The sequence below is a fragment of the Ambystoma mexicanum genome, chromosome 14 (assembly GCF_040938575.1).
Source record: "Ambystoma mexicanum isolate Mex_15411 chromosome 14, UKY_AmexF1_1, whole genome shotgun sequence".
Lineage (NCBI taxonomy): Eukaryota > Metazoa > Chordata > Amphibia > Caudata > Ambystomatidae > Ambystoma > Ambystoma mexicanum.
In genome coordinates this window covers 338,220,920-338,509,277 of record NC_090940.1, presented here as the reverse complement: position 1 = coordinate 338,509,277, position 288,358 = coordinate 338,220,920, and the positions used below count along the sequence as shown (strand labels likewise).

General features: G+C 46.2%; 1 protein-coding gene across 1 annotated transcript; it reads right to left on the bottom strand.

The window, feature by feature from the left end:
• Nucleotides 1-78,931: 78,931 nt before the first annotated feature.
• On the bottom strand, nucleotides 78,932-200,380 carry LOC138527198 (uncharacterized). Its single transcript, XM_069638309.1, has 8 exons — nucleotides 200,333-200,380; nucleotides 180,987-181,037; nucleotides 96,224-96,391; nucleotides 93,970-94,077; nucleotides 91,391-91,453; nucleotides 87,422-87,478; nucleotides 81,759-81,954; nucleotides 78,932-79,089 (listed from the first exon to the last, which is right to left on the bottom strand). The coding sequence occupies exons 1-8, from the start codon at nucleotides 200,378-200,380 to the stop codon at nucleotides 78,932-78,934; spliced, it is 849 nt and encodes a 282-aa protein (XP_069494410.1).
• Nucleotides 200,381-288,358: the final 87,978 nt, after the last annotated feature.

The window sequence follows — 288,358 nt, the reverse complement described above, 5'->3', positions numbered from 1 at the left end:
TTTTGGATTGTATAAAAGGTGTGACTATTTTGATGTACATCCCCAGTCACTGCACACACCGAACAGGGCTGGTATTCACTGTGTTGTACTGAGGGCCTGATAGCTATCTGTTGCTTTGTCCTTTGAAAACTGTTCAATTGTAGAATAAAAATCTGTGTATCTTTTTGAACCCGCATTTGGTGTATTTCCTTTAGGGGTACTCAGCCTCAATATCTTCTTTTTGCATTCACAGTCTAGTTTAAGTATTATCTGTCCTCCCATCCATTCATTCTATCCTGTTGTTACTTCCTTAGCTTTGTCCATCACATCTGTCTCTTTGCTTCTTTATCTCATTCTGTCTATCCTGCCTGTCTGTTCTCTCATCACGCAGTGTACTTTCATCGCTTATTGACATATATTCACATTCTCTACTTTTGCTCTCTTCCACAGTGTCCTCACTGCTATAACCAGGGGGCTTGTATGTTGGATTAACATACCACTTGGCTGCTTTTAATTTCTTAAGAAGGTTAAAATCCCTGCTTCTTAGTATTTGCGCTCTTGTTCCAAGAAGGGGAAAGGGGAGCCGAAGGTGTTACATCCTTCCCTTTATGCTTATTAAGCATCCACTCCTTCTCAGCGGATCTTCTTTCTCGCTCTGTTACATCTTCCATAACTCTAAAATGGACAACCTTTTCTGCAACTTCTTCCCCTTATATGTAGCATGCAAATATGTTGTCATATGTCACAATACGTTTTTTTACAACAAACATTCTTGGGGCCACGGCATAAGTGTTTTATCAGTCGTGCCTTTCACCCACTCCACAGGGTAGTGCCTTATTTTAGATGTATAATTTGGCAGTATCCTGCATAGATGTAAAAGGGGAGTGTCCCCCATGGTGAAAAGTCGATTTCGACTACAATACTCACCAAAAAATGTGTTCTTTTATTTACTTTATCAAATATAACACAATGATTAATTTGAGCAGGCACCATCAATCACCGCCCTTTACCAGAAAACCACATTTTTAACCAGTTTAAAATAATGTATGCAGTGGTGTCCTTTTTATTCCTTTGTTTACACTTTCTAACAATTATGTGGTCTCATTGTTTTATTATTCATACTTTAAGAACCTCTTCTTTATTAATTTGTTATTCCCCTTTAATTTGTATCCTTCTTATTGATGTCAATCCCTTTATTTAAAAATCTGATGATTACCTTAATTGATTACCTTAATTTTATACTATATTTTTATATCTTCTAATCTAAATGCAATCAAATTTTTATACTGACATATTTATAACCCCATACACATGTGCACTTTTAATTTTTTGCATATTCCTTCCTTTACTATCTTTAGTAAATGTATATCATCAAATTATTGACCCCATTTTGGAGTTTATTCATTCTTCTTTATGGCCTTGCCTCAGGAATCCTTAAATAATATCCCTATTTAGAGTTTTAGTGCATACCCTTCCGCCCCTCTTGGAACCAGGAATCGAGCTATCTATTTCTTCTCTTTCTAATACCCAAAAGTCCTGTTACTTATATACATATATTCACAATACAGTCCCCCCCCTATATTTGCCAATTTCAATGCTCTACATACATCCGTGGCTCAGCTCGAGTCTCTCAATATCGACTCTTCCAAAATCGACCAGTTTGCCTTCGGTTCGTGGGGCACCTGCGAGGCCCAGACATGTATTTTGTCAAAAGGGCACTGTCGAACACTTCTTTCCACACATATGTCTTGCGCGCGCTCTCCACAGGAAGCTCCACGATCTTCTGGCTAATGGCGAAAGCAGTCGATAGTCAGAGAGATTAGAACTTGGCACAGGCCGACTGGACCAGAACCATTCGCACTGCTACCAAAATGTGCTCTAGCACTGTGAAGCATCTCATGTGCTCGATGAAATTACCAATAATTATCTCAGACCCAAATAAGCGGACAGACTCAAAGAATATGGCAAAGTACTACTTTATTATCAGCTTGAATAAAGAAGGGCAATCTGGCGAGCAACAAACTGTAGTCTGCACACTCACATTTCAATTTTGATTACACAAAGATTGTATACCTCAATTTATGTCATATATGACATCATCCTACGTGTCAAACTGTGAAACCTATTGAATGGAGGACTTGGTTAAGGGAACATATGTACCTTTACATCATATAGGTATTAGTAATATCACTGGATGTCCACCTTGAACACCTCTAAATATGTATAATATGTTGTATTGTATATAGTTCACACTGTACCAAGTTACCTTTGATTCATCATCAACCATGTCACAGTACTCTCTCTTGGAACATAGCATTTGTGTCATCATAGAACTCCAAGAGCCTGGATTGTTTACATGTGAACTGCTGGGAGTACAGGAGGATTAAAGATGAGTTGTGTGTAACTGGTGGAATTTTGTGTAAGGGGCAGTGACTAGTGGTTCCAGAGAGTATGTGTGAAAAAGTGGTAGATCTAGTATATAAGTCTCATATGGGAATCTGGAGGACAAAGGCAGTCATTCGCATGGATTTTTGGTGGCCAGGAATGTCCAGGTTTATTGAAGAGCGAATTAGAGAGTGTGAGGGATGCAATGACAGTGATAAGATTTTGGAAACAAGTACACCACCCATGGTTGTACCAGAGAGTCCTAAGGTGGTGTGGGGTACCGTTGCCATGGATCTTTTGGGTCTGTTGAATTTCAGTGGTGCGCAAGATTATTATGTTGTGGTAGTGATGGATTTGCTCACAAAATGTCAAGAGATTGGTATTGACCAGGATATCACCTCCATGAATGTGATAACATTTCTTGAGAACATGTTTTGGAGAAAAGAGTGGCCATCTGTGGTGGTGACTGACAATGGTCAACAATTTATTTCCAAGGAGTTTCAGTTGTGGTTAAGAGAGTATTAAGCAAAAAAGAACTGCATTGTATCATCCACAAAGCAACAGTTGCATGGATTCATACAATAGGACCTTAATGGATGGGATAAGGATGTCGGTACATTTTGGAGGTGATTGGAGGAGAGAGATGTTTTGGCGGATGTGTCAGTACAGGAACATTCCACACCCAGTGACTGGAGTCACGCTGTTTGAGTTGATGCTGGGTCTGAAGCCCAATACTTTCTAAGTTCCTGGATGGATGGGGCATGCCGAAATGATAGGTGTCAATGTTTAGGAGGTCAGAGATAAGGTGAGGTATTTGTAAGGAGTGGTATGATTTAAAAAATGCTTGCAATTTGAAGAGTTTTGGGAGAGGAGATGAGGGGAAGATTAAACTACACATGTGGAAAACTGATTCTAAATATTCCAAAGTCAAGGTGGTGAGTGAAGATCTTGGCAATGCCATTCATTTGGAGGGAGGGGGTGTGTGGAATAAAGAGAGGCTGGTAAAGAGTACAACTTTACAGATCACAATATTAATAAAAAACCTCTCAGGTCACCCCATGTGCTATATCATGGTTGCTGTGTCATATACCTTTGCAGTGAATCACCGGTCCATGGTGTGTTTCACTGTACATAAGTTGGCTGTTTTTACAGTTTCATGTTCTTATTGTAAGGGAAGGAGAAGTGGTATATAGGTGTGTTTTAATGTACATAAACTGGGTAACTGCTTTTAAAGTTTCAGGCTCTTGTTGTAAGGGAAGCAGAAGTGTTTTATTGCATATAGTTCACACAGTACAACTTTACCTTTGATTCATCATCAGCCATGTCACAGAACTCTCTCTTGGAACATAGCATTTGAGTCATCATAGAACTCTAAGAGCCTGGAATGTTTACATGTGAACTGTTGGGAAGTTAGTGGCTGACCAAGAAAGGGTGCTGCAGTTCTTTGTGATGATCTTAAATACAAGTGATATCATATCATAATTTATGAGTCTCGCACCTGTTATATAATATGATTCAGTTCATAGCAGAATAACAGCAGTGGGTTGGCCTTATGCAACACTCTATAGCATGTTGCTACATAGACCCTTGGCATTCCCTCCCAACCTTGGACTTTTGGCTCGTTAGCAGCATGGAGGCAAATCAAAACTCAGATGCAGAGAGCAACGTCAGTCTACTACCCACTTGCCCAATTTGTCCATCATCTTTCATCGGTCAGGCCCTAAACCAAGGTTTCTTCTTTACAGTGGACCTTCAGCCTGTTCTCTGTTCTGCAACATTCAAGGGAATGTAGATACACCATTATCTTCATCTGGAGTTTAATGACCTCTGAATCAGGTGTGAGGAGACCATGATTTTGTCAATTTCGTCCTTCTATTTACTGCTATTTGATTTAATTAAGCTGGGTGTCATTACTCCTCGTCCCCTCTTGAGACTTGCTCACTACACCTTGCATAGACTTTTTTTTTTGCATCTTTGATTATCCAATATTTGGCGCTGGCAGATTTTTTCTTCTTAGCTTAATCTAAGAGAAATATGTCTTACCACATGGCTTATCCTCTTGACTCCCCTTGTGCCCTGCAATTATTCTTTGATGTGTCATCATTGATCCCAGGTCAATAGACTCCTCTGTGTTCCTCACACAAAACTGTTTTTGCAGTGCCTTCTGACTCTGCAGTTCTAGTCTGTGCCTGTGGTAGCTTGATTGGTTTCAACACGAGTCCAGCGTCCATCCTTTTCTAATGGCCAATTTAGCCACATTATGTTTTCTTATGCAGCAAGCTTCTATATGTCTCAACTAACTTGCGTTTATGCATATATACATTCACTTTATCTCTCAGCACTTATTTCTTTAGTGCATATGATTTCTTAGTCTTCGATTACATGTTTTTCTTTTTACTTCAGTTACTTCTTTATCCTTAGGTATTTGCATATTGTTTCAGTACATCTTAGTGTCTTTCCCTCATGATGTCACTCAGCCTTCGTGCAATGTCACTTATAGCTCTTCGATGTCCGATGGTGTATGCAGCCATCCTTCCACCCTTTCAAAGCGGGGGAAGATTTGATACGGTTGTCTGAGTGCATATTGTCTCTCATACACTCGATGTAGTATTCGGATAAAAGCTGGTGTCCCAAATAGTGCTCTTCACCTGCTGTCGCAATATGATGGAGGTGAGGGGGCGGGAGCTAGAGATGACATGTCCACCTGCTCCTCTACAGTGCCTAGCCAACATTTTGATTGAAACTGCGTCACAGAAACGGGAATGGCAGAGGGTAGGGGAGGTAAGGAGGACATTAGGGGAGTGGGGGAGGTGGCATTGATGTTGGGGTCACTTGGTAAAGGCTTGGGAGTGTAGGATCAAAATGTTTTCATAATTTTTCCGAATAGCCATGGCTACCGCATAAGCTAATTATTTGGCCATATTTGAGACGCAGTTAAACTCACCAGTGACTGGAGATCATACCCGCGGTTAGGAGATATGCAATTGTGATGTGGCACAACTATTTGCGGGTACAGAAGGAGCTGGTGGCAGTAGCATCAAATTCCCACACTGTCTTAGCAGCTATAGTCATTTTCTTGAATGCAGGAGTTTTAGCTGAAGCACAGATACATTAAAACTGACGTGGTTCAGACAGAGCCTCTTTTGAACTACCAAGCTTTGATACATTTGTAAAGAAATAAACGCTGTTCCAGTGCGAGTAAAAAGTGAAGTTCCTTGTTGATTTCTCTCATAGTTGGTTTGACAGGGCCTGTCATTCAGAAATCGTGCCTGGTTTTGCTGAGGCACAATGAGCTATATTGGGCATAGCAGGGCCTTATTAATCACAGTGATTTCAGAATGAACAAATGGAATTAGCATCAAAGCAGCATTTGTTTTAAAGGTGAAAAATCATTTTTTACGGGGATTTGGGGGTTTTGCAGCAAAACAACGCTGCTTTTTCACTTTCTTCCTTTTGTATGTGTCAGATAGCACTGGCACACTCCTTCGGGGAGTCCCCTGGTTCCATCCTGCCCAATGTATGCTTGGCAAGAAAGTGCAGCCATCTTTTTGGTGTTGCAAAACGCAGTTCTGAGGCCATGGCAATCACAGGAGCCAGCGCAGCCATTTTGCTGTTTCTGCACAAATGCAGCTTGGTGATGTGGGGAAAACCTGTTGAGTGGGTCAATACATCCCACAGGTGGAAGAACTAAATAAGGAGAGACAATAGGCATTTAGCTTCCTTGTAGCAGAAGTGGATCTGGGTGCACTTTTGGAAATTTAGGATGGTAGCTATCACCACTGCCCTCTGAGGACCACCCAGAACGCAACAAATCTCCAGTGGTAAAAATCGTAAACAGAACTTGAGAGGAGTCTATGACCTGGATTGCATGCATTGAAACATCCAGATCATCTCGAATAACAGCTTGAATGAGCTCTTAGGTGCTATGGGTCAAACTTGTTTTGGGAGATTCAAGAAGATACTGAAACCAGGTGCATGTAGGAATCCAGGGAGCAGGTTTGCCTGACAAGATGCAAGTGTAACTTTCTAAAAGGGTTTCTATACACGTGAATGCAGTAGACCTGAAACAAGCAAATCAATTCATAATAATAAAATGAATAAAAATGAAACATGATCATTTGTTAAAACACATGCAGCAAAGTGTAGGCTACTTATTTTTCACGTATCTGGCAGTGCTTTTGCAGCAGAGGTGAATGTGGATATTGAGCTGCTTCAGGAAAGGGCGAGCACTTTAGGGGTTCATTTGTAGCAAGGGCTGATCAATGCGAAAGTCTTTTATATTTCCTGAAAGAGACATTGATCATGGCAACCGAACATAAAAGACGGACAGTAAGTGACAATGGTGTATTTACTTTCATGGGAATATGAAATAGGTTAATTCCCCATTTTTTAAACAAATTGAAAAGCTCACGGGAGGGAAGCCGTTGGAACTCGAGTCCCTGGATTACACGCATGTTCCTGTTATTGTAGATGTCCTCAGACACGAGCTAACTGCTGCCTGGAACACCGGGCCTGGAGTTTTAGAATGCTCGGAGCAGGGCCGTGCCAAGCGTGACGCCCCTCACTAACTGGCATCTTCAGGCACCTGCCTGCTCTGCTGCTGTGAGACTTTAGGTTCCTACGCTGAAATGTACATGGATTTAGTTCGGTCAAGGGTTATCAATTCGGGTGACTTTTGGATTATTACCAGGCGGTTTTTGTTGTAGGGACAGTTTACGGAGGCAGCAGGGGCAGTGCTGGCTAACGCTTTTGGGAGCTGCTAATGATCGACGGTCATCACAGAGATGGGAAAATGGACATTCCAGCGAGGGAGCAGGGAGCAGGCGTGAAAAGTAGGTGAAAATAAGAATGGTTATATATATTGACTGTTAAATTACATCAGGGATCTGCAAACTTTAACTCTTCAGATATTTCTGGACTAGACAGCCATGATGTCTCAACCTCACCATTGTCTGGGCTGGTTAGGTGTGATGGGAGATGTAGTCAAAAACGTATTGGGAGCCATATGTTGCAGACCTCTAAACTACATCTAATTACAATTTGGAAAAAAGGGAACAGGTTACCCTGTGCATCTCACGTGTGCACTGTGTGGAAAATGTAAACCATTGTTGCAAAAACATTGTCATTTGAAAATTTCACTTGGGAGTTTTGGGTAATGTTAAAATTGATGTGTGAGTCCACTTAGAGAGAATTGTCCACTACAAATTCACTGTATCTTGCCGGAAAATGTGCCGTGTTACTTTTTATGTTGATGTTCTGAATGCGGGTACTAGCTTCTAAGGTTTATAATGCAAAGTTGCCACTGTTAAAATGTGTTAATCATGACAGGTTTTGCAGCCTTGGGCTGCGGTTGTGTTGGGAATCCAGAATCCGGTTTGATAAAGTTGGTATTAGATGTATTGTTGGTGGTATATCCTTGAGTTTTTATTTCTACTCAGTCTTAACAGTGTTCTTTGGTTGGTGTTCATAGTATTTCATCTTAGCTGTTTCATATGTGCACCTGTGTTTTATACCAAATAAATAAACAAAGGTCAGATTTGACTCATGCAGAGGAGGGGCGTCGGGTGGAGGTCGGGGAGCTACCTGTTCTATGTACAAGTATATAATCAAGCTCTTCCCACACGTATGAACTATTCATGCATCAAAGCGAACTGAGGATGGTGCTGACTGTATGTTGCTGTGCACATTGGACCGCACCATGAATAATCACCAAACTCATTTACCGTTACCGACACTCAGTCCCAGAAATGTCCTGCATGACAATAAATGGTGGTAAGGCAGTGGACATCTCCATTGTTGGTGTCCATAGGACTCCAGTGGGATTTCTTAAGATTAACCAAGAATGGTCGCTTTATCAGTAGTTGCTAAACATTGCTAAAGTAGGTGGGAGGCAAATCCTCCACTTCACCACCACAGACACAATTCGCTAGTGCGGAAAAACACGCAGCAATTCTTTGACCACCCAAAAAAAGTTGCAAAATGAAATTGCCACCAAAAATGTACCACTGCAAGAAGATGTGATGAGGCCCATTATCTCTAAAAAAGCGGTGAATATACCTGTGATGATGCATTCATCACCCGGCTTTCTCCTCTTTGGCGTAGGGCAGCGAATATGCTTGGAGATTACTGATCAACCCAGGGGCATTACCCATTGCATTTGCCCTAGGAAACTTGCATCATCCATGCTAAGCTGTGAACTGCAAAGATGTGCCATTCAAAATCCATTGCCAAACCCGCTGCCCTGCAGTTCTATATTTAGGAATGATTCACTTGATTCAGGGCACAGTCAGCTCTTGATCGCAAGCAAGGAATTATTGTTTTAATATTTCAGAATGATTTTCCTACTCTAAAGTCAGTCAATTAAAAACAATCCTTTATCGGCTCCTTACTTCGTACCATTGCAAATGTATTGTGTGATCAGATATGTGTCTAGGGGATACAAAACCACATTAAGAGAACATTTTTGTGGCCCAATAAACGAATTTCAATTTTTTCACTCTGCTTTTACATTTAAAAACCTAAAACTAGACCTCATCATTGCATTTGCGTTGACATATTCTATTCTGCAATTCCCAGCTGTAGAGATGGTGTCCCCCAACTATCATTTTGAAATTGGCCCTGCACAAACTCAGCTCACCCTTGATCACATGTACAGCGGCGAGTGCACGCTTCAGTTGTAAGTACACAACATGATTGAGTTGTATACCTTCTCACCACGAGCTTTACGGTATCCATCTCTGACATCCTGTCTCCTTATGCCCTCCAAGCTTACAAGTGGCAATCTTCTCATCTGTGGTGAAGTGCCCTACTATCCTCTAAGGGTTAGGGATGCAGTGACCAAGGGGGCCAGGTGCTGTCGCCTGCAATATAATGTTGGATCTGGTTGCTGCATGGGCGGAGCCTCCTTCTCTAACCAATCCTGACTACTGACATTGGCCAGGACTTGTAACAAGGGCCTATCAGTATAAATGTCCACTTTAAGGCGGTGAGATCAGCCTTTAGAGCTGCAGTGAGATATAGCAAGAACCCCCACAAAGGGTGAGAGATTTCCAAGTCCATGGTTTCCTAGTGGACGTTCTTGATCCCTGTGCCCGAAACAAATTTGTAATGGGCTTTGGAACACACAAATCTTGCAGCAAACAGGTAAGTTAGCAAGGAAGCAATAGAGAGAAGGCAGAGAAAAGGAAGGTCTTGAGTTGCTTCTGGAACTTCAGGTGGTCCAGCTTAAGTCTAAGCAGAGCAGGGAGGCCATTCCAGAGGGAGGCACTTACAGAGGAGAGATATCTACCCCCACTCTCTGCTTGGAAAAGAGTCTGACCCTCAGAGAGTTGGAGGTAGCTGAGCAAAGGGCTCTACAAGGAAGGTATTTCAGCAGAGAGAGCTGGCTGTAGTGCGGCCCCCAACCCCAGAAAGCCATGTGGATGATGCTTAGGGCCTTGAACTTGATTCCTGCAGCCACCGGAAGCCAGTGGAGAGATTTCAGGGCTGGAGAGGTACAGTCCCTGGGCTTGAGGCCAAGCATCAGTCTTGCAGTCCTGTTCTGGATTAGTTGCAGGGGGCGAAGAGGCAGATTGAGAAAGAGGGTGTTGCAGTAGTCCAGACTGGAGAGAACCAGGGCTCTGGAGAGAGTGAGCTTCTGGGGGAAAGGGAGAAAAGGTAGAAGCTGCAACTGGGCCTTCTTGGCAAGGTCAGTGATGTGAGGAGAGAAGGAGAGAGTGGGGTCAAAGATGTCACCAAGGTTTATTTTTGCTTCACAGGAAGGTGAGGGTAGAGGGCCCAAGGAGAGCAGCCAGAGTGAGAGAGGGAAATCGGGAGCTGGGGTACCAATGAGAAGGATCTCTGTCTTACTGGCATTGAGGCAGAGATCGTTGGAGGTGCAATAATCCTGATTTGCGGATAGACAGTTAGGAATGAGTGAGGGAGGAGAGGAGGCTGAGGAAAGCCTGAAAGAGAGCATACGCTGGGAGATGGCCAGCTTTTCTAGGGGTTTGCTCATGAAAGGAGTGATAGAAATCGGGCGATAGCCAGACACATAGGATCTGCAGAAGGCTTTTTTTTTAGTAGGGAGTGCACAAGGGGGTGCTTGAGGAGAGAGGGGAAAGATCCTGTCACGAAAAAATGATTGTAGAAATTGGCCAAGTCTGTAGTGAGGGTGGCAATGTTATCCTTGATGGTTCTGGAAGAGCAGGAAGAATCTTTTTGGACTACACTTTCATAAATCAGACTTATCTAGAAACATTGTCAGGTGTTGTCAGAGAGGAGTATGAAAAATGAAGAGAAGAGAGAGAGGCAGCCAAAGGGGGCATGAGAGAGGTAAAGGGAGAGGGAGAGGGAGAGGAAAGCGAGGGCAAGATGTCCTGAGTTTTTAGTGGTGAAATGAGAGGCCAGAGCCATACGGATGGTGTGGGAGGGAACAGGAGAGGTGGATCCTGCAGTAGGATTGTTCAGCTCCTTGCATATTTTAAAGAGTCTGGTCATATTGTTACTGCCACAGAGATGCAGGCTTGAATATGGACCCTCATCTTGGAGAGGACAGAGTGTCTGTATTGCCTTTGGAGCAGGTGGCAGGCCAGTTTGTCACAGGATGCACCCGAAGCCCTCCATTTCCTCTCAGCCACCCTGCAATTGTGTTTCAGGGTGGCATGGTCGAGTCATACCAAGATTTGCACTTGGAGGTCGGCTTCAGATGGATTCTCATGACAGGGGCAAGGATGTCCAAAGTGTTGGAGATAGAAAGATTTAGGTTAGAGAGGGCTGTGTCAGAGTGTGAGTCAGCCACCAGAGTAGGAGGAGCAGAGGAGGGAGAAGCAAAGACATCCACTGACACTGGCTTCATGGGCCAAATGACCGAGAAGGAAGGTGGAAGAGCTGGGGTAGGCTTTGCCTGGGGAACAAAACATTTCTGGTGGTAGGACAGCAGAAACTAGTCAGTCTAAGAGAGAGGAGTGGTGAGAGGGTTAGAGAGGGGCATGTCTGAGGAGATGAGAACATCCAAGGTTGTCCAGCAGAGTGTGTCAGACCAGAAGATAGAATGGAAAGGGAGAGAGTGTTGCAAAGATTGTGGAAGTGTCCAGAGGCGGGATTACAGGTTTCCAGGTGGATGTTGAGGTCTCCATGGAGGAGAAGTTGAGAGGTAGAAGCAAGAAGAGAAGAGGAGAGGTCAGCCCATTCTGAGAGGAAGAGGGCGTCCTGGCTAGGTGGCCTGTAGATAGCTCCCACAATCAAAGAGAGGCCAGTAGAGATAGAGAGCTGGTTATGTTATGTTAAGGTCACTTGTACAGCGCACGTTCACTCAAAGGCATCTTGGCACTAGAAAGAGCAGAGACTGAAGAGTAAGTCAATGAGGAGAGCCAAGGAACTAAAACAAGGTGGTTTTGAGTATTCTCCTAAACTGTAGATGATTTGACACATTCTTGACTGTCCTAGGTAGGTTGTTCCACATTTGAGTGGCAACGACCGAAAAAGCGCGGCCTCCAATACGAGATCGGCGGAACCTCGGGATGACCCAAAAGCCGGCTTCAGCAGAGCGAAGGTGGCGGGCAGGGACTTAGCAGATTAATTTAGATTGAAGGTACTGCCTGTGAAGTGCTCTGTGCACAATGTACATGGCCTTAAACCTAATCCGCTGCATGAGGGGGATCCAATGCAGGGTGTGAAGCACAGGGGAGATGTGAGCCCCAAAGGGGGTTCCTGTAGCCACCTGGGTGGCAAGGTTTTGAAGACACTGAAGTCGCTGGGTGGTGCCTTTGGGCTGAGCCAGATATAGAGCATTACAGTAATGAAGTCTGCTCAGCACCAAGGCGGCCACCACAGGCGAATGGAGAGTTGCTGGTATCAGAGGGAGGACCTTCCTTAGGATTTCTAAGTGAAAGTGACCCGATTTACAAACGGCAGACAGTTGATCTTTCATTGAGAGAGATAACAAAAGGAGTACTCTCAAATTCCTCACCTTGGACCCCGGGAACGGAAGGACACCAAGTGAAGTCCAGAAAGAAGACACCCAAAGAGTAGGAATAGGGGGGCACCAATCACCAGGACCTCCATCTTGTCCCCATTCAATTTCAGCCAATTGCGACTCATCCGATCAAGCTCTAAACGTATCAGGATCTGGGTGTCATCTGCATACAAATAGAACCTGACGCCGATGGAGCGGATGAGACAAATCAATGGCCAGATGTAGATATAGAAAAAAATGGGGGACAAGGCGGATCCCTGTGGGATACCGCAAGATAAGTGGCAGGCGCTCGATAGGAAAGAGGTCATAGAGAGCACCTGAGTGCGATCAGTCAGAAAGGAAGAGAACCAGGAAAGTACATGGCCTGATATGCCCATTTCAGATAGGCGAGTCAACAGGATAGGGTGGGCTACGGTGTCAAATGCTGCTATCAGGTCTAAAAGAATCAGCGCACCCACCCCACCTGAATCAACCAGCCTAACCATGTCATCAAAGACTGAGACCAATACACTTTCGGTGCCTCTCCAAAGCTGGAAACCAGATTGAGCCAGGTCAAGTAGAGTAGAGGGTTCCACATAGGAAGACAGAAGAGGAGAAACCAGAGATTCCAGTAATTTCATAAAGAAAGGGAGTAAAGAAATAGGCAGGAAATTAGAAGGAAGAGATGGATCCAGGGAGGGTTTTTTCAGAAGAGGAATCACTGTTACCATTTTCATTACAGCTGGGATAACCCCCGATTGACAGGAGACATTTACAGCCTGAGTGAGCTCAGGGAGAAGATCACGGGAGATTACTTTCATAATGGTCAGGGGAACCACATCACTGGGACAACATGATTTAATACATTGTATCGCCATGGATACTATCTCCTCAGAGAAGGACAGACATTAAGACCATTGTACCATAGTAGGTGGGTTACTGGGGACCGGAATGAGACTTTTAGGAGAAAGTGGAGAGACAGACATCTGGATGTTGTTACAAATTATCTCTATATCAGAGATAGAGTACTGGGACAGGGCATCACAATGGGCTTAGATGGACTGAGCATGGGGGAAAGATTGTCAGAGTGGGATAACGACTTCACTGCAGCAAAGAGAGCCTCAGGTTGGCATAAGGCTGTCTCAATTTTATGAGCAAAATCAAGCTTCTTAGCAGCAGTTATGGCCGAGCAATAAGCAGCAGAACATTCTCTGTACTCCCATTTGTGCTCCGATTGATTAAGCCTAAGGCGAGCAGCTCTAAGATCTTCCTTAAACCAAGGTGCCAAGGGCAGCCAGCGAGGTTGAATAAACTGACGGGGGGCGACAACATCAATGGCTTCAAGGAGCAGATCAGACAGGGTGGCAATAGATAGATATCGTCAGTCGGTAGGCATTTGGCTTTGACTAATCAGGCCACTTCCGATAAGTCGGCCGATCACCATCCCCTCGCCCAAATAAGAGGCGGGGGTTGTCTAACGGGTGTCAAGGCAGATTTCATTTTACAGGTCACTAAGAAATGGTCAGACCATAAAACAGGTTCCATCGCTGAGACAGATACCAGTGTTTCATTGGCCAGTACCAGATCTAGAGTGTTGCCTAGGGAATGTGTAGGGCCGGATACTAGCTGAGGAAGATCTAAATCCAGCATAGTAGTGAAAAATAGATTAAGAGGCGGAGCTCTGGGTTTGTTGAATTTGGGATTAAGATCCCCTAAAACCACCAAGTGGGTGTGTTTCGAATGGAGGTCCTTCCACATACTAGACCGTAAGGGTGGTCAAATACCCAAATCTTCCCTTGGATATTGTGTCTTCACGTTAGGATTTGGGCAATTTTATTTATAATAGCTCCTTAAAAAACAAAAGGTTTTTGAGCTACTTCTGTTGTTTTGTCATAAAAGGCTGTCCTCAAGATGAAGCAACATTGACTTTATTAGGTTTCCCTTGAGCAGGTATTTTCTTTAAAAGACCCCCACTTATCCCTGATTAATGTATTTTCTGGGAGGTGGGTATATTTGGTATATCTGGGACTTACAGTCCTTGCATCAGCTTCTTTTTTTTACATATTTTGTTTTTTTCTCTCTTTGTCTTGCTGTTGGTAATATAGATACTTTTTCCTATATTGCTGTGTGTTTGATAAACAGTAGTGATCCTTGATCAGTCCTTATCTTCATTAGGGTTGATCGTACTGTATCTTGACATATTGCGTTCAAAAATGCAGTATATGTACCTGAAGGGCGATAAATCAACAAGAAGTGGTATGTGAGAGTGGGAAATATCACACATCTAAGCAAAAGTACTTCCATCACCAGAGAATGTGGGCAACAGAGCTGCAAGACCACCATGGTGGATTTAAACATTATGACTACGCCTCCCCCCACCCGGGGGGCAGCCAGTCCACATGAATGATTTTATAATCAATAGGCAAGACCTGAACCAATGAGGGTGAAGAGTTCTCCTGAAGCTAGGTTTCCGTCAGAAAGAGAAACTCAGGGTTGTGGTCTACCAGCAGATTGTAAATATCATCTGCATGAAACGGTAGAGATCTCGTGTTAAGCAACAGCAGCGTGGGAATAATAGCTAGCTTTTTCTGGCGAACTTGCTACTGGGGTTCACTAAACACAGCCAGTGTAGTTGGGCTAATCCAGCCCAATGGAAATATCCCATTGGGTGGGGCAAGCGACAGAAGTTGCTCCCGTGAGTAGATCTGTCTGTTGTCCTGCGTGTCCGTTGCACGGACGGGCACAGACAGGCTTGCCTTAAGCGTGCCTTCAGCACACTGACAGCGTGCCCGCTGCTCAGGCGTTCATTCTGGCACATAAATGCCGGAGCGTAGAGGAAAGACAAATCAAAGCCCGCCCCTTCAGGAAAAAGAAAGAGGACAGACTGTAACTACGGCGTCCCACACAGTTAAAATAACTGTGTTCCAATATTAAAGCATCCACCCATGAACACAAGCAGGATTAAGATGCCGGAATTCAGTGCACATACAGTTTTTAAAATAAATTTAGCAGCATGAAAATTTAAGTATTTTGCAGTGCAGAACAATACAGCAGAGTGGCTTTAAACTAGCAAGTTCAGCATGACCATATGAACAGCCTCACCTCTCAGTCCGTACAGCCCCAGCACATAAATTCTGGAGCGTAGAGAAAAAGGCAAGGCAGTCAAAGGAGGACTAGGCCTGTGTAGGAATGCAGAAGCTTGGACCCACTCTGGAAAGATCAGAGCCACTCCACCTCTGGGCCAGTTGGTTCTGGGCTCAGAGAGGATCTTGTAGCCCTCAGGGAGGAGATTGTCAAAACTTGTGACAGAGCTGGCCGTGAACCATGTCCCAGTGAGTGTGAGGACATCCAGGTCAAGGTCTTCAAGGAGGTGGCAGATGTCAGAAGAGTGTTTGACAGCAGAACAAGTGTTGAGAGTAGTGATGTAGATTAGGATGCCTCATTTGAAAGACTTCCGGGGTGGGGTACAGGAGTGAGAAACACCCAGCCGAAGAAGTAGATGGTCCAAAGAGTGGGCAGAGGCAGAAGATGTAGGTGGCATAGTGGCCAGAGAGGAGAAGGAAGGGGAGGGGGCAGTAGACAGATGTAGCAAAGGGGCCAGAGAGGAGGAGGAGGGGGGTGCCAGTGAGGTGGCAGAGGAGGAAGGAGGTAGCAGAGCAGCCATAGAGGTGTAGAAGGAGTAGGAGGAGAAGGGAGGACGTTGATAAGATGCAGGAGATGCCTGCCCAGAAGGAGGAGATTGGGCTGAGAGCCCTGGAACATAGACAGATAGATAGACATTGATGAAGGCTTTGGAGAAATGGAAGGAGGCTACAAGGACCTCCCACTGGGTGCCACCATTAATGGGAGAAGAGGAGAAAGGAGAGAGCGCACAGACCATATGAGGGGTCCATAGGTCTGGCGAGGGAACGACAAAGAGGATGTTGGTAAGAGTCTGTCTGGAGGAAGCGCTGCTATTGGAAACCAGGATATTCCTCTTGAACCTTTTTCTTCCAGACTTAATGGGATGGATAGGACAGGAGATAGAGTAGCAGTTAGAGAAGATGGGGAAAATGGAGAGCACCATAGAGGGTGCGAGGAGGAAAGTTGTAGGAAGTGAGAGAGAGCGAGTCAGAGGTGCATAGCCAAGTGCAGCACAATGCAAAATGTGCAGAAAAGTGGGGGGAATCACACAGTAGGGAACACAAGAAGAAGAAGCAAGGCAGGTGAACAACACAGTACCAACATAAACCACAGTGGAGTGGGAACCTAGAGAGTGGGAGAGAGCCTAGTGGACACAGCAAACACAGTTACCAACGGATACAAATAGTGGAATAGGAACCTAGAAGAGGAAACAGACCTAGAGAGCACAACAGTTACCAACAGTGAACAGTGGGGTGGGATCCTAGAGGGGTAAACAGACCTAGAACACAGGAGTTAGCCATGAGGAGGCATAGCAGCCTCAGGACACAGCAGATACTCACAAAGCACAAAGTATGGCTAAATGCAAGAGGGAAAAGTCTAAGGTTGTGTAGAGACAGAGCACGTTAAACCAGGCAGTTAATATAAGTACGCACAAGGCCGGGCAGTTAAATAGAGAGCAGTAGTGGCTGCTCCCACTGCCCACACCTTTCTTCTCTTTCGGTTGTTTCTGGTTGACGTCTGTGCAGCCTACTCACACTCTGCGCCACTACCCCTTCATCTCCAAACACCTGTGGCGCACAACACCTCAATCTTGTCCTGCAAAGGCTTTGCCATAAGGGGTCCGATCTTAGGATTGTAAACGATATGTTGTGTGGATGTATCAGATGGCCAGCGCCTCCTGTGGCCCACAACACTGTGGGTCCTTTGTTGCACTGGTCGAGGCTTCCCAGCCAGCTTACAAGTTCTGCTGCTTTGCCTCTGCCTGCTTCTGGTTGAACACAACTCCTTTGTATGCACTTTCTCCTCTTCTGATTGTATTTAGCTTCTCTCTCCACCTCTCTATACACTCTGCGACTGCTTCTGCATCTCCCAAAATGATGTATCATTCAAACACTGAACATCCTAATCATGGAAGTATGTAGACTGTGGGTTAGAGGCACATAATGCATTCTGAGAAACTATTGTTCTACCTGACTTTGCCATCATACTCAGGTGGTTCTGTCCTTTTGTGGACAGTATGCTCACAATCATGTGTAGTGGTGTGCTTTGAGATATTCCCGTTTGTGCTCTGAATTTACAGAAAAGCTGTTGATACAGAATATGAACATGGTTGTACGCATGTATGTAGATCAGAGATCGTTAACTTTTGGCTCTCCTTATATTTCAAATTATAACTCCATTCATCACCAGCCAGCATAATCAATGGTGAGGGGTCATAGGTGTTGTAGTCCAAAACATCTGGCGACCAGAAGGTTGAAGATCCCTAGTGTAGACCATTGTTCAGCAGCATCCTTTTTATAGGCTTATTCATTGCGTTCTCAGTTTGTGGTCATTTGCTGGAAAGCAAAACATTCCCTCTGGCTAAACATCAAGGAGACAATCTGAACATGTATTCAATGGCTATAAGTATACATATCTCAAGTCTTTCCTTTACTTAGGGTCCTTTTTCCTTTTTTTGTTGCATTTCTTGAGTCTCTTTTAGTGCTTTTGTTGCTCACAAGTTGTGTTGAGTATTATAGAAAAAGAAAATCATTAGTGTTACACAAGAGATGGAGTTAAATAATTGAGGTGTGCCGATTTAGAAGTGACAGAAGAGCAAATGAAGAGTCTAGGAGTGAGGAAACATGAACATGGGAAATAGAATTGTGGCAGTACTAAGCCTCTATGGATGGCTTACCTGATTGAAGAGGGGGATGTTTCTGCCGAGGTGATGGCATAAGAATGAACTGAGAGATTGCAGAAGAATGAGGATAGGGTTATCTCAGCGGTCCCCAATTCAAATGGTTGCTGAGTAGATTAGTGTTAACAGTATTAAAAGCAGTGGGTACTTAAACACAGGATTGTGGAAGGTTTTTGAAGGCGAAACAGAGATCATTGTATGAGTGATATAATGAGAGAAGCTCAATCTGCAAGTCAAAAGAAATATATGGTAAAAGCGGAAGGGAATAAGGCTTGATAATGAAATGTCATGATCAGGAAGCTTTGAGAAGCAGAACAAAAGGAACATAGGACTGAGGTAAGAAACAGTAGTGTACTGAGCGAGCCAATTCTAAAAGAGCAATAAAGGGTGCATGCTTGCTTTAAGGAGGCATACAAGTTGCAAGACAAAACATAGATCTTGAAAATAGCAATTGGAAAAGGCCAGATGAGAACATATCTGGTGGAGATTAGAAATGATGATTGCAGTTCAGAAGTTGCAGCAGCAGCAGGATTAGCTCACTGGGAGTCGAAAAGAAGGCTGACATGTAAGAAGGGAGGAGTAACAATCAAGAGCATATAAAAGCAGGCAGAGTAGCAGAGTGAAAGGTAGAGTGGGAATAATCTTAGAATTTAAATAATTTGGAAATACCAGTGTTGTCGGGATGTGCAGCGGAGGCATCAGAGGACACCATGATTGAAAATCAATTGACAACAGAGAAAGGGTATTATGGGTGAAAAACACAACTGTGCAGAAGAATGGATTTAGCCTTAGCTTCTTGAATATAAGAATTAAAGGGTGATTAGAGGGGAGAGAGAGAGCCCTGGTCGGAGGAAGAATTAGATGTATTAATATTAGTTAACACAATGAGTGAATAAAGAGTGTAATGAAATGCTGAAGAAATTTTAAATTATGTGTAAATGGAAGAGAATTATAAAATGAGCACACACAATCCAGACTGCCACAGAAGTAGCTGTGTGGCATTTGGGCTTTGAGAGAGACAATGTGATGCGGCAACAAAAATAAGAGGGAGGTTGATAGACATGGCAGGCGGAGGTATAAAAGAAAGGGCTGACGGTGACCTAGATGGATGGTAAAGAAGAGCATTGTCCTATCCCGTGCCAAATGGTAGGATAATTACATATAATTCCACATGAAATATTTGTTTTCTCTTTTGCATCAGTATATATTAATTATTTGTCTTTGAAAACCAGTCACTGTAATCTCTTTTTAAAGAGCTATGCGTCCCTGCTGGACATCCTTCACACCAGCGGGCCAGCCATACAGTTTCAATAGCACTGATCTATCCTTTTCTGTTGGGTGAGAACACTAGCAGATTTAGGAATCCATTAAAACACTTTAAACATATGTCCATTTGATTAAATATTGAGGGTTACTTGCTCACTAACTTACAGAAATCAATGCTAGTCATTCCTATGGTAAGTGCAGTTCAATGCTGTTTAGAGAGAATGATATAGATCTTTTCTGTTATGGCCAATTTCAACCTGGAAGGAGGATGTTCTGCTTCTTCCTGCTTGGAGAGTTCTAGAGCATTTAAATCAACTTTTCATCCACATATTAAATTGTGGTTATTTCTACCCACCTTGTATATTTACATTTTCTCTTGGGTTTACATTTCTAGCCTGTTTAATGTAAACTGTATGTTCTTTTACTGATGTTTGGTCCAATAGCCTGCATGTGATACATCTATGAGTAGTCTTTGTGTATCATTAAGTCTGTATTAGGGTGTTTGACTTTGAATTCATTCGAACAGGCCTATGTCTTCTTACACTTAGTGGCTGTTTTTTAGTTTCTTGATGGTGGAGATTTGCACAGTCAATCTTTCCTTTGGTGTTCCTTATACTGCTATCTAGTATTAGGCACTTATGTTCTATCATCTACAGTAACAGCAGTGGTGATTGAGTTTGAAGAATACTCCTTATTTTCTTGTCCCCATGGATCTAGGTCTGGAACTCACTCATCCTATTTTCGTTCAGACCAAATTAGCATATGTTTGCAGTGACCGGCTGCAGTTGAGCCTAGTGGGTTGGCTTAGTATTTGTGAAATGATGGGCACTTCGGAAGGGTTCGGCTTTATCAATGTTTGACATTTCAAAGGGCATAGTTCCCATACTACTCATCGGCACAGGTTTATATGACTGACTTCTTGCAGGTAAATTTCCAGTCAAATTCAGTAGGATGAGTAGAGGAATATGCTTAAGCATAAGTGCTTTAAGATGAGTACTTTTAACAGTTAGCAGATTTCGATGTTTGGATTCACCTTTCTTAATGGTCCTTGCTATTTAAGTTATTTAAATATGGTTCAGTAATATCCAATTTTTGTTAAGATATATGCTTACGGAGTGTGAGTGAGGAGCTGGCCTATTCCAGTCCAGGCCAAATCAGTGTTGGGAATAATAGGTAAATAGAGGTTCACTTTGTACTGAACTCCCATAATTTGGGCATGGAAACCTGTTTTCAATCCCCTACACACTCACTGCGCTGAGACTTTAGTCCAGCACAGCTTTATCTTTGAGTGAAAATCGAAGGACTATGGGCTTCGGATCCATTATTTGCCCAGGAAAAGGAGCAAGAGCACATTATGAGCTACAGGAGAGTTGTACTAAAAGCAGATACCTGATTGGCCGACAATCTGTCAAAAGACTACCAAGCCTGGGCAAAGCAAGAACTTATCCTTGTGGGCGCAAAAGTGAGATTGACAGACTGGTGACCTTATGGAATGGAAACTGATGGCTGAAAATTCTCTATCTTGAGTGAGGGAAAACATGATACCTGTGTAAAATAAAGAAAAGAACAACAGTAGGTTTTCACAAAAAGGTTGCAAATTCATGGTCTGAATTTAGACCTATAAACACATTACGATATCTACAGATGAGTCTCGCTTCTAACTGAGCGTAATTTGAGCGTGAGATTGCCCCCTCTAGGTGTCAATGCCACTTTGCAAAGGCCCACAAATCGAATGTCATACTTACTATCTAATTGATGCAGTTTTTGCCAGTGATTGGCCAGTGGGTATTTGGATTCCTGGCTGCCAATTGTGGCGAGATATTCCCGAACACGAGCCTTAAGGGGCCTGATGGTGCTGCCTATATATTGCAATCCACGTGTACAAATAATACAGTAAACCATGAACTTTGAATTGCAATTGAGGAATGTTTTAATAGAGTGGTCTCGTCTATCTCCAAAGGAGACCTTTGGAGTTTCCAGAGTGTACTTGCACATGCTACAGAATCCACATTTGTATAAACCAGCAGCACAGGCAGAGTCTAACCACGTAAATCAGGTTTATTACTAGATACAATTCAGATAGTCACAAGATCCACAGAATTCTGGAGAAACATTGGTACCTGCTCCATTTAGATTCTGACATTGCCAACTGGCTTGATCCCTCTGTTAATACAACATTTAGCAATCACTGGCAAAAACTGCATTAATTAGATAGTAAGGATAACATTTGATTTGCGGGCCTTTGCAAAGTGTCATTGCCACCTAGAGGGGGCAATCTCACGCTCAAATTACGCCAGTTAGAACCGAGACTCATCTGTCAATATTGTACTGTGTTTAGAGGTCTAAATTCAGACCATGAATTTGCAACCTTTTTGTGAAAACCTACTGTTGCTCTTTTCTTTATTTTACACAGGTATCATGTTTTCCCTCCCTTTTTTTTGTGGACATGAGTACTTTATTTACACCCAAGTGGTCATTTATAATTGTGTGGGGTCTAGTGATTCCTCTACAATGACTGTTTGCAGTCCCGTTAGCTCATATTTTTCTATAGCAGCGCATTCACAGATGGCAGATGCACAATTTATTTAACATCTTTCCCCAATTTGGTTCCTACTAGCATGCTCTAGCAGTCACAATTCTCTGCGGTTTAATCCCCTTCATCTATATGAACCCGTTTTTCCTTTTGGTTATTCAGCTCAACAGCAATTGATGCACGAGGCGCAAAATTCCTTTCGTTCTCAGGCCTTACTAGTATATATTTATCTTGGCGCCCTCCGGGTCTCCATTTCTTGCAATTAGTACATTTTTTGCTGTGCAACGCACTTTATATACATTTTTGTGGAATTCCAGCCCTGCTAATTTTTAAATTCAGAACAGGTTAATCTCTGCCTTTTTGCGGCGTTTGGTAAGCTCCTTACTTTTTGGGGCAAATTCACTCCTGAGGTATTCATTTCATTTCCATCATTCCAATATGGCGGTTTTCTTTCCTGACCTAATCGGTCATGTTCTAAAATACCTTGTGTATTTAAATAGTCCTGTTTCTATCTCTATTGCCTGGGCTTACTTTCATTTCATTCAGTTCAGCAGCATTGCACAGGTAAGACGGTTTTTCACAGCCCTCTGGCCACTATGATACTTCCAATTAGTGCATCCGCACGTCTCAATTAAGTTTAGAGAAAGTCAATTTTTAGCTTTTCCCATTCTTATTTGCACACGCATGCCATTCTTTTGCGTTTTGGGTTTCCTCTGGCACTCCGGGTAGCTGCATTTTAGCAATCACAGTTGTTAGGTGAATTTGTCCATGTTTAAGTGATGCTGAGGGAATTTATTTTCCCTTACAGAGTTCCGCAATTGCGAAGCAGTGAGGTATGATTTGTCATTTAATCTCACACTCTTGTTCTTCCTTAATTTCACATTTGTGCTTGAACAGCGTATTTAAACACTTCATATAAAATAAAAATCTTTTCTTCTCTCTTCCTTTTTAGAGAGTGCATCTGGCACTGGCCACGATATACTTAATTGGTTAGGCTAGCTCTTGAAACTTTCAGGTACCTTTTATTTATGATTCCAATTTTGTTTTTTTTGGCGGCTTTTGCCTCTTTGACTGCGCTGCTATAGCTGTTCCGTGGATGCATTATAATTAACTCCTTGCAACTTGTTTGTTTCTTTACCCGTGTTTCTTACATGCATCCCGTAACCTATGGATTCTCCATTCAATTCAATCCCCTTCTAATATGGTACTGTGCCAGTCTTATTTATTTATTATTTTTTATTATTTTTATTTGTTGCTATTTGATTTCATCTTAATATATATGCTGTAACTGCTGTTCTTTTTGGCCTAACTGCACTTGTGTTTGCCCTTTTGGTTGAATGTCCTTACTAATGTCCTTATCAATTTTTTATTGATTTTCTTTCACAATGGACGACTTTCATTCAAACTGATTATGTTGTGCTGTACTATTTTTGTTCATCATTGTGTTGTGCATTATGTTTAGCCCCAGATGAAGAGTCGGTGATGACTCGAAACACGTGTCAGGCTACTTTGTTACTAAACTCATTGGACTCATGAGAAATCCCTCCTTCTTTGAATTACTTGGAACACCTGTCACTATTGCACTGTTCAGCGCAGTGAGACTGAGAACTGTCTGTGTTCATTTAGGTTCTTAACTGTGGGTGGCATCTGGCAGTGCTCCCACACCCCTCAGCCACCTGCAGCTTTAGTGCTTCCCTAATTTCTTCAGTGTACAAGCGCTGTAGACTTTGACTTGTTCTGCCAAACCAATGCAACAACTTATCCTTGTGGGTGCAAACGTGAGATTGACAGACTGGTGACCTTATGGAATGGAAACTGATGGCTGGAAATTGTCTATCTTGAGTGAGGTTTTACACATTTCTTGAGAATATTGAGGTTTCAAGGAGAAGTTGCTTTTTTATACTATTGAGTTTGAGAGAGAAGTTGACATTTTCTTCAAATCATTCAGGACACGTGTGGAGTTGCCTCCTCAGTGCCCTTTCATGTTGCTCTCTCTCCTTTGTTGCATTCTGTTGGCCACAATGTGGCTCTCACATTTGCCAAAGCATCAGGACAGGATGCATTCACAACAGGAAGGAGACAGAGTGATACATTGCAACGTATCCTTACACCAATCTAAAGTTCATATACATACAAATGGAAAAGTTGGCGGGCCAGTTTTCTGCCAACACTAGAAAATATTATAACTTTGAAGGAGCCACATAAATTAAAGGACCTTCCTGTGAAATGTGTATGGTAACTCATGTCTGTGTACATCTTTAAATATTTGAGAAAAAAGCTGGACTGATTTCATTCAGCGCTAATTTCTTTTAGTGTTTAATGTATTATTATTACATTATTTATGATATGGCATTTGATATGATATGGCATTTATAACGCACCTATACACAAGTGTTTTATTGATTGCACAACTAACTTCTGTAATCAACCGAGCCCTTTCAAAATCATAGAGGGGGCATGGTGACAGGAGCAGAAACTCAAGGGAGCAGGGAGCTAACAACGGGGGAGGGGCAGGATGGCCATTGGATCCCAGGAATCTGAAAGCAACCAGGGGATGTAGCAAGGGGAGCAGAGCACCCATTCTCAGGTTTGGTGTGAAGAGGAGAGTATGTGGACCTAGCATTAAGGGAGGAGTCATTCCTTGAATAGGAGTTTTTGAGCTTTTTCCTGAAGTGTAGAAGCAAAGGGAGCAAGTTTGATTTTGATAGGGTGTAGATTCTTTAGTTTGGGGGCATAGACAGAGGAGTCCTCTCTTTTGGTTATTTCCTTCCTGTGCTGGCAGAGTTCAGGTTTGCACATGTCCTTACTTCTGGTGGATCGTAGGCCTCTGGAGATGTTGAGTCTCTCAGTAAGGTAGCTTGTGGACCTCAGGGCAATAGCATTTTAGAATGTGCAGCAGAATTTTAACAGAAAGCATGCTTGCAGTGTGAGCCAGTGTAGCCTGATGATGTCAGAGTTATGTGGCCAACTTTGCTGAGTTCTTTGAGTCGTGCTGCAAAATGTAGGACACATGTCAGGGGCACATGCTAATCGTAATGTTAATTGTAGCAATCTTTATGTGCTTTATCTGGTTGTACTTCACTAAGTAAATAAATGTGAGGGTTGGTATAGAATTCTTTATAGGTAAGCTTGATGGTGGCTTGGAAATATTTTTTAAATGGCACAGTAACCATATCATATCAATAATACTCTAGTCCTTCTTTAATGGTTGGACTAGCTGAACTTAATGTATCACTGTACCCACTTCTGTCCAGGTAAGTGAAAAACCAATCCCATAATACACCACTCTGCCACACAAATCAGCCTTTAAACAGACTTAAACATTACCTAGATTTAAGCAAGAGGTCAAAAGTCATTCTAGCCTAGACCTCAGAAGTGTTTGTCTCGCCCGATGTTTTGAACTACAACTTCAATCGCAAAGCCAATTGTGAGGTATCTAAGAACAAGACATTTGATTCCCTAACATGATCCCTGATGCATCCACTCATGAGCAAACAGTTTTAAGGCCTATGGATTACAAAACTGAAAATGAGGCTTCGAGGTAATACAAGTAGTACGTGGAAATACTTTAGTGTCATAGTGACGTTGACCAAATACTTTCCATGGTGTAAACCAATCCTTTTTCCATATTGTGTATAACACATTTCTATTTCCAGTTTAATATAAATGTACAAAAATGTACAAAAAGTTGTAGCCCTTCTTTCTGCTTCCCTCTTCTCTACTTCAAACTCCCTTCATCCTCTGCACTGCTTAATATCTTCCAATTTGAAGAAACCATCTTAACTTTGGCTCGCTCCCAAACTTTGTTCTTTTCAGACTTCCTGGTGGTGGCTGAACTTCGTTGGAGAAAAACTCAATCTGTTACTGACCTCTACTTACACTTTTGTCTTCTCTCTTCCTATGATTCAGATGTTCTTCTGCCTAATAAATGCTGCTTTCCTGATCTTATTTAACTTTACTTTCCCCATCCTTGTCATATCTAGTTAATTTCTTGTTCTATCCTCCTACCCCTAGCCCTGCTCTTAATTCCTCCCTTTATGGTCTGTACTTATCCAACTATTTTTCATTCAACGTTCTTTGACTACGTTCCTCTCTTCTCCCCTCTTCCACTTCCTCGCCTCCTTCCTCCCCTCCATCTCCACTCCCATCCCTATCCTCGTTTACTCCTATTTCTAAACACTTTATTTATAATTTCCACAAAATATATTACAACCATGCATTGATTCTGAAGTATTAATGATTACAGTAAAAATACAAAAAGAAAACAAAACACATGCAACAACAAAGCAAAGTAAAGATCCAACATATCAATTTGAAATCATATATAAATACCAAGCTTATATTCACTAAAGTATCATCGAACAATACAGATCAACAAGACAACAAGACAAAACAGGACAAAGGACAATACATAAAACACACTCCCCCATCCCAACCCCCCTTACTTAAAAGAAAAAAATAAAGCCATTAATCTCATACTATGACATAAAATCATCCACTGCCATAAAAATCATTGAAGGGTCCCCAAATTTCTCCATATACTGGAACTTTTTGCTGCCTAGAAAATAAGCATTTCTCATACCTTGAAAGAATCTTCATATCACACAACCAACCCTCCACAAGAGGTTTCTTCCTCGTTTTCCAGACCATTAACACCTGTTTGACAGCTACAAGTAAGCATTTGTTAATCCAATTTCTAGTCACATAAGCAATACTGCACCCACATCTTGGAGATAACAGAAGTACAGACAACGGGTTCCGTGGAAAAGTAATAGTCCAAATCGCATCAACCCTGTCCAACACCTCTTTCCAATATTCCTTCACCTTATCACAGCACTACAACATGTGCAACAGAGAACCCTTCTCCTTCCAGCACCCCCAGCAAACATCATCTCCCTTCAATCCCATATCATACATACGAAGCGGAGTCCAATAAATCTTACCCAACACCCTCTGATGAGCATAACGCAAAGTTAAGTCAATTTTCCCCTTAACCAGTACCTTCCAGATTTGTTCCCATTCTTCCTCTGAAATATCATTGCCCAACTCTTCAGAACATTTCAGTCTCAGCCTCTCCCACGAGGCCAACCAAGCACTCTCTAAAGGTATAAAAATTCATGATATCCGACACCTTCTGTTGCATCACAGCAAACAATTCAGATACCTCCGGTTTCTGCGCAAATCTTAACCCTAACATCTGTCGCCGCTCAGCAAGCAAATCTTTCAACAACCTATACCTTCCCTGTTCCCTCCTGCTCAGTCCATATTTATTACTCAAAAAGTCAAAGGAAACCATCTCATCATTATCGTTCCAGACATCCCCAATCATCAAAACACCTCTATTACTCCAACTTCTACAATATAACATTTTATTATTAACCTGCAAACCAGGATTACACCATAAAGAAGCTTCTTTATACATATGCAACCCTTGACCATTATCTGTTATCAACGAGACCAATGCATCCTTTGTAACAGCAATAGATTTCAGATTCAATGCCTGTCGAGGCAATTTTCCCAGAGAATATAAACTCTTTACATTTAATGGATTCAACATTTCTCTCTCAATTCGCACCCATCAAGGTGCTATGTCCAAATCCTCATTTAAGAAAGCAAACAATTTTTTAAGTAAAAATCTTTTACAATAGTTCCCCAGGATAGGATAACCAAACCCACCATCGCAAACCTTTCAAATCATAATATAACGTAGGATCCTAGCTCTTTTCTCAGTACCCCATAACAATTCTTGGAAGACTTTATCAATACGCCCTAATATTTTCTTGGTGAACTGCAGTGGAACTGATTGTATGAGATACAAAACCTTAGGAAGCAGCACCATTTTAACTGTGTTAACTTTTGCCCAAATACTTAAGATAGCACAACGCCACTTCCTAATGTCTCTATGAAGAACCTCTATTAACTTATTCACATTGTACTCAACCAGCTTATTAACATCCCGACCAGATAAATACCTAGATACTTGACACAATCGCTTTCCATTTACAATCCCATCCCAATAACCGATCACAATCAAGAGTAACACCCAGTGGAAAGACTACCGTTTTCCCCCAATTGATTTTATAACTGGACAACTTCCCTATCTCTTCAATTATAGACTTTAAAATAGGCCCACCTTCCCTCGGGTTATTCAGTATTACCACCACATCATCTGCATATGCTAAGACTTTGATTTCTCCACCCCTTACACACAACCCTTTGATTTCACCATTCCGTTTGATATAGGTCAACAAGGGCTCTAGAACCAAATTAAAAAGGAAAGGAGACAGCCTTGTCTTGTACCTCTAAATAATCGAAAAGGAACAGAAAATCCCCCATTCACCCAGACCCTAGCCAATAAATCTGATTGCAGAGCCCCAATAGCATTGATAAATAATGGCCCAAATCCCACCTTCTCAAGAGTATAATTTAGAAATGACCAATTAACTCTGTCAAAAGCCTTTTCAGCATCCAAAAAAATAAATAAAGTCTCACTAACTGCAGATTCCGGCAAATGCATAATATCTAATAGAGTCCTATTATTGGCATACCCATGTCTTTGTCTCATAAAACCCACCTGTGTCCTATCAATCAGACCTCCCATATATTTATCTAACCTATTTGCCAATATCTTAGAAAAGAACTTCATATCCACATTTAGTAATGAGATAGGACGATAATTGCAGCAATGAGCCGCATCCTTCCCTGGTTTTGGAGCAACTGTTACAACAGCTTCCCTCATTGACGGACACAAAATACCCTCCATCAAAAATCGATTATACAACTCACACAATTCCGGTGCTAGCTGCACATCAAAACATTTATAAAATTCAGTAGGCAACCCATCTATACCCGGAGAATTTCCATTGTGTAAACCACCAATTGCTAACAATACTTCTGATACAGCAATAGGTGCATCAAGCAAAGTTCTGCCTTCCTCAGATAACGTTGGAACATCAATTTTTCCAAAAAAATCATCTAGATCTTGCAATTGCAGGGTACAGTCATGCCATTGTCATTAATGAATATAGTTAGTGCCTCGGAAAGTCACTGGGGGACCTGCAATCTCACTCATAGCTCTCAACCATGTGTCTCGCAAAGGCGGGTGAAATCACCCGATTTTGTTTCTGGCGGGTGAGACGCCCATTGGAATGAATGGGCGTGCATGAGGCTCGGCGGGTGAGTCAGCCCTTTGCAGGGCGGGTGACACCCGCCAAAAGAGGGTGAGTTGAGAGCTATGTCTCACTTGGACTCTTCATCCCCTGCACAGCGGATGGGTTTCCAATAATGGCGGGGGTGCGGCGGTGTGGCACACCTCCTTCTACTCCCCCACTCCCACACACGGCCCTTTCCGCTCCTTCCTCGTCCTTTCCGCTCACTCATGGATGCCTCTAAACTACAAAGATCCATCACTGCAGAGCAATGTATGGTGCACATCATGCTAATGTCACAAATAGCACACGCAGAAGGCCCTCACATGAAACATACGCTGCAGACATCTGAAGCACGGGTCTGCAGCCACATTGCATTAAACATTTCCAACCACACATCATAATAATACGGAGGGATACCAGCCTTGTAAAACGCCATTTGGCATGTCTTTCTCACGTCACTATGCCGTAAGAGCCCTTGGCCATGAGTAATGGGGTCATTAATAATCTCGAGTCGTCCTTTGATATTCAACCACAGGAAGCCGATTCATACATTCAAACACTTCTGTTGTCATGCCAAGTGACTGGTTTGGGTCTGATTTACATTGCGATGTGGAAAGTCCTTAACAATGTCTGTGCTGGGTTTAACAATCATTACCGGCGTAACTTGTTGCCTCCCCCGTCTGTGGTGCCTGTAGTACAAACCATCATACCATACAGTGAAAACCCCTGTGAACGTTTATGATGGTTGGTGGCGGATTACTGAATACATTTGGGACATAATATTCCTAACTATGAACGTTTATAATTGGAAAACCTTTTTTTTTACTGGTTAGTGTTTCCGCACAATACCACTCACCACAATGCTTTTTAAGAGCTAGGAATGTACATTAAGCCTACAGCACAGCGAGGCAGTGAATCCTCAGCAGGACCCGGGGAAGTGTGGAAAAGCAGTCTCCTTTTTTATTTATTTATTTATTTGTTTGTTTATTTTTCTTTTTTTTAGGGCTGGGTCAGACTTATAATTACTGAGCCGCGTTGTGTCACTGTGCAGGGTAGTGCAGCAAGGCAGTCTGAAAAGGGTTCTTGAGCCTTTCATTTAAACATTCTAGTCTGCCTGTGTTACCTTACTACTTAGTTCTACAAACAGAATGAACTGTGTAGACTTAGCATTATGTTGCTACATTACTCTAACTTTGTAAGGCTAGATTATGGCCCATATGTTTTAAGCATGCTATAGGATCTGACACCGTTCCATGTGCCTCATTCCCCCGTCATTGCGTGGCCCCTTTTACACAGTTGGTGAAATTCAGGGACGCTGCAGCACGTCAGCACATCCTGTATGTAATATAACAGGAAAATGGGTGGATCTAAACTGCAAGCCATGCAGACAGTGTGAACCAAGGGGGGGAGGGGAGCTGAGCCCACCAAATACCACTACATCACACAGTATCCTCTGGCCATTCCTGAAGCTGTGAGACCCCAGTCGACCAAGTACAGGAAAGCGAGGAGCCTCCCTCCCAACATTCGAGCAACACATTTCTCAGCCTCCGCACCTCTAGAATGTGTATCTACTGCCTTTTCTCTGGCCCCTCACATGCTCTCCTTTTTCCATTCCACCCCCATCCTGCTTTGCCTTCACTTTCTAAAGACAATCGAAGCAGACCTATCCCCATTTATCCTGCATGCTGCTCGGCTTCGCTGCAAGAGAGGCCAACTGCCCATATCAATATCAAAGAGATGCCAAGTTTAGCAATGATCAACCCGGCACACAACGCCTCTATAATGACTGCATTACTCTTGCGGGCACGCAGTGCTTGAAATCAGCGCATTTTACCTTAACTATGGAAGGCTGACACAGAGCATGGATTTGTTGATGATCTGACCCCAGGAGTTCATAAATTAAAAGGGTGAACAGCCTCCTTGCAAATTGGGTCCATATGGTGGAACATAAAGCCCATACGTCACTGGATCTGATTGGCAGACACTAAACCATGAGTCTTAATAGTTTATGAGCCCCAAGTTACACACTTACCCATGCAACTTATTTATTTTTAGTCGAGAAATTCAGTTATTTACATGCAAAAAACAAAATATAGTTAAACACTGGCTGTACCACTCGATTCAACAGCATTTCAAGCTTATCACTCTGTGGATGAACAGAGTTACTGCATATGGCCAGTTATCTTGAAGGTGAAGCAGGCCCACCCTGTCTCCTCTTGGTTAGTCCCAGCACACAATTCATGAACCCAGTGGGAATCTCAGAAATTTTATCATAAAATGTCTGGGTCTCTGACCAATGGCTGGTTTTAGGCCCAAAGACCTATGCGCTCTTTCTATATCCAATGAAATCTTTGGGTCCAAGTTAAGTATAGAAATCAGAGTTTTTTCCAAAAATACTGTAGGATTCCCCCTTTCTATATTTTCAGGAAAACCGGCAATCCTCACATTATTCCTCCTAGAAAAACTTTCCTGCTCAGACAACTTGAGAGACAGTGGACCTCATTACAACCTTGGCTGAGGACCATGGTGCTATTAGCACCATGGTCCATGCCGCTAAGGTTACGATTCCGCCATGGTGGATGGCGGAATTACCGCCCCATTCCAAGGTGAGTGGGGTGGTAATTCCCCAATCACCATTTGCCCTTCCCCATTCCCATTTTTGCCCCCATAGGGCATAATGGGAATGGGGAAGGCGCTAATTACGGCACCGTAAATTACAGTGCCTTAATTAGCTCCAAAGTCCCTTTGCGGGTTGGATTTTTAACGCCTGCTAAAAGCAGACGTTAAACACCAACCCGCAAAGGGACACTTGTAATCAGGCGTTAAGGGTTAACGGTACCGACGGCGCCGTTAAACCCTTAACGCCTGAGTTGTAATGAGGGCCAGTCTCTCATTTTGAAGTTCTAGCTGTCTCACTTGATCAACAAGTCGTAATGTTATTTCATCCATAGTTGTAAGATGATCCTCAACAGCCACAACCTTAGTCTGTAGATTCAGGTATTTTTCTTCAGCACTTATCATCCTTGTTCTGATATCAGCAATATCCACCGTCACCTGGGTGAGCAGCTCAAGTAGCTTGTCATCTCTTTTGTCACTTCCATTATCATCTCCCCCCTTTTGTCTCTTAGCAGGCTGGGTGGTCTCAGCAGAACAGGTTGTCTCAGCCATCATTGGGAAAGTTATATCCACACAGGTGCAGGAGCTCAGTACTTAAGCTGCCATCTCTGGTGCTGACAGTTCTGGAATCTTTTACTCCTATTTCTGATGCTGATGAACTGAGGTTCCTTCTCAGCCCTTTAAGATAGGTTAGCAATGCATTAGAGAAAGAGATACTGTTTTAATCGCAATTATCTAAAACAGGGAGTACAACGGACATCAATAAACATCCCTCATGATCTCGCTTGAGACTTCTCAAAGCATTAAAAAAACGTACATTCTTATAGTAAAAAAATAGTCATAAGTGACGTTTAACCTACGTATCACCAACATCATCCTACGTGGCAAATTACAAAAACCTAATGGTGAGTGTGATAGAATCTACAAGGATCATCTAGGTATACGATCCATACTCGTCTAGGGTAGTGGAATTACGTGGTAGGTCTCTCAACATCAGGTGGGGCAACTAAGCCCTTCCCTAAAATGTATCACTCCAAACGTCACTAAATATATGACGTCTAATTGGTTATACAACTAGAGGACCCTTGATCATGCAGTCCTCTATTATTGGTTAATTTCTAACCTCTGTCAGTGCCCTCTCAACCTACGTTGGCAGTACGTAGGCTGAACATCCAGGTGCAGATGTGCTAGTCTTAACCATAGCTTCCCACCAATTAAATCCATCCATCATCACCTCAGTGGTCTAATGTCAATTAGGTCTTTTGAACTCGGCCTTGAACATGTTCTTTGCTCCGGGAAAATTTAAGGTAGTGAAGGCACGCTCTGCCCTCATGCGTAGGTGTGACCATCATGCTTGCCCAACTTCTTCGCCCCACATGAGTCAAGACCACAAAATAGAGCTTTTCTGTGTATTAAAATACTATTCTTTAATAAACCTCTGACGTCTTCTTGTTTTTGTCCAGGCCTTCTGAACAGAAGCTTAATTCTTTCACAGGATTTGTATCCAATGTCCGCTCACCACAGTCTGATATGGCCTTGGCTTCTTGGCTCATCCAATTTCGCCTTCCTGAGTTTCACTCCGTTAATTCACTTGTCTTCTGACTGCGACAAACGAAAAAGCTTGGTCTTCCTTCTTTTGCTCAGCAGTGCTGTTATACGTAGTGGGAGCATCCATCCTCCACTGACAATGTTGGTGCATGCCACAATCTGTTCACTATAAAGCTAGCCTTTTATGAATACTTCATCTACGTGCATTTCTTTGCATGTTTATACATATAAAATAGCTTGTTCTCGCCCTTATGACTGCAGCATAAGTTTCATCATCTTGATCCCAAGATGTCTTCAGGCTCGATACTTTCTTGATGTCTTATAGACTTGTCTGCATTCTTTAGTCTCTGCTTCTCTTCTCTATTCGTCAGCATTACTTTGTTATGACGTCACTGGTGATGACGACATCACCATTCTTCTTTATCATTCATTTTCTTTGCTTCTTCAGGGATTTCATTCTGACGACCATCATATTGGGCCTCATTATGAGTGAGGCGGTAAAGGGTTAACAGCGCCAGTAAAGGTGCTGGCGCCGTTAACCCCGTACCGCCTCATTACGAGGTTCCCTCGCGGGACCCGCTCTGGACGTCTGGTCAGAAAAGACGTCCTTTGCCGGTCCCGCGAGGGGACCAGCATGCTAACAACAGGCCCGTCATTAACAGGCCCGTTGTAAGCATGCTCCCCATTCCCATTGAGCCCTATGGGGGCTCAAATGGGAATGAGGATGGTCCGGGTCAGGGTTCCCTGAATGGGGAAATACCGGGCCCTCCAAAGTTGGAATGGCCCGGTATTTCCCCATTCAGGGACCACGAACCCAGACCCGAGTTTGAAGGCAGCCATGCCCTTAATAACCACATCCTCCTGGGATCTCTATTAACTATCTTAATCAAGTAGTGACATCTTACTTTGGCCTACCAGATTTATTTCTGAGCTGTTTGCTGAGTGTTAATGGCTTAATTTCAGCTGTAAAATATGCTATCAGTGGAATACAAATGTTGCAACCAAGTGTGAATGCAGTCCCTTGGTTTATGTTTGTTCATTGCACTGAGGTTGTGTTAAAAACAACCATTGACAGAGCCAACGGTTGTATCTGACTTTTTGAGACGACTCAATCCTGATATGGGAAAGTATGAAAGCTGTAAAGTAATTCAATTTCATTTGACAAGCTAAAACGGTCTGTACCTTAAAGTGTGCACTTCCAAACATGTCTTCGGAATACAAGACTGTGTTCTGATTTGGGATTGCTCATGAGCAGCTTTAACACAGCAGCGTCCATTGATCACCGTCCTTACATTCTATATAGTGAATGCATTCCTTACATTTAACTACTTAAGTGCCCATTAATGTGTTTCTCTTTAAATAAGCTGTATCAAATGAAAACAAATTGTCTTTTTCATGCAATACCTTTCTTCCATCAAACTTTGGTAATTTCTGGACCACAGGTTTTGTGGACAATGGGTAAGAGAATCCATGATATGGATTTTCAAAAGTGAATTATTGTAACCAGTGTTGTTACGGTGCTAAATGGGACATTTGCACAGTAGCAACCTTCAAACGAGAAATAGTTGTGTGTCCTTGATTATTACATGCAAAATGTGTTTTCTGTGTGTTGCGAGCTCCAATTTTAATTTGTCTAAGTGTACACATAACTGTCTTTCTCTGAGAATTCTTTTTCAGTGGCCAAATGCCATATCCTTACAATTCCCATAACATTTCATGAAATATTTACAGCAACTCATTTTATTGTGTTTCACCTGTTCTAGAGACTCAAAAAGGGAGCTGGGTGTTAAGATTGGCTAGGTGCTGATCACGATAATCCCCCCAATTATTGTTTTGTAGATGGAGGCTAATTAACCCTTTAAGTGCCATGGGGATTTCTCCCCAGTGCCTGGGCCTTTTTTGGTGATTTTGGTATGTGGCCATTCAGTGGCTTGTAACTTTTTTGTTACATGAGATATCTCAGCCAAATTTGGCTCCTTTTTTCCCCCACATGTAGGCGGTCGTAATGCCACCCAGGAATCCTAGGTTGCTGTACAGGGGTGAGAGAAAATAAGCAAAAAGGGCGAAAATGTTGGGGTTTTTCAAAAAATGCCATTAAAATGATGTACAAAGAAGCCTGCGGTTTTTTTCTTGTAAGAGCTAGGAACAAATGGTTTGCTGTGCTGAGTTCCCCAATTTCCTGGCTTTCAAGAACAGTTTGAGAGGAAACGATGTGGTTATCAACAGTTTTGTGAGAGGTAGGCGATTTTGGCCATTTTTGCCAATTGGACATTCATGGACGGAATGGGAGAAAAGGGTAGGAAAGCCGAATTGGAGGACGGAAAGGCATATATTTCTGAAAAGTAGACAAAATTCCAAGTTTAAGAAGGGGTGGTTTGCGTAGGTCAGGCAAACGCTAGGTAGGGGAAAATGCCATAGATTGGGGGAAAAGCGGGAAAATGACCGAAAAAAAGGCATGTGTTGGACATGGTTGGCTTGGTACGGCAATGGCTTCTATGAATTTTGAGAAAAGCAATGCTCCGCTACATTCCCCTGGCTCTTGCAGTTAGGAAAGCACACATTTTTTGTAGTGTTTTACAAAACAAGCAATACCACAAGCCAAACACTGAGCCATGGTACACAGGAGTTTTACGCTCACGGCCTGAACAGATGCACTTAGCATGTGTAAATCGGGAAAACCAATGTGGTGAGGAACCGAAAGCATACATTTTTTGAAAGAGCAAAGGCAGACCTTTTCAAGGGTAGGTGACTTGTGCAGGTTACAAAAGAGTATGGTGGCTAAAGCAGCAAATAAATGTAGGTCGCATTTGCGAAATGAAAGGGTTATGAAAACCACACAAACACAACAAATGTTATACCTTCTCGCGTTCCCACAGGTGTCCCAATGAAAACGGTACCTCACATGTGTGGGTGCACCTACCTGGCCACCAAGGGGAAAGCCTAAAACACCAGTAACCCCAAGTCTGTTTTCAGACCGGAATTTCAGACGCTCTGCCGACCGGCACAACATACAGCTATGGGCCTCGGGTGTCCAAGCCACCAAGGAAAACAGGGGACCCCATGCATTTCCGAAAAGAGGACACCTGTGGGAATTGGCAGAGGTATGATTTGCCTAAATCGCCCCAGAATTTATTACCCAGACACCCTGCAAAGTCCGAAATGTGGGAAAAAAAACACATTTTCCGCACATTTCGCTCGGCTCACCCATCGAAACACGCCCCCAACAACACATGGCCTACCGTCCCACGTTCCCACAAGTGTCCCGATGAAAACGGTACCTCACATGTGTGGGTGCACCTACCTGGCTGCCAAGGGGAAAGCCTAAAACACAAGTAACCCCAAGTCTGTTTTCAGACCGGAATTTCAGACGCTCTGCCGACCGGCACAACATACAGATGTAGGCCTCGGGTGTCCAAGCCACCAAGGAAAACAGGGGACCCCATGCATTTCTGAAAAGAGGACACCCGTGGGAATTGGCAAAGGTATGATTTGCCCAAATCGCCCCAGAATTTATTACCCAGACACCCTGCAAAGTCCGAAATGTGGGAAAAAAAACACATTTTCCGCACATTTCGCTTGGCTCACCCATCGAAACACGCCCCCAACAACACATGGCCTACCGTCCCACGTTCCCACAAGTGTCCCGATGAAAACGGTACCTCACATGTGTGGGTGCACCTACCTGGCTGCCAAGGGGAAAGCCTAACACAAGTAACCCCAAGTCTGTTTTCAGACCGGAATTTCAGACGCTGTGCCGAACGGCACAACATACAGATATAGGCCTCGGGTGTCCAAGCCACCAAGGAAAACAGGGAACCCCATGTATTTCCGAAAAGAGGACAACCGTGGGAATCCGCAGAGGTATGATTTGCCCAAATCTCCCCAGAATGTATTAACCAGACACCCCGCAAAGTCCGAAATGTGGGGGAAAAAACGCATTTTCCGCACATTTCGCTCGGCTCACCCATCGAAACATGCCCCCAACAACACATGGCCTACCTTCCCGCGTTCCCACAGGTGTCCCGATTAAAACGGTACCTCACATGTGTGGCTGCACCTACCTGGCCGCCAAGGGGAAAGCCTAAAACACAAGTAACTCCAAGTCTGTTTTCAGACGGAATTTCAGACGCTCTGCCGACCGGCACAACATGCAGATATGGGCCTCGGGTGTCCAAGCCACCAAGGAAAACAGGGAACCCCATGCATTTCTGAAGAGAAGACACCCGTGGGAATCCACAGAGGTACGATTTGCCCAAATCGCACCAGACTTTTTTACCCAGACACCCCCGCAAAGTCCGAAATGTGGGGGAAAAACGCATTTTCCGCATATTTCGCTCGGCTCACCCATCGAAACACGCCCCCAACAACACATGGCCTACTGTCCCACGTTCCCACAGGTGTCCTGATGAAAACGGTACCTCACATGTGTGGGTGCACCTACCTGGCCGCCAAGGGGAAAGCCTAAAACACAAGTAACCCCAAGTCTGTTTTCAGCCCGGAATTTCAGACGCTCTGCTGACCGGCACAACATACAGATATGGGCCTCGGGTGTCCAAGCCACCAAGGAAAACAGGGAACCCCATGCATGTCCAAAAAGAGGACACCCGTGGGAATCCGCAGAGGTATGATTTGCCCAAATTGCCCCAGAAGTTATTAACCATACACCCCCGCAAAGTCCGAAATGTGGGGAAAAAAATGCATTTTCCGCACATTTCGCTCGGCTCACCCATCGAAACACGCCCCCAACAACACATGGCCTACTGTCCCGTCTTCCCACAGGTGTTCCGATGAAAACGGTACCTCATTTGCGGCTAGATGGGTGAAACCACACATGTGAGGTACCGTTTTCGTTGGTACACCTGTGGGAACGCGGGAAGGTATGATATCTGTTGTTGGCGGCATGTTTCGGTGGTTGAGCAGAGTGAAATGTCTGGGAATTGTGTTTTTTACCCCCAAATTTGGACATTGCCAGGGTTTCTGGGTAGTATATTCTGGGCCGCTTCGCGCAAGTCAGACCTCTGTGCATTCCCACGGGTGTCCTCTTTTGGGAAATGCATGGGGTTCCCTGTTTTCTTTGCTGGCTTCGACACCCTAGGCCCAAATCTGTAGGTTGCCCACATGAACAAATTGTGCTGTGGCGAAAGGCTTGGGGTTACCAGCGGGTTACCCTTTTCCTTTTGCGCCCCCGGTAGGTGCACCCACACATGCGAGGTACGAGAGGGGCATCTCATGCAGCCCTCCCTGGGGTCAGATGCCCCTTCCTAGGAGCAGATATCTGCCCCCAGGGAGGGCTGCAAGGGGTGCCCCCATTTCCCCTTGGGGTGAGGGGGAGAGGGGCAACCCCCATTTCTGTAATATCTATCCCTGGTGGCTAGTGCCCCCCACCCAATCCCACACAAAATTCCCTTTTGAAATGTTTTTTTTTTTTTTGGTTTTGCCCCCTTCCCTGGGGCAGATGATCAGCCATCTGCCCCCAGGGATGGCCTAACCTGCAGGCCCCATCCTTTGCACACTAATTCCTGGTAGCCCTCCCCCCCACCCATCAATTGGATGGGGGGGCCACCTCATTTACTCCTGCCTGGGGCCATAAATCTGCCCCCAGGGGGGGCTACAAGGGGTGGCCCCCCTTTCCACTTGGTGTGGGAGGGGGAGGGCCACCACCATTTCTTGGGGGCAAAAAAATCCCAGGCCAAGCCCCCATTCTATTTATTTCTTTATTTATTTATTTGCCCCCTTCCCGGGGGCAGATGATCAGCCATCTGCCCCCAGGGTTGTGCACTTATGTGCCCCCATGCTTTTTGGGCCGGGGGGGAGGGCTGCTTACTTGAAGCAGCCCCCCTCCCCCCACCTCACAAACGTTTCCATGGTGGTCCAGTGGTTGCTGGTCACGGATCAGCGCTCTGCACTGATCCGTGACCAGCAATGTGTCATGTAAGTGGTGTCCTTGGAAAGGGGAGAACCTCCCCTTTCAAGGGACACCACTTGTTCGTCTCTCCCTGGTGGCCTAGTGGGCCCCAGGGCCCCAAACCTCCTCCCACCTTCCCCTTCCCTCGCCTTTTTTTTTTCACCCCTGGGGGCAGTGATCATCTGCCCCCAGGGGTCCCTGCCACTGAGGCCCCATGCTTACCTAGTAAGCAGCCCCCCCTCCCCCGCGTCACAAACGGATCTGTATTGATCCGGTGGCATTGCGGCCCACGGATCGCGCGCCCTGCGCCCGATCCGCGGACAGCAATGCCACACAATGGTTATCGCTGTAAAGGAGAGAATCTCCCCTTTCCAACGATACCCGCCTCCATCTCCAGCTTGAAATACAGCCGGAGATCGAGGCGGAGAAAGGTGAAGACTCACCTTGTATTTTCACTGCAGCAGCCCGAAATGGCTGCTGCAGTGAAAATTACTTTCGGTTTCACGCCGACGTGCTTTACGCACGCCGACATGAAACTGAAGGTAATCCAGCCCCATCACAGTGAGGGGGGCCTCCCCCTCACATAGCCCGGGGGTTGGATTACAGATTTGCTCGATCCCTGCGTTGCAGGGATCGAGCAAAACAGAGTGCCAAAACCGACGAGCCGGCTCGTCGGTGGCACCTAAAGGGTTAAAGTGCTTTTGTGAAGTATGTTTCAGCTCACTGATAACATTGCATTCTAAGCTCAAATGTTTCTCTAGTGCCGTGGCAGGAATTTAGGAATCACGGAGCATGCAAGTTTGCCATAGACCTATTTGAGGAGGTCATCCAATCTTGTTTTTGCTTGGAATTCTGGGATTTGCAGTTTTCCTGCATTTTACAGAGAAAGAAAAAGGTTCCCAGGATCCAAAGTGAGAAAAGGACTTGATGTCCTTCCCATGCATGGCCACTTGAAACTTGAAAGCTCTAGAATCAAGTTTAAAAAGTAGCACAATGCCGAGATTATGTACTTGATTTTCCAAATGTTTTAACGTTTTGGCAATTAAATTGTGCTTTAAGCGCTGTCTTAAAGTCACAACTATTGGCATGAGAACTGAAGCTTGGAGAGAGATGGGAAATGAGGGGGTCTCACAGGCTGCAGGTATTGTTTGGATTTGTATCCTCTCACTGACCACTCATGGCCAGGGTCTTCCTATGAACCTTCCCACTCATCTCCATCTAAAACAGCCTTTGCCAGGATCTCTTTGAGCTAGCAATTGGTGTTTAAGGGAAAGCCCATGCTATGCCCGGGGTAATGGCATATTTGCAAATATAAACCAGCTCCTGGTGTATTAGGAATGTCTCAACCAAGTTTGTCTTCAAGCACTTGATGTAATCAATAAGAGTGTGTCCTTACATCTGTTCTTTGTGCTGAATTCCTGTTAATAACAAACATTCGCAAAGCCTATAGTTTTTTACTGTAGTACAGGTATTAGATAGACTTTTGCCGGGCACTGTCATAATATACTAAGGTGTTAACACCATTTGCCAGTTGTTGTCAACTTATGGCCAGCTAGTACCATTGTGGCAATGACTGTAAAATGCCTTTCCTATGCCCACATAAAAGTCAAAACAGTTGGCTTTGTCAATGGTTGTTTATTAGTTGCTTTTGTAAAAAAAAAATAGCCCACATAACTTTAGCACCTTACACACATCACCTTACAGACATCAATCACTGAAAACACCTCACACACAAACACTCCGGCAAATGTCAGCTGTTATCATGGTGGGCCGACCCGGCTAATTCAACGTGAGCCCAAGCTTAGCACACGATCAAACTTCGACTTTAGATCATTTACACCTTATAATGTTTAGCCCGCCCTGAGGCTCTAAGATATAGGCCGGTATCCCGCCATTGCACATAAAACTACTTAGTTTAGCCTTTGTAACGCACAGCAGTTGTAGACAGGTATCCGTGAAATCACACTTAGTACCAGCACTCCAGATAAGGAGCGAATTGCTGCTTTTTACGCAGTAAAATAATGTAAATACGCTACATTTTATTTCTATTTTAGTACCATTTAAGCAGGCTGGCCACAGTACTTTTTTGAGAATTCCCCTATTCTTTCATTCCAGTAGATGGCGATAGAACACATATTTAGCAAATGCTAGCTTTCATTTCCTCCTTCTACAGCGACCAGAGCGGCTGGAACAATGCGTTCCTCTTCACATCCTGAGGCCCTGCATTAACATCTGTAGGTAAGCCCCCTGCTGGGCTCTATGTTCGGTGCACAATGGCGCCACAGTTGACTTTGTGACTCTGGCTAAATTGAACTCTGAGGTGTGTCTTCTGCTTCATGTTATGATTGTGTACTTTTTGAGCATTTTGGCAGAGTCGTGTGTCTGCTCATGTGCTTTTTTGTGTGCGGGCCTCACTGACCCCACGAGGCATGGCCATTCCCAGATGGCAGTTTCCTTCCATCAGCACCAGTGTGCTTTTGTTTTCAATGCTGGGTGCCTGTGATTGGGTATGGTCTCTTACAACTGGGCCAATGAGGAGGCCGGCAGGCTTGGCCTGCAATCCTCACAAGGCCCACTCGGACACTCCTGGCCCGGTCTACCCCTGTCCACCAAGGTACGTCCCCGTAAGTGTCTGTGTGTCCCCACTGCCCCTTAAATGTGCCTGTGTGCCCCCACAGCCCCTCGTATGTGTCTGTGTTCCCCCTCTGCCCCATAAGTGTCTGTGTTCCCCTCTGCCCCCGTAAGTGTCTGTGTGCCCCCACTGCCCCTTGAATGTGCCTGTGTGCCCCCACTGCCCCTCGAATGTGCCTGTGTACACCCACTACCCCTTGAATGTGTCTGTGTGCCCCCAATGCCCCTCAAATGTGTCTCTGTGCCCCCACTGCCCCTCGAATGTGTCTGTGTTCCCCCTCTGCCCCTGAATGTGTCGGTGTGCCCCCTTTGCCCCCCCAGTGTGCCTATGTGCCCCCTCTGCCCCTCAGATGCGTCTGTGTTCCCCCTCTTGCCTTCAAATGTGTCTGTGTTCCCCCTCTGCCCCGTAAGTGTCTGTGTTCCCGCTCTGCCCCGTAAGTGTCTGTGTGCCCCCACTGCCTCTCGAATGTGCCTGTGTGCCCCCACTGCCTCTCGAATGTGCCTGTGTGCCCCCACTGCCCCTCAAATGTGTCTGTGTGCCCCCACTGCCGCTTGAATTTGTATGTGTGCCCCCTCTGCGCCCCAGTGTGCCTGTGTGCCCCTCTGTCCCTCGAATGCGTCTGTGTTCCCCCTCTGCCCCTGAATGCGTCTGTGTTCCCCCTCTGCCCCTCGAATGTGTCTGTGTTCCCCCTCTCCCCCGTAAGTGTCTGTGTGCCCAAACTGCCCCTCGAATGTGTCTGTGTTCCCCCTCTGCCCCCGTTAAGTGTGTCTGTGTGCCCCCACTACCCTTTGAATGTGCCTGTGTGCCCCCTCTGCCCCTCAGTGTGCCTGTGCGCCCCCTCTGCCCCTCGAATGTGTCTTTGAGCCCCCACTGCCCCCGTAAGTGTGTGTGCCCCCACTGCCCCTCGAATATGTCTGTGTTCCCCCTCAGCCCCCCCAGTGTGCCTGTGTGCCCCCAGTACCCCTCGAATGTGCCTGTGTGCCCCCAGTGCCCCTCGAATGTGTCTGTGTTCCCCATCTGCCCCCGAATTGTGCCTGTGTGCCCCCACTGCCCCTCAAATGTGTCTGTGTTCCTCTCTGCCCCCTGAATAGGTCTGTGTGCCCCCTCTGCCCCCCAGTGTGCCTGTGTGCCCCCTCTGCCCCCCCAGTGTGTCTGTGAGCCCCCACTGCCTCCCCAGTGTGTCTGTGTGCCCCTCTGCCCCCGAGTGTGTCTGTGTTCCCCCTCTGCCCCCCGGGTGTGTCTGTTCCCCTCTGCCCCCGGGTGTGTCTGTGTAGCCCCTCTGCCCCCCCCCCGGTGTGCCTGTCTGCCCCCAATGCCCCCCTAGTGTGTCTGTGTGTCCCCTCTGGCCTATATTTCCCTAAGGGCACCCTCCTCCCCACCCTTCCCTTCTTACAGTCCCCTCCTCTCCTCTTCCCCCTTTTCTCTTAAAGTTCACCTCTCACTCACCCCCCCTTGCCCTCCGTGATGTTTCCCTTTCCACCTCACCCCCTTCCTGCCTTGCATCCTTTCCCTCTCCTCCCCCCTCGTCTCTCCTCCCCTCCCTACACCGCCTTCCCTCCCTTCTGTAATCTCCGGCACTACCCCAATTGCCGTAAGGCATAGTAAATTGTAGTCACCTGTCTTTTTGCAGCCTCTCCCCCTCCCCCCCTCCTCTCCCTCCCATGCCCTGTGTAAGCTAGGCACTACCCCAATTGCCGTCAGGCATAATAATTTGTAGCAGCCTGTCTTTTGCAGCCTCTTCCCCTCCCCTCCTTCCTCTACCTCCCCTGTCCTGTGTAGCTAGGCACTACCCCAATTGCCGTCTGGCATATTGGTTGTAGCTGCCTGCCTCCTTCAGCTTCTCGCCCTTCCTCTCTTTTCCTCTTTCATCTTTCTTTTATCTTAGCACTTACTCTTATCACAGCCCCTTGACTTCTGATAAAAGCTTGTCTGTCCTCCCCCCTCCCTCCTTGTTTTCTCCTCACACTCCCTCCCCAGCACTATCTTGGTAAGTCGCTGACCCTTTTAAGATAGTCAAATGTTTTGTTCCTTTCCTCTTCCCTTCTCCCTCCCACCTCCCCTCCTCCCCCTCCTCTTATCACTCTTGCACTGCAACAATTGCCTCCAGGCGTAATAATGTTAATGCTTGTATTGTTTCTCCTTTTTTTTTCCTTCCCTATCCTCTCCCTTGTTGTTCCATGCACTTGTACTATCTGTTATGATAGCTATTTTTCACATTCTGATTTGTTTCAAGGACCTGTAAGAATGTTACTGTATTTTCCCATGCTCCCTCCCTCCTTGAAGTGCTTTGAAGCACATTGTGCATAGACTCTATACAAATAAACAATCAATCAATCAACTGCTGTGCCATATTACTCCAATAGGAGTAGGATACACACGTTTGGGCATGGTGGAAAGGGCATGTGCTTAGCACAGGAATCGCTGCAAGCGCTTGCTTTTTAAATCAATTCTTCAAAACGCACAGGTTCTGTCTGGTGAGTTTGATTGGGGACGGGGACCGGCCTGAAACGGAAGAACCAACAATGTCATGCATGGCCCTTGATTTATTTGGCTGAATCTGAACGGGGTTAATTGCTACCACTCATGTTCGAAGGACAATAACAGGTTTTTATTTTGGATGTGGTATGTTAATTTTGCCTCCACAAAAGCCCAATCTTTCGGGTACTCTTTAACGGGATCATCCCCCAAGCAGACATAACTATCTAAAAAGTGTTCTTCATGGACTATCTTCTGTTTAAGGAGAACACTAAGCATGTTTAGAGCTATGGAATAAATGACAGGGCTCTTCAGCGGCTAATGTAGCTTGCGCAAATGTCCATGTCCCTCACATATTAGTGCTGTCTCTAGCAGATTGTGGAAATACAGCTTCTGGGTGGTGGGGCCTGTGTGATGTCTACAGCACAGTGTGTCAAATGACTAAAATTGTGTTCAATGCAACCACGTATCAAATGCAGCCTTTTGCATGTGACTGGCAAAATAGTTGATTAGCAATACACATTGTGTAGACCACACGTTTGTTTATAGTTTGTGTCATTGTTTTTTACTATTACTTCATATTTCCATTTGTAAATGGCATTTGGACCATTCTACCAGTAAAAGCAGATTAAGTATCTCATCTAAAGGGCCCATTGACCTGGAAAAGCATCCGCCACCCATCGGATTACTGCAATGAGATAATCCTGCTAGCCTATGAGGATTAAACTATCAGAAATAACAAAACAAATACAGAGCCCAGAAATTTAAAATGTGTATGACATAATTGATATAAAAAACATGATTGCCGTATACCATCCTCCCTTAATGTAAGACAGTGTTAATGTGGATTAATTCCAAAGTACTGGGATGAGGAAGAGGTGCAGGTGTAATTTAGGGAGATCACTAGCAACAAAACATTGCATGTATAACTATAACACTGTTACCAACTTGCCTTCGTACATAGCGTTTACTCCCAGAATGTACTTAGTTTTGTAGCTGTAAATAAATTGTTACTGTAAACCAAGCATGCATCACATATAGATAGAATTGTGATGATTAGCTTGCATCACATCTAGTCAGAATTATGGAAATTAGCCTTGAGTCACATCTAGATATAACTGTGAAAATTAGCCCTGCGTCACATCTAAATAGAACTGTGAAGATTAGCATGCATCACATCTGAATAGAACTGTGAAGATTAGCATGCATCACACCTAGATAGAATTGTGGAGATTAGCATGCGTCACATCTAGATAGAATTGTGGAGATTAGCATGCGTCACATCTAGATAGTGATACCGCTAACCAACCCTACTAAAAAGCTCACTCGCCACTCTGCATACACCTCTCAAACTCAGACTAAACACAATCACACCTCGAAGCACACCGAACCGCACACATTTCACTACTCTGCAACAACAAAACAGACAACACATAGTCTTCGCACAACAGCACATGACGGCTACCAAACAAAAAGCACACCTAAGCACAGCGAACGGTATTAACCGAACTGAAGCTCCCAACAGCACATCACAGCTCTCCTGCACTTTTCACACTCAAGCCTACTAACCCATCCTATCCTTTTTCCATTCAGATCCACTAGGGTGCCAGGGGACCACTCCAGTGGTGATACTGCAGAGTATAAATAGCCTTTAACATTAACATTGAGTTGAATATGATTTATTCATCTTCAGTGATAGAAGCAGGGCCTTTAACCAGACCGCTAAGTGTGACCCTAGCAAACCCATTCATAGCTCTGCAACACCGCGCAGCACAATTAGTCACACAATCCTGTGCATTTACAGCTGACTTTAACAGTGCAGTAAATCTCTTCAAAGGTCGGGCAATTACAAAGAGTCTAACCTAGCTGCCTCACAAGTGGAATCTGCAAATCGTCCAGGTGATGCAGATGCTTGAACATCAAAAACAGGTGGATTCGTCCACTATGTGACAGTTTCTCCCTGAGCCCCTCCTTCCTATAGGAAGAGCCAATCTTCCAGTAAACGTGTGTGAGCAGTTAACTGTTAAACACAGGCACATCACAGTGCAGCAATAATGCAATTCTATATGGGGCGTATAGAATTGCATTATTGCTGCACTGGCCCTCCCCCAGTCTCATAACACTGGATTTGACAGGCAGACAGTCTCACCAGCCAGTCAGTGCACCAGAGATTCTAGTATAGCGGACTGTGATAGAACCAACATTACATTTTCTCCCCTGTTGCTCCCAGCCACTGAAGTTGATTGGGCCGTCCAGTGAACTGCCCCACACTCTGCAATGTCCTGTTATGCTAGGATATTGAATCTTTCATTGCACTCCATCTGCCATTTTCACACTTTCTAGGACCTTCAGATCTGCAAGAAGTGGGTGTTTCAGACTTAAATTGAGAGAGTTAACTGATTGTAACATTGAAGCTGCACTGGAATAGTCTCATTACAATGAGTAATTTAGTTAGATGCCCCTACACAAGTAAGTTTGCCAATTCTCCACCGTCTCTGAAGTTGGTGCCCCTCCCAACATTTGAAGGGTTAGCCCCGCCTAAATTTTAGCCTAGGTGCACCACTGGAGGATGTGCGCAATTGCATTTTGTTAGGCAGAGAGGCGAGGGAAGCCTTTCCCCGAAACTGGCAGTGTTAACGTTTTACTGTATTTGTTCATAAAAATGTACTTGGAACAAACGCAGTAAAACTTTAAAGCTGTTACTTTCAAGAAAGACTTCCATCACCTCTCTGCATATTGCGCTTTAAAATATACTATTCAATAGTATGTGTTGGATATGTTTTACTCTCTTGCAGAGGAGAAAACGAATTTTTACTCTCTTGATATTGCATTTACTCTCTAATTTGAAAAAGCATGCGTAAAATACTCCCACCTCAAAATCGTATCTGGCGCACTGAGAATACCCCTTTGGTTAACATATGGCGATGCTTGAAAACATGTAGTAAGTCTATAAAGGTAACCAGTCTCTTGTGATTAGAGAATCCAATTATCCTAGTTACTGGTAGCCTGTCTGTCCCACCTAGAAGATGTTCTAGGGCAGTTGGTTTGACCCGTGGATAGCCTGTCCATAATGTCCAGAATAACCCTCAAAGGTAGCTGGCTTTGCCTCCCCACAGACGATCGGACATAGTGACATCAAAGATAAGCTCCATCTGAGCTCAAGGTATGTATTACACACACCACTTCAGTGGACAGCTGCTGCAGGCACTGCAATTCAACCACGCACTTTAGAATTCAGCTATGACTATGACAAATTTGGTCTAGCTGGTCACATAATTTCTCGCACTGAAACTCCAGACTTGCCTCAGCACCTCTTCCATTATTGCGACAACCTATAACAAATCTCATTCTAGCTGGGTACATATCGAGTCTCCTTCACTGGCGCTCTGTTATGACCTCCCTCAGCACCCATACATGTGCCTGACCTCTCGGGTTGCTGACTGGAGCCTAGCCAGCCCCTAAAAAATAACCTTGACCAAATACACGCACCCATATTAATCCTCCTCATATCTGGACCTCGGTCCCTGAGGGCTTTCCTGCCACAATTCGTGTTGAGGCCATACAAATCGGAGAAGGTCCCATATAAATGACTGCTACAATACAATGCAATACAATACCTAGCTGCCTTTTTTCTCTGGTGAAGGAGCTGTCAGCAACTGCTCAAGTTGCTCTAACAAATGTGTGGTTGACTCATGACACTCACACAAATGGTACAAGACCGGGACATACAGTGAGCCAGAGTGGGAAAGAGAGACAGAAAGAGCGAGAGAAAGAGAGAGAGGAGACAAAGGGAGTGAAAAAAGAGAAGGGGAGTGATTGAGACTGAGTGAGAGAGAGACAGAAAGAGAGAGAGAGAGAGAGAGAGAGAGAGAGAGAGAGAGAGAGAGAGAGAGAGAGAGAGAGAGGTGGGTGTGTGTGCAAATGTTGAGTTTTACCCACCGGATGCCAATTGTTTATACTCATGCTCAGTAAACATGAAACAAGAAGGTCAGATGAAAAATATGTTTATTTCTTTTGCAGACAAATATATTTCTTTATAAATGATGGCACTTTCTAGATTGCTTTATCAATGATGGTATTTCAATCCAACGGTTCACCTGAATACATGAAAAATAAATAAAATGTCAGATCAGTTTCATGTCTTAGGAACAATACGCGATTCTCCAACAATGTCATTTAGTAAAGATTAAAAGCTATGTGTCTTGATATTTTACAAAACAAGAGAGCAATGGCACAGTGAACATTATTTCTGACTGTTCAATTCAGAGTTGATTTAAGATGCAATAACCAATGGTCATTATACCCTAGGGGCTATTCTTGAAGGAGAGACATTATTTAATCACAGCAATCAAAACGACAAATAATTTACTACATTTCCAAAGTCTCTTAAGGCACAGTCATGCACAAATATGGCAAAGTCACGATCACATAATAGCCAATTGACAAAGAAGGTACTATGATTAGCTCTGGATTAATCCTGGCAAGGGTATTTAAGTCACCAAGGAATTGCCATGTACAACTCTGACTTAGTCCTTACTTACCTCTGGATAATCGTCACTGAATGCTGACCTACTTTTGGCTTACTCTTGACTTATATTTGATTTACTCCTGACTTACTTGCAGTAGACTAGGAGTAAATCAGAGGTGCACATATGACCTTATTTGCTGAGTAGCATCAAATAGAGGTAGGCTAGCCTATTGTCTAGTATGTGGTGGGGAGGAATGTTGTAGGTGCTATTATGACAAATGTGCAGGGTTGAAATGTGGAGTAAATGTATCAAGAACATAACGTGATGGCATACTATATTAAATAAAAATTGATAGTTATTGTGCCACTTGCAAACAACAATAGGGCATTATGGAAAACACATTGACAGGACATCCAGTATATGTTGAATTATGTGGAATCGCATATCAGCTGACTTTATTCGCATAAAGGAAGATCTGCACTGTATCTTTCTGGGACTAATTTTGCATTATTTTATATCGCACAGGTAGCCAAATTGAAAAGCTTTTAAATAAGAGGCTGGGGCACAACATATTATTTTAATACATCAAAACATGCATGTTTTGTCACTTCTATGTAAAAACAAGGCACTCTATTAAACAAAGTTGTTAATGCAGCAATTGTGTCTGATTATGCTTTGAAAACATCAAAAGGATGTCTTCTATGTACTTCCTGTGAACAAAATGAAAAGACAATCAGGAAGACAGATCATTTATTTTGATGCACAACATGATATATAGTTTGTCTCACTTTTTGGGAACAATATTTCATTTACATCATTAAGTATTTAACTAAATAAGGGCTTGCCCCGCTATCCTGCATTTCACCAAAGAAATCGCTAATACTGCTAATCTGCAAAAGACATCACCATGGTTCTCCTCCCTCCAAAGCCCATCTCCACTCTCACAAGGGTTTGAATGGCAACGTGCCCCAGGGGCCCCGGCAAGCTACCCTAGCCAACCTCATTAATATTGCCCTTGCCCCATTTAACACCCACTGACCACATGCACACGCCCTCTCATGTTTATTAATGCTCACTCAGCAGTCACTCATGCTGTAGAGATTGATGATTTCATCTCATATATAACAAACATGATGCCCTGCACTTCATTGAAATATGGTTTACCCCATCCTCACCACATCTTTTTGACATCTTCCTATCCGAAGGCTACTCCATCCAACATGCTGACCGGCTAGGAAGGGCAGGAGGCAGAGTGGCAATCATCCACAGGAGCGATTTGCCATGCTCAATCGTACCCTCTCCCAGAACAAGCTAACTTCAATCACTGACCTGCCGGCTCCCTCGCACAAGGAATCCATAACATTCCACCTCATCTACAGACCAACTCACAGGAGTATCTCTTTTATTGCAAACATCTCCAACTTACTCTCCTCTACCAAATTAGCACATTCAAATAATGTCTTTCTCAGTGATTTTAATGTCCCTCACTCACAGGCTGACAACCACACTGGAAGCACACTTTTTGCACTCAGCACTTCCATGGACTTTAAGCAAAGTGTGTACTCCTCACACATAACAAAGGCAACACCCTAGACTTAGTCTTCACATCATTGCCCTACATCGCCATTGCAGTCCCTATCCCACTTGACCAGTCTGACCATGCTACCATCCCATTATCAGTCACCCACTAGACTTTGGCGCACAAAGGTCAGGTTAAACGCTCCATCACTCTACGCTGCTCATTCAAAACCATCCTGTTTATTGAGCAAGAAAGAACTTTGCAGACTTTCCCACCACAGTAAAGTCTTAAAGCAATTGTAAATCAGTTCAAGTTCCAACGCATCTGGAAAAGACTCCTTCAAAAAGGAGAATGCACTTTCTGCAACTAGGGTAACATAGGAAGAATCAATTGGGGACTGCAAAAGAGAAGTCAGAGGCAATTTATTCCCAGCAGCAGTTTTAAAGATTTCTACAGAAGCTTTAACTATTCACCAATATGCTCTAAGCAGTGGTTTCAGGTATGCTTATAGACTGATAGTGGGAGGAAGATGTAAAAGGGGGGGCGATGCTTAGAAAATGACAGTACAGTAATTGTGTAAGTGTCTCATATTCAGTCTTTGCCACAGCAGTTAAGAACTCCAAGGCAAGGATCTGTTATTTATTATTTTGTCCCATTCCCCTTTCCCTTTGGGGCAAAAAACGTTCCACCTGTTGTAAAAAAAAAAGGGCGGTGGTTGAATGCTTCAGAAGGTCTGTGTTCCCAGCAGCTTCTGCTGAATTCTACATGATCCTGACAGTATTAAAGGATCACGATAAATTACTGCCTGAGCTCTCATGGACCCCGCAGAAATAGCTGTAGGATCTTTATGGATCCTGCTTAGAGAAGTAGTGGAGGAATTAGGGCAGTCCTGCAGGGAAAATAAGATCCTGAGTCACAAGGTGGAGGGGTAAACTTTACAGGAGAAGAAACAGACCTTGGTGGATTTATCTTTCCCACATGAGCCCCCTGAGTTGCAGCCAGAAGTGGAGGTGGCAGGTACTAGTAAGGGGGAGGGAGAGGCTAGGTCGGTAAGGTATATTGGAGTAAATCATCTTCCTACTCCTTTAGCACCTTTAGCTTCTCTTTTCTATTGCACTTTGAAAGAAGTGCAATAAGTCAGATCATTCTTCCCTTCATTTCCGACTGACACTTCCTATCACTTATCCCAGGAAACATGAACCCACGCATGATTTGCTTGGTAGGAACATTAAGTTGGTTACGCCTTCTATCCTCTCAAAATGTTTGGAGACGATCATGAATATTAACAAGGACTCTGATCGTCCGGAAGTACTTATAACAATCAAATTCTAAAAATGCTGGATCAAGTTGCAACACTGAAAGTTAGAAAGGTCAGAGATACCCAAAACCATCACAAATGGTTTACTCCAGCATTAGCAGAAGTGAAAACAGTCAAACGACAGGCGGAACATACCTGGCAAAAAAACAACACCCCAGAAAACTTAGAAATATGGAAAATTAAGGCCAAGGAATATAAGATGAAAATTGTGGAAGCTAAGCATAACTTCTATAATAATCAAATTACTAAGGCTGGGAATTAAACTAAAGAGCTTTTTAGTCTCCTGAGATCTTGGGAAAAACCTGCCAGTATAAACCCGGTCATTAAACCCACTAGGGACGATTGTAAAAAGGTACAAAAAGCCTTTGCTGATAAATTAAAAACAGCCCAAAATAAAATCCTCCAAGAATTAGCCAAAATAACCCCTAGTGCTATTTTAGTGAACCTATTCACGACAGCACTGAGGAGATACAACTTCAATCCAAAATCACATCTAAATCCTCAATCAAAGGAGAACAATCTCCTCAAAAACCCCAAGCTAAGTTTAATTTCAAAGAACATACCACTACAGATATTTGTAATATTATGCGAAGCATGCATCCTACAAGTTGCCCAGGTGAACTTCTATCATCTAAAACCATATTAGAGCACAAAGACATATTTGCCCCTTTCCTTTGTTGCTTTGTAAATTCCTCCTTCCGTACCAATCATATCGCATCATCTATAAAACATGTAGTAGTCACCCCTTTGGTTAAAAAGGTTGGCCTTAACCCTAACGATGCCGCAAACCTTAGACCAATTACAAATACTATTTTTTTCTTAAAGCTTGTGGATAAAGTAGCTACGCTACAATTGCAGGCACATGTGGCAGAAAGAAACATCTTGCATGACAAACAATCAGGGTTTTGCAGTTTCCATGGCACTGAGAGTGCCTTGCTGGATTTGCAGACGCACATGCTGTCTGGGTTAGAATCTGCCAAGTCGGGGCTGCTGATGTTACTCGACCTATCGGCAGCCTTTGACTTGCTAGATCACAGGAATTTGCTAGATTGCATGTCTATGAGGGAGGTCTCTCAGAGGACGCAATAACCTGGCTCAAGTCATTTCTTGAGGGGCGTAGCTCCCGAGTACACGGGGGCGAGAGTGACTCTGATGCTGAGATCACTATCTTTGGAGTCCCTCAAGGGGCTTGCCTTTCTCCCCTGCTTTTTAATATTTACATTATCCCTTTATATTGGGATCTTGAGAATGCAGACCTCTTTTTCTGCAATTATGCAGACGACTTTCAGTTGGCACTGGAGGTTGGTGGGGACCACAGTAAGGACCAACAAAACTTAGATCGGGTCTATCAAATGGTGAAGAGCTGGATGACACCTAATTGGCTATGCCTTACCGCCACCAAGACGGAGCTTATGTTATATGACCCCAAACAAGTTAGAGAGATGTTGGGTTCCAGTATAACAGTTTTCTGGTCGACAGATGTCAGATAACAGTAGTACCCGAGTTTAAGACCTTGGGCACCTATCTGGAAGCCAGCGGAGACAACAAGGCTCATGTTGACGCTGCTGTGAAAAGCACCAACTACTATTTGAAAGTGCTTCGTCAAGTGGCCCCGCTGGCCTCAGAGTTAAACCGCAAGAAACTAGTCCGGGCCGTAATATTGCCTAGAGTGGACTACTGTAACACCATTTTGGGAGGAGCAAAGAAAGTAGATCTACAAAGACTCAAAAAAATTCAAAACACCAAGGTACGTCTCGTCTTCCAGATGAAGCATATAGAGCCTACATCTGTAGCTAGGAGGAGTCTCCACTGGCTGCCAGTCTCAGCTAGAATACAATTCAAGCTTTTGACAACTTGTCATAAATGCATCTATGGTGATGCACCTATATATCTTAAGAACAGGCTGAAGTTATACATGCCAAGTAGATCTCTTCGCTCAGCTAAGACCTGCTCTCTACAAGTAGATAGAGTGAAAAGAGCCTGTGGCAATGGCTGCGCTTTTCATGTGCAGGCCGCACAGGCCTGGAATGCCCTTCCGGCATCTCTACGTAACACATCTAATCTTCTGATCTTCCGGAAACAGTTGCAGACCCTTCTGTTTTCATAATGCTCTTTCCAGCTATCTGGTTGTCCTTGATAGGGCTCTACTTTTTTTCTCATAGTGCCTAGATGCCTTCGGGCTTTGGCGCCTTACAAATAAAATAACATAACATAACAGAAGAGCTGAAGGTTGCGCTAGCTTTGGTGGTTGACCGGCCGACTTCTTGTGAGGGTTTCATTGATGTCGTAATGCAGGTTGACTGTAGGTTAAATGAGATACGGGAAGAAGAGACGGGGGAGAGATGTTTCAGAACCGCGGGGAAAAAGTGAGTATCGTAGAATGGAGGACGTTTCTTGGGAGATGAGAATTCTGGGTTACCCTTCTAAACCTCATCCCCTCTCAGTGCAGAAGAAACAGAAAAGAAAGAATAATGTATGCCTTTACTGTGGTAAGGAAGGTCACTTTGCAGGAAACTGCCCACAATGTCCTAAGAAGTTTATGGCACCGTCTAATAGGAGTCAGCAAGTAGCTAATACCTTGCAGATGGCTGTTTCTCAAATAACCTTAAATGTATCCTTGTTGTTTAAGGAGGGGTTGGTTAGTTAGGGACCTGTTACGTTGGATTCGGGAGCTAGAGGACATTTTTGGGATTGGGGTTTGGGAAAAACCTTGGGAATATCAATCAGATCTAGAACCATATTATGCAGTTAAGAGCAGAAGATGGCACACAGCTGTCTTCGGTGCCTACCACTCATGAAACAGTTCCATTGGGTTTAAGAATTGTAAGAGAACATAACCAAAAGGTGGTATTTGAGTTAATTGATGCATCACAGTTGAAGATGATCTTAGGTATGCCTTGGTTAACTCAGCATAATCCAGCAATTGATTGGGAGAAAGGAAGTGTGACTTTTGTTTCTGCATTCTGCATTGAACACTGCCTAGGGAGTTTATCCATAATTGATTCTAATCCTTCCGAGGGAGCTAGAGTAAGTCTTTCAGCTGGAATTGGGAAGAGTCACTCTATAGGAGCAGCAATAGGAGAGTTGCCAAGTTGTTATGCAGAATTCAAAGATGTTTTTGATGATAAGAAAGCGGGAGAGGTACAACCGCACATATTTTACGATCAGCCCTCCAGATAAGGAGCATATTGCTGCTTTTTACACAGTAAATTAATGTAAATACGTCACATTTTATTTTTTATTTTCGTACGATTTACGCAGGCTGACCACAGTACTTTGAGAATTCCCCTATTCTGTCATTCCAGTAGATGGCGCTGGAACACATATTTAGCAAATGCTAGCTTTCATTTCCTCCTTCTACAGCGACCAGAGCGGCTGGAACAATGCGTTCCTCTTCACATCCTGAGGCCCTGCATTAACATCTGTAGGTAAGCCCCCTCCTGGGCTCTATGTCCGGTGCACGATGGTGCCACAGTTGACTTTGTGACTCTGGCTAAATTGAACTCTGAGGTGTGACATCTGCTTCATGTTATGATTGTGTACTTTTTGAGCATTTTGGCAGAGTCGTGTGTCTGCTGATGTGCTTTTTTGTGTGCTGGCCTCACTGACCCCACGAGGCATGACTATTCCAAGATGGCAGTTTCCTTCCATCAGCGCCAGTGTGCTTTTGTTTTCAACGCTGGGTGCCTGTGATTGGGCATGGCCACTTACAACTGGGCCAATGAGGAGGCCGGCAGGCTTGGCCTGCCCTCCTCACAAGGCCCACTCGGACACTCCTGGCCCGGTCTACCCCTGTCCACCAAGGTACGCCCCTGTAAGTGTCTGTGTGTCCCCACTGCCGCTTGAATGTGCCTGTGTGCCCCACTGCCCCTCGAATGTGTCTGTGTTCCCCCTCTGCCCCCGTAAGTGTCTGTGTGCCCCCACTGCCCCTCGAATGTGCCTGTGTGCCCCCACTACGCCTCAAATGTGTCTGTGTGCCCCCACTGCCCATCGAATGTGTCTGTGTGCCCCCACTGCCCCTCAAATGTGTCTGTGTGCCCCCACTGCCCCTCGAATGTGTCTGTGTTCTCCCTCTGCCGCCGAATGTGTCTGTGTCCCCTCTGTCCCCCCAGTGTGCCTGTGTGCCCTCTCTGCCCCTCGAATGTGTCTGTGTTCCCCCTCTGCCCCTCGAATGTGTCTGTGTTCCCCCTCTGTCCCCTTAAGTGTCTGTGTTCCCCCTCTGCCCCCGTAAGTGTCTGTGTGCCCCCACTGCCCCTCGGATGTGCCTGTGTGCCCCCACTGCCCCTCGAATGTGCCTGTGTGCCCCCTCTGCACCCCCAGTATGCCTCCTCTGCCCCTCAAATGCATCTGTGTTCTCCCTCTGCCCCTGAATGCGTCTGTGTTCCCCCTCTGCCCCTTGAATGTGTCTGTGTTCCCCCTCTGCCCTGTAAGTGTCTGTGTGCCCCCACTGCCCTTCGAATGTGTCTGTCTTCCCCCTCTGCCCCCTTTAAGTGTGTCTGTGTGCCCCAGCTGCCCCTCAAATGTGTATGTGTTCCCCCTCTGCCCCCGTAATTGTTTGTGTGCCCCCACTGCCCCTTGAATGTGCCTGTGTGCCCCCTCTGCCCCCCCAGTGTGCCTGTGTGACCCCACTGCCCCTCAAATGTGTCTGTGAGCCCCCTCTGCCCTGTAGGTGTCTGTGTGCCCCCACTGCCCCTCGAATGTGTCTGTGTTCCCCCTCTGCCCCCGTTAAGTGTGTCTGTGTGCCCCAGCTGCCTCTCAAAGTGTCTGTGTTCCCCCTCTGCCCCCGTAATTGTGTGTGTACCCCCACTGCCCCTTGAATATGTCTGTGTTCCCCCTCTGCCCCCCCAGTGTGCCTGTGTGCCCCCACTGCCCCTCAAATGTATCTGTGTTCCCCCTCTACCCCCGAATTGTGCCTGTGTGCCCCCATTGCCCCCCCTAGTTTGCCTGTGTGCCCCCACTGCCCCTCGAATGGGTCTGAGCATTTGAGCATTTTGGCAGAGTCGTGTGTCTGCTGATGTGCTTTTTTGTGTGCTGGCCTCACTGACCCCACGAGGCATGACTATTCCAAGATGGCAGTTTCCTTCCATCAGCGCCAGTGTGCTTTTGTTTTCAACGCTGGGTGCCTGTGATTGGGCATGGCCACTTACAACTGGGCCAATGAGGAGGCCGGCAGGCTTGGCCTGCCCTCCTCACAAGGCCCACTCGGACACTCCTGGCCCGGTCTACCCCTGTCCACCAAGGTACGCCCCTGTAAGTGTCTGTGTGTCCCCACTGCCGCTTGAATGTGCCTGTGTGCCCCACTGCCCCTCGAATGTGTCTGTGTTCCCCCTCTGCCCCCGTAAGTGTCTGTGTGCCCCCACTGCCCCTCGAATGTGCCTGTGTGCCCCCACTACGCCTCAAATGTGTCTGTGTGCCCCCACTGCCCATCGAATGTGTCTGTGTGCCCCCACTGCCCCTCAAATGTGTCTGTGTGCCCCCACTGCCCCTCGAATGTGTCTGTGTTCTCCCTCTGCCGCCGAATGTGTCTGTGTCCCCTCTGTCCCCCCAGTGTGCCTGTGTGCCCTCTCTGCCCCTCGAATGTGTCTGTGTTCCCCCTCTGCCCCTCGAATGTGTCTGTGTTCCCCCTCTGTCCCCTTAAGTGTCTGTGTTCCCCCTCTGCCCCGTAAGTGTCTGTGTGCCCCCACTGCCCCTCGGATGTGCCTGTGTGCCCCCACTGCCCCTCGAATGTGCCTGTGTGCCCCCTCTGCACCCCCAGTATGCCTCCTCTGCCCCTCAAATGCATCTGTGTTCTCCCTCTGCCCCTGAATGCGTCTGTGTTCCCCCTCTGCCCCTTGAATGTGTCTGTGTTCCCCCTCTGCCCTGTAAGTGTCTGTGTGCCCCCACTGCCCTTCGAATGTGTCTGTCTTCCCCCTCTGCCCCCTCAAATGTATCTGTGTTCCCCCTCTACCCCCGAATTGTGCCTGTGTGCCCCCATTGCCCCCCCTAGTTTGCCTGTGTGCCCCCACTGCCCCTCGAATGGGTCTGAGCATTTGAGCATTTTGGCAGAGTCGTGTGTCTGCTGATGTGCTTTTTTGTGTGCTGGCCTCACTGACCCCACGAGGCATGACTATTCCAAGATGGCAGTTTCCTTCCATCAGCGCCAGTGTGCTTTTGTTTTCAACGCTGGGTGCCTGTGATTGGGCATGGCCACTTACAACTGGGCCAATGAGGAGGCCGGCAGGCTTGGCCTGCCCTCCTCACAAGGCCCACTCGGACACTCCTGGCCCGGTCTACCCCTGTCCACCAAGGTACGCCCCTGTAAGTGTCTGTGTGTCCCCACTGCCGCTTGAATGTGCCTGTGTGCCCCACTGCCCCTCGAATGTGTCTGTGTTCCCCCTCTGCCCCCGTAAGTGTCTGTGTGCCCCCACTGCCCCTCGAATGTGCCTGTGTGCCCCCACTACGCCTCAAATGTGTCTGTGTGCCCCCACTGCCCATCGAATGTGTCTGTGTGCCCCCACTGCCCCTCAAATGTGTCTGTGTGCCCCCACTGCCCCTCGAATGTGTCTGTGTTCTCCCTCTGCCGCCGAATGTGTCTGTGTCCCCTCTGTCCCCCCAGTGTGCCTGTGTGCCCTCTCTGCCCCTCGAATGTGTCTGTGTTCCCCCTCTGCCCCTCGAATGTGTCTGTGTTCCCCCTCTGTCCCCTTAAGTGTCTGTGTTCCCCCTCTGCCCCCGTAAGTGTCTGTGTGCCCCCACTGCCCCTCGGATGTGCCTGTGTGCCCCCACTGCCCCTCGAATGTGCCTGTGTGCCCCCTCTGCACCCCCAGTATGCCTCCTCTGCCCCTCAAATGCATCTGTGTTCTCCCTCTGCCCCTGAATGCGTCTGTGTTCCCCCTCTGCCCCTTGAATGTGTCTGTGTTCCCCCTCTGCCCTGTAAGTGTCTGTGTGCCCCCACTGCCCTTCGAATGTGTCTGTCTTCCCCCTCTGCCCCCTTTAAGTGTGTCTGTGTGCCCCAGCTGCCCCTCAAATGTGTATGTGTTCCCCCTCTGCCCCCGTAATTGTTTGTGTGCCCCTACTGCCCCTTGAATGTGCCTGTGTGCCCCCTCTGCCCCCCCAGTGTGCCTGTGTGACCCCACTGCCCCTCAAATGTGTCTGTGAGCCCCCTCTGCCCTGTAAGTGTCTGTGTGCCCCCACTGCCCCTCGAATGTGTCTGTGTTCCCCCTCTGCCCCCGTTAAGTGTGTCTGTGTGCCCCAGCTGCCTCTCAAAGTGTCTGTGTTCCCCCTCTGCCCCCGTAATTGTGTGTGTACCCCCACTGCCCCTTGAATATGTCTGTGTTCCCCCTCCGCCCCCCCAGTGTGCCTGTGTGCCCCCACTGCCCCTCAAATGTATCTGTGTTCCCCCTCTACCCCCGAATTGTGCCTGTGTGCCCCCATTGCCCCCCCTAGTTTGCCTGTGTGCCCCCACTGCCCCTCGAATGGGTCTGTGTGCCCTCTCTGCCCCTCAGTGTGCCTTTGTGCCCCCACTTCCCCCAGTGTGCCTGTGTGCCCCCACTACCCCCAGTGTGTCTGTGTTCCCCCTCTGCCCCCGAATGTGTCTGTGTGCCCCCTCTGCCCCCAGTGTGTCTGTGTGCCCCCACTGCCCCCCTAGTGTGTCTGTGTGCCCGTCTGCCCCCCGAGTGTGTCTGTGTTCCCCCTCTGCCCCCCGGGTATGTCTGTTCCCCCCCTGCCCCCCGGATGTGACTGTGTGCCCTCTCTGCCCCCCTTGTGTGCCTGCCTGCCCCCAATGTCCCCCTAGTGTGTCTGTGTGTCCCCTATGGCCCCTATCTCCCTCAGGGACCCTCCTCTCCACCCTTCCCTTCTTACAGTCCCCTCCTCTCCCCTTCTTCCCTTTTCTCATAAAGTCCACCCCTCACCCCCCCTGCCCTCCGTGATGTTGTGATGTTTCCCTTTCCTCCTCACCCCTTCCTGCCTTGCATCCTTTCCCTCTCCTCCCCCCTCGTCTCTCCTCCCCTCCCCTCCCTACACCGCCTTCCCTCCCTTCTGTAATCTCCGGCACTACCCCAATTGCCGTCAGGCATAGTAAATTGTAGTCGCCTATCTTTTTGCAGCCCCCCCCTCCTCTCCCTCCCATGCCCTGTGTAAACTAGGCACTACCCCAATTGCCATCAGGCATAGCAAATTGTAGTCGCTTGTCTTTTTGCAGCCTCTCCCCCTCCCCCCTCCTCTCCCTCCCATGCCCTGTGAAAGCTAGGCACTACCCCAATTGCCGTTTGGCATAACAATTTGTAGCCGCCTGTCTTTTGCAGCCTCTTCCCCTCCCCTCCTTCCTCTCCCTCCCCTGTCCTGTGTAGCTAGGCACTACCCCAATTGCCGTCTGGCATATTGGTTGTAGCTGCCTGCCTCCTTCAGCTTCTCGCCCTTCCTCTCTTTTCCTCTTTCATCTTTCTTTTATCTTAGCACTTACTCTTATCACAGCCCCTTGACTTCTGATAAAAGCTTGTCTGTCCTCCCCCCTCCCTCCTTGTTTTCTCCTCACACTCCCTCCCCAGCACTATCTTGGTAAGTCGCTGACCCTTTTAAGATAGTCAAATGTTTTGTTCCTTTCCTCTTCCCTTCTCCCTCCCACCTCCCCTCCTCCCCCTCCTCTTATCACTCTTGCACTGCAACAATTGCCTCCAGGCGTAATAATGTTAATGCTTGTATTGTTTCTCCTTTTTTTTTCCTTCCCTATCCTCTCCCTTGTTGTTCCATGCACTTGTACTATCTGTTATGATAGCTATTTTTCACATTCTGATTTGTTTCAAGGACCTGTAAGAATGTTACTGTATTTTCCCATGCTCCCTCCCTCCTTGAAGCGCTTTGAAGCACATTGTGCATAGGCGCTATACAAATAAACAATCAATCAACTGCTGTGCCATATTACTGCAATAGGAGTAGGACACACACTTTTGGGCATGGTGGAAAGGGCATTTGCTTAGCACAGGAATCGCTACAAGCGGTTGCTTTTTAAATCAATTCTTCAAAACGCACAGGTTCTGTCTGGTGAGTTTGATTGGGGACGGGGACCGGCCTGAAACGGAAGAACCAACAATGTCATGCATGGCCCTTGATTTATTTGGCTGAATCTGAACAGGGTTAATTGCTACCACTCATGTTCGAAGGGACATAACATGTTTTTATTTTGGATGTGGTATGTTAATTTTGCCTCGACAAAAGCCCAATCTTTCGGGTACTCTTTAACGGGATCATCCCCCAAGCAGACATAACTCTCTAAAAAGTGTTCTTCATGGACTATCTTCCGTTTAAGGAGAACACTAAACATGTTTAGAGCTATGGAATAAATGACAGGGCTCTGCGGCGGCTAATGTAGCTTGTGCAAATGTCCATGTCACTCACATATTAGTGCTGTCTCTAGCAGACTGTGGAAATACAGCTTCTGGGTGGTGGGGCCTGTGTGATGTCTACAGCACAGTGTGTCAAATGACTAAAATTGTGTTCAATGCAACCATGGGTCAAATGCAGCCTTTTGAATGTGACTGGCAAAATAGTTGATTAGCAATACACATTGTGTAGTACACATGTTTGTTTATAGTTTGTGTCATTGTTTTTTTACTATGACTTCATATTTCCGTTTGTAATCGGCATTTGGACCATTCTACCAGTAAAAGCAGATTAAGTATCTCCTCTAAAGAGCCCATTAACCTGGAAAAGCATCCGCCACCCATCAGATTACTGCAATGAGATAATCCTGATAGCCTATGAGGATTAAACTATCAGAAACAACAAAACACATACAGAGCCCAGAAATTGAAAATGTGTATGACATAATTGACATCAAAAACATGAATGCCATGTACCATCCTCCTTTAATGTAAGACAATGTTAATGTGGATTAATTCTAAAGTACTGGGATGAGGAAGAGGTGCAGGTGTAATTTAGGGAGATTACTAGCAACAGAACATTGCATGTATAACTATAACACTGTTAATAACTTGCCTTCATACCTAGAGGTTACTCCCAGAATGTGTCACATCTAGATAGAACTGTGAAAATTAGCCTTGTCTCACATATAGATAGAATTGTAAATATTAGCTTGCATCACATCTAGTCAGAATTGTGGAAATTAGCCTTGCGTCACATCAAGAGAGAACTGTGAAAATTATCCCTGCGTCACATCTAAATAGAACTGTGAAGATTAGCATGCATCACATCTAGATAGAATTGTGGAGATTAGCATGCGTCACATCTAGATAGTGATACCGCTAACCAACCCTACTAAAAAAACTCACTCGCCACTCTGCATACACCTCTCAAACTCCGACTAAACACAATCATACCTCGAAGCACAACGAACCGCACACATTTCACTACTCTGCAAAAACAAAACAGACCACACATAGGGCATCATTACACGGTAGGCGGAGAACCATGGCACTATTAGCGCCATGGTTCATGCCGGTAAAATACTGGCACCGCCTTGGTGGAAAGGGGAATTACCGGGCCATTCGAAGGTTGGCGAGGCGGTAATTCCCCCTTCCACCATTGCCCTTGCCCATTCCCATTTTTGCCCCATAGGGCATAATGGGAATGGGGAAGGTGCTAATTACGGCACCGCAAATTGCGGTACCGTAATCAGCTCCCTGGGTTCCTTTGCGGGTTGGTTTTTAACGCCTGGAAAAAGAAGGCGTTAAATTCCCCAACCCACAAAGGGACCTCGTAGTAAGGCGGTAAGGATTTACCGGTACCGGTACCGGTAAACCCTTACCGCCTACCGTGTAATGAGGCCCATAGTCTTCGCACAACAGCACATGATTGCTACCAAACGAAAAGCACACCTAAGCACAGCGAACGGTATTAACCAAATTGAAGCTCCCAACAGCACATCACAGCTCTCTTGTACTTTTCACACGCCTACTAACCCAACCTACCCTTTTTCCATTCAGATCCACCAGAGTGCCAGGGGACCACTCCAGTAGTGATACTGCACAGTATAAATAGCCTTTAACATTAACATTGAGTTGAAAATGATTTATCCATCTTCAGTGATAGAAGCGGGGCCTTGAACCAGACCGCTAAGTGTGACCCTAGCAAACCCATTCATAGCTCTGCAACACCGCGCAGCACAATTAGTCACACAATCCTGTGCATTTACAGCTGACTTTAACAGTGCAGTAAATCTCTTCAAAGGTCGAGCAATTACAAAGAGTCTGACCTAGCAGCCTCACAATTGGAATCTGCAAATCGTCCAGTTGATGCAGATGCTTGAACATCAAAAACAGGTGGATTCAGCCACAGTGTGACAGTTTCTCCCTAAGCCCCTCCTTCCTATATGATATGATATGATATGGCATTTGTAAACCACCTATACACAAGTGTTTCAAGGCGCGATGAGGCAGGGAGGGGGGGAACAAGGGGAAGACAGACAGCGATCCTACTAGGCCAGGTGTCATTCAGATCGCGCAAGTGCATGGGTGAAGGGAAAGGGAAAAGTGCAAGGGGAAAGGGAGGGGGAAAGTGCAGTACAGGGTAAGTAGAACAACAAATAAATACTAGGGCCAGCTGGTGGCAAGTGCAAGGTAAGTGCAGACAAGTGCTGGGAAGGGGGGCTGTAGGGATACAGAGACAGTCCCGCAGTGCAGGGGTTGCCAGGGAGGCAGTGCAAGTGGAGAGTGGCTGGGCCAAGGACTGAGATCGGTGAGAGTGGCCCAGTTGCTGATTCAGTGCAGTTTCAGTCAAGAATTTAGCAGGGGAGAGGGGGAGAGAAAGCAGAAGCAAAGAGGAAGGTTTTGAGGTGCTTCCGGAACCGGAGATGGTTCTCCTCAAGTTTCAGGGAGGCCTGCCGCGGACAGAGATCTACCCCCAACTCGTTGCTTGGAGAAGCGGCTGACCCTGAGGGAGTTGGAGACGGATGAGCAAAGAGCTCGAGAAGGAAGATATTTAGGAAGAGAGAGTTGAAGGTATTTAGACCCCAGGCCCCACAAGGCCTTTTGGACAATGCAGAGGGCTTTGAACTTAATCCTCGCAGCCACTGGGAGCCAGTGTAGAGATTTCAGTCCTGGAGAGATACAGTCCCTGGGCTTGAGGCCAAGGACAAGTCTTGCAGTCCTGTTCTGGATAAGTTGCAGAGGGCGGAGAGAAGAGGCAGGCAGACTAAGATAGAGGCTGTTACAGTAGTCCAGCTTTGAAAGAACCAGGGCTTGGGAGACAGTGAGCTTCTGGGGGAAAGAGAGGAAAGGAAGAATACCTCTGAGGAGGTGCAGCTGGTAGTGTGACTTTTTAGAGACGTCAGATATGTGAGGAGAGAAGGAGAGTGTGGAGTCGAAGATGACTCTGAGGTTTTTTGCCTTGCAGGTAGGAGCAGGAAGAGGGCCAAGAGAGGCCGGCCAGAGAGCTACAGGGAAGGAGGGAGTGGGTGTGTCGATGAGTAGAATCTCAGTCTTACTGGCATTAAGGCAGAGGCCATTGGCAGCACACCATTCCTGGATAGCAGACAGACAGTCAGAGATGAGGGAAGGAGAGGAGGAGGCCGAGTGTAGCCTGAAAATGAGCTGGTTATCATCCTCATAGCACTGAAAGTTGGGGCAGAGAGCGGGGATGTGGTGGGCAAGGAGTGCCAGATACTGGTTGAACAGCCAGGGAGAGAGGTTAGATCCCTGGGGGACACCACAGGTAGAGAAAAAGATGTCAGAGAGGAAGGACCCCAGTTGGACCTGGGAGGGTCGATTGGAGAGGAAAGAGGTCAGCCACGCCAAAGCCTGACCAGTGATACCCAGGTTATCACGGAGACAGTTGAGCAGGATGGCATGGTTGACAGTATCAAAGGCAGAAGAAAGATCAAGCAAAATGAGAACACAGAGTGTTGGAGTCAAGGTTCGAGAGCAGGTCCTCACGGATGTTCAGGAGAGCAGTTTCCGTGCTTCTGGCAGCTCTGAAGCCAGACTGATGGTCATGAAGACTACCAGCAGATTCAGCATGGTGATTAAGCTGTGAGATGGCCAGTTTCTCCAGGAGCTTGCCCAGGAAGGGAGTGATGGAGATTGGGCGACAGGAGGGATCGGGAGAGGGTTTCTTAAGAAGAGGGTGCACAAGGGAGTGTTTAAGGGGGTATGGAAAGACCTATAGGAAGAGCCAATCTTCCAGTAAACGTGTGTGAGCAGTTAACTGTTAAACACAGGCACAGGCACATCACAGTGCAGCAATAATGCAATTCTATATGGGGCATATATAATTGCATTATTGCTGCACTGGCCCTCCCCCAGTCTCATAACACTGTATTTGACAGGGAGACAGTCTCACCAGCCAGTCAGTGCACCAGAGATTCTAGTATAGCGGACTGTGATAGAACCAACATTACATTTTCTCCCCTGTTGCTCCCAGCCACTGATGTTGATTGGGCCGTCCAGAGAACTGCCCCACACTCTGCAATGTCCTGTTATGTTAGGATATTGAATCTTTCATTGCACTCCATCTGCCATTTTCACACTTTCTAGGACCTTCAGGATCTACAAGATGTGGGTGTTTCAGACTTAAATTGAGAGAGTTAAATGATTGTAACATTGAAGCTGCACTGGAATAGTCTCATTACAATGAGTAATGTAGTTAGATGCCCCTATACAAGTAAGTTTGCCACTTCTCCACCGTCTCTGAAGTTGGTGGCCCTCCCAACATTTGAAGGGTTAGCCCCACCTAAATATTAGCCTAGGTGCCCCCCTGGATGTGCGCGCCTGCATTTTGTTAGGCAGAGAGGCGAGGGAAGCCTTTCCCCGAAACTGCCAGTGTTAACGTTTTACTGTATTTGTTCAGAAAAATGTACTTGGAACAAATGCAGTAACACTTTAAAGCTGTTATTTTCAAGAAAGACTTCCATCACCTCTCTGCATATTGTGCTTTAAAATATACTATTCTATAGTATGTGTTGGATACGTTATATTCTCTTGCAGAGGAGAAAACAAATTTTTACTCTCTTGATATTGCATTTACTCTCTAATTTGAAAAATCATGCGTAAAATACTCCCACCTCAAAATCTTATCTGGAGCACTGCTTACGATTGTAATATAGACCTGGAACCTGGATCTGCAACTCCCTGTAGTAGAATGTATGGACCAAGAAAGAAAATCAATATTTGAAGGAGTACATAGAAGAGAACTTGGCCCAGGGTTTCATTTGGCATTCTCAGTAACCAGCAGCTTTGCCACTTTTTTTTCTGCCAAAGTAGGAAGGAATGCTCCAGACTTGCATTGATTATCGAGCTTTGAATAAGATCACGATAAAGAATAGATACCCTCTGCCCTTCATTTCTGTTATGCTTTATCAGATTCAAGGAGCCACGATATACTCCAAATTAGACCTGTGTGGAGCTTATCACCTAGTCAGAGTAAGAAGCAGAGCTGAATGGAAGACTGTGTTCAGGATTCGATTTGGTTTATATGAATATCAGGTCATGGCTTTAGGTTTATGCAATGCACCAGCAGCATTCCAATTGTTCATCGATGAGGTGCTTAGAGAATTTCTGAACGTTACTGTGGTGGTGTACATAGACGATATTCTAATCTATTTGCATATTGAAGAGGAACATCAAACTCATGTTTACTTGGTTTTGCAGTGTTCACATGAAAACCATCTCTTTGCCAAGTTGGAGAAAAGCCAATTTCACACGAAAGAAGTGGAATTCTTAGGTTTTGCAATTTCTCCTCAGGGATTGGAGATGGACACACGAAAAGTATTTGCATTGAGAGATTGGCCTATCCCTACCTTTGTCAAGGAGATCCATAGTTTTTTGGGGTTTGCCAATTCTTACCGTCAATTCATTCATGGGTTTTCTCAACTAATCACACCTATTTTTGTAGAAAGGGGCAAAGTTTATTTAGTCACCATAAGCAAATCAAGCATTCCAGAGTTTGATGGAAAGGTTTATTTCTGGGCTAATTGTACATCATCCAGATGCTGAACAACCTTTTTTTGTTGAAGCAAGCACTTCAAATTTGGCACTAGGGGTTGTTCTATCACAACATCATCCTGATACTGGGGCACTCCATCCAGTGGCTTTTTACGCCAAGAAACTGTCTCCCGCAGAAATGAATTATACTATTTCGGTATGTGAGTTGTTGGCCATTAAATCAGCTTTTATTGAATAGAGACATTATTCGCTGGTGGCCAAACATACAGTGACTGTTCTAACCTATCACTAAAATGTACTATTTTTGAAGACCGCCAAGACCCTGACACTTCAGCAGCTTCAATGGTCTCTATTCTTTGCTGATTTATGATTTTGTCATCACATTCAAACCCAGGGGGCAAAATGGCAAGGCTGATGCTCTCTCACGTCAAATTCCAGGTAGTGAACAACCACATTTGGATACCAATCAAGCTCTTATACTGGCAGATTGCTTTTTAATAGAAGGTACCAATGTGGCTGAAGATCAGTTACAGGAAATTCGGAGGAAGATGTCACTCGATCAAATGCGTAATTGGGCAGGGAAGGATCTGGTGCATGAGGTTCGAGAAGGGCTCCTTATAATGAGAATAATCTATTCCTCCCTTCAGAAGAGCTTACGATTTCCATGCTGAAGGAGTGCCATGATTCAGAGTTAGGTGGTAATCAAGGATGTAAGAACACAATAGAACTGTTACGATGCAAAGTGTGGTGGTGTCAGGTACTGTTAGGATACAGTGACATATTCTGAATTACATTAGGTCTGGGGAAAATTAGTATAGAAAGGTTTTTGGAAGTTATTATGAGTTTAATTTTAAAACAGCCAATTTTGCCCTTAACATTCATTGCAGTCTATGGAGAATGCCCCAAGCCAAGATGGAGGTCCTCAGTCTAAGTTCTGATTGGCTGGTGATTGTTTATAGGGAAGACAGTGAACATTCTAAACTGCCTTTCATCGTCTTTGCCCAGCTGAGAGGTCGTGTATTAAGCTGCTCCTGCTTAACTTGTTCAGGGGTTTCAAGTTTCAAGCGGTCGAGCGGCTTATTTGGAAAAGCAAACAGGAATCTTGCGGAGATTCATTTTGGCACTGAACAGGAGTAAGAAGTTTTCGAGTTATCCAAAAAGAAAAAAATTTCAAAGTCTCTTCACAAGATAAGTCCTTTTAAAATTCAAGACTCTTTCTATAATGTCATAGTAGAAGATTTAATCTGATTTTCAAGTTCATATGAAAAATATTTACTAAGAACTATATTGCTGTCATATGTTTGGCTTTGCTACGCTACGTTTTCCATCAAGCGCGTGGTTTTTCCATTAACAGAAGCCTGCGCGTGAGAGTCTTCGCTTGAGTATCTTGCGCGAGCTCTTTGGTGTCGCGTGATACTATTGTGCGTGTGTTTTTTCTACCCGTGGTTGGATTTCCGCGCGTGTGCATTTTGTATTAAGCACGTGTGGATTTTTCCCGCTGTTTCGACTTTAGCGCGTGTGCGTGTGATCGCATCTTGGACTAAGCGCGTGTGGATATTCCCGCGGTTGAACTTCAGCGCGTGTGCGTGTGATCGCATCTTGGACTAAGCGCGTGTGGATTTTTACCCGCGGTTTGTCGTCAGCGCGTGTGCGTGTGATCGCATCTTGGACTAAGCGCGTGTGGATTTTTTCCCGCGGTTGAACTTCAGCGCGTGTGCGTGTTTTCGTTTAATCGCGTGTGGTTTTTTCTCTCGCGGTTCGATTTTAGCGCGTGTGAGTTTACTCGCTCCTTGGATAAGCGCGTGTGGTTTTTCCTGCGGTTTAATCTTCAGTGCTTCAACGATCTTCACTCAGTTTGGATCCCTATGCGAGTTCAAGAGATTTCCACGTGAGATTTTTGACGCAAGTTTCAAGAACTGTTTATTTAAGTAAAAACACTCTCTAAAATAAAAAAAGAAGAAATATAAATACTTTCCAGAAACACTAGAACTTCCATTTACTTTTAATGAACGTAAGACTTTGTTCAAGCTTCTTGAGTTTAAAGAAGATTACCTGCAAAGTTAATTTCACATTCATGGACCTACTAAGAAGGCTGAATGATCGTTGAGATTCAAGTCAACTAGTAAGGAAGTCTAGTCAGCTTATCACTTCTCTGGGCATTTTGTAGAGAAGTTCCAGGTATGGTTTTTACTTTATTTGGTAAAGGATATTGATACTTAAGGTTAGTATAGTATCCCATGAATAACAAGGTGTATTATATGTTTATGTTTTACTACAGGTGAAGAACCAGCTAGCCTTAGCTTCCAGCCTGGTGTTTGTTAATTTGTCCCTTCCCCCTTTCCCCTGGAAGTGAGGTAAACTGAGCAGTTTATAGTATCAGCTCAGAGTGCCACATTTTGGGTGGATTGTCGGGGGCTCAGCAGGTTCTGCAGACACCAGGATCTCAGCCTGTCAGAATGAAAGGCCCATAAAAAAGAAAAAGTCTGCCCAAGTTGTATGAACCCCGACGAGACAGCCATGGAGGCGTTGGGAGAAATGGTTAGGGAAATTAGAGAAGAGTTACGGGTGGCTCATCTTGAATACTCAAATCTTAATAAAAGAATAGATGAGTTAAATTTAAAGGTAACACAAATACAAGAAAAAGAAGTGGAAGTTTCGGAAGGTGCAGGAAACCCACCTGAGTTGGTGAGAGTAGGGGAAGTACAAGAACATAGACTTTCAAGGGAAGTGGTGGGTGGTTTAGGAACTTTAGTTATGCCAGTTCCTTTGGCTGCTCCTGAGCGTTTTTTGGGAGATCCGAGAAAGTTTCAAATTTTTCAGACTCAGTGTGAATTACATTTCTTAAGTCGTCCCGAGTTATTTTCAACGGATGCTTCCAAGGTCACATTTACATTATCTTATTTATCAGGAGAAGCATCTGCGTGGGGAAGTCTCTTGGTGAGTCAAAAGAGTTTGGCTTTGAATAATTATTCCCTGTTCCAGGCCGAATTTAAAAAGATGTTTGATAAGAGACAGGTATCTCTAGAGGTAGATGGAGAACTACTGGAGCTGCGTCAGGGAGGAAAGGAGTTGATTTCTTATATCACTCAATTTAGAACTTTAATTTTAGAGAGTAGATGGCCAGAGGAGAAGAGGGCTTCCTTATTTTATCGGGGCTTAAAAGATGAATTGAAAGATGCTTTGGCTGGTGTTTTGGAACGACCAACTACTTTAGATGCTCTAATTGATTTGGTAGTTCGGTTAGATTTTCGTTTAACCGAAAGACGTTTAGAGCGTAGACGTTCTCAGGGGGAAGTTAGGTTTCCAGGAAGAGTAGAGAGATCTAAGGTTGAGGTGGTGAACAGGGAAGTTAAGTCAAAGGGAAATGAGCTGCAGAGTCGGGTGAGAGGTCCGTTGTCAAAGGAAGAGAAGACAAGAAGAAGGGCGAATAATTTGTGCCTAAAATGCGGTAGGATTGGTCATTTCCTTGAAAACTGTCCTTTTACCTCCAAGAAGATCTTCAATTCTTCAGGCAGAGTACAACAAGTTGCTAACACAATACAGACAGCTGTTCCTCATATAACTGTGAACGTATCCTTAATGTTTGAAAAGAAAATCTTAGGTTCTGGGCCAATTATTATTGATTCAGGGGCTACAGGAAATTTTATGGACAGAGGATTGGCAAAGAGTTTAGGTGTTCCTTTAGTGGCTAAGAAAGAAGTTGAGCAGGTAAGGGCAGTTGATGGTACATCTCTTTCTTCAGGTCCAATCACTCATAATACAGAGGTACTTGAGATGGAGTTAACTGGAGGTCATAAGGAAACTATCTCTTTTGAATTAATTGATGCTCCAATCTTGAAAATAATCTTGGGTATGCCCTGGCTTACTCTGCATAATCCTAGAATTGATTGGAGTGCAAGAATTGTATCCCTAGAATCAACTTTTTGTAAGGAACATTGTTTCTTAGGGAAAAGTCATGGAGAGGAAGAAAGATTTGTGAATTCTGTTTCGTTTTCACTTGCAGAAAGAGGGGCAATAGGTTTTGATGTTGGAGCAATAGTGGGTGAACTTCCTACTTGTTATCAAGATTTTTGGGATGTATTTGATGAAAGGGAAGCTGGAGAGTTGCCTCCTCATAGACCGTTTGACTGCAGGATAGATTTGGAGCCTGGAGCTATTTTACCTAGCAGTAGGGTTTATGCCCTGACAGAAAAAGAGAATGACTATTTGAAAGAATACTTAAAGGAAAATTTGGCTAAGGGTTTTATTCGGCACTCTCAATCGCCGGCTGCCTCACCATTGTTCTTTGTGCCAAAATCTGACGGTTCCCTCAGAACTTGTATAGATTAGAGGGCGGTAAATAGAATGACAGTAAAAATAGGTATCCGCTCCCTCTCATCTCTGAGATGTTAAATCAAATTCAAGGTGCCATCATTTTTTCTAAATTGGATTTAAGGGGGCTTATCATCTTGTACGAGTTCAAGAGGGGGATGAGTGGAAGACGGCATTTAAGACCAGATTTGGCCTGTACGAGTACCAAGTGATGCCATTCGGTCTTTGCAATGCCCCAGCGGCTTTTCAATTTTTTATCGATGAGGTTCTTCGGGAATTTCTTGATATTTCTGTTATTGTTTATATTGACGATATTTTGATTTTTTCCCAAAGTTTGGAGGAACACAAAATTCACGTTCGACAGGTCTTGAGAAAATTGAGAGAGAATAATCTTTACGCTAAATTGGAGAAGAGTCAGTTCCATACGAATTCAGTGGAATTTTTAGGTTTTGTGATCACTCCTAGTGGTCTGGAAATGAATCCGAAAAAGGTGGAAGCGGTTCGTGATTGGCCTACTCCAACGAAGGTGAAGGAGATCCAGAGTTTTTTGGGATTTGCCAACTTTTACCGAAGATTCATTGAAGGCTTCTCCAGTTTGGTGACTCCAATTACTCGACTTTTGAAGAAAGGAGTTCCTTTTGTTTGGGACGTTAAGGCTAATGAGGCTTTTAAAATATTGAAGGAGAAATTCATAACTACTCCTATCTTGATTCATCCTGATACTTCCAAGCCATTTTTTGTAGAGGCTGATGCTTCCAATGTGGCAATGGGAGCAGTGTTGGCGCAGAGGCATAATGTTACTGGACAATTGCATCCAGTGGCCTACTTTTCTAAGAGGTTCTCACCAGCGGAAGAAAATTATACCATTTCAGATCACGAGCTTCTTGCTATCAAAGCAGCATTTGAAGAATGGCGACATTTTTTAAAAGGAGCACGTCACACTGTGACAGTATTAACTGATCACCGAAACTTACTTTTTTTGAAGACAGCAAGAACCCTGACACCTCGACAACTAAGGTGGTCTTTATTTTTTGCAGATTATGATTTTATAGTTACTTTTAAGCCAGGAAATCAAAATAAAAAAGCAGGTGCTCTGTCACGGCAATTTCCAGAAAGTGAAGTTAAGTCGGTCTGTGAGTCACTTCCTCTGATCGCTCCAGAACGTTTTGTTCTTGCTGGAATTGAGAAAGAAAACGAAATCTTTAAACAAGTACGAGAATCCATATCTGAGAGACAACTTGAACATTGGGTTCGTTTGGATCCAGCTCGCAAGATTAAAGATGGTTTACCTTATCTAGACGACAGACTCTATTTACCATCTATTGAACTTAGAGAAAAGATCTTGAAGGAATGTCACGATTCAGTTCTGGCAGGACATCCAGGATATCGAAAAACACTTGAGTTGGTCAGAAGACATTTTTGGTGGGAGAAAATTCGACAAGATACTCTTAATTTTGTTAAGACCTGTGAAGTTTGTGCTAGATCTAAGAACCTCATCGGAAAGCCTTCTGGGTTATTGGAACCGCCAGTTCCACCGCGGCCTTGGTATTCAGTGTCTTTAGATTTCATCACAGATCTACCACTAGATAAGGGGTGTACATCAGTATTGGTTGTAGTTGATTTACTCACTAAAGAAGCACATTTCATTCCAATGAAGGGAGAGGTTACCGCCGATAGTTTAGCTCACAGTTTCTTGCAAGAAGTAGTTAAACTGCATGGAATTCCCAGTCAGGTCATCTCAGACAGAGGGTCTCAATTTATTTCTAAATTTTGGAGAGCTTTCTGTAAGAGATTGGGAGTTGAGGTATGTCTATCATCCGGTTACCATCCCGAAACCAATGGGCAAGTGGAAAGGATAAATCAGGAGTTGGAGAAATGTTTGAGATGTTATCTACAGACAGGGGAAGAGTGGGTAGATATGTTGTGGGTGGCAGAATTTGCAAATAACAACTGTAGTAAGGATGCCACCTCAATGTCTCCATTTTATTTGGGACGAGGTTTTCATCCTCGTTTTCTTAGTATAGAGATCGATTATGATGCGGAAAACCCGGAAGTGGAAAAGAGACTAGAGATCATGAAAAGAAATTTGGAGAAGGCAAAAGGGGTGTTGGTGGAGAGTAAACAAAAATATAAGAGATTTGCGGACCTTAAAAGAAAGACTAGTCCCCAGTATAGGGAGGGAGATTTGGTATGGTTATCAACCAAATTTTTGAGAATTAAGGGAAGAAATAAGTTTTGCCCTCGTTTTGTAGGGCCGTTTGTTGTTGAAAGGGTGATAAATCCAGTGGCTGTTCGCCTTAGATTACCAAGACATATGAAAACTCATCCAACTTTTCATGTTAGCTTGTTGAAACCTGTGGTTAAAGGAACTAGATTGACACCTACTCCTTCACCAGTTGTATTTGAGGAAGATGATTCAGAAGAATTTGTAGTTAAGAAAATTCTGGACTCTAGAATAGTGAGAGGAAAGCTACAGTATCTCATTGATTGGGAGGGTTTTGGTCCTGAAGAACGCACTTGGGAGAAGGCAAGTGATGAACATGCTCCTCATTTGGTTGAAAAATTCCATAAGAAATTTCCATTGAAAAAAGGCCCAGGGACTGGGCGTTAGAAGGGGGGTACTGTCAGGTACTGTTAGGATACAGTGACATATTCTGAATTACATTAGGTCTGGGGAAAATTAGTATAGAAAGGTTTTTGGAAGTTATTATGAGTTTAATTTTAAAACAGCCAATTTTGCCCTTAACATTCATTGCAGTCTATGGAGAATGCCCCAAGCCAAGATGGAGGTCCTCAGTCTAAGTTCTGATTGGCTGGTGATTGTTTATAGGGAAGACAGTGAACATTCTAAACTGCCTTTCATCGTCTTTGCCCAGCTGAGAGGTCGTGTATTAAGCTGCTCCTGCTTAACTTGTTCAGGGGTTTCAAGTTTCAAGCGGTCGAGCGGCTTATTTGGAAAAGCAAACAGGAATCTTGCGGAGATTCATTTTGGCACTGAACAGGAGTAAGAAGTTTTCGAGTTATCCAAAAAGAAAAAAAATTCAAAGACTCTTCACAAGATAAGTCCTTTTAAAATTCAAGACTCTTTCTATAATGTCATAGTAGAAGATTTAATCTGATTTTCAAGTTCATATGAAAAATATTTACTAAGAACTATATTGCTGTCGTATGTTTGGCTTTGCTACGCTACGTTTTCCATCAAGCACGTGGTTTTTCCGTTAACAGAAGCCTGCGCGTGAGAGTCTTCGCTTGAGTATCTTGCGCGAGCTCTTTGGTGTCGCGTGATACTATTGTGCGTGTGTTTTTTCTACCCGCGGTTGGATTTCCGCGCGTGTGCATTTTGTATTAAGCGCGTGTGGATTTTTCCCGCTGTTTCGACTTTAGCGCGTGTGCGTGTGATCGCATCTTGGACTAAGCGCGTGTGGATATTTCCCGCGGTTGAACTTCAGCGCGTGTGCGTGTGATCGCATCTTGGACTAAGCGCGTGTGGATTTTTACCCGCGGTTTGTCGTCAGCGCGTGTGCGTGTGATCGCATTTTGGACTAAGCGCGTGTGGATTTTTTCCCGCGGTTGAACTTCAGCGCATGTGCGTGTTTTCGTTTAATCGCGTGTGGTTTTTTCTCTCGCGGTTCGATTTTAGCGCGTGTGAGTTTACTCGCTCCTTGGATAAGCGCGTGTGGTTTTTCCTGCGGTTTAATCTTCAGTGCTTCAACGATCTTCACTCAGTTTGGATCCCTATGCGAGTTCAAGAGATTTCCACGTGAGATTTTTGACGCAAGTTTCAAGAACTGTTTATTTAAGTAAAAACACTCTCTAAAATAAAAAAAGAAGAAATATAAATACTTTCCAGAAACACTAGAACTTCCATTTACTTTTAATGAACTTAAGACTTTGTTCAAGCTTCTTGAGTTTAAAGAAGATTACCTGCAAAGTTAATTTCACATTCATGGACCTACTAAGAAGGCTGAATGGTTGTTGAGATTCAAGTCAACTAGTAAGGAAGTCTAGTCAGCTTATCACTTCTCTGGGCATTTTGTAGAGAAGTTCCAGGTATGGTTTTTACTTTATTTGGTAAAGGATATTGATTTGTCCCTTCCCCCTTTCCCCTGGAAGTGAGGTAAACTGAGCAGTTTATAGTATCAGCTCAGAGTGCCACATTTTGGGTGGATTGTCGGGGGCTCAGCAGCTTCTGCAGACACCAGGATCTCAGCCTGACAGGTGGGAAAGGATGTGAGTAGATATATCCAACTATGTCAAAACCTGTGAGGTGTGTGCCTGGAAAAAATCTGAAAACAGTAAGCCTGCAGTAGAATTGAGTCCTCTGCTCATTCCACCATGACTGTGCTATACTGTGCAAATGGATTTTATAGTGGATTTACTTAATGAAGGGTCAGCTTTATGCCGTGAATATGGCTCATAGATTTTTGCAGAACGTGGTTGGTTTGCATGGTCTCCCCAGTCAATTGATATCTGATCGAAGAAAGCAGTTTGTGTCAAAGTTTTGGCAAGTTCTGTGCAAGGTATTGGGCATGGAGGTTGATCTTTCTTCTGGCTATCATCCACAATCAGATGGGCAAACTAAAAGCGTTAACCAAGCGCTTGAAAAGTATATATGTTGTTACCTCCAATCTGGGAAGAGTTGGGTGGATTTGGTGTGGCTTGCAGAATTCAGCTATAACAATTCCCAAAATGGATTCAACTACCATGTCCCCATTTCATTTTAATCTGGGTTATCATCCTCGTTTCCTTAGAGATTTAACTTTAGAGGACACTTGTAATTCTGGCATTAATGGAAGAATTAAGAGCAACAGAGCAAGCAATCTTGAAAAAGGTTTGCAGATCAAACATGTGAACCAGCTTACAATGAGGGGGAGTTGCTTTGGTTGTCATCACGCTATATTAGACTGGAGGGAAACAATCAATGTAATCCACGTTACCAAGGGCCTTTTATGGAGGAAAGGATGGTGTCGCCATTGGCTGTGAGACTGAAGTAGCCTTCGCATTTGAATATTCACACAACATTTCTGGTCAGTTTGTTGAAGACTTGTATTGCAGGGACAGGATTAAAGAAAGGACCACCCCAGTTTGGATAGAAGTAGAGGAGGAATTTGAGATACACGCAATTCTAGATTCTAGGATGTACAGGGGAAAACCTCAGTATTTGCTTGATTGGAAAAGTTATGGCCCTGAAGAAAGATCATGAGAGTGGGCTGAATTAGTCCACGCTCCATTTCTGGTCACACAATTTAATCATAGGAACTCTCTCAAACCAAGTCCTGGGGCAGGGCTTTGGCGGGGGGGATGGGAGTACTGTCAAGATTTATAGATTCCTTACATTTAGTATGTTTATGTATTAGTAGTCCTTTTAATGTCATGAAATCATTTCTTCGCCAGTTCTTTTCCTTAATAATTTACTTTTCAGGAAGGAGAAGGCAGCCCAAGGCAAAATTGTGGTAGAAGTTGAATGGTCAGGAGTAGGCAGGAAGCTTTGGAACCGTGCTAAGATTCTAAACTGCCTTTCATCAGAAAAAAACTCAGAAGCAGCAGCAAGAACCCTAGGCACCAGCTTTTTAGGCCTTTTAGTGACAGAAACCTTCAGTGGAAAAGATCCTGTCTCTACCAGGGACATGATCCAGAGAACCAGTGGGATCGTAGTAAATAGAGACTTTAAGACTATTTGAGCAAGACAATTCATACTGGCAGCAAGTGAAAGTGATGTATTTTAACATGAAAAGAGGCACTTATTCTTTGGAAGTACACAATCAAGAGTATTTAAGTTGCCTATCGTAGCAGGATTTAGTGGGCAACACTTCTGTGACAGCAGATTGTAAAGCACACCACCCAGCTCCTTTCTGCAGTGGGGCCCAGACCCATCTATTCACTTCATCTGAGAAAGTTGTTTTGGATGCCAGTTCATGTGTGCAGATATGTGCGGGATAGTAGCTGGTGTCAGGTCCCAAACCCGACTACTTCTGCAACATTGCTTTTTCTTAATAAGCGCTTGTGTACAGGTGAGCATATCCCAGATGCAGGGGTCCCTTTGTTTCCACTTTGTTCGGTTTCGTGTTTTTCATTTCTCCAGCGGGTCACGCAATGCGTGGGTAAAGTTTAAAGAAGGACTTGCTTCAGCTCCGGCCAAATGCACCTGCTTAGTTGCAATGAATTCAGAGTGTTAGAAGCCCATGATTTTCAGAGGGGGGCAGCTAAGCAACAAGTGCGTTGTTTTAACTCTTCATCAGCAAAGCAAAGTCTTAAAGCAATTGTAGGTCAGATCAAGTTCCATAGTAAGTAATTCATTAGTTTTATGGAAAACTCATCTGGAGAAGGAGAAAACACTTTCTGTGATCAAGGCAACATAAGAAGAATCAACTGAAGACTGCACATGAGAAGTCAGGGTCAATTTATTCCCAGCAGCAGTTTTAAGCATTTCTACAGAAGCCTTAATTATTCAAGTCTAGGCACTCAAGCAGAGGTTTCAGTTATGCGTAGAGAGAGATAGTGGGAGGAAGATCTAAAAGTGGGAAAATGCTTAGAAAATGACAGTGCAGTAACTGTGTGATTGTCTAATTTTAGGTCTCGCAGCAGCAGTTAAGAACTCCAAGGCGAGGATCTGTTATTTATTATATTGTCCCATTCCCCTTTCCCTTTGGGGCAAAAGACTATACACTTGCAGATAAGAATAGGGTGGTGGTTGAATGCTTCAGAGTGTCTATCGGGCCAACAGCTTCCGCAGAATTCTACAGAATCCTGACACAGCATCCTTCTCTCCCTCCTTGCTGACAGGATGAGATTCTTTGTCACTGTCCTGAAAGAGTTTACCTCCTACCTCTCAGGAAGACACCAGGCTCTCCAGATTAACTTGTTGTGATCTAACCAACTCCAGGTCTCCTGCAGAGTCCCCCAATTCTGCATCCTCTCACCAATCCTTTTTAACCCTCACATGGAGCCTCTGGGAACTCTCTTCAAGGATACCAATATAGCCATCCACCAATCCACAGACGATACTCAGTTGTACATGAGAGTAAATAGCGCACAGGACATCATTCATCTCTGTTATTACCTACCCATCATCCCGTCCTGGATGTCACCGGCCTACCTCTAACTAAACCCATCAAAGACTGAATTCATCCTCATCGGTCCACCCACTAAAAATAATTTGTCTAACAATGGCTCAATGATATGCATCTAGACGGATTTGATCCACAACTCTCAGACTTCTTTCAATCACAATCAGACAAAATCACAATCTGTCCGCAAAGAGAAGACCCAAGAACAATCCTTCAATTGGATTGTGTCCTCCAACGTATTCCTCATCTTATGATAATCATCCTTCCAGCTTTAGCTGCTTTGGCAAAAAGATTTTTCGACATGGGTTTCTGTGTTTATGTGTGCCATCTCGTCGAGTCGATGTCCCTCGAGGGCCTCCATTCAACTGTCAACATCATCATCAGTATAAATGGCTCACGCAAAAGATCTCGATCGAGAAGTCAATCGCGCCATTCTTGGTCTTCTTCAAAGAAGGCCAAGAAACAGCATTACAGGTCACCTTCGACCTCCAGTGATTCCTCGGCTGAGGTAACCAAATGTCGAACAAAGTCAGACTCCCAAGCTAAATGGGATGCATTTCGTAAGAAATTCTTAAAATCTTCAAGAGCGCGGGCCAACCCTGTCGAAGCACAAGCAGAAAGCTCATGCCTCTTTCAATCTGCTTCAAGACGGCAAAGGAAAGTCGAAGACAAAAACCTTTAAATCTTTGAGTCCGAGCAATAAACTGGAACTACATCGAGAGAAATCTCGATCCAACAGAAAATCGTCGAGGGCTTCGACAAGCCAGAAATCCAGTCCATCGAGGGTTCCTTCGAAAAAACATAAGACGGTAGCTCCAACTGCCAGTGTCAAAGTCGACTCCGACAAAATCGACTCCAACTTCAAAGTCATTGTTGACGATTTCTTTGAAGTTGTCGAAGCCAATAGTTACTCAGAAAAGGTTTTCAAACCCCTACCAAAGAAATACTTTTAAGTCTTTAACCTCAATCTATGACGACAATGAGCTTTCAGACGATAACACACCACCATTTGGTTTGCAATATGGCACCCCAAATGTGCCAGAGAAGTTGATTTCTGAAGAGTCTAGTTTAAAAGATGGGTATGATAACCTACAATCAGCCTGTGGTATATATACCTCTCCAGAACTGGAATTTGATAAATCAGATCCTACTGGCCACGCTGACTCCTCATACAGGCAACTAATGAACAAGGTGGTAGAATGTTTAGGTTGGAGCAGGCCGACACCTTCTTTTGAGCAGGATGACCAGATAAATATTTTGGATCAGGGTTGGCAAAGAAATCCAATTTTGCCTTTTCACATTGCCCTACAAAAAAGGGTCACAACAAATTGAGAAACATCAGAGACTGTGACTGCAGTAAATAAAAACGTAGCAAAAATATATAGGCCTTCCAGCAGTAACCCAGAGTACTTAACAAAGAACCGAACACCAGAAAGTGTGGTGGTTCAAGCTGCTACATCTACCAAGCAATCAGCATACCCCCTATCCCTCCCGATAGGCATGATAAGAGAGTGGATGCCTCGGTGAGGAAAATATTTACTGCTGGTAGTATGGCTTTAAAATCAACTAACGCAACCTGTGCCTTGTCAAAGTTTACATTTATCCTATGGGACTGCCTAGCTATGGCGGCTGACCACATCTCAGAAGGAGAAGAAAAAGACGGCTTCCTGGCTATCATCAAGGATGCTAAGGAGGCAATGTGTGAATACTTCCAGTCAAGTCCGAATACTGCAGATAGCATCAGCAAATCCATTACAACTAGCAGTGTGTTGTGCAGATTTGCGTGGTTGAGGGAGTCAGGATTTGCACAAGATGTGCAGTCTAGACTGTTCAATATGCCCTTAGATGCCCTTTGATGGCTTGAAGCTTTATGGCAGTAAGGCTGATGAAAGCCTGGAAAAGCTGCAGACTTCAACAGCGGCGACTAAATCTTTTAGTGGCGCCACTACACAACCTCAAAACTCCTACCCCAGTTCATCATCTTGGAGAGGTAAGTCCTTTTGATTATACTCCTCAGTTGGAAGAGGAAGAGGACAAAACAGTCATAGAGGTCAGAGCAGATTCCCTTGTGGTGGATGAGGGAAAGGTGCTAAGACAGCCTAAGCAGCGTCAGTTTTACCCTCAACCGCCACTTCAGCCGCCTCAAAACCACTCTGAGGCCTTAACCCACAAGACCCTGTTGGGAGTCAGACTTTCTCAGCATCTGATTGAATGGCGGGCCATTACTTCAGATGCTTGGGCACTGGAAACCATAGCCCAAGGTTACTGCCTTCCATTTTAAAAAAGACCTCCGGACCATCCACCGGGGGGCAACTCTGTCAAAATTCTGTATCCGCTCCTTGTGCAGGAAATGTTTACCCTTCTAGAGAAAGATGCTATAGAACCGGTACCTGTGGCGGAGAGGAACAAGGGCTGGTTCTTTGATTTTCATGAAATACGTCCAAATTGTACTGTAAATCGGGTGTGTTATGATTGATTCATTAACATCCCAGTAGCCCTTAGGCACAACATTTTTAGAGTGTCTTTCTGTTGTCTAATTAGTATTGTATGTTTGTTTTGTACAATGGGTTTGAACCACAGATGTTATTATAAATAACAAAAAACTTTTTAACTAAAAATTAATACATTTATATTTTGAATACAAAATCGTCTGTTGACTAAATGCTGAAAGTAAGTGAAGAATAAGCAGTGCAACCACAAATTGTGTCAGTGCTCAGGGGAAGGGTAATCTGCTTCCCATCATATTTTGTGAACCTCAAATGCTGCCTGAAGTGGGCAGCAAAGGCAAACTTTTCAGCAAGGCATTCACCAGGCCTACAGTGCTTAAGTTTCACCCTATGTCCGCAAAGGAAGGAGAGTAACCTGCCTAGTTTTGTCCATCCTTGGTGGGTGGAATACAGAACAATACTGTTCTAGTTCCACCAGTCACCTTCCTGACTGTTCATTTGATTGCCAATACCACGTTTCGAGAGACTTTTTTTTAATGTTCTTTTGCAGTAATATTTTTGTTGTGCTTTATTGGTGTAATTGTATCTCTCACATAATTATGCTTGTTTATAGAAATAATGGTGGTCAGTCAAAATGTCGAAAATAAAATGTAGAATGACAATAATGTCGAAAAATAAATGTAGACATTTTTTTTTTAGAATTCCCTCTTTTTTAATTATATATTTATTTTGGGGTCCGGGAATAAAAAATAATGGGTAAAACAAAACAAAAAACAAAAAAAGGGGGGTTGGGGGGAACCCCCCCATTTCGAATAAAAAACGTCGTAAAATAAAATTCAACATTTTGACTTTCTAATTTTTGACTTTCTACATTATGACTATAAACCAGAAATAATACAACACAAAGGCTTACATACCATGTACTTTTTAGTACATATGTTTATAGGAATGCTCATTAAATAATTAAAGAGAAAGGCAGAATGTCAGTTAGGGATTTCTGAGTGCAATCTGAAGGATTTAGTAGTGTCATGTTATTTCAGTGAATCCCTAATTATCATAATAATGCTGGATAAGGTGATCGTAAGGCCTTGAGTTCTTGTGCCACATGTTACCCTCTAAACTGGATATCAGTTTGGCTTGATTGACAATATAAATGCCAATTATATATTTCTAGGTCTGCAACCTGCTTTGAACTCCAACTCCCATGATTTCTCACCATTGACTAGCATCGCTATGACTGGTGAGAGTTGCAGTCCGAAACATCTGGAGAGGGAAAGGCTGCAGGCCCATGTTCTAGATAATGGAAACAAGTTGAATAATGTCTTTCTAAATTATTGCCATTGTACATGACAATTCACTCTACCGCCAGGGTCATAATGAGGCCCAATGTCTGAATCAGCATTGTGTTTTTTGTGATGCCATATTTGCAGACTTAGAGGGTGCTTGAATAGGGAGTTTGCATGGAAAATGAATGCAAATGCAGTAATAAAAATAAAATAAAAATGAAGGTCTTAGTTTTCTACTTACCGGGCAGCACTTGGCTGTTTCTCCAAGGAAGGCAGCTCCTCCAGGTCTTTTGGAGTCTTCTGAAGATGGTCCTGTTATAGTCGCCACCAGCACCCTGGCTGCTTTGCCCTGTGTTGATTCTCTCAAAACCTGTGGTGTTTGCAATGTCCCCCACTTCTTCTTTCTCTTCCACCTTGATGACTGGTGAGGGTGTCTGCTATAATGGGCAGTGGAAGACGATACACATGGGATTGTGTTACTTTCATTGGAAACTTATCATCTTTGTGTTTCTTTTCGAATCCCTATTCTCTAAGACAATTCTTCACTTGAAAGAAACGGTTTGCTCCTTTGACAGTTCAATTTTAGAAAAAATAGGAAAAGACGAATTCAAACATTTATGAAAAATATTTCAACAAATAGGGTACTTTACCTCTTGACCAAGTGCTTATGTTTTTTTTAAAGTGGCCCATCTATATCAGTCACATGTGTAGAGCAACATCTACCAGTGGTGCGCCCTGGTCGAATTCTGGGTAATCAGAGCTAAATGATTCTATATTTGTAGTAAACTGTTGCATAGCAGCTGATAGCATAATACACACATTACACTTGTAAAACAAGTGCCGGACTGCAATTGCATCAAGATACTATTGCCACACATGAGGGAGAGATAACTTGTCAGGGAGTGTTAAACATTTCAGAATTGTACCATTTGATTGCATCAGCCCTAAAATAACTTAATATGAAAAGATTGCATAGTGTTGCATAAGGCATCCTATAATCTACCTCCTACCTGGTAGCATTCATTACGAAATTATGTTACTTCTTATGGGCAGTGATTGTCTTAGATTCCACAGCCTTCATTGAGAACGTTTTTATGAAATTAACAGGGACTTTGGAAGGAGTAGTCAGACTTCTTGCATTGTTGAGTTCATGGCACAACTAAGGTATTTGCTTTGGGCCCTGTCAGTGTAGTGTGCCACAGCAGACTTTATGTACCTTACACAAGCATTGCTTCTGATGAATGCTCCTTAAGAGCATCCCAAAACGATGCAATGGACTCATGAAATGCTGCATGTCTCTAAGAGCATCCAGCATCACTGTAGATAATAATTCCCATAGTATGCTGGATGCCTTCTGCATTGTTGGCATACGTTTCTCAAATTGTTTCTTCCAGCAGAAAGATTGAGGAATTCAGGAATAAAGGAGTATTTATCAGAAACTCTGTTATTATAAGGCACGTGGCTTTCTTTTGATTAAAGTCCTAGAGATGCCACATCTTTTAAAAATCCCAAGTCTGTCCTCGCAATGGTGCTGGCAGAATGGACTTTAGCTAATTCTCCCTGAAGGTATAGTCAATAGTTTTCAGAGCCCATGAGTGTTGAAGTACTCAAGGCAGGGCAGTACATAAATAAAACCATTGAAATTGAGCTCTTATATCACGCTTCATGACTGAGTCCAGTCTCTAAAGGCTGGGGTTTTCAGCACATTCTGCTCGGCATTGCCTTTCTTCAAAGACAAGCTTGTTGCCCCTGAACTCCACCTGGCCCAAAAAACATGCCTAGAAAGGTTCTCCACACAATAGCAGCGGGTACATCCTTCTTTACTGCATAGTACAGTGTGGGATCAGGGAGGCCATTGTTGATGCCTCAATCGCATAAAGGACCACAACCCTTTGTTGCGGATAGGGGTGCTTGAACTTTATTATTCCAATGATGAGTGATAATATGTGTTATGTTATGTTGTGTTATGTTATGTGAAAGGTACTTATATAGCGCACTGTCACCAAGGGAATTGGTCCCCAGGTGCTCCGGCGGATCCGTAAACAGGAAGGAGGGCGGGTAGGGTTAGTCGGGAGGAGGGGAGTAGGAGAGTGGGAGAAGTGGTGAGCTGGTGGCAGCTTCAGCTTGGTATACACCGAGTGCTGGGCTTTGGTGCAAGTATCGAATCGGGCGAGACCTTGTGTGATGTAGGTGCTGTTTATGTGTTGTTGATGCGGTATGGTAAAGTGCATGCAGATTGCCTGGAAATAAATGGTTGTGTGACTTGTGTGGGTTGAGTATGCAGAAAATTGAGGGTTGGGTAGTGGGGTCAGTATCCTGGTTCAGGTACTTCTGGTTCCGTTTGAGCTGTATCCCTGTGGGTGGGGTTGTTGCTGGTTCCTTATGGGTCATCTCGCTGTGGTGGTGCTGTACGGATCCAGCTGTATCATAGTGAGTATTGTATGGAGTGATAGGTGTGTCTGAACCTTTTCTTCAGGTGTGGAACTGGGTTGGTACTATCTATTCTCTTCTTATCTAATGTGCAACTACTCAGTTGAGGCTTTGAATGGTTCAGGGTCGGAGTGCTGTTGATGAGGCGTCCTAGTGCATCCGTCTTGTTCAGCCTGTCTATTGAGTCATGAGTTTCCTCCTATCATGACTATCTTTCAGTTAGTTCTTTGGTTTCCGTGGGGTGACTTGCTTAGGGCTATTGTTTAGTTGTAGTTTTTGTCTGATGGTGCATTGTGCTTGGCACAGTTTTGGTAAATCAATGACCCAGGAACATTGGTCAGTAGCTCAGAGATGGCAGAACATGGACAATGCTGATCTAACCACCACATGTACTTTTCCATGCTGGGAATCATGGTTCTGTGTGCCAGGCACTGCTGGCCATGCATTTCATTTTGGCTGTTTGACCCTGTTGAAAAACCTAAAAGTTTAATTGGGTGTCAAACCCCTTCAAATTATGATGGTTTGAATGTCCCAAGAACTAGTTAGAGCATGATTAGATGGTGATAACATAAATATTGTATGTCATCTTTATCGAAGGAAGTATTCAATCACTGACATAGTAGTAGGACTACTAATTTTGGAATTTGCAATTGAAAAAATCGTTTTCCAGCACATGTACATTACACCAGTAGAGAATATTATGACCCAAAGAGAGTCTTGCATGAATGGGATTGTGCATACATGTTACACTGATACCATGAGATCTCTGCCACAGGTGCAGTGACCCTGAACAAAAACCATGATCCAAAGTGAGTCTTGTGCAAGTAGGTTTGAGCGTGAAGGAGTCTGTGCTGCTGGTACATTAACACCGCACAGAAGACTACAATTAAATGTGTTTTTTGTGTAAATGGTGCATAGGATGAAGCAGATTACTTTCATACGGGAGCAGGTGAAGACAAATCAAGTGTGTTAATTGCTACTGTTGGGCAGGGAAGGCTGCACATGGGATGTGTGACCAGGGAGGGAAGTACATAGCTGGGCCTTCTGAATATGAAGAGCAATGGGAGCTGAGAGTTCAGCTCATGTCACATGTTCTGCGGACAGGACTCAGTGGTGACAAAAGGAAAAGTACAGGGAAGGATCATGTAATGCAAGGGTCACGTGCTGAGACAGATGGCAGGGACGTCATTTCACCAAAATGCCATGGGTAGCGGAAGTGACATCACACGACCCTTGACTCCCTGATGACATCACAGGAAGTGATGTAATTTGACCCCAACCCAAAATGATATCGCGGGAAGTGATGGAACATGACCTTTCCACTATTGACAAAAGAGGAAGTGGCATCACATAGCATTGTACACTACGAAAAATATGATTACGATATCACTATAATGTGATGTACATTTCATACAAGAATGGATCGCCATATGTATCGTTAAGATCAGTGTGTATAGGCCCATATTACCAAATGACTGTGAACGCTAGCAGACGTCCATGACCGAATGATAATGATGTGTTATTATATAGCACTTGCGCTTAAGCGCTTTATATAGAAAAAATATACACCCAATATCACCCAACCTGTGTTGGTACTCTCGACCTCAGAAGGATGAAAGGCTGAGTTGAGGCGTTTAAGAACAGACTAAATCAGTGACTCACCCCCTGAAGTGTGCCTGAAATAAACCTTTAATGAGTCTAGCAATTATTGTATAGAATTCCAGAAAGACACTTTATTGGTATTCCTATTCTTTCTGATTTAGGATTAGTGCTGAAAGTGTTAGACTTGTGGCACTCAGGTTCTTATTTTTCTTTTGGGGCCTGAACAAGAAAGTCAGCCACTCCAGAACCAAAAAGCCACATGGTGCTGGCCACAGCGCAGGAGCTTGCAATTTTAAAAAACAAACAAAGAAAAAAAACGTTTTTTGGGGGTTTCTATTTTAGAGGTCGCAAGAGAGACCACAGAGGTCACCGTTGCGACTTCTGGCGACCCCTAAATGATGTCCCTGACAGATGGCACTGATAATATAGAAATGCATAGGAGGATGACACAAGGGTAGTGGTGTTAAATTCAGCTGCACACAGGCTCTTGGGTACTTAAGTTGGCGTTTCCTTGATGTAGGGCTTCCGATGACTCCTGGAACTGAATGGCAAATGGCTGAGAGTAAAAGTTGTTGTGATCGGCACAGAAGCTGAACAACCTATGCCTATGTCCCAGGGAGTGTGTCCATATACAGGTGACAACAAGCAAACAGGCAGCTTCCTGTTCAAGGGCCTGAGCAAGACAACCAATTCATGCATTTGGAATTGAATTTAATGAGAACTCCCATCTAACAAGTTCCAAAGAAAATTCATGTGGATGGACTCTGTTTGAATGGTGACCCATCATAGTTTGGGAGACCAAGATAGAATTTCTTTATGGGGTGACCCATTATGGAAACTTGTCCAATTGGCTTCATTTAATTGTAATATCAGCATCATTCACGTTGTAGCAGATAATCCAAAGCCAGGGCTGAGGGCTCTTGCTCGTGTGTAGCCTTCTTGTTTTCTCAATTGCAAATATTATGAGATCGCATGTTCATATGATTTTCTTTCACAGAGTGAAGCATTTGGAGTGCTAATTTTTCGTGCTAAAACAATGAATGAAATGCTTCGGTAAGATCACGTTTCCTGCGTTCTCTCTTTTCTGCTTGATATCACTTATTTTCAAAGATTTGCACATTAGATGTCATGTGTTTCCTGTGTAATCTATTGTGGTTTTAACAATAATTACTTGTGCCTTGTTCCACTCATTGTAGATACCTTCTTTTGATAACTCATAAACAAACTGTGAGAAAATGCCTGCTCAATTCCTGAAAAATGGTGGCTGCCCCAGACAGTCCAGACGAGTTACTTAGGCTTTTTATTTTATTGGTCATTTATAACGGGCTTAATACCCAGATGTTTCTAAGCTCGGGCCCAGTGATCGAGCCTGTGTTGCGCTGCATATCGTGACCATGTTGCCCCTGAGCTGTCCTCGGATCCCGAGGCTTGTTGATCTGGAAGCATAATTCGGTTTCAAGTATATAGCAGGCTACCATCCAACTGCAGGGTCCTAGAACTCACCGCCACTCGCTTGAAAACGTCACCAATCCATTGATGTGTGCCACTCATATGAAGGTTTTTTAATTGAAAGTGTGATCTAGCACCCACACAGTGTGGATGTCGCACAGTTCCACATGACCTCTCTTATTTGAGAGGGCGGGTGAGATTTAGGGTGAGAGGCCCTCTCATGCTTGGTTTACAGACTAATGATGTGGGCCATGCTTTCATCGCTGCAGCTCTGTGCCTCTTGACTATGTGTGAAATGTAAATTATATCTTCACTGGGTAGTGTCTTGGTATTTTGGAATCCCGGATGTTTTGATATGCAATGTGATAGTTGAGGAAAAGCCGTACTACACATATTTAGGTTAATTAAATACAGTAATTATACCTTTTTAGATGCTGCTGCCGCCTTCTTAATGGCCCCACGGATTGCAGTTGAACATTTCTAACAGAATGGATAGAAAAATATTATTGAGATACTAAAACCAGAGTATTACTCAACATGCACTGCTACTGCAGAAGTATGATCAAGTTACTTCTTGCCTCAATGGTTAAACTGCAAAGGTCATCTCAGTCAGGTTGATTACTACAGGGACAATCTCTTTGCAGTGTGCACATAAAACAATAGGTAGACGAAATGAAATATGGTGGAAAATGTACAAACATGGAACTCATTTATTTACTAGTGTACATAAAATAGCAACCATAAAATAGGGACAGCAGCTTCGCAAACGTTTATTTCCAAAAGTTGCTTGTGGTTGCTCCTCCGAAAACGCACACCTCCAAGAGTGCACTGGTTATTGCATGTGTTGCACAATCTCATGCTATTTGTCAGTTGTTTTAAGATTTTGTGCTCATTTATGGAGTCTTTTGGAGTGTCTTCAGTAGGGCTGCTGAAAATTCCATTTCCCATATACAGATTCCCCATTCCTGATAGTAAAGGGATTCCTAATTCTATTAAAGACACAGAAGCGAGTATCATGTTTAACTTTCTTTACTTCAAAGATTTGAACCTCAAAGCAAACAGGCAAACTGTTGAACCTCCCCAAAAACCCTGAGAATGTCTGTAGTTCTACTGCTATGAATTCCCCCTCATTAATTTCCAAACACTTGTGTACAAACCCGTTATAAATGACTTATCAAATCATATCATAACGTGTCCGCACCACTTCTGATTTTAAAATGTATACGTTTGTGCTACATTCTCTTACACCTTCTTTTGCCTCTTCCCTCTGTGCTTTCTACTCTCCCCAACACTATGTTCCTTACTCCCCTTCATCCTTCTTTCCTCTTCTGCTCCTTTTTGCCAACGTCCCTCTTTCTGCCTCCACTGCTCTTTTTACCCCGCAATTCATCTTCTCTTGACCTCTATTCCTCTGGCCCTTTGTCCCACATCTGCTCCTCTATCTCTATTGTCCTCTACTCTCTCCACCTCTGATGTGCTTGCTCCATCCTTCAATCTCCTCTCTCACTTCTCCACTTTTCTCTTTCACTTTCCTTCCTCCTGGCCACTCCACAAAGCTCCATGCACCTCTCTCCTCCACTGCAATAAATACAACCCCACCTGTTCCATCCCCATTAATCCCTGCCAGGTCCTGGGGCTATGGAATTTAATTTTGCTGTTTTGAGGTGCGGGGGACTTATGTGATTGCCCAGTACCACTCTGAACCAGTGCATGTCACCTGGGTGTAATGCTTAGTGGTAGGCATCGCAACTTTGCAGACAGACATATCAAAACGTCTAGCAGTCATTTCTGGTTTACTTTCTTGCGACTGTTCAGGCTAGGAGCCTACTTCTCTTTCTCAACTTGACCCTGTATCTACTGTCTAGTGCACAGATGATCCTTGGAGCACTGGGTGAGTCGTGCTCACTAATGGCAGATTTTTAATAATTATAGGACTCTCATTTACACCATAAAGGGGTGCCTCAGCTGCCAGAACCATAAACTACAAGACATTTGTTTGCATTTTCCTACATTACTGATATTGGAGTATACCTTCATGCTGCCAATGATGATTGAGATTGATTTGGTGTTGAACCCTTATGACGGCATGGATGAAAAGCTGGGCCCTGCATATACTTGCTTTGGGGTCAGAATCAAGGAGTGGGTACAGGTTCCAGAGCCCCAAATTCATCCCAATCAATAATACTAGCTTCAAATTAAAGACATTGGCACAACACACATTAGGGAACTTGCTAGAATCTTTCATAGCCAGAATCCACAATGTGTCCAAGCACCTTGTATAATCCCCTACCCATCCAGTTCTGGATTAATTAGCCATATCATGCTGTCCCTTTTGTACAATGTGGCGTTAAGCACCTGTTGCAAGGGCTAGAATGGGGGATAACAGCTCAGCAGCCGAAGTTAATGGCCCAAGCGAAGCAAGGGCCATTAATGAGGGATCCGGGCTGTTACCCCCTGTTCCAGCACTTGGAACGGGGGCTTAAGGCTATTAGTACCCCAGGCTACCAAAGCGGTAAACCAGGGTGCTAAAAAAAAAAGAGTTTTCCTTCATTCAACTGGACGCACGCGGCATCCCGTTGAATGAAGGAAAATACTTTTCCAAGATGGCCACCATGGAAATGGAGCGGGGCTCCTCACGGAGAACCTCTTCCATTTCCATGGCAGCCTGCAGGGGCATAGAAGGAGTGGCGGGAACTGCTGCCGCCGTAGAAATAAAGTAAGTGGGGGTAGGAAGGGACAAAAAAAAAAAAAACGGGACGGAGGGGGAAGATGGCGGCAGGGGAGACGGAATCAGTTGGCTTTTAATTACATGCACTATTATTGGGGACCTCAATCCCATCACCTGTAGGCAATCTAAAAGCGGTGCCTAGGTTTATGAAGGAAAATGAATTGTCATCACAGTCAATTCTCAATTTTTCACCTAGTCCACCCATGCCACTATAGCTTTAAAGTTTCGGATATGGGTAGAAAAATATTTTTTTTTAAAGTGAGAATTTGGATTGGGTGTGTGAATGACTGTTGACACAATATAAATTCCTTTTTTGCCTTTGCATGCATTTTATATGTTTCTCAGAGGATATGCATCCCTGCAACCTCCCTGCAATGCCCTCATCTTTCCTACCCAGGTGTGAACGAATGTGCTGCTCCAACATTTGGTTTGTAGTATCCCACAGCAGAATGATGTGAAAATGGGTGTGGTAGACCTAGATATAGTCCCATGATTAAGCCTTATTGTGCAAAACAAAACACACATTCACTTAATGATCAAAATGAGGTTGCTCCAGCGTGAAGTGTGTGAGCTTGTGGGAGATTTAGAAACGGTGGTGTCATCATATCTACCCCCTGGTCCCATATAGGCTTGACACATCTGGATTTCAGAACCTGTGTCATTTCATGTTTATGGGCTTTCCAATTTCCGTTATCTTTATGCTGCCTACCTGCTCCCAATGCTTGTGACTATGCCACTCTAGGATCATACAGCCAGGCTTGTGTGGAAACCAGGAAGAGTTTTACACTGCTTCCTTAAGAAATATGGGATTCATATTTTCCATATGTCTTTCCCATTTTCCTAAATTTTCCTAGGTCATGTCCGGGCACGTGCATGAGAATAAGGGAGACCCTCAGAAAAGTTTTTAATGAATACAGCTGGTGATTGCTGATGATGCCCTATTGGTGCAGCTGTTTCTGTCTGTCTGGTCTATGCCACTTTGTTTAACATTTATTTCTATGACATGATTCTCTGATAATGAAGTACCCTCCATTTTGGATTTGGATAATTGATTGCTGAAGGATCTCTAGGTCTGCTTGTATCTTTGTTTGCCAATAGCCACTTGACTTTGTATGTTGTACATTAATGCAATGAGTTGGATGAATTATGATAAACAATTCCTTTTTATGTATTCTAGTTCATGTCACATTGGAATTATGTGCTTTGGTGTTAATTTCATGTCCTAAATAAAAAGATTCACAGACTGTCCAAGAATGTTCTGCCAACCAACATGATAACTGTTGTGATCAGTTATTGTAATGAAGAAAAACAAAAGACTCTTCAATGACAGCACTTACATGCTGACTTGGAATGACAATAAAGAATAAGAAGGGTGGCAGAAAAAGGTATACGAAAAACAGGAACACAATAGGTGAAAAGAGAAAAACTAGGAAACAGGGGAATGGGAAGGGTTATACAAGGGATAAGAAGGACTTATGGGGTTGGGCCCGGAATTTCAAGTGTCAAAATGTAGAAAATGTGCAGAAAGTGACATCATTAAAAATAGACACTTTGTGGCAATTCATCAAAGGAGATATTCCTCATTTTGACAATCAACCCTGTTTCGTGACATTAAGACCAACAATGTTTCAAAAATGGCTAATCATGAGGTTATGGAATTATACCTTTGCGAGGACAAAACGGCGGCGGTGGTCACTCGAGCTTCCTGAGTCTTCACATTGTACAATCTGAGATAATAAAAACCAGTAGTACATTATGATGATAAAATAGACTAATAAACATGCCATATATTTACTGTGTAACATAAATAACATTATGATTTAATTGTGTATAGTTTTAAGTGGTAATCTTTTTGTCTGTTGATTCTATAATTTTCCAAATGTGCAACTACACACTTGCCACACCGGAAACTTTAAAAACAAGGCCAAGCAACGTCATCAAGATTTCACACAATGTGCATGAGCTAATTAATTTGGCTAAATTGTGAAACAACTGGATATTGTGTGCTTCTGTAGAGTGAAGCTTTCCCTTATCATCAACAGACCATAAGGAACAATTATTCATGGTTTTTGGGCTAAAATATGGGATGATCTTGGAATGAGTCTTGTAGACAGGGGCAGAAGAAGGAGATTGCTCGGGCAATCGGGGGGAGGAGCTTTAGTTGAGTCAGAGGCAAATCATTCATAGGCTGGAGTTGTATAAAACTAAAATGGCATTTAGATGAGGCAGAAAAAAATAGGGTCTTTAATTGAAGGGAGAGGCAAATATGTAATGGATTTTGTTGAGAGGAGTATGTACACATCTAAAAAATTAGTTGGATCTGAAGTAATAATATCAGAATTCCTTTGAGGCAGGTTAGTCAAATCAGTATCTGTAACTGGATACATCAACCTTTTGCAGCAAGAGAAAATACTCGTTGTGAAAATAATGTAGACAGTAGGAGACTATGTTCAGTAGCTTTAAATCGGTGATCCATCATATTGGGTTGAGACATAATCCTTGCTTTTTGTGTATAAATCAATATTAATATTTATGTTTGGCAGGGAAGGGCATTCAGAGACTGTAACTGAATGTGTTATTTCTGTACAGCAGGAGAAAATACAAGTTGCAGAGCAAAAGACTTCGAATTCTTTAGAGGCTGGACTACAAAATGCAGGAGGCATTAGAGTAGAGAGAAATGAAGAAGGCCACATCTCTTTAAAAGTGTGTGATGGTTTAGGATTAACCAAACACATGCAAAATGATGCACATAAGGTCCCGAGCTGACCTACTTATAGAGCCTAAATGCCAAATCCCCAAATTTCACTAGATGCCTCTTTGTGGTCAACTCAGCACCTAAGGAAAAGCACATTGACATTCAATTATTTGGGTTTATGAACTATTTCTGGCTGGCAGATTTGGAGAGGCTGCCTGGATCAGATATTTAAATAACATTCATGGCTTGGGTGAAACCTCCTTGATTTGGGTTCTTTTGAGAAAGTGTTATTTATTTTTCATGATGGACTTGCCTGTCCCAACAGATGCCGGTCCATGAATAGCCTCTATCAATGATGCTCACCTTCCTTGTTCACCCTTGGTGCCTGTAAGTGTTGGCCCTACCAAACCAAGGTCTGAGGTCTACCAGGATTTCTTTTTTGCTGGATGTTATCCCTCGGCTGTAGCCCAGGAAGAGGTAGAGCCTCGCTGGTGTCACTAGCACCCTCCAAGTACTCGTTCTTTCTTTTTGGTCCAATTAGTTTGGCTATGTTATTCTCTTGGAATGGAAATGATAGTGCTCTGCTTAAGAACCTGCCCTCTTTCTTTCTTTTTGATGTTCTTAGTTTCAAAATGTTTTTCCTCTGTTTGAGACATATATTTCCACTTTTCCACCTTCTCTCTGACCTTTTTTAAATCTCTAGAATCCTCTAATGTCACTTCTTTTTCCCCTACCTTTTCTTTCTCTCCTCTGCCAACCTCTACCTGCCTCTTTACCTCTTCTCTCTCTCTTTCTCTCTCTCTCACGCTCGGTATCGCTCTGACCACAGCAACCTTACCCTCACAATCAGTTGAATGCTGCTTATTTTATCTTCACAAAGATATCTACACGGTGCCAGATTAATATAGTATTTTGTTTGAATTAACAAGATGGGACACCGCGAAAATACATTGCTGCCAGTATCCTGGGTACTTTGGATTGAAAAACCAGGGCGCCAATAGCTATAACACCTGATCCGGCACGCCCGATTGGGTAGCAATGGCACGAGGGCCTGTTGGATCGGGGGTTATTGCTTTAGTATCGTCAAGATTGGATTTTGATAACATTATCTAGTTGGTTTTCCCTACTAAGTCCCTTAATCATCTATAGAAAGTGCCATGCTCTGCTGCAAGCGCATCCCCAAAGCTAATCACAGCATCTTTATTAACACCTGGCTGCACTCTCTCAATGGGGTGAAATTAATTGATGTTAAATCTCAGACAGCAGTCGAACATTGCAAAGAAAAGCTGTAACTAAGTAGTTAATTTCCTCTGTGGGACAGATCCACAGACACTGCTTGGACAATTGCACTAATGGAAGCAAATTCAGTATCAGAGCAGGTTTTGCGAAATGCAAGACTTGCCACTATGACAGTATTTTGCATGCATCATTCAACTGCTAACCATTGCACTTTTAGATACTTAAGATACTTTACTTGAAGAAGGTGTAATCTCAGATATTTTTTGAACTCTACATCAAAAGGGAAAACAAGATTCCTAAATACCTTACCTTGACTTTGGTTCTTTTGAGGCTTTCAATAGCAGCAGCCATTACTACGTCGCAATCCCAGCCGTCAATATGGTCGTCGGGAAATACCACAGCAAATGGGTGTACAGCCTGTATTTAAACAATATATATGTGGTCTTGTGTAACAATGTTTTGGTATATTACATCTCTCACTCACAAACTAATCACATAGTGTGACTTACATAAGGTGACTATGAGGAACTATGACCTACCATCAACTTGAACCTGGAGAGGAACATTAGGTTCACAAAGACGTAATTATGAGCAACTCTCACTAACAGCTGACTTATGTTAGAGTTGGTCATAGTAACGTTTTGGCTACCACTTTTATGGTGTGAGCAAGTCTTATTTGCATATGGTCTTTCCCCTTCTGTAATGGCATGGCAGGCTAATATCGATGGTCTGGAAGGTTGCATTAGTGATGTCAATGGTTAGGGCTAATAAAAAAACAAAGTCCAGCCATTACCCTTTATGTTTTTCCTATGTTCCCCCAAGTTGGATGGTTATTCCCAAACTTAGTTCCCTGGAACTTCTGTTCCTAGAGGACAATGATAGTTCACCTTTTTATTTCTTTCATTTTATTCTGTTTCTCCCTTTCAATAACACAATCTGTAATTGAGTGTTGATTATTGACCTGAATGTTACATGTGTAATGGTTTTGAAGCATCTTATAAGGGATGACTCATGAATATGTCTAAAACCCATGTTGCGTAACATGTGCTGGCCTAGTTGCATGCTTAGAAGTGATTATATGTCCTTGGCCAATGAACAGGTCGAATTTGTTTTCTTTTGTTCTTATTTGCGATTAGAAAAGGGGGAGACCACTGTAAAACAAATGTTCATAGAAGAAACATATGATTGTGCTTGTTGGATGTATTTCTGTGGTTACGTCTGTTAGACACTAGCAGGTAACGTGTCAGGGCACATTATTATTCTCTGCAGCCCATTGCAAACTTAAAACATGGTCATTGGTGGAATCAGTATAGAGTTAGAGTGAAACGAACCCTGTATATTATCTGCATAATGCTTAGACATATTCCAAACTATACCCTGCACCAACAACAAAATGTGCAATACTTCATAGTCACAGTGGACACCCTACAAAAACCAAGACATTACACCATACGAGGAATGTCTAACAATCAGAAAAAAGAGTACGTAATATTCAGGTTCCAATAAAGAACACGTTTTCACTCAAAGGAATGTTTACAAAAAGAAATCTGAAATATGAAACTACAGTAAACATAAAAACAGCGCTGAAATATGCATCTCTTGAAAAAAGTTATTTTGCCCATATAAGTTGGACATCCTCATGTGAGCATAATTACAACCTGCAGATGTACCAGAAGTATGCACGGTTTCTGCACACCCATACTACAGGAATGTGGAAACAGTGAACATGCAGTCAATTTCTACTCAAGTGGAAACTATGCAGAAAAGCAAGATCCACTATTTCTGAATACCAGGCAAAATTGTAAATCATGAGGAAACACTTCAAAATATCCAAACCATCTAGATATAGGCATAATTGTGTCCAGCTAATGGGCAAACTCACCACACCCCCAAACCAAAGAGCACAATTGATGTAGATAGAGGTAATCGTCTTTGTCTTAGATAATTAATAATACTTGCAGTGACTGCCCTGCTGGATGTGGAGGTGGAGGTTCAGATAGCCCAGAGACAGGTCCAGTAGGATTATGCCAAAGGTTTTCAGACCTAGGTTATCACCATGGAATGGGCCTGGACAGCCACCACTTACCTACTATAGGATTGACATGACAATCAACAAGAACAACATGGGGATCATTTTTATTTCTCAACAAAACAAGTTAAAAATGTATACCATGTTTTTCCACTCAACAGGATGTTCATCCTTTCTGCAACAGCAGATTGGAGTGTCATGGAATTGTTAGTTACACAAAATAATAGTAAACCACAGCAACTTGTGAGGGTCTGTTGTCTGTCTCATGTCAATGACACTCCTGTTTCAGGTATGAAAAAAGCAATATGTTCAAATACCGCTCTCGAGTACATCACCAACCAATGAGCAGTTCAAAGAATGATGTGTTAAATAGAAGACAGAGAGAGATAGAGAGAGAGAGAGAGGTCAGAGGTCAGAAATTCCCAAGACTGAAATGAGAACCTCACTCATTAATAAATGGTACTAGATGAGGAATCTGCAAAGAAAATAATCTGTTAGAAATGTTATTATTTAGGACTACATTTGCAAATATACCTTATCATAATATGAGGCAATAGTGCGAGCCGAGGGTTGGCTTCCTGCCCAAGCACTGTAGGATACTCTGCTGAGGCTGATTTCTGAGTAAAGGCTTCCATTAAGCGACTTCAGGGACGCATTATCTTGTTCACCTCCAGGTTTCAATGCACCTACCCACTCATCTGACTGCAGATTGTAAAAGAAAAAAAACACGATCATTAGTACCAATTTCTTTTCAAGTATTTCATGATTCCTAATGTTACCCCTGTGTGGGGGTAGAACAAAAAAAAAAGAAATTGCATCCCCATTGTTGAGCTGGACCAGGTGCCGTAAAAGAAACAACAAAAAACAACTAGAGTAAAGGACCCTCACGTCTGTCCGCACAAGGGTTCCTTTACTCTTGAAAAAGTAAAAAAAAAAGGTTAGAGGTGCGAGCGGAGCACTGTGGAAGATGGGACAAACCCTCCAGGGGTGTACAGGCTCTCCGCTCTGCACCCGTAACAGCCACTACATGGGTCTTCCTGCTGGCGCTCCACTGACATGCAGGGGAGCACTTGTAAGCATTTCCACCCCCCAGGTGTCCCAAATACTGCTGCTGGCCCTGAGGCCCATTAAATTACTGTTGCTCCACACAGCAGGGGAGCGCCCAACCAATGTTTTCAGTACTCTTGGGCTGTTTATAAATAAAGTGCTGCCTCCTCTGACAGGTGGGCCCCAAGACTCCCTGGGCCACACATGTCAGACGTGGCTCAGGTGTAAGAAAGTTGTGGTGCTCCCCTATGCTGCTACTGCCTGCTGGGCTGCTCCTAGCACAAGCAGTCCAGCTGTATACATAGCGGTTTCTTAGATATTGGATAGGTAAGGTGTGTCAGGTCAAATAAATATGTAGCAAAGCATATGAGCAGTGAAAAGGTTAAAACTTCATTTTGCCAAAATAAAAAGACTATGTGGTGACAGAATGTAGCATCTGTTTTACAGGGGATGGAGCTAGCAGTGAGCAGTTCTTTTATTTAGCGTGTGTTTTGAGTGTGGCTGCACGGCCCCCTAATCAGGAGTGGAGCGAAGGTGTTTGTTAGCGCGAACGAAAGATAAGCAGTGACTGTACCGCAGTTCCATTTGGTGTGCGGTCTGGTTACTTTTTGAATATTCAGGAGCAAGGCGCGAGGCAGCGTTGCGTAGTGCTCGGCTTGTAGGAGGAGTGTAGTTGCAACCTGCTGGGTGTGCGGTAGCAAAGAAATGACCTGTGAACTTAGCGACGTGACAGGCATTAATTGAAAATGATAAAGGAATTCAACTATCTACGTGTAGTAAACTCATGTTGGCTTCTAAAAATCTCATCTGAGGATGGCTGCATTACTGCACACTATAGTTGTAAATAAAAAAGCACGTATTAGGCAACATGATCACAGGAGATAGTTTTTTTTATTTATTGCACTTAAATTTAAAAGCATTAAAAAAAAGAAGACCAATGTACAATTTCTAGGATGAATGAAACCTTGTGTAGCAGCAGAAGTTAAGTGCCCATTAAGGTAAGGAAAGGAACAGGAAATGGGCACTCTAAATACACAAGAAAACTACGAAGACTGTAATATTTTACAGGAAAACTTCTTTACTCTTGGCAATTAGCAGGGGTTTTCAGGCACGTGAGAGGCCTAAGTGGGAGGGGGGAGCAAGAGAGTAATACAATCGTGAACTACTAAGAAAAGTTAAGTAATTGTATGTTCATCGCGTTTCTAAGAAGTCAAATGTGAGTTTCTGGTTTGTTATTTTGTCCCATTATCCTTTCCCTTTGGAGTGACACATACATAGCCTATGTAAATGAAGGCTCTGTGTTGGACACTTCAGAGGGTTCACGGGGACAGCAACTTCTGCAGTTTCTTCCTGGATCATGACAGAATTAAAGGCCTACAGTGACTTTAACACCTGAGCTGTCCTGGACCCTACAGAAATGTCAATAGGAACCCTGGGAGTCATGCTTAGAGAATTAAGATAGGATTTTCGGGAGTTGCGCAGAGAAAACAAAACCCTTAGTCAGAAACTGGATGAGTTTAGTTTGTAAGTCAAAAAACTATCTGTGGCAGAATAATCATTCCCACGTGAGCCTCCAGAACTTCAGCTGGAAGTAGAGATAGCAGGAACTAGTAAGGAAGTTACTAGCAGTCGGGAGGGAGGTGAGGCAAGGATAGTCAAGTATATTGGTGTGAGTCATTCTACCACTTCATTAGCACACTTGGAATGTTATAGTGCTGATTCTAAAAGGTTTTAGATATTGTTGACTCAATCTGAGCTTCATTTTTTATGTCAAACTGAAGCTTTTTCTACGAATGCTGCAAAGGTGGCTCTCATGTTATCATACTCGTCAGGAGATTCAGCTGCCTGTTCAATTCCTTTGGTGGCTCAGCAAAGTCCAATCTGAGTGGATTTCACTCTTTCTCAAGCAGCGTTTAGACACGTTTGATTGGAGGCATATCACCCTGGAAATTGATGGAGAGCTTTTCGACCTGACACAGAGGACAAGAGATCTGGTCAGTTACGTCACGCATCTTAAGAATTTGGTGCTTAAAGTTGTTGGCCAGAAGAAAAGAGATCCTATTTTTTTATCATGGGTTGAAAGATGAAATGAGGGTCGGTCTAGCCCTAGTTGCGGATAGGCCAGTCTCTCGCAAAAGCATATTAGGTTTGGTTATGCAATTAGACTTTAGATTAAGTTAGAGACAGGGTGAGCGAAGAAGGAATACATCTGAGTTCCGACAGTGGGGAAAAAGGAGATCATCCAAAAGTAGAGATAGTTGATTGTGAGAGGAGATTTCAAGGTTCCTCTTCTAAACCACTTCTTCCCTTAAGTGCTGAGGAAAAAGATGCAAGAAAAATAAATAATCAATGTCTTTACTGTGGCAAGGAAGGACACTTTGTCGGGTATTGCCCACAATGCCCTAAGAAATTCATGTCTCAGCAGAATGGGGTTCAACAAGTGGTGAATACACTGCAAATGGCAGTGCCACATATACCATAGAAGATGGCCCGCCAGTCCGAGCCATGGTAAGCCTGAGCGAAGCAGGGACCTGGGCCCAGCCTGTGGACCATTACCAGCCATGTCCCCACCCTGCCATGGGGCTGAAAGCCATTCAAACCCCTGGCAATTAACCAGGGTGCAAATGTTTTTGTTTTAGTTTTTTCATCGAGAGATTAGCTCCTTTTCTAATCACACTCAGGAAAGACAGATTCTGATGGATAATATGTCTTTCCTTGTTTTTAAGAGAGTTGCTAATTAGTGAAGGACCAGTGATGTTGGGCTCAGGGGCTACAGGTCATTTTTGGGATCGAGAGATGGCTAAGACTGTGAGAATTCCAGTGAAAGCCAAGGACCATATTGAACAAGTTTGGGCTGTAGATGGTACTCAGTTGTCTTCATTGACACTTCAGAGAGTTTGCGGGGTTAGCAGCTTCAGTGTTTTCCTCCTGAATCATGACAATACAAGACTTTGGGACCCGCACAGTCTGTTGCTGCTGCTGTTGCCCACTGTCTGCTTCCACACTCCTCACATGAGAGTGTGAAGACAGAAGAAGATCCTGAAAGAACAGCGGCAAAGACTAAAAGAACTGTACACCAGCATTACTGTGTCCGCCTTTCCTTTTGTTTATCAGTTACATTAACCTTGTGTCTTTTTCCTTATGGGTATTTGAAGATCCTGCCCTAACCTTCAGATTTTTCTTACCTTCTCCACATTCACAGCATGGCTCACCGGGATGATTTTGAACAGAGGGGAAGTGGGGTTTGGAGACAGGTAAGTGGTGGGACAAGTTATAAGTTAAGGCATAAGATGTATATTGTGTGCCCGCCTGCACCTGTCTCCCAATAAGGTGCATAATGTGACATCCTGCTACACTTATTCTTGTTTATTCCGACTGGAACAGAGCTGACTTAAGCTAGGTAAGTGTGTTGTGTTGAGTATGTAAATGTGGGTGGTGTGACAAATAAACCATCCAGATGCAGCTCGTGTGCAGTGTTTACTGTCTAAGAAAACACTGAAACATTTCAGAACGGTAAAACTGAGACGGGCTAAAGTAAAATCCATGTATGTGTTTTAAAGTTTAAATAATATGAAGCTCCCCCACCCCAGCTTCATGTCAGCTGTATTGGGAATTATTGCATAAGCAAGTATTTTTTGTGACTGCATGCATTGTTCACATGGTCTTTCATAGTTTGGGTTCACCATTTACACTGGGCAAGTTTTGACCTGTAATTAAGCGGACCAGGATCACACATACGCCTGGTGTGACATATGCCCCCCAACACCTTTATTAGGGGGGGTTACAAGGGTAATGCAATTCTCTCATAGTCAAAATATGCATAGAACAAAAAATGGTTGGTGTCAGGTTGACTCCAGCTTGGGGCATACATGCGGTTGATGGATGTTTTATTTACAGGAGATCCTAGGCTTGGGTGTAACAGGGTTCTCACTCAGCTAGGCTCATACTCCGGGTAGGTGAATGTTTTGCTTAGAGAATATTAAGGGCTTAGGTTGTAATATTTATTAGTATTGCCTGATGGTTGGTCTGGGCCTTAAGTAGGGTTTTCAGAGTGAGGAGGTCTGACATCTGCCATGGCGCCATCAATGGCATCTTTGATGTCATCATTTTGGTCATAGGCTGCACAACAGGGGGCACACAGTTAAAGTGGCTTTGAATTGCAGTGGTTTTGTTTTGTTAAATTCTCACCTTAGCATCCCTGCAACTAACGTTTTTTCCTTCATTTTCATTTTTTAAAATTATTATATACATTTTTCCCGCACATGGACAGAGCCCACGGCCTACGGCAGTGCCCACTGTCCATTTTAAAACACTACCAGATAACTACCCATGGCACTCGGCCATGTCCGGAGGCACAACCACTCTATATTTTAAAACGTTTGCAACCCATCACTCAAAGAAGTTCATCAATCACAGACTGATTTTGACCTGTTTTGACAGTGGTATTGTTATGTATAAAATATTGCAGACTTTGAGAGCTCACATTGTTTTAAGGCAATGTGCAGTGACATACAATTTTTTCCTGACAATCTCTACCTTTGGTTAAGCAGCTTGCTACAAGTCCCTGCTGGTTGCATCTTTGTGACAGTTGTGCTACATCGCACCACCCCAAATAACTGCATTTAAGCAGCACAGAAAAGGGAAAAGAATGACCGGCTGCAAGAATAACATATGCCCAGGTACTTTCCCCCATAGCGAAAATAAAAAAAAGCTGGCACCCATTAATATACGTACAATTAAGTGAACATATATCTTAAAGTGAAATATACAAATGTAGTTCAATTGACCTTCAACTTACAAGAAAGTGTGCACGACAAAATAGCATTAGACTTTTAAAAAATAATGGACACCAGAAAAATATATTGAGAGAGGAAATGTTGCAATAAATATGCTGGCAAAGTATAAAAGGTGCTGACCTTTTAAAGCCAGCAATCTGTCATGAAATATTCCCTTGGCCCTGCGCCTCCACCTACCAACAAGGCAAAAAATCTGGGTATCAACTTCGACTCCACTCTTTCCTTCTCGTATCACATCACAGACATCTCTAAAAAGTCCCACTACCAAATGCACCTTGTCAGAGGTATTCTACCATTTCTCACTTTCCCTCAGAGGCTCATCATCTCCAGAGCCCTGGTCCACTCTAGGCTGGACTACTGCAACAGCCTGTTCCTCAACCTTCCGTCCTCTACTCTCCGTCCACTTCAACCCCTCCAGAACAGAACTGCAAGACTTATCCTTGGCCTCAAGGCCAGGGACCACATCTCTCAGGTGCTGAAATCCCTTCACTGGCACCCCGTGGCTGCAATGATTAAGTGAAAGACCCTTTGCATTGTCCACAAGGCTTTCTGGGGCCTGGGCCTACTCTATCTGCAACCCTCTCTTCCTAAATACTCTCCTTCCCGAGCTCTCCACTCGTCTTCCTCCAACTCTCTGTGGGTGAGCCACTTCTTCAAGCAGGGACAAGGGGGGGGATCTTTATCCACTGCAGGTGCTTCCCTCTGGAACAGCCTCCCTGCCTCTCTCTGCCTTGAGCCGGATTTCCTTAAGTTCAGGAAACTCCTCAAGATGTTTCTCTTTGCCTCCTCCTTCTCTCTTCCTCTCCCCTGCTAACCACCTCTTTCTGCTCCATCGCTCTCTTCCTCTATTTCTGCTCAGTTTTACTGACTGGTTGCCTGGTGTACCTTCAGAGCCTCACAGGTCCCAAACCTCCCTCACCAGTGTCCTGCACTTGCCTCAGGGCCTTGCACTTGCTGCAGCACTACCGCACTTCGCTATCAACCCATAAGAGTCGTATCTCTCTGCACTTAACCCATGTTCTGACAGGACTGGGCCCACTTGGTCCCTACTACCCCTACTACGCCCACACCCACGCACTTCCTGTTCTGTGCACCTGCATGAACTGAATGTACCACTCCTAGTAAGATCGTTCGTCTTGTCTTTCTTATGTCTTCCCCTCCCATGCATGGTTGTGCTTTGAAACACTTGTGTATAAGTGCATAATAAATGAACAATCAATCAATCAATCAAACCAGTGTTTGTGATCTCGTGAGTGTCTGCACTGGGAACATGAAAACCTGAGTAAAATCCTAGTAGCCAAATACTTGAGCAAGCTTGCTAACCTCAAAAAAACACAAGGGGTTGCGCCTGCCCTCTGAAAAAAGTTACGCTGTCCACCCACAGGTGTCCTTTACTTGTGCCCTAAAAAGCAGCCACAATCAGGGGAAAAACACTGCACCAGTCTTCAGGATTGCAAACTCTCTTGCCACATCATGGTCAAATACTCATGACTTACTTGCCTTCTCATCATTTCCCCTCCTCACCCCCATGTCTGACTTTCAACAATACTCTGCTTTATAAAGATCACTTTAAAAGTACAAATCATTAGTAACACTCAAATATAAAAATCATTATAGAACTATGTTAAGCAAAAAGTGTACAATTGTGGCATTATTCCCCCATCGTGACTGGGAAACTACAAATACCAGAATGCAATTGAGCAAAAGGCACAAACAAAAACATTCTGAGTGCAAAACTTTCAAGGACTGAAAGTAGCACGGTTTAAAAAAATAATGAGGATGCTCATTCAGTCACCCATCCATGCAGTAACAAGGACTGAACCTGCTTAGCTTCAAAAGAAGGAAAGGGCCATCCCCCTCAAGCCATGTGGTCGGGAAACTTCTGCTCATTTATTAGGCAACATGGTCTGAGGAGAGTGGCCCCTTCCTTACTGTCCTGGATACTGCATGGATGGAAGACCTGGATGGCTTTCGAGTCACTGGTCATTACCTTTGGCTATGGCCAGTGATCTTTCACCCCGTACGGATCTACACATACACTTAGGTGGAAAATAAGTGCTTTCCTTCCTCCCCCACCCCCGATCTATGCCAGCTCACCCTACTCTCCAGATGGCCTCCTGCCCTCTCCTTTCCCCCCACAACGCACGCTGTTTCTTAGACAGTTTGCTTTGAGATGTCAGCTATTTGTGGCTATAGCTAAGGCTACAAAAAGCTTGATGTTGCAAACTCAGTCCATAGAGCCACTTCAACTCCCAAATGTCACTTGGTGCCCTCAAGTCCCCCCCCCACACCTGTAGCCTAATGGAATTTGCAAATATTTTGACCTGCAAAAGGCGTTTTTCCTATGTTTCATTTTCCCATAACCTCGGCTATATCCTCGGCTATCTCTCACATCGAGAGAAAAACAAGATGACGGCTGTTTCATTTCTAAAAACACCCAGTTTTGGGTAATTCCCTGTAATATAGTTATCAATTTTTGAGAAGGGGCACCCCTTTTCCATCAAATATTTAGGTAACTACTGCATGGAATAACCCCAAACCACAAACAGCATTCTTTTGAATGCTGTGTGCACAAGTTGTTTCAGACCTAGTCCAAATGCATCCAGCGGTTTGGGGTTTGCACTTTAGAAAAAATTGAACTTGCTTGGCTATGGGAAAATGAATGGGAAGTAGGCTGCAACTTTTTTGTCTTCTTAATAACTTTTTTATTTTGTAATGACTCTTTACGAAAATGTGCAGTCTGATGGGTGGGGAGCACAGTTACTTGCGAGTCCCTAATCACTTTTGAAATTTTGACCAAATCCTTTACTCGAATCAAAAGTTCTTAACAATAGAATTTTCTGTACAAGCTGCTATTGTCTGTATAATGTTGATCTGTTTTGATTTGGTTTTAAGGTAAAGCACTAATTGTGTAATTTTAGTGGAGTAATTATGAGCTAAGCGATTTTGACGATGTAACTAATGTGTTTATTAACTTTTCTGTGAACTGCTTTTATGACTATTTTGTTGAAATAAAGCAAAAGTAAAGAATTTTAAGAGGTTCCTATGGGAGTCTCATAATAAATATAAATATATATATAAAAACTTTGTTAAGGGGACGTTATGGTTAAGTTGCTTTACTAAAAACCTGTGAAATTCACAAAAAGAAACTTTATAAACGTGACATTATGGTTGAAATTAAAACCGAAAAACCCCTGAAATTCTCCAGTTATGGTAGGCTAAGCAACCATAGCTGCCCACACCAAAATCTTTTGTGAATTTTACAGGTTTTTAGTAGGACAACTTAACCACAACGTCCCCTTAACAAAGTTTTTTTTTAGTAAATTTTATGGGTTTTTAGTAGGGCAACTTAACCATAACGTCACTTTAACAAAGTTCTTTTTTTACTGAATTTCACAGGTTTTTAGTAGGGCAACTTAATCATAACATCTTGTTACCAAAGTTTTTTTACTGAATATACACTTTTATCTTGTGAATTTGGGAGATATGTACTATAATTTCCTTACTTTATATACATGTAACATAGAACATACTGACCCCCCTTGCTAATGATATTTGAAAGGCACGGACTGAGCGCCTGTCTGCGGACGGGCGCGGACGAGATCAACACTGTCCAAACAGTCAGGGGGTATCTGAAATTGTACTATTGTGTTATATGAAAAATGCACAAGTTTGAAAAAGAACACATAAACACATTATAAGTACTAATAACTAGGTTACTCACCGTAGTGACCACCTTACTCCTAGTCCATAGTCCCCTTTCCTCCATACTTATGGGACATCTCTCCATCATGTGGGACGGGACTGGAGCACTTTGTAAAAAGCATCCAAAAATGTTTCCAAAAATGTGTCCTTCCTCTATTTCTTGCACGGGGCCCGGCACGCGGCCGTAACCCTGCCCACCTTGGCTCTCCCCCCGCATCGCCCATCAATCCTTTTCTATCGCCAGGTCAGAGACCTATTAGCAATAACAGAGGAACCTTATTAGAGGGGACGGTGGGCGGGCGTATGGAGGAAAGGGGACTATGGACTAGGAGTAAGGTGGTCACTACGGTGAGTAACCTGGTTATACTCCTACGTCCGGTCCCCTTTCCTCCATACTTATGGGAGATTCCCAAGCACTCCTAACAGGAACTACGGGTGGATGGAAATACCCCTTACTGAAAAAGGTTCTTCAGCACAGCCTGACCAAACTGAGCATCAGCTCTTGAGCTCATGTCAAGACAATAATGCTTACAAAAAGCAGATGCGGAGGCCCAAGTAGCTGCCCTAGCAATGGACTCCCAGGGGACATATTTCTGAAAAGCAACCGCGGCTGCATTGCCCCACACCAGGTGTGCATGAATACCCTTAGGAGGTTTCAGAACTTGGACGGTGAAAGACTCCGTAATGCAGGAGGCGATCCACCGACAAATAGTCGCCTTAGAGGCCTGCTTACCCTGAGGGTTACCAAAGGTCACGAATAGTTGAGAAGAACTCCTAAGCTCGGAGGTTCTGTCCAGATAGAACTTAAGAGCCCTTCTGACATCGAGACAATGCAGAAACCTTTCTGCCTCTGATGTAGGGTTCGGAAAAAAGACCGGCAGTGAAATCGACTGATTCAGATGGAATTCAGTTACCACCTTCGGCAGGAAAGCAGGATTCGTCCGTAGGACTACCTTATCCTTGTGAAAGACCAAAAAGGGATGCTCCATCGACAAGGCCTGGAGCTCACTCACCCGCCTCGCTGACGTAATGGCGACCAAAAAGGACACTTTCCAGGATAGGTACTTGAGGTCCACCATGGCCATTGGTTCAAGAGGCTTATGGCACAACGCCGTCAGGACTACATTTAGATCCCACGGCGGGTGCGGACTACGAACTGGAGGGTAGAGGCATGTCAAGCCTACAAAATGCCTCTTAACCACTGGATTACACAGAGAGTAAGAACATTGGTCCATAGAAAGATAAGCGGAGACCGCTGAAAGGTAAGTTCTGCATGACAGAACGTGAACACCCGACTCTGCTAGGAAGGATACGAAAGACAGCCCAGTGTCAATCGTAGCCCCCCTTGGGTCCAACTGTTTTTCCAAACACCAATGACAGAACCTGAGACATTTACTTCTGTATTGGGATCTAGTCAAGGGTTTCCTGGCCACCTGGATAATACGCATGTTATCCACAGACAAGTTAAGATGTTCTAAAGACTTGAACTCAGGCACCATGCTGCCAAGCTGAGCGATTGTAGGGAGGGGTGCCACATCTTCTGTTCCCCTGATGAAGAAGATTGGGGCGTCACTGGTAACCTGATCAGCGGATACACTGACAGGTGTTGAAGTTCTGAGAACCAAAACCTGGCCGGCCACCACGGGGTTATGAGTAGAAGGGAACAGTTCATCGAGTTCTTCAGCTTCCAGATTGCTCGATGGACTAGAGGCAGAGGCGGGAAGGCGTAAGCTCTCATGTTGTGCCATGGAATCTCGAGGGCATCCCCCAGAGAGGAGGCTCCCAGCCCCCCTCTGGAGGCATACTGAGGAAGCTTCTTGTTTACTGCCGTAGCGAAGAGGTCCACCTGCGGTGTGCCCCAACGCAGGAAAATCCATGAGAGGACCTCCGCCTTCAACTCCCACTCGTAGCTGACCACTGTCCGCTGGCTGAGGGCATCCGCTGTGACATTCAGCTGGCCCAGGATGTGCACTGCAAGCAGCCAAACGCCATGAAGCACGGCCCACTCCCAAATCCGGATGGACAGGTCCACGAGGGGGGAGACCTGGTTCCCCCTTGCTTGTTGATGTAATACATCGACACCGCATTGTCTGTATGTATGCGGACCACCTTGTTGGCTATGATCGGACTGAATGCCCAGAGCACTAGGAAGATCGCCAGAAGCTCCAGATGATTTATGTAGAGGAGCTTGTCCTGAGGCGACCAGAGATCCGAGACCTGAAGAACATCTAACATCGCACCCCACCCCAGGAGGGAGGAGTCCGTTGTGATCCTCAATGTAGTGGCTGGGTCCTGAAACCCCGAACCCACCGACAGGTTGCTGAGAGATGACCACCATTCCAGGTCCACTCTCATGGAAGCCGGAATCATTATCAGCTTGGAATCTGGGTCCACAGCCTGACGCCAAGAGCTCCGAAGAGCCATTTGGGTCCGTCTCATCTTGAGACGAACAAGAGGAAGAGCCAACACACACGAGGCCATGAGGCCCAGAAGCCTCTGGAACCACCAGGCCGACATGCTCTCCGACTGGGCAAACATCTGACACGTGGCTAACAGATCCGCCATCCTGTCCCCGGTCAGGTACAGTCAGCAGTCGATCGTGTTCCAACAAAAATCCAAGAAAATCAAGTCCTGCGAGACCGTCATGGAAGATTTCCACCAGTTCACCAACACCCCAAGATGGAACAGGAGCTGAAGGAGAGACTGAAGATTAGCCACTGCTTCCAACGGACAAGGGCTGCGTAAGAGCCAGTCGTCCAAATATGGTTATACATGGATACCCTGCAGACGAAGATAGGCCGCAATCACCAACATCATCTTCGTGAAGGCACGCAGCGCTGAGCTGAAGCCAAAAGGAAGCTCCTCTCCCAAAGAGAAACGGAGATACCTCCTGTGTGGATGCCAAATCAGAATATGCATGTATGCATCGTGAAGATGCACCACGCTGAGCCAATCGCCCATCTGCAAGGAAGACCGTATCTGGCTGGGCATGATCATTTTGAATTTCTCTTGGGGTAGGAAAAGATTGAACTGGGAAAGGTCTAGAATGGTGCGCAGGCCAGCCTGGTTGTGTTTGGGGACCGTAAACAGCCGGAATAGAAGCCCTCCCCTCGTTCCCCGAGGGGAACAGGTTCCACAGCTATGAGGTCCAGAAGCTTCTGAACCTCGGCTTTGAGGGAGGGCGACCCCGACAGCTGAAAAGGAGGGTTTAAGGATGCGAGAAAATCTGGTCGAGGAAGCCCCTAATGCCAGAGGATGGTCAGCTTTGGGACAACGGTCTCTGTGTCTTGAAAGCGGTCTTAACAAGGACCGACAAGGATTTTGCTGTCTGAGTGCTATCCTTCGTCTTGGTGAGCTCTACATCTGTTGTAGAATGAAAGAGCTCCTTACCATCGAACAGAAGGTCCAACACCTTGTCCTGCACTTCTTTTGAGAATTTAGTGGCAGTGAGGTATCAACCCCCAGCATAAGGCCCAGAGCCGAGGTGTCTACGTGATGAGCCGCAGCCTCCAGGAGATCCTGGGCCAAGACCCTGTCGTCAGATAAACCCCCCTTGAAGTCCTCCAACTTCTCGACCGGGATGAACTCCTCAAAGTCTGACAGACCTTTCCACATCCACATATTAGCCCCCACTAACACCAGTTCGGCATTGGCCTGCCTGAGCTGCAAGGCCGAGTTGGCGAAGATTTTCCTCCTGAGGGAGTCGAGGAGCTTGTCCTCCTTTCCCAGAACCTGAGTAGCCGCAGTGGAAGAAGATGCTGTAGGCCTGGACTGCGAACTGGCCGCAGCCACCACTGTGGAGGAGGGGGGTGGACAAGACGACAGGGCCACCTCTTCCAAAGAATGCAGCCTGTATCTCGCGTCAATTTTCTTATTGACGAAAAGTCCAGTGTGGCTTTTCCCAGACCCTGCGGACCTAGGCCAGAACATCCTTCTGCAAGAACAGGCCGGTACGCTCCAAGGGAGACAGAGCGAACGCCCCAGAAAGCACACCCTCCTGCGGTGCTGGTGCCTCGGGCACTGGAACATCTAAGAGGATAATCATGTCCAGTACCCGGTCATGAAAAGCTCTAATAGAGCAGGGCAGGTCCTCGTTGTCCTGATCACCTTGCGCGTCATCTGACAGGTCAGGATCCTGCTGAGCCGTGTCAGGCGCTGCCTTATCCACAGGGGACTATGTAGGCAAAGGCGGAAGAGCTGGGGAAGGCACCGTAGGCAAGGGAGGTGCCGGCGGAATCACCAGAGGAACGGGTGGAGCCGGAGGCGCGGGTGGACATATCTCCCTAAAAAAGAACTTTGAAATACTCCCTCATGGGGTCGGTATGCATTAGTGTTTGAAATTTATCGAAAAAGGCATCCTCTGGGGACTGTTTCGGGACCTTAGGAGGCCTCTCATGAGCTGGAAAAATCCAGGGATGTAACAGGGTCGGGTGCCAAACTGGCCCCTCCACCGACGTGTCCACATAAATCAAAGGTGCCGACCCCGCAGGCAACTAAACATTGTGCGGAAGAGTCATCCGGCGTTCCAATCATAAACTGGCCGATAAGGATGCACACAAGGGACTCTATGTTCACACAAGGAACCAAGGCCTACACCTGAGGTCGATGGCGTAGTTGTCAGGGCAGCACCCAAAATGGCCACCGCGGTCGTGGCAGGAACGGGCGCCATTTTGTCATCGTCTGAGGGAAACTGCGGCACGTGAGGAAGTGAGGCAGGGGTCCCCTTCGATGGATCAGGGGTCTTAAATTTAGCCTTAACGTAAGGAACCTCGGCAGAGCCGGTACTATGAGGCCTGGAATGTTTCTGCGACATACCAACCACCAAATTGTTCATAGAGCACACCAGGTGTCCTGGATGTCTGTAAATGAACAAAATGGGAGTGTCCTAAGGACACTATAACTTTCCGTACCGTCCGTAGCCAAGATGGAACTGTCAGTAGAACAGGCGCGGTGGCCGGCATGTCCGTAGTCAAACAAAATGGAGGTGCTCTAAGGACACTGTACCTGGCCGTACAGTCAGCAGATCATGTACGCACATGTGCACCACACCCATAAGTACTGCGAACATCGCGCCTGTCCGTAACTGTCTGTCTCACTTGTGTCACACTTTTAATTAGTTTCAGGACCCGAACACTGTCTGTAGAACACCTGCACGCATGTCATGTCCGTTACTCTGTATTTGGTGTTCAGCGGGCATCCATTTCCCTTGCGGGGGTGTTCATGATGTCATCATGTGATTGAACCCACTCTGAGCGTGTGGCCTAATTTGCGTAGTTTGTCTGCTTCCGCAACTTATACAGACATTGGAAATTATTTTATCGTATAAAATCAACATTTCACATGTCCCATACAATGACTCTACCTTTCAACGTATTGTGTAGAATTTTTGCAATGCTTTGGAATGATTGCTATGGTCACGAGGCACACCCCTCCACCCCTATAAAAGGCCACACCCCCGAGCTCATCTTCATTGTACTTCTGGCTATAGCAGAGTGAGTTTTGCTGCCTTTACTGCTGTAACGAAGATTAGCCGACCAACCCTAATGGCATCTATGGCTGCTGTTGCTTCATTAGCCTCAGCAGAACCCCCAAACCCTCCACCGCCACCGCCTCCCCAAGGGCCTGCAGAGGGAAATACGCGTGAGGATGTAGAGAGTGAGGAAGAAAAGGAAGAAGAGAATGAGTTGGAGGAACTCCGCACTACAAGCACTCGCCGGGAGTCGTGGGTGTTGCGGTTGTTTACAGTTTTTGGAAACGTACCAAAAGCATGTGCGTACCAGGTCAGGTGTAACCAGTGCAACTTGGTGCTGAGTCGTGGGAGACCTGGTTCGCACAGCATTGGTACGACAACCATGAAGCGACACCTAACGTCGTTCCACAGTGCAGACATTCGCAAGGTGGTACCATGTGAGGAACGTAGTAGGTTGAGTTCCTCCGCAGCATCCTCTGTGTCCGATCCTCTCACCAAAAGAGACACTCCTGTGGGAGAGTGCATTGCTGTTGACCCTTACCTCGCGAGGGTTACAATATTGTGTATGTACTGCGACGCAGTACTCTGCAGGGGGGAGAGTCTTCAAAGTGCTTTTGAGACTACGGTCACGGAGCACCAGAAGAACTGCTACCTACCTAAATAAGGCCCACCCTACATCTTTCTCTCTCCAGCTGCCCTTTCTTATCCCTGTGGTTGGTGTCCCTTCCTTACCCTCCTTTACCCTCTTCTCCTAGTGTGTCGTCTGTGAAAAAAGAAAAAAATGAAGAAAAAAAAAGTACAACAAAGGCTCTTTTCAGAGCCGCCTTTCTCAGTTTAACAATGGAACTATGAAGTGACTGGTGTAGGCCCCCACGCATTTTTCAAAAAGTCCGCGGACAGTCGTGGGACGCACACAAATGGAGGATACAAGCGGAGTAAAACTAATGCAATTTTTGCTTGGAGTAAGTGGTGGCTCTGAAAAGAGCCATTTGGTGGTGTTTTGTGTGTTTGAGAAACTATGGGTTCTAAAATACGAAATGCAAAATAGGTGACTAGGAATCCAAAAAAAGTTGCAATGCATTTTGTCATTGTGAAGAAAAATCTGATTGCCAGCATATGTGAGATGCTCTCTGCGAAAAATGAAAGTGCTGCGAAACAAAATGTTCTCATTGTGGAAAGAGGACATGCCAATATCTCTTAGAAAGGCACAAACAGCCTTATTGACATTGCGCCTCGCTTTCTCCATTTGTGGACCAAATGCAGAAGAACGCAGCCACATTTGTCTTTGTGCAATACGGGAAAAAGGTACTTGACAATTTGGAAACCTGTCCATGACCTTTGCAAGTCCTTCCTTCATTGCAAATTACAAGCTAATTCCAGAGACATGCTCTAAACTGTTTCCTCCACAATGAATGATAATTATATCAGGCTGACGCTCTGTCTGTAAAGTAGCACAGAGAGCTACCAATTCCAGCCACTTCGCTCCATGCACTCCATGCCAGTGGACTTCAACATGAGAAAATCCAAGATCTGCAGATATATCGCAACTTTCTGCATGCGCCCTCAGCCAATGTATCCATGAGTCTCCCAAAATCCAGATAATCTGTTTTCGAGCCCACAGAGCCATAGTTGTCTGGTCTCCTGTCAGGAAGAAGACGTTCTCACTAAATCTCTCAGTTCAGAACACACCCACTGAACTTTACTGACCAATCCCTAGCTTCGCACATACTCATTTGCATCCGTCTCCACCCCAGAAACCCCGTTGGTAATACGTACTGTCTGCAGACTACCGCCATGACGGCAGACACGTAGAGGATCTGAGCGTGACGACTGTACATTTAAATAGTATTCCCCTTTTCCCCTTGAAGGTGGGCTCTGAAAAGAGACGTTTTTTTTTTGGCCAGATGCCTGACAGACACCTGTTATTTTGTATGTTTTTGATTTTTTTTCTTCTTACTTTCCTCCTACTATCATTACAGAACCTTCTCCAAAGCAAGCCTTACATTCCAAAAGAACATGGCATTTTCCAAAGAAGATAAGGAAACACCATCTGCTTCAAAATATGCTGCATTACTGGAAACAACGTTCTCATGGCTACAAAAAAACTTACCAGCGCGTAACATGGAAGCAGGCATGCCGCAATTGATGTTACCCCTCCCAATACTTTGGTCAGGACAAAAAACAGAACTGTTGTCCCATTTTCCTCTAGGGAGTAAGCCAGAAAAAATTATTTTCACAGTTGGAAAGATGGTAATGACTGCTTGCACCAACTGTTCCAAATCTTCCAACAATGTAGGTGAATTCACGTAGCCCAAATGGCAAGCACCGTAGTGCAAAACTACCACGTGGGGAATGGTCATCCTACGCATGTCTCTGCAATCTTGGAGAATTGCCGCAACATTGCAATCAGTTGCAGCACTCCACACCACCTCCACTCATCTGACATCAAAATTTTGTTCCACATGCTTACTTTCGGAATAGTGCTGTAAACCGTGGACAAAAATATCTCCGAGCACCAACACCCTGACTGTCTCCACCTCTGCAGTCTTCACTACGCTCACTGCCTTTTGACACAAATGAACAATGTGAACATCTGATTGGCTGATGCCTACAGTACCCTTTCCATGCTGGATTTGCTGTAGAGCCCCGTATGTGGCACGCCTTACCCGCGGACAAGCGCGGTGGCCGTGCGGCACATAACTCTTAGCCAGGCCTTCTACCCTTTCCACATCACTCGTGAATCCATTCCCTCATTGGACACAGGTAAGCAGTCACACAACCATCCACCAATCACATTCAAGATCTCTTTATGTAACTCTGTCATCAGAGTTTTGCACTTCAAATGAACTGTTCATCGCTCTGAATGCAAGTCACATATCATTGCAAAGCACCTACTTCAAAAATTACTGTGCAAGTGTCGCAGATTTCTACTTACAGCTCCATGCATACGCACATGCATGAGTACAAACAACAGGTATGCACATTTTAGTCACAGAACATGTGCAACCCTTATGATTTTCTTTAAACAAATTAATGCCACTAAATGTGCATAGCCAAGACATAGCAATGCTTCCCCTTTAAGTGCAAGACTTCCGATTTATCATTGACAAACCGCAGTACTTCTTACTGTCTCCCGCAAAACTATACTTACGTAACAAACCTCCCGATTTAGGCAGGACACTCGATTTTCCATTAGAAAATGTCAGTTTTTTGCTGTCTTCCACCTATATTAATGCTACTTCCAATGCGATTGTATGAAAAAAATAAACTTTCCCAATTGCTGTGGTGACATCTCCCTCTGAGGTTCTCCTGATTTCTCACATTCATAGTTCTAATATGAAAGAAGTCAAATTTTTCCCATCTACTTTAATGACCTACCACTTACAAACCTCTCTGCTATGGACAACACAGCTTAGAAAAACCAAGGGAATTTCATGAAGTGAAAATTGTACTCATTTGCGAAGCAGGTTCAAGTAACATACGGCAAATAACATATAAAGGCTGCACATAGTGAAATGAAATGTACAAATGCACTGTATTGACATATGAAAGGAGAATACTCAGACGAAAGATGCAAAATGAACGTGTACATTAACATCACTGCTTTAAACACACAAAGTTACTAACTTGTTCCTTTTACAATTGCAGTGAAGACTACTGTCCTGAAAATCAACAGCATCTACACTGCAAACAACATTTCCGAAGAAACCTGGTCATTCCACAAAAAAAATAAGTACAATACTACCTTTATATTCTTACTGTTCCTCAAAGAGATTGTGTAGGTTATTTATGAAATGTGCATGCCAAAAAAACATTGATTTCTGAACCATTCTACCCACAAATCCCCACGTATTAAACAAAGAATAACAGGCAGAATGGTACACAAATCCCTGTGTTTTTGGAACACAAATAACATACAGAAGGCTTAGAATGTTAGTACTACAAAACAAATAGTTGTTTTAATTTTATACCATTGTTACTATTAATGCTTCGGCTCACCACTACCTCACTTTCTACTCTCATCTAAAACACAGTGGCCCTCATTACGACCCTGGCGGATTTTTTCCGCCATCGGCGGACTTTTCCGCCATGGCGCAAAGTCCCTTTACGCCATGGCGGATGGCGGACTTACCGCCCCATTCCGAGGTTGGCGGGGCGGTAAGTCCCCATTGACCCATTTACCCTTCCCCATTCCCATTTCGGCCCCATAGGGCTCAATGGGAGTGGGGAAGGTGTTAATTACGCCACCGTACACTACGGTGGCGTAATTAACACCGAGGTCCCATAGCGCCATGGATTTTTACGCCCGCAAAAAGCGGGCGGAAAAGTGACCATGGCGCTCTGGGAACTCGTAGTTGGCGGTAAGGGGTCGGCGCAGCTAACGCTGGCGTAAACCCCTTACCGCCAGGGTCGTAATGAGGCCCAGTGTAGTAATATGCAAACAGAAAAATAGCCTTCCCAACTCATTGTAACTGCCCAATGCACATTCACACACCACCACAAACAGCTTCCCCATCAAACGCATGCACGCATACACACAGCACACACACATTGTAAAACAGACCAAACCATGCCTTCTTTCTTTTCAGCACACCCCAAAGAATGCCTACCAAAAAGCAAGTCTGTAGAAAGGAACACAGAAATAGAGCAAATGAAAATAAAAGTGTCCAAAGTTAGCATCCATCTCTAGCAGAGTTTGTACAGAACATTGAAACAAAACATGTAATACAGTCATTTAGCAAAATAAAGGAAGCTTCAACTACCGAAACTTTGACTCCTCTTTCAAAATGTGGCACAAAACAGAAAACGCTTTACAAAAAATCCCATAGTAAAAAAGTATTTTAACAAAAATGTTTCGCCACAGAGTCCTTTAGAATTTAATAAGAAGAGGAACGAAATCATCCACAACCCTTAAAGCCTACCGTAGAAAATTAATCCTACAAGCTCTCGTAGACAGTGCATTCCTTCTGAAAAGGAAGTTATTTATTTTAGTGCTAAATAGGACGAAACCACTAACAAAACAAAGTACTAAACTACAAAAGAAACTTCTCAATAAACGGAATGTCAACAAAAATAACTCCTTAAATATTTGTGGAGGTGAATGAAGTCATACAACAACCACAGAACCATATTTTAATGAAGAAGCATACAAACAAAATCAAACAAACACAATTGCCATCCATAGCAGTGGACAAGGGTATAAAAAAATCAATAATATCATCATGGAACAATAAACACTGCTTACAAAAGTATACCCTGAAAACGTTTACCTCTCCATTCGACTGAACCAGACCGTCCAGTATACAAACAGTCATGCACGTCAATGTGTAATATTCCTAACAAATCTTTCAAATCTTTACGTCAGTTTCTCAATCAGTATGTGAAAGGTAATGACAAAATCAAAATGAAAGTGCTGCAAAATATGGATATCTGTCCAGTGCGCAAATACACAGGACTACAAGGACATTCATTGGCCTGCATTGCAGGTCCTATTTGCAAAAGCACCTTTCATGATATAAAAAGGATATCAATACATAATTGAAATGTACGAAATCTAGTGTATAAACTGTACTATGATAAAAGTTCAGCTGTAGAATTAGGCAATTTAAATAACACTCTTCTGCATGGTACACCCGAATACTTACAAGAAGAAATCGACTGTATCCAGAGAAAATATTTTGGAAGTGAAACCAACTTACAAAATGCAATAGTTTTAGAACAGACTAGCGAAAGTTCTGCACATAGCAACCTTCTACTGCACACATACAAAAAAGAAATACTAACATTTAAAAGTACATTGGCTGAAATACCAAACCATGTGTGTGTGTCTGTTGCCGCTGAACGTTTTACAAAAGGAGCACTATAGACATAACATACAAAATAGAAGACAATGAAGATTCCAAATGGTTTGAATTAGCTCTCTACATTTTAGCAGAAAACAAATTCCAAATAAGTGAACCCCTAATATGTTGCAGTTACTGCACTACAAAACTGGATAACAACCAAACTCCTTCACATGCTATCACAAATAATTTGGAATTATTCCCACTACCAAAAGTCCTGCAACAGCTCAATTTGTATGAGAGCATCATAATTCAAACAGTTCACCCGTTTCTAGCAATAATACGCCTTCAACCTAAAACAGAAAAATTACATCCCTCTGAATTGGTGAAAGGCATTTGTGGCAAAATAATTTGCCATTAGATCTGACAGATAATGTGCACACTCTAGGAGTGCAACATCCAACAGAGCATTCTTTCATTGTCTTAGTAAATGGTGTACCAACAAAAGACAAAAAAGTGACAAGCCTTGCAATACCTGAAAGACAATAACGAATACTACAACAAAATAAATATTGAAGAAAGCTTAAGGGAAACAACTGAAATAATTCAAGAGTCTTCAGAAACTGGTCAATATGAACTTCTGGATCCTGCTGCAGTATACACTCTTTTGGACCATTACACAATTCATCCATTGCACTCTAATGAGAGCATAGATGATGCACTAGAAACTTACCAAATGCGACAAACCAAAGGGTCACCAATTAGCATATGGGAAAAAAGTATAGAAGCATGTGCTTTTCCACTGCTATTTCCTACTGGCAAAGGCGGAAGATACGATGATAGACCCACTCAGATTACGGCATCAGAATACTGCTCATTACGAATGTGTTCTCAAGATCCCAGATTTAGACAAAATGTGGAATACATATTGCACCTACTCTTTGAAAGTGAACTAGCAACCCTATGCTACAGAGTTGCACACATATTGAAATCTGGAACCCACTTTCAAAATATGTCAGCTACGCAATTAATCCAAAAAAGGGCAAGAAAAAGATGAGGTTTTACAATCAAGTATACAAATCTGTTTGCAAACATGTGTTGTATGAAAGAGTACTATCTAAGAAATTGTACAGCCTAGGCATAAAAATGCTCTCTCATAGAGAATGTGGCGCCTATGAAGCTGCAGATCGTTTAACTGGTACTGCTTTGTATGGAAAATCAGAAAACGTAGCATGGCTAAGTCTTGGTCCTACTAAATCTAGAAAAAGAGTTCTAAAATCATATGAGGACATAGAAACATTTGCCAAAAATGATCCCAACAGCCAAGACATTTTAAAAAACATTTTACTGGACACATACTATCCAAACAAGAGTACCACTTTGGAAACCATGTGTCTATACCACATAGCTCAAAACTTTGCATACAAAAATAATGTAAAACCCGATGAAATCAAAGGTAGATATAGGGCCTCATTACACAGAATGCGGTAGGGGATTACCGGCAGAATGCAGTAGGGGATTACCGGTGCCAGTAATCCCCTACCGCCTTATTACGAGGTCCCTTTGCGGTACCCAACCAGCCGTTAAGGAACGGGCCCGCAAAGGGACCTTGGAGGCAATTACACAATTTGCGGTACCGTAATTGCCGCCTTCCCCATTGAGCCCTATGGGGGCTCAAATGGGAATGGGGAAGTGCCATGGTGAATGGCGAATTACCGCCCCCGCTCACCTTGGAATGTGGCGGTAATTCCACCATTCACCATGGCAGACTCGGTACGGTACCGGCGGCAACCATGGCGCTAATAGCCTACCATGGTGCTTACCGCCTACCGTGTAATGAGGCCCATAGAGTGACAGATTTTGAAGGCAGCTTAGTGAAACTTACAAACAAAGCTTAATTAATCATGTCAAATTGTCATTAAAAACTCCTCAACAGAAAGAACTATATTACATGTCCCTGCTACAACTTTTTAAACCATGGAGAAAAAAGGAAGAGATACTAGATAACTATGCCTGCTATTAAGATGCTTTCAAAGCAAATGAAAGCACCATCATTGATGTGAACATTATGCAGTACAAAACAATGTTGCACAATGAACAGCAACACAAAGAAGAACTCCAGGCCCAACTAGATAAGGACACTTCCGACAGTAGTCAACCTTCTGAAACAGGAAGTCAAGAACCACTAGGACAGCCACTAATAGCAAATGAGGCTGAATTAGCTATGACAGAAGTAGTAAACACCATGTGTCACTATGAAGAAGGTATAGAAGACTTAACTGTACTACATTCAAAACTTAACAAAGATCAGCGCACTATTTTTGAAGAAGTGACAAAAGAAATTGCACATGGTATACAACACGAAAATAAAGAATGTACCTGCCAAAATTACAAACCTATACTGCTGTACGTCAGTGGTGAAGCTGGGTCAGGGAAAACATTCTTAATCAAAATCATCAGCAAGTTCCTTCAACAATTGACAAACAACAAACTGTCAGCTGTTGTAACTGTCCCCACAGTTTAGCTGCCTACAACATAGGTGGTGTCACTTTACACCGATTACTACTCCTTCCAGTAGAACACCAAAACAAATTAGACTATTACAAACTTTCTGCAGAAGCTGCAATGGAACTACGCAGAGTATCAAAACAAATGAAAATGCTACAAATAGATGAAGTGAGCATGGTCTCCAACTAAATGTTGGCTTTGATTCACCTCAGATTGCAAGAAGTACTTAAAACAAAGTACGAAGAACTCTTTTCAGGGAAACACATTATCGTTTTCGGAGATCTTCTACAATTGACACCAGTGAAAGGTGAACCTATTTTTAAAACCTTAGGACACAAACTCTGCCGTAAAACTGTTGGCAGCATAGGAAATGTCAGCCTTTGGCAACATTTCCAATACAGAGAATTAACAGAAAACATGCGTCAATCTGCAGATCTCACTTACAAAAAAACATTTTAAAAAGTATTAGAGTTGGGGTACTATCTCAGGAAGCACAAGCAATATTGAAAAACCGGCACATTCATGCACTTTATGGAGATAACGCATGTGCTACTGATGTAATGGAACAATTAGCGCACAAAAATGTCAATTGTATGGTCTTAATGCCAACTCTTGCAAGCTGTTTCAAATTCAATGAAACAATGATAAAACAAGAAATGCAACCAATAATGGAAATTTGTGCCACAGACAAACTGGACGTACATGGTATGACACTACCCATGTGTCAGCAAGCCACAACAAGACTAAATACCTTAGAAAATTCAATCTCCAACACAGCTGGGTTGGAAAAAATATTAAAATAATCCTTAAATTGTAGAGTAATGCTGAAACGTAACCTTTACGTGGAGCAAGGGCTAGTTAATGGGGCACTGGGTACAGTTGTTGGCTTTCAAACATACCCACGTGACAGCAACATTCAGTCATTATTCGCTTTGACAAACTTTCAGAAGTGAAAAGGATGGGGTGCTCAACAGCTCGATTCCTTCTCTTCAAAGACATGTATGTACGTAGAGAACAATTTTCTCTAACTCTTGCATATGCAGTCACCATTCATAAATCCCAAGGTCTTACCCTAGACAAAGCATTGATAGATATAGGAAACACAGTCTTTAAAGAAGGCATGAGCTACGTAGCACTGTGACGCTTACGTACACTTGACGGTCTATTTCTAATCAATTTTGATTCAAGTAAAGTGAACGCTGATATTCCTTGCATTTTAGAAAACAATAGACTGCGTTCACTGTACACCCCCCATCTGAAATCATATCCTGTTCCACAAAAAGGAAAACGTGGTAAAAGAAAATTAATTCAAACAGAAATGCAACAGAATCTGACGGCAAATCCTTCAAAGAAAACAAAAGGAGCTAAAACTTCATCAATTACCACAAGCATAGAAGAACCTATTAGCGAAAGTAAATCAGGTACTTCTTCAAAGAAGGAACAGAAACTCCGAAAATATCACTCAGACACAGAACTAGGTGGTCCATTCAAATTTTCAAATGAAACTGGTATAAGTTGCTACGCAAATGTAGCAATGAATATTCTATTTCAATAGCCACTAATTGTTACCAATATTTACTTACACAGTACCGACCAATTATGTTTGCAAATGTTAGTCCTTCATAGAAACGCAACAAACAATCCTGACAACACGTATAGTGTTCACGGAAAAAGACAAGAATTGGACTACTGTGCTGGAATGGTGAGATTCACTGTAAACTCACAAGAAGATCCACAAGAATCTCTAATGTACTTAATGCAAGTACTGGAAAACAAAAACATACCTGTAAATGAAATCTTACAGAGTTCATACATGTGGAAACATGCATGCACTCTCTGTAACAATGCAACACAGGAGGAAATCCCAAATGAGCGATTTGTGTATGTATCCATACCTAATTGTGAATCCATTCCATTTCAGCAACTTCTACAGAATGCAAACCATGGCAGATTATGTAATATCTGCAATTCAGATAATCGCTCCACCTTACTGACACAGACACATAGTAACTACATAATACTTATGCTTCTACTTTACAATGCAGATGGTACCAAAAACAACTGCAAGCTGACTGGATTCACACATGGTCAATTGTCACTTGTAAGAAAACCTTTACAACAATAGGTATAATTTACCACGCATGACCACAACCAACGCAGGTCACTACACTGCATATATTAAAAAGAAATGTGTATGGTTCGAATGTAATGATAGTACCATTACTCTAAAGCAGATTGCCAGCAAATCTTACAAACGCATATTTAATCTTCTTAAAGCCAAAATTGTATAACAAATGTGTACTTCAACATTAACAAAAAATTAAGTAAAAGACTATAAACAGTTAGAATACGCCAACAGGTGTTTAAAAAATCTGCAAAAAAAAAAGAAAAGCCAACATACATAACATTAATCAGAAACACCAAGTAAACACCCAAAAGAAACAAAGAAATAGTTTGTAGCATAGCAAAGAAAGGTTTTTTTTAATCCCACATGGATTTATTTCCCCCAGACCCAAGGATTTGAAAAACAAACACAGAAACTGAGCAAAATGCACAGTGCACTGGTTTGTTAAGTAAATATGAGGGTTAAAAAAAAGCTAAAACGGCTATTGTACATTGCAATAAGTGTTTATAAAATACAAACACTAACATGCTCTTTTCTTTTATCACAGAAAGTAAAAAAGGATATTTCGAGGGATTGTGTCCTCCGACGTATTCCTTATCTTTGATAATACGTTTCCAGCTTGCTGGTCTTGGACATTTTTTCTGTAGAGGGCGCTGCGCATCGATGTCCGCCGAGTCGATGTCCCTCGACGGCCACCATATCGGCGCCGACGTCACCATGCCCATAAATAGCCACGCGCTGCGTCCGTTGATCAGTTCCGTTTTTCTGCGCTTCGTGAGGCCTCGGAACGTCGTTGCTCAGTTCAGTCAGGATAATCCTATATCTACTCGAATAAATACCTACTCGTTCTCGATGGCATCTTCATCGGAACCGACAACGCCGCGATCCGGCTTCAAGAAATGTCGAGACTGCGGTAAAAAAATGTCGATAACGGATCCACACAGGATCTGCTTGTGGTGCTTGGGAGCCGAGCACCATAGTTCAAAGTGTGAGGACTGCATGTCCATGACGGCGAAAGCCTTGAAGGAGCGCAAGGGGAAGCTCGAGAGAGGTAAGTCAGTGAAAACCTCCTCAAAGGTTTCTTCGGCTGAGTCGAGGCATTCGTCTCCTCGCCGTCGAAAACATTCCCGTTCTAGATCTCGAAGTAGCCCCCACCATTCGTCGAGATCAAGACACTCAAAAAAGAGACGTCGAAGATCCCCTTCCTCGTTGTCTTCTGTTTCCCCTGAAAGGGTCTCCTGTCCCACAAAACACAGCTCTCAGGCTGAGTGGGAGGAATTCAGAAAGAAAATGTTAAGCATCTTCGAGAAAGCAGCCTCGACCCCCTCGAAGACAGCTGAGGGTGATACCCCAGGTGAAAAACCCCAAAAATCAAAACACCGCAAGTCAAAGCACCCGGCGAAACATTCCAACCAAGAGCGCCATGAGCCATCGGGTAAGAAGGCACCATCTTCGACGCCGTTGTCGAAGATTCCTTCGACGCATGGATTGGCGCCATCGACGCCGGTGTCGAAGGGTTCCTCGACGCATCGGTCAATCGACTCGACGCCATCGTCGATGCCAACATCGACGCCGATGAAAGAGAAGACCAAGGCTACTCCACAGCCAACGGTGATTCCAAGGGCCTCCGGCACGACGCCGAGACCGTCGTCGATGTCCTCGCGTAGGATCCCAATCCTCTCGAGTTCTTCGAGACCTCTTCCAGTTTTCTCGACGCCGTTCTCTGCGCCTTCGAAGCCTGTCACATCGGCGTTGACGACATCGACATTTTCTTATCCAATAATGACGAGTTTGACTCCTTCTGCCTTAGAGATGGGTTTTACACCATTTAGAGGTCAGAGTACCCTGGACTATCTTCAATTTATGAAGAGGGGGAAGATTCTGACCAGGAAACATTTGGGTTACAGAGGACCACACTGCCTATTTCAGAGGATTTCACCTCTGAGGAAAGAAGGTTGAAGGACCTTCAGGGGTCACTACATAAGGCAAGTGGGCTGGACACTTCCCCAGAAGTGGAATTTGTTAAGCCAGACCCACGGGAACATGCCGAAACACCCTATAGAACCCTTATGGCAAGAATTATTAAATTTATGGGTTGGTCTGCGCCTTTGCCTGTTTTTCAACAGGATGACCTAACAGACATATTGGACAAAGGTCCACAGGAGGACCCTGTGGTCCCCTTCCATGCAGCCTTACAAAGGAAAATTACATCTAATTGGAAACTCCTGAAGTTATCTCTGCGGTCAATAAAAGATTGTCAGCCAAGTATAGGGTAGCGGCTGCTGACCCTGAATACTTATCAAAACACCCGACTCCAGAGAGCCTGATGGTTCAAGCGGCAACTTCATCTTGCAGTAGGACCGCTTACCCTACTGTCCCACAGGATAGAGATGACAAGAGGTATGATTCTATGGCGAAGAAAGTCTTCTCTGCTTGTAGTATGGCGTTGAAGTCCATCAATGCCACCTGTACGCTCACCAGGTTCAGTCACACACTGTGGGAGTGTGCTTCATCAGCGGCTGACTACATACCCGAAGGAGAGGAAAAGGAAGCCTTCCTTAACATTATTAAAGATGGCAAAGATGCCATGTGCGAATCACTTCAAACTGGCATCGATTTCGCTGACAGTATCAGCAGGGCCATGGCGGCAAGTACAACAATCCGCAGGCATGCGTTGTTGGGAAAGTCTGGCTTTGCTCCAGATGTACAGGCCAGACTTTTGAATATGCCCTTTGACGGCTCTTCACTATTCGGAAAAAAGGCTGATGATAGTCTGGAAAAGTTGCAGACCTCTAAAGCAGCAGCAAAATCTTTAGGAGCTGCTATCCGCCAAACTCCTTTTCGCCCCTCAGGAACCTCTGGGAGAGGAAAGTCCTTTCGCTATTATTCCGCATTCGGGAAAGGCAGAGGACAGCCGGCTCAAAGAGGCCAAAGGAGATCCACCCGAGGTGGACAGGTCAAAGGTACTAAGGCCGCAGCAGCAGCAGGTGCCTCTTTACCCTCGGCATCTGCATCAGCCGCCCCCAAACCACTCTGAGGCCTTTCCACACAATACACCTGTAGGGGGCAGGTTAACTCACCATCTGACGGAATGGCAGGCTATAACGTCAGATGCCTGGGCATTGGAGACAGTTGTCCAGGGTTACTGCCTACCCTTTCTACACATCCCTCAGAGTCATCCACCGGGGAACAGCTCTCTAAAAGTTCCAGATCCGCTCCTCTTGCAGGAAATTATAGACCTGCTAGAGAAAGGTGCCATAGAACCGGTACCTGTAGCGGACAGGAACAAGGGCTGGTACTCCCCCTACTTTCTCATACCAGAGAAGGACGGAGGACTGAGACCCATTCTGGACTTACGAGAATTGAACAAGTTCCTCAGGAAGGACACGTTCAAGATGGTAACTCTCTCTCAGATCCTTCAGGCCCTCCAGCTCCAGGACTGGCTGGTATCTCTGGACCTTCAGGAAGCTTATTTCCATGTGCCAATCCATCTCAAACACAGGAAATACCTGAGGTTCACAATTGGCGACTCTCATTATCAATTTTGAGTTCTGCCATTTGGGCTGACCTCCGCCCCAAGGGTCTTCACCAAGCTGATGTCAGTAGTGGTGGCGAGTCTAAGGAGGGAAGGGATCCACGTCTACCCCTACCTGGACGATTGGCTGATCAGGGCTGTATCTTCGAAACAAGCCCAGGCCCAGCTAGATTATGCCTGCGACTTCCTTCACAAACTGGGCTTCTCCCTCAATTTAAAGAAGTCACAGATGATACCATCACAGAGACTCCAGTTCATTGGAGCGGTCCTGGACACTTCCCTGGGAAAAGCCTCGCCACCAGAGATGAGGGCTCAAGATATTCTACAGATGGTCACCAAGTTTCAAAATGCCCAACGTTTCCCAGCCTTCAACTTTTTGAGATTGCTAAGCCTCATGGCATCCTGCATCTTCCTTGTGCCAGAGGCTCGCCTGAGAATGAGATCTCTTCAGTGGGCACTGAGAAGTCAGTGGTCGCAATTCTCAGGGAGAATGACAGATCTCCTCCGGATTCCAGACAAGGTAGCCCGCGACCTTCAATGGTGGGCCTATCAAGAGAACATCTTGAAAGGAGAACTGTTTTGGCAACCATGGCCGGAGATAACAGTAGTCACAGACGCCTCACTCACGGGGTGGGGAGCCCATGCCAACAACTTGACCATCAGCGGTCGTTGGTCTCCATTGGAGTCCAGACGACACATCAACCTATTGGAGCTGAGAGCGATCAGACTAGCGCTGAAAGCTTTCCTGCCATCAGTACAGGAGAGAAATGTCCTGATAATGACGGACAACACAGTGGCCATGCACTACCTCAACAAAAGAGGAGGCGTACGATCACTGCCACTGTGCAGAGAGGCGATGCAGCTCTGGTTTTGGCCAATCCAAGAAGGAATCTCTCTATCGGCAGTCCACCTAGCCGGAGAGAAGAACTTGACAGCGGACGCTCTGAGCAGGCAGAGCACAGTCTCCCACGAGTGGGAACTAGCTCAGGAAGTCCTTCAAGAGATCCTCAAGAGATCTTCGCCCTTTGGGGAAGCCCACAGGTGGATCTGTTTGCCACAAGCACCAACAGGAAGTGCGATCTGTTCTGTTCAAGGGAATTTCCCCCGAGAGGAGCTCTAGGAGACGCGTTCGTAGTGGATTGGGAGTTTCCACTCTTTTACGCATTCCCACCAGTCCCTGTTATTCCTCAAATGATCAGGAGGTTGAGAAGATTCTGGAAAACCATGATCCTAATTGCCCCGGATTGGGCCAGGAGAATGTGGTATCCGGACCTTCTAGATATGTCCATCTGTCCTCCAATCCGTCTTCCACTCAAAGAGAATCTTTTCTCGCAGAAGGGAGGTCAGGTTCTCCATCTAGACACCAGAACCCTCAACCTTCACGCTTGGCTTCTGAAAGGGTGAGGTACAAGGATTGGGATCTCCCTGATGACGTCATGGAGGTGTTGCTTTCGGCCAGAAGGCCAGCAACAAAGTCTTTATACCGCTGCCGTTGGAACAAATTTTGCAGCTGGTGTAGGGAAGAGAATATCGACCCTTTTTCATGTGGTACACCAACGGTGTTATCGTTTCTACTCTACTTGGCAAACTCATGCCTTCAAGTTGGCACTGTAAAAGGCTATCTCGCAGCGCTTTCTATCTTCAAGCGCACTGCGGAGGAACCATCGTATTTCAAACTTCCTCTAGTGATACAATTTCTCAAGGGATTAACTAATGTTTATCCTTCAAAACCATTCCAGGTTCCCTTATGGGACTTAAATTTAGTCTTAAACCTCCTAATGGGCACTCCATTCGAACCACTTCACTCTTGTTTGCTGATATTTCTCATGCTTAAAACTGTCCTATTGGTAGCACTAACATCTGCTAGGAGGGTGAGCGAGCTACAAGCTCTCACCTGTAAACCCCCACATACAATTTTTCACAAGGACAAAGTTGTCCTACAGGTGAAGCCTAATTTCCTCCCAAAGGTGGTTTCTGAATTTCATATTACTCAGAAAATTACCTTACCTTCGATCTACCCTCTTCCCCATCCGGGGAAAGAGGAAGAAATGCTACATAGGCTGGACCCAAGGCGAGCTCTCAGCTTTTACATCAGCAGAATGGCTAGGATCAGGTAAGCAGACCAATTGTTTGTAGGATACTCAGGTCACAAGTTGGGACTACCCATAACAAAACAAACCATCTCCAGGTGGATTATTTTGGCCATTCTGGAATGTTACAAACTGGCAGGGAAAGAGCCACCCCAAAATCATTCAACCAGGGGTATCGCAGCCTCTTCGGCTCTCCAAAGAGGGGTACCGGTCCGAGACATATGTGCGGCTGCCACATGGTCGTCCGCACATACATTCACAAAATTTTACAATCTGGATTCCTCCACTAGTCAAGAGACCAGATTTGGCAAGGCCGTATTACATTCGGTCCATCCCTAAAGGGATACATAACATTCTCACTCCCACCTCCAATTACATGCCACTGCTATGGGAGTCTATCAAAGATAAGGAATACGTCGGAGGACACAATCCCTTCCAAGAACAAGTTACTTCTTACCTTGTAACGTTCTTTCGACGGGATGTTCCTCCGGCGTATTCCTTATCGCCCCTCCCATCCATCCCCGCAGTGATACTTCCCTTGTGGTTGCAGCTTACGCTCCTTCAAGGTCAATAACCAATTCAGGCATGACTTTTCTTATGCTACAAAACGGAACTGAGCAACGGACGCAGCGCGTGGCTATTTATGGGCATGGTGACGTCGGCGCCGATACGGTGGCCGTCAAGGGACATCGACTCGGCGGACGTCGACGGCAGCGCCCTCTACAGAAATAATTTCCGAGGCCAAAGATAAGGAATACGTCGGAGGAACATCCCGTCGAAAGAACGTTACAAGGTAAGAAGTCATTTGTTCTTCTGCCAAATACTCAAGTCATGTAGGAAATATATGGGATCTCAGCAAACTAAACAGTAAGTATAATTTGACACATGTCAGACATAATCGAATCTATATGTCTATCTATGGCAATAATATGGTGTAGTGCTGTAGGCAGGGCCTGGAGTCTTGGATGTATAACCTACGACCTGCACCCTGCGGCCAAACAACCAAGAGTGCAGGTCCTACCCACAACCATTTCAGCATATCAAAACCATGCTGGCTTATAACTGCACTGCGTATAACTTTGGTCTTGGGTGCAGGCCCTCCCCACAACCACCTGATTGATGTTTAATGCTACGGGTGTATCTGTAGCTGTGATATGCTACAGTGGTTGTGGCCAGAGGCTAGAGTCTTGCGTGTATGTCCATAGAGATTTGAATGTATGGGTGTACAGTGGCTTATAACTCCAGTGCGTATAAATTTGTTCTTGGGTGCCATGCACCCAACACTGTACACCCTCCTCACAACCATGTGAGCGATAAGCACTAGTACGGATGTATCCATGGGTGTAATATGCTGCGGTGGTTGTAGCCAGGGCCTAGAGTCTTGGGAGTATGGCCTACGGCCTACAGCCTACGGCCATGCACCCAAGACTCTAGGCCCTGGCAACAAACACCGCAGCATATTACACCCAAGGTCGCTTATAAATCATTAGCACACCCATAGAATGAAACATTCTAACTGTAGCATGTACTCAATTTGCACCCAGGACTCTAGGCCCTGCCCACACCTACCAGATACATAATCGATTGTATAGGTGTGTAGGTGTGATGTATGAATGTGATATGCTGCAGTGGTTGTGGGCAGGGTCTACACTCTTGGGTGTATAGCCTACGGCCTGCAGCCATGCACCCAACAGTCCTGGTCCTGGCTACAGCCACCGCACTATATGAAAACCATGGTGCCTTATAACTTCAGTGCTTATAAATTTGATCTTGGGTGCATGGCCAAGACTCTAGGTGCTGGCCAGAACCACCACAGCATATCGCACCCATAGTGGCTTATAGTTTCTCTACGTAACTTTTTCACATTGGGTGCATGGCCTTTGGCCATTCAACCAAGACTCTAGGGCCTTGCCACAACCACCCCAGCATATCACCCGCATAAACAAAAATGCTAACTACGGCATCTACCCATTGTTAATATTCGCTAACACCACGCGTGTGCTTAGAATACTTTCAAGTTGTCTGCGCACAGCACGGACTGAAGTACTATCCTTATGAGACCCCTCATTTTCAGTACTTACAAACATTCCAGAGAAGGCCGGCATAGGGAATACATCATTAACACAGTTTCGAAAACAACATTTCGCCTCTGGTCGCCGCCAAGATGTCGGGCGCATCCAATCAATCTAACGCACATCACGGCTCACTGCAGCCAATCGACGGAGACATTGCGTGTTTGTGATCATGATGCCAGCCCCTTAGCCAATCGGTATCGGAGCGGACATATATATCACTAATACTCCTACGTCCCGTCCCCTTTCCTCCATACTTATGGGACATCTCTCCGTCCTGTGAGACGGTACAGGAGCACTTTGTAAAAAGCATCCAAAAAATGTTTCAAAAATGTGTCCTTCCTCTCTTTCTTGCGCGGGGCCCGGCACGCGGCTGTAACCCCGCCCACCTTGGCTCCATCCTGCGCATCGCCCATCAGTCCTTTTCTCCGCTCGTTCGAACTGGACGCACTGGCATCTTCGGAAGATTTTCTCGCCTTTTTTCTTCTCTGGCTCTCGCTAGCGATCGTGTACTAGTCTGTCTATGTCGTTCAAATAAGTCTTTCCAGATTGTTCATCGTGTCACCGATGCTTCGCGAGGGCAGATCCCCATCTTCTTTGTTTAGAGTGTTTGGGTCCGGATCACCGTTGGGACTCCTGTTTTTACTGTGACTCCCTTTCGGTCCAGGCACTTCAACGTCGGTTGAGCAGTGGGAGAAGCTGTTCCGACAAACTCCTCCTTCTCATTTTCAAGCGTTCATCGACGAAAAGAAGAAATACCCGGTAAGTTCTTTACTTTTCAGAGTACCCCGGCCGGGGGATACCTTTCCAGGTTCCTCCCGGGCCGACAAGAGCGTTGATCGCTCTGTCACCGGGGATTTCCCTGAGGTGCCCGTTGGGCCTAATAATTGTACCAGAGTTTTCTCTGAGGGTCTCCGTTAAGGGGCCTGTGGATACCGGAGCATGCTCCAAGGCCCCTCTTGTGGGGGCTGTTTGTAGACCCAGTTCTACTGAGTCGTGGGGTACCAGAGCTCGTTCTGAGGCCTCTCTTTCGGCTTCCCTCAAGAAGGGTGCGCCCGAGGCCTTGGTTGGGCTTGGTGTCACCGAACGGATGTTCGAGGCCCGCGCAGATAAGGCTGTTACCGGACCTGGGTCTGAGGTCCCTCGTACAGAGGCTAAAGCTACCAACAGTTCTGAGAGGCCTGACAAGGCCTTATCGGTGAAGGCTGTTTCTCACCGTTCCCGCTCTTGCGGCGACACCAGATCTCTTGAGGGGGCAAAGAAGGAAAGTTCTTCTTTTACTGGCAGTGCCGAGGTCCTTCCTGGGAGGGCTAATTTGGCAGTTGGTATGTCGTAGAAACATTCCAGGCCTCATAGTACCGGCTCTGCCGAGGTTCCTTATGTTAATGCTAAAGTTAAGACCCCTGATCCATCGACGGGGACCCCTGCCTCACTTCCTCACGTGCCGCAGTTCCCCTGAGGAGATGACAAAATGGTGCCTGTTCCCGCCATGACCGCGGCGGATATTTTGGGTGCTACCCCTACAACTATGCCATCGGCCTCAGGTGTAGGGCTTGGTTCCGTGGGTGAACATAGAGTTCCTTGTGCGCATCCTTATTGGCCAGTTTATGATTAGAACGCCCGGATGCCCCTTCCACACAATGTTTTGTTGCCTGCGGGGTCGGCACCTTTGATTTATGTGGATACGTCGGTGGAGGGGCCGGTGTGGCACACTTCCCCGTTACGTCCCTGGAATTATCCTCCTCATGAGAGGCCTCCTCAGGTTCCAATGCTGTCCCCGGAGGACGCCTTTTTTGGTAAATTTCAAGCGCTCATGCGTACCGACCCCATGAGGGAATATTTCAAAGGGCTTTTTAGGGAGATATGTCCGCCCGCGCCTCCGGCTTCACCCGTTCCTCAGTGGTTCCGCCGGCGCCTCCCTTGCCTACGGTGCCTTCCCCGACTCTTCCGCCTTTGCCCCCATTGTCCCCCGTGGACAAGGCAGTGCCCGACACGGCTCGGCAGGATCCTGACCTGTCGGATGATGCGCAAAGCGATCAGGACAACAAGGACCTGCCCCGCTCTATTAGAGCTTTTCATGACCGGGTACTGGACATGATGTGCTTCTTAGATGTTCCGGTGCCCGAGGCACCCGCTCCGCAGGAGGGCATGCTTTCTGGGGCGTTCACCCTGTCTCCTTTGGAGCGTACCGGCCTGTTCTTGCAGAAGGACGTTCTGGCCGAGGTCCGCAGGGTCTGGGAAAAGCCACACTCTGGACTTTTCGTCAATAAGAAAATTGACACGCAATACAGGCTGCATTCTTCAGAAGAGGTGGCCCTGTCATCTTGTCCGCCCCCCCCATCCATAGTGGTGGCTGTGGCCACTTTGCAGTCCAGACCTGCAGCATCCTCTTCCATGACGGCTACTCAGGTTCTGGGAAAGGGGGATAAGCTCCTTGACTCCCTTGGGAGAAACATTTTCGCCAACTCGGCCTTGCAGCTCAGGCAGGCCAATGCGAACTGGTGTTAGCGGAGGCTAATATGCAGATGTGAAAAGGTCTGTCGGAGTTTGAGGAGTTCATCCCAGTCAAGAAGCTGGAAGACTTTAAGGCGGGATTATCCGACGCCAGGGTCTTAGCCCAGGATCTCCTGGAGGCTGCGGCTCATCATGTAGACACCTCGGCTCGGGGCTTTGAGCTGGCAGTTGATACCTCATGGCAGGCATGGCGGCATGCCACTAAATTCTAAAAAGAGGTGCAGGACAAGGTGTTGGACCTTCTGTTCGATGGTAAGGAGCTCTTTCATTCTACAACAGATGTAGAGTACACCAAGACGAAGGAGAACACTCAGTCAGCTAAATCCTTGTCGGTCCTTGTTAAGACCCCTTTCAAAACCCAGAGACCATTGTCGCAAAGCCGACCCTCCTCTGGCATTAGGGGCTTCCTTGACTAGAAATCTCGCAGAGTGGATACCCCTTCAGGGAAGAACCACCGTAGGCAACAACGGACTCGGTTTTTCTCCCGCTCCTCAGCCTCCTCCTCAGGTTCAGGTGACAATACCTCCGACAAACCTACAAAATGAGGGTTCTCCGTGCCCGCATGAGGCCCCGGTGGGAGGACACATTGCGTCTCATGGAGAGGCATGGCAGACCATCACCGAAGACAGGTGGGTCTTGTCAGTTGCTCGGGCAGGCTTCCGCTTACCCCTACCCCCACCCCACCCTTCAACCCTCCTTTCAGCTGTCGGGCTCGCCCTCCCTCAAAGCCAAGGTTCAGAAACTTCTGGACCTCAGAGCTGTGGAACCTGTTCCGCTCGGGGAACGAGAGGAGGGCTTCTACTCCCGGCTGTTTACGGTGCCCAAACCCAACCAGGCTGGCCTGCGCACCATCCTAGACCTTTCCCAGTAAAAAATGTTCCTACCCCAAGAGAAATTCAAGATGATCACGCCCAGCCAGATACGGTCCTCCTTGCAGATGGACAATTGGCTCAGTGTGGTGGATCTTCAGGATGTGTACATGCATATTCTGATTTGGAATCCACACAGGAGATATCTCCGTTTCTCTTTGGGAGAGGAGCACTTCCAGTTTCGAGTGCTTCCTTTTGGCCTCAGCTCAGCGCTGCGTGTCTTCACGAAGATGATGTCGGTGATTGCGGCCTATCTTCGTCTGCAGGGTATCCATGTGTATCCGTATTTGGACGACTGGCTCTTACGCAGCCCTTGTCCGTTGAAAGCACTGGGCAATCTTCAGTCTCTCCTTCAGCTCCTGTTCCAATTTGGGCTGTCGGTGAACTGGCGGAAATCTTCCATGACGGTCTTGCAGGACTTGATTTTCCTGGGTTTTCGCTGGAACACTATCGACTGCAGAGTGTACCTGACCGAGGACAGGATGGCGGATCTGTTAGCCATGTGTCAGATGTTTGTTCAGTCGGAGAGCATGTCGGCCTGGTGGTTCCAGAGGCTTCTGGGCCTCATGGCCTCGTGCGTGTTGGCTCTTCCTCTTGCTTGTCTCAAGAAGAGGCGGACCCAGATGGCTCTTCGGAGTTCTTGGCGTCAGGCTGTGGACCCGGATTCCAAGCTGATAATGATTCTGGCTTCCATGAGAGCGGACCTGGAATGGTGGTCATCTCTCAGCAACCTGTCGGTGGGTGCAGGGTTTCAAGACCCAGCCCCTACGGTGACGATCACAACGGACTCCTCCCTCCTGGGGTGGGGTGCAACGTTAGATCCTCGTCAGGTCTCGGATCTCTGGTCGCCTCAGGACAAGCTCCTCCACATAAATCATTTAGAGCTTCTGGTGATCTTCCTAGCCCTCGGGGCATTCAGACCGATCATAGCCAACAAGGTGGTCCGTATACGCATGGACAATGTGGTGTTGATGTATTACATCAACAAGCAAGGGGGAACCAAGTCTCCCCTTCTCGTGGACCTGTCCATTTAGATTTGGGAGTGGGCTGTGCTTCATGGTGTTTGGCTGCTTGTAGTGCACATCCCGGGCCAGCTGAATGTCACAGCGGATGCCCTCAGCTGGCGGACAGTGGTCAGCTACGAGTGGGAGTTGAAGGCAGAGGTCCTCTCATGGATTTTCTTTCGTTGGGGCACACCGGAGGTGGACCTCTTCGCTACAGCGGTAAACAAGAAGCTTCCTCAGTATGCCTCCAGAGGGGGGCTGGGAGCCTCCTCTCTGGGGGATGCTCTCGAGATTCCATGGCACAACATGAGATCTTACGCCTTCCCGCATCTGCCTCTAGTCCATCGAGCAATTTGGAGGCTGAAGAACTCAGTGAACTGTTCCCTTCTACTAATAGCCCCGTGGTGGCCGGCCACGTTTTGGTTCTCAGAACTTCAACACCTGTCGGTGTATCCGCTGATCAGGTTACCAGTGACCCCTGATCTTCTTCATCAGGGGGAACAGCAGATGTGGCACCCATCCCCACAATCGCTCAGCTTGGCGGCATGGTGCCTGAGTTCAAGTCTTTAGAACATCTTAACTTGTCTGCGGATATTATCCAGGCAGCCAGGAAACCCTTGACTAGATCCCAAAACAGAAGTAAATGGCTCAGGTTCTGTCATTGGTGTTTGGAAAAACAGTTGGACCCAAGGGGGGCTACGATTGACATGGTGATGTCCTTCGTATCCTTCCTAGCAGAGTCGGGTGTTCATGTTCTGTCATGCAGAACTTACCTTTCAGCGGTCTCCGCTTATCTTTCTACGGACCAATGTTCTTACTCTCTGTGTAATCCAGTTGTTAAGAGGCATTTTGCAGGCTTGACACGCCTCTACCCTCCAATTCTTAGTCCTCACCCACCGTAGGATCTAAATGTAGTCCTGACGGCGTTGTGCCATAAGACTTTTGAACCAATGGCCACAGTGGACCTCAAGTACCTATCCTGGAAAGTGTCCTTTTTGATCGCCGTTACGTCAGCGAGGTGGGTGAGTGAGCTCCTGGCCTTGTCGGTGGAGCATTCCTTTTTGGTCTTTCACAAGGATAAGGTAGTCCTACGGACGAATCCTTCTTTCCTGCCGAAGGTGGTAACTGAATTCCATCTGAATCAGTCGATCTCCCTCCTGCCGGTCTTTTTTCTGAACCCTACCTCAGAGGCAGAAAGGGTTCTGCATTGTCTCGATGTCAGAAGGGCTCTTAAGTTCTATCTGGACAGAACTTCCGAGCTTAGGAGTTCTTCTCAACTGTTTGTGACTTTTGGTAACCCTCAGGGTAAGCACGGTCTAAGGCGACTATTTCTCGATGGATCGGCGCCTGCATTAGGGAGTCTTTCACCGTCCAAGGGCTGAAACCTCCTAAGGGTATTCATACACACGTGGTGCGGGGCAAGGCAGCCACGGTTGCTTTTCAGAAATATGTCCCCTGGGAGTCCATCACTAGGGCTTTTTGTAAGCATTATTGTCTTGACATGCACTCAAGAGCTGATGCTCAGTTTGGTCAGGCTGTGCTGAAGAACCTTTTTCAGTAAGGGGTATTTCCATCCACCCGTAGTTCCTGTTAGGAGTACTTGGGAATCTCCCATAAGTATGGAGGAAAGGGGGTGGGACGTAGGAGTATAACCAGGTTACTCACCATAGTGACCACCTTACTCCTAGTCCATAGTCCCCTTTCCTCCATACGCCCACCCGCCGTCCCCTCTAAAAAGGTTCCTCTGTTATTGCTAATAGGTCTCTGACCTGGCGATAGAAAAGGACTGATGGGCGATGCCCCGCGCAAGAAAGAGAGGAAGGACACATTTTTGAAAAAAATGTTGGATGCTTTTTACAAAGTGCTCCGGTCCCGTCCCACAGGACGGAGAGATGTCCCATAAGTATGGAGGAAAGGGGACTATGGACTAAGAGTAAGGTGGTCACTACAGTGAGTAACCTGGTTATTTTTAGAGACATACTTTTTGATCGTTTAAAGGAAACTTAAGTACCTCCCAAAAACAGTATAAATAGAAAGAGGTTTGCATTAAACTAATGCTACACTTTGCCTGCGGAAGTCCCTGCATAGGGGTGGAACATGTGACGCACGGATGAGTGACTGTTTCATTTTTAAACAGCTTTGTAAGGCAGTGCTGGCTAGACTATCAGGGTAATTCATAGAATTTCGCAGAAAAGTGTCGCAAGCGGCTGGCGCAGAGTGTCCGCGTGCGATTGTCTGCGCCAGGCACGTGCGCTAAAACCGATTTCCGCGCACAGCGTATTCATGGATTTTAGGCTCCCAAACCAGCCGTGGCGCAGAGTATCGCAGCGACCCTGCAGCAGTGCCAGTAACGCCCCCAAGAACGCCCTCGCGCAAGGAAAAGCCATCAAAATCGCTAAATCATCGCAAAGGGCTGCGCTAACCCTGGACCAGTTTACAGGGCTGCCAAACAAGGAACGCAAAGCGGGTAACGTGCATATCAGGGGTACGCGTGAAGTTATACACGCGATTAGCCAGGCTGCCAGGGTACGTGTATTTCAGGGGTGCGCGGGAAGTTCAACACACGATAGTCCAGGGAACGTGTATTACAGGGGTACGCGGGAAGTTCAACACGCGATTGTCCAGGGAACGTGTATTACAGGGGTACGTGGTAAGTTCAACACGCGATTGTCCAGGGAACGTGTACTACAGGGGTACGCGGGAAGTCTTACATGCGATTAGCCAGGGCACGTGTAATACAGGGGTACGCGTGAAGTTATACACGCGATTAGCCAGGGTACGTGTATTACAGGGGTACGTGGGAATTATCACACGCGATTTGGCTGGGTACGTGTATTACAGGGGTACACGGGAAGTTCTACACGCGAATCGGCTGGGTACGTGTATTACAGGGGTGCGCGGGAATGATCACACGCGATTTGGCTTGGTACGTGTATTACAGGGGTGCGTGGTAATGATGAGACGCGATTTGGCTTGGTACGTGTATTACAGGGGTGCGTGGGAAGTTCTACACGCGATTGGCCAGGGTACGTGTATTACAGGGGTACGTGGGAATTATCACACGCGATTTGGCTGGGTACGTGTATTACAGGGGTACACGGGAAGTTCTACACGCGATTCGGCTGGGTACGTGTATTACAGGGGTGCGCGGGAATTCTCACATGCGATTTGGCCAGGTACGTGTATTACAGGGGTGTGCGGGAATTATCACACGCAATTATGCTGGGTGGGTCCTCACAGGTGTTCCCTGTACACCCTCCACGGCCCCAGCAGGCAGCCCACAAAACAGGGGACTACCCTGCACACCTGCTCATGTCCCCCTGCACCCCCAGCCCCCAGCAGTGCAGGGTCACCCTCCACCAGGCCCCCACTCATGTCTCCCACCACCCCCACCCCCCAGCAGTGCAGGGTCACCCTCCACCAGGCCCCCACTCATGTTCCCCTGCACCCCCACCCCCCAGCAGTGCAGGGTCACCCTCCACCAGGCCCCCACTCATGTCTCCCACCACCACCACCCCCCAGCAGTGCAGGGTCACCCTCCACCAGGCCCCCACTCATGTCTCCCACCACCCCCACCCCCCAGCAGTGCAGGGTCACCCTCCACCAGGCCCCCACTCATGTCCCCCTGCACCCCCACCCCCCAGCAGTGCAGGGTCACCCTCCACCAGGCCCCCACTCATGTCTCCCACCCCCCCACCCCCCAGCAGTGCAGGGTCACCCTCCAACAGGCCCCCACTCATGTCTCCCACCACCCCCACCCCCCAGCAGTGCAGGGTCACCCTCCACCAGGCCCCCACTCATGTCTCCCACCACCCCCACCCCCCTGCCACCATGGGCAGCCCCCACCAGGCCCCCACTCATGTCTCCCACCACCCCCACCCCCCAGCAGTGCAGGGTCACCCTCCACCAGGCCCCCACTCATGTCTCCCACCACCCCCACCCCCCAGCAGTGCAGGGGCACCCTCCACCAGGCCCCCACTCATGTCTCCCACGACCCCCACCCCCCAGCAGTGCAGGGTCACCCTCCACCAGGCCCCCACTCATGTCCCCCTGCACCCCCACCCCCCAGCAGTGCAGGGTCACCCTCCACCAGGCCCCCACTCATGTCTCCCACCACCCCCACCCCCCAGCAGTGCAGGGTCACCCTCCACCAGGCCCCCACTCATGTCTCCCACCACCCCCACCCCCCAGCAGTGCAGGGTCACCCTCCACCAGGCCCCCACTCATGTCTCCCACCACCCCCACCCCCCTGCCACCATGGGCAGCCCCCACCAGGCCCCCACTCATGTCTCCCACCACCCCCACCCCCCAGCAGTGCAGGGTCACCCTCCACCAGGCCCCCACTCATGTCCCCCTGCACCCCCACCCCCCAGCAGTGCAGGGTCACCCTCCACCAGGCCCCCACTCATGTCTCCCACCACCCCCACCCCCCAGCAGTTCAGGGTCACCCTCCACCAGGCCCCCACTCATGTCTCCCACCACCCCCACCCCCCAGCAGTGCAGGGTCACCCTCCACCAGGCCCCCACTCATGTCCCCCTGCACCCCCACCCCCCAGCAGTGCAGGGTCACCCTCCACCAGGCCCCCACTCATGTCTCCCACCCCCCCACCCCCCAGCAGTGCAGGGTCACCCTCCACCAGGCCCCCACTCATGTCTCCCACCACCCCCACCCCCCAGCAGTGCAGGGTCACCCTCCACCAGGCCCCCACTCATGTCTCCCACCACCCCCACCCCCCTGCCACCATGGGCAGCCCCCACCAGGCCCCCACTCATGTCTCCCACCACCCCCACCCCCCAGCAGTGCAGGGTCACCCTCCACCAGGCCCCCACTCATGTCTCCCACCACCCCCACCCCCCAGCAGTTCAGGGTCACCCTCCACCAGGCCCCCACTCATGTCTCCCACCACCCCCACCCCCCAGCAGTTCAGGGTCACCCTCCACCAGGCCCCCACTCATGTCTCCCACCACCCCCACCCCCCAGCAGTGCAGGGTCACCCTCCACCAGGCCCCCACTCATGTCCCCCTGCACCCCACCCCCCAGCAGTGCAGGGTCACCCTCCACCAGGCCCCCACTCATGTCTCCCACCCCCCCACCCCCCAGCAGTGCAGGGTCACCCTCCACCAGGCCCCCACTCATGTCTCCCACCCCCCCCACCCCCCAGCAGTGCAGGGTCACCCTCCACCAGGCCCCCACTCATGTCTCCCACCACCCCCACCCCCCTGCCACCATGGGCAGCCCCCACCAGGCCCCCACTCATGTCTCCCACCACCCCCACCCCCCAGCAGTGCAGGGTCACCCTCCACCAGGCCCCCACTCATGTCTCCCACCACCCCCACCCCCCAGCAGTGCAGGGGCACCCTCCACCAGGCCCCCACTCATGTCTCCCACCACCCCCCAGCAGTGCAGGGTCACCCTCCACCAGGCCCCCACTCATGTCCCCCTGCACCCCCACCCCCCAGCAGTGCAGGGTCACCCTCCACCAGGCCCCCACTCATGTCTCCCACCACCCCCACCCCCAGCAGTGCAGGGTCACCCTCCACCAGGCCCCCACTCATGTCTCCCACCACCCCCACCCCCCAGCAGTGCAGGGTCACCCTCCACCAGGCCCCCACTCATGTCTCCCACCACCCCCACCCCCCTGCCACCATGGGCAGCCCCCACCAGGCCCCCACTCATGTCTCCCACCACCCCACCCCCCAGCAGTGCAGGGTCACCCTCCACCAGGCCCCCACTCATGTCTCCCACCACCCCCACCCCCCAGCAGTGCAGGGGCACCCTCCACCAGGCCCCCACTCATGTCTCCCACCACCCCCACCCCCCAGCAGTGCAGGGTCACCCTCCACCAGGCCCCCACTCATGTCCCCCTGCACCCCCACCCCCCAGCAGTGCAGGGTCACCCTCCACCAGGCCCCCACTCATGTCTCCCACCACCCCCACCCCCCAGCAGTGCAGGGTCACCCTCCACCAGGCCCCCACTCATGTCTCCCACCACCCCCACCCCCCAGCAGTGCAGGGTCACCCTCCACCAGGCCCCCACTCATGTCTCCCACCACCCCCAGCCCCCAGCAGTGCAGGGTCACCCTCCACCAGGCCCCCACTCATGTCTCCCACCACCCCCACCCCCCAGCAGTGCAGGGTCACCCTCCACCAGGCCCCCACTCATGTCCCCCTGCACCCCCACCCCCCAGCAGTGCAGGGTCACCCTCCACCAGGCCCCCACTCATGTCTCCCACCACCCCCACCCCCCTGCCACCATGGGCAGCCCCCACCAGGCCCCCACTCATGTCTCCCACCACCCCCACCCCCCAGCAGTGCAGGGTCACCCTCCACCAGGCCCCCACTCATGTCTCCCACCACCCCCACCCCCCAGCAGTGCAGGGGCACCCTCCACCAGGCCCCCACTCATGTCTCCCACCACCCCCACCCCCCAGCAGTGCAGGGTCACCCTCCACCAGGCCCCCACTCATGTCCCCCTGCACCCCCACCCGCCAGCAGTGCAGGGTCACCCTCCACCAGGCCCCCACTCATGTCTCCCACCACCCCCACCCCCCAGCAGTGCAGGGTCACCCTCCACCAGGCCCCCACTCATGTCTCCCACCACCCCCACCCCCCAGCAGTGCAGGGTCAACCTCCACCAGGCCCCCACTCATGTCCCCCTGCACCCCCACCCCCCAGCAGTGCAGGGTCACCCTCCACCAGGCCCCCACTCATGTCTCCCACCACCCCCACCCCCCAGCAGTGCAGGGTCAACCTCCACCAGGCCCCCACTCATGTCCCCCTGCACCCCCACCCCCCAGCAGTGCAGGGTCACCCTCCACCAGGCCCCCACTCATGTCTCCCACCACCCCCACCCCCCTGCCACCATGTGCAGCCCCCACCAGGTCCTCACAATCCCCAATCATGTGCGTAATGGTCAGCCTCCACAGCCAAAAAGCCCTACCAAGTAACCCATTCACCCACATGGAAATGAAAACACATGTTACACCCCCAATGTTCATGAAGCAAATGAACCCATGTCCGTCACACACAGATTTTGAAACTGAATGGGAAAACACACAACATGACATGCATGAAACCAATGAGATGAAACCACACAGTGAACAATGGAAAAAAAATGTATTGGACAAAAATACGAATGGTAAAGAAAGAAAAATAACTACAATGTAAATGTGAAAAAATAAGCTGCATGTCCGCATAAAAACACAAAAGTAGAAAATCAAATCCATAAAATCTTGTCCAAAGTGAAATGTAAAAACTCTCCATGCAACAAAGAACTATGTACAAAAATAACAAGGGTCCATCATCACAACTGAACTAAGGAAACCTCCTAAAAAACCTACCTAAATATCAACTATATACAAAAAGTGGAGCAGTGTCCGTCGACTCCAAATCATAAGAAAAAACAAAGGAAACCTAAAACTAAAGAACTATATACAAAGGCGGCGGGCAAGTCCAGCGGCTCAATCCGTGGTGTTCCGGGCCAGGGCATCATCGAACTCCTGTTCGATGTCCCGGAGGCGGTCCAGTTCCATGGCCCCGAGGATCCGCAGGGACGACGCCGTGTCCTCCTCCAACCCCCTGCGGATTGCCTCGAGGCACTCGGCCCGCCTCAGGGCCCTCCGCATGGAGTTCTCCGCCCTGACCATTGTGAGCCGCGCCTCTTCCGCCCGCCGCCGCTCCGCACCTATGGCGTGGCCCAACCGCTGCCACACGGAAGACACTTTCTGTCCTGGGTCCTCCTGCCCTCCGGCCGATGCCTGCCCCTCCGATGTCGAAGGCCCCGAGCCTTCATGGCTCCCACCATGTTGCTGCTGCTGCTCTGCCTCTGCCCGTGCACTGCCTCCTGCTGCCTGCACATCCTCCGCCGGCTGGGGTGCAGTTGTTGATGTGGCCACCCCTGCTGGACGTCCGACTCCCGACTGTGGCAGGGATGCCTCCTCCACCAGCCTGGCCGCACTGTCAGAGGCAGCTCCACAGGGCGCCCAGGTGACTGATGGGTGGGAAGATGGCACAGAGGACGACTGGCGCGTAGGGGGTCCAGTTGAGGAGGGGGTCGGAACAAGCCCCATCAGACGGAGGAATCCGGTCTGGGTGACCTGTCCCAGCAGGCTGACGTGGTCAACGAGCCATTCGAGATGACGTGCAGTCTCTCCATGAAAAGACTGCAGGTCACCTCGCATGGCCCGTTGACGCAACGCCACACCAGCCAGGACAGGCTCAACCCGGACCTGGATAGCCACGTCCGCAGGCAGAGGAAGGCCAGTTGACGTCAGCTCATCCCCTGCCTGGAAACGGGTCTGGACGTAGGCATCCCTGCTGGTGCAAGATGATGCAGGGACAGGATCGGGGACAGGATTGCACACAGGCACCTTCGCGGCGGCCTGTGCTGCCTCCTGTCTCTGGTCCTGGACTGCACCACTAGCACCAGTGGGATCCCCACCTCCAGACCCCGTCTCTGGTGCTTGCACGGCCTCCTCCTCCACCAGACCCCCCACCAACCTGGATGACTCCGTGCCATCTTCCCCTGTTGGGCCCTGTGGGGTCCGAGCTGCCCCTTCTGCTGCCGAGGAGTCCAACTCCAACCTCCGCCTCTTGGACCTCCCCCCGGCAGCTGCGGCCTGGGACGCGGCACCGGACTCCTCACTCCCCGACGAGATGACAACACGGGAGGGGAGCCGGGCCTTGCGTCTCCGGCTGGCGGTCGGATCCCCGCCGCTGTGCTCCACAGCACCTTCTCCGCCCTCTTCATCAGTTGACGCTGCAGACAGGGAGAAACAAAACACAGGCATCAGGGCACTGTACAATGGACACATACACACATGAGAGTTGCACATGAGTGGCATTGGCAAACCTCAGACATGTCATCACAATCCCCAACACACATGTCATTGCAACTCGCACACATGAGCCATACCACAGCCATATCGCAACTGCCGCCACCATCCATACACATACAACAGCATGAGCAGCCAAAGGTGACCCAGACATCACATGCAACACAGGAAGTGCACCACACATGTACACACACCACCACACTTGCATGCATGTGTACACCTCTGCCAAGTGTCGCACTGTTCAGACGGGCATCCATGTCACATCTGCCAATCAGGCTTACACATACCGCAGTCACATGCATCCATGTTGCATCACTGTTGCACCCTTGTCAAATACACACACATGCACATGTACACAGTGCTCATACATGCAGCCCAATACAACATACATGCGTGACATCACGGACATGTCTACTTACATACACATACATACAAACATGTGTGCACGCACAACTGCATTTGCCATGCAAGCCTACACACACAAGCACCATCCATGTCTCACACATTACAGCCCTCGCATGTGTCAGCCCCACGGCCATGTACACCCCCACCCATACTCGACCCCATACAAACAGATGTGCAACCTGCACAATACCGAATAATCACCACACGCACTGCTCACAATCAGGATGCATGTACACTCACCGCTCGACTCCAGACGGGTCTGCTTCTCCAGGACCTGGACGTAGAGCGCTGGGGATATGCGTTCCAGGACCCCCATCTGTTCTTCCGACAAGTGGCCCCGGCGCCCCTTGGCATCCGCTGCCTTCAAGAGGCGCCGGGCCTTGTTCAGGGTCCTGGACCTGAAGTCCTCCCAGCGCTTCCTGACATGTTGTAAGTCCCGGACTGCCACCCCCTCCGCGTTGATGGCAGTCACAATGTCAGTCCAGATCCGAGTCCGTCCTTCCTTGTCGGCGCGGGAACTTCCGAAGAGGGCATCATACTGCCCCAGGACTTGCTCCACCAGGACACCAACTTCGGTGGCACTGAAGCTGGTGCCCCTCTGCCTCTCTGGCCGGGGGTTGTCAGTGGTCACAGATGGTGTTTGCCCCGACATGACAACCCCAGAGGCAGGAGTGGGTGGGCAACTGGGTCCTGGGGCTGGGCTGTGGAGCGATGGAATTCCAGTCGGGAGTCTTCGGTACCAGCAGGGGTGGTCACAGCAACAGCACCCCTGGCTGATGTGCAGGCAGCAAATGGCAGTGCACGTGGGCAGCAGGTAGTCAGGCAGCAGCAGATGGTAGGTGGGAGCGTGCTCGGGGCTCTGGGGGGCAGTAGTTCGGCCTTCTGGGCAGGAGCGTGGTCTTCCGTGTGCTTACGCGTGGCCAGCTTGGTACGGAGTGATTTTGCACGTGAAAATCCTGCACGTCAGCGTGAAAATCGAGGAAAGGCCCTTAGCGCGTAAGCGCGTCAGCACGCATACGCGATTCTATTGGACCAAAGGCCCTCAGCGCGTAAGCGCGTCTGTGACGTGACACGCACGGGTGTTTCCCACACAGCACGTGATGACAGAGCACACGTGGAAAGACTGCACGTCAGAGTCTCATCGCGTGTGATTGGTGGAAATGGCCCTACACGCAGAAGTGACAAAGCGTGTAATTGGTGGAAATGGCCCTACACGCAGAAGTGACAAAGCGTGTAATTGGAGGAAATGTCCCTACACGCAGAAGTGACAAAGCGTGTAATTGGTGGAAATGGCCCTAGCGCGTACACGCCGCGTAATTGACGCTGGACGTGTGGGCCTGTATAAAAGGTACGCGTAGAACACGACTTCCTTGTACGTGCTTTTTGTGGAGAGCGAGTGGGTGAATTCTGTACTTCTTGTCGTTTCACACGCCATTTACTTCACGGCGTTTCAAGTTCGTATTCCCTGTTACCTCTGACAGCTTTTTCTCTTCTTTCGCTTTTACTGGTTTACCTGGGCCTGTTCCCTCAAACAGTGTTCCCTTCTACTGTTGTCCTGTCTCCTCAGACAGCGTACAAATCTTCTTTTGGCGGGGGTGTTGCCAACCAAACGTGCTCCTTTTACACGCTCGTTTACCAGGCAGACGGTGAGTCACGCACGTATCTAACATCTGTGCTTGCCCCGTGTGTAGCCTACCCCTTCAGAGGTCATTCTAGGCTGCGTGTGACACGCATACGTTCATTCTTGTGTTTCTGGGTGCCACAGCGTAGTGCAGGTTTTTCTTTCTGCACACGTGGTCTAGGAGGGGTTGCGTGCACGTCATCTCCCTTTTTTGGGCCTCCTGTGCGTTGCGTGACCCGTCATCTTTCCCCAGGGGTTACATTCAGCCTTGCTAGAGCACTAGGGTACAATTACCATCTGGTACCCAACCCCTTTGACCCCCAATTGCCCAGGACAATAGTCTACATCCACTCCCATACGCACATTAACATCAGTGCCATGGCTGGGAGGCGAGGATTCCGTAAGGGTGGCAAAGGTGGAAGAGCCACAAGTGGTGGCCGTGGTGGATCCGGTAGGGGACGTGGTCGTAACTTGCAGGGTGAGCCTGTCCCCCCATGTGTGGAGGACCAGTCACGGGCACCCATAATCCCCCCCCCCCTCCCATTGAGGCTGATGTGGCTGACACCATCCATGCTCAGCCCTTGTTGGACCAGCCCATTGTGGCACCAGACCTGGCTGACTCCATGGCTGACTTCCAGGTCAGCAGGGCTACGACACGTGCGCTGGTGCACGTTGATGCCATCATGCCACGTGGATCTGGGGCAGCAAGGTCATCTGCTGCACCAAGGAGGCAGGGCGGAGAGGCTGCAGGGGCAGCTGCGGCTCCATCCACCCCAGCCCTCACACACCCAGCCAGGACAGTGTCAGTCCTAGTCCATGCTGCTGACATTCCCCCTGACACCATCACACTAGAGCCAATGCCTGCACCAACTCCCATGCTGAGTGTGCAATCCCACACTCCTGATACAGAGTCCACCAGGGCTCCTGCCCCTAGTGTCCAGAGCGGCGCAGGACACTCAGGATCACCACCACCTTCCAAGCGGAAGAGGAAGAGTGCTCGTCCGGCACAGGCTGATGCCCCAGACACGGCTACACAGTCTGGCCCGTCCAGGAAGCCCAGCTTCACGGATGACGAACTGAATGCACTTGTCGAGTATGTGTCCGGACATGACAACAAGATGGTCATTGTTGCAGGATCCAAGACCACACCTGCACAACGCCAGGCACACTGGCAGACCGTTGCTGACATCGTAAGTGCCCTTGGAATCGTGAGGCGCACAGCCAATGATTGCTATAAGCGCTGGAATGACCTAAAGCGCAGGGCAAAGAGTAAGCTGGCCTCAAGTCATGCCGCAGCTCTAGTGACTGGAGGTAGGTCTCCAGTAGTAGACATGGAACTCACTCCACATGAGTCAGTCGCTGGGACCTACGTCACGGAGGAACAGATCCAAGGCGTGGGAGATCTGGCTGATTACGAGGCATTGTCCGGTGAGTGCACATGCATGTGTGTGTCATACATGTGCATGGTGTGTGTGTGAGGGCTTCTGTTTGTGTGCCAGGTGAGAGTGTGTGCGCCTGAGTCGTATGGGTCAGCCATGTGCTTCATGCAATACTTCCTGCGCAGCTGCATTTGGCCATAGCAGTATCCCTTCTGCCAACAGTATACATCTAGCCCAACTGCACGCCAGTTGCCCTTGAAGTGTCACCTTGCCACAACATATTTGCTTATTTTTCACTGTTCATTCAGTCAGTTTGTTTGCATTCCACCACTTTCACTAGGCATGTCGCTGTCCACTAGTCACATGTCTGACATGGGTATGGTAAAGTGGAGTGACTTTGTTACCTGGATATCATTTGTACACACATGTCCCTGTGCAATTGGACCATTTCAGACTGGCAGCTCCAGGTGAAAAATCTGACCTGTTAGAATTAGAAAAGCAATTACATGCGGGAACTGGACTGAATGAATAGGTGCTGCCCTCCTCTCCATCTTCACTCAATAGCAATGGTACATGCCATCTGTGTGATGGCATGTGTGTTTCACCTGGCAATCACAGGCCAATGTGTGATGCCACTGCCAGGCAGCATGCAGAAAATGTGTTCATCTTCCATCTTGGTGTCATCAGTGTGTGCCATTTGCCTGCACTTCATACGCAGTGAGGGTGCATGCATGGGAGGGTTTTAGTCATGTGGGACATGTGTCAATCAAGTACTGGTTCTCTTCCTTCTCAGCCCTCATTGTGTGCCATGGTGCTAATGCCTGTTTCCATTTCTTTGTTTTCATGTCTTTGCAGGGGAAGACGCACCTGATACTGCTGGGGTTGTGGAGATGGTGCAGACCCAGGAGGGGTCCGAGGGCTGACCAACCACCAGTGAGGGACGTGGTGTGGTGGTGGGGGAGAACCCACAAGTGCTGCAGGTCGTGCTCTCAAGGGGTGTCTCTGGCTGCACCTCCCCCGAGCTGTACTCAGGTGTTGATTCGGATGAGACCTACGTGCCGTCGCAGGTGAGTGTTCCAGGGAGGGATTCTGTTCTGTCTCACCCACCTGCACCAGGGTCAGAACCCTCCATGGGGATGTCAGTGTTGGCAGCTACGCCTTCGGTGGTTACGGATGCAGGGTCACACTCCGCGACATCTGATCCTGTTCCTGGGCCAGCAGATCAGAGGGGGAATGCAGTCCTGCAGCCTCAGGCAGTGCCGGCACAGCAAGACGCAGTTCGCCTTGCCCCAGACAGGTGTGGTGCCCGCCGACGTGGTGGCCGTACGCCACCCGGCAATACCGCATGGGAGCAATCCATTTACGGTATGGCAACCCAACAGGCTGCATCATCCGAGATGATGGCTCAGGCCATGGATAGGGTGGCCACTTCCATTGTCCCCCCAGAAAGGCTGATGGAGCGACTAGAGCAGGCAACCGACTCCATCTGCCAGTCACACAGGGAGGACATGTTGGGGTCCAACAGGGACAGGCGGGCGGCACTGGCGACTCTGCAGGAGGCCATCTCCATTGAGTCCCAGGGCCACAGGGAAGCCCTGAGGCAGGAGCTCCTTCACCTCAGGACGACTCTTGTTGAGCTTGAGGCTTCAACACACCAAAGGACAGAACAGCAGCTGGAGCGTCTCACCCGTACGCTCTCAGCTGAGATGCAGGCAACGAGGGCGGAGGTCCGGGCATCCCGTGAGTTGTTGCATGGGGACCTCCGCACACTCATCCTGCAGAACCAGACCTACCACACCCGCATGCTTGCAGCCATGGAGGAGCAGACTAGGGCCTTGCGTGGGCTGCCTCCCATAGTGCAACCACCTCCGGATGCAGCTGCACAGGGTGATAATAGCGACAGCAGTGATACTCCCACAATAGGGTAGCCGTGTGGGCCATGAGCCCATGGAGGTGTTTTATCTTCCCAGGATCCACGCAGGTGGGTTCTGGTGTGCATCCTGTCCTCGGACCTCCTGGGTGGCCTCCCCAACCCCCCCGGGCCCATCAATGGCCATTTTTGATTGTTTCTTATTTTTATTTTGATTTCTTTTATTCCCAATTTTTTTGGAACGATCTGTTGGCTTCCGTGGTTCCTGTGGGCATACGCTGCATTGTGGCTGGGCACATGCAGGCTTGTAATGTATTTGGTTCAGATGCTTGGGTTTGAGTCACACACACCCCTCCTGCTTCCCGTTTCCATGGGCTTGCAAAGGGTGTGCCCAAGTGACAGTGAATTACACAGTGACGTTGGACTCCCATGAGCTGTGTGGGCAGTCTGTAGTCAATACTGTGTATACATTCCTAGTGCATATTGCTGTTGTGTTGTACACTGCATGTTGCATTGATGTGTAACTCTTCTTCTGTGTCTACCTCCCAATTTGCAGGTCCCTTCCTCATGTCCACACAAGGACCTCTAGTCTGGAGATGGGGTCCATGTTGGCAGCAGTGCACCTACAACTCTACATGGCGACAACACTGCACAGTTGGTAGTGGTGGGAGTGCAGGCATTTCCAGGTGGTGAGACTACTAATATGTAACATTTGTGATGTCATGTTAATGGTAGTACGTGCTCAAGTATGTTGTTGGTCCGGCATTGCTGTGAGCATTTCAGGTGTTGCAGGTTTCTAATAGTGCCACTGTACATAGTGAGACTGATGTCATGTTGTGGGGATTACTTTGTTTACCTGCAATTAGCATGACATGGCACGGTGTGTCGTGTGGCGGTGCTGGGGTTGGGTTGGCTGACATGGCACTGTCCTCTTGTTGCATTTTGCAAGTGGGTATTCATTTTAGCTGCTTGAATGTGTAACTTCACAAAACTGCATTGGTGGTGTCTGTGTGGGTAGGGATGCACACATTGTGACACTTCCAGGTGAACAATCTCAGGCTGACATGGTATTCCCGGTTGATTCTCCAGACATTCAGGATCAGTGTCAGGTTGAGTCATCATTGATTGTCAGATGGAATGTGCCAGGGCAGTGTGCACTCCACAGGGGTGTGATTTCTATGTGAAGTAATTAGCCACTAGCTGTGTACGGGCTGCCTCCCCCCGTGCCCTTTCCCCACCCATGCGCAGCGGCTGTGCATGTGGTTGGGGATGTGGGGCCACCACCATGTCCACGGCCAGGCCCCGGCGTGTTGCAACGTTGTGCAGGACACATGCTGCCACTATGATCCTGCACACTACTGGGGGAGCGTATAACAGCTGCCCGCCAGAACGGTCAAGGGAGCGAAAGCGTGACTTTAGCACTCCGAATGTGCGCTCCACTATGCCCCTGGTTGTAATGTGGGCTGTGTTATATCTTACCTGGGGTGACGTGGTGGGGTTCCGAATTGACGTCATCATGTGTGGGCTGAGAGGGTAGGCACTGTCCCCTGTGGAGGTGGTGATTGGTATCATTGGTGGGGTTGTGACCTTGCTCAGTATCCAACATGCATGCATGTGCAGTGGCATACATACTCACCAAGCAGCCATGTATCGCCATGCCGCCCAGCTTCTAGGTCCCGGCTTAGGGTGGACATTCGGTAAATGAAGTTGTCGTGGGTGGAGCCGGGATAGTTGGCATATACTGAGGTGATGATTCCCTTGGCATTACATGCTACCTGCACGTTGATGGAATGCCAGTGCTTGCGGTTCCTATAGATGTGCTCAGATGCCCTGGGGGGACGTAGAGCCACATGGGTGCAGTCGATGGCACCTAGCACTTTGGGGAATCGTGCCACAGCGTAAAAATCCAGGACGGCAGCATGCCTTTCTGCAGGTGTTCTGGGCAGGTATATGTGCCTGCGGACTGATGGGCGTGCAGTGATGATGTTCAAGACCTGGTGTAGGCAGCGTGACTGGGTGGCCTGTGACACCCCACCCACTATGGCACTTGTCCGCTGAAATGATCCAGTGGCTAAGAAGTGCAGTACATTGAGGACCTTCTCCAGGGGGCTGAGTGCTTGGGAGCACAGGGTGGGTGATGTGAGGTCATCCTCCCACTCACTCACCAGGTCCAGTATAATGTGTGGTGGAAACCTGTACCTCCCATACACCTGGTCATCAGGCATCCCGAAAAGGCTGGTTCTGGGTGTGAATATTCTGGCCCTGACTATCCTCCTCCTCCTCCTTTGGTAGCCCACTGCCACTGCTGCTAGGAGCGGTATGTTCATCCTGGCGTCTGAGCTTGTTATTGTTAAAGTCCGCAAATTTATGCTTTGCGCGTGTTCTAGGCGAGCGTGTGACCCGCGCACCCCTGGAATCCAGTTCCCAGTCCAATAGCGTGTGGAAATTCACACGCACCACGGGATACAGCGTGTGACCCGCGCACCCCTGGAATCCAGTTCCCAGTCCAATAGCGTGTGGAAATTTACACGCACCACGGGATACAGCGTGTGACCCGCGCACCCCTGGAATCCAGTTCCCAGTCCAATAGCGTGTGGAAATTCACACGCACCACGGCATACAGGTTCGCTGACGTACTTGCGTGTGTAAGTGCCCGCGCACCCATTAAATACATGTACATAGGCCAATCGCGTGTACGCGCACTTTTGTCCAATTACACGCGATGACACTCTGACGTGCAGTATTTCCACGTGTGCCCCGTCATCACGTGCTGAGTGGGGAACACCCGTGCGGGTCACGTCACAGACGCGCTTACGCGCTGAGGGACTCTGGTCCAATAGAATCGCGTATGCGTGCTGACGCGCTTACGCGCTAAGGGCCTTTCCTCGGATTTCACGCTGACGTGCAGGATTTTCACGTGCCAAATCACTCCGTATCAAGCTGGCCACGCGAAAACACACAGAAGACCACGCTCCTGCCCAGAAGGCCGAGTTACTGCCCCCCAGTGCCCCGAGCAGCCTCCCACGTGCCATCTGCTGCTGCCTGCCTGCCTGCCTGCCTGCTGCCACCGTGCCCTGCCATTTGGTGCCTGCACATCAGCCATCTGCAGGGGTCCAGTTGCTGTGTCCACCCCTGCTGGAACTGAAGACTCCCGACTGGGATTACATCGCTCCACAGCCCAGCCCCAGGACCCAGTTGCCCACCCACACCTGCCTCTGGGGTTGCCATGTCGGGCACTTCCACATCTGGCACCAGTGGCAACCCCAGGCCAGAGGGGCAGAGGGGCACCAGCTTCACTGTCACCGAAGTTGGTGTCCTGGTGGAGCATGTCCTGGGGCAGTATGATGCCCTCTTTGGATCGTCCCGCGCCAGCAAGGAAGGACGGCAGAGGATCTGGGCCGACTGTGTGGTTGCCATCAACGCGGAGGGGGTGGCAACCCGCGACGTCCTGAAGATCAAGAAGCGCTGGGAGGACTTGAGGTCCAGGACCTTTGTGAAGGCCCGGCGCCTCGTGGAGGGGGGCCGGGGCCGCATGAGTTCCATCCAGATGAGGGTCCTGGAACGCGTACGCCCAGCGCTCCACGCCCAGATCCTTGAGAGGGAGGCCCGTCTGGAGTTGAGCGGTAAGGGTCCAAGCATTACTGTGTGAGACAGGGCATGTTGCGGTGTGCTGGTTCTAAGATACTTGCCTGTATGTGTGCCATAGGCCATGTATGCATGTATGTGTGCAGGGACATCATGGTAATGCATGTGCGACCAGTGATGTGTGATCCACATGGTTGTTGCATGTGTTGAAATGCCGCATGGGGAGCCCTATGCAGATTTTGAACATGAGAGCATGCCAGTCTCTGTAACTGGACATGGGTGGGGGTGAGGGATGGGTGCTGATGCCAGGTACATATATGGTAGCCATGTCTGTGTGCCTGTCCTGCGTGTCTGTGACTTGTGCATGCCATGGATGCATGACACATGTGTGTGACAATGCACAGATTCAGTGAAGCAGCCAAATTACCCTTGTATCCGCTGTGTTTGGTGTGTTTGGGGCCAGATGGATGTGACTGAGGTGAAGTGTGTGCATGTGATAGGCATGAGCCATGATGCATGTGAGTTACATATCATTGAATGTTTCAAGAGTCCATTGGACATGCATGGAAATGTCCATGGCATGCACCATGCCTGTTACTGTGTGTGTTTTGCCTGGACTGACCCATGTGTTGTGGAGGGACAAGATGGAAGTGTACTTTGACAGTGGTGCTCATCTGCTATTGCTTCCTGTCTAGGGGACCATTGTACAGTGCCCTGATGCTTGTGTTCTTTGTCTCCCTCTACGCAGCGGCTAGTGAAGAAGAGGGCGGAGACGGCGCTGTGGAGCAAGGAGGCGGGGATGCCCCCACGGCTGCAGCGGAAGGGGTGGGTGAGCCCCCACAGGGGCCTGCTACGGTGGGAGACGGTGAGGAGCCATCCAGGTTGGTGGTTTGCACAGAGGAGGAGGAGGCCGCCACTGGGGCACACATGGGGCCTGGTGGGGGCATCCCTGCTGGTGCAAGTGGTGCAGTCCAGGGCCAGGGGCAGGAGGCAGCACAGGTCACCGTGGAGGGGCCTGTGCATGTCGCTGTCCCTGACCCTGTGAGTGCACCACCATGCACCAGCAGGGATGCCCCGTCTCAGGCCTGTCCGCAGGTAGAGGGGATGTCCATGTCACCTGACTCCCCTCCACCTGCGGACGTGGGAACTCCTGGCCGTGCGGAGAAGGTCCTGATTGGGGTCGCGATGCGCACGGCTGTGATTCGTGATGCCGTGCGTGCTTCCCGGGAGGAGCACGCACGTCATCACGAAGTGCACCGTGCCGACGTGGCCCAATTGGGATCGGCCATGTTCGGGGGTTTCCTGCATGTGTTGGCCAATGTGGCGGCCCTCTCCTCCTCTGTGCAGGCTATCCACCAGTCGTTCCCCTTGCCGTCTTCCAGCCCAGATGCCACCAGGGCCCCCTGTGGACCTGCCCCGACCAATGCAGCCAGCTCGGTGGGGATCAGTTGGGAGTCGGAGGTCCAGCAGGGGTGGACAACACAGCAACTGGACCCCAGCAGATGGAAGATGTGACAGCATCATCAGGCAGGGCACGTGCACGACGGCGTCGGTGGTTTCCATCAGCCTGGATGCCGTCGTGCTGGCAGAGGCAGTGGCGTCGGAGGCAGCAGCGGGCTCGACGTGGGAGGCATCATGGCTCGGGGCCATCAAGATCAGAGGGGCAGGCATCGGCCGGAGGGCAGGGCAACCCTGGGATGGTGGTGTCTTCCGTGTGGGAGCAGTTGGTCCAGCGGATAGGTGCGGAGCGGCAGCGGGCGGAAGAGGAGCGGCTCGCCATGGTCAGGGCGGAGTTCTCCATGCGTCGGGCGTTGAGGCGGGCTGAGTGCCTCGAGGAAGCTCGCAGGGAGTTTGAGCTGAACATGGGGTTATCCCTGCGAGACCTCGTGGCCAGGACAGAGTCCCGCCTCCAGGACATCGACATGGAGTTCGATGATGCCCTGGCCAGCAACATCAACAAGTGAGCCGCAGGACTTGCCCGCTTCCTTTGTATATAGTTATATAGTTAGTTAGTGTTAGGTTTCCTTTATTTGTTTTTATTATTTTGGACCGCTCGGACAATAGCCACTTTTTTGTATATATTTTTTTCATTAGGTAGTAGTAGGTTTCCTTTATGGTGTTGGGCTCATGGACCCTGGTACATTCCTGTATTTAGTTTGTTTTTTGAAGGAACATTTTCTTTTTTTCATTATTGTGTTCACCATGTGGAAATGGTTTTTCATTCTTTTGCTTCTACTTGATATTGCTTTGGTCAACATTTGTTTTTGTATTCCTTTTTCGTTTTTTGATTTTTACTTTTGTTCTCCAACATGGACCATTTATTTTATTATCCACATAGTTGTATGTTTGATTTGTTTACTTATTTTTAATCTTTAATACATTTTTTATTTTTACTTCCACTTGTCTTATTTTGTCTTTGGTTTCATACATGTCATGATATGGGTTTTGACATTCACTTGCAGCCATTGTGTATGTGTGTGTGACGGACATGTGTTCATTTACATACTTGCCATTGGGGTTGTGTCATGTAATTGCATTTACTATGTGGGTGGATGCAATCCTTGCCTGGGTGTTTGTGCTGGGTATGCTGCCCATTACTGCCATGATTGTGTATCGTCAGGACCTGGGGGCAGGGGGACATGAGTGGGGGCCTGGTGGAGGCTGCCCCTGCACTGCTGGGGTGTGGGGGTGGTGGGAGACATGAGTTGGACATGGGTGGGGGCCTGCTGGCAGGTGCCCCACAGTGCTGGGGGGTGGGGGTGGTGGGTGACATGAGTGGGGGCCTGGTGGAGGCTGCCCCTGCACTGCTGGGGTGTGGGGGTGGTGGGAGACATGAGTGGGGGCCTGGTGGAGGCTGCCCCTGCACTGCTGGGGTGTGGGGGTGGTGGGAGACATGAGTGGGGGCCTGGTGGAGGGTGACCCTGCACTGCTGGGGTGTGGGGGTGGTGGGAGACATGAGTGGGGGCCTGGTGGAGGGTGCCCCTGGTGGCTGGGGGGTGGGGGTGGTGGGTGACATGAGTGGGGGCCTGGTGGACGGTGCCCCTGCACTGCTGGGGTGTGGGGATGGTGGGAGACATGAGTGGGGGCCTGGTGGAGGCTGCCCCTGCACTGCTGGGGTGTGGGGGTGGTGGGAGACATGAGTGGGGGCCTGGTGGAGGCTGCCCCTGCACTGCTGGGGTGTGGGGGTGGTGGGAGACATGAGTGGGGGCCTGGTGGAGGGTGCCCCTGGTGGCTGGGGTGTGGGGGTGGTGGGAGACATGAGTTGGACATGGGTGGGGGCCTGCTGGCAGGTGCCCCACAGTGCTGGGGGGTGGGGGTGGTGGGTGACATGAGTGGGGGCCTGGTGGAGGCTGCCCCTGCACTGCTGGGGTGTGGGGGTGGTGGGAGACATGAGTGGGGGCCTGGTGGAGGCTGCCCCTGCACTGCTGGGGTGTGGGGGTGTTGGGAGACATGAGTGGGGGCCTGGTGGAGGGTGCCCCTGGTGGCTGGGGGGTGGGGGTGGTGGGTGACATGAGTGGGGGCCTGGTGGAGGCTGCCCCTGCACTGCTGGGGTGTGGGTGTGGTGGGAGACATGAGTGGGGGCCTGGTGGAGGGTGACCCTGCACTGCTGGGGTGTGGGGATGGTGGGAGACATGAGTGGGGGCCTGGTGGAGGGTGACCCTGCACTGCTGGGGTGTGGGGGTGGTGGGAGACATGAGTGGGGGCCTGGTGGAGGGTGACCCTGGTGGCTGGGGGGTGGGGGTGGTGGGTGACATGAGTGGGGGCCTGGTGGAGGCTGCCCCTGCACTGCTGGGGTGTGGGGGTGGTGGGAGACATGAGTGGGGGCCTGGTGGAGGGTGACCCTGCACTGCTGGGGTGTGGGGGTGGTGGGAGACATGAGTGGGGGCCTGGTGGAGGGTGACCCTGCACTGCTGGGGTGTGGGGGTGGTGGGAGACATGAGTGGGGGCCTGGTGGAGGGTGACCCTGCACTGCTGGGGTGTGGGGGTGGTGGGAGACATGAGTGGGGGCCTGGTGGAGGGTGCCCCTGGTGGCTGGGGTGTGGGGGTGGTGGGAGACATGAGTTGGACATGGGTGGGGGCCTGCTGGCAGGTGCCCCACAGTGCTGGGGGGTGGGGGTGGTGGGTGACATGAGTGGGGGCCTGGTGGAGGCTGCCCCTGCACTGCTGGGGTGTGGGGGTGGTGGGAGACATGAGTGGGGGCCTGGTGGAGGGTGACCCTGCACTGCTGGGGTGTGGGGGTGGTGGGAGACATGAGTGGGGGCCTGGTGGAGGGTGCCCCTGGTGGCTGGGGGTGGGGGTGGTGGGTGACATGAGTGGGGGCCTGGTGGAGGGTGCCCCTGCACTGCTGGGGTGTGGGGGTGGTGGGAGACATGAGTGGGGTCCTGGTGGAGGGTGCCCCTGGTGGCTGGGGTGTGGGGGTGGTGGGAGACATGAGTGGGGGCCTGGTGGAGGGTGACCCTGCACTGCTGGGGTGTGGGGGTGGTGGGAGACATGAGTGGGGGCCTGGTGGAGGGTGACCCTGCACTGCTGGGGTGTGGGGGTGGTGGGAGACATGAGTGGGGGCCTGGTGGAGGGTGCCCCTGGTGGCTGGGGTGTGGGGGTGGTGGGAGACATGAGTTGGACATGGGTGGGGGCCTGCTGGCAGGTGCCCCACAGTGCTGGGGGGTGGGGGTGGTGGGTGACATGAGTGGGGGCCTGGTGGAGGCTGCCCCTGCACTGCTGGGGTGTGGGGGTGGTGGGAGACATGAGTGGGGGCCTGGTGGAGGGTGACCCTGCACTGCTGGGGTGTGGGGGTGGTGGGAGACATGAGTGGGGGCCTGGTGGAGGGTGCCCCTGGTGGCTGGGGGGTGGGGGTGGTGGGTGACATGAGTGGGGGCCTGGTGGAGGCTGCCCCTGCACTGCTGGGGTGTGGGGGTGGTGGGAGACATGAGTGGGGGCCTGGTGGAGGGTGACCCTGCACTGCTGGGGTGTGGGGGTGGTGGGAGACATGAGTGGGGGCCTGGTGGAGGGTGCCCCTGGTGGCTGGGGGGTGGGGGTGGTGGGTGACATGAGTGGGGGCCTGGTGGACGGTGCCCCTGCACTGCTGGGGTGTGGGGGTGGTGGGAGACATGAGTGGGGGCCTGGTGGAGGGTGCCCCTGGTGGCTGGGGTGTGGGGGTGGTGGGAGACATGAGTGGGGGCCTGGTGGAGGGTGCCCCTGGTGGCTGGGGGGTGGGGGTGGTGGGTGACATGAGTGGGGGCCTGGTGGAGGCTGCCCCTGCACTGCTGGGGGGTGGGGGTGGTGGGAGACATGAGTGGGGGCCTAGTGGAGGGTGACCCTGCACTGCTGGGGTGTGGGGGTGGTGGGAGACCTGAGTGGGGGCCTGGTGGAGGGTGCCCCTGGTGGCTGGGGGGTGGGGGTGGTGGGTGACATGAGTGGGGGCCTGGTGGAGGGTGCCCCTGCACTGCTGGGGTGTGGGGGTGGTGGGAGACATGAGTGGGGGCCTGGTGGAGGGTGCCCCTGGTGGCTGGGGTGTGGGGGTGGTGGGAGACATGAGTGGGGGCCTGGTGGAGGGTGCCCCTGGTGGCTGGGGGGTGGGGGTGGTGGGTGACATGAGTGGGGGCCTGGTGGAGGGTGCCCCTGCACTGCTGGGGTGTGGGGGTGGTGGGAGACATGAGTGGGGGCCTGGTGGAGGGTGCCCCTGGTGGCTGGGGTGTGGGGGTGGTGGGAGACATGAGTTGGACATGGGTGGGGGCCTGCTGGCAGGTGCCCCACAGTGCTGGGGGGTGGGGGTGCAAGGGGACATGAGTTGGTGTTCATTAGTTCAAGGAGACATGTGCCTTTGCTGGGGGGCATGCCCATGTTGGGTGGGCTGCCTGCGGGACATGACCAGGGATGCAGGGTAGTCCCCTGTGGTGTGGGCTGCCTGCAGGGGCCATGGAGGGTGTACAGGGTACACCTGGGAGGACCCACACTGTCAAATCACATGTGGAACTTCCCGCGCACCCCTGAAATACACGCGCCCAGGCTATTCGCGTGTGGAACTTCCCGCGCACCCCTGAAATACACGCACCCAGGCTATTCGCGTGTGGAACTCCCCGCGCACCGCTGAAATACACGCGCACCCAGGCTATTCGCGTGTGGAACTCCCCGCGCACCCCTGAAATACACGCGCCCCCAGGCTATTCGCGTGTGGAACTTCCCGCGCACCCCTGAAATACACGCGCCCAGGCTATTCGCGTGTGGAACTTCCCGCGCACCCCTGAAATACACGCGCCCAGGCTATTCGCGTGTGGAACTTCCCGCGCACCCCTCAAATACACGCGCCCAGGCTATTCGCGTGTGGAACTTCCCGCGCACCCCTCAAATACACGCGCCCAGGCTATTCGCATGTGGAACTTCCCGCGCACCCCTGGAATACACGTAGCCCGCTCCCCCAGGCCCGATCGCGTGAGGAACTTCACGCGAACCCCTGTAATACACGTAGCCCGCTACCCCAGGCCCGATCGCGTGAGGAACTTCACGCGAACCCCTGTAATACACGTAGCCTGCTCCCCCAGGCCCGATCGCGTGTGAAACTTCACGCGAACCCCTGAAATACACGTAGCACGCTCCCCCAGGCCCGATCGCGTGAGGGACTTCACGCGAACCCCTGTAATACACGTAGCCCGCTCCCCCAGACCCGATCGCGTGTGAAACTTCACGCGAACCCCTGAAATACACGTAGCACGCTCCCCCAGGCCCGATCGCGTGAGAAACTTCACGCGAACCCCTGAAATACACGTAGCCCGCTCCCCCAGGCCCGATCGCGTGAATAACTTCACGCGAACCCCTGTGATGCACGTACCCTGCTGAAATCGCGTGTTAGACTTCCCGCGCACCCCGGTATACACGCACACGTATTTTTTGTCAGCGGGTGTCCGTGTTTGTGGGTACCCCTTTGCACGTCATTTTTCCTGGAGGGCCACAGTATGGGACATTCATCATGGCAGTATATAGGTGCTGTTTGTTGGCGCACCTTTTGGCGCACATTTCTTACAGCCGCAGAGACGCTACCGCCTGCTTTCTTGTGGCGGTCGTGTTTGTGCCTGTGCGCTGGTTTGAGCGTGCGCTTTTTTCCCGTATTCTATTCCATGAATACGTGTTGTAGGCGAGCGTGTGGGCGTTCCGCGCACTTGTGCCCTGTACTTCCCCCGTGACGCCCACGTTTTGGCAAGTTGTTCCCCATTCCGAGTGTTACGCCCGTGTTCCGCCTACTTTTGTTGCGTGCGCCGCGCTATGTGCGAATTTCGCTGTGGCCTGTGCGATTTTCGCTGTGACCTGGCGCACGCTGTTAGATGGCCTGTGCGCCAACATGCGCCGCGCACTTTTTTATCGCACATCCGCTGGTTTTCTCGCGCACGGCCTTCCATGAATCGACGTGCGCTGCTTTTCGTGCGATTTTCGCAATTGCACTGCGATTTTCGCTATTCCACTGCGATTCGCACGTTTTTGCCCACTTGCGCCGCGCTAATTATTCCATGAATCGGCCTGTTAAACTGTGACTTGTTTTTAACTTAAATAAAGATGTTTGCTCGTTAAAGTTGGATTGAGTGCTTTGTTATTTTTATTTTGCCTTGTGAGCTGTCATAATATCAGTTACAGCACTTACAGGCAGAACACCAGTTGGCTATAATTAATGTTAGCCCTTAACCTTTTACAAAGCACCAGCTGACAGTAAGCACAGAGCACCACTCGAGGGGCATTTTAAGTGGATATATATTCAAAAATATGCTGTTAGCGTACTCCGCATTATAAGTAGTCAAGAGTCAGGAACGCACACAAAGAGAGCCCGGCACTCAGTGGTAAAGTTGGTACAGTGCACAGCAGTGCTTACTTTATTTCATGAGCTCCAAAATTGTTTGAAAAAACAAATGCAGCTGCATGTTAATACATCAACCATGGCAAATGGACCACTTCATCACCAATGTGAAGAAAATACAGCCACGCATTCCGTCCTAAACACATTCTTCCTCAGGCTATTTTCTCGAGTGTTTAACACAGTTTCAAATATATAAAGTTTACAATGGTTCACTGCCTCGTTTCCAGCTAATCATGTGACGTAATGTTCTTACCTCCACATATAACCAAACTGCCCCACCATCTTGGAGTGGCTCAGAGCAATATAAGTATATATATATCACTAACAAAAAAAATTGTTAAAGGGACTTTATGGTTAAGTTGCGCTACTAAATACCTATCCCCTTTACTGAAAAAACGATGCTAAAGGAAGGTTCTGGTTACAATGCCCTACTAAAAACCTATCAAATTCAGTGAAAAAACATTGGTAACGGGACGTTATGCTTCAGTTGCCCTAAGAACAACCTAGCAAATTCAGTGCAAAAACTTTGGTAACGGGACGTTATGCTTCAGTTGCCCTAAGAACAACCTAGCAAATTCAGTGCAAAAACTTTTGTTACAGGGACGTTACAGTTACTTTGCACTAACAACAACCCATCCATGCTATGGTAAAACTGAAAACCCCCAGAAATGTGCCAGTTATGGTAAGCTAAGCAACCACAATTCGCGTTACAACTGTGCACTACTATGACTAACACCCATGACATCAAAGATGACATCACAATTGCATTACGCATAATGCAGTATGACAACATAAACAGTACAGACAAAGGCCACACATCTGCAAAGGTCAACCATACTGCCGAAATTGCCCTCGTAGACGTGCCCCAGACAGCCTCCACTCCTTCCAACCCCAAAATTAACAGCCATGCCTCTTTGCATGGCATACCTGTACAGATTGTGCACAAAGGTATCACTCACTATTAGGACTCTGGGTCTCTCCATCGCTGCCTGCCACCCTGACTACAAAGACTCCGCAAATGGTCACATGTGGCTCCCTATTGTGCAACAGGTGCAATGATCTACACCAAATGCTAATCTATGCATAGCCGCTCACTTCTGCTGTTCTACCAAGTCTACAATGTGCTCCACAAACATTGTGTAAAAATCACCAACTTCAAATACATGCAGAGTTACACCTACATGCCTGCATTTTCTTTTGGTGGATGTGGTGAAGGGCTAGGCTGTTAGGTGCATGGCCTACATCCTATGGTGTTTGGTCATGCACCCAACAGTCTAGGCCTTGCCCAGACCCACAACAACATAACAGAGCCATTCAGTCTAACGTGTAGCCAGGTTCCAGAATTCACAAAGGCAATATAGGCACTGGCACTTCTACCCATCCGCCGCCCCATAAAACAGCATTCCATGAAAACATGTTCCAGTTACCATAATCCACAAATCCAGTTACCATAATCCACAAACAAACCACACTGGTTGGCACCCCTGCCCACTTCCATTCACAAAGCATTATATTACTGCCAACCAAACAACACAAACTTGACACCATTGGTCCTGCTCCCAACACTCTAGTAAGTGCATAGAACCAATACTGCATAGTGCACAACAACACTTACTAATCTGCGCAATGTGGACTACCCAAGCGCATTTCAGAACCAGTTCAACCGTACTCTCTTCTATATGGACACTATTCCAACACTGCACCCAGTGGACATGTTGCAGCACTGCTCACTGCAGCATCTCCACCCATGCAGCGACAACTGTAAGAAGTAACTGCATACAAGCAATAGTGCAGAGTGCAGTACAATACTTACTTATCTGCTCAATGCAAGCTACCCAAGAACATTTTGCATCCACTTAACCGTACCCTCTTGTATATGGACAGTATTCCAACACAGCACCCATTGGACACTGCTCACTTCTGCATCTCCAGCCATGCACCGACAACTCTAAGATGTTCTAACAATCACCACACCCATGGAGCCAACAATGTATGCAATGCACCCAAACCACACACACACAAAGCAATAATGTCAAACCTACTTAGAACCAGTGGAAATACTTGTCGGTGCAAGGGCTCCTGCCATGCATCCAATGCAACATTTGAAGGGTCTTATAAAGGGCAAACCCTAGCAAATGCAAATGGTCACATGCGACTCCCTAATGTGCAACACGTGCAGTGACCTACACCATATGCTAATGTACGCATAGCAGCTCAAGTCTGCTGTTCTACCAAGTCTACAATGTCCTCCACAACCATTATGTAAAGGCCCCCACATTCGAAGACATGCAGAGTTACAACTGCTTGCCTGCATTGTGTTGTGGTGGCTGTGGTGAAGGACTAGGCTGTTGGGTGCATGGCCTACGTCCTACGGCCTTTGGCCATGCACCCACCAGTCTAGGCCTTGCCCACATCCACCACAACATAACAGAGCCATGCTGGCGAACATGAAGCTATGTGCCAGAATTCACAAAGGCAACATAGGGACTCATTTTAGATATATCCTTACCTTCGCTTTGCTGCGGCAGAGATTTTTTGCTCTCTCCACCAGAGGGCGCTCCTCTCAAGGTGGCGGCGTCGATGTCCCTCGGCGGCATCCGTCGAGCACCGACGTCATCCGTTGTATAAATGCCTCGAGCAGGCCCGTTGGCTCCAGTTCCGTTTTTTCCGTTAGCTTCGCTTCGGATCGAGATAAAACGTTGCTTCAGTTATAATAATCATGTCGTCTTCATCATCCCTAACACACCGAAAACTGGGTCTAAGAAATGCCAGAAGTGTGGGAAAAAGATGTCGCTGACCGACCCTCATTGAAATTGCCTCTGGTGCCTCGGTTTCAACCATCGAATTGATGACTGCGGTTCCTGCGGTTCCTGTCAAAGAAAGAAGAGGTAAACTGGCGGTGGGGGAGGAATCCTCAAAGTTTTCTTCGAGAGGGAAAAAAGACTTGACCGAGTCTTTGACAAAAAAAATCATAAAAAAAGAGGTCGAGGAGTAGATCCAGAAAGTCCTCTTCTTCTTCGTCTAAAAAAACAAAGAAAAGACGACACCGGTCTCCCTCTTCCTCAACTACATCTGAGGAAGTTATAATAACATGTCCAACAAAGCATGACTCCCCTAAAAAGTGGGAAGCTTTTAGAGCATCTATGATGAAGATTTTTGAGAATGCGGCCCAGACCCCTCAAAAATGTCTGATGAAGACCATGCCCCTATGCACAAAGAAAGTGACAGGGGAAGGTCTAAGACGAAGAAATCCGACAAAAAATGGTTGAGGGTGTCGAGGGTGTCTTCCAGGGAATCTTCCCAAACACCTAAAAAGAAAAACCTTCCAGTGCATAAACAGGAGGTAGAACTTAAGAAAAGGACGTTAGATTTTAATACGTCATCAAAGTCCTCGACCAAAACATGTCCGAAGCCTCCATCGAAGGCTGTCGAGCACAAGGGGTGGACGACCCAACCGAAGAAAGTTACGTTGAGTACACAATCGACGATATCGAAGACTCCTTTGACGGCGTTGATGGTCTCGACAACTCCTTCGATGACATTCATGATTCCTTCGAAATCATCGAAGACTACCTCGGCAACATTGAGGTTAATAGCTACAACATCGATGCCATTGACGCTTTTGTCGACGTCGACACCCGTTACAATGGTGAAATAAACACCAATGTTAAAACCCATACCAGAAAAGGTGTTTCACCTAGAAAATAGACATGATTTTTTCCAAACCATGTCATCCGTCATCCATATATGAAGAAATGTCGTCAGAAGATGGGGAGAAAGAAGAAGAAGATGAAGAAGAGGTTTCATCTGCAGGGGTACATTTGGTACAAGACAAGTCCCTGAGGAACTAATTAATCCTCAATATAAGGTGCAAGATCTCTATGAATGTTTGCAATCAGCAAGTGGACTGGATACTTCTCCAGAGTACGAATTTGAGAAACCTGACCCAGCAAAACATGCTGATTTAGGTTATAGAAAATTAAATTAATAGAGTTACAGAATTTATGGGATGGGGTAGAAACTCACCGGTATATCAGGATGATGATATGACTTATATCCTGTCAGGAGGACCTCAGCCAAACCCCATACTTCCTTTTCATATTGCCTTACAAAGGAGGGTTAATACTGCTTGGGAAAGACCTGAAACTATTCCAGTAGTAAATAAGAAATATGTTGCAAAGTATAGACCCTGTAAATCTGACCCAGAATACTTAAGTAAACACCCATCTCCAGAAAGTCTGGTAGTTCAAGCAGCTACATCAACTAGAAATGCTGCATACCCAACAATTCCCCCTGATAGGGATGATAAAAAGATTGATGCGTGGTCTAAAAATATTTTTACATCAGGGAGCATGGTTCTAAAATCCACAAATGTATGTTGCACTCTGGCGAGATTTACATATACCATGTGGGACTGCATGTCAGCAGCAGCTCAACAAATCCTAGAAGGTGAGGAACGTGACGGGCTCCTATCCATAGTACAGGATGGCAAGGAGGCTTCAGGGGAATGCCTTCAAGCAGGTTTGGACACTGCTGGCAGTATCAGTAGGTCCATGGCATCTAGCTCAGTGCTATGCAAATTTGCATGGCTAAGAAAATCAGGTTTTGCACTAGATGTACAATCTAGACCTCTTAATATGCCATTTGATGGCTCGAGGTTGTTTGGCAGCAAAGCGGATGAAAGTTTAGAAAAGCTGCAGATCTTCAAGGCAGCAGCAAAATCCCTCCGTGCCGCTATAAGACAACCTCAACAATGCCCCTACACAGGCTCATCTTCCTGAAGGGGTCGTCCCTTTCGTTTTTACTCCTCAGTTGGGAGAGGAAGGGGACAGGCCAGTCAAAGAGGACAAAAGAGATTTCCTCGGGGGTGAGGAAGAGGTGCTAGATCTGCCCCAGCAGCGGCATCTGTCCCTTCAGCCGCTGCTGCAGCTGCTGCAAAAGCACTCTGAGGTTTTGATCAACAAGACCCCAGTGGCAGTCAGAATCTCACAGCATCTGCAGGAATGGCGGGGCATTACCTCAGATGCTTGGGCTCTGGAAACAGTATCCCAAGGTTACTGCCTTCCTTTTCAAAAGAAACCTCAGATTCACCCACTGGGATAAAACTCTGCCAAAAATCCAGACCCGCTCCTGTTGCAGGAAGTATTAACCCTTCTACAGAAAGGTGCAATAGAACATGCACCTGTAGCGGAGAGGAACATGGGTTGGTATTCCCCATACTTCCTCATACCAAAGAAAGACGGAGGTTTGATACCCATCTTGGACTTGAGAGACTTGAACAAGTTCCTCAGGAAGGACAAGTTCAAGATGGTTACTCTTTCTCAGATCCTTCAGGCTCTCCAACTTCAAGACTGGTTGGTATCATTGGACCTTCAGGATGCTTACTTTCATGTACCAATCCATCTCAAGCACAAAAAGTACCTGAGGTTTGCGATTGGCAATTCTCACTATCAGTTTCGAGTTCTGCCATTCGAGTTGACCTCCGCCCCAAGAGTTTTCACCAAGTTGATGGCGGTAGTGGCAGCGAGTCTCAGAAGAGGGGGGATTCACGTCTACCCCTATTTGGACGATTGGATGATCAGGGCACGTTCTCCAGAACAAGGCCATGATCATCTATCCAAGACTTGCCACTTCCTTCACAAACTAGGGTTTTCTCTGAATTTAAAAAAGTCAAACATGATACCATCACAGAAGCTCCAGTTTATCGAAGCAGTCTTGGATACTTGTTTGGGCAAAGCCTCACCTCCCGAAGAGAGAGCTTACCACATTGTGCAGATGGTAATAAAATTCCAGATTACCCAGAGTCTACCAATTTTCTCAGGTTGCTCGGCCTCATGGCATCCTGCATTTTTCTGGTGCCAGAAACCAGGTTGAGTATGAGATCCCTTCAATGGGCCCTTAGGACTCAATGGTCCTAATTTTCAGGGGAAATGACAGATCTTTTACAAGTTCCAACCAGGATAGTACAGGATCTACAATGGTGGGCTTGCAAGGAACATATCCTCAAGGGAGAGTCTTTTTGGCAACCATGGCCAGAGATAACAGTAGTAACGAATGCCTCACTCACGGGGTGGGGAGCTCACACCAACTAATTGACAATTAGCGGTCGTTGGTCTCCATCGGAGTCCAAACTACACATCAACCTATTAGAGCTGAGGGCAATCAGACTAGCGCTGAAGGCCTTCCTGCCCTCTGTACGGGGAAAGAATGTCCTGATAATGACGGACAACACAGTGGCCATGTACTATTTTAACAAGAGAGGAGGAGTAGGGTCACTACCACTGTGCAGAGAAGCAATGCAGATCTGGTTCTGGGCAATACAAGAAGGGATCTCTCTGTCTGCCATTCACCTAGCAGGAGAGCAAAACACAGTGGCAGACGCTCTGAGCAGGCAGAGCACAGTCTCCCACGAGTGGGGACTAGCTCAGGAAGTCCTTCAAGAGATCTTCGCCCTTTGGGGAACCCCGCAAGTGGATCTGTTCGTGGCCATTGTCAACAGGAAGTGCAAACTGTACTGCTCAAGGGAATTTCCCCCGAGAAGAGCTCTAGGAGACGCATTCGTAGTGGAATGGGAGTTTCCTCTTCTGTATGCGTTCCCTCCAGTCCCTGTGATCCCTCAGGTAATCAGGAAGTTGAGAAAGTTCAGGAAAACAATGATCCTAATTGCCCCGGATTGGGCCAGGAGAACGTGGTACCCGGACCTTCTTGACATGTCCATCTGCCCTCCAATACGTCTTCCAAAAAGAGAAGATCTTCTCTCGCAAGAGGGAGGTCACGTTCTCCATCCAGAGGTCAACATACTCAACCTTCATGCATGTCTTCTGAGAGTTTGAGATACAAGGATTGGGACCTTCCGGATGATGTTATGGAGATTTTGCTTTCGGCCAGAAGGCCAGCAACTAAATCTCTGTACCGGTGTCGTTGGAGCAAGTTAAGTAACTGGTGCAGGGATAAGAATGTGGACCCTTTTCAATGTAATATTCCTAAGTATTATCTTTTCTGTTACATTTGGCTAATCTGGGGCTCCAGGTTAGTACGATAAAAGGATACTTAGCAGCGCTATCTATCTTTAAGCGCTCGTCAGAGAAAGAATCTTATTTTAAGATACCTTTAATAGCCCAATTTTTAAAAGGTTTAAATAATGTATTTCCACCAATACCTTTTCAAGTTCCTGTGTGGGATTTAAACTTGGTTTTAACGTTCCTTAGATGTGCTCCTTTTGAGCCTTTACATTCTTGTCCATTAAGGTTTCTTACTCTGAAAACAATACTTCTAATTGCATTGACATCAGCCCGCAGGGTAAGTGAGTTTCAGGCACTTTCTAGTGGTCCTCCTCACACCACCCTTTATAAAGATAAAGTTGTCCTTGGGGTCAAACCTTCTTTTTTGCAAAGACCGTCTCAGACTTTCATCTGTCACAAAAAATAATATGACCTACTTTCTACCCTCCTCCTCACACAAGTAAGGAAGAGGAACAACTACATAGATTAGACCCTAGAAGGGCTCTTAACTTTTATATTTCAAGACTGACAAAAATACGTCAGTGTGACCAACTGTTTGTAGGATACACTGGCTGTAAATTAGACTAGCTGTAACCAAATAAACATTATCAAGATGGATAATCTTAGCCATAACTGAGTGTTATAGGCTGGCTGGGAAAGATCCCCCTCAGGGATTGAGAGCTCATTCAACTAGGGGCATGGCAACTTCAACAGCACTATAAAGGGGTGTCCCTGTTTAAGATATTTGTGCAGCAGCCACATGGTCATCCATGCATACTTTTATAAAACATTATGCTTTGGACTCAACTACCTCTCAAGGAGGTCTATTTGCTAAATCAGTACTTCATTCGGTACATGACTAAAAGAATGTCTGTACTCCCACCTCCAATACAAAACTGCTTTGGGAGTCTATCTAAGATGAGGAATATGTGGGAGGACACAATCTATTCGAAGAACAAGTTACTTACCAACTGTAACGTTCTTTCGATTGGATGTTCCTCCCACGTATTCCTCATCTACCCTCCCAGCCTACCCTGCAGTACAGTTTACGTGCTTTACACTCTAAATTCTTTTAAGGCTTGGGTCAAAAGAAGCACGCCTTTAACTACAATTCATGGGCTCTGATACACGAAAAAACAGAACTGAAGCCAACGGGCACGCTCAAGCCATTTATACAACGGATGACATCGGTGCTCGACGGATTCCGCCGAGGGATATTGACGCTGCCGCCTCGAGAGAGCGCCCTCTGGTGGAGAGAGAAAAAAAATTCCGAAGCAGCAAAGCTGAAGGTAAGGATATATCTAAGATGAGGAATATGTGGGAGCAACATCCAATCGAAAGAGCGTTACAGTTGATAAGTAACTTGTTCTTCTATATGGAAACTATTCCAACACTGCACCCAGTGGACATGTTGCAGCACTGCTCACTGCAGCATCTCCACCCATACACCGACACCTGTAGGATGTTCTAACAATCACCACACCCATGCAACCAACAATGTGTGCAATGCAGCCAAACCACACACACAAAGCAACAATGTGACACCTACTTGCAACCAGTGGACATACCTTTTCAACCAGTGGACATACTGTTCCGTGCAAGGGCTCCAGCCCTTCATCGAAGGGGCTATGGACTTACCACACACAACACACCATAGCACACGCTATGTTTAAATGTTCATGTCATGTGGAATGCACTCCCTTTCTGCAATTCATCCTGCCACCACTCATCACAGAAAGAGATTGCCGCTGGAGCTGTCATGCCATAATGAATTCTGCCTGCAATCACCACACACGCTTGTTGCCTCTTGAGGTAACCGCAAATTGGCGTAATATGCAAGGATACCTCTAGCACACCACCATCTTCTTCTAATGAGATATATCAGATGAAGCACTTCTCACGCCCCCACCCTTTTCATCCCTTCTTCTCACCACCAGATGCCGTAAAGTATGTTTTCCAGGCCCTTTTCGCCGCCGCATTGTCCTCGGATACAACATGCCAGCGTTATTGAAAACGTATGACGCATATCACGTCACCGCACACTGCAGTGCAATCAAATTTGTAATTCTTTAAGAGCGGGTGGGGGGGCTTTCATGGGGGATTAGTGTTGTGTTGTATCCTGTGTCTTGTGTTGGTCTGTGCATTATTGGTACCTTTGACAATATTGTATCAAAGTTTTGTTTGAAATTCTAAGATCCTGTGGATATTTTTCTTATTGTTTATGCAATATGTTTTTGTTTTTATTATACGTTCCATGCTGATTACCTATTCATTGCTCTAATTGCCTATTCATTGTTCTTATTGCATTGTAACGATTTATTATCCTGAAATATGACTTTGTTGTTATTTTGTTGTTCTTTAAAAGTTAAATAAAGAGGATAAAACAAAAATAAATTGACCGCGCAGCGAACAGGGAAATGGGACGCCGAAGCAGAGCCAGATATGATTAATTTTAGTGGCCACACTGTTACGTACAAGAGCCCCAGCCATGCACACAATGCCTTAGGGGCTTGGTACACACACCACAACACTATCCTCCGAGAACAGCATGGCAGCGTTTCCCAAAAACTTTGACGCATAGCACGCTCTTCCCTCCAGCCAACCATGTTTGCCGACATCACGGCGTACTGCAAGCCAATGACACTTCTGTCCGCAGAGCGAACAGGAAAAGGGGTCTGTGGAGCGGAGCCAGATATCAAACATTTTTTGAGATGTACATTTCAGTTCTTTGCAACAAAGTACTCGTCGAATTTCCACCAAACACAAAAAAGCATGCTTTCTGAACCAAGCCCCCTGTCCTGCTGCAATTCTGGTGAAAATCCCTCCAGCCGTTCGCCCTGTAGCCATGCGCGCAGTTTTTCCCGATTCAGTCTATGGAAAGAAAAAAAAATGTGGGACCCCCCTATAACTTTGCCCCCCTGCACCAACCCTCACCAAACTTGCCAAAAAAAATTCAGAACGGGCCATATACTTTTTTTTGCAAGTTTGCTGACGATTCCTCCAGGGGGGAGGAGGGGCGAAATTATAAGGCGCCAAAAAAGTGGTATTCCTGTGGGTTTAGCAACTTAAACATAACTGCATGGCTGCTACCGCAGGCCGTGTAATCACTTATAAAGTATATTCAGACTGTTTATTGTTTTAGAACTATATATCAGGAGGAAATCAGCTGCAGGAAAGTATTTCCTTATGTGAGTCTTTTTTCAGAGCTTACACTCTTGCAACAATAGAGTGTATGCACAGATAATGTACGCTGTCTCTCTGAGAGCTATATGCTGCAAGCAAACCGATGCAAACCTATGCTTGTTATGATGTGTACATAAGAGACAATAAGCTTTACAGCAAGACGTTTTCTTTCGTAGCGCAGACACTGCTTTCCGAATTAGACAGTCATGTGTAGTATTCGTTACCATGCAATGCTAAAGAGCAGGGTTCAAACATAAAAGCAAAGGAACTGTATTTGTGCTTGATTGCACAGTGAAGTGGAGCATCCACGAGCATACAAATGTATGGAAGAAATGTTGAGAAAAATAAAAGTCATGTGTTGAAAGAAAGTCAAATCTTTCAAGGAGATTTCATCATATTTAAAACTCAACTAACCAGTTGGTATAGTGCTTATGTTAACAGGAAAACTTCAGTTGCAGTTTAGTTGAAATTTAGTTAGTAAGGTAGGGTAACAGTATGGGCAGCCATGGTTTAAGAAATATTTCAAGGTCAAAGTACTGGAAACATAAGAAGGTAAAAGAGGAACCTTCAAACAAAAGAACCAATTAACTCTCTTAGAAGATAAGGGTATAGCATGTAAGTTCTTCAGAGTGCATTCCTCTAGCTATCAGGAAGAGGAATACAGGTATTTAGTATTCAATGAGAAGTCACAGGATGGGAGGAGTTTAATTGCAATAATGGTACTTCTATGTGTCTTGTCTCTTCTCACCTATTCATGCAGTAGATGTAAAGAAGCTTAAATCTGTTCCTTTTTTTATTTTATCCACTTCTCCTTTAAAGTCCAGCTGTTATTTCTATCAGCTGTAGGCGTGACACTCTTGGGTCTGTGGGGTTCAGCAGCACCTGTGAATCAGGTAAGGCAGGATCCTGACAGTTGGATGGCCATGCACTATGTATATTGGGCTCTCGAGAGTATTTGACAGGTCTAAAGTAAAAGTTCTTTCATTTCCTCTTAGCGCCAGGCTGGGTTCTTTCTTACAGCTTTAAAAAGCATGAGCGACCTCTGCTATCTCTCCAGCAACGCCTGCCATAATTCTGCAACCTCTGGCCCTGGAGTGGAGCCTGGAGCTTGTGCTTTTTAAAAAATAGTTTGTTGCATGTTTGTTTATTTGTTTGTTTTTTATTTCTAATGCGCTCCAAACCTGAAGGTATCAGGGCGCAGGGGTTACAAGTAAATTCTCAGCTTGGTTACGCAGATAAATAAATAGAAATACATTACATATACAGGTATAGATAAAGTGGATACAAGGCAATAAAAGTACACTGTGTAAACAATCATATGATGAGCACAGAAGAGGAGAAGCTAGAACAGGGTGAAGGAAACAAGATTAGTGGGCAGAGAGAGGTAGTACCCGCAGGGTGTACTACATTGGAGAACAAGGTGGCCAGCAGGGTGGACTGAGAGCAAGGAGGGGGCGGTCCTAGTGATCAGTAGATTTCAGCCAGTTAATGCAGTTGGATCTAAAGTTCTGGTAAGATTGAGCCACGGATTGAGGGTGGCAGAGAGTCCAGAGCTGGGCTGCTTTGGTCGGAAAGCTACTACCTCTCACCTTAGATAGTTTAAATCTTGGGATGCTGAGGCAATTGGTATTGACTAATCTGGTTGGTCTAGTAGAGGTCCTTCTAAGGAATCTCTCTGAGAGGTAGCTGGGAGCGGCAGCGTTTAAAGATTTATGAGAGAGAGAGAGAGAGAGAGAGAGAGAGAGAGAGAGAGACGCAGTTTTCAGCTTGATTTTATCATTGGTGGATAGCCAGTTGTTTTGTCGCTTAATTTCAGATAGGGTCTCTCCTAGCCACTCCAAGACCCGCTATAAAGGAATTATTTTGGAGGGTTTGGATTTTGCTGATGATTGCTTTGTTGGAGCCAATGTAGAGGGCGTTACAGTAATCAAGCCTAGACAGAATGAGGGCTCTGGCCAGGATGATGCTGCTGTTGTCAGAGAGAAAGGGTTTGCCAGTTCTAACCAATTTACAGGTGTAAGATATAGTAGAGGCCAGGGTATTGACTTGTTTGTTGAATGAGAGGGTTGAGTCGAGGTAGAAACCTAGGGTTTTTACCTCACTGGCCACTTTGATAAGGTTGCCGTCAATAATCTATGAAGAGTATTCATGCCATAGTTTTTTGAGGTTGGTGGGGGTACCCACAGTGATGATCTCTGTTTTGTCATCATTCAGGCAAAGACCATGAGTTGCCATGCCTGGATGATGAGGTAGACTCTATTCACCATGGCCAAATCCTCTGCATAATCCCCTGAAAGTGGGAGGAGAATCTGTGTATCATCCGCATAATTAGTGTAGGTGATACCAAGATTGTCCAGATCATCGAAGAGGGGCTTGGTGAATATGTTATACAGAGTGGGAGAAACACAGGATCCATGGGGTACTCCACGGGTGATGGGCATTGGGGTTTGCAGCTGCTGTGGAGGAGAATACCCTCATAGTCCTGTCACTTAGAAATGACTTCAACAGACTATTTGAAAAAATGGGCAAGCTCCAGATTGCCTGAGGCCACCCAGGCCTGGGCAGTGGAAGCAGCATGGCGTGATGCCTTCATGTCTGTTACTTTATGGTTTTGAGCTATGGTGCTCGTCTGGGGCTAAGGCAGAGCAGAGCTGAGTGCAGCAGCCAGCCACACAGAGGCACGTGGGATTCCTCTCCGGGCTGAGCAGACCCAGCTTGGCCCACCTCTCAGACTAGAAGCCTGCCTTTGCTCTCTGATGATGACAGCCCAAGCAATCTGCCAGTGGTTCCTGTTTTGCATTGTTGGATCGCACTGAGGCATGAGGCAAAAAGCAAAGGTAAGTGCAATGAACTGTGCCAGAAATGTCTTCATTTTAATTATCTAGGAAGATGAAATGACCAAGGCTGCCCACCAGCATTAAACACTGTGTAAATAGCAACGCTTATATTCAGTATGCCTTGGTGGTCTTTCTTTAGAAAGTATTGATTTCCCACCACAGAGTGCTTCTGAATATTGCTTATTGGTCACCTGCTGGTGGGAATAGAGGAATCGAGCTGGAATTCCCAGTCAATGCTCCAGACAAGTAGTGTGTTTACATGCCAGGGCCGGCCCATCCGCGCAGGCACTATTTACGCACAGAAGCCCCCAATCTTGTGGTTGTTTAATACATAGTAGCAGTGGCCAGATGGCATGGCAACAATGACCTTGCATATTGCAACAAAAAGTTGTGGTCATCATTGCCTCGCCGTCGGGCACAAATAACATAGGCTGCCGCAGCATGTGTGATATCTCATCAGTGCACCTCAAGCCTGCTATTCTGCAGTTTGTGTGCATATTGCCCGTGGGAACAGTTAGATGCGCAACAGGGCTGTTGCGGTGTAGCTGCACCTGTAATACAGTAAGGACCAAACCACCAGAGAGTTTTTTCGGCTGTGGACTGTTTAACACACACTCTGTAAATATTATTTTTATGTAATGTCCCGTAGGTATAGCGCTTTGCTTTGAATCAGCCCGGAAGCGTCTGTGTAAGGGAAGGGGGTGGAGGTTAATTGAAGAGGACCCCCGACGAGTACCCTGCGGGCCTGGGAGCCTGGCATGGTTCTGAATAGGCCACATTTAAAAGAACCTCTGCCTTTGTTGGGCATTCGCCACCACCACCGTTATGTCCCATTGAAATTCTAATGTATGAGATGACAAAGGCCATTGCTCTGTCAGCAGGGCAGGCTCCCCAGCTCTAAAATCAGCCACAGATACCTCACAGTTGAAAATGTTTACTTCTAATATAAATAATTTCCCTTTCAAAAGAAAAAAAAACCTGGGAACTGAGGGAGGAAAGGGTGAATCCGAGGCCTTCAGCAAACTGTATTTATGGTAAGGCACATCCCTGCCCTGGCGCTACGGGCAACATGTGCCTTAGAGGGACCCACATCACCCCTCCGCCGGGCCCTACAGATAGGGCCTCAGGGTGTTTACATTGCTGGCAAGCTTTGCACCCCACCAAGCATTGTCTGTCCCTCTCCTCTGTCACTCTACTTCTCTTCACACACCTGGGATCAGGCCTAGATGCCCCTCTTCTCTTTTGCTCCTGTCAGTGTTAGTTTTGGGTCCATACCAGTGTGTGCCTGAAGTTATGATGGAGGAGCACCGTGTTTGAACAATAATTACTTTGACAGTCGAAACAGCTTCCCTTGTATCCCTGATATCCATCCTAGCAGTGCCTGTACCCCATACAAAAACATCTCTGTGTGTGTGGGTATCCCTCTCATTGTGTACTCAGTGCGTACTATGCCTGCATCAACACTGTCACCCTGGCTGGGTACATCGCAGGTGTGGTGTTCACCATCCTATTTTCTGAAAATGAAATTGTGGTGTTCAATTTGCTTAACAAATCTCTTCCTAATGTGTTAATGGGTCTGTCTTTTGAATACAATAATGGTGCTTTGGTATGCTGTGTCCTTATTGTCAATGGTAAATCATTTGTCAGAGGAACCTCTTGGATGGTCCCCAAAAGGTCTTGCATGTCCAATTTCTTGTTGGATAATGTGAATCCCTCTTCCTTTATACAGGATCTAGTAGTTCCAGTATCTATTAGTAAGGGACAGTCCCTCCGTCCTATTTGAACTGATACCTTTGGCTCCTCTTCGGGGCCTTCAGTTGCTGCTAGGACAGGACATACTCTTACTTCCTGTGGGCACCCCATTGTAAGAGTGTATTGCTCGAAGATGTACATGGATTTCCTCCCATCACTGTGACTCCTGTTTAATGAGGCACCTCATTGTGCCCCAATATAGTCACTTTCTCTGGTACTAGTGTCTTCGCTTGTGCCTGTAGTACTCTCACTGTACTCTGGAATTCAGCTCCTCCGAGGGCCAGTCCTGGTCCCTGTGGAGGCATGAGCTGTGTCTGGATATGCTGCACACGCATGTGTGACTCCGGCACCATTTGTACCTGCTGAGGTGGTACGTATGTCTGTTTATACTGCTGCTATGGCTGTATTCCTTCCTGCTGTCCTGTTTGTTGAATAAGTTGTCATGTTTGTGCAAAGAGACCGAAATGTACGCTGGCAAAACACTGTCCTCTACACCGGGCCCAATATACCTATATCCAAATCCTCTTCCCCTTAGTTAATATCCCCTTCCCATCTGATACTGCTGCATGTACACATTTACTCCCCCTGCGTGTGCGAACCCAGGCTGTTGCATATTTATGAATCCGGGCTGCTGTTACATCTGGTGTATTCCCCACTGTGGGTTATATTGTGCTTGTATGTATCCCCCTTGTTGTACTACAGCTGGCACTGAAAGCCCCCATATTGGGCAGGTTGAACGCTGACTTTTCCTGTTAGCACTGCCCCTTCCATGCCTATTTTGGCAAGTTTTCTCTGCACACGTTTGTTTTCTGACTGTACCGCGTTGTCTACTGCATCCTTGTCTTTTTCCTGTTTTCTTTTGCAGTAATGTATAGTAGTAGACTGTATTTCGGCCATCCCTTTGCTTCGTTCCTGACAACTTTTTCTAGGGAACCTTATATATCGGTGGGCAGCCCCCTCACTAGAATATTATAGAATAGAGGTATTTTATCACCCCAGGACTGCTTATTCTCTTGTGTAGACATTTCTTGGATTGATCATATGTATTCTGCAAGGTCCTAATCTGGCTTCATTTTTCATGCAAATATTGATCCCATATCTGATGTGGATACAGCTCTCTCAGAGCCTTCCATACGTGTGCTCTGTAATTATTAAAAGGTGCCTGTCATGTATGTTAAAGCCTAACTTTACCCCAGCGTATCCTGCTTGCTGCCAAATCTTATCACTACGTTCCCCCACCAATACTGCAAATAAGCTTTTAATGTCCCCTATGGCCAATGGGATGACTTCTGTCTCCTTCTCAAATACATATATGCACTTGCTGGCCCTGCCATTAGTGAAGGTAAACTGTAAACCAAATTATCCCTGTCCATTCTCTGCCAGGGTAGGCAATGCACTTCCCCTTTTGACTGCTGTAGAAGGGACTGCTCTGTGTGTGCTTGGTGCCTAGCACCTCATCGTTGTCTTTTTACTACTGCCATACTTGTTTTCTACATTGAAGCCTGTCCCCCAAGCCCCCTGTGTTTTTCTCTCTTTCCTCTTCCTCCCCTTCTTTTCTCCTCCTTCCTCTAAAACCCATTCGTTAAATCACATGTGTTGAATTCGTCATCCGTATTGTCACTGCCACTGCTATCTTCACAATCTGATGCAAAATGAGTACCCTATGTTGTATCTGGTTTGCCTTCTCCCATGACCTCTCCCCAGTCATCCATTTTAAATTGTACGCATCCTACTATCCATCTCTGCTGGTCTTCCCTCTTTCCCTGCTCATTCCCTTTTTTCTCTATTCTACTCTACACTGCCTTTTCTGCTTCTCTAAACATTGAGTCACGTTGCTGCTGTGTGCTTGTTTTAATGCCTGCTAAATATTTGTTTTCCCTTTCCCTTCCTCAATCCCAGAATGAGGGTATGACTCTGCCTTGTTTTTATTTATTTTCTCCTTGTCCGGGTATGCTTGCTTAGGGTTTTTTTATTCTGCGCCTGGTTTTAACGGTGGATAGAATGCATAGGGAGAGGGCAGAGCACTATTATTCTCCTCCTCCCTTTTTTCTCTTTTTTAGTTTCTTCCAACAGTTTACAGAGACCTAAAATGTCCTGCCTCTTTTTAAACTTCACACCTTTGTATGTTGCCAACAAATATTAGTATATACTGTCGATTGTATCCTGAAAACCCTTTCCCACTCTGTCCCCTACCCACTGAAAGTGGTATTTTATTATTTGATCGCGATTGTGGGGCAATATTTTGCACATATTATCAAGGGGTGCTTCCATAAAATAAGGTGTCATTATTGGGCCCTTTTCCTAATTCTTTAGAGTACTCTTTGTTTCCCCCTCTATTCTTGGCCCTTTTACTTTTATCTCAAAAAATGTTTACCCCTTCCTTAATCACACTCTCGCACTCACTCTTATACTTAGCATCTTACTCTTCAACCCTATTTTGTTCACACTGGCCTTCTCCTCAGTCCCTGCCCTTTCACACCACTCAGACACAATGGCCCGTCTTATTAGTTTCAGTTAGTACACAAATGGCCTTGTCCGCAAGCCTGCCACCTTAACAATGATGCCCTATGTTAATGTGCCTGGGGTTCGGTTGCTCCTCCCTTCGTTCAACCGTGCCCCTTGCATGTGCTACACAGCTCCTCTGATTTAACATGTTTAATTGGCTCTGGCCCTTCCGGGACTTCCACAGCCACACTAAACTGAACAACACACTAACTACACCTTATCACACTACTACTGCTTTGACAAAACACCAATGCATATGCCTTTTCTTCACTATCTTCGTTACTCTTTAACCCGTACAAACTAAAAATCACCCAGCTATACCAATTGCCTGCACTACGCACAACTCTCGTCTAACAAGGTCTGCCACTTTACTACGCAACCCTCTGCTCCAACGCAGATGTGCCACCATCCAGTCACTCCCTTTCGGGTGAGTGGACCTAAAATCTATGAGTATTATGGCCAATTGCCCTCCACCTTTAGAGGGTGCATCCTTTCTTTCTTTCTTTCTTTCTTTCTTTCTTTCTTTCTTTCTTTCTTTCTTTCTTTCTTTCTTTCTTTCTTTCTTTCTTTCTTTCTTTCTTTCTTTCTTTCTTTCTTTCTTTCTTTCAATTATTGGAGGGGTGGGAGGACCCATGCAGGCGCTTCCCCATCCTAAAGGATGATGTGCACCAGACCCACCAATCATTATTTAGCTTACATAAACTCACAACTCCTCCCACCGCCCCGTCTGCCTCACAAAATCCAACATCACACTGCTCCTCCTCCTGCCTCTCACCCGTCACCTCCCAGCAAAGTCCTCCCACTCAGCTCATCTCATAAAATGTATCCCTCCCTCTACCTGCGTGTTCATGCACAGGTACACTTGCATATCCTTCTTTGGAGATTCTCAAGTCGTCTCGACCCCGCAGTCTTCCTTTAAAGGCCAGTACCCCCTTCCAAGAGAAGGGAGCATTCTGACCTTTAAGACCTATGTGAACTCAGCATCTGCACGGCATCCTTGGTGTTGAGCTCTTAGGACTGGTCTGCAAACACTGTCCAGCACTCAACCGGGAGTATGGCTGGAATACCCACGTCTGATCGGGAAAGCTGATTCCCCTTATGGGCCACCAAAAATGTACTGTGGGTCGCCTCAGAACTCAGAAAAGTAGTCCAAAAAAGGAGTATACACCAGGCAAGAAGTCACACAATTTATTCTGGGCTCAGATACAGCTGGGAAAACGAAATTCAAACAGAATGCGGAACAGTACTGCATTAAAAGCACTGTGAAAATATGCCCCCAAAATGAAAACTTTTATAATCGTACAGACTAATTAGCATCAAATCATATTGCAACATTAGGTCAATCCTCCAAAGGAGGCTAATTGACAGTGCTACAATGTTCCCCTATAGCGGGACATCCATTATCGAAAAATTACTGGATCCTGCAAATGCTACCACAACACCCTTCATCACCTCTGTAATGTCTTAGTCCAGCCCATAATTCTCACATCATAGTGCCAAAACATTGAGACATTTGTGATGACCAGCAGATCTTTATTCATCTGTGCCGGATGCCTCCATCCATTTCTCAAGAGAACACAACCGATGATGACACTACAAGAACCTTGAACTGTTGACAAGTTACCGGTGTGATGTTGCATTTTAGGAACGATTCGGACCACGTCCCAGGCTGAGATGTGCTGTGGGGCAATTTAAAACGGCCATGGAACATTTTGAAACAGTCAGTAGACCAGTTTCATAAACAAATATGCCAAATTATAAAATGCTTGTGCATTCACTGCCTTCCTCTGCACCCATGAGCTTCGCTTCCTGACCTCGAAAGTATCAAAGGCTGCTCATCTCTTACAACATGGTGCTGGAACATGATGTTTCCAATGTGCAGCCAGGCTGCTGGGCAGATTGATAAAATGTGAATTTATTTCTAATAAAAACAAGCTACAAGGCCTGTTTACAGTGCCTGGGTCTAATGTTAAGCCTTACATACTTAACTCTTATTCAAGATATACTACCCATATGTTATTTATCAAGGACACAATTTGATGGGGTCAGCTTAGTGCATAGGTAGGACTCTGTGGCTATCAACAAAGCCCACTCCATTTAGTGGGTTAATCCCGCAGCTGATAAGTTTGTTCCTCTTTACCACGCTGAACGTGCATTTTTACGACGAGCGCAAGAAAAGATCACTGAAATGTCCTTAAGAGATAGACACAGAGTATAGCCACATTGTTTCAAGATGGCTACCTGCTAGTGCACAGAAAGAGAAACATGTGACAAGGGCCATGAAATATGGTCACTAGGCAACGGTTCCCACAATAGAACACAGAGGAGAAGGTACGCGCTCGCAGTATCTTCAACAAGGTAAGCTATACGAGTATAATGAAGAACACATGGGTAACAGAGATCCGTTTTTGAAATGTAACTGACATTGTTAAAAATCACTTAGCACAGTTAGGAGATTGATGCTTTAAGATGACACTGCATTTATGCATGAATGTGGGAGGCGTTCTCTGCGAGATCCCACATAAGCATCACATTAAGTAAATGACAGATGCGAGCAATGGAAATATAGTAACGGGACGGTGAGCATCAGCAAGTTTTAAAAAAAAAATAGGCAACCGTCCATTAAGGACGTTACTTTATTGAGGCACAGAAAAAGAAAAGATTTAAAAAAGGGAAAGTAAGAATGACTTGCCGGACAGCAACAAGCATCAGTAATACACGTGGTGCCTGCTATTTAGCATTAATAAGAGTGAGAACCACACTCAGGGGACAAGACAGGACGTTATGGGCCGTTACATAACAGTGTTGGACAGTAACTGGTCCCATAAGAAGTGCATGAAAGGCGCTGGCCTTTAAACACACTGGCACAAAGAAAAGAAGCAGGCTGGAAGAGGATGATATGTCTAAGATAAATAGTTCAAAATTAGACCATATAGCTGTTTAAAACAGAGAGCGGTAAGGCAACTACATTGGGCATGTGTTCAGGGACAATTACTGGAAATGACTATCGTAGACAATGCTAGAGATAGACAATTTGAACAAAAGGAATGAAAAACAACTAAGTAATGGAGGGTTTTGTGTTGTGCATGTTATACCTCAAGATGATGCCGTGGTAACCAGACACCTGGCGCAAAAAATTCAGAAAACTGGAATCGAAAGGTAATAATTTACCGGAGGTTGTGCTCTACCCTTTGTCTGGGTACCAAAAGACCTCTGTAGAGTTATAATGGTATTAGATATGTGAATTTGAATATCACAAACATGAATATATATTTATATTTCCTCTCCTTCAGAGACTGCTATGAGACTCAGCCACAATATGCAGTGATAAAAGCACAGGCCAAACTCATAATTACCCTAGTGATATGGTGGAATTGCACCCCAGTGAATCTCCTACAGATTTGTACTTTTCAATACTTTTTGTAGACCGAATGAAGTGATTTGTTCAAGATACAATCAACTACTGTCCTGGCGAAGGTCTGTGTATTAATTAATAAAACACATGGTGGATGAATGGATTTTGTTATGGAGGGCTGAAACACTTTGGTGTCAACATGTTTTTTTATCCAATTAATGTTTTGAAATTTCTTTATAAAAACATACAGATATGATGGAACAATGAATCTCGTGGGAAGTTGAAAGATATGACATTACAGAAAAAGACTGAATCATGAAAGTGTTTTTCACAAAATGTATAACACTGGAAAAAACAACTGCACCTCATGTATACAAATGTTTAAAGTTAAGCATCTACAACATATCATATTCCCGGTAAATGCTTGCAGTAAAAAAGTGTTTGCACTATAAAAAAGCACTTTTGCTAACCCCTTTTGCACACCCTTTGTATGACTGAATGTATTGTGGTATTTTATGAAAGATTTATTGAAAGGAATTGGAAATGTGTTGGAATAAAAATGAATATTATAAATCTTTGTATATGTTTTTTCTAAAACACAGTTTGGAATTTTCAATATGCAGCCATGAAATTCTGATAAACTGTAAGTGTTACGAGGTAACTGTTTGAAATCAAACTAGGAGGAGAGGGTAATGTGTGTTATCTGTCTGTGTTATCTGTCATTTTTCACGGATTCTATATGAATCCATGTTAAATATTTGGTGTGAGGCATATATGCGTACAAACAATGCACATAGCCCAGGTGTGCGTGGATTTGCATTCATTTTTTTGCAATTCATGAAAGTTGCATGAGAGGACTTCAGTCTAGGACCTGTTCTATGGGCAGGTGCCCTCTCCACAGTCCGCAGCCACATTTTAGCTCACTGTACCTTTCACAAAGGAGGAATATCCATTTGCATTTCAGTCTTTGTCTCGCCTACTTGAGCAGTCCAGCACCAAAATGCTGTGGCAATCCTCCTTTGAACAAGAGTACCAACAACAACCCCAGACACGTATTTCGGCCTAGTTAGCCCTCATCAGTGAGGTGGAGCTGTGCCTCTCTAGCACTGTGAGCAAGGGGTCCACGTCTGGGTAACCCTAGGTAACTTAGGGTGATCAACCCTGAGTACCTTAAACATAGAAAAAGAGGTACGGGCGCCCCTCTGCGAGAACGTACACGGCTTAATGACCTATTCTATGGGAAGGTGCCGACTCAAGAGTCTGCAGCCACATTTTAGCTCACTGTAGCTTTCACATAGCTTTGTACAAATGTTGGCAGTGTCCCCCATGCCATGTCTACTTCATTTAAAATGCCCCAGTCATTGTACAGGTGTATAGTGCATAGTGTGACCAGTATTGTACATGGGCAAGACAGCATTTACATGGTACCAGCATATAAAGTCATCCAAAAGACAAGAGGATTGTGTTTCGCAAAATAAGTTGCCACAATAGACATAAACTAGTATTGTTGGAGTAACACATCTCAATTATTGTTATTAATCTCAGAGAAATTGCATTTTGACTAGAGAATGTTTTCAAAGTGTATTTGACACCATGGAGAGAACAACATACCTCACCAACGTCAAACGAATCAGCCTCCTTGGCACTTTTTCTTTTCACTGCCTGCAGAATGGAGAATAAAATAAAAAAGTATTCAGACATGTTACAATCGCTTTAAAATACCTTTGATACGTGGCATTGTCAGTAACTCGCTAAAACATATACCACATTCATAAAAACCTATCTGAGCAAATATGAAGGCCCAAACTCCTGTCAGTACAAAATGTCCACCGCTACCACACTTAGTGCAGCTCTTCTTCCTTACTCAAGGGACATCCTTCCAGCTTTGAAAGACTCAGCAAAATAAATACAGGAAATACTGGACCAAGGATGTAAGGTTAAATAAAACTTTATTTTGACAATCATTTGATTTGTTATCAAGTCAGGCACTGGTCTGCTCTTGACTAGCTGTCAACAATGATGAGTATCCCACTATGCATTAACTGTTATAACACCCAGCATACATTGTAGTCTTTCAAGCAATCTTTCTTAAGATTCCAGCGTACATGATATTCCTTCCGGGCGTCACTCACTGCTTTAGGAATTCTCACTCCGAAGAGTGACATGCACTATGTTTATTCAATGCTCATTTACCAAGATGCTACAGGAGATACACATCAGAGTTTTACAAGCTATGTATTCTTAAAATGTACCTTATTCAAGATGGCTCAAGCGTTTTAACTCCTACTTGCATTGTACTCTGCATTTTTCCAATTTGGGTTTTTCAATACCCCTAGAATCTTGCGCTTTAATTTAGAGCATGCATCAGATCTGTTCAATGTGTCTTTCTCGAAAGTCCTCTAAACATTAATTATCTAAGTCCAAACATTAAACTCAGTCTTATAATGTTAGGCTCCTGCAATTGGTCTTTAGGCTCAGCTGTTTCTGTTTCTTATCTGGGCTTCCATTGCATCTTCTCCCTCTAGTTCCAGTTGTCCAGCTACTGGTACCTACTCCTGTCCTGCTACAGGTAGTTACATTCTTCATGTCCCTCTCTCCAATCTGCCAGTTGGGGAAAGGCGTCAGGATTTCATTCAGAATCTTCCCTCAGCCTAAGCAGCTGCCTGCTATCCTTCAGTTTGCATTCCTTCTCTCAGCACTACTCAGGTCTGCTCTGCTTGTGTAGGGGTTCTCACTCCCTCTGCATAGCTGTACAACAGCTCTTTGTCATGTCATATCAGCTGAACTGGAGGATGACAGTCTGACTGAAGCCAGGCTGACAAGTGTTGATGTGTTGTACAATGCTGTCATTAGAACTTGAAAAGCCTTCTTTGCCCTACCAATTCGCTACAAGGTTTTTGGATTGTTTTTGGACATGTATGTGCGATGACTGGCAGAAAAGAGGAGAATGAACCTCCTGAGGTAGTCAATGATTACCAAACATTACACTTGAGTAATCTTCTTTACCGGCAGTTTGATATTCTGGTTGCCCTGAACATTGCGTGATGCCGTTCCCTATGGAGTCCTAAATGCATAACCATGGTTGTGGTCAGGGAGCACTTTTCAAGTGTTCTTTCCCGATCGGGCACCTGTGTAATCTCCACAATTGATATTAGAGATGGACTATTAGCATTTGGAATGTTGCCGATTGCCCACATAAACTGGATGGCAATAACCTGATGCTAAATGGTCAAATCGGCTGGTTAAATCAGGCTTTTATCCATCTTATGGATGTTGCAGCACCTGCCAATATCATCTGGAAATATTGAATGTGTGGATGGATTCAGACTTCCTCTGCCACTCAATTAGTTCATCTGCAGGGCATATGGTAATGGTCAAAATCTGATGTAATACCTTTCTATAATCACCTCAGTTCCTGTATCACTTTGGGGCTGGAGGAATGGGAGACAAATAGTCTTTAAAATTCACATTTTATCAAACTTTCTAACTTGGCCATGGATCATTGCTCTGCACTCTACTAGCACTTTGCCTGTTCATTGCGGGATCATTTTCCCTAGAGGTGACGGCTGATGACATTGATTGCCCTAGGATACTTAGAGAACAAGTATAATCTTGAAGGAATGTCTCCAAATCTTTTCCTCCGGCTTCGCTCAGATACTTATTTCAGGAAACGCCTTCCATTTGAGACACCTGTAAGTATTCCTGGTGTTAGCCCTGGACAGTGCAATATGTGATAGGCTGTGCATCTGCTTCTCTAGGCTGTCATGAATATTACCTGCTTATGTGATATAACTTGCTTTGCATTTGCTAGTCCTGTTGGTGTATTTTATTATTTAGATCAGAAACACATTCTGTCACCCTATATTAAGCCAAACCACTTGGTGAGTAGCCTCTTTTCATTAATGAGAATCAGCACAAGTACCTGATCTCGCTTCTTGGATGTGCATAGGTGTGCTTTCTTGTCATACACTGTCTTCTGTTTCTTACTAACCCCATGTGTTCATTGGTTTCTTCATAATTGTTGTCCACATTTATATGACATTATCTTCTCTGCCCACTTCATATTCAATACACGTTGTGGAATTCTATCATACATGAGTTCAATTGGGGAAAACATGGTTAAAATTTGAGTTTTCCTGACAGGACCTTTTTGAGTCATATTAGGGAGGTAAAGCTGAGCTTCTCTAGGGCACAGTGAACAAGGAGTTCTCTTGCTTGAATTAACCCTAATAACTTAAGATATTTCTCCTCTATGAAGGGTGCAGTGAGGTAAAGCATGGCTGTGGACCCTTCAGAGTTGACCATATTCCATAGAATATGCTATTTGAGCCATGTTTGATCTCCATAGAGTGGCTCCCGCATCCTTTGTAAGTTATGTAAAACATTGCGTTTTACCCTCAGTTACTAAGGGTAATGCAGCGTTAGAGCGGCTCAGCATAACCTCACTGATGAGGCCCAACAAGGCCAAAATACATGTCTGGGGCTGATGATCATACCCTTGTTCAAAGGAGAGTGAGCTGAAACATGGTCGTAGACCTTCTTGAATGGAATACATTCCATGAAACAGGCAATTTGAGCCATGTCCATCCATTCTTGTAAGAGGGGATCTAAACACGTTTTATACATCTTGGAGTATTGTACCAAATGGTGAGACCCAACACATCTAAATGTTGCTGCATATACCTCAACTAAGAGATTGTGCATGCCAAGTACCTTGCTAGCATGTCTTCTATGATCATGTGCAACAAAGAAGTCTTTATACTGGGGCATCATTTGGGGCATCATTAAGCCTATAATTCCAAGAGCTACAGTGGCAAACAAATATGGAATACTAGATTCCTAATGTGCAATAAATGTCCATGTATTTCGGAATGCCAAATATAATGCAGGTAATCATCTTTTTGTACCATTTATAAGGCATGTGCACTAGTTTGTCCGCAGGACACCGCTGCCTTTCTTACTGTGCACCTTAATTTGGCAGATTAATTGGTGTACATATATTTAACTTGCTGGTGTGATGTACTGTAGGAGAGGTTATGAGCTGAAGAGTGTGTGCAGTATATTCTGTGTTTAGTACATTGATGCTAACATTAAGTATTGTGCTAAATAAAGTGGGTAGATTTGTTAGGCTACAAACGTGCTGGCATAGCTGTAGGCGTACGTACATGAACACATTGCTATGTTCAGAAAATAAAGCAGAATTAAAAAGCTGAAAGGGGAGGAAAGATTCAGAGCACACATATGCTGGTCCTTGAACAGAGCACGCTTATTGTTCATACAAAGGCAAATGCAGGAAGGCTAGAAGGAAGTAAAAAGATTTCATATTTCTGCAGGCCGCAGGATGGGGTGATGAACGAAATGCTTTCCAGAGGTTGCCAGACTAAAGGCTGCAACATTACAAGGGTGGTGGCAGGTGACATCACATAGTAGCAGGGACAATGTGAAAGAAGACATGCAGTGCTATTTGAAGGGGCAGTGTTGGTTGAAAAGGGTTTAAAAGGTACAGGGAGAAGAGGGGGAAAAAGGATTATGAATTTGGTTTGGGCTAAGTTGGCTGTTTGATTTTTTGCTGGAGTGAGTGGAAAACATTTGGGCTTTTTGAGAAGACTTGCTATACTTCCTCCAATCAAATTGAGTGAGAAACTTTGGGACTAGCTCGATAAATTTGCTACTCCTGATTATAAAGTCTTTGGTTTTCTTGCTATTCCTGGTTGAAACTGGGAGGTTGGGAAAGGCTGGGTCCTTGGGCTGCTGGTGGATGTGACAACTCGCTATCTTTTGGAAGCTGACAGAGAGAGCGGTGCAGGCGGTGTCTGAACTCGGGGATGGTGACGTAACAAGAACGATTCCTGAAGACTGCAGCAGGGATGTGGTGTGCATAGCTGGGCAGAAAGCAGAGAGTCCAGAAATAATTTCAGGGGTGAGTGTAAATAGGTGAACAGTTATTAAGGGCCCGTCATACAGGCTAATTGGCAAATGTCAGACTGCACATGAAAGCATTACTGCCTTAACCTTGTAAGGTACAGAAAGATAATGGAGTAGCCAATTTCAAAACTTTAAAGCAGGGTTTGTCCCTTTAGTGCGGGGGGGGGCATAATCTAACAACCCCTCCAAAGATTAGCAAGAGAAGGGAGAAATATATCATAATCCAAAAGAAAAAATAATCCATAATGCTTTCATGGGGATTGCATTACAGCTGAATATTCAGGATACTTCTAAACTAAGAAATAGATATGTTTATTCTAAATGTTTCATAATAATGCAAGGTGTGCTTTGCTCATGCACCCCATGATAAAGGTGTTCCTTCTTTGTCAGTATGTTCATGCATGTTAATGATATAATGACAGTTCTTGTTTCCTGCTCATGAAATTGAATATATAAAGTGTCTTCCTTTAGAAATGTGTATGGGTTTTCCTTGCATCTAGAGTTTGTCCTTTTTCTTGCATATGGCGGTAATTGGGAACAATGTATGAAAGGCACAGTATGAAGCCTGAAGATGCCTAGATTAGAAGCAGCTTCTGCTCGCCTTCAAGGTCTTAGTGAGAGAGAAGAAAAATGTATGTCTTCATAGTTTGACATTTCTGTCTGTGTTAGTATTTCAGCATTCAGGCCGTGGCCTCGTATGTGTGTGAGTTCGAAGCATAGAATACATTTTGCAAAGCGTTTTGACAGAAAAGAAAAAAGCAAATGGCTGGCATTTCACAAAATGGAAGCCCTCTGGTTACATTGACAATTCTGCGATTGCGATGTTTGTCACATGTTGTGATTTGTTTCTGGCCAACATACTTTACATACTATAGGGTAGTTTCTGGTCTAACAAACCCTCCTTTTGGCCATAAACCAAGGGCATCATCCATACATTGCGTCTTCATCGGGCCACGTGTCCAATTCCAAACTACCCATACTACTGGAATCATCATCAGAAATATTAATTGCCATAAATTCTTTGATTGTTTCATTTTCGTGTTCTGCGCCTTTATTTAATATGCAAGGAGGTTTCGTTTTGATTGCATGAACACACTCATTTGTAATTTGGGAGCAGAGGATTGGCAGGCATTGTATGCAACATTGCAAGATTGTAAGCATGGGTGCCCCACAGGCAGAGTAATCTTTGTTCCACAAGCAACTGGGGACCTTAACATCAGTAACATCTATGCAGCTTAAAACCATTAAGTCAACCCCTTATAACATGTGGGATTCGAGTTTTCTACCTACATATTTTTATTTCAGCTCTTCAACATGAATTAGCAGCACTGTCAATGGGAGACATGCTTCCTTACAACGCATAGCTACTTTATCACAAACTAGATGTTCGGTAGTGTATGACGAATGCATGATGACGTCAGATGTTTACATCTGACGTCATTACGCAGACGTACCCGTAACATCACTCAATAAACGACCGTGAGGCATTCGGATTGCATCCCCACTCTTCCGGATGCTTCACCGAACCTATAACGGACCAGACGAGCGTGACTAAAATAGTAAGTCCCTTGCACACCTGCACTGTAATTTATTAAATACCTTACGGGGTCACGAGTTTATAACTCACTCCGCTCTTAGCTTTTATGTCAGTGATGGGCAATAGAATACGCCACGCTCGACAGGCACCATAACGTGATAGCATTTAATGCATCTTTTCTATCTTGCATTATGAAATGGACACAGCACAAACTAACAATCACTACTGGTGCTTGTACTATTCCCAATTGGATAGCAGTATATTTTATCACTTACCGAGACATTTCAACTCTGCACTCTTTATTCATCCAACTCGGAATAATCAATTTTTACACTAATATGCCGTACCCAATGAGCACCGTTTTTCACTAGCTATTGGCCCTATGTATTACATCCCCCTTTGAGGTTACTCCAAAATTGGCACCCCCTATTTTTCTCAGGTCCACAGTGTGACAGCCTTTTGAATTAACCCTCTCTGACTTCACCATATTATCTACGCATATGTGTAGTTTAAACTATGGCATTTTAAACTACTTATCTCCCGCATAGAAGTAATACAGCTATTTTCATTATTTTCTCTCTGTCTAGACACTGAGAATCAATTATTAAAAACTCCCTATAAGGACGACACCTCGGGTATGCTCAGGAAGAGTCGGATCAACAATCTAAGACAATACATAGAAGACCCTGGGACCTACAACACACACGATTTAAGCTCCCTGCTGCGAGGTAAGCTTAAGTGCAAGGTTAATGTATACCGTTGGTACAGCAAGGTCATAGCCCTTGGTACTGAGTTATATCTCACTTTCATTACATTATTAAGTCAATGAACTAAGATCCCCATCACAGGACACTTAGAAATTGGTCTGTAGAATTATGAGCAACCACAGGCGACGCGTCACCCTAGACACAGGAACTAAAGTCTTATGCAGAGGTATGTTTTCAATCCTCTTGTGAATTCTTTCACTTTTTGGAAAAACCTTGAGTTTAGTTACTTATGAACCTTTGGGATATTCACAGGTAGTGTCTTCTCTTAAGAAACTGGATTGTGATCCACAGGCAGAATCTCAGTGGGGCACCTATGCCAGGTAATATTACCCTTAGCTGATTCAGCTAATTGAAGATCTGCAAATGTATCAGTTTCAGAAATGTAATTTAAGAGAATATTATTTGTTTTGTAATCTGCAGATATCAGAATTCTGGATCAAAATATTGTGTTGAATAGATCTACAAATAACCACTCCTGATGAAGGCAATTCTATTTCCGAAACGCGTTGAGTTTTTTATTAACAATTACTTTTGAATGCATGTTATCAATATGAAAATAATATTGTAACTCTGTATCATCAATTGGAATGTTTCTTTTGCTCCACCCTGTTGAATTGTATTAAAAGTAATGTTCCAATCTCAAATTTAAGACTAATTCAATTGACTTAAAACAGGTCAGCGTAAAGAGTCCACCCTATAATCCGTTGGTTTCACCTATAATTACTACATCTGACTATTTGAAAATAGTGTTCCCAAACAGTTTATCTATAAAGTGTTATTTAACCTGTAAGCACAAAATACCCATTTACTAACTTCATTTACCAATTGTTTGTCATTGTACAATCTTCCAAGTGTGCAGGGGACGTGAGTGATCCACAGACCGTGGACACTTTCTTTTTTTTTGTACTTTGTTCACCGCAACACAGTGCCAGTGTTGCGTTACTCTCCTCTGCACCTCACTAACTTATCTACTTGCAGTTAATTTTTGATATACCTAGGCGTGCACCTGTTACCCTTTGCTGTTGTTCATTGTATGCAACAACAGCAGAACATGAGAATTCCAAATATCATGACCAAAATTTCATTAGTTTCCATCCCCATGATCGAATCAGTTCCCAAAACCAGGAACTTATATTCATATTCCAATCACCTGTAGGAAAATTAATTTCAGAACTCATGACATGCAATTTCTTGATTGCTTCAAATATCGTGGGGGAGGAGTCACTTACGAATACACAGCATGCTGACCCACCATTTGCATACCCCTCCACGATCAGCCAAAATGATATCAAGGACCATTCTATTCTGAAGTGCAATTAATCTGATTGCGTTCTGTTCTAGTGTCATATTATAGAGTATATATGTAGTTCCATTTATCGTCTTCTTTAACACCCTGGGCAGTTTCCTTATATTCCATGAATTTATTGCTTGTCCCCAAAATGCTATCAATGACTTTGCTATATCCCCTGCAATCTGTCCTGCAGTATCATCTCATTGTGGCCTGTATCTGGATAGTTTTGATATTTCAGAGGTTTTGGAAAGTAATACACCAGGTAAAAGTATACCTAAATAACTGGTACCTTCCCAAGTTCTAGGTAACCATGGATATGCCTGATCTCCACATACAAAATAAACAGAACCTCCTATATATAATAGTTTCTCTTCTTGCTCAAGTATGGCAGTAGTCATGCATCTAGTAAACGTTCCCACTGGATAGGAACCCTTTTTCCGTAGGTAAAATGGGACAAAACGTGGACAGTGATTAGTAGTATAGGAGGGAGGCACAGCATCTTTGTTTCCTACTGGAGCCATGTTAAAAGTAATTAGGGATTTGTAAGGCCTATAGAGTGTATCTACTGGACTCGTTGTTACCGTGTTTATTTTTCTTGCGCTTGAAAATATGGAACAACCCACCGGTTCCAATACCACTCTTTCAAACTCATTTATGTTTGTTCCATCAAATTGACCAGTAACACTATTGTTCCACCTTCCATAAAATAACTCTCTCAATGATGCATAACAGGCAGTATTAAGCGGCAAGGGATGTACATACCAACCCATTCCTATTTCACCATGCTGTGGTACATGGGAACAGACCCAACAATTGGACCTATTCAAGATAGCATGAGTCATATTCATAATCAATAGCAATGTATTATTGTCATAACCTTTTCTATGTTTCACTTCTTGTGAGGGCAGAGTATAAGAGAGCACATGTACTGGGCTGCTAATAGTAGGAGCATTGGTAGCAGTTAAAAGAGAGTTCAAAGGATGCACAGTTTCCAGATACCAAAATATTAGGACCAGTGTAATCAAAATGCAAAGCGGTATCATAATCATTAGCATATTATTCTTTTCGAACCAAGTTTTTCTAGGAACAGGCTTAGTCTCTATTTCTATATCATAAACAGCATTGGTGCAGGAGGGAGCAGGAGCGAATATAGACATTGGGCGTCATTACACAGTAGGCGGCGACCATGGCGCTATTAGCGCCATGGTTGCCGCCGGTACCGTACCGAGACCGCCATGGTGAATGGAGGAATTACCGCCACATTCCAAGGTGAGTGGGGGCGGTAATTCCCCATTCACCATGGCACTTCCCCATTCCCATTTGAGCCCCTATAGGGCTCAATGGGAATGGGGAAGGCGGCAATTACGGTACCGTAAATTGCAGTACCGTAATTGCCTCCAAGGTCCCTTTGCGGGCCCGTTCCTTAACGACTGGTAAAACCAGCCGTTGAGGTCGGGTCCCGCAAAGGGACCTCGTAGTAAGGCGGTAGGGGATTACCGGCACCGGTGCCCTTACCAGTGCCGGTAATCCCCTACCGCGTTCCATGTAATGTGGCCCATTGTCTTGCAATGTTTATCTCAGGAAAAGTTTTCAATGTTCGTCTCGGAAAGTTCTGCACCGCAACACACGTTAACATCAAAGCGATCAAGTAGCAGCAAAGTCTTCAGGCCAGTTCAGGCTAGTCTGTTTAACAAATGACAGCAAGCTGTTGTCAATCTGCACAGAGCTCAAAAAAGGCAGGAGCAAGCATCAATTGTGTTGGTAACATATGCCCCCGCTCGTTCACGCAAGGTTGCACTGGTCCTTCACTTTTCAGTGGTAGCAACGGGAAACTGTGTTTCAGAGCTTTCAATTTGATGCAGCTTGATACAGCTCATACGCTCCTTTTCCCTAGGCCTTCGTTCCCACTTCATCCATGTTGTGAACAAAGACGAAACAAAGCGCAGACCACTTCTGATTTTGTGAACGTAGATTGGTCCTTATGGCTCCAGGTACAGTATGATCAATGTCCAATGCACTCTCATTTCCAGATGCAGGATCAGCGCCATCCTGCGATGCAGTGCAAGATGATAAGACATCGGTCGGACAGAGTTGAGGCACCTTTGGCCTTTCGATCTTTGTTGCAATCTCCCCAGGCCCTTTCGTGGGCTTAGGAAGCACTTCTGGCAGAGAACTGAGGATGGTATCTTTGTGACCAAGTGCAGCTGTATTTCTTTCGACGTCAGGATCAAGCAGCTCTTTCAAAGGAAGCAAAATTCTTTTCGTGTGCGTTGCGTGGATCCAGTGCCTGCGCCCATCCACTCAGACTGCAGTCTGCGTGGCCAATAAGACCTGGTAGGGCCCCTTCCATTGCGGTGCAAGTGAAGACTTACTTTCAAAATCTTTAATCAATGTCCAGTCCCCAGGCTGCAGACAATGTCCTGGACTGGTATATCTGACAGGAAGAGCCTCCTGCACCTGCTGATGAATTAAATGCAAGTTTTGAGTCAACTGTTTGCAATAATTAATAAGCAATGGGTATTCTATGTCCCTCAGCCGTTTCGGCTGCAGAGCTTTCCAAACATTTGCTGGTCTCCCCATAACTATTTCATAAGGGGAGAGTCCAGTCCTTGCTCGTACAGATGTTCTCATGCATAACAAAGCTAGCAGTAATGCATCGGGCCATTTCAAATTGCTCCCCTCACAGATCTTACTCAATTTGTTTTTCAAGATACCGTTCTGACGTTCCACCAAACTGGCACTCATCGGGTCTCTGGCCGAATGGAATCGTTTGTCAATTTGGAGGCCTGCACAAATTTGTAATATCACGGCTGCAATGAAGTGCGGACCGTTATCTGACCATATGAAACGTGGTAGGCCAAAATGGGGAAAATACTCTTTTAGCATGACTTTAGCTGTGGACATAGCTACTATCTTTCAGGGGATAAGCCTCTACCCATTTGCTGAATGCGCAGACCACCACAAGGACATATTTATAGTTTTGGCACCTTTCCATTTCTATGAAATCAAAATGGATAACTTCAAACGGCATAGAGTGGGGGCCAAAACGTCCTACTATCATCGCTGTTCCTTTTCCAAAGTTATGTTGTAAACAGGTCATACAATTCTGAACCAATCTGTCAGCAGTTTTTCTAATGTGTGGATTCTGCCATACAGAATCTAGATGTTGAATAATTTTCTTAGTACATATGTGTGTTGGACTTTTGGCCATAGTGACCATTGCCATTACATAGGCATTTGGCAACATCCATCTTTTTTTCTGTTTGTCCACCCAACAACCTTCAGAATCTAATTCTGCTGGACCCTCAGACCATGTTTTTATTTCATCTGCAGTAGCTTCTGCTTGCATTTCCTTAACTGTGGCAATCACATTTTCTATCATGCAGGGTACTTCTTTCATTTTTTCAACATACATTTTTGTGTGTTAATCAGTGGCAGTTTGTTTCGCAATTCTGTCTGCAAATGCGTTTCCCTTTACAACGTTACATGTTACTTTTTTATGTGCTTCACATTTCATTATTGCTAATTGTTTGGGAAGCGCAATTGCTGACAGCAGTCTCACTATCAATGTGCCATGTTGGATTTTGGTTCCATGTGATGTCAGGAAACCCCTTTCAGCCCATAATCGACCAAAATTGTGTACCACCGCAAAGGCATACTGACTGTCAGTGTCTATGTTTACATTAAGGTTTGCAGAAATTTCACATGCTCTTGTTAACGCTATTATCTGTGCAGCTTATGCTGAGTTATATGGGATTTCTTTTCTACAATACTTTTCAGGGTAGTGATGGCATATGCAGCAGTTGATGTACCATCAGGTAATTTAAAACAAGAACCATCACAAAACAGTTCTCCATCTGGCTCTTTCTGTGCGATATCAGTTAGATCAATTCTTCCTTTTGTCTCTTGTTCAGTAACCATTAAACAATCATGGGGAAATTCCTTTTCACCCCCTTTGTCATTGGAAGGGGGCATTAACTCGGCCGGATTTAAAGTGCAACACCTCATAATTTGGATATGTGGTGCAAATAGAACTATTTCATACCTTGTTAATCTGGCTGATGTAAGGTGTTGCGGCTGCGTTCTATTTAAAAGAACGTCCACTGAATGGGGCACCAAGACAGTTAAAGCGTGACCTAAAACCATTCCCTCGGTTTGTTTTACTGATGCAGCGGCTGCAGCAACAGCTCGCGAGCAGCGCGGCAAAGCACATGCAACAGGATCCAAAGTGGAAGAGAAATAGCTGCATGGTCTATTTCTCCCTCCTTGTTCCTGAGTCAAAACAGCCAAAGCACACACAACCATTATTATCATGCACAAATAACTTAAAATTCTTGTCATAATTTGGCGTGCCTAAAACTGGAGCTGAACATAATGCAGCTTAAAGCAGGTTAAATGCTTCTTGACATTCCATGTTCCATGGCAAACATAAGGTAACATCTTTCCTTGTGAATGCCACTATCGGTTTCACAATCATAGAGAAGTTTGCGATCCACTTCCTACAATATGATGCCATGCCAATTAAAGCCCTGCCTTCTTTCTGTGTCTTTGGAATAGGCATATCAGAGATGCTTTCTATTCTCTCTGGTGTCAATCTTCTTACCTCCTTCGAAAGGAGGTTGCTCAAGTAGGCCACTTCCTTTCGACAATACTGGAATTTCTTTAGTGAAGCTTTGTGTCCATGTGCTGCTAAATGTGTCAATAGTGCAACTGTACTTTTGTTATTGTAACAAAACACAACCTGCTGGTAGTTCTAGCCTATCTAGTTGTTCCTTTAATGCACTACTGTAAATACTCAGACTCTCAGTGTAGCCCTGTGGAATTTGTGTGAATGAACGTCCTCCTAGAGTAAAAGCAAATAAATATCTGCTATCTGAATGTACAGGAATACTAAAAAATGCATTATTCAAATCTACAACACTAAAATACGATGCAGATGCTGGAATCATAGTCAAAATTGTAGTCACATCTCGGACTAATGGAAATTGCGGATTAACAACTTTATTCACTCCGCGCAAATCAATTATAAAACGGTACGGTATGTCATTACCTCCTTTCTTGTAAACCGGAAGAATCGGACTATTGCAAGTACTACCAGAAGTTTCTTCAATTATGTTTCTTTTAATCAAATCTGACACAATACATTTCACTGTTTTCTCTCCTTCGGTCGAAATGTCATATTGCGGAATACGTGGCAATGTAATTCCTTCTTTCAAAACAATTTTCACTGGTTCTACTTTCAAACAACCAACATCATTGTCATTCACTGCCCATATACAAGCCGGTACTTTACTCAATTCAGTCGGTAATGGCTTAGATAAAAATTGCGATACAGGAGTCTTTTGTGGCGATATTGTCAAATACACTCCATCAGGAGAACAATAAATAACGGCATTCAATTTCTTCAACAAATTTAATCCCAACAAATTTTCACCGCAATTTTTCGGCAAAAGAAATGGGCAAGATTCAGTGAATGGCCTAGTGTGATAGGTACTGGTTGTGACACTGGACTAATTACTGGTGTACCTGAGAACCCTACTGAGACATTCTTATGTCCTGACAGTGGTATATCTGGAACCCGCTGATGGTCAATCGAACATTTTTGTGCATCTGTGTCCACTAGAAAAATGTGGTCCCTATTCCCAAACTTCATTTCTATGTAGGGCCCTTTCTGGTCTATGGGAATAGATAATGGTTCCAACCTCTATCTTGGGCTGTCTTAGTAGAACAATACATCGTCAGATGTGAAGTCGCCAGAGTAATATGCATTGGACTGGTTGTCAAAAATATGTCCATCACTTGTTCTGCTTCGCTGTTAGTTCTGGTTCTGATTCTGGTTCTGGTTCTGATTCCGATTCTGATTCTGATTCCCCTGGTTATTCTGAAATTGTGGCGCTCTTTGGTTTCTATTCTGTCCTTGTGTTCCCGGGCGACCTCTGTTCTGTCTTCTCGGGAAAGTCCATTTTGATTCTGTATATGCAGGCACTCTGCTCGCCAATGGCCTTCTTGTCTACAATAGGCACATTGATTAATCCCTATTGGACCACCTGGCATGTTGGATGCTAGTGAAAATTGGACTCTGGATGGTGCGTTCCCGCCACCTTTATTATTGTTTGCTACTTGCTGCAACAATACTCTTGTTTTCAAATTCCCTTTGTCCCTTATTTCTTTGTCCTTCTCGGAATTTACTCTATTTTCATAATACTGGGCCATGTGTAATACTTCACTTTGTCTTTTTGCTTGCCATGCACTTTCAGATGTCATTATTAAACTTTGAATTTTCGATAACAACCCTCGCACAAACTTATCAACAAACAATCTCTTCTCGGGTTCAGTACTCAAGTCTTGACCACTAAAATCTGCAAATACTTCTTCAAATTGATGAAAATAATCAGTCGCTCCTTCTTCTTTGCCCTGTAAACAAGCAGTCAATTTATCCCAAACTATGCTCTTCTCGGGTACCAACGTTTTCAATTTCTCTATTATTCACGATGGTAAAGCTAACATAACTTGCGGCGGCTTTTCTCCAGCCTTTCTCTCCCTATCAATTCTAGTCAAATTCTCCCATGTTTCACCTAATATCGGCACGTCATTTATAATTCTAACCTGTTTCCATATGTCTACAGGAAGAGTCCCGGGAAACAATAAATCAATGTCACTCAATGTAAAAACAGATGAATTCAAACAGATTCAATTTCTTTATAGAATCCTGATGTCTCGGGAGGATAGCTCAGGGGCAACATGCTCACCTTGGAAGCAAGACGACACGGAGCAACACAGGTTCAAACCCTGAGTCCGCGCTTGGAAACCTCTCGGTATTAAGTGCGTTATAAATAACCAATCATATCTGATGGGTTTTTCCTAATATCAGGGATCGTCTGCTTGATACTATTTACCTCTTGCCTGGAAAAAGGGACATGTACAAACTGCGCAATATAATGGGCTTCTATCGTTCGCGCTGGAGCTCCTCCAGAGGCAGCAACTTTTACTTTCGGCACAAAGGTGGGAGGCACTTCCCTCATGGTTATTGCAAACTAGGTGTTTCTACATTTGTTTGTTTATTGAGCAATAAAGCTAAATGAAGAGAAAAAGCAGTCGTTTCAGTTTCAGCCAAAAATGCTCTTTTGTAAATCGTCATTAAATCAGCAGGACAACATAACTTATTCTTCATAGATTCATCTTGTAAGTACTATACCATGACCTGTAATGCCTTTCTCTGCATTTCTGGTGAATACTGACTAAACGTATCATGCACTTCTATTGGGGAAATGGCGGCATCTGTAATCCATCTAAGCGCATCTCGCGTACAAATTCTAATCTCGAAACTAACAGGTTTCAACGGCGGAAAAAATCATTGCTGGACATATGACATATGCAGTTTATCTTTCTTCATTAATTCTCTATGCAATCGATCAAGCTCGTGCTTAAACACAAATATTCGGCCTACATCTTCTCGTACTTTCATCTCATTATCTCGCAAATCCGAAAGGACAACCAAATCACGCAACTCTTGCGGTACCACTCTATCGGTCAAATCACTCCATATTTCCACAAGATAATTCCCCTTGCATTCTAACAATACCTGATGTTCACCAAGGCCTCTATGATCAGATATGGAACTTTGCACAGCTGCTTCATCATCTTTATTTTTATGTTTATTAATTTATATTGCGCGCCAGACCCGAGGCTATAAGGGGGCAGGAGCAACAAGGTTATTCTCAGCTTGGTTACAGTGCTGTACAATAATTAAAGTGTGTACATAGGTCAAAGCAATTGCATTTGTAGCGGCAGATGCAGTTATAAACAATTTACAAATATACATATTTACAAATAAACATAGGGTAGGCAAGGCGAGTTATTGGTCATTGTCCTGTATCCACTGAATGTAGTTGCACCTAAAATGGGGGTAGGTTTGAGGTGTCCTTAAGGTAGGTGGCAGGGAGTTCCAGTGTTGGACTGCTTTCACCTGGGAACTGAGAGCAAGTTGGCATTGGTGGTTATGGTGGATCGGTTGGGGGTGTATCTTTTTATTCTGTCGACTAGGTAGCGGGGGGCTGCATTGTTAAGGCATTTATGAGAAGGAGGCTACTTTGAGCAGGATTTTGTTGGTGGTGGTAAGCCAATTATGGGCTCTCCAAATGTTAGAAATATGTTCTCTCTTAGGGATGCTCAGTGCTGCTCTGAGAGCATTGTTTTGCAGAGTCTGGATTTTATTTGTAACATATTTGTTGGCTCCTATGTATAGTCCAGTTTTGATAAGATTAGGGCTCTGGCTAAGGTGGTACAGCTCTGGGTGGAAAGGAATGGTTTGGCTGCTCTTATTAGTTTACATGTGTGGGCTGTGGAGGAGGCCATGTAACTAACCTGTTTGCGGAAGGATTGGGTGGAGTCTAGATAGATTCTTAGAGTTTTAACATCCTTGCCTACCTTGATAGGGTTGCCATCTATGATGAAGCTAGTGTAGTTGTGATCCAGTTTGTTTAGGTTAGGTGTGGAGCCGAGGATAATGAGCTCTGTCTTGTCATCTTTCAGGCACAGACTGTGTCATGCCATCCAAGCCTGGATGATGAGGTACACCCTGTTCACCAAGGCCAAATCCTTATTGTAATCTCCCGTCAACGGGATGAGGATCTGAGTATCATCGGCGTAGTTAGTGTAGGTGATACCCAGACCATCAAGATCATCAAACAGGGGCTTTGTGAACATGTTGTACAATGTGGGGGAGACGCATGATCCCTGAGGAACCTCGCAAATTGATGGGGATAGGGTCAGCGGATGCTGAAGTAGAGAAGACGTGCATGGACCTGTTGTTCAGAAAAGACTCGATCCAACCAATGGCTTCTTGTGAGAAATGGGCTGCCGAGTCTAGGTGGTTACAGAGAATTTTGTGATCTACTAAATCAAATGCTGCATCACCGTCAACATGTTTCTGCCCACTCAGTTCTTCTTTCCTGTCTTTGCTAATCGTACTACGAGTCTGTTTACTGCTTCGTTGCACAGGCCCAATGTCAGTAGAACTGCCTACTAAAGCGGCTAACTCATGCTCTGACAGCGGTGGAGGAAATGATGTCATAGGCACAGGAGGAGAGGATCTTACTACTGGTGCAGATGGAATAACGGGAATGGGAGGTACATAAGGAGGAGGTGCAACTGGGTCAGTACTTTGAGGCATACTTTGATGTTTGTTTCTTCGGTCATTCAATATTTTGTTTATTAGCTCATCTGATGTATGCAAATCTTGCTGAGGATATATTTTCTGTGCACCTAATTGGAAAGCCCTAACCATGTTCCTAAGGGCTTCTGTCTGTTGATGCTGATCATGCTCTAGCGCTTTCTCTGCATTCTTTTTATGTCTGCGTGCGTGTTTCTCTCTACTTCTCAAACAGAGATTAGCTTCCTTCCTCCAGTCTATCACAACATTGAATGCCGCTGATCTGGCCTTCTTGCGTAGCAATACTGATTCTAGGTGTTCTATACGTGCTAATTCAAAGCTCCCATCATTAGGCCACTGTAAGTCTGATACATGTCTGGTCTGCCTATGCCAAATTGCATTAACACTATTGCCCCTATTCTGTATTTTACGTACATTTCATATGCCGGCGACCCCGCGGATGGCATGACCTGGCCAGTTTCCAAAGATTGTCTAACGCAGTGTAAAAATCTCACTAGACATGAAGGTAATTTCCCAGGCATGGTTAATCCTTACCCTTTGCTTACCCTGGGTGTTTGATCTTGCAAGAGAAACTCTCGACCAATATCAGGACGTTTATGAATCGGGGCATGACTCACCTGATCAACCAATTCGTCACGCAGGACGCAATTCGTCGTATACAGACGCAACCAAGAATCGTTGTGACTGCGTGTCTGGCTCAATCTGCCTCATTCCAGGACCCTCGCCTCAATGCTCTCTGGGTGCTGCACGTCGATCAGGGATCGGCTGTGTACAGATCTGCAAAGGAGTCTCTCATCACTTCTACAGGGGCACCCCAAACACCTTTTGATCCTGGCTCGACAGCTTCGTCCTCGACTTGTTTTTGCCTTCTTCAAACTCAACGTATACGATGGAGCATAAGTGGGAGGGTCCCTATTCGGGCGCCATATTTGCCGGGCCATAAAGCCTGCATATGGAAAGTAAGGCACAATAACCATATACACTAGTTACACGACAGACACAAGGTTTGATTTCCAAACAAGTCTGGTTTATTTCAAAGTATCTCAGTCAGCCGACTGGGTCTCAACGTCTCGCAACGTGTGTTCCCAGACCTGGTGAGACGCAAGACTCAAGCAACAATATATATACATTACATACAATCAGTACGAAGGCAATTTGAACCGCGCATAAACTTATCATTCGGGCTAGGGTTCGGTGATCGACAGTAGTGACAAATATGACACGTTATGACAAGTCCTCATTCAGTCTAAACATAGTTATTCTAGCAATAGCAGCAGAGACAGCTTTCTTGTTATGGGGAAAATAGAGCTTAGTTCAGCAAAAATATCATGTTCGTAGCAGAGAAACATTCCTTAGCACGTTATCTGTGTGTTTCGGTTCATGAGCCAAGGGTCAGACAGATCTGAAGCAGAAAATACCACTCCCGCGAAGGAGTACGGCTAGAAGAATATCATTCTTGGTTTAACTGCCTTTTACTACAGCGTTTGCTAGACAGGCCGGCACCTGGACTACTGATTAGAAGCAGCTTCTGCTCGCCTTCATGGCTTAGTGAGAGAGAAGAACAATGTATCTCTTCATAGTTTGACATTCCTGTCTGTGTTAGTATTTCAGCATTCCGGCCATGGCCTCGTACTGTTTGTGCATTCGAAGCATAGAATACATTTTGCGAAGCGTTTTGACAGAAAAGAAAAAAGCAAATGGTCGGCATTTCACAAAATGGACAACCTCTGGTTAACCGATTTTGCGATTGCAATGTTTGTCACATGATGCGATTGGTTTCTGGCCAACATACTTTACACACTATAGGATCTTCCCTTAAGTAAGGGGACATTAGCTGTTGCCAACTCCAATAGATGATAAAGAGAATTAGTATATAAATGAAATAAAAGTGGCAACAGAACTCATTCCTGATGGACGCCTCAGTCAATGCCACTGTTTTAGAATTATCCTCTTCCCTCCCAATCTTATTTTAGCCGTGTTATTCATATGTTAATGTACGTGAATACTCAACAAATACATCAGAGTTCCCACATGATGAAGTATACTCCTCCACTGCACTCCTTTAACAAAGTTGAAGGCAGACATGGGATCCATAAATGCAAGGTGGCCGGGCACTTCCTTTGCAGGCGATTCAGACCTGCAGCAGGGCTTCATCGGGACGTCCAGTAGGTGCAGCAGTCGTCTTCCTTCTTTTTTTTTTTCAATGTTATAGTTTTATTCAAAACTTTTCATTTATCCATACAAAAATACATTTCCAAAATTTACCATAAAAAACATCAACATCAGCTTTCTTTCATTGTCCATACTCTCCATGCTTCCTTATTTCATTTTCCCTACTACTTTAAGTACAGCTTTGAGTCCACCGTTCCTGGTGTTTATGTGGTCTTCATGGCGATAATATGATTCCAAAATTGAATAATGACAGTAGTCAGACTCCTATTTTTCCCTGATAGTATAAGATTCCATCTGTCCTGGCTATTAAGTTCGGGCCCGGTTGTTGATATCATTTCTCGAAACCAATTTCTTTTTTCAGCTAACGCAGGACAAATCATGATGATATGATGGATATTCTCCAGCGACTGCTTGTTCTCGCAGAATCGACAGAAGGCTTCCTCTTTAGAGATTTGCCTATTATTTGCCATGAGTTCCCGTGTTGGTTATTGGTTCAATCGTAGTTTGATAAATTGGTCCCTGATCTGCCTATCCGGAAATTGCTTCAGATATGCAGGTAGATCATTAAGTGCACGGCTATCCAGCTCACAGTTCAGATTCATCTGGTATTGTGATTTCTCTGTCAGAGTGCATATCCAAATATTTCGCTGTAGTCTCTGTTTAGCACATTGAGGACGATTTACTAGCATCTCCGTTGATATGCTATTTACTGCCATCACGCCTTTCATGACGTTCTTCCACAGTGCTAAGGCCGTATTAGCCACTGTATTATTTCTTTGTTGAAATAATTTATATGCTGGGATTTCATCCTCGTTAATCATCTTTCTGTATAAGTCGATTTTTTTCCACTCGACTATTGATCTTAGCGATTGTGTCGCGATCTTGTGTCTAATTCTTTTGATTGGGAATGAATTTGATAGCCCAAGAATTTTCCTCCAAAAAAGGCCTTCCAAGATGTCCCAAATAGATTGGTTGAGATTTATCATGGTCTCACTCCCGTAACTAAGGATCGCAGTCACTTTTTGCCGATAGAAAATGAGGATCGGTTTTAAAGAATATTTTCCAAATTTTCTATGTAAGAGTAGCCCTTGTCTCACTAAAGAGGCCGCTTTTGTTCTTAAATGAGTTATCCAGGGTGTTTCTACTTCTGATTGATTGACTAGGACTCCCAGATATTTGATTGCTGTCACTGTGGTCAATTTATTTTAATTCATGTAAAATCGAAATGGTTGTTGATTTTTTTTTGTGGTTTCTTTGCCGAGAGTGCCATGATTCTTGTTTTGGCGGTGTTTATCTCTAGTCCATTTTCCACCATATAGATTTCCAACTCCCGTAGACTTCTTTGTAGCCCTAACTCTGTTTTGTCTAAAATGACGATATCATCTGCATACATCAAGTGTTGAATCTGCTGGTTGTTTATTTTAGGAGGATTTGCCATCTGAAATCGAGGATGATCAGGGAGACCCATGATATACAGTTTAAACAGTGTGGCTGCGAGAGGGCAGCCCTGTTTAAGCCCATTGTCTGCTTCAATAGGTGCCGATAGTTGCCCTTGTTGGGATAGTCTGATTCTTAAAGTTGTATTGCTGTACAGCTGCTTGATCGGTTCCAATAGCGTCAATGGACAATTCCATTTCTTTAGTTTTCCCCAAAGTGTTGTCCTATTAACCATATCAAAAGCCATATCCAAGTCTATGAATGCTGCATACGTGTTATCTTTGTTTATCAGTGCCTCCTGTTTCAATAGGTTCAAAATCATAAGATTTACATGGGTACCCGTACTTTTGGTAAATCTAGTCTGCCTAATATCCAATTTCTTGTTTTCTTTGATCCATATATTAAGTTTGTTCAGGAGGAGCATTGCAAAAATGTTTCCAATCGGATCCAAAAGTGTGATTGGTCTGTAGTTTATAGGCAGTTCCCTATCACCTGCTTTATATATTGGGATCAAAATTGCTGTCGTCCAAGTAATGGGAATTTGTTTCTCTTTTTCGATCGCAGCGAATAGGTGTACACAAAATTTAGCCAAATCTTCTGGATGTTTCTTTATGAGCAGATTGCTCAGGCCATATGGGTCTGGTGCTCTTGATGAATTGAGCTTTTTTATGATTGTTAAGATAGCATCAAATGTCCAGGCATTTGTCCATACAGTTGATTCATTCTGCTCCGTTCTGATGGGCTGATTGCTCGCTGTCTATTTATAGATGGCCTTGAAGTGGCTAACCCATACAGATTCAGCAATCCCTTGGATTATTTTATGTTGGTTGTCCATTTGCGGATTTAATAAGTTCCACAACCCTCTCGTGTTGTTGTTTTTCAGGAGAAGTATGATTGCTTCTGCATCATGTTTTAAAAGCAGGGCTTTTGCATTCTTTGTCCAATTTCTGTAACTTTGTTTTGCTTTTCGAATTGCACTCCATGAATTGACATCCTTCTTACATTTTATTTCCAAGATCGTTCTCCGCAGTTCTTTTTTTTTGTTTGCTACTTGTAAGTTGTAAGCATGAGTGTGGTTTTTCTTGGACGACTCTTGTTTGTGAATCTTTCGTAGAAATGGTGTGAGTGTCCATTCATAGTTTATTTGTTTCATGCCAGACACCACTGGACTGGTGTATATACTTACTAATTTCTTCATTTGCTTATCACTAATATGCAGTCGGGTGACTGCCGAGTTAGTTTCCATGTGCGGTAAGTGTACTTTGGTACTTTCACAAAACGGTGCTTTCCATGTAATGCTGATAATATGATGATCGCTGTTATCGGATCTCGTAATATCTTGCGCCGTTACTTTGAAGACTAGGGTTGGCGACATATAGATGTAATCCAAAGTGGATGACACTTTTCCATTTGTCCAGGTGTTAGGGAGAATTCTCTCTTTAGGCTCAATTTCCTAACCTAGTGAGTCCCTCAGCAGCTTTGCTGGATTTCTGGAATTTTTTTTTTTTCTCATGCCAAGAGTGAGACTCTTTTTCTCCCACTCTTGGACATGATTTATGGTGTTCCTTTGACTGTTAATGTGTTTTATGGGCTATGGGGTCCTTTACTCCATAGGGTCTCATGTGTTTTTACTATGTGTGTTACACAGCACCCTCCGTGCAGTAACACCGGGGTGTCATAGTGACACCCCACCATAGACTCCATACCCTGGGACTGACTACTGTCTCCCAGGGCATGTAAAGTCACCATTGGCTTTACTAGTCCCAAATTATTAACAGAAACCAGTACAAACTATCATATTGTGGTCGTACTGGTCGGGGCAATTCGATTGCCCCGGGGTCTGTTAGTCGAGGGGCACGTCTCCGTCCCCCCTGATCGAGTTTTGGCTGGTGGCAGTGGAAACTACTTTTGGAAACTCGACCGCAAATATTTCCCTATGGGATTTTCCCATTGTTCGAGGCTACCAACTTTAATTATTTATTTCTCATAGCCTCGAACATACCGCCGGTTTATTTAATTAATATTAATTCGCCGGTTGGTATTTTTTGCCAGGACTCGATTCTAAAATGGCATTTGTGTTCTCTTCTGTGACTCCAACCCAAGTCGAGCCCTTTGTTCCACTTTTTGGCGGGCTTCTCCACAGAAGCCTCCAAAAGTGGTGCCACTCTGTCTGGGTACCACAGGGGGTGTGGGATGGGGTTTAGGCACCCTGGACTGAGTTACCTTGGTAACTCAAGTCGCACACTTGTGTGATTGGCCCAATTGGTGAGCCGGCCGGCTCACCACTTAGCATGTTTGATTGACAGCTAGGCTGAGTGAATGGGGGTATTCTGCATAAAAGCAGGGCTTTGGGGACTGGAACTTCAGAAGTCACCACAGGACCTGAGAATCCGATGAGGGAGAAGCTGAGCCGACCTACCACGACGACACCACCGGTGCAGCCCTGCAGAACCGACTCACCACTTCCCGACGACAGAGAAGATCTCCCGGCTGGAGAGGCTTCTTCCCCTGACTGGTGGGCACAACCAGTTTACCTTCTTTCATCGCACCCCAGACCGGTTTGTGAGCGAACTGCCCGTGCCAAGCACCCCGGCAGCCGGATAGCCACTCACCACTGAACCGCGAATCAACAGACCGCTCCTTGTACCTGAGAAACTCTGCGGCTGGTTTCTGCCCTGGCAGTGCAACAGACTCCTGTCTTCCTCCACGACGAGATCCTCTCTTCCAGGAACAACTGCCCCCGCTAGAGTGTTCTCACCACTTTAAGGTACTTTGTCCGGCCTACTGACTCTGAATTCACGGTGTTACTTTGCCTTCCTCTCTTGTGTGTTCGTGAAAAAGTGTTGGGATCTGTTTCAATTTATTCTCTGCTTTTCTCTCCCTTTTAAAAAACGAACTATTAGAGTGCCATCTACGTTAAGCGCTCACCGCTGTCTGAAAATAAGTGGGGCTTTACTTAAGACTTGTCTAATATTCTTTTAAGGGAGTGTATATCTTTTAGTGACAGTGTTTTTGAATTGCTTACTATTAGTGCCTGTGTGTTTTTCTAGATGTGGTTTTAAATAAATAATTATATCTCTTTTACACCAAGCCCTGGTCAGTGTTTACTTGTTCTATTGTGTCCTCTTGACCTATTGTGAATACTCTGTATACTACCTAACTCTTCTTGAGGGAAGTCTGACTTCTCAGCCACAGCTACCAAGTGAATCTGTGTGGTACAGACTGCTACCAGGTGGGTTTACTGCCAAACACCTGTAGTCTTAAATCTTTTGCAGTGGTCCCAGAGGGAACTGCCCAGGTTTCTGCCTAACACCAGGTAGTACTTTTCGGACTATGGTTCGTTTTATTGGTACAGTAGAAATGTCGCCATGTGGTTTCTTTAGTCCATGTTTTTGCTCTCGCTGAGAGTTGCATTTTCTCAATCACTAGTCCTTGTTGGTCGAATAAATGGATGTTAAGATCACCACATAGAATTATTTCAATATTGTTTGTTTCCAGCTCTAAGTTATCTACGGCGGAGAATAGAATATCAACGAATTCATCCATTTGCGTCATCGCCTGGTTCCAATATAGATTGAATATCGCTAATCTCTGTGCCGGCACTTGCACCATGATTCCATGTGTCATCTTTGTACTCAGAATTTCTACTATCGTTAGTTGAATCCACGGTGATATGTTGGTAGAGGCCACCACATGTATATTCTCTTCCATTTTAATCAAAGTTAGGAGTCCTGCTGATGGACGGCCTTTTTTACGGGATATTGCAGGATTCATGACCACTGTGCATCCGTCACATGTATCCAGGCATGATGTCAATCCATGTTTCTTGTAGACATATAAACTTATATTTCCAAAGATCATCCATATTTAATCGAAAGAGATAGGAAAATCCTCTGGTGTTCCAAGTACACAGGGTCAGTGTAGTATTAGATCTTTTAGTTGGTGGTTATGAATTATTTTTTCTCATTGATGTCATCATCCTATTTGGGGTTACCTCCTCTCTCCAGAATGGCGTGTTGGTAAAGTTTGCTCACGTATATTTATTTATCACTCTTTCTGTTGAATTGACCATTCTGCTTTTTATAGTGGTCTCCGGGGAGTGGTGACCATCGGCCCCCCCTCTCTCCTGTTTTATTGCTCTCTTCACATAGTGCTGGCATTCCCATATTGGTTTATTAGTGTTTGTTGTTATGGAGGTACATGAAAACCCCAATTTCAAAAAGAGGTGTGCCTCATTGGTAATCTTTCCAATGTTCTCTGTGTTATGAAAATGTACCAATATCACATCCAAGTTCTTTTCATCCATGAATTCCACCACTTTGATGTGTCCTGTGTTGACCCATTGCAGAGCAGGGATTGCGTGTATCAATCGCAAAGTATTTGTTCGATTTAAGATCAGTTTGTGTTGATATTTATCATTTTTCATTTGCTAAATTTTAATTTGATATTTTGTAAAGGATCCAGCGGATTAATGAACAATGGTTGACGCAGTTTAGGTCTAGTAACTGTGTCTACACTGTTTGTTGATTTGTTGGTTCTTTGAGTCCTCTCCGAATATTGCGATGTTGAATCTTCGCTGTCTGAGATTGATTCCACACTAAGTATTGAAGTCTCCAGCTCTAAATCAGAAATGTCTTCAAAGGTGAGGTCTGTGTAGATGGAATCCATGGTGTACCCTTCTTCATAACAATCAATGATTATTAAAGGTTGGTCATTGTTTGTCACTTGCGAGTCCCAGTTGCTGTCTTGCTCTTCTTTAGAGTAGGTAGAGAGGTTGAGCAGTTCCACTTGACCAAGTGAATCTTCTCGCTGTCGTTCTATATTTTGATTAGATGTCACCTCATCCATCATGGTAATATCTATTTGTATCATTTCGGTCCTAGTGGGTCTTTGTGGCTCCAATGTCTTATTTTGCACTGCGCATTTTTTCCCCCCTTGTTGTGTAGTTTTATTCACTATGGGGGTTGTCAAATTGCGTAGGAAGGCTCTAGAACCATTTGCTTTCTTTTTGTTATTTTTTTTTTTTCTGTGTTTGTTGTGGAGTATTAGCGATGTTCTTATTGTTGTCAAAAATAGCAAAGTTTTAATTTGCTGTTCGGGTAGAGCGGTCCGATCCTCAGTGGCTTCAATCGTGTTCCCATCTCGTTGGTTATTGTCTAAGTTCGGATTGCCGTTTCTACCTTGCACGATTTCTGATTGTGCATGCACTGTTGTTTGTGGTGCAGCTTCCTTTTGTCCAGTTTGATTTTGCGCATTAGCACTAGGCGACTTGTGCCCCTTTGCTATGATTTCCATCATACCAGCTGTCAATGTTGCCTTCTTTTTGTGTTCTCTTCTCGCTATTTCGAATAGCCTAGACTGCCATTGAGCACTTGTTTCAGCCTCTTGATTAAGTCGATTGTGTATTGTGTTTATGAAAGACTCTACAATAATCTGTTTCGAGTGGATAAGGGCCAGTAAAGTGGCTTGATCTTTTTGCGCATCACGATTACTTTCTAATAACTTCATGAATGGTATCATCGCCTGTGAAGTTACAGCTAAAAGCAGGTTTTGTAAGTCTAACATTGTAGTGGGTATTGTTTCTGTTATTTTAGTAGGTGGCACATTTGGTTGACATTGGCAGAAATACTTGTTCTTCGGGGTATGGTCTGCTGTTGGGGAGCTGTCTCCAGGTTGCCTACTGTGATTTGCTGTGTTGGACGTTTGATACTCCTTTGTCATTGAGTATGGGATTAGGATTTGTGGTGTTGAGGCTAACCAAGACGGCTCACCGTTTAAATTTGTTTGTAGGTTAAAAACCTCTTTTCTTTTATCCTGATTCGTCATCAAATCCTCAATTTCTGTAATATCCATCGATAGTCAAGCCTGCCTGTATTTTTTATTCTGTAGGCTCCTGTGTCCAACATCTTCTATCTTTTTGGCCTTTGTGTATGCCAGCTTCCAACATTTCTTTGCCGCAATCGCCTTTTCCTTTTGTGAAAGTAGTGGCTCGCGTGTCTCTGTTTGGTTCCTCTGTACGTGAATTGGGAGCAGGCCTGTCATTAATGGGTTTTTATCTAAGTAAACAGGATCATTGCCAGTCTCAGATTGCTTATTGCTTTCCTGATTCTTATCATCTACAATATTAACTGGTGTTGCTGTAGCTCTCTTTGTAATCTGTGCCTGTGAAGTATCGCCTGGTATGGTTTCATCAGGCTGACTGGTTCACAGATGGACCAGTTCAACAGTAGAAGCAAGTTTATTCTTAGATCTGGTTGCAGGCCTCGTCCCGGTCGCCATCAATGCGGGAATTCGGGGCGATTTGATGGATCCACTGGTATGTCCTTATCTATGGATATGCCAATCTCGAGTGTTGTGTTTCACTCAGGTTGGCAAGACCGCTGAGTTTAGCTGTTGTAGCGAGCTTCGCTTTGCGCCGTTCCTAGACACACTCTGCAGCTAGTTGTAACCACACCGCAGCAGTAGAGTCTGTTGTGGTAAAGTGTAGATCAGCCCACCAGCAGGATCAATGGACGAAGTCCTGCAGTCTCCTGCTAGTGTTAGCCCAACCCTGCCACAGAATTGGACCACAGTGGTTTAAGTTTCATACACTGGTAGGATGAAAATAGAAAACCCCCCCCCAAAAAAACAACAAAAAAACAGACAGGTTAACCTTCTTTCGTTTTCCCAATAGTGGCGCTTTCCTGATGTGGTGTTGGTAAGCGAAGGAGTTCACAATTTCCACTCTTTCTTGCCTTTAGGCTCTCACGCAGTCGAACTCCCACAGGCAGAAGCACCCTGGGAAGGGAGCGACCGCGGTGAGATCAGGGGCGCGGGACTCGGCTCCCATGTCTGCAATCTCACGGGGGGGGGGGGGGCGACCAGCAAGCTGAAAACCGCATGTGACCCACACGCGAGGCGGTGTGACCCGCACCAAACAAGGTAGGAGAGTGGGGGAGGAGGTCTGGAAAGGAAAGGTAGCGGGGAAGAGGCAAGGGGAAAGAAGTCACGTTGCACCACAGCGGCTCGGCGGCAACGACCGCATCAGTAGTGCTGGGTGCTGATGACTGGATCAAAGTTACGGAGCTGGCCCAAGGTGGTGAATTCTCATAGAGTCATGTCTCTCACAGAAGCACGCTGCATGCCGTACTAGAAATACCAGCACCCAGCTAGCACGCACTGAAAAAGATTACTGTTGCTCACTACCACACGTAGCCGTTAGATGACAGATTTGTTTCCTAGGTCCCACCATCAATGGCGTTTAAAGTGGCATCTTATCATCAGCCCAGAAGACCAGAGACAAGAGACTCTGCAACCCGACTCCGTGGCCCGCTCCGCGGCTGAGTCTGGGTTTTAAAGAGTCAGTTGGTGCAAAGTGGCAATAGCAGCAATGGTAGACAGACTGCAGCTCCTCTCTCCTCTCAGGCAACAGGCATCAATGGAGACAAGAGACTCTGCAACCCGACTCCGCGGCCCGCTCCACGGCTAAGTCTGGGTTTTAAAGAGTCAGCTGGTGCAAAGTGGCAATGGCAACAATGGTAGACAGACTGCAGCTCCTCTCTCCTCTCAGGCAACAGGCATCAATGGAGACAAAAGACTCTGTAACCCGACTCCGTCTTCCTTCAGCTCCTCGTTGGTTCTCTCGTTCCAGTTTGCGACTCTGCCTTCCAAGTCCCAGGGACCTGCTTTTAAGCAGTTTTCCCCCATTCACACAGCCTGGCTGTCAATCACACAGCAGGGTGGCTGTCCTGGGAGGACAGCCACCTAGCCAATCAAACTAGAGTGCGACTTTGGTCTCCAAGGAGACCCTGTTCAGGGGGCCTCAAATCCCTCCCTCACATCCTGTCCACCCAGACACTCAGGCACTTAAGGAGGGCTTCTGTGCAGAAGCCCACTAAAAGACGGCGAACAAAGGAACCAAACCTGGTTTGGCACGCAAAGTAAAACACGAGAAAGACCTTTACAAATATAAATTGTGAATAAACCCAACCGGAACCAAATAAAAGTAAATGGGGTCCAGCAGGTTAGAGTTTGAGGCTACCACCATAGCCTCTAACGTTACCGAGGCTATTTCCATAGCTCGCGGTAGAATAAAAATGGTAGTTACCACTGCCACCAGACAAATCCTAGAGAAAGGGGAATGAAATAATGTTCAATGAGAATCAGACAAAAAGGGATAACTATTAACCCTTCCAGTACTCTATTGGAAGATAGGTTGTACTGGATCTGTACATTTAAAAAGACTAGCAAAGTCAATGGCAACTTTACGTGTTCTGGGAGACAGTAGTCAGTCCCAGAAAATGGAGTTTAAAGTGGGAAGTCTGAAAAGACAACCCTGTGTCACTGCACTAAAGGTGCTGTGTGACACACAGTAAAACAATGATGCCTATGGAATAGGTGAGACTCCATAGCCCATGAGCAAAAAGCATGTATAACACACAGCAAAACACATGTAAGAGTGGGAAAAAAGGCTCACACTCTCATCAGGTGAAAAAATTAAATCCTAGAAATCCAGAAAAGCTGCTGAGGGACTCAATAGGTAAGGGAAATTAGCCATTCTGGAGAATTCTCCCTAACAGTTTCAAATAAATACTGAATGATCTTTTATAAGACATGCAGTGTCATCCAAATACTGCATTTATTTGTTCAAAACCTTTAATGCAGTAATACAACATGTGATATTCTTCTCATAATCATGCAGCTAGTAAAAACAATATCCTATGAAATACTACTCCTTTGTAGTGCTACCACTAATACAACATGTCTGGTTTTAGGTTTTGATGCCAAGGAAGGCTTAATTTGAGAATTAATTTCCAATGAGTGTGATAAATGCCAACTGAAATCACATTTGATGCTAGACATCCCTCGGACAACTCAAATAAATTGCAAACTAATATTTTAAAATTCTGTTTACAAGCTAGACAAAAGTCCATATCTATAGGTGGCTTGACATTATCATTGATTGAAATGTACTGTACCTTGAAAAATGGCATACATAAACAATTAGGAAATTGACATGGCTTCCCGTTATCACTTGTGTTGACTGATTCAGATGAGGATGGCCGAGGAATGTAGATTTTCTTGACCTTTGTGTTTGTTGCCTCGTCCTTTTTATGGTCCTGAAAAATGAAAGAATCAAATAACTAAAGTTTGCAATGTTGTGTTCTAAAGCGTTAGCTATATTACATCATTTTGGTATAACTCATCTATTGGAGCTTCATCAACATGGCTGTTTTCCATTCTTGATTTTGAGATCATATTTCAGGTTTGGATATCAAAACTCCCATTGCACTAACATCAAGACAACTCACTGAGTGTACCTTACTCTCTGAGAGATGCAGTATCACAAAAGCCAAAACAGTTATACTGTGATATGCTGTTGTTCCTTGTTGACTATCACAAATGTGAACCTCCTCCAAGCCACTGGATCTGTCCCTCCAGTCTATGTGCGATGTACTTGTCTAATTCTAATTGTTATGAAGAACAAGAGCACAGGACCTTAGGAGAAATATGCAGGGAGTCAGGTAGGGTGTTCAAAATGAGCAAATATCTCAATTTAATAGTGCAGATGCCCCCATAAAGATAATTTTACTTATTCCTTCAGCCAATATTTTCCCTTTTCCAACTCCATTGAGCAGTTATGAGCAATGGACACAATGGAAGAGTCAATAGATGAAGAGACTAAAAAGTCAACCTACAGGCAAACAAATTATGGAGAACCTAATGGTCATACTGAGCGTCAGTCTTCGAGGACGAATCCTGAGATTAAGCGTAGAAAGTATGTGAAGTAGCTCAAGTAGGTAACCAACATAACTATTCAACCACAATACTGTGCCAAATAACCCCTTTTTTTGAGAGAACATATACTAAATTACGTTACCACTGATGTTTCAACAATCTCTCCACCCCACAAAGTAATAGACCTATTTATTAACTTCACAAAACAAATAACTGACGAGTTCTAAGGTCGCTGAGGAGATGATGACCTCTGTGTCCCTTCCCCTGCTCATCCAGGGAATACATTTGTGTTTTATATCGCCCGTGTTCCCAGTACGTAAAGTTTCAGGGGGAAGCTAGCATGCAGGAGGCTGAGGATGCATGGTCCCTTGGGTATATGGCCTTTCCATGCCTTTGCTCAGCTGGTTGCAGACATGAATTTCTGCCCCTCAACAGTTGGTTAGGATCTCTGTATCTCCAATACTGAACTTCTGCATGGGCCTGGGGAAACTTAGTAGGCCATTCCTGTATAAGAGCATGCCACTCTGAGTTGACACCTTTTGACTGGTGCATGCTGCTCAGATCCCCCTGGTCTGTTGGTCTGTTGGCCCACCAGGACAAGGTTTTGCTAGAGCATATGCAACCGCAGACCCATAAGTGGTCTGCCCCCAAGAATGCTGAGGGAAGCACTGCAGGGAAAATGACCCGCCAAAGCAAATTAAACAAAAACTATGTGGCTTGGCAGAGGAGATTCTTTGTGGGCAACATGCACACCGCCGGAACCCTTGGGCATGTACCACAAAAGATAATGGGCCTCATTACGACCCTGGCGCTAAGGGGTCTGCGCCAGCGTTAGCTGCGCGGACCCCTTACCGCCAACTACGAGTTCCTGGAGCGCCATGGTCATTTTTCCGCCCGCTTTTTGGGGGCGGAAAAATCCATGGCGCTCTGGGACCTTGGTGTTAATTACGCCACCGTATTTTACGGTGGCGTAATTAACTCCTTCCCCACTCCCATTGAGCCCTATGGGGCCGAAATGGGAATGGGGAAGGGTAAATGGGTCAATGGGGACTTACCGCCCCGCCGACCTCGGAATGGGGCGGTAAGTCCGCCATCCGCCATGGCGTAAAGGGACTTTGCGCCATGGCCGGAAAGTCCGTCGATGGCGGAAAAAATCCGCCAGGGTCGTAATGAGGGCCAATCACATTTTAGTGCACAACAAGGCACAACTAGTGATGTGACACTCTGTCCTATCCGACATAGAGAAAGGGACTCCCGGTTGGCTGGGGCATGTGCACAAGGTGCCAAGCGAGGCATGTGAATTCATGAAAATTCTGAATTCATCCTGCTTAGCGTCAAGCTCGGATGCATCCCCATTCCATGGATGTCGAAAATGACTGGAGGAAAGGAGAAATGCGACATAAGAGTACTCTTCCAATGCTAAAAGGGACACAGTGTTATCCTCTACTTCCAACTGCACTGATGTCCTTTTATACAAGGATTCAATAACTGATCTGAGTTTCTGACATTGACCGGTCCGCTGAATTACCTTGATATAAGAACTTCCACTTTATACAATCAAAAGCCTTTTTCTGTGTTGTAGGTTAACATCATTAGTTGATACCTGAGCTCTGCATTACAGCATTAGTAAGTGCTGCTAGATATAGTTTGAATGGATTGTATCCTCAACGTATTCCTTATCTTTGATATTTACAATATCTCAGCTTTGTTGCCTCGGAAAAAGAATTATAGCAGGCGGCGCTGTGTGTCCATGGCTTTCGACTCGATGTCCCTCGGAGGCCTCTGTCCCGATGTCCACGTCGCTGCAGGTATATCTAGCACACTCAGCGCCCATTGGCCTCAGTTCTGTTTTTCCGCGCTTTCAGCTTCGGATGCGTAATGCCTCGTTCCTGACAGGAATATTTGTGAAAATCTTACTTCAATTTTCTTCTAATTCTCTTCATTTTATCAACTTCCGATCGAAATGGCGTTGTCTTCAGCGTCGTCCACTCTTCGATCCGGCTTCAAGAAGTGCTGTGACTGCGGTGCAAAGATGTCCATGACAGACCCCCACAGGATCTGCCTGTGGTGCTTGGGGTAGAATCATCCGTCTTTGGAGTGTGAGGACTGCCTGTTGATGACGGCCAAAGCTTTGAGTGAGCGTAGAGGAAGCTTGCGGCAGGTAAGCCCCAAAAAACCCCTTCTACTCCTTCTAAATTAAAAACCTCTGAGAACAATTTCTCCTCGTCGGAAAAGATCCAAACGTTCCCGTTCACAAAGTGGTTCTCACCACTCGTCGACTTCAAGGCATGGGAAGAAAAGGCGCCATAGATCACCATCATCCTCGTTGTCTAGTTCACCCGAACGGGTCGTTTGTCCCACCAAAACCAGTTCACAGGCCCAGTGGAAGAGCGTTGCATCTTGGGACCTTGGCCGCCAAGTCTCCTCGAGAGCAATCCCATCCCTCGAGTAGAGAAGAAGTCTCTTCAAAGAGTAAAATACTGACGTCATCAATGTCGAATGAGTCCATTATGTTGGGACCGAAAGATGCGCCAACAACGCCATTTCCAGGGGAGAAGCCATCGACCCCTCGAGTGTCGACCTCCTCTACGCCGCAAGTGTCGATTCCATCTAAACAATTGTCGAGGCCATTGTTAGGAAAGATTCCTATTTATGTGTGATTTTCCCTCCAGTTGTGTATCCCCCATCTATTGGCTGATGTCTAAACACCATAGTGTGACTTTACCAGAGGAGCCCAGCCTTCTGCTGCACTCCTATAGGCCTTTTGCTCACTTTTAATGGGGAAACTGACATGCCCTTAAAGACAGTCAGTACTGGGAGACTTTGATTCCCTTAGACCTCTTAGTCCTTGTCCATGTTGCAACTTTTCTAGTCATTTCCAAAGGGCCTAGATACTGGCAAAGGATTTTTTAGGAGAAGTGCAGATGTGCTTTGGACAGGGCTGGTGGCAGCTTATCATTTTGCATATTTTTAACCCTTTCTTGCCAGGTAAACCGCGATTACCACGTTTGGCATGGTTAGGTGGCCTGGCTCAAAACTAGCCACGCCACAAGGTTCTTTGTCCTGTCCTTTGACCATCTTGCCCATTCACCTTCCCCAGGTCGAGCCGACCCGGGTCAGTCCTAATTTGGGCATGCATTTTCCCATGAAGCGCCAAGCTTTTGCGGGCTTCTCCATTCGTTGTGTGGGTGCCTCCAGGTTGTGGGCTGGAACGTCTGGTTCCAATAAACATCCTGGGTGCCAGAGAATCTGGAGGGCTGTGAATGCCTGGGACCACTGTGGTCCGTGATTGGTCCACGTATGGTATGCCTGTATGTGAGTAGATCTCCCATTGGGTCATCTTCATTTTGGCGCGAAGCAGATTCTGGATAAGAGAAGGCCCCAAACACCCATAGCATGTCGATCTCTGGAGTTCTCACTGAACGAAGGCAAGGATCGAAGTATCCGGAAACTAAGAAGCCGAGTCGAGGAACCGCTTGTGACCCGCTGGAAGGTTTGGCACCTTGAGCCCACTGTCTTCCCGCTGGACCACTCTGCATCTGATCGTCATAGACGGTCTGCAAAGGCGCTTTGACCCATTGGAATAGCGGGACCAACTATTCTCGGCACCTCCATCTTAACCTGCAAGTGAGCCTTTTCGGAAGTGTCCCTGGGTCATCCAGTGGACTGACCAGCTTGTGCAGACGTTGGGCTCTGATAACACCGCCGCTTTGAGGAGGCCCTTGAAATTTGGCACATTGCAAGCTCTGTGTTCATGCCACTCTCACACCGAATTTCGTACACTTGTCATTCCCAGGTCTGAAGTAAAGTGAGTGCGCCCGAACCGGAGTTCACACGGTTGTCGTGTCGGCCAGCCGTGGTGACAAATTTTGCAAGTTCATTGCAGCTGTGGTCCTTGATGCCTCAAATCCTGCTGCAGTGGAACTGGCCTGATCCATCCACTAGGAGCAGAGAAATCACCACTGTTCCTTAGTGGAATCAACACTGTCAATTCAACATTGAAAGCCACAGAGCCGCGAGATTGCCGCATTTGAAACTACAACCGAAGTGGACTCGACTGCTGAAGTTTGGTCTGCAGTGCGCCGGGGCTCGGTGAGGAATCGTAACCCTAAACGGTGGCCCCTACCACATCCATCAATTTGTACTCATGAGTGGCCCCTGAGGGCCCTTCTCCTTTCCACTGCTAGTGCAAACTAGCGAACTATTCCCAACTCTTGTAATCGACTCTGCCCTCAAGTGAAGGCCCTCCTCGAATAGTAGCAACCTATTCTTCATCATATCACCCACCTTTCTGAGCTGCTACCAACCATTGAAGAGACCCTGTTTCGCCCATTTGAACTACCACGTGTGCCAGCAGTGCAAGTACATTCGAGAAAAAGGCTCCACTCTTCTTAGGGATTGGATTGCCTCTTGGTTAGGAGTGTGTTGCATGCAGAAGGGACTAAATACTATTTGCATTGCCTGTTTCCTTCCCTTTTAGGTTGTGGACCCATTTCATGCATTAACCCTTTAGACCCCATTAGTCTTGTATATATGTATTTAGTTAGGATTGTGTTAGCTTAAAAGTATAACTGTGATTTGCTTAGGTGTTGAAACTCAGAGGCCTTGAAATACATGTATTTGTATGTTTACTATATCTACACCTGACTTTTAGTGATTTGTAAGTGTCCTTTGCTCTGTGTGCTCATTGAGATCTTTCAGTCATGCTCACCCCTCCTGAGACCTGGTCTTGACCGCTGCCATATCTTCCTTGATTGGTCTGGCTTGTCCAGAACGTTATCCTGTTCCAAGTAACTAGGCTGACCTTTTGAACCTCTGCCCACCAGGTCAGTTTTCAGAAATCCATTTTAACAAATTGATGTACAGCGGTAGGATAGGACTGAAGGTATCCAGTGTTGCACACTAGTGAAGGCATTTCAAGTTATTCCTACCCAGGACAGTGACTTTGTAGTGATAACTGTAAGGGCCATAGACCTATCTAAAATAATGGAAACAAGTACCTTTATAACCTTAAATGCGTCTAGATCTGAAACATTGAGAAAGATGTGTACTGAGATGTGTACCTTCTCAAGGTACAAAATTGGAAATGATCCAGAGAGTCATGGAATGGCAAGAGTGGCAACTCAGAGGTGGGAGGTGGGACTGCTCTCATTGGCAGAACTGACAATTCTGTTGCTGCCCTCATTCATGATGCCCATGAGGATATTGGTGATGTAATGTCTAATGTTTCCTCTGCAAGCTCTGATGCTGAGGCCATGCTGGAAGAAGCAAGAGCTGCTGTTTAGGCAGAAGGAGCTTGAAGCACATGAGCAGGCAGATAAGCAGAAAGACAGGGTTCACCAGTTAGAAATGGCCAAGCTTCAAGTTTCAAATGGATCCAAGGGGTCTGGACATGGGTTGGGGTCCTCCTCTCATCCAAGATTTCCTAAAGATCTGCTCAGTGTGTATGATGAGAAGAATGACATTATGGACTGGTTGAATGCATTTGAGTTTGCATGTGAAGTTCAAGAGGTTGTAAATGCGGATAGGATTGCATGGTTGCTCAGCAGACCACCCCATTCTGGCTGCAGTGCTATTATGGAAATTTCAAAAGCTGAAAGATTAGATTTTGCATTGTTGAAGCAAACTATTATCTTAAAGTTTGGGAAGATTCCTGCCCAATACTTGAAGAGGCTTAGAGAATAGAAGAAGAAAGAAGGACGTACTTGGGTGTCATATGTGACTGATTCTTTAAAAAAAACTTGACTGGTTGAGTTGAAGGATACAAGGTCTCAACTTTTGAGGGTATGATATGTCTTGTCATGCTTGAACATATTTTTGCATCTTGTTCCCCTGAGCTTAAGCAGCATTTGGCAGATTCAAATGAGTTAGATTCTAAGAAGCAGGCCATTGCAGCAGATTTGTGGATTTCACATAGAGTGTCCCATAAGGACAAGACTCGATCCTGGTAAGCAGGAGGGGGAAAAGTCCAAAGATAAAGAGGGTGGGAGATCTGATAAAACTGCCTCCCAAAAGAGCCACAAAAAGAAAAAGAAAGGTAAGTCACAAGAGAACACACAGGGAAGTGGAGGTTATCCTCCAAAACAGAACTCTGGTTACAGTAAGCCTCCCTATGTCACAATACCCAGTGGATCTTGTGTTGCTTGTGGAGCAAGTGACCATGTGAAGGGGGACCCCAGATGTAAGGTCAACACCTTGGGGGTCCACTCTGCTAATCTAGCCTTCTCCTCCTATGAGGAAGAAAAGATTACAGGGTCATCCTTCTCCTTAAACTCCTTCCCCAGTGGGATAGATTCTGAGGTAGTTTATGATTCCCTGGGTTCCTGGGAGCCTAAAGTATCAAGGGCTTATGCTAGAATTAATGATAATACCAAGCACTACTTTAAAGACAGTGTGCTGATAAATGAAGTAGGTACTCCTGCTCTTAAGGATAGTGGGTGCAGCAGAACTGAAGTGGATTCTAGCTTGGTAGACCCAGAGGAAGTTGTCAGAGCTCCTCTTATGCCCACAAAGTTGGCTGATAGCCCACCTCTCAAGTTCCCAGTTATACATGTAAATCTTACTATTAATGGTACAGGGGTCAGGATTCCAGTGAGCATTCAGAGAGATGTCCCAGGAAAGGTCTTGCTGGGAAATGATCTCAGAGCTTTAGGGCTTGTGAGAGATAGAGCAGAAAGACCCTGCCCAAGGTCCCAAAAAAGGGCAGCACAGGCCAAGACCACTGCCATGCCCAAGCCAAAGTGGAAACCCAAGGCAAAAAAGACAAAAGAGGGAAAGAGAACATTCCCCCTAACTCATCTGCCACTGAGGTGGAGATAGTTGGTCAAACACCTGGAACTGATGAGGTAGAGGTGTTACCTGAAGTATTTGATCCAAATGACCATCCTGAACTAATAGACTTGTTAGTAGAAGGTGGTCCTGACAGGGATAAATTCAGTAAGGGCCAGCATCAGTGCCCATCTCTGGAAGGCCTAAGGAGACAGGCCTGCTCCCGCCTTGAGGGTGAACCTCCTGGGAAGCATATGATTTATTGGGAAGATGGGCTCCTCTACAGTGAGCCTACAGAGTCTATGGAAGGAGACCATAGGAGGTTGGTGGTTCCCCTTACTGTTAGACCCTTCCTCTTGCAGCTGGTGCATGCAGTGCCCCTTGCTGGTCACCTTGGTATCAAGAGAACCAAGCAAAGGTTATCCATGCATTTCTACTGGCTCAAGATAGGGGTGCAAGTAGAAAGTCACTGCAGGAGTTGTGCCACTTGCCAGTTATCTGGTAAGAGTGGCTCAACGATCCAAGCTCCACTGTTACCACTCCCAGTTTTGGGGGTAACATTTGAGAGGGTAGAGATCGACGTTGTTGGTCCCCATGACCCTCAAACATCCTCAGGCAATAGGTTTATCCTGGTGCTGGTTGCCCATACCACCAGGTATCCTGAGGCCATCCCATTGAAGACTATGACTGCCAAGTCAGTTGTAAAAGCTTTACTTGGCATATTTACTAGGGTTGGCTTCCCTAAAGAAGTTGTGTCTGAAAGGGGCAGTAACTTTATGTCAAAGTATATGCAGGCCATGTGGAAGGAATGTGGTGTCACCTATAAGTTTTCATCTGCATACCATCCACAAACCAATGGTCTAGTTTAAAGGTTTAACAGGACCTTAAGAAGCATGATTGGGGCTCTGGAAGAACCCCAAAGAAGAAAATGGGACCTTCTGTTACCATGCTTACTGTTTGCCTACAAAGTGGTACCACAGGAGGGTGTTGGCTTCAGCCCCTTCAAGCTTCTGTTTGGTCACCCTGTGAGGGGACCCTTATCCAAGGTCAAGAAGGGATGGGAGATGCCCACTCCCCCCATAACTACCAACGTAGTGGACTGTGTTCTAGGTCTCCGAAAAAGAATGGTACTCCTGATAGGTCTGGCTAGTGAGAAACTGAAGGCAGGGCAAGCACTGGTGAAACATTGGTATGACCAGAAGGCTTCCCTCATCAATTTCACCCCTGGTCAGCAAGTCCTGATCATGAATCCTATAAGGCCTAGAGCTTTAAAATGGTCAGGCCCTTACACAGTGGTGGAGTCACTGGGTGAGGTCAACTATTTAGCGGACCTTGGAAGGGTTGGTCAGGCTCTGAACATGTTCCATGTAAATAGGCTGAAGGCTTTCATACCAAGAGTTGAAATCGCTGCACTGCTGCTGGCTTCAGATGTTGAGGAAGAGGAGTCTGAACCTCTTGCTGACCTGTTCCAGGGCAGTCCTTCAGAGAGATCCACTGAGGGTGTCCAAGTGGTGCCTCACCTGACTGCTGATCAACAAGCAGAGGTGAAGAGTTTGCTGAGGCAATTTCCCCCCTTGTTCTCACAGTCTCCTGGTTTGACACCTTGGTACAAACATGACATTGACACAGGAGACGGTGTACCTACCAAAAGTAGGGGATACAGGATGTCAGACAAAGTAAGATCTTACATTAAGACAGAGGTCAACAAAATGTTGGATCTTGGGGTGATTGAAACCTCTAGTAGTCCTTGGTCCAGTCCTGTGGTTTTGGTTCTAAAGGCAGGTACCTCTGAGTTAAGGTTCTGTGCTGATTACAGGGCTCTGAATGATGTCACCAAGACAGATGCACACACCTTGCCTAAAACAGATGAGCTGGTGGATACTTTGGGTGCCTCCAAATATCTCTGCACATTTGACCTCACTGCAGGCTATTGGCAAATAGCCCTTGCAGAACATGCCAAGGAGAAGACAGCTTTCTCAACACCAGAGGGCCTTTACCAGTTCAGGGTAATGCCTTTTGGGTTGAAGAATGCTCCTGCCGCTTTCCAGAGGCTTGTGAATCATGTCCTTAATGGGTTGGATGAATTCTGTCTAGCATATCTGGATGATATAGCAGTTTTCAGTGCCACCTGGGAGGATCATGTGAAGTACCTCAAGATTGTGCTGCAGGCTCTTCAGAAGGCCCACTTGACCATAAAGGCCAGTAAATGCCAGATTGGACAAGGATCAGTGGTCTACCTTGGACATGAAGTAGGTGGAGGGAGGATACAGCCTCTACCCAGCAAAGTACAAGCAATACAAGAATGGACTACCATTCAGACCGAAGTAAGAGCCTTTTTAGGACTCACTGAGTACTACAGACATTTCATGGCAGACTATGCCACCATAGGAGCCCCTCTGACTGCTCTCACAACTCCTAAGAAACCCAAGAAGGTAACTTAGTCTGAAGAGTGTGGGAAGGCATTTGATGGCTTAAAAGACTCCTTGTGCCAGGCCCCTGTTGTCAGGGCCCCTGAATACCAAATACCTTTTATTGTGCCTCTGACACTGGGATAGGAGCTCTACTATCACAAGTAGATGAGAAGGGTAAGGAACACCCTATTGGCTTCATTGGTCACCAGCCTAAGGACAGCGAGCTCAGATGGTCCACAGTAGAGAAAGAATGTTTCTCTGTTGTGTGGGCCCTAAGGAAGCTGAGGCCCTTCCTCTATGGGACCCACTTCACTGTGCAAACGGACAATAAGCCCTCATAATCCTACATCCCGTCCCCTTTCCTCCATACTTGTAGGGACATTCCTCCGTCCTGTGGGATAGGACCGGAGCACTCAAAAAGCATCAAATCTTTCAAAAATGTATCCTTCCTCTCTTTTTATGCAGGGTGCCGCACGTGGCCATAACCCTGCTCTCCTTAGCTCCGCCCAGCGCATCACCCATCAGTCCTTTTCTCCGCACGATCGGGACTGGACGCACTTGCATCTTTGGGATATTTTTTCCTTCCAGTGTCCTTCTCTCCTGCTCCGGCTTAGTGGTCACATGGTAGTCCTTCTATGCCGTTACGGTTAGATTTTCCCAATTGTCCTTCCTGCGAATGACACTTCGCTAGGGCAGATCCCCATCCTCTTTGTTTAGAGTGTTTGGGTTCGGACCACCATTGGGACTCGTGCTTCCACTGCGATTCCCTTTCAGTCTGGGCGCTTCAACGTCATCTGGAGCGGTGGGAGGAGGTGTTTCAGCGCGCTCCTCCTCTGCATTTTCAGAGCTTCATCAATGAGAAGAAGAGACGCCCGGTAAGTTCTTTAGTTTTTAGAGCACCCCGGCCGGGGGACTCCTTTCCGGGGTCTTCCCAGTTCAGGAGGAGCTTCAAAAGCTCTGTTACCGGGGTTACCCAGAGGTGCCTTATAGGCCTAAGAAGTGTACCAGAGTTTTCTCTGAGGGTCTCCGTAAGGGGCCTATCGACACCAGATTGCAAATCGAGGCCTCTCCTGTGGGGGCTGATTGTGGGCCCAGTTCTACTGACGCGGTGGGTACCAGAGCTTGCTTCAAGGTCTCCTTGTCTGGAACTTTCCATACAGACACTTGGGTACGCCCTGAGGCCTCCGTTGAGGTTTTCTGTACCGGACTAAGGTTCGAGGCCACTCGTGAGGGAGCTGTTACCAGGCTCGGGTCCGAGGTTCCTCTGTTTGAGGCTAAGGTGACTGACACTTCTGAGAGGCCTGCAAAGGTCCTGTCGGTGAGTTGTACTCCTCATCGTTCCTACACTGGCGGTGACTCCAGTTCTGTTGAGGGGGCACAGAGTGAGGTTTCTGACTGTAATTTCTCTGCTACTGGCGTGGCCGAGGTCCCTCCTTTGAAGGCTAATTTGGCTGATAGCATGTCTCAGAAACATCCTAGGCCACACAGTACCGGCTCTGCCGAGGTTCCTTGTGTCATGGCTAAAATGAAGACCCCTGACCTCCCTGTGGAGATCCCTGCCTCACTCCCACATGTGTCGCAGTTCTCAGGAACTGACAAAATGGCGGCCGTTCCTGCCAAGACTACGTCGGCCAATTTGGATTCCTCCCTTACACCTATGCCATTGGCTTTAGGTGCTGGGAGCGGTTTTTCAGGTGAATATTGTTTTCCTTGTGTGCATCCTTTTCGTCCAGTGTATGACTGGAACGCTCGGATGCCTTTACCGCACATCGTCTCACTCCCTGCACTATCTGCGCACCTTGATCTACATTGATTCGAGTCGAGAAGGACCTTCTTGGCAGCCCTCTCCCTTACGCCCGTGGAGCTACTCCGCTCATGAGAGGCCCCCTCGTGCCACGCCTAAACCATCGGTGGAGGATGCCTTTTTTGGAAAATTTGAAAGGCTTATGCACTCTGACCCCATGAAGGAGTATTTCTGAGGTTTGTTTAGGGAAATCTGCCCTACAGTGGCCACTGTGCCGTCGGTTACAGCCACTGCACCAGTGGTTCCGGCACCTCTGCCTCTACCGGCCAGCCCGCCTCCATTTCTTCCTCCCTTGCCTCCCTTGTGTCCAGTGGACAAATCTTCAGCAGGGCCAGATGTGGCGCAGCTTGACCCGGATGTGTCAGACGACACACAGGGGGGATCAGGACAGCGAGGACCAGCCACGCTCTGTTAGAGCCGTGCACGACCGAGTGCTCTCTGGGGCATTCACCTTGTCTCATCTGGAGCGTACCGGCTTGTTCTTCCAGAAGGACATTTTGGCTGAGGTCCGTAAGGTCTGGGAGAAACCACATCCTGCACTGATTGTTAACAAAAAGATTGACGCTCGTTATAGGCTTCATTCTTCGGAAGAGGTAGCCTTAGCGTCTTGTCCGCCCCTTCCTCCACAGTGGTGGTGGCTGCCACGTTACAATCCAGACCGGCTTCAGCGTCATCTACAGCGGCAGCTCAGGTTATGGCCAAAAAGGACAAGCTTCTTGACTCTTTGCGGAGGAAGATCTTTGCTAACTCAGCCCTGCAGTTGCGTCAAGCGAACGCAGAGCTTGTGTTAGCGGGGGCAAATATGAAAATGTGGAAAGGTCTGTCGGAGTTCGAGGAATTCATCCGCACGGATAAACTAGATGATTTCAAAGCGGGTTTGTCAGATGCTAGGGTCCTGGTGCATGATAAGTTTGAGGCTGCGGCACATCATGTCGACACCTCGGCCTGGGGCCTCATGCTTGGCATGGACACCTCTCGTCAGGCTTGGCTTCAGGCCACAAAGTTTTCCAAAGAGGTGCACGATACAGTTCTGGACCTGCCTTTTGACGGTAAAGAGCTTTTGAATTCGTCGATAGACGTTGAACTGACCAAGACTAAGGACAGCACTCAGACTGCCAAGTCCCTGTCCGTTTTGGCGAAACCGCTTTTCAGGGCGCAGAGGACATCTTTGCAGCCTCAGCCTTCTTCTGGTTTTCAGGGGTTTCTGGATCGGAAGATGCGTAGAGTCGATACTACAACAGGAAACTCCTGTCGGCATCAGCAACAAGGCCTGTCTTTCTCTTGATCCTCGGCCTCCTCCTCAGGATCTGGTGGTCCAGCCACTGAGAAACCAGAAAAATGAGGGTTTTCTGCACTCGCACGAGACCCCGGTTGGAGGGCGCTTTGCGTCTCAGTGGGAGGCATGGCAGACCATCACCGAGGACCGGTGGGTCTTGTCAGTTGCTCGGGCAGGCTTCGATTGCTCCTTCCCCCTACCGCATAATTCAATCATCCCTTCCAGCAGTCGGGGACGCCCTCCCTCAGACCCGAGGTCCAGAAGCTTCTGGATCTCAGGGCGGTGCAACCCGTTCTCTCAGGGGAGTGAGGGGAGGGCTTCTACTCCCGTCTGTTTACGGTGCCCAAACCCAACCAGGCTGGCCTGCGCACCATCCTAGACCTTTCCCAGTTCAAACTCTCTCTTCCCCAAGAGAAAGTCAAGATGATCATGCCCTGTCAGATAAAGTCCTCTTTGCAGAAGTGCTACTGGCTCAGCGTGGTGGACCTTCAGGATGCTTATATGCATATCCTTATTTGGAGTCTGCATCGTAAATAGCTACAATTTTCCATGGGGGAGGAAAATTTCCAATTTCGGGTGCTCCCGTATGGCCTCAGCTCGGCACCGCATGTCAAAGATGATGTTGGTCATCGCAGCTTATCTTCAGCTACAGGGTATCCATGTGTATCCGTATTTGGACGATTGGCTGCTGCGCACTCCTTGTCAGCAGTCAGCCTTGAGCAACCTTCAGTCTCTCTTCCAGCTCCTGTTCCACCTTGGGCTGTCGGTGAACTGGTGGAAATCCTCCATTATGGTCTCTCAGGACTTGATTTTCCTGGGTTGTCGGAACAAGATTGACTGCAGAGTATACCTGACCGGGGACAGAATGGCGGATCTGTTGGCCACCTGTCAGGTGTTTATGCGGTCAGAGAGCATATTGGCCTGGTGGTTCCAGAGGCTTCTGGGCCTCATGGCCTTGTGTGTGCTGGCTCTTCCTCTTGCTCGTCTCAAGACGAGGAGGACGCAGATGGTTCTTCAGAGCTCCTGGCGCCAAGCAGTGGATCAAGACTCCAAAATGATTTTGGTTCCATCCTTCATGAGGATAGACCTCCTGTGGTAGTCTTCTCTCAGCAATCTGTCGGTGGGTGCTGCTTTTCAAGAACCCGGCCCGCTATTAACGGTCACAACGGATTCCTCCCTTCTGGGATGGGGTGTGACGTTGGATCTTCTTCAGGTTTCTGATCTCTGGTCGCCACAGGACAGACAGCTTCATATAAATAACCTGGAGCTCCTGGCAATATTCCTGGTGCTGTAAGTGTTCAAGCCTGTCATTGCCAACAAGTGGTCCATGTCCGCACGGACAATGTGGTGTCCATGTTTTATATCAACAAGCAGTGGGGTACCAAGTCCCCTCCTCTTGTGGATCTTGCCATTCAGATTTGGGAATGGGCTGTTCAGCATTGTACATGGCTGGTGGCAGTACACATCCCGGGCCAGCGGAATGTTACTGCAGATGCTCTCAGCCGACGAACAATGGTCAGCTATGAGTGGGAACTGAACACAGAGGCTCTCTTACAGATTTTCCGTTGTTGGGGCACTCCAGAAGTGGACCTCTTTGCGACGTCGACAAACAGGAAGCTTCCCCTTTATTCCTCCAGAAATGGGCTGGAAGCCTCCTCTCTGGGAGATGCTCTCGAAATTTCCTGGCACAACATGAGAGCCTACGCTTTTCCACCTCTGCATCTGATTCATCGGGCGCTTTGCAAGCTGAGGGGCACAGTGAATTGTTCTCTTCTGTTCATAGCACCGTGGTGGGCGGACAGGTTTTGGTTTTCAGAGCTTCAGCATCTGTCGGTGTGTGCGCTGATCAGGCTTTCGATGGTTCCCAACCTGCTTCACCAGAGCGATTGGCAGTTGTGGCACCCCTCCCCACAATCGTTCATCTTGGCGGCCTGGTGCCTGAGTTCAGATCCTTAGAGCAACTCAATTTGTCCGCAGATAACATGCACATTATTCAGGCGGCCAGGAGACCCTCTATGAGATCTCAGTACAAAAGTAAATGACTACGGTTCTGCCACTGGTGTTTAGCTGGGCAGCTGGACCCCAGGGAGTCTACGATCAATTCAGTTCTGTCCTTTGTCTCACATCTGGCAAAGTCTGGCATTCATGTCTTGTCCTCCGGGACATATCTGTCGTCTATTGCCGCTTATCTGTCCACGGATCAGGGCTCTTTTTCACTGTCAAATCCAGTCATTAAAAGACACTTTGCGGGCCTCATGCACCTTTAACCTCTTGTTCGCAAACCGCATCCAATGTGGGATCTGAATGTGGTCCTTAAGGCCTTGTGCCATAAGCCTTTGAGCCCATGGCTACGGTCGACCTTAAGTACCTTTCGTGGAAAGTGTCCTTCTCGGTTGCTGTGACTTCGGCAAGGCGTGTGAGTGAGCTCCAGGCCTTGTCCGTGGAGCATCCCTTCCTGGTTTTTCATAAGGACAAGGTTGTCCTGAGGACAAATCCTTCCTTCCTTCCAAAAGTGGTCTCTGATTTTCATCTGAATCAGTCAATCTCCTTGCCTGTCTTCTTCCCAAACCCAGCCTCAGAAGCTGAAAGGGTTTTGCATTGCCTGGACGTTAGAAGAGCTCTTAAATTCTATCTTGACACAACATCCGAGCTTATGAACTCTTCTCCAATTTTGGTGACTTTCGGTAATCCGCAAGGAAAGACGGCCTTGAAAGGAACCATCTCCAGATTGATTGCTGCCTGTATTGCGGAGTCTTACACTGTTCAGGGTCTTCAACCTCCAAAAGGGATTCATGCTCATCTTGTGCGGGGTCAGGCGGCTGCCGTTGCCTTTCAAAAGTATGTTCCCTGGGAGACCATCGCGAAAGCGGCTACGTGGGCCTCCCCATCAGCTTTTTGTAAGCATTACTGTCTAGACCTGAGCTCCAGAGCTGATGCTCAGTTCGGTCAAGCTGTGCTTAAAAGCCTGTTTCAATAAGGAGTTTCCATCCACCCGTAATTCCTTTGAGGAGTGCTTGGGAATCTCCCATAAGTATGGAGGAAAGGGGACGGGACGTAGAAGTATAATAAAGTTACTAGTCCATAGTCCCCTTTCCTCCATACGCCCGCCACCGTCCCCTCTAATAAGGTTCCTCTGTTATTGCTTAAAGGTCTCAGACCTGGCAATAGAAAAGGACTGATGGGCGATGCGCTGGGCGGAGCTAAGGAGGGTGGTGTTACGGCCATGTGCAGTACCCCATGTAAAAAGAGAGGAAGGACGCATTTTTTGAAAAGTGGGATGCTTTTTACAAAGTGCTCCAGTCCTGTCCCACAGGACGGAGGAATGTCCCCATAAATATGGAGGAAAGGGGACTATGGACTAGGAGTAAGGTAGTCACTACGGTGAGTAACTTTATTAAAATGGCTAATGAACATGAAGCAAGAGAATCCAAAGTTGCTCAGGTGGTCCATAAGTCTGCAAGGCTTTGACTTCACTATTGAGCATAGGCCAGGTGTCCAACATATCAATGCTGATGGGTTGTCCAGAATGTTTAACCGACCTGAACATGAGACTCATCCAGGGATGGATTAATTCCCCCTGTCCTTGGTCTGGGAGGGGCGAGTGTTAGGAAAGATTCCCATTTATGTTTAATTTTCCCTCCGGTTGTGTACCCCCCAACTTTTTGGTGATGTCTGAACACCATAGTCTGACTTTACCAAAGTAGCACAGCCTTCTGCTGCACTCCTCTGGGCTTTTCGCTCACTTTTAATGGGGAAATTGACATGCCCTTAAAGACAGTCAGTACTGGGAGACTTTGTTTTCCTTAGTCATTGTCCATGTTGCAACTTTTCTGCAACATGTAACAATTGTACAGTGTACCTTACAGTACAGTGAATTTGGGTCTAGTCATTTCCAAAGGCCCTAGATACTCTCTAAGTATTTTTTAGAAGTGCAGATGTGCCTTCGACAGGGCTGGTGGCAGCTTATGATTTCGCATATTTTTAACCCTTTCTTGCCAGGTAAACCGTGATTACCGCAGTTGGCACGGTTAGGTGGCCTGGCTCCAAAATGGCCGTGCCACAAAGTTCTTTGTGCTGTCCTTTGGCCATCTTGCCCCTTCACCTTCCCCAGGTCGAGCCGACCCGGGTCAGTCCTTATTTGGGCATGCATTTTCCCGCAAAGCACCAAGCTTTTGCAGGCTTCTGCATGCCTTGTGTGTGTGCCTCCAGGGTGTGGGTTGGAACGTCTGAGCTAATTACACCAGGGGCATAGAAACCTTGTCCGCCTTGCAGAGGGGAGTTCCAATAAAAGACATATATGCAGCTGCCACAAGGTTGTCTGTGTACACGTTTACTAAACATTACAGTTTAGACTCCTCCTCGAGCCAAGATTCTGCTTTTGGAAAAGCAATTTTGCACTCAGTGCATACATAACCACACTAATTTCTACTCCCTCCTCCAAGTAAAACTGCTTTGGGAGTGTATCAAAGATAAGGAATATGTGGGAGGACACAATCCATTAGAAAAACAAGTTAATTACCCATGGTAACATTCTTTCAACTCCTCCCATCCTACCCTGCAGTAGAATTTCCCTCGCGGTTGCAGTCTACGCTCTCGCAGGGGGAGTAACTGTCAAATACAAGGAAAAGCTCCACTTGTCAAAACAGAACTGAAGCCAACAGGCGCTGCGCGTGCTACATATACCTGCGTTGACATCGTCATCGGGACAGAGGCCTCCAAGGGACATCGAGTTGCCAGCCATCGACACACAGCACCCCCCTGCTGAAAAAACTATTCTGAGGGAACAAAGCTGAGATATTGAAAATATAAAAGATAAGGTATACGTGGGGGGAACATTCAGTGGAAAAAAAGTTACCATGGGTAAGTCACTTTTTCTTTTGGGACGAAATGCTGCTTCTGTTGATGTTTCTAATGCCTACATTTCTATTTAATCATTTGGATAGGAACGTGCTGAATTTATTTTGTCTCTACTTTAAAAAAATGTATATTTTGTTGGAGGTTTTTAGTGTACACAAATACAGGCTGTATAAAACAGTTATCAGGAAGGAAGGTGATTGAAGGGAGGTCAGGGGGAGAGGCAAAGCAAGGTTGAGTGGAATTGAAGATATACAATGTTGTTGTACTATGTACAGTCAGAACTTTTGGTTGACTAAGCACGAGGAAACAAATATCCAGTCGGGTGTATTGAAATAAGAGCCAAACATCTGCTAAAAAAAATGCAAGAAGAGATGTTCACTTTAGAATGTGTTGTGAGTGCCTGTGTGGCACAATAGTAGACTCTGATACAATCAGGCCTCACAAGGTTTCAGGGCAAACAACGTACATGATTGCAGGGAAGGAACATAAGAAAAGTGATTTTTGAGGGTGTATTGGAATCATTGGTAGACTGCTTTCTGCCTCTGTGTTTTGGAGAGTTTGTTGCAGCTTTTTGATTAATTGAAGACCAGGTTACCTCCAATGTGACTCTCTTGTGATCCTAGGTGGGACCAGTAAGTTCCCATCCATATGTCTATGGTGCCTGTGGGGTTGACGAGTGGCAACAGGTTGGCATGTGTTGGCACCCATTTTGCCCTTGGTGTATGGAAGCAACATATGAAATACCACGTACTGCTAGAATTGCCCTCATATAAGTCAGCTAGCCTTGGCCTGATAAGGTACTATTAGCGAAATATAGTGCCTTGACACTATTAAATAAGTAATATGCTATACGCTTAACACAAGATGTATTTAAAATAGCATTATAGTGCCTTGAATAGCAGGAAACACTAAAATCACTTGATGCCTAAATTAACCTGTATTTGCTTTTATCTGCATAACAACCTCCCCAGCCTCTCCAGTGAGGTGTGTGTATTAGGGTGATGTTTTCTCTTATGAATGAGTGAGTTATAGTTACATGTTTATTTCTGCATAGATTCTATAGATTCCACATTTAACCACATTTTTATGACAACTTCATTTTAATTACTCATAAAAAGGATTAGAACAACACGTCCCCTATGGATGCACTGAGCAAAGGGCCTTGAAATTTGTACATACACGCATTTGGCTGTGCTATGATAACAGGATGACGACACCAGGAGCACAGAGGCTAGGGACTGATATAGTTACTTTGGAGCATTGTGCCTAGAAACTGTTTAATGGGCCCAGATATATGTGGTCTTAGACACGCTGGGCACTTTTTGCTGCAGATTGATAACAGACAGACAATGCAAGCATTTTGCATGTGACAGATAAGTCATCAAGCATTGAACATTGTTAACCGTAGTCTAAAGCAGAAGGGGCGTACTAATTGGATTGTTGATACACTTCACACCTAAGGGCAGGACTTTAACATCCATGAATGATAGATCTGCATTAGGCCCATTAGACCCAGGGAGACTGCCCATCAAGTGACAGTGCTTCCTCAGTCTGCCTCTTTCCTGCCACCACCAACTTCAACTAATCCAGAACAAGACTGCAAATAAATGAACTAGAGCCATTTCAAAACAGGGTAAACTTTCCAGTAAACTCTTGCAAGCACAGAGAAATCGACCAACACAGTACATTAGCTATAGGCTGCTATAGCTCAGTACTATGCACAGCATCGAAAACAACATGCTACCACATAGCATGTACACATATATGGCAGACCTAATATCTGCTTAAAACCCTGTGTGCACATGACAGTCAAAAGCAAATGTATGCTTGCATTTTTGCATTTAACATATGCAGAGCTAGGTGGTTAAATCCTGACGATGAACCGACATTGGAAGCACCATTAATTGCTACATTATAAAACATATATAACATGTGATGTGGAGGGCAACCCGTAATGCAGGAAACAAGGAGCAAAACATGTTTCTGTGATAAGGTGCTTATTGCATAAGGCAGATAGAAACGACCACACCTATATTAACAGCTCAGGTAAGTCAATAACTGACCACCAGAAGCTACCCATTCTATAATCAGTAGCTCCATATAAGTGAGTGTGCTGACTGGGTGCAACATGCGACGCATATATGCGAGACATGTAAGGGAAAAAAACCAGAATGAATGTCAATGTACACACAGGGCAAGAGCATGATCTTCGCTAAAAACTCCTAGCTACTGTCAGTATTTCCTAGTGGAAGAATACCCCGTATTAAGAAGGCACGTGTATTTCAATGGATTTTTTTAAAAATCTGTGCAGGCCTGCAAGGGAAGCTAGAGATTACATCTGATGATTGGCAGTTAGTGATTACTGCTGAGCTGGATAAGCCCTGTTATGATAAATTACACAAAGCTACCTACTAGTCATGGTCAAAATGGTCAGAGGACAAAAACTGGAAAGGATTTTGATCTGTTTGCAACTACCTCTGTTTGTTCAGTGTTCAGACATCAATTACATATACTTGTGGATAGTGTATTTCCCTTCATGTATGTAAGGGCAAATTGTGAACACACAGGACCAGAGCTCACACTTTGATTTAAATGCTTTCATGCATGCAACAAATTAACACACCACAAAGTTGCACATTTGAATATTGATCTTTGCAATAATTGATTTTTTCCAATCAGCAAATTGTCAATTTAGTTTTTTCAATCAAAAGTACACATCAAACACAGTCTCCTTAAATGCTTAAATAGTCCTAATTGCCAGCCTCATTCAGCATTCATGTTCAAAAGGACAGCTGTAACCCATACAATCACTTTGACAAAAACGCAGTGCTTGAAAGCCACTTTTCGATATGGGGGTAACAGGAGGGACAGCCCAGTAACGGGCAGGACTAATGGGCTGAGAATCAACATAAACAAGGGGGGCATCCTTCCCTCAGAAATGTAAATGCACTCATTTCTTGCACAAAATTATTCAAACATTTGTGAGAATCTCAGTTGATCAAAACCAAGTTTGTATCCCTATGAAAAATCCATTAATACACATGATATAGTCACATCTGCCTATTTTATTTTGCTGTAGATGTAAATTAAGGTTTTAAAGTTTAAAGTGACACACAATACATACACACAAATAAGGTAATGTGAACAGTACAAAACAAAACCTATAATTGACTGAGTTTCTACAATTTCATAAAATATCATCAATCCTGTATGGTTATTTTGAATTTGCTGGTACATTCAGCAGAACATGAATAAACAATGCATCAAATGGATTACAGATCCAGTCAAATATTAATGTGTCCAATGTGATCCATATATAGCCTTGAATTCATGAATCAGTTACTAGCACAACACAGGCAGTTATATTGTGTACATCATTCCAAACATAATGCATTGGAAACATGAGTTAGAGATGCATATACTCCAAAGTTCTTCACACTTGTGTTCTGGTGTGCTCATCACTCAGTAACAGAGAAGACAGAAAGGGTCCTGGGGGCTGACCAGTCCTTTGGTCACCCCTTTGCCAGGTTCTGGTAGACCTTGCCTGTAGGTCTCCATATTACCCTTATAGGGTCTTCACACTAGAACCATGGGACTCTGCATGAATTGAATGTAGATTGTTAATATGTTGTGAGTAGATCAGACATCATAACGTCATCACACAGGCTTATGATTATTGGCCCTTTATTGCTCACCAGCTCACCACTCTAGTTTCTGCAGGTTTCATATTTGTTTTTTTATTCACTTTTTTAAACATTTTCCAATTAAATATTGTCCATGTATGATAATTTGACTAGTTGATTTATGAACATAAAGCATACCACTATCCGTAATGCTCCTGATGTGCTAAGTCCTTTATAGGGAACTGTTTCACCCACCTGCCTAGACATCCAGTGCCTGAAATAGTTGAGTGGGATTCGGCAAGAATAAAAGGCACACCGAAGACTGCTGGAACCACAGAGGTGTCAGCTCCATGTCTGCCCTCATTCCGAACTCTATGACCCACATTAAATATTGCACTGTGAGTGGATAGAAGACCTGGGACAGCCTGTGATGGAGTGATACACCTGAGTGGTGCAGTGGGGGCGAGAGTGATCGGCAAAGTGAGGTGGAATGCCTTAAAGATCCCCCGCCAAGGCATGATATTAACCTCTGTTGAGACTGACTAATATGGGGGGGCCCTAAAGTGAGTTTCTACCTGGAGTGCTGCACAAATACTAAATTGCAGTGACATGCTCTGAATCAGGATCCAGGCATCATATCACAGTGGCCTGCATCTCGCGCACAGATCAATGTGGTGTGATGAGAGACTAGTGCTGTCAGCCTGCATGGCCGCTGACACTGAAAGGGTGAAATGGTGTGGCGATGGCCACCCACTCACAATTATTATGATTATAATTTTTTTTAATAACGTGTTTGATACCGAAGAGGTTTCTGGGCGCAGTCCCAGAATTCATACCTGTGTTGCTGTGCGTTATCTTGCTTCCAAGATGAGCGTATTGCCACTGAGCTATACTACCCATGCCTACACCGGGGACACTTTTAGACACCACTAGGAGACCGTACTGGAGGAGTGCCTAGGAATGGTTCTTAAAAAATTTGGCAGTGGCCCAAAGGTGTAAAAAGTCCTTGCTGACTCGCTGATTAGAGATATGAGGATATTCCACTGCCAATGGCAGCAGGCCCACGTTTCGAGCCCCCAGAGAAGTCTGCAGATGGTTTGAATGGCAGGAAGCAGGGTAAAACACTGGAATTGACAGGAGGCCATTGCCAGGTGCATTAATAGAAGATGTAATAGAACCCTGAGCAAATAACCAGCCATAAACAATCAGGCCCACTAAAGCAACGTGGTGAAAGAAACAGACCACAGGGGCTTTTCTAGCATGCTTTGAGAGATTAAATGGCAGATCATTTTAATGCAATGACACAAAATCCAGATCCATCCCTTGGGTGTGCCCCCATTGATGAAGTAGGTACATATTGCTAAATATATGGACTTAAAATTGATGGTGACAATTTTAGGAGTTCACATATCCATAGTACTCCAAAGTAGTCCTGACATGTATAGCTGTGTGGATTGTATGTCTACTCTCAAAGGCTCAACTGATTACAAGGATAGAAGTGAGGTGGGGGATAGGCTGCTTGGAAGGCCACACAAAAAAATGTGTCTTAATAACATCTGTGCACCACATATCAACAATTGAGAGTTCAACCCAATGGGGCATAGATACGACATATGTATCCAGGGGTGGGTAATTTTAAAATAACACTTGACATACCATTGAATAGATTACACACCAATGTAGACTGCACTCACATGTGGCAAAATCCCTATTACATACCATCCGGAAGCGCGACCTGTTGAAAATCGGGAGAACACGACACAATGAAAACTGCTAATACACTACTGATGTCTATATGTGAATAGATGATCTACCGACTGGACAGGAGAGTGTGAACATCTTCAAGAACTGATAATACATAGAACAGATAATCTACTACACTGTCAGGTACAGTGGTTGGCCAGTAGTTGTACAGAGAGTGGGAGGATGCTCCATTCAGCCAAGAGTGCGAGGAATATTTATTGGTTAAAATGGTTTTTGACACTTTTCTTAACTAAAGTTAATCAGGAATACCAAGCCAAGATGGAGAAATTCAGATTGAGAATGATTGGCTGAAGAGAACAAACAGTCATTCTGAATTCCCAGAAGATTCTTTAACTGCCTTCCATCAGAGAATTGTCCCAGTCAGGTTGTATTTTCTTTAGTTTCCACAGTTTAGGCCCACAACAGGAAGACAGTAGCAGTGGAGTGTAGCAAGGTGATCCTCCAACGCACCTTATAGGGAGACAGGTGAAGGCGGGCACACAATATACAACTCAACCCTTCACTTATAACTTGACCCGCCTCTTATCTGTCTCCAAACCCCGCCATCCTGGGTTTGAGATCACCCTGGTGTACTTTGATATGCAGAAGGTAAGGGTAGGGAAGATCAAGAGGTTAGGGCAAGTAGGTTCCCCAAATGCCCCTAAGGAGAAAACACAAAGTTGGAGTAACTGGAGCAAACAAGGAAAGGCGTACAAAAGGAATGCTGGTTTACGATTCTGTGTAGTTGTTTTAAGCTTTCTTACCTACTTTCCCAGTACACCAGCAGGGTTTTGTGAGTTTTTTACAAAATGGGTCAAAACACTAAACCTACAACTTAAATTCTCCTAAGCAGCTGCGTTACTAAAAAAAGAAACAAAAAAATACAAAAAGTGTCCTTTAAAAATATAAAATGTATTTAAAATATATACAATACCTTACTTGTAAGACAACCTGGCCAGGGCTTTTTCAAGGTCCTTTATGCTTGTTTGATCTTCCTTCCTTCTTGCTGCGCTCTTTTATGGCGACTCTCTGGGCAGTGAGTTGTAGGCGGCAGCAACAGTGTGTGGGGGCCCCAAACTCTTTGAATCTTTGGGCCTCATTACGAGTAGCGCGGTAAAAATGGGGTCATTACCGGCATGGCGGAACAAGCAGGTCCATGCTCTTATGACCCCCGCTAATAGCGGGTGATTACGAGTGCGCGAGCACGCGCGAACCCCCATGCCGGTAATGACCATACCGGCATGCCGCAAAAGGCCCTCCAAACCCCCAATAGCGCCATCACGGGACCCGCCAATACCGCCACCGCCTAGGAGGAACCCCTAAATACCGACCCGGTAATACCAACATGCTAATACCGGGCTCGTAATCCCGGACCCGGAAATAACGTCATCGCGTCGGAACGGGAAATGGGCCAGCGGCCATCTTTAAAAACACAATCCATTGCAATCATCCAAAACCACCAGTTGATTCCTGGAGATCTCTGTGCCAATCCTTCCATAATGTCCCAAGCAACCAGAAAGACCACCCCCGGACTGCGCAAACAGCGCTTTTCCAACGCAGAACTAAATATGTAATCTGACACCCTTGCTGCACACGCAGATATCATAAAATCCCAGAGCCTGAAGCGTGAGGTGCAGCAGCAGAAAAAGGACATCTGGCAGGAGGTAGCCCGTAAAGTGTCGGCCATAGGAACCACCCCACGTAGTGTGAAGGGCTGCAGGAAGAGGTGGGATGACCTTCGCTTGCGGATCCGTAACATCATGGCAAGCAACAGGAGGGGGGCCATGGCACAGGCGGGGGTCCCCACTCTCCTTTAAAAATGACCACCTGGGAGGAGACCGCAAGCACCTTCATTAATCCAGAGATCATCGAGGGATTTGGGGAGATGGAGACGGGTGCAGTATCATCACCAGAAGGAGGTGAGTGACCCTGCCGATCCCTGTAGGGGAAACCATGACGTAGCACAAGTGATGTGGAAGAGAGTCTAGGCAAGGCAATGCATGTCCCAACACCCACATGGACACATACAAGTCCAGATGGCGGGTCAAACCCTGCCAGACAGAAATGCATGCTGAGTGTCAATTCCATAACCAACACACAGTTAACACACATGGACGGTGCCCATGTAATACATCACACAAACCCCAAATCAACGGCATGCCACCTGCCATGCAGCAAATGCCAAAATGCCCCCCCAGACTATCCTGTGTGACACACCTGTAAGACATGAATGCATGATTATATGAATAATGAACAGCACCATAGTATGCTTCTGGCATGTAACACCATCACTGATGCCCTGCATCTCTTCTACCCCCCAGGCACCGATGGAGAAGATGCCAGGCAAGACACCACCGCCAGGGCATCCACATCCCGCCCAAAGAAAATGGCTACCGCTGCCACCACCTCCGGGGCCGCCAAGCAGGCCACACCTACTGCCAGTGTACCTGACACACTCAAGACCAAGCAGCCCACACCCACACCAGTGGAAGGGGAGTCCCTTCAAGTACTGGCCACCACAGAGGATGACTATGAGGAGATTGTGGACCAGGAGGGAGTCACTGAAGTGTACTAATAAAGTAGGCCAAATCCCAACATTTTTTGTTGACGGGGGAGCAATTCTCAAAATTGGGATAAATAACGAGAAAATATTTAGGCGTGTCAGAGAACTGGCACTAGAGAATTGCTTACCCCTCACTACTCTAACCTCAGAGATGGGTTGGAAAACTTATGGTCACACATATATACATTTACATACCAGCATTGATCTGTGCAAACAGCAAATATAGGCAGCCACACGCATAAGCGTACATGAGAGTAATTTTAATTGGGGGTGTAAAACATATTAAAAAACAACAGACTAGTACATCAACAAGTAAAAGTGGACACAAAATGAAGTTGCAGTATTTGTATCAGGGAAAATAAGGCAAGGCTACAGGTAACAAAAAGCCAAAAAGAGAACAGACAAAAAAGGTGAGGCAACTTAATACACCTTCTAATCCTGATACACAGATTATACAAAATGGCTAAAATTAGACATTTGATGTGATATAAAGTGTCGACATGTTTCGGTCAGTAATCAGATGGGACAGTTTCTCAAGTGTCCATACAGAAGAAAAATGTAGTGGCCATCTTCAGGACAGGACATTTCTTCAAGATGAGCATTATGAGCAATTTAATATTGGCGTCAGAGATCTAAAAAAATGTACATATATATACAATTAATCACGAGACATCAAAACATTGGCTTACATGATAGGGCTACAATGTCATTAAATACATAACCTCAGATGTATAAACAAAACTCATGTAGGTTGTCTATTTTACTCATATTGCAAAACACATTCAAATATACCATCAAGTTTTGTCCTGCAGACAAGCTAGTTTCGGATACATGCTTAACACAGAACACAGTTAACATAACATCATGTGACACATAAGATAAATCCAACCCTTACCAGTAACTACTGGATCGTGTGTGATCAAACCAAAGAGAAGGACAAAGCCGTCAATGACTCCTTCGTGGACAGAATTGTCGCGCCTAATGACTGATTAATAGTCATCCAGATGACTCATGGCACAATCTACATAAATAGACAAAGGGTGGCTAGTAATTACATGTTGGTCCTTTTTCACATTAGTCTTTCCATTTGTCGTGTTATTACTACCAAGGGCAGTGCTAGAGAAATTAGCCCGCGGAAAACGGGACACAAAACAGCTTTATTCATACAAAAAAGTAGCTTACTTCCAAATGTCGCCAGTTAGGTCATACAAGAGACTGAAAGGAAACTGTAGTGACCATCATTTAGGCATCCAGTGTGAGACTCAGAGTGATGTCGTGGCATCAGATTCAGGGAGTGTCCTAAGTCAAAAAAAGGAAAAGAGGGAAACCGCAGCGGTTTAATCTGAGGGTCCTTTCAGAGGAGAACAGCCTTTAAGGAGGGCATTATCTATGTATACCTTTTTAAAGTCTAGCACGAAGAACGGCATCAATACCGATTCGTGGTGGAAAGATGCAGCATGAACCTCATACCGGTGTTCGAAAACGGGTGAATTTTAGCCCGTGTAATCGAGAGCTTGCTGTACAATTACTATGCAGTCAATCTGCAAAACACAGAACACAAAGAGCTAATCAGAAACACAGTGTTAGCAAAGTCAGGCTTGTCACTGTGAGCAGGGTAGAGTTCAGGGGCTTACCTCGGCCTGCTCGATATGGAACCAAACGATCCTCTCGTCAAGACCACGATGCAGCAACTGGTAGGAGCGGTCGTCAAGAGGACGAATTTAAATACGTCTCGACGTCGGCGCAACGGCGGACGGAGACTCCTGTTTTTAAAGGTACAGTGTATCTGATACCTCGCAGAAAGCAAGGTCTTAGTACACACGTCAGAGAATGACGGTGTTTAAGAGAACTATTAATCAGGGGCCCCGCGATAGTGTGGAGGGGCCACCTGTGATGCAGACAACCATGAAAGCAGCTTATATGGGCAAAGATCAAAAGAATGAAAAGTCAACCGATGTCTGTGTTTGACAAAAATAATAATTTATGGGTGTCCAGAGGTGACATAACAAAAACGTCACAAGGCCAAAGTATGACCAAACGAAGGGAGGGGGGGGGGAAGGGGAGGGGCGGTTGGTGGAGGGGGGAGGAAGAAAAGAGTGAAGAAAAGAGGAAAAGAGCAAAAGAGGGAGGGGGTGGGTGAGCAAATGTTCAGCACCCTCCCACATGGTCACAGGTGCAATCCGAATCACGTGATTAAATTGTTCCATTCCACAGAGGAATTCAGGCCCTGGCTGACCGTATTCAGGTTGTATATCAGCCTTTGTTCAGCTAGGCTCAAAGACAGATCTCTATTACCTCCTCTAGGGGAGGGCAACATTTTTTGAATAACAAACCATTTTAGATCGGTGTATTTGTGCTTTGCAGCAATATAGTGAGACACAAGAGGTTTGTTCTCGGTTTTATTCTTCAAACACGACCTGTGTTCACAAATTCTAAGCCGTACAGCACGGCTGGTTTTTCCTATATACAATAAATTGCATGGGCATTTGATGCCATAGATAAGCCAATCCGAAGCACAATTGGAAAAAGATCTCAAATTCCATATTTTGCCATTAAGTTCAATTGACTTGCAATTGGAGGTTAAGGCACAGACTGAGCAATGGCCGCATTTGAAGTGGCCTGCTACCGGTGGGAGGTTCCACAAGGTAGCTTGGGATGTTGATGGACATATGGCTGGATAGGTATGAACCAAGAAATCTTTCACATTTTTTTGGCGTTTGAAAGCAAACCTAGGTTGTGCGGGGCAAAAGTCTTCCGTGGCCAAAATATGCCACTGATGTTTACTGTTATGTAAATGTATATATGTGTGACCATAAGTTTTCCAACCCATCTCTGAGGTTAGAGTAGTGAGGGGTAAGCAATTCTCTAGTGCCAGTTCTCTGACACGCCTATATATTTTCTCGTTATTTATCCCAATTTTGAGAATTGCTCCCCCGTCAACAAAAAATGTTGGGATTTGGCCTACTTTATTAGTACATTTTTGGACAGCCCTGGGCTGGAAGGCCTCAATGACAGGCTATCTATCTATTCTTGGGTTAGGCACATAACCTGTGTGGTGTCCTAGATCAAGATGGATAGTGTTAATATTTTGACATTCTCTGAAGAATACTACCAAAGACTCATGCCACAGATACAACTAATGCCATTCCAGCCGCCAATAATGACGACTTGGACTTACTGTTACAAAAAAAGAAAAAATTGATTCGCACGGAATCTCATGGACAGATGATGTTGGCCTACTTAAAAGCAGGTATAATACCTGAAGGTTTGCAAGTAAAAAATATCCCAAGGGTATTTTTAGACAATCCCAAATTTAAAGGACAATTTAGTGCTGTTGGTAACAAATGCTCATGTGACAACTTGATTTTGATCATCGATACCTCGGTAGAAGAGACAGCCAAACAAAAATTGGAAATTGAAATTCTTGAAAACAAGATGATAGGTGATAATCTCATAAAAGACCTCAAAGAAAAACTTACAAAAATTGAAGAAGAAATAGTAAAATTCAAAAAGTTTACTCTAGATAAGAAAATCTGGAAATACAAAAAAAGATACCGAAAATTAAAAGGAAACTAGTACCTATCCCTACCTTGTTGCCTCCTTCTACGATGATCAAAATAAACAATCACAAAGCAGAAACAAAAATACAGGTCGCCCTAGGAACAAATATGTGAGTTTCTCTAATACATCTAACACTACGTCAAGTAGTGACTCTGACAACCCCTCCACCTCCAATGGGCCTAATACCAACAACCAACCTCCTCCTTTTTTTTCGAGGGCGAGGGAAAAAACCACGTCAGTGGCAACAAGGGCCTCCATGGATGCAAACCCGCAATTGGAGGGGTCCTCCTCAGAATTGGTGATTCCTATCTTTAACTTGTCAAATCATGTCCTTACCGACGCTGAAACATCGGTCCTAAAAAATGGATTGAGTTTTGTTCCAACCACCAAAGCAAAAGATTTTGACACTCAGGTTGAATTGCATAAATTCTTTCGTTTAATTTGCCTAAAATATTTTTTCAAAGATGGCCACCCTTCTACTAAAGTACCCAGCATTACTGGCCTCATGCTATGGTCAGTCCGGCTATTTTAGCCTTTGAAAATAAGATCCTAGAAAAAACTAAACACCTTTTGAAAGACAAAAATCAACACAAAGATAATCTGAGCAACAGTGAACGGACCGCCCTAATTGCTTTACAAAAGAATTCGGCTTTCCTAATAAAACCTGCTGATAAAGGCGGAGGTATTGTTCTGTGGGACACTACACTGTATTCAACAGAGGTGATGCTCCAACTCAACAATCCAGCATTCTATCGTAAATTGAACCACGACCCGACGGGCCCCATTCGGGAAGAAATCAAAAGCCTTATGGACCATGCCTTACAAGAGGAATGGATTGATCAGGATGAACATCAGTTCCTCAATAAAATATCACCTACCACCCCTGCCTTTTACCTCCTCCCGAAGGTCCACAAAAATGAGCGTGTCCCACCGGGGAGACCCATTGTATCAGCTATCAATTCCATCCTTGAGCCGCTCTCCATCTACGCTGATTGGTTTCTCAGACCCTTTGTGTTAAAAATGAATTCCTATGTAAAAGACACCACCAGTATGATTAATTTAGTGTCTGAACTCCATCTTAACACCACAGACCTTCTAGTCACCTTGGACGTGACGTCCCTCTATACAAGCATCCCACAGGGAGAATGCTTGAAGATTATGGAGACTTTTTTGAATCAACAGACTGACACATTGCTTAAAGTACCTACACCATTTATCATGGAGTACATAAAAATTGCCCTCACGGAAAACTTTTTTCTTTATGAAGGGACGTTTTACAAACAAATCCATGGCACAAGTTTGGGGGCGACTTTCCTGCCAGACCTGGCCAATTTATTCATGGACCATTTTGAAAGCACTTCTATAATCCATCTAATCCTTTCAAAGAAAACATCCTGAAATGTTTTCGTTATATAGACGATGTGTTTATGATCTGGCAAGGGGATCTTCCTCGCCTGCACTCTTTTTTAGAATGGTTAAATAATCACAATCCACACATCAAATTTACTATGACTTTTGACGCAACCACCATTCCTTTCTTGGACCTCTCCATCTTTAAAACTGAAGAGGGCACCCTGAACACCAGCCTTTTTCGTAAACCTACGGACAAAAATACACTTCTCAGATACAATAGCTTCCATCCTCTTAGCCTACGTGAGAATCTACCCATTGGGCAATTCCTAAGACTAAGAAGAAATTGTACTGATCTCGGAGACTTTATCCGAGAAGGTAAAGATTTGAAATGTTTGTCCAATAGGAGTTATCCTAAAAAATGCATCAACCGAGCATATAAAAGAGCCAAATATGCCAATAGAACTAGATGCCTTCATCGCAAGCCCACGACTGTAGAAGACAGGATAACATGCGTGAGCACTTTTAGCCCTATTAGTAATGCTTTACGTAAAGTGATTAAACAACAGTGGCATATTTTGGCCACAGAAGACTTTTGCCCCGCACAACCTAGGTTTGCTTTCAAATGCCAAAAAAATGTGAAAGATTTCTTGGTTCATACCTATCCAGCCATATGTACATCAACATCACAAGCTTCCTTGTGGAACCTCCCACTGGTAGTAGGCCACTTCAAATGCGGCCATTTCTCAGTCTGTGCCTTAACCTCCAATTGCAAGTCAATTGAACTTAATGGCAAAACATGGAATTTGAGATCTTTTTCCAATTGTGCTTCGGATTGGCTTATCTATGGCATTAAATGCCTGTACAATTTATTGTATATAGGAAAAACCAGCCGTGCTGTACGGCTTGGAATTTGTGAACACAGGTCGTGTTTGAAGAATAAAACTGCGAACAAACCTCTTGTGTCTCACTATATTGCTGCAAAGCACAAATACACCGATCTAAAATGGTTTGTTATTCAAAAAATGTTGCCCTCCCCTAGATGAGGTAATAGAGATCTATCTTTGAGCCTAGCTGAACAAAGGCTGATATACAACCTGAATACGGCCAGCCAGGGCCTGAATTCCTCTGTGGAATGGAACAATTTAATCATGTGATTCGGATTGCACCTGTGACCATGTGGGAGGGTGCTGAACATTTGCTCAGCCACCCCCTCCCTCTTTTCCTCTTTTCCTCTTTTCTTCACTCTTTTCTTCCTCCCCCCTCCACCAACCCCCCCTCTCCCTTTTCTCCCCCCCCCTCCTCCCTTCATTTGGTCATACTTTTGCCTTGTGACGTTTTTGTTATGTCACCTCTGGACATCCATAAATTATTATTTTTGTCAAACACAGACATCGGTTGACTTTTCATTCTTTTGATCTTTGCCCATATAAGCTGCTTTCAGCATTGTGTGCATCCCAGGTTGGCCCCTCCACACCATCGTGGGGCCCCTGATTAGTAGTTCTCTTAAACACTGTCATTCTCTGACGTGTGTACTAAGACCTTGCTTTCTGCGAGGTATCAGATACACTGTACCTTTAAAAACAGGAGTCTCCGTCCGCCGTTGCGCCGACGTCGAGACGTATTTAAATTCGTCCTCTTGACGACTGCTCCTACCAGTTGCTGCATCGCGGTCTTGACGAGAGGATTGTTTGGTTCTATATCGAGCAGGCCGAGGTAAGCCCCTGAACTCTACCCTGCTCACAGTGACAAGCCTGACTTTGCTAACACTGTGTTTCTGATTAGCTCTTTGTGTTCTGTGTTTTGCAGATTGACTGCATAGTAATTGTACAGCAAGCTCTCGATTACACGGGCTAAAATTCACCCGTTTTCGAACGCCGGTATGAGGTTCATGCCGCATCTTTCCACCACGAATCGGTATTGATGCCGTTCTTCGTGCTAGACTTTAAAAAGGTATACATAGATAATGCCCTCCTTAAAGGCTGTTCTCCTCTGAAAGGACCCTCAGAGTAAACTGCTGCGGTTTCCCTCTTTTACTTTTTTTGACTTAGGACACTCCCTGAATCTGATGCCACGACATCACTCTGAGTCTCACACTGGATGCCTAAATGATGTTCACTACAGTTTCCTTTCAGTCTCTTGTATGACCTAACTGGCGACATTTGGAAGTAAGCTACTTTTTTGTATGAATAAAGCTGTTTTGTGTCCCGTTTTCTGCGGGCTAATTTCTCTAGTACTGCCCTTGGTAGTAATAACACGACAAATGGAAAGACTAATGTGAAAAAGGACCAACATGTAATTACTGGCCACCCTTTGTCTATTTATGTAGATTGTGCCATGAGTCATCTGGATGACTATTAATCAGTCATTACGCGTGACAATTCTGTCCACAAAGGAGTCATTGACGGCTTTGTCCTTCTCTTTGGTTTGATCACACTCGATCCAGTAGTTAGTGGTAAGGGTTGGATTTATCTTATGTGTCACATGATGTTATGCTAACTGTGTTCTGTGTTAAGCATGTATCCGAAACTAGCTTGTCTGCAGGACAAAACTTGATGGTATATTTGAATGTGTTTTGCAATATGAGTAAAATAGACAGCCTACATGAGTTTTGTTTATACATCTGAGGTTATGTATTTAATGACATTGTAGCCCTATCATGTAAGCCAATGTTTTGATGTCTCGTGATTAATTGTATATATATGTACATCTTTTTAGATCTCTGACGCCAATATTAAATTGCTCATAAGGCTCATCTTGAAGAAATGTCCTGTCCTGAAGATGGCCACTACCTTTTTCTTCTGTATGGACACTTGAGAAACTGTCCCATCTGATTACTGGCCGAAACATGTCGACACTTTGTATCTCATCAAATGTCTAATTTTAGCCATTTTGTATAATCTGTGTATCAGGATTAGAAGGTGTATTAAGTTGCCTCACCTTTTTTGTCTGTTCTCTTTTTGGCTTTTTGTTACCTGTAGCCTTGCCTTATTTTCCCTGACACAAATACTGCAACTTCATTTTGTGTCCGCTTTTACTTGTTGATGTACTAGTCGTTGTTTTTTAATATGTTTTACACCCCCAATTAAAATTACTCTCATGTACGCTTACGCGTGTGGCTGCCTATATTTGCTGTTTGCACAGATCAATGCTGTTATGTAAATGTATATATGTGTGACCATACATTTTCCAACCCATCTCTGAGGTTAGAGTAGTGAGGGGTAAGCAATTCTCTAGTGCCAGTTCTCTGACATGCCTATATATATTTGGGAGTCACTGAAGTGACATATCTACCCACGCCAAGCCCCGTGTCCACCCCCACCCCACAATCAGCTCTCACCCACCTACAGTAGTGCTGATCTCTGCCTCCATGATTCAGACCTGAGCCCCTTCCAAGAGGACAACACCGAAAATGCAGGCTCTGTGAGTGCACCACCCACCACTCCTGCTCCCACCAACACCCTCGAGTCACGTCTGGCAAGGGTGGAGGCCCGACAGGAGTCCATGTTGGAGATCCTGCGGCAATACATGGCAGATGGTGAGGACACCAGGCGGGAAATAGCCACTGCCATTGCGGGGACCACTGCTGCTATTCCTGCAAACACAGCCGCAGAGAATCCATCGGCTGTGCTGATGATGGACTGCCTGGGGGCAATAACACAGGTACTTACTTCCATCCTGCTCCACATGCAGGGGCACGCGCTGCAGCAGCTGTGGAACCTGACACCGACACCTCATCAGCCACCACACCTGCTTCCTCAGTCCCCACCAGCCCTGTGCGTCCCACCAGGAGGAGTGCAAGGCACACCGAAATGCTGCCCCCGGACAGCAAAAAGTCCTGCAAGTAGTGTGGGCGGACAATGGGACTGGGACACATGGGTGGGGGTGAATGGGAGCATTTGGTGGAGTTTTTTGGGGGGTTGGGAGTTCCCTGGGGGTGTTTGGGAGTTCACTGGGGGTGTTTGGGAGCTTTCTGGGGGGTTTGGGAGTTCACTGAGGAGGTTGGGGGGGTTGTCACATTTTTGCTGTTTGATCCAATACACCCGTTGTAAGAAGAAACATTCAATGGCTGGACATTGTTAATTTGGTGTGTATCCATTTATTGTATGACGGTGTTCAGTGCCCAACGCCCAACTCCCAACATTCCCTGTGAGCATGTCCACATGGACCCAGTGTGTCACTGACACATGTCTATCATAGTCCCTGTGGTTCAGAAGTATTAGTGGATCAGTGATTGGCGTACTGCATGGCCATCCTGTGCATCACATACTGGCAGGGGTGCTGCCAGTCCATGCCATCCTTACCCGGAGCATGCATGTCAATGTCAGATGGCAGTGGTGCATTTCTCCAGACGCACATGTTGTGCAGCATGACACAGGCCATGGTGATCTTTGCCACCTTCTCAGGCCTATAAAGGAGTGCTCCACCAGACCTGCTTAGGCAGCGGAACCGCGCCTTCAACAGGCCAAAGGTCTGCTCAATCACAACACGGGTACGGGTGTGAACCCGATTGTACTCCTCTTCATGGCTGTTCTGCGGGTTCCGCACAGGGGTAAGTAGCCACGGCCTCAAGGGATATCCTCCATCACCTGCAAGCAAATAGAAATAGGTGTGTGTCACTCTGAGATGCCACCTTCAGGAAGCACAGTCATGGCTGCAGCTATTTGGTGTGGACATGCACATGTCCCTGTACGTATGCACAAATGTTATCAAGATGCATACTATACTGCTATGAGGTGTGGTAGTCTGGATGGCGTTCAATAGATGATGCAGGGTGAGATGATGCATGCTGAGGCGGATGTACTGTGGTTGTACTACAATGTTTACCCTCCCAATTATGCTGTGTATTCTACTCTGTGCATGGTCACACTAGCCACATTGGCACAGTAGCGATCCTGTATATTCATGCATTGCTTGACATACACATGGTGGTTAGGTCGGGCGTCTTATATGTGGTCATTGATATGCATTAATGGGCAGATGTGTGCCAATTATGTGTCATGTTGGAGTTGGGAGGTTCAGGTCAGATGTCATAAGCTCTGCGTGCATTCTCAAATCACTGTCCATTCCCACCCAGGTGGGGTATGCACCCCCATTCCCACCCAGGTGGGGTATGCATCGCAACACATCCCTACCCCATTGCACTGCCATGGCCCACTCAGGCAACTCACCAAGCAGCCAGGCACGTGGTCCAGCATGTCGCTCCATCTGACGAGGTAGCGTGGAGTTATGCAGCACCATGGCATCATGTGTTGATCCGGGAAATCAGGTGCAGCAATGTGTGATGATCTTGCTGGAGTCACATACCATCTGCACATTGATGGAGTGGTATTGCTTGCGATTGCGGTACACCGCCTCTACGGCATGGGGGACTACCAATTCTACATGGGTGCAGTCCAGGGCACCAACACAATTGGGCATGCCTGTCAGTGCATGGAAGCCTACTTTGGTGTCGGCTATCTCCTGGGAAGTCCGTGGTAGAGATATGTGTGTGCTAGCATGCTTCAGGAGGGCATCCAGCACTTGGGTCAGCATGCGTAAAATAGTGGTTGTGAAATGCCATGCAGCTGCCCCACTGTGTGCTGGTAGGTGCCTGTGGCCAGGAAGTGGAGCACAGACACCACCTTTAGTAGCGGGGGGATGGCAGTGCGTATATTTCTATGAGGCTGGCAATGTTGTTGCCTATCATGCCCACTATGGTGGTGATGGTGTCCCGGTCCAACCGGTACAGGTTGTCGATCTGGTCAGGGCTTAGGTTGAATGGACTGGGTCTGATGCGAGAGATGTGTTAACTTCTGGGCCTGTCTCATCCTCCTTCTCCTCCTGCGTCTCCTCTGTGCTGCCTGTTGTTGCTGCTGTAGTTGTTGTTATAGTTGCTGTTGTTGCTGTAGTTGTAGCAGTATAGGAATGTCCTCCAGCGCCATGATTGCAACAGCTAGTGGTAGCATTTTGGTGTAGGTAGGGGTGTGGTGTGTGAGTGTACTCCTTTTATACTGGCGCAGACTCCATTGAGTCCACCTGTGGTAATTGTGTGCACCTGTGGCAGTTGACTTGATTGGTGATTGCTGTTTGCGGGTGTTCCGCGATGCCTGTATGGCCGGCATCATGCAGCCCCTGATTACCGCCTTTGGAATGCCGGTATTTGCATGTCCGCATGGGTTGTGATGTCCTCCTATTACCGGCATGCTGGTATTTGCTCCCCGAAGGGGCGCATGTACGGGCACCAGCCGGTATTAGGGGGAACGGTACGGGCGGTGCCGGTATTGGTGGGTTGTCGAGTCGGAATGCCCCAGACTTGTTATCGATGCCACTATTACCATTCCGCCTTCCTTTTTTCATTACCTCCATTCTCGTAATGAGGCCCTTTATGTAGGCTGGGCTGCATATGTCAGGTACAGCACAGTACTCAGAAGCAGCATGGGGGGCCCCACACTACTCACTTCACCTGGGCCACGTCTGCCAGGTGTGGCCCAGGAAGGTCTGGTGGGCCACATGTAAGGGAGGTGGCCCTTATTGTTAAATTAAAACCCAGGAGGGCTAAACACATTCAAGGCGCTCCCCTGCTATGGGTAGTGCCAGTAATTAAATATTCCCTTGGGAAGCATCACTGGTCATAGGCACTACCCTGCTAATCAGGGGAGTGCCAATATAAAGTTCTGAGCTGGCCGTTCACTGGCGCTAAGCAGAGCACCTCCAACCCTGTTAAAGGGTTTCTGTAACTGTCACCGGCACACCGCTCGTGCCGGTGACTGTTTTTCTTTCCTTTTTAGAGCAAAAGGCCCCTCACATGACCACGTGCGAGGGTCGCTTACTCTAACCTTTTTCATTCTTCCGAGTCCCTGGCGCGGCTTGCGTCGGGGGACCCAGTTCTCTTTTTTTTATTTTGGGTTCCCTGCTGCGGCTTCACGTGCCGGGGAATCCCTTTGTGTATTCCCAACCGGGGGTTACATGCCCCCCTTGACCTATTAAACCCTAGAGGCCCTTTTACTCAAGGTAACACATCACACTATGGATGGGACAGAGAATAACTTCTCAAACTAAATAATAAGATGGACTCAGGAAATTGGCAAATGACTGTTTTAATATCAATTGTCTAAAGCAGGGAGTACAACGGACATCAATAGACATCGCACATCATAATCTTGAAAAATCAAATGTGATGTCATGCTACGTGCCAAACTAAGAAAACCTATGTGAGATTGTGGTTGGCTCAAGGGGAATGTCTAAGCATACTTTCTATATAGGATAGGATCGTGATTGGGTCTCTGTAGTCAGGTGGGCACTCATGCCCTCCCTTAGTGCAAGTCATAGTGCAAGTCATCACTGACAGTAATTAGAAACGCAACACTTCATTGGCTCTCAAACTATAAGGCTCTTTGTTATAGAGCCTTCTATAATTGGTTGGCACACTTTTACCCTTCTGGAACATTCCATACCCTAGCAGCACATAAGCCGGTACCCCAGGTGCTGGTGGGTGAACTTGACCATATCTCCCCACCCAATTAGGCCTACATCTCTTATCCCTCATTCCGTCTGCCATTCACATTGTCTTTGAACTCGGCCTTGTAGTAGCTTCTTGTCTCTGGGAATATAAGGGAGTGCAGGCACTCGCTATCTCCATTCTGGTGCACCATGCTCTTTGTCTATTTTCATCCTCAGACCATGAATTTGCTAGTATTATAGCATGTAATGAAGAAACTTGGCACTCATGGTGTTCTCTCTTTGCAACTTATCAAGGGATGCTTTGGCCCCTTAAGTGTACTGTTCTACGCACATTGATAACCAGTTCTTGGATGCTTGCAGTCATTGACATCAAGCGAAACAACCTCTTTGGTCTTGCTTCAAATTTGAGCCTATTATTTGCTGTGACACACATGGCTCTGTATCTGTCTTCCTCCATGGAGACTCGCTTACTAAAATTGAATCATCGAATGTCCAAAATTCTATATACATATATGTTGGCGGCACTGCCTGCAGTCTATATACTACGTATAGCCAGTCTTATGAATACTTAGTCTACTTGCATTACAGCATCTGTACAATAGTAAAACGACTTGTTTTTTCTGAAGTGTTCTTCACACGTGCAATCTTCTCTCCACACATGAACATTTTCTCGATTCTTCACTTCACCATCAGGTTCGATATCACCCATGCATTCTCTTCACTGGTCATCCTTCCCAGTGCATCACTCTCATCTTCCGTGACTTCACAAGCTTCTCCTTTTCGCATCTTCACACTTCTTCAGGCGCTTCTCTCAGGAGACCATCAGTCTTTGGGCAGCACTTCACATAGGGCTTTCTTAGTGGATACCTTAGTGGATACCTCATCTCAAAGATTCTTCGTGGTATAAGTACCATAACTGGCGTTGCACATGTCGCAATTTCCAGCATATAGGCAGAATAGGGGTGGGACTTCCTGTAGAGGCATTCGGCTGCTACTCTATACTCCCTGTCTGGTCAAATCATTGACCACTCCTTCACCAGTTTCCACATCTCTGCATCCTCTCTTGAAAAAATGCTTCTTTGGAGTCCACATTTTCATTACTCCTTTCAAAGATCCTGCTGATTTTAAATGGTCATTGACACTCTAGGTCATATGGCTACATCAGCCATTCGGGTTACAGTAAATCCATCACCCCACATACTTCCTATGTTTTTTTGGATGAAGGAACTTCGTTCCCTACGGTGCTAAGATACTGGCCTTTATATAGTCTCTGAATTCTTCATCTGTCAACTCCTTAGGTGTGAATCCTGATTCGACATCTATCATGATCTTCATTCCTACTGCTTTCTTTGCTGTCTTCTTGCACTGTGTAATTATTATCCTGATTACACAGAATCCCAACATCACCATCACGAGTACAGCTCCCAAGAGCTTGAAGATAGTCACCATCCAGTGCGGAACCCATGAGAAGATGGAGGCTAACCAGCTGTCATCTGTAATATCTTCTGTCTCATCTTCCATCTTGTCGTGTAGGTTTGTCAGCAGCATTATGGCCTCTGTAAAGGTCCCAGTCTCGTCATCATTAGAAGGTATGAAGGTGCAACATGATTCTCCGATTTTGGCACAAACACTTCCGTCCATTGCTGTAATCATGTCAAGGACATATCTGTTCTGGAGAGTCATAGTCTTATGTCTCTCAATTTTTCCTTGATCGCATTGAATCCCTTTATAGTAGTGTTGATTGTCTGTAGGAGTTCACATCTGGTAATCTGTAGCCATTTGGCATTGGCCATCGTCTGGAACCCAGGCATAAAGATAGTCACGAAGACCGCTGCAGTTTGGATGAACAACCTGTGCTCATATGGAATGGCATCAAAAGCTTCTATTGATTTAGCTGAGAAGTAATTCTCCTAGTTCAATTGAGGAACTCAAGTGATCTTCTCTTCCTTAAATGGGCATCTGCCTTTGGAAATTCATCAATATTCAGGTCGCTTTTCGGAATCACTAATTCTGGAACTTGAATAAGTTCCAGGGAACACATCTCTCCTCAATCCTTGGGCAGCTTTATGTAAGCTCTGGACCCACAGGCCCAGTAGTGATTAATTAATACTACTGTTCCATCCTTTATGCATGGTACATCAAAGATTCGGCCACACTGATTATTTACTCCAACCTTCCTTGTACCATTATTTCTAAAGCATAGGACTGCACTGGCCAGAGGCACCATCTGCAAAGGTCCTCCTTTATCATTGACCCATGTCAACAGTTTAACAATCTTCGGCCAGTGGTGCTTGCATTCGTTCTCTGCTGAATTTATAACTGCCTCATAAAATCTTGCTATTGATGCTGCTTTGCACACAATCAGGCCTTCCGCCCATCTTTCCGGAGTCAACACTGTTCCTTTAATTTGTAATTGGACTGTTTCCTTGCACCTCCATTTCTCTTCCAGAGTTTTGCCTTGACAAGCTGGCATCTTGTTTTCTTCTCTTCTGATACATTCTGTGTTTATCCAGACTGTCCATATCTTATCACAAAATTTCGTGTTTCTGGCTTTTTCTTCGTCTTCAAATGTTGTACATTGTTATCTTCTCTTAGAGACGTCTTCTCAGTGACCCATATCAAGGTTGCAGTTGAACCCTGGAACTGACCTCATGTCTGGCAGAGTGCAAGGTGCGTTAGACAATGTGCTTCCTGTACTGGTTCTTCTGTAGCTATAAAGATCTTAGAGGTACCCACAGCATAAGGTATGAGAGCAGAATCATAGCAGCTCTCTTTAGAGTTTTTTTTCATCCATCTTTTCCATGTGCTGATACCACGTTATTTCCCAAATGTGCTGTGCTGTCTAAATATGTATCAATATTATCATCTTCCTCTGTACTCCTTTTGAGTCTTCCCAACAAAATAATTGCTGACTATGGAAATAATTCTAAAGCAGCTCTGCTCTCTGCAGAGAACACTCGAGACCTAGGTTCATGAATAAATGATGAATCTACACGCGTTACTGGAGTGGGGAGAATCAAATGAATTTCCGCTTTCTTTGGATCAAAAAAAGTAATAAATCAGAAGAAACAGGAAAGCACAAAGCATGATTGTAAACACATATATGAAAAACCAGCATATGAAACCCCACCACTTGTGCCATTCTGGAATCTCCTGGTCTTGCTCATTTTCTAAAATTGTACAGTTTTCAAGATTCCTCATTATGCCTGTGTACCATTTGAAGAAAGGAAAAACACGTTATCATTAGGCAATTCAGGTAAATCAGGCAGCTCCCTCAGCTATGAAACTGGACTACAAAGACGCTCTTACTTCCCTCTCCTTGGGTTAGTTCCCTCATTATGCCTACCCTTCTTTTTCCCTTCATGGACCTTCACTCTCCCCTCTGCCTGTTCCAACTGGGCTCCCTGTATACTCTCTAATGCTCATTTCCATACCTCATTTCTTTTACCTATGGTGCCTTAGCATTTGCCTCTGAAAGTCAAATTTGGCTGTGTTTCTCAAAGTCAAATTTGGGTGTGCGTTTGTAAATCAAATTTGGGTGTGTTTCTCAAAGTCAAATTTGGGTGGTTTATTTTGTAAATCAAATTTGGGTGTGTTTTTTTTTTAACTTTGGCCCTCAATTGTAACCTGCTAGCCCAGTGACTGTTCCATACCGCTGTTCTTGCATATTTCTCCTACTGTCTCCTCTCTCTACCGGCCCATGGCGTTATCTGTTTCTCCTATCTACTTCAACTGGTTCTCTATCAACTATCCTTACCTTCTCACTAAGTCTGGTATGAAGAAATTTAAAAAGGATATCTTGGCCTCCAACCCAGGTCCCCCCATTGCTTATACCTATTCCAGTGCCTCTGCCAGACAAACCCTCACTGGCATCCTCTTTTTTGTTCCTTCACCAGATCTCTGGACCCCTCATATGATCGCTGTGCTCTGTCCTGTCTCCTCCTCTCCCGTTAATGGTGGCACCCGTTGGGAAGTCCTCATGGGTTTCTTTGACTCCTCCAGAGTCATGATTAATGTCTACCTAAATGGCACTGTCATGGTTCCAGGCCCTCAGGCTAATCTCCTCCTCTTTGATAGGCGGTTCCCTTGCCTCATCAACTTCCTATCATCACCAGCTGTCCCCCACTCTCCTTCTCTTGTCACTGCTGCCCTCCTTTCTTTCCTCCTCTGCCCCATCTCAAGCTCCCTCCACACCTCTGCGGGGCATACCTTGGATTTTTACCCCTCCCCTGAAGGTCTTTAAGGTTGGCAACCTTCATCTTGCCACTCTCAACTCTCACTCAGCTGTCAAACACTCCTCTGACATTTGCCACCTCCTAGAAGAACTTGACCTTGATGACCTCGGTCTTACCGAGACTTGGTTCGTGGCCTGCTCTGTCCCAAGTTTTGACACTCTCCTCCATGACGGCTACAAGATCCTCTCTGCCCCCAGATCCAAATGGCCAGGGGGGGGGGGTGTAGCCTGCCTCTATCATTCCTACTCAGACTTACTCCTCCTTTGAATGCCTTGTCTGTAGGCTCTCTCTCTTTCTCTCTCTCTCCTAGCCACTCTCTTACTGCTGCTACTCTCTACCGGCCCGCTGGTCAAATCACCTCTTTTCTCTTTGAGTGGGCAGACCTCTCCTCCTCCCTCCTGGCCTCTACCACTCAACTCCTCCTCCTTGGTGACCTCAGCATTCATCTAGATTCTCCCTGTTCCTCATCTGCTCTTGTTTGCAACCTCTGAGACTCCCTCTCCCTCTCTATCCTCCCTTCCGGCCTGACTCACTCTGATGGCCACACAATTGATGTCTTGATCTACTCCGCCGCCCCCTCTCTGCTTCCCTCACCACTCCTCTCTCCTGCAGTGATCGCTGCCGCCTCTCCTCTCATCTTTCCATCTCTTTCCCTCAAGCCATGCCTACCCCAAGATGTCCACCCATGTTCTCGGACATCTGGCCCATGAAGCGTGTGTCAGTCGAAGCTTTTGCTGCCACCTTCTCCCCCTCCCCTCCACCCCAGGCTGACTCACACCCTGACACAGCCCTATTCCTGCTCTACTTCTCTATTTCTGCTACTCTTGATGCTCTTGCCCCTGTCATGAGGATCCGTTTGAAGTCCAAAGCCAAGTGCAATTCTTAGTATGACTCTGACCTAGCTACACATAAACATAAGTGTAGGGCGGCTGAGAGGAAATGAAGGGCTTTTTTGTTCATCCTCTGACAAACTGACCTGCCGCCTGCACCAAAGACAATACCGACTTGCTGTACGCACCAAGGAGAGAGTCCACATTCAAGCCTGCGTCTCTACGATATCTAACACTACCACCCTCCTGTTTTATTTCCAAAGTAGATGTTAAGGAAAAAAGTCTTGGGCTAACAAAGATGTAGTCTAGTATAGACGAGGAAACGCCCCACTTCCATGCCCTCGGGATTCCTTTTTCCCCCTCCGAGCTCCTATTTAAAATGTTAAGGTCCCATGAGCTCCTGAAGGCCAGCCATTGCTGCCCTCTCCTTGAGACTTTTTTTCTCGCAGCTCTCTCCTTCCCACATGGCTGCTGTACACATTCGGAGTTAAAATCTCCTGCCACTATTATATTGGCCTTTCCCATTTCTGTCTTGATTGTTGACATTAAGGCACCTAAGATAGCCAAAAATGCTTCAAGTGAGGAAGAGGCGGGGTTCTAGTACACATCTATCACCACTACCATCGAGTTTGGTATTTCTAAGTTAAGATGGATCACACTGGCCAGGATACCAACTTCGTTCTTAAATATCAAAGTGGCGGCCTTCACTGAGCTGTTTTTAAGTGCTAGTAAGAGACTGCCTGCTGGTCTGGTCAGCAATTTTTGACTGGCTGGCAACCAGTGAGTGGTAAAGCCCTCTATCTCCATTTTGTTAACCAGCCAGGTTTCTTGAAAAACAAAAATATCCATCTTACCAAGAAGGAAGTCTTTAACTTTTTTCCATCTAAAAGTGCTGAAACCCCACGTATTCCAACTCACCACATGGTGGCCTGTTTGACTAAAGTTGTCTCGAACCCAAGACTATACTCGTTAAGACTTGGGTAGGATTTTGGGAAGGGCGGCTAACACCTTTTCTTCTTTTAAGGTCCCTCCCGTAGCCGCCAAACCTTCAGTTCTACATCCCATGGACCTCTTTCTTGACTCTGTGAACTTGTATTTGGGTTCTCCTGCTGCTGATTGGTTCAGTCCGGGATTATTTCAGTGGGTTTTTTGTCCACTTTTAGTCCTTGTTCTTCTAAAGCCCTAGCAGCTTTTAGGATTGCTTCGTATGCCTTTATCGAGCTTAACCCTAGCTCCACCCTGAATGAGTTTTTGCGTTCTGGGAATCTGACATATTCTATGTCCACGAATGCAAATAAATACAGACTCTTGATTTTCTTGAAAACTGATAGAATTGTGCTCCTGCAGAAAGACTTGTATTGATTATTCTTTTGTGTGGATTTTAGCCAGAGTCTTGGCACTTCAAAGCCTGTTGTAGTTTCCTCCCTTTCCTCCCCTTGCGTGCTCTTATTATCCCGCAGCTGGGCATTCACGCTTTGCATTTGCGCGATCTCCTTCGATTTTCCAGACCCATTCCATGTCCCCTGGATTGTCTGAAACTTGCTTTCCCCCTTTTCAGATGTCGCCACATTGGGAATGATTGATTCACTGTCAGCCACTGAACTCGCTGCTATCTTGGGTGCTGTTGAGAAGATCGGTGCTAATTTCAGTTTTGCTCCTTTTGAGTCAATATCTGCACTCTTAACCTTGGTGCCTCTCTTTAGTAACTTATTTTGCAAAAAGATTGGGGCTAGTTTCACGTTTTGAGGAGGAATGCCCCTGTCCCTTGGTTTTGGATTACCAGTAGTATTGTTGGAATTTTGATCCGTCTGCAGGCCTATGCCCCCACACAGAATCTCTGGGGATTCGGGTGCTGTTGTTTCACGGAGGCCTGGGTTTGTCTTGTCCTTGGGGGCTTGCTGGTCTGTAAGCCAGATTCCGTCGAGGACTTCGATGCTCCATGGTTATGGGTGTCTCCCTTTAGGGTGTCTGTGAGCCCGTCGGCAGCTGGCAATGTGATGTTGCTCACAAAATTGTGTATCCCTGCATTTTTATTTTTTTCCCTGTTCTTCTTTGAGTTATTCAGGGCAACCTTCTGCCCCTTTTTGCCACCTTCTTTTCTTTTCAATCTTCTTCGTCTCTTTGGTCCAATCTGGGTCTCCGGTGGCGCCATTTTCCTCAACGTCTTCTTGGATTTCCCTAATCGCGCTCCTGTTTTCGCTTGACTCCTCCACTTGGTCTTCTGCCACATGGGCCAATCTCATGAATTCTTCCAGGGTGGATCCCGATAGTGGCGTGTCATCGTACAATGTTGAGCTTTCTACCGTATCGACCATCCCTTTCTCTTGTGTTTGCAGTAGTTCTCTGATTTGGGATCTTGATGTTGCTTCTTCCTTTCTATTTGCTAGAGAAAGTCTCTGAATGGACGAAATGTCGAGACCATGCCTATTTACTTCAATTCTGATGTCATTCACTGTGGGGATTATAGATGAGGTGATTACATTCTTGAGGCCCACCGTAGAGGAGTCACATTCACCACTTTATCTGTTAGTTCGAGGAGGATTCCGGCTTGACTTTGGACTTCCCCCTTCAATAGTTTGAATAATGACACCAAGGAGTTCAACACGAAATTTAGTGACTTTAAGGTAGACTCGTCTGGCTGATGGTCTTTCTGGGTCTCCTCCCTTTCTGGTGCTGGGCTCTCCTTCTCTGTTTCCCTTCTTGGACTAGAGGTTCCTCCTTGGGCCTCTATCTCCTCCTCCTCTATTTCTGAGACCACTCTTCCTCTGCACAGAGTCACTTGATCTTGACTTGAGCTTGCAACCCAAAGGCACTCAACCTCTGATCTCAGTATTGGGGTGCCCCAGCTGCCCTCTCTTTTCTCTAGGGCATCGCTCAGACTCTTATGTCTCTTTTTACCAAAATGTTCTTTAATCTTCCTTTGGATATTTTTTGTTGTGACCGTATATTCAAGGCCACGCCACCATTGATTAACAATTTCCTTGTGGCCAATACAGGCTTATTTTTCTTTGGTATCCTGGACCAGAGAACCATGCACCTGGGCTATCGTTACCCTTGCCAAAGTAGTTTGTGCAGATCTTGAACCTTCTATGCATGGGGTCTCCAGTGCCACTGAGCTTACCATTGGCGCTGGAAAAGAGCTGGCCCATGTTTGGGTTCCAGTGCTGCTGTGCTTCGCAGCTTCATTTTGTTGTGGGTATGGGGGTTGTAAACCGCCTGTTTTAGGTCTTCCACCAGACTAATTGGGAATGCGCCCACCAGTACTGCCCCGGACAGGCCCCACTTAGTTAATGGAGTGTTAATTGCCTATGGTGTCAGCTGTCCTGAGCCAAAACCGCTCTTTGTTTGGGAATAGATGCACCTTGCACTTGTTTCATTGACTAGTGACCCCAGCCACAGCCGCCGTTTGGCTCCCTTCGGTCAGCAACGAGCTGTAGGTTTCCCTCCTCCTGCCCTCACCGGCCCTTAGTCTTGTGGCCCAAGGCTATGGAGCATACAACACACAGTCCCTGGACCAGCAAGCGGGATCAAAGGGTGACCCCTGCAGTCTCCCGCTCATGAAATAAACACTTTCCCTTAGGTCCTTGTCCAAGAGATCTTACTTGTTTTTTTGGAACTGGACACCTACTCAATGTGGAAGATGGCGCGGCGTGGCACAGAGCTCTGACTGCTTTCCATCTCACTCTCGTAGCCGGGATCCTTCTCTCTCAAGCTCCTTATTAGTTCCACAGTGGGGATGAGGGAGGGGTGTCTACCCGACCCACGGCGCCGGGTCCAGGTCCAAGTCCAGGGACCAGAGAGGAAACAATGGTGAAGAAAAAAATGAAAAAAATAAAATAACTGTTTCAGACCAGCGAGCCGCAGAGCCCACAGAGCTCGAAGACCCAAATACTCTGCTTCCCAGACTCCGCGGCTCGCTCCGCGGTCTGCCTGTTGATATGTAGCGAACAACAGCAAAAGAGGACTGCCACCTCTCACAATGCACAGGATCAGAATGAGTCGTGGAAGCGCCAAAGACTCTTCTTCGCTGACTCTGCGGCCCGCTCTGCGGTCTGCCTACTGTTATGTAGCAAACAACAGCAAAAGAAGACTGCCGCCTCTCACAATGCACAGGATCAGAATGAGCGGCAGTCAAGACGAGGTCTCAGGAGGGGTGAGGGTGACTGAAAGACCTCAATGAGCACACACAGCAAAGGACACTACAAATTACTCCCAGTCAGGTTCAGATATATTAAAAATACAAATACATTTATTTCAAGGCCTTTGAGTTTCAACACACAAATCAAATCACAGTAATACTTTTAAGCCAACACAATCCTATCTAAATACATACATACAAGACCAATGGGGTCTAAAGGTTTAATCCACGAAATGGGTACACAACCTAAAAGGGAAGGAAACAAGCAGTGCAAATAGACTTTAGTCCCTTCTGCATCCAACACACTCCTAACTAAGAGTCAGTCTCTTAAGAGGAGTGGAGCCTTTTGCTCAAATGTATTTGCACTGCTGGCGCACGTGGTAGTTCAAATGGGCAAAACGGGGTCTCTTCAGGGGTCTATAGCAGCTCTGAAACGTGGGTGATGTGATGAAGAATAGGTTCCCACTTTTTGAGGGGGGCCTCCACTTGAGGGCAGAGTTGATTCCAAGAGTTGGGAATGGTTCACTAGTTTGCACTAGCAGTGGTAAGGAGAGGGGCCCTCTCTGGTTAGGGTTGTGATTACTCACCGAGCCCCGGTGCACTCCGGACCAAACCTCGGCAGTCGAGTCCACTTTGGTTTCAGGTTCAAATGCGGCAATCTTGCGGCTTTGCGGCTTTCAACAACAAAGTTACAGCGTTGATTCCCCTACCGGAACAGTGGCGATTTCTCCGCTCCCAGTGGATGGGTGTAAAGACTGGTAGGGGATGTCTGTACTTCTGCTCTCTATATGGTAGAGGAGATGCACAGAGGACCCAAGCCAAGATTCTCTGTTATTGGTAACGTAGTCGAGCAATCAAGGCCTAGCTTCTCTGGAGGTGATGCAGGCTGGTTCTTAAGTACAGCGTAGTCCCTGAACCCCCACAAAGGATGTCCACACACTGTATTACTGAAAACACAGTCTTTATATAATTAATATTCAAAGGTATGTACACGATCACAATAACACACTTTGTACTCGGAAGTCAATAATGATAAATATATACAATTCTAAAGTAGTACCACCAATGTTATCAAATCTCATTAAAGTGCATCAACTGTACGGTTAAAATGTCACACAGATCAATAACGAGGAAACCAGCAATAGAGATAGGAAGGAACGCAAGATGGTGGAAACAGTATGCAGAATACTGGCCCCTTACCCTAGACACAGTTCTGTGTGGAGATCCCCCCACCTAGGCAACCTGTAAATAAAGATATATAGCACAAGCCCAGTCCATAGGTTCAATAGTCTCACGTTTTCCTATTACATTTTTACCCCACCAATGTACCTGGTGGAGTAGAGTTCTCCGACGATGCGTCGACCGATCCTTCTTGAGTGACTCCCTTTCAGGCGGGAGCCACGGATCGTAGAGAGGTGTCGGGGAACTTGGCGTTCGGTGTCGGGGAATCGATGGCCCTTCTTGAGTGCCCTCACTTTAAGGCGGGAGTCACGGGTCGTCGAACGTCCGACGGTGAACAGGTGGAACTACGACAGGGAAGTGACAGCTTCGTTCCTAGCGGTGCTCGTGGAGACAGAGCGTTGGCTTCCTGTAAGGAAGAGGCATGCGGGGCACCTCGGTGACGATAGTTCTGGTCCGCAAAGAGATGATGGAGAACTGTGGCTAAGCAAGGGCGTCGAGTCGTCGGCGTCTCTGTGGTCCTTAAGTGGCGGGAAACCCACCAATGGATGCTCCTCGGCGCGTCGACGGTCGGGCCTTCTCCAGCGGGAGACAAGCAGATGATGATGCAGGCGAGAGCGTCCGATGATCACTTGAAGTTCTTAGGCAAACGGGAGCACGGCGGCTCCGGTCGGCGACGGCGGTCATCGACAGTGGTGGACAACAGTCCGAGTGCTTCTCCTTGGAGTTCCGCAGCAGTCCCCGTATCGGGTCGACAGCCTGTCATAGGCCTATCTACCAGGGAGCTTTGGCAAAGATCAGCTGTGCACGATGGTCCCTCGTAGCTCAGGAAGAGGGCGCCTTACCAGGTCCTCTCTGGGTCAGTCCTTAGAGGCACAGCAGCTTTCAGATTGTGAAGGAGAGCAACAGCAATTCTTTTCGTCCAGCAGGGCTTCAAGGTCAAGCGTCAGTTACTCCAGTTACTCGTCATAGTGGACTTAAGCTTCTGAACACGATTCCTAGCAGTGCGAGGTCCCCAGATATACTGTTGATCTCCCATTCATTCCGCTGGGTCACACTCAAGCATCCAATCACGACTACGGGCATTCATGCAGACAGGCAGCCAATCAGGCACACGAGGTATTCAGGCCATTCACTTCTCTCCAGACACTCACAACAAGTTATGTGTATTGGGACAAGTACCGAGCCATTCAACACTCCAAGCTGCATTCATACCGGTTTCGGGCAGGGCTGTCTCAGTCATTGTGTCAACCACCAGATACTAGACATCCACAACACAGAATGCATATTCGTCACACACTCTATTCACCCAGGTCCCACCCACAGGAGGTACCCACAACATACATCACCGGGAAGGCTCCAGCTAGTCTGGCAGGGCCTTCACAACAACACCATATATGGCATTTCCACCCAACAGCCAGTCAGGGGGAAGGGACAGTCAGGGCTTCTCAGGACTTTGGGAAAACAAGGTAATGGGTAATAGAAAGCAAGAGGCCACCGGGCCATCTTGTTTTCCATCAGGAATCAACTGATCCCAATGGCAGGGCCGGAGTATCCCAAAATGGAGGTTACTCCGCGCACCAGTCAAATTCAGCATGGAGCTGCCACCAGCCCATACCCTGCTCTGCGGGCCACCCACAGGTGCCAAAAAACATACACTAGGGGCACAGGGTTGTACCTCCACCCATGGGTGCCATAAGGGTATCCCACTGGTCTGTTCACCAAACCAAAAGAGAGCTGCACCGCCAGGAGTCCCACATGAACTCCTGCGTGGGAAACACGACAGAACACACGATAAAAAGCAGTAAAGGACAAGGATACGGAGGCCCTGTCCCTCCGATGCATTTCCAGCATCACAATGGGTCAGGCCAGTTCCGCTGCAGCACGCTTCAGGCACAGAGGACCACAGCTGCAATGAACTTGCAAAGTTCGTCACCACCGCTGGGCGACACGGCAACCACGTAAACTCTGGTTCGGGCGCACTCACTTTACTCCAGACCTTGGAATGCCAAGTGTACAGAATTCGGTGTGAGAGTGCCGTGAACACACAAGTTTCAAGGGCCTCCTCGAAACGGCGGCTGCATCAGGGAAAAACATCTGCGCAAGCTGGTTTGTCCACTGGATCTCCCAGGGATGCTTCCGAAAATGCTTACTTGCAGGTGAAGATGAAGGTCCTGAGAATAGTTGGTCCCACTATTACAATAGGTCAAAGTGCCTTCATAGACCTTGAAGGACGATCAGATGCAGAGGGGATACCATACGTGTACCAAACATGGACCACGGTGGTCCCAGGCATTCACAGCACTCCAGACTCTCTTGCACCCAGGATGTGTATGGGTACCAGACGTTTCAGCCCACATCCTGGAGGCACACACATAAGGTATGCAGAAGACCACGAAAGCTTGGCGCTTCGCGGGAAAATGCATGCCCAAATAAGGACTGACCCAGGTCGGTCCGACCTGGGGAAGGTGAAGTGTCAAGATGGCCAAAGGACAGGGACAAAGAACTTCGTTGTGTGGCCATTTTGGAGCCAGGCCACCTAACGATGCAAAGCGTGGTAATTGTGGTTTACCTGGCAAGAATGCGTTAAAAATATGTGAAATGATAAGCTGCCACCAGCCCCGTCCAAGGCAGATCTGCACTTCTCTTAATAAATCCTTCACGAATATCTAGGGCCTTTGGAAATGACTAGACCCAAGTGCACTGTACCGTAAGGTACATTGTACACTTGTTACTTGTTGCAGACAAGTTGCAACATCGACAAGGACTAAGGGAAACAAAGTCTCCCAGTACTGACTGTCTTTAAGGGCATGTCAGTTTCCCCATGAAAAGTGAGCGGAAAGCCCTGAGGATTTCAGCAGAAGTCTGGGGGGTACACAACCGGAGGGAAAATTATACATAAATGGGAATCTTTCCTAACACTCGCCCCTCTCAGACCAAGGACAGGGGGAATTAATCCACCCCTGGATGAGTCTCATGTTCAGGATGGTTAAACATTCTGGACATCCCATCAGCATTGCTATTTGGACACATGGCCTATGCCCAGTAGTGGAGTCAGAGCCTTGCAAACTTATGCACCAACTGAGCATCTTTGGATTCTCTCCATTCATGTTCATTAGCCACTTTAAGGGCCTATGGTCAGTTTGCACAGTGCACAGTTTGCGAAGTTGGTCCCATAGAGGTAGGGCCTTAGCTTCCTTAGGGCCCACCCAACAGAGAAACATTCTTTCTCTACTGTGGACCATCTGAGCTCTCTGTCCTTAAGCTGGTGACTAATGAAGCCAATAGGGTGTTACTTGCCCTTCTCATCTACTTGTGATAGTGCAGCTCCTATCCCAGCGTCAGAGGCATCTGTCTACACAATATAAGGTATTTGGTAATCAGGGGCCATGAGAACAGGGGCCTGGCACAAGGAGTCCTTTAAGCCATTGGAGGCCTCCCCACTCTCTTCAGACCAAGTTACCTTCATGGGTTTCTTAGGAGTTGTGAGAGCAGTCAGAGGGGCAGCTATGGTGCTATTGTCTGCCATGAAATTCCGGTAGTACCCAGTGAGTCCTAAAAAGGCTCTCACTTGGGTTTGAGTAGTGAGGGTAGGCAAGTCTTGTACTGCTTGTACTTTACTGGGTAGGGGCTGTATCTCCCCACTACCTACTTCATGTCCAAGTTTAGACCACTGATCCTTGTCCAATCTGGCACTTACTGGCCTTTATGGTTAAGTGGGCCTTCTGAAGAGCCTGCAACACAATCCCGAGGTGCTTACTATGATCCTCCCAGGTGGCACTGAAAACTGCTATATCATCCAGAATTCATCCAACCCATTAAGGACATGATTCACAAGCCTCTGGAAATTGGCAGGGGCATTCTTCAACCCAAAAGGCATTACCCTGAACTGGTAAAGGCCCTCTGGTGTTGAGAAATCTGTCTTCTCCTTGGCATGTTCTGCAAGGGGTATTTGCCAATAGCCTGCATTGAGGTCAAATGTGCTGAGGTATTTGGAGGCACCCAACATATCCACCAGCTCATATGTTCTAGGCAAGGGGTGTGCATCTGTCCTGGTAACAGCATTCAGAGCCCTGTAATCGACACAGAACCTCAGCTCAGAGATGCCTGCCTTTGGAACCCAAACCACAGGGCTGGACCAATGACTACTAGAGGGTTAAATCACCCTAAGATCCAACATTTTGTTGACCTCTGTCTTAATGTAAGACCCTACTTTGTCTGACATCCTGTATCCCCTACTTTTGGTAGGTACACTGTCTCCTTTGTCAATGTCATGTTAGCACCAGGTGTCAAACCAGGAGACTGTGAGAACAAGGGGGAAAATGCCTCAGCAAACATTTCACCTCTGCTAGTTGATCAGCAGTCAGGTGAGGGGCCACATGGATACCCTCAATGGAGCTGTCTAAAGTACTCACCTGGAACAGGTCAAGGAGAGGTTCTGACTCCTCCTCCTCAACATCTGAAGCCAGCAGCAGTGCAGCGATTTCAACTCTTAGGATGAAAGCCTTCAGCCTATTTATATGTAATACTTTTGGAGCCTGTCCAGCCCTTCCAAGGTCCACTAAATAGTTGACCTCATTCCACCGCCGTGTAAGGGCCTGATCATTTGTCCTGTAAAGTTCTAGGCCTTATAGGATTCACAAGCAGGATTTGCTGACCAGGTGTGAAATTGATGAGGGAAGCCTTCTGGTCATACCAGTGTTTCACCAGTGCTTGCTCTGCCTTCAGTTTCTCACTAGCCAGACCCATCGGGAGTACCATTCTTTTTCTGAGCCCTAGCATATAGTCCACTATGTTGGTAGTTATGGGGGAGTGGGCATCTCCCATCCCTTCTTGAACTGTCAGTTTTGTCAGTGGGAGCAGCCCAACCTCCTTCTGCACATTCATCAGAAGCTATGGCACTGAGTTGCAACTCTTGCCATTCCATGATTCTCTGGATCATTTCCAATTGTGTACCTTGAGCAGGTAAACCCCTCTCCGTACACATCTTTCGAATGGATTGTATCCTCCCACTTATTCCTCATCTATGATATTCGTATCTCGCCAGCTTCGTTTCTTCGGAAAAAAAAATGTCAGCAGAAGGAGCTGTGCACGAGGTTGTGGCATTGATGTCCCTTGACGGTCTCTGTAGCGTGTCGATGTCACCAGCAGTATAAGTCACTTGTGCCGCGCCCTTTGGCTTCAGTTCCATTTTTCCGATAGCTTTGTAATCCATTACCGGCACGCTTCATATTTTCCTCAGGAAAATGCCATCATCTTTGACCCCTCGCACTCCTAAAACAGGGTTTAAAAAGTGCATCGACTGCGGTTCTAAAATGTAGATCACAGACCCTCAACGTGTCTGCCTTTTGGTGTTTGAGTCGGACAATCGAACCAGCGACTGTGGCTCCTGTCAGTCGATGACAGAGAAAGCTCTTCGTGAACGAAAAGGTAAATTGGCGGTGGGGCGGGAAGCTTCAAAGTCCTCTTTGAAGGCCTCTTCTAAGAAGCATTGGAAGTGCAGTGAGTTGAAAGACTTGGATCGGTACAATCACTCAAAGAGGTCTAGTTCTAGGAGAAGATCGAGACGTTCTTCATCTTCTTCCACAAAGGCAAAGAGGAGAGGTAGGTCTCCCTCTTCTTCGTCATATATCTCTACCGAGGTGATATGATGTCCGACTAGCTCGGATTCCCCTCGAAAATGGGAAGAATTTAGAGTGCATAAGATGAAGGTCTTTGAGAATGTGGCCTGACCCCCTCAAGAAGCCACTCCCCCATAACTACCAAGCCTTTGGACAATGCAGGAAGGTCAGAAACTACTTCGGTTAAGACCAGTAGTAAAGCGGAGACTTGACATTCTCGACCCAACGTTAAAACGTTGAAGGTTCCATGACAGTCGAGCCATTCTCAGACAACGGATAAGAAGCATAAACCGTCAAATCTTTCGACGAGTTCAATGACGCCATCGGCGCCGATTGCTTCGACGCTGAAGCCAAAGGAGAGATTGACTCAGTTGTCGAAAACGTCATTGACGTCTTTGAAGATTCCTTAGATTCCCTCGAGGCAAATTCAAGAGGAAGAAAAAAGGTACAAGCCTTTACCAAGATCAGACTTTTTAAAGTCTATGTCCTCTATTTTTGAGGAAAAAAGCACCTCAAAGGATGATATTTCTCCATTGGGAGTAAGATTTGGTACTAGAGATATACCAGAGATATACCAGAGGAATTGATTGACCCTGAGTCAAGAATGAGAGATCTTTGTGACATCCTTCACTCTACCAGTGGCATTGATACGTTACCAGAGTTAGAATTTCCAAAACCTGATCCTGCAGAACATGCAGTCTTGGGGTACAGGAACCTGATGAACAAGGTTGCTGACTATATGGGTTGGGGCAGGTCATCACCAACCTTTGAACAGGATGATATGACCAACATCCTGGATCAGGGCCCCCAAAAGGACCAAGTTCTTTCTTTTCATAGAGCCCTTCAAATTGGGAGGTTCCTGAATCTGGGTTAGCAGTCAACAAGAACTTCCTCAAGAAATATAGACCAGCAAGTTGTTACACTGATTACCTCAGTAAGCACTGTATGCTTCAGAGTCTAGTGGTCCAAGTTGTAACTTCCAGAAGACAATCAGCCTATCCAGCCTATCCATCTATCGGATAGAGATGATAAAAAAGTGGACGCTTGGGCTCGCAAGGTGTTTACCTCGGGCAGTATGGCCCTTAAGTCCGCTAATGTTACCTGTACCCTGGCCAGGTTCACCCATACCCTGTGGGATTGTGTTACGGCGGCAGCTGAACATATTCCAGAAGGCGAATAAAGGGAAGTCTTTCTGAATATTGTTAAAGATGGCAAGAAGGCAATGGGAGAGTATCTCCAATCGGGACTGGATACCGCTAACAGCATCAGCAGACCGATGGCTGCAAGCACAGTACTGCACAGATTTGCGTGGTTGAGGAAGTCAGGGTTTGCACCGGACATGCAGGCCAGACTACTCAACATGCCTTTCGATGGCTTGAGGCTGTTCAGCAGTAAACCTGATGAGAGTTTAGAGAATCTAGAGATACTACTCCTCATTTGGTAGAAGAAGAGGACAGGCCGTGCAGAAAGGTAAAAGAAATTTCCCTCTTGGTGGATGAGGAAGAGGTGCCATATCAACCTCAGCAGCTGCATCCAAATCACTCTGAGACCTTCTCACACAAGACCCTGGTGGGAGGCAGAATCTCTCAACATCTGAACGAATGGCGGGGCATTACTTCAGATGCTTGGGCACTGGAAAAAGTAGTTCAAGGTTACTGCCTTCCCTTCCCAAAAAGGTCTCAGAACAATCCACCGGGAACCAATTCTGTCAAAATTCCAGATCCGCTCCTGTTGCAGGAAATCTTAACCCTGCTAGAGAAAGGTGCAATAGAACATGTACCTGTAGCAGAAAGGAACAAGGGTTGGTACTCCCCGTACTTTCTCATCCCAAAGCAGGACAGAGGATCAAGACCCATCTTGGACTTTAGAAACTTAAACAAGTTCCTCAGGAAGGACAAGTTCAAGATGGTTGGTATCATTGGTCCTTCAGGATGCTTAATTTCCTGTGCCAATCCATCTCAATCATGGAAAGTACCTTAAGTTTGCGGTTTGCGGTTCTCACTATCAGTTTCGAGTTCTGCCATTCGGACTGACCTCCGCCCCAAGGGTTTTCAACAAACTGATGGCGGTTGTGGCAGCGAATCTCAGAAGAGAGGGGGATTTGTGTCTTCCCCTGCCTTGACAATTGGTTGATCAAGGCTTGTTCCCCCCGGACAAGCTCAGGAATATCTCTCAATCACCTGCCACTCCCTACACAGACTGGGCTTCTCCCACAGTTACAAGAAGTCCCATATGGTACCATTCCAAAGACTTCAATTTATTGGAGCAGTCCTGGGTACTTCCTCAGAAAAGCCTCACCTCCCGAAGTTGAGAGTTCATCACATTCTGCGGATGGTAACAAAGTTCCAGAATGCCCAGCATCTGCCAGCGTTCGATTTTCTGAGGTTGCTCGGTCTCAAGGCATCCTGCATTTTTCTGATGCCAGAGGATGAGATCCCTTCAATGGGCCCTCAGGACTCAGTAGTCCCAATTCTCGGGGAATATGTCGGATCTTCTGCAAGTTCCGAGTACAGTTGCTCAGGACCTTCTATGTTGGCCTTGCAACAACAATATCCTCAAAGGGGAATCTTTTTGGCAGCCGTGGCTAGAGATAACAGCAGTGACAGATGCCTCACTCCCGGGCTGGGGAGCCCATACCAACGATCTGAAAATGAGCAGACATTGGTCTCCATTGGAGTCCAAGCTACATATCAACCTTTTAGAGCTGAGGGCAATCAGACTAGTGCGTAAGGCCTTCCTGCCCTCTGTACAGGGAAAGAATGTCCTGATAATGACGGACAACACAGTGGCCATGTACTACTTCAGCAAGAGAGGAGGAGTAGGGTCACTACCACTGTGAAGAGAGGCAATGCATCTCTGGTTCTGGGCAATACAAGAAGGATTCTTTCTATCAGCAGTTCACCTAGCCGGAGAGCAGAACACAGCGGCGGACGCTCTGAGCAGGCAGAGCACAGTATCCCATGAGTAGGAACTAGGTCAGGAAGTCCTTCAGGAGATCCTCAACCTTTGGGGAACCCCTCAAGTGTATCTGTTCATGACCGGTGTTAACTGGAAGTGCGAGCGGTACTGTTCAAGGGAATTTACTCCGAGAGGAGCTCTAGGAGACGCGTTTGTGGTGGACTGGAAGTTTCCACTTCTGTATGCGTTTCCTCCAGTCCCTGTGATTCCTCATGTAATCAGGAGGTTGAGAAAGTTTGGGAAACACATGATCCTAATTGCTCCGGACCCGTGGGACCCGGACCTTCTGGACATGTCCATCTGCCCTGCAATGCGTCTTCCACAAAGAGAGGATCTTTACTCGCAAGAGGAAGGTTGGGTTCTCCATCCAGAGGTCAAGACACTCAACCTTCACGCATGGTTTCTGAGAGGTTGAGATATAAGGATTGGGACCTCCCAGATGGCCTAATGGAGATTTTACTTTCAGCCAGAAGGCCAGCAACTAAATCCTTGTACCGGTGTCATTGGAATAAATTCAGTAACTGGTGCAGGGATAAGAACATGGACCCTTTTCAACGTGGCACTCCTATGGTGCTTTCTTTTCTGCTACATTTGGCCAATCTGGGGCTCCAGGTTGGAACAATAAAGGGATACCAGGCAGCGCTTTCCATTTTTAAGCGCTCCTCGAAAGAGGTTTCCTATTTCAAGATTCCATTGATTATCCATTTTTTTAAAGGGATCACCAACGTGTACCCTTCAGGACCATTTCGTGTCCCTGCTTGGGATTTGAATCTTGTGTTGAAATTCCTGATTTGTATATCTTTTGAGCCTCTATATTCCTGTCCTTTAAGGCTATTAACACTGCCCTTCTTGTGGCTTTAACATCAGCCCACAGGGTTAGTGAGTTATAGGCTCTCTCATGCAAACCTCCTTTCACAGAGACAAGGTGGTACTTAGAGTTAAACCCTTTTGCCCGAAAGTAGTTTCTGACTTTCACTTGTCACAAAAAATAACACTCCCAACAGGCGGAGTCTGCAGCAGAGTCTCAGTGTCTGCGTGTCCGAGACTCTGTTGGGAGCTGTGCTCCTGTCCTGTTTCTACTTCAATTGTCTTTAAAAAGGCTTCCCCGCTGCAGAGCGGCCCCAAAGTCTGCAGCAGAGTCTCAGTGTCTGCGTGTTGGAGACTCTGTTGGGAACTGTGCTCCTGTCCTGTTTCTACTGCAATTGTCTTTAAAAAGGCTTTCCCGGTGCGGAGCAGCCCCGAAGTCTGCAGCAGAATCTCAGTGTCTGCATGTCGGAGACTCTGTTGGGAGCTGTGTTACTGTCCTGTTTCTACTGCAAATGCCTTTAAAAAGGCTTTCCCTCCGCAGAGCGGCTGTGGAGTCTGCAGCAGAGTCTCAGTGTCTCTGCTGGCTCTGCGGCTGTGGACTGGTGGTGGACCGGAGTGGTGAACGGGAGTTTGCGGTTTGTTTGTCAAGACTCTTGAAAGGCTCGGGGGATAGAGGATCCAATTGAGGAGTGCGAAGCATGTGTATCCAGGTGAGACCGAGTGGGACTTTTCCACATGTTTCTAAACTTTCTAGGAGAAGAGGGGAGGAATGTGGGATTTCTGTTTTCGGACTTAACTTGTAAGTGTTGTGTAACCCTCTCCTTATCGTCGCAAGCCCCTTCGAATCCTTTGATGGGAAATAAAATGGAAAACAAACCAATAAATAAAATACGCCTGCCTGAAAAGTGAAGCCGCATTTGGCTGTGCTGTCATCTTAAAGTAAACTGCAGCTGAGGCGTCTACCCTTCCCCGAGTGAACTTGATTCCTTTGCCCTCATAAAGTGGAGTGCCAGGCGCTGCCTGCAGTGCTGTTGGAGTGACTAGGGCAAGGCGTTGTGATAATTCCAGTGCTAAAATTAAATGTCAACTGACTCCTGCCGTCCGAGTGCGAGGACTTGTCATCAAATGAAGAGGGGTGGAATGATATTGACGGAAATAGGTGGGCTCAAATCCCCAAGAGAGGGTGACAAGAAACGTGCAACAAAAGCAGTGGTTTTAGACTTGTTAAACATCGGGCATGAAGGGGAGTGGAGTGAAAAAATGGAAGAGAGGAGTGATGGAAGACATGGAACACCAACAGAAGGGAGAAAGAAAGGATCTAGAAAAAATACATTTTCAAGATTCTCCAAAGGCTCGGGGGATAGAGGATCCAATTGAGGAGTGTGAAGCACGTGTATCCGGGTGAGACCGAGTGGGACTTTTCCACATGATTGTAAACATTCTAGGAGAAGAGGGGAGGAGCGTGGGATATCTGTTTTCGGACTTAACTCGTAAGTGTTGTGTAACCCCCTCCTTATCGTTGCAAGCCCCTTTGAATCCTGTGCTGGGGAAAAAAAATGGATAACAAACCAATAAATAAAATACGCCTGCCTGAAAAGTGAAGCCGCATTTGGCTGTGCTGTCATCTTAAAGTAAACTGCAGCTGAGGCGTCTACCCTTCCCCGAGTGAACTTGATTCCTTTGCCCTCATAAAGTGGAGTGCCAGGCGCTGCCTTCAGTGCTGTTGGAGTGACTTGGGCAAGGCGCTGTGATAATTCCAGTGCTAAAATGAAATGTCAACTGACTCCTGCCGTCCAAGGACCCATCAACAAATGAAGAGGGGTGGAATGATGTTGATGGAAATAGGCGGGCTCGAATCCCAAAGAGATGGTGACAAGAAACGTGCAACAAAAACAGTGGTTATACACTTGTTCAACATTGGGAATGAAGGGAGTGAAAAAAAGGAAGAGAGGAGTGATGAAGACATGGAACACCAACAGAGGGGAGAAATAAAAGGATCTAGAATTTTTCTTTTAACTAAGTAAGCATGATCTACATCAAAAGCATGCCTCAGAGAAAGCAAGTGAGCACAACTCAGGAGACCTAAAGGAAAACAGTTTAAATCATACAACCATACTAGGAGAGCTGGAAGGTGTTGAGGATATGAGTAGCCTGGAGTTGGCTCTCCTCCCAGATAAGGTGGTTATTGAAGCAGATTGATCGATTTCCACTATTGCTTCCCCTTTGAGCTTTTTTGCTACTTCTAATGAGAACAATCGTAGTGGAAATGTTGGTGTAGCTGCCCATCTAGCAAAAGAACTGGCCAATCTTTCAATAAAAATTGCGAAACAAAAGCGTCAATGCTTCTCACGGGTGGCTGATTGCTTACTCATTTTGGATTTGTTGCTACTACATGCGGATGTGACTGTGGAGAAGTCAGAGAGAGAGAGTTGTGAAGCCTGGGTGACCCTGTGGTGAAGCACCCTTCAGTGGATTTCAGCCAATCACTGATTACCCTGCCGCCTTTGATTACAGCTGAGAAGGGCTACGGGAGGGATGCTAATATCAGGTTGAGTTTAGCTGGCCCACTTGAAAGATCCAAAATATCAAAATTATCCCAGCGGGAAAGTAGTGGGGACACCCCTGACTCCGAAGTGGGCCTTGATGAGGATGAGCTGTTTAATTATTCTAGTTCCATCTCCTCTTCCTCTGCTAGGGTATCCTCATATGCCAGTTCAAGGCGTAGGGGTGGCTCACAAGAAAGGAAGATGGCTCAAGGAGTGGAGAATAGTGCTGAACTTCAACAACTGGTGATGGTATCATTGGCAACCACTCTCCTACCATTCACAAAGCTATATGAGGCTATCCATGCAAGTATCCATGATCAAAGTGCGCTCTTATCAGAGGTGAGCCGAAAGTTGATTACCCTGGAAACTTTCGCAACAAGAGTGGAGACGAGGCTGTATAGGGAAGCCGAAATATCTACATCCTGGCAAAATCGTCTATTTGGCGTTTCTCTGAATGTGATGATGGATAAAAACTTGATGATGGAAGATCTACTTCTTGATTGTAAGTGGATGAGAGAGCATTTTAAAGATGCACACAGGATTGAGGACATACCTCCAAAAACTCTTGAAAAATCAGTAGACTAGCCAAGTAAGAGGGTGGTCAAAGAAAGGGTAGAGGAGGAGGTGGAAATACTCGAACCCCCGTGCCCACAGCAAATCGCCTCAGGAAAAAATCTGTTCTCACTTTTTAAATCCTCTAAAATAGGAGTGACTGATAAAAAAATAAAGAGAAGGACAAAGGAAAAGTGGCACCAGGAAAAAAGTCCTAGAATATGCTTTGAGGTGCTAAAAAAGAAAATTAATGGGTTTAGAGCACTCTTGAGACATCTGCGCTCCCCACCCTCGTTGGACATACTTCCCGAGCCAAAAAACCTAGGAAAGAACTGAACTTAAGAGAACCAGAAACAAATTGTGTACCTGAAGGAAACACTCTCAAGGAAACTGAAGGTGATAAGGACCTCATTCCTATTATGGATCTAAGTGATCTGATTGAGGAGATTGAGAGGGTCAAGGAGGATGATCTATGGAAAGAAGTAAGCCTTTCTGATTAGGAAACAATTGAAAGCCAATTGGCACTGATTACAAGATCTCCCGGCAGCCCAGTTGGGAAACAGGGGGGTAAGAAAATGCCTGAAATTGAGATGGGGTGGAAAAAGATCTCCCATAGCGATAAGGGTAAAGAGATCCCCCGCCACGTGACAAAGGATAATAGAATTAAAAATCCTTTACTACTGGGAAATCAGCAAGGTCAAAATGGTTGTGGGAAATCAACTGAATTAATCCCAAAATCCCTGGTTCCGCCCCAAGATAGAAGAACTCATGGTGTAATATCTTCAAACTCCGTGAAAATGTTTCAGACACTTGAAGAAAAGAGAAAGGAGATCCATTTGGGGAAAACTGCCAATATAATTAAGCACCCTCAGGAGAAGGATGCCGAAGGAAATGAGGAATGTAGGAGAGGAAATGTGAATAACAAAAATAATATCAATTTGAAAGAGAGTCCAAAGACCTTGGAGAAGAAAAGTACTAAACTCAACATTGAAAGGGTGGTGGTAGGTCCACCAGTGCCAATCTTAAATAGACATTATTCCCATGCATAAAATGGCTTCGAGAGACATTTGAATTGTAGAATTTGTGGGTGAGAAGTGGACCGGCTGGGTATTGTTGCACCTCTACTCAGACTACAAGAAATACCTCATTCTATCTAGTAAAGAAACATTTCTGAGGCTGGAAATGAAGTGAGTGATTATGAAGGAAAAATTCTACAGAGTTGGAGGGATGCGACCATTCCAAGAGAAGTAAAAACAAACCCTGTGAAAGCCACAACTCATCAAGTATGTAGAGAGGAAATACAACAAGAACCAAAACAGGTTGGTAAATTGCTCATCTATGATAAAACTGTCCTGTGCAAGCTGAACTTTACAGTATCAAATCAGGGAAAAGGAAGTGAAAAGCGACTGACCAAGCAACTTGGGTAATCCAAGGAGGTGAAGGGCTGGTCTTGGTTGGTGGGTCACTATACACATCAATGGGCCTCATTACGACCCAGGCGCCTGAGTCTGACCCCTGCAGGCGGACGAGGAAACACCGGCAGCATTACGAGATGCTGCCGGTGTTTCCATGATCCCCATTCCCATCGAGTCCCATAGGACTCAATGGGAATGGGGATTAACACCATTCCGCCTCAGTGATTCCCGGAAAACCGGGGTTGTAATGCCCCGGTAATTCCGGGAATCATGGAGGCGGAATGGTAATACGAGTCCGGCGGTAACCAGGCAGTTTTACCGCCGCGGTTACCGCCGGACTCGTAATGAGGCCCAATGTCCTCGATTTAGACTAACATAGAACGATGCTATGATGCTGTGAGGATTGGATGCTGGAATACCAGAGGAGTTAGGCCCCTGTTTAATGAAGGAGTGTCCGACTTGGACTTGTTCGAAACTTTGCTTTTCCAGGAAACATGGCTGACTACGAAACCAGATTGTGATAGATTCTTGGTCCATCTCAACCCTGCCTTAAAAGCACTGATGGGCCGCCCTCTGAAGGTTTACTGGCTTTAATTAAAATCAAATCAGTGTGGAATCTTATTGATGTCAAATGCCCAAACCCTTATGTAGAAGGGCTTTTTGTACATCTTAAAGGGGATCCCACAGAGAGCTGTCTCCTGTTAATTAACATATATTGGCGTTTGAACATGGCCAAGGAGACAAAACTGGTATCCACGGTGATGGAAATGTTAGATGAAGCAATGCATGAATGAGAGAGGATTAAGATAGTCATCTGTGGGGATTTTAATATGAAGTTGTTTGATAAGGCCGGTATTCCCCTGAATGAAGGCAAATGGAATGAACGTGAGCAGGAATGGATGGGAAAAATGTTGATGAGAGGGATGCATCTTTTAAATGGTCAAAACAAGGGGGATATACCAGGAAATCTCACTTGGAGATCAGAGAAAGGGGAGTCATGCTTACTGCTTTGTCACTAAAAATCTAAGGGAAATGGTAGAGCGCTTCAAGATTATGCCCCAAAGATTGAGTGCCCATGATCTTTTGGCCATCCATATTACAGAATGGGGGCTATTGGTCCAGTTGTAAGAATGGAAGAGGTGGCCTTAGGTTGGGGGGAAATAGACTAAGGTTAAAAGATAAGAAGTCAACAGGTTAACAAGCCTGTACACAACCCGAATCCAGGAAATCCCAAATAAAATTGAATATCTGGGGATCTTAAATGAGTTCAAAAGGAAAAATAATGTAAAAGGGTGTAGGGATTGGACCAAAAAACATGTTTATGATGTTGAATTGGTGAACAAGAGAAGACTGATGAGAAGGGAGGTAAGAGTGATTGGAAGGGATGCCTACCCAGCCAGATGTGAGAGAATAAGGAAGATCTAACAGAGATTTAAAAACTGGTGTAAGAGCTTGAAGGCCATTAGATCACAAAATTATGCTGAATATATTCGAAAAGCAGTCTGTGCATAAAAATCCAAAGATATCTGGGAGTTAATCAACAACAGGGGCATGTTTAGAGAAGCAAATTTAGCGAACATGGTCTCCGAAGACGACTGGGTCCAATACTATTCTTCTCTTTTTGCAGACCCGAAATGGAGGAGATAGTCCCAAGCATCTAACTAAGAGGTGGAACTTTTAATTTAATGATGATGATGTGGATCTGATGATAGGCAACTTGAGCTCCTCTCGTGCAGCAGGGCTGGATGGCCTGTCAAACCAAGAATTGAAAAAGAACAGAGAGCAATGGGCAAAATTGCTTGTCATGTTTTCGCAGATCATGGAAAACCGGAAAATACCATCCTCCTGGAGGGAAGCCAACATAGTCCCCATTTTTAAAAAGGGGGACCAAGCTGACCCCGGAAAGTTCCATGTGTTAATATCCCCACAAAAATATTGCGCTACAAAAATATTGCCATAGTTTTGCGGCGATATTGAGCCATGGACTCTGCGGGGGACACACCCGCAACCCCACATTATTTTTAAATGTGCGGTGGACACCCCCGCAACCTTGTCTCCCACAAATTATCCCCACAAAAATATAGCCTTTGGCGAGATAAACAAGCATATGTATGGCAATATTTTTGGTGGGGATAATATGTAGGGATACCCCCTGGAAATATCGCCCTATTGCCCTGCTTGACTCTATAGGGAAGATTTTTGCAACAGTTCTGCTGAGGGATCTTAAGACAAGGGCAGGGAAGAGTGACATCTCGGACCCCGACAAACGGGTTTTGTGAAGGGGTGGGCTCGACCCTCAATCTCTTTATTTTGAATTTGCTGAAGGAGAGGGCGTTGGACTCAGGAAAAACATTATATTTTGCCTTTATGGACCTAGAGCAGGCCTTTGATGGTGTAATCAGGGGGAGATTATAGCTCAAATTGCGGAAATTGGGATGCCTGATTGATCTGGTTGAAGCCATGGAAGCCCTATATATTGACACCTCAGTTAGGATCCGGTTGTCAAATAGGGGGTTGCTATCGGAAAAAATAAATACCTTCAGGGGATTAAAGCAGGGGTGTGCGTTGGAGCCTCTTCTGTTTTGTCTGTATATAGCTGATCTGGCTGAGTCACAAGAACTAGTAAGGGCTTTCCCACCGAAGATTATGGTAGGGCGGTATCATGGATCCTCTTTGCAGACGATCTAGTCTTCCTAGATCAGACACAGATCGGTTTGCAGGGGAGACTAAGCACCTTTGAGTCCTTCCTGAGCCAAAATGGCATGAAGATCAATGTCAAAAAATCGAAAGTTATGGCCATGAAAGCAGTTGGTAGAAGGATGTGTGAAAGGTTCACTTGGCAAGTAGAGTGAATTCCTTTAGAGATTGTCGTCACCATCATGTATCTTGGAGTGACAGTCAATAAGAGCATTTACGATCTAGGTTATCAATATTGATAAACCAGGGGCAGAGCTTTCAACAGAAATCTGGGAAATGTATGCACATACCGATAATCTCGTTTTATAAGCAAAAAGTGGCTCACATATTAACCTATGGTGCTGAAACGATTCTCCATCAGTCCTTCGCTGTGTGGGACAAGCTTGAGGGTTTGTTCTGGCGAAAAGTCCTGCGGCTCCCAAACAGCTTGCCAACCACTGCGATCAGGTTAGAATTGAAAGTACAGTCTCTTGAGTCCATGGTGGTATGGAACACAATGGCTTTATACCACAAATGCACTGAAAAACCTGCTGTACACCCATTTGAATTACTGGAAGGTGGTCATGAGGTCTGTGATAAATACTTGGGCTGCTGGAGAGTTAAAGTTGAGAACATTTTGAAGGGGAGGGACATTGAGATTGGGGACTTAATGTCAAACCCTTGTAAGGTGAAAAAGAAGCTCCAGGCTTGGGACTGGATGGATACTGAAGAGCGCTGTGGGAAAGATAAACTGGGACATGAGGATGGAAAGGGTGTGAATGTGCTTCCAATCTACCTGCAGAAATGTCCCTCACCAAAGATTTGTGATATTTTACTCCGCTGCCGCTTAAACATCCTAAATACAAGAGAGGTACAGTGGCGGAGAAAGATCCCGGGGGTCCTAAATCCATGGTGCAGATTGTGTAAGTTGCCTGAAACTGTGGAATGCCCCCAAATGGGCAAAATGGGGTCTCTTCAGGGGTCTGTAGCAGCTCAGGAAGGTGGGTGAGGCGATGAAGAATAGGTTCCCACTATTCGGGAAGGGCCGCCACTTGAGGGCAGAGTCGATTACAAGAGTTGGGAATAGTTCACTAGTTTGCACTAGCAGTGGAAAGGAAAGGGGCCCTAAGGGGCCATTCGTGCGTAAAAATGGATGGATGCGCTAGAGGTCACTGGTTAGGGTTGTGATTACTCACCGAGCCCTGGTGGACTCCGGACCAAACTTCGGCAGTCGAGTCCACTTCGGTTGCAGGTTCAAATGTGGCAATCTCACAGCTCTGCGGCTTTCAACAACAAAGTTATTGCGTTGATTCTCCTACAGGACAGTGGTGATTTCTCTGCTCATGGTGGATGGAACAGGCCAGTTCCGCTGCAGCATGCTTCAGGGCACAGGGGACCATAGCTGCAATGAACTTGCAAAGTTTGTTACCACGGCTGGGTGACACCGCAACCGCATAAACTCCACTTTACTCCAGACCTGGGAATGCCAAGTGTCTCCTCGAAACGGCGGCGGTATCAGGGCAAAACGTCTGTTGAAGCTGGTCAGTTCACTGGATGGCCCTGGGACGCTTCCGAAAAGGCTTACTTCCATGTTAAGATGAAGGTGCTGAGAATAGTAGGTCCCACTATTCCAATGGGTCAAAGCGCCTTCACAGACCTTCTAGGACGATCAGATGCAGAGGGGTCCAGCGGGAAGACAGCGGACTCAGGGTGCCAAACCTTCCAGTCGGTCACAAGCGGTTCCTCGAGTCAGCTTCTTAGTTTCAGGATACTTGGATCCTATCCTTTGTTCAGTGAGCACTCCAGAGATAGAACGGGTATGGGTGTTTGGGGCCTTCTCTTATCCAGAATCTCCTTAGCGCCAAAACAAAGAGGACCCGAAAATAGGGAACGGCGCTGCAACCTACGCTTCTTAGGCTTCCCGGAACAAGATGGCGAAACCCAGGCAGACATTGTCAAGGCCGTTAACGCGGTTGTGAGAGTGCTCTTTGACGGGGCTAATACCAACGAGCCCACTATTGACAGGGCCCACAGAGCGGGGGCAGCCTCCAGAGGCCCCAGGTCCGTCTACTTCTCAGAGAAAAGCAGGATCCTCGAGCTTGCTCGCAAGAAGGGCCCGGTGGAATGGGAGGGGGCCCAGATCTCGGTATATCAAGACTTATCGGCCTTCACCCTGACGAGACGCCGCCTTTGTTCCCCTCTGACAAAAATGCTCCAAGCCAAGGGAGTTCGATACAGGTGGGGGTATCCTTTTTCACTTTCTTTTGAGTTCGAGGGATATAAATATGCCCTGGTCACCGAGGACGACATCCATAGAGTGAAGGGTGAACTCCTAGATGGCTCGGGTTTGAAACCAGGGGACCCCGATCGGGAGCGCACCCCGAAGGGCCCAAAAGGGAACAATGCTCCGAAGGAGAGGCGCAGAGTACGAGGCCAAAGGAAATTCAGGAGAGTGGCCCCAACGTCGCCGGACCTTCAGAATGGCTGAAACGAACCATTGGTGTCCGACAAATAATTCATCCAAGAACGTTGCAAGGGGGGGCGTTGTTATGATTCACATTTTGTATTGTTCCCGAAGAAGGGGTGGGGGCTCATAAGGGTGTTTATGTTTATGAAGAGGTAATGAGCCCGGAGGAGGGAGACATGGTTGGCCGGTTGTGTGACTTTGGGACGATGCCTCGACACAACCAGGCGATCTGGGGGGAGGGGGGTGGGGGGAGAGAAGAGGGGAAGTTGGGTAGTTGGGGAAATAGCTATAGTACGCCAAGGCTCGGGGACTTGACCACACAATTTGAGAACTACGACACTTGCATCCTTGAAATAGGAGCTATGAGCTTCAAAACGCGTCCCAATGGATGATTCACTCCAATCCTTGTCAGTGGGGTCTTTAAATGTACGGGGGCTCAACTCACCCACCAAGAGGTCGCTACTTATGCGTGAATTTAAGAGGATGAGTCTACAATTCCTCTTTGTGCAGGAGACCCACTGGGTTCGGGGGAAGGAGCCCAAACTCAAGGCCAAAAACATAGAACAGGTGTTCTCTGCCTCTACCCAGACTAAGAAGAGGGGAGTGGCTCTACTGGTGTCCCCCGGGGCTCACTTTGGGTTTAAAGCGTCTAAGGCTGACCCTGAGGGCCGGTACCTCATGGTAAAGGGGGACGTGCGGGGACGTTTGTTCACCTTGGTCTGCATATACGCCCCAAACGAGTCGCAGGACACTTTCTGGGAAAGTATGAAGGCGACAATAGTGGCTTTTGCGGAAGGCACCCTCCTGGTGGGTGGGGATTTTAATATGGTGCTGTGCCCCGAGAGGGATAGGAAATCCGTGAACCCTTGCCCTAACTCCCGTCTTCACAAAAAAATGGCATCAACCTTTCAGAAATTGAATGAGGAATTGGGGTTGTGCGACACGAGTATACCCAAGGAAGGTCTAAATCCCGGCTTCACTTTTTACTCAAAGCCCCACGATGTTTTCTCGCGAATAGATTACATTCTGGTGGACTCATCCATGCAGGGGGAGGTCGCCGGTGCAGGGGTGGAAACCGTCCCCTGGACGGACCATGATATGGTTAAGATTAGGATTGGACTCCCCCCTGCCCCGGCGGTCGGTTCCCGTTGGAGTTGTAACAACCTCCTCCTGCATGACAAGGAGACACGCCGAACCCTCCTGACAGCCATAGAAGACTATTTCTCCCTCAACGGGGAGGTGGGCACCATGGGAGTGTGGGAGGCGTTTAAGGCAACTATCAGAGGTACCCTGATTGGCATTGGTGCGGGAAAAAAAAGGGAGAGGGAACGGGAAGAGAAAGATCTGAGAACCAAGATAGAGGCCATACAACCGGGTGGTAAACTGAAAACACAGATGTTTCCCGGGCAGTGGGAGGAACTGCAGAGGCTGCGCACCAGGCTGGCCGACCTGCAAGTAGGGCAAATGGAAAGGAAGCTCTCCTTTTTGAAACAAAAATATATGGAAAAAGGGGAAAAGGCTGATAAGATTCTGGCCTGGAGACTCCGCGAACTTAGGAATAGCGGGAGAGTGAACTCAATCCGTTCCGCGGATGGTAATTCTACTGCAAGGGATTCCAAGATAGCGGAACAATTTAGGCTTTATTATGAAAAATTATATTGCTCAGAATACAAGGGAGATGGGTTGGACATTGATAGGTTTCTAGATTCCCTCCCTGTCCCAGGCCTGCTACCAGACACAGCCGACACCCTGGAAACCCCCATTTCCCCGGAAGAAGTAATCAACGCAATCACCTCCTTAAAGAGTGGCACTGCCCCGGGAGATGACGGCTTCTCATTTAAATTTTATAAGACCTATAGATCCACGCTCGCCCCCTTTCTGGCCAAGATGTTCAACTTTGCACTTAGCCACGGGTCTCTCCCGCCCACGATGATGTCGGCCCTAATAGTGGTCTTACCTAAAGAGGGCAAAGACCCGCCCTATGCCAATCATATCGCCCCATTTCGCTCCTAAACACTGATGTTAAAATACTGGCCAAACTTCTGGCGAACAGATTGGCAAAACTCCTTCCTACCCTGGTACATGGGGATCAAGTGGGTTTCATCCCGGGGCGTCAAGGGTCAGATAACATAAGAAAAACCCTCGACCTTATGCATGAGGCATCCGAACAGGGAGTGGAGGGATACCTCCTCTCACTCGACTCAGAAAAAGCCTCCGACCGCGTCGAATGGCCTTACATGATCAAGGTTCTTCGAAAGATGGGATTGGGAGTTAATTTTTGCGGGTGGGTCGCAGCACTGTACAACTCGCCCTCGGCGAGAGTACTGGTTAACGGGGGTACATCTGAGCCTTTTTCCCTTTCCAAAGGCACCCGGCAAGGATGTCCCCTGTCACCCCTCTTATATGCCCTGGCCATGGAACCCCTCGCCATTGCGGTTAGGAATGACCCGGAAGTCATGGGAATACGGTGTGGTGAGTGTGAATTTAAACTCTCCCAATTCGCAGACGACATACTTGGTTACCTGACCAACATTCAACAATCCCTACCGAGACTGATTGATCTCATACACTCTTTTGGCTCCTTTTCGGGGCTGAGAATAAACACATCCAAATCGAGCATCATGCCCATGGGCCCAGGGGAACAAGATATCGGGAACAACTCTGACATTCAGGGGGTTAGAATCGAGCGAGAATCCACAAGATATTTGGGCACCACCATCCCCAGAGACCTGTCAAAACTATACCAGTGCAATTTCCCCGGAATCCTCGCCCAGGTCAGTAGCGATCTCAAAAGATGGGCTCCCCTTACACTCTCCTGGCTCGGACGCATGGTTACGGTTAAGATGAACATCCTACCACGCCTCCTTTATCTCTTTTCTGCACTCCCCATTGTGGTTCCCGAGGCCTTTTTTGAGGTGCTCCAATCCCGTGTCCTACACTTCATCTGGAATGGCAAAAGACCCAGGATCAAAGCGTCCACCCTGACCCTCCCAAAATCCCATGGTGGCTTTGGACTCCCCGATTTTAGGCTTTACTACAAAGCAGCCCAGCTTAGGGTGTTGCTGGAGCACATGCGGGACGACATGCGTACGTACTGGGCGTATGTCGAAGATACCCACGCTCACCCAAAAAAGGTCAGAGACTACCTCTGGGCCTCCCCCAGGTCTCTCCCCCTACAGCTCAGAACACATCCCACTTTAGCTGTCCTCTGGGCGCTGTGGAAACCCAGTAAAGCCAACAAAATGTTATCTACATGGCCTTCTCCGCTGTCATCGCTCTGGGGCCCGCCCATCGACTTGGACATGAGGGGCTTCCGGGACACCCAGGCCTGGTCCGACATGGGCCTGGAAAGAGTCTCCCAGCTTTTACGAGAAGAGGGCTTCATTGAACACGCCAACCTAGCGGAGGCTCTGGTGGATAGGCCCCCCTCAGTTTTCGAATTCCTGCGGTTGAAAGGGATGCTTACCCAACCACGGTGGTCCGGGCTGCTCAGTCGCCCCCTCACCCCATTCGAACTTATTTTGGCCAAAAGTACATCACGTAAGGGCTCGCTGTCTAGGTTCTACAATGTACTGATTACATCGGACCTGGAGGGCAGACAACCCTTCAAGCACATATGGGAAGAGAGGATGGGAATGTCACTGGATGATCACACCTGGAGGGCGGTCTTTGGGTGCATCTTCACGGGCTCCCTATACACAGCAGCTATGGAACATAACTTTAAAATCCTTCACTCATGGCATCGCCCCCCGGCTTTGTTGTCTAAAATGTTCCGGGACGTCTCCCCTTTCTGCCCTAGAGGGTGCCACCAACGGGGAACTTGGTTTCATATGTGGTGGAGCTGCCCGCCCATACAAGTTTACTGGACGGAACTACTTAGCTGGATCAAAGATATAGAGGGTTATGGTCCATCATTGCACCCGCTGGAAATTCTATTGGGCTCCCCCTTGCCCGAGTCTGAGGTGAATGCCTTCCCCAAGGTCATTGGCGCCATGTTGCGGGCAGGAAGGTTGGCGCTCGCGCAAAAATGGAAGAGTGCCCTGGCTCCCTCTAAAGAGGAATGGCTCTGCAAACTCAGGGTGATTTTCAGCTACGATAAACTCACCGCAATAGCAAATGATACTATGTCTGATTTTATCCAAGATTGGACAGCAGTGCTGCTGCACGATGACTGTATTTCAATGCGATTATAATGGGGCAATTGAATAAATGTTTGCATTGCATAGGCCCCCACACTCCTCAGAGGTTTGGTCTTACCTTGGCCTAACCGCTCCGTGGTTTTACCCCACTGTTTCAAGGATCACTTTATACTAATGTGTGCTATGCAAGTGTTCTCCCTTAAGCTTAAAGTATTAGCATCGTCTCTGAACCTGGCAGGTTAATTGTTGGGGGGGAGGGGTCGGGAAGGGGTAAGAGGGGTTGGGAGTTTGGGTAGCGGGGGGGGGGAAACTTTTCAGAAAATGTTACTGACAATATGATTTTCATCTTGTTCTACTTCTTTTTGCTACTCGGATAGGCCGTATGGCCCTCCCTGTTGTGTATGTTGTCAATAAACAAAAAGTTCAAAAAAAAAACAAAGAGGACCCAATGGGAGATTTTCTCACATACAGGCATACCATACGTGGACCAATCGTGGACCACAGTGGTCCCAGGCATTCACAGCACTCCAGACTCTGTGGCACCCAGGATGTGTATTGGAACCAGACGTTCCAGCCCACATCCTGGAGGCACACACACAAGGCTTGCAGAAGCCCACGAAAGCTTGGTGCTTCATGGGAAAATGCATGCCCAAATAAGGACTGACCCGGGTCGGCTCGACCAGGAGAAGGTGAAGGGGCAAGATGGCCAAAGGACAGGTTAAAGAACCTTGTGGCGTGGCCATTTTGGAGCCAGGCCACCTAACTGTGCCAAACACAGTAATCACGGTTTACCTGGCAAGAAAGTGTTAAAAGTATGCAGAATGATAAGCTGCCACCAGCCGTGTCCAAGGCAGATCTGCACTTCTCCTAAACAATCCTTTGAGAGTATCTAGGGCCTTTGGAAATGACTAGACCCAAGTGCACTGCACTGTAAGGTACATTGTACATGTGTTAAATATTGAAGAAAAGTTGCAACATGGACAAAGACTAAGGGAAACAAAGTCTCCCAGTACTGACCGTCTTTAAGGGCATGCCAGATTCCCCATAAAAAGTGAGCAAAAAGCCCAGAGGAGTGCAGCAAAAGGCTTTGCTCATCTGGTAAAGTCAGACTATGGTGTTCAGACATCAGCAACAAGTTGGGGGGTACACAACTAGAGGGAAAATTACACATAAATGAGAATCTTTCCTAACACTCCTAATAAATACCATTCAGTGACAACCACTGCTGCCTTGCTGCCGGGTGTTAAACTGGTAGGTTTTACCGAGAGCCCATGCAGGGATGAGGAAACCCATGACTTGCAAGGGCTGTAATTGTGCTTTAAAATGTATAGTGCTATTGCGGAAGGAAAACGAGGAACTTAAAACTGATTTGTGTAGGCAGTCTAAACTGGTTGACGGGCTAGCATTACGCATATCCTCCTTGAGATAAGTGCACCTGAGGCCACATTATCGGCGGCAGGGCTCGCGGACCAGTGCGTGGGGGATTCTACTTGCACTGCTCAAACTTCTAGTGAAGGGCCAACATGCGAGATGCAGGCGTGGGTAAAGTTAGGCCTTTCATCTAACATTTTAATAAGCAGCCTAGGAGCCGGAAACTGTGTACCTAGACTGCCTCCATTGACACTAAGGAACAACTCTGCATTTAGGGCCAGGGATATGGGTAGCTGTGCTGATCCTGTCTGTTTCTTTTTAGTGTATGTCCCAAAACTTGGGGGTACTAAATGGGAGCAGCGTGAGGATCTTACTAGTAAAGTTATTCACTGGTTGAAAACCAAAAAAGCTTGCCTTTTTATATTCGCAGTGATATTGTGGGGTGTGAAAGGCTGGTGGGCCCATGTTCGGTGGACACAATTAGCGTCCGGCTGAGCAATGGTACATTGATACAAGGACTGCTAGAAATAGATGTTAAGCAAAGTTTGAATGCAATACCCTCTGGGAACACTACAAACAATTATGACTACAGGTATAGGCAAACCAACCTTTGGCATAAGCTTGTACTACACAGTTTTGGTAGCATGTTAAGCAGCCAGGCTTATCTCAAGAGGGTAAATGTAAGCAGTAGTGGAGTTACACAAAGATTCACTGTTACAGGTATTCAAATAAACTCTTACACTCAAGGTTTCTTGTATAAACAATTAAGAATGTATTTATCAGTCAGTTATAAAGCCTTCTTCAGAAGGGCGCAATAGAATAGTAATACACAAATATACTTCAATACTGTACACTTTGAGTTTCTGAATCAGACAAGGCCCTTTTGGGATGGCCCACAGACACACCCTACACCACAGGTGACTTCCCTAACGAGGGTGCTGTGGACATTAATACCTTACTGTTGGCATTCTTAAACACTCTTAAAAAGTTGGTAAAAGGCAAAGGTTATTAGAACACAAGAAATTACAAATATTCATAAGCTGGGCAAATACTTTCAGATAGCACTTACCGAGTCATTCAATTCAAATAGGCTAAGCCAAAGTAAATGGGCAAAAGTCTTTGGATAGGATGCAGCACTTCAGGGAAGCAAATGGAAAAGTCTTTGCACAAGTTCTTAGGAGTCTTTGATAAAAACAAGAATCAAATGTAGGGCCACAAGCTGATTAAACTTGTGAGGTGTAGAAGTTACAAGCACTTCCACAGTAAGAGGTAAATTCACTTAGTCTTGTTTTACAGTACCTAGGTAAAGCAGAAAAGAGGCAGCTGAAGACTTCTGTTCCTGTGCAGCTCTGCAGATCTCACTGTTCCTGGGCCTCAGTCGTGGGGACAAGAAGGAGGATGTTGGGGGGGTCCTGCAATGCAGTGACATGGTTAACACTGGCAACCAGCAAACTTTACTTTCAGTGGCTGTTTCGCGTTTCAGCTCCTTGTGGTACAGTAAATAGCAATAAGCGTGGTTCCTGGCTGTGAAGGTGGACTTTCCTCACATCTGAGGTCCCGCACTCAACTGTGGGGGGTCAGGCTTGGTCAGTCCGGCTTCGTGGGAGTCCGAGGATCTTCTAGAAGCTTTAGGCCGGCTTACAAGCAACGCACACAATATAGTGTCCCTCTCCCTGGCTCTACGGTTATCTGCAGCAACTCTGAAGAAATGCAACCAGCTCTGGGGGGTTGATTGGTCCCACCAACTCAAAGGGAGAAGTCCTTGCAGGGCTTCTCTGTCGATGCAAACTTGGCAAGTAGTCACTGCAGCAGGGCTTCACCAGGCAAACCAACGGTCTAGGAGTTGCAGCAGGCATCCTCTTCAAGTTCCTTTGTCCAGTGGTTGACTATGCCTTCCAAGCGAAAAGATTCACCTTTTATTCAGTTCTCTCCCATTCATTCCAGCCTATTTGTCACTCACGCAGCAGGGTGGCTGTCCTTACTGGACAGTCAGCCAGCCAATCACCACAGAGTGCATTTGGGTCTCCTAGGAGACTTAGCACAGGGAGTTTTGGGTCTCCTAGGAGACTTAGCACAGGGAGTTTCGGGCACCTCCCTCACTTCCTGCCTACCCCAGACACTCGGGCGCCAGAGGCAGGTTTCTTTCAGAAACCCCACCAAAGGCGAAATTAACAAAAGAGGCCAAACCTGGTTTGGCATGCAGAGAAACTCTCTAGAAGGACCTTTCCACAAAGACCTGGTGAAAAAAGAAGCCTGGGAACAATTTTAGCAAAGATGGTTGGACGCCATTTTGAAAAAGATGGCTCACGCGGTTAAGGTTAACGGGTCCATGAACGGTCGCGATAAATGCAAACCTAGGTAGTTCAAAACTAAAACACTGCCACTAGCCAGTCAATTGAGGAAAGGGTAACATAAAAAATGTTGCATGAGCATTTAGACACAGGGGATACAAAGCAACCCCTCCAGCACTCGATTGTAAGATAGGGTGTGGTGGGTCTAGCAAGTACAATGCAAAGTAAAGCCAATTTCACTTTACTGCTTAGGGAAACAGTAGTTGATCCAAGAGAAGGTATTTAAACCTTGGGAAATCTGGAAGACTTCCCTGTGGCACTGCACTGAAGGTGCTTTGTGACACAATTTTAAAAGATGATGCATATGGAGTTGGTTAGACCCCATAACCAAAAAGAAACACAGTGTATACAATCACCTTAAAATACATGAGAGAGTGGGAAAAAGGGTCTCACTCTCTCCAGGTAAAAAAAAATCAAGTCCTCAAAATCCAAAAAGTTGATGGGGGTCTCTAAGGTGGAGGGAAATAACACATTTTTGAGACTTCTCCCTACTATGGAGCACTGGTCTTTGCCACTGTGTGGTGTGACAATCCATATTAAAATGTCCTCGCCTCTGTGGGCAACTCAGAATGGAAGCACAGGCTTCGGTCATCAAAACTTGTTACTGTCCCAACTGCAGTTTATGGCACCCAGTAGGATTCCTGATACCCTGTGGGCATAGGGTGGCTGGGCTGGCCCATTGTAGACTGTAGGTATCCAACACAATTTAATACAACTGAGCCGAGGGCCAGCTCAATAGTTTTGGAAGTGATGAACTGGCCACCCTAGGGAACAACTGAGATAATCTTGTTTATCACCGGTCCTGGAGCAGGACGGGAGGATCCAGCGGCCTTGTAGGGTCTGGACCCCATCCAGTTGGAATCTGAACATGAACAGAACCCTGGGGATATGATATGACTAAACAAAAGCCAGACAAACAAGGAGCAATCTGGCCGCCCACCGATCATGGAACCAACCACCAACCTAACTTTGGGTTCCTGGAATACCTGAGGCTTCACGCACCTGACGCACTCCTCTGACTTTAACTTGGGATCATCTGACATCTGGTGTTTTCAAGAAACATGGATCCAAAATAAATCATCGATAGAGGGCTACGCAATCACCTTTACACCAGCCCTGAGAGGAGCCTTAGGCAGACCAAGGGCGGGATTACTGACAGCGCTGAGAATCGGATCCAACTTCCACTTCATCAAAGTTATAAAGGCGGAACAGCATATTTTGGCAACCCTGATCCAGCGAGGTAGCAACCAACAAGGCGCAAATAAACAGAAGAAAACGACTTACCTACTAGTAAATCTGTATTGAACCCGAAAGAAAGTGCAACAGAGCTCTTTCTATCGAAAATTGAAAACATCCTGAAGGATGCCTTATCAAATGACCTAGTTGACAGCATAATCATCTGCGGTGACTTAAACGTCAGGATCAGGAGGAAAGAACACGAAAACTCCCAACCAAAACCAAACATGCTACAATTGCCAGAGAACTCCCTAGAAAGAGGAATGAAATGGGCTAACCTGATGGATACCTTTGACCTGCACAATGCCCACTTCTTGGGCAAAGTTCCTCACCCGGTAATCCCGACTTGGGAACTAGCAGGAAGGCGCGCTACCCTAGACCACGTCTACCTCTCTAGAAACCTTCTGCCACAAGTCACAGGCTTCGAGATCATCAGAACACGCAATAGCGACCAAAACCTCCTGAAAATGATGTGGTCAGCACCAAGTCTCGGAGCCCACGAGATCTCGAGTGCCTTGAGAACGACCAACATGGAGACCTACGCAAACGCCACCCGCCTAAGGTTGAAAGCCTCAACCATTACGACACTAATTTCAAACTACTGTTAAGCAAAAGCCCAGGTCAACTCAAAAGAGGCAGGCCTCCTCACGGACTACTGCCCTCTACTTCAACCATACCAGATAAGGAAAACTGGTAACCAAAACAAAGCGAAGACTCACCACCATAACAACCCGACTCTCAGAGAAAAAAGGCTGGAGATGAGACGAGCCAAAAGAAAGGCCAAAAGGTTTCCCCCAATCGCCAACATAGAAACAGCCTGGACGGACGCTAAGGCCTACAAGAACTGGCTAAAAGGCTTCAAACTCCAGCTATACCAAGACGATTCTGAGCAAATGCTGCGAGTACTGGCTGGTAAGCAAACAAAGGCATTTTGGTCTCTGGTTAATTCTAAAAGCTCAACATGCGAGGACGCCTTATCATCCAGCGTCCCAGAAGAAGCCTGGATCATGCACTTTTCCGCCCTCTTCGATCCATTGGTCAAAGG

Coding starts and splice junctions, on each gene's coding strand:
- LOC138527198 (XM_069638309.1), bottom strand. CDS start 200,380: ATGGAGAGTATGGACAATGAAAGAAAGCTGATGTTGATGTTTTTTATG. Junction 91,454..93,969: donor TCAAAAGAACCAAAGTCAAG/GTAAGGTATTTA, acceptor TTATTATCTCAG/ATTGTACAATGTGAAGACTC. Junction 79,090..81,758: donor AAACAGCCAAGTGCTGCCCG/GTAAGTAGAAAA, acceptor CCTTTTTTGTAG/GGCAATGTGAAAAGGCAAAA.